This window comes from Myripristis murdjan, chromosome 13, assembly GCF_902150065.1.
Source record: "Myripristis murdjan chromosome 13, fMyrMur1.1, whole genome shotgun sequence".
Lineage (NCBI taxonomy): Eukaryota > Metazoa > Chordata > Actinopteri > Holocentriformes > Holocentridae > Myripristis > Myripristis murdjan.
In genome coordinates, this window is record NC_043992.1 from 6,859,314 (window position 1) to 7,147,671 (window position 288,358).

Sequence of the window (288,358 nt, forward strand, 5' to 3'; positions counted from 1 at the left end):
GCATGCTGGAAGCAGAGTTGAAGGAGTAGTTCACCAAACTCTCAGACTGTTTCAGGAGATGTCTTGAGGCAAATGATGACTACAAGACAGGACTGCTGGCTGACATTAAAGAGCCTGAGAAAGAGGAGGAGGCAGTTCTTGAAGAAAAGCAGGTGGGAGACATTGAGAGGACTGCCAAAGAAACTGAAACAAAATTTGAAGAAGAGAGAGACATTGTCCAAGCAAACCTGTGGGAAAGGTATGGCCAATGCAAGCTTGAAATCACACTCTCTGAAGCTGAAAAAGCCTTTGATGAAGCATATGATGTACCTGTAGAAAGCACCAACTTGGAGGGATTTGAAGTGAATATGACCATCTTGGAGAAGAGAATGAATGAGGCCACAACAGTCATGTCAGCTTGGGAGCGATGGATCCCTGTGTCATCAAAAGAAGAACTAAATGACAGAGTTAAACAATTGAAAGCAGCCAATAACAGGCTTGAACTGAGGAAAGCTGAATTCGTCACCGCACGGAGGGTTGCAGAGCAGAGGCTTGGCACAGAAGCTTCAGGAGTCAGGAGAGCATTTCCCACACCAGCAATACCAACTGTGAAGATTAAGGCAACCGCTCTACCTGTCCTCAGTGGCTGTAAAAGAGGATATCACAGATGGAGAAAAGACTGGGAAAACCTGCAGAGGCAAGGAGAGCCATCTGGATCAGCTGAAGTCAAGAAAATTCAGCTTGTGGATAGCCATAAAGAACCCACTTGTCATTAAATCTTTGGAAAGCAAGTTACCTGATTATGTAAAAAGAGACTGGTTAATGTTTATGGTCATCCAAAGAATGAGGTCACATCAGACAACCACTTCGACATGCTGTTGAAATTCCTAAAAAATCAGGAAGAAGTACTTGAGAGGCTTGAACAGCTAAGGATTGTGGAAAAAGTGTCAGACCATCCCGAAAGAAAGTATGAGAGAAAATATGCCTCAACAAGAACCACAAAGAAAGGAGTGCTGAAAGATGTTTGCCCTGTGTGTGGCAATAAGATTTTCTTCTGTAAGAAGTTCAAATGGATGAAGCTACCTGAAAAGAAAACTGCTTTGAAAAAATTGGGAGCATGCAGAAAAAGTCTGGGATGTCATGATAATGATGGATTTTGCAGAGACACCTTCCTATGCAGAAATAAAGACTGTAAAAAAGGAGGAAGCCCCTCAGATCATCATTACTTTCTCTGCCCAAAGGGAGAACTTAAAAAGGGTGATGACGAGAAGAGTGGAAAAGTCAGCAGAAGTAAAGGCAAACTAACATACGAACAAGCCTGAACTTTGTCTGAACTTTCCCCGAACTGGCAGAACGGTGCAGAAAATCTTTCACCAACAAAACAGCAGTGAGAAAAAATACCAAGGGCCAGTCCAAGTTGTTGGAGAGAAATGGGCTGGCTGAACTTCCTGTGCCTCAAATTCACTATTCAAAAAATTCAAATTCGCTAACAAACTCAATTCGACTCGCTGACAGATTTTTTCTCCCCGAGCCTTGAAGGAGAGATCGCAGTCGATTGTAATGCTGAGATACTTCAATTCTGTTGCGAGTTGCTCCAACTTCTCTTTGACTCCTGAACACAAAGCAGCAAACATTCAGCTGTTGAGATGCTGCAGCTGCAGTTTCTGCTGTTTGTTCTCAGCTGCTTTTACCTGTTGATCCGCCACAAAAACAATCTTAGTTCCTTTAATCTTTACACATTTTCCCAAGTGATTTATACACATTTCTCCAAACTGACGTCCTGACTCTCAAAACAGGGAACACACTCCAATGGAACCAGACAGCTTTCTAAAGCAGCACTTTATCCGCTTCATCAGCTCCATGGCAACAGCACTTTCTTCTTCCTGCCTTTCATGTTTGAAGTAACCAATCAGAGGCTAAAAGGGCCTAAACTAAGATAAATGTGAGCAAAACCACTTCGATTTAGGAGATATTCTCACTGTTGTAAAGATGCTGATGTAGCTGTTTAAACATGTAAATAATTCTGTAAATATTAAAATGTCAAAACATTGTAAATATATACTTTTTTAATACATTAACTCAAATATATTAATTAATTTAACTTCTATATGAATTAACTTATACACCTTACAATACTTTTTGTGTTCTGTCACAAATTTTAAAACTACATTAGCCATAAATCTTCTTGAGCGTCAGAAATAAAAGGCTTAATGAGGAAAAGGTCTCATTGATTACAACACTAACACTTCATGCCCATTCTCAGAGCCCATCGGCTGTCGTCTGATGACGATTTAGCCTCCAGTGAGGCTGCTGGCTGCTCTTGTTTCTGTTTCACTTATTACACCAGTCTAACATTGATGCTTTTTGTAGGTGTTTTTGTTATGTAGCTGCTAAACTAGTGAACCCAAGTACAAACACAGACCAGCCAGAGACAAAACCAAAGTACAAAACAGTGTTCACTAGTAGGAATGCAAGATTTGTGGTTGAGCCAGGTGAGGTCCAGAGGGTGATCTGCAGGGCGGACAGGGTCCCAGTGAGGAGGACGGAGCAGACAGAGCAGACAGGGCGTGGCGGAGCTGAGTCCAAGGCCTCGCTCAGACTGCAGGCACATCGGATTTGTCAGTCAAATCAGGTGTTTAAGGGGTCTGGTGGTGCTGTAAGGGGTGAGAGGCTCTGAGATATACAATACGTAGGGGAAAGACCATAGGCCCGTTTCCACCGCAGGAACGTCGGGGTAATTTTACAGGGCCATGGCCGTTGTCGCGTGTCTCCACCGCCGGAACTACCACGAAAGAGAGAGTTCAGGAACCTTTACAGGGGCTAAAAAACAGCCCTGCCTCGGGGTAGGGACTCTGACCGGCCCCGAAAAACTCCTGGATTTACCCACGGCGTGAGGTGATGTCAACAGAAAGCAGGTGTCCCTAGCAACACGGCCAACACTACCAAGCTAACGCTAACGTGCTAGCTAACGCTAACAACAACTTTTTAGCCGGCATTTTTAGGGGCGCTAACGTTAGCTTTAGCGGACGTTAGCTAACGCTAAAACACACTTTTTAGCCGGCATTTTTAGTGGCACTAACGTTAGTTTTAGCGGATGTTAGCTAACGCTAACAACAGGGTTTTTTAACAACGCGGATTTTGATGCCCCGGTCATGGTCGCGCAACCGCCTGGTAACTTTACAGGAACCTTCCTCCTACTCGGCCCTCTCAGTGGAGACACGGCAGGTGAGAGGGCTGAGCGAGAGGACGTTCCTGTAGTAGCCCCTGCCCCCCAAATACTACCAGGAACATTTTGGTGGAAATGGGCCTCATGAGGCCATGTGAAGACAATCAGAAGGGCTGTGAAGTTTATCCTGAAATGAATGCAGAGCCAGTGTGAAGATGCAAGGATAGAGGTGATGTGGTCTCATTTCTCGGACCTTATTAGTCACTGTTTTTTTTTTGTTTTTGTTTTTTGTTGTTGTTTTTTTGTCATCATCAAAGTGTTAACAAATCAATAATCAATCTGTTAGTAACTCAACAGATAGTAGGCAAAACAGATCAGATAATCTGCTGCTGTGTTGTGTCTTGTTCTCTCCATCAGATTCCTGTGAACTCAAACTGGACACAAACACAGCTCACAGAAACCTCGTCCTGTCTGAGGACAACAGGAAGGTGACAGAGGTGAGAGAGGAGCAGCCATATCCTGATCACCCAGAGAGGTTTGACCACTGGAAACAGATCCTGTGTAATGATGGTCTGACTGGTCGCTGCTACTGGGAGGTCGAGTGGAAAGCAGGTGTTTCTGTAGGAGTGACATACAGAGGAATCAGCAGGAGAGGAGACAGTGATGACAGTGCGCTTGGATGGAACAAAAACTCCTGGAGTCTGATCTGCCATGGTTCTGGTGTTTTCTCTGTCTGTCACAAAAAAATAGAGACATACATCCCTTTCCCCTCCTCCTCTAACAGAGTGGCAGTGTATCTGGACTGGCCTGCTGGCTCTCTGTCCTTCTACAGCGTCTCCTCTGACACACTGATCCACCTCCACACCTTCTGCAACACCTTCACTCAGCCTCTATACCCGGACTTTGGGTTTAGGTCACATGACTCCTCAGTGTCTCTGTGTCAGATCACACACACACACACACACACACAGTCAAACAAAACAAGCTCAAAATAAACAAAATTAATGCGCAGACCTCTACATCAGTAAGGATTTTTTTTTTCAATTGATTAATTTTATTTTATTTTGGCTTTACTCTCCATATGAATTCTTTAAAGTTGTTGTAAAATTATTGAACCATTTAAAAGAGGCAAAAACCTCAGTGGCCATCTACAACGGTGTACCAGGGTCACTGTAAGGAGAGAAAAAAAATTAAACCGCCGGGGGAGGCAGGGTAATATTCAGAAAAAAAAAAAATCTCTGAAATTACAAGATTAAATTTGTAAATTTACAAGAAACTAATTGGAAAAATGGCTTTTCTTTCACTTCTTTGGTCAAGGACCCACATGTGTTGCCTTTGAGAGGCTGGATCAGCCATACTGCAGACGCTGCTGCTCGCCGTGTATCATGCCTGCATCAAGGATTTTTGAGATTAAAGTTAGAAATTTACAAGAAAAAAACTCAGATATTCGCTGAAATTAAAGTGGTAAATCTACAAGAAAAAAAAACTTACATGTATGAGAAAAAAACTGAAAAATTTAGAGATTATACTGTCATAAATCTGTGAGACATCAGTCTCACGATAACATTGTTATCATGAGATCAATACAAATTATAGTATAAAATGAAGAATACTGTTATTGTTGATATTTTTAACTCCAAAGCAGTGATGGGATCAGTCAGGTAGAATGCTCAGTGCCTCTATAAAGCCTGACCACTTTACTGACCACCATACAGACCAGGAGACGTCCGAAGCTGAGGTCAGAGGTCAGGTGCAGAGCATCCTGCCTGTGACTCCTGTGCAGTATTTGCACTTGTTTCAAATTGCCTGTTTTTATTTCTTTTGATTCTCTAGTTTTTCAACCTTGTTGTAAAGCTACACCTCCCGTATGAAAGGTGCTGTTTATTAACGTATTATTGTCATTATTATTGTTATCTTTCTGTCCCGTCGGGGGGAGAGAGAAAATCCACCTAGAGCTAGACATACTAGATAGAACCAGAAGCACAACATAGGAGCAGCATGGTTCAGCAGTCTATGCCTGATTGCATGTCAGGAGAACAGCAGCTGCACTTCTGCCACTTTCTATCCTCTTTGTGAAGAAAAGCTGTTTCCATGTCTGTGTGCACAACACATCCAGCGAATCAACCAGTGTTTTGTGCTGCCATCAGGTCCAAGCTTCTGGGTTATGTAATATGTCTACTGTCACTAAAATCAACCACACTACCTGTGAGTCCGGTGAAAGCCAGATGAAGCAGATCTGCACTCGCAGAATGCACTTTTGTTCTCTTCACAGATAATAAATCCAGATCAGCGGGAATCAGGCAGAACATTCATAGAATCGCAACATAAAAACTTTATTTAGTGTCTTATGAATCTATTGAATGTTTCCTCTCAGATTTTATTCTTATGATGGAAAAGACTGAGAGGATTTGGATCACAGTATAGACAGCTATATTAGCAACATCAAGTAATACACAAAATACTGTAATACTTTAAGTAGAATAATGTAACAAGAAGTAATACAATGTGACAAAGTAACAACGTAACATAAAGTAACGTAACTTAATGTGTCAAAATGTAATGCAACAATAAATTACATTACATTTTGACTGCTGCTTTTTAAAATGGAACTAAAGAGGTTTTCAGTTAGTGGTTTGCAGCCCCTGGTGGATTGGTTTGCTTTGGTTTCTTTATTTACACATATATATATATATATATATATATATAAAAACTATAAAAGTTAGAAAATACAATGAGCAGGGAAATATGAGGAAGAACTGCCTCAAAAAAGTTGTGTCCCACCACTGACACTTTTAGATCAAATTTAAAGACCAGTTTTTTCTCTCGTTTCCAGTTGAGTCTGCCTGATGTCAAGTCCTTTCCTAATTGATCTCTTATTGAGTTTTATTCAGCTTTTTACTGTTTTATTCATTCTTAATATCTCATTTTAACACGTTTTTATCGCCTACAGCAACCTTTTTCATTGTAAACATATCACTATTGATCATTTTCAGAGTTTCGAGATGCTTATGTTCAAAATCAACTGTCAAAACCCTATCTGCTGTATCTCAATCTACCGTCCCCCTAAACCAAACAACAGCTTTTTAGCAGAGTTCCCTGAATTCTTATCCTCCATTGTTCTCAACCATGACAGAATTATTCTTGTAGGGGATTTCAATATCCATGTTGATGATACATCCAACCATTTTGCTACTGAATTCCTAAATATTACTGATTCTTTCAATCTGGTGCAGATGTTTCTGGTTCAAGACAACCGAGGCCACACCCTTGACCTTGTTTTTACTCTTGGCCTGACTATTAACTCCCTCTCATTGATTGATCTTGTCTCCGACCATAAATGTATTCTATTTGACTCCTACATCCAGGCAACTGCTCCAGGTCAGAAACGAACAGTATGTTCCCGCATTTTCATAACCAGTCTGCCTCAAATTTCTCATCTATTTTCTCTGATTTATATGATGGCCATATTCAACCGTCTAACATGAATGATTTGGTCAGAAATTTCAATAATCTGTGTTCCTTTGCGTTGGATGCCATCGCACCTTTCACAACCAGGTCAGTAGCAGCTACCAAATCATCACCGTGGATTAATGATGCTATCCGTAGCTGTAAGCAGGAATGCAGGAGGGCTGAGCGCAGACGGAAAAAGACAAAACTCAGTGTTCATCTCCAATATATGAAAGATCTTTTAAACTTACTTAATCAAAAAATCAAAGATGCAAGATCAGCTTATTTCTCAGACTTAATTACCGCTAATAAACACAATCCCCAAAAGAAAAAGAAAAAAAAAAGAAGAGTTGTCCTAGCATCCTTTGGGGTTTATGGAACCAGGCCGTTTCAAGTTGGGCAGGTGTTGAAATAAAGCTAATAACTTGACAGTTGAAAACCAAGCGGAGCAGCCTGGACCTGAGGATAAAAGGCCTCAGACATCCAAAAATTAACTGTTGATGCAGAGGAAATGCAGATGATGTTGTTGCAGAGGAAATCAACATGGCAGAAGATGTCCTGGGGAAGACTGTAAAGCAGCTCAAAAAAGAGAGGATCACTGCAAAAAGCAGCTTCATCAAACAGGCCAACTTCATGACCAGAGGGGCAAGCAGCATGCTGGAAGCAGAGTTGAAGGAGTAGTTCACCAAACTCTCAGACTGTTTCAGGAGATGTCTTGAGGCAAATGATGACTACAAGACAGGACTGCTGGCTGACATTAAAGAGCCTGAGAAAGAGGAGGAGGCAGTTCTTGAAGAAAAGCAGGTGGGCGACATTGAGAGGACTGCCAAAGAAACTGAAACAAAATTTGAAGAAGTGAGAGACATTGTCCAAGCAAACCTGTGGGAAAGGTATGGCCAATGCAAGCTTGAATCACACACTCTGAAGCTGAAAAAGCCTTTGCAGAAGCATATAATGTACCGGTAGAATGCACCTACTTGGAGGGATTTTAAGTGAATATGACCATCTTGGAGAAGAGGATGAATGAGGCCACAACAGTCATCGATCAGCAAACAGTCAGCGATGGATCCCTGTGTCATCAAAAGAAGAACTAAATGACAGAGTTAAACAATTGAAAGCAGCCAGTAACAGGCTTGAACTGAGGAAAGCTGAATTCGTCACCGCACGGAGGGTTGCAGGGCAGAGGCTTGGCACAGAAGCTTCAGGAGTCAGGAGAGCATTTCCCACACCAGCAATGCCAACTGTGAAGATTAAGGCAACCGCTCTACCTGTCCTCAGTGGCTGTAAAAGAGAATATCACAGATGGAGAAAAGACTGGGAAAACCTGCAGAGGCAAGGAGAGCCATCTGGATCAGCTGAAGTCAAGAAAATTCAGCTTGTGGATAGCCATAAAGAACCCACTTGTCATTAAATCTTTGGAAAGCAAGTTACCTGATTATGTAAAAAGAGACTGGTTAATGTTTATGGTCATCCAAAGAATGAGGTCACATCAGACAGCCACTTCGACATGCTGTTGAAATTCCTAAAAAATCAGGAAGAAGTACTTGAGAGGCTTGAACAGCTAAGGATTGTGGAAAAAGTGTCAGACCATCCCGAAAGAAAGTATGAGAGAAAATATGCCTCAACAAGAACCACAAAGAAAGGAGTGCTGAAAGATGTTTGCCCTGTGTGTGGCAATGGAGGGCACAAGAATAAGATTTTCTTCTGTAAGAAGTTCAAATGGATGAAACTACCTGAAAAGAAAACTGCTTTGAAAAAACTGGGAGCATGCGGAAAATGTCTGGGATGTCATGATAATGATGGATTTTGCAGAGACACCTTCCTATGCAGAAATAAAGACTAAAAAAGGAGGAAGCCCCTCAGATCATCATTACTTTCTCTGCCCAAAGGGAGACCTTAAAAAGGGTGATGACGAGAAGAGTGGAAAAGTCAGCAGAAGTAAAGGCAAACTAACATACGAACAAGAGGAGTTCTTGTCTGAACTTTCCCCAGAACTGGCAGAACGGTGCAGAAAAACTTTCACCAACAAAACAGCAGTGAGAAAAAATACCAAGGGCCAGTCCAAGTTGTTGGAGAGAAATGGGCTGGCTGAACTTCCTGTCATCATGATGCTGATGGAGGTCACTGCAAATGCAGGGCAGAAGATTGGGACCCTCGTGGACCTTGCATCAGACACAAATTACATTACCCATAAGGCTGCTGACCGACCGGTTAAGGAGTGAGAAGGTAACCTTAATTGTCCATGGAGTTGGTGGAATGACCATCCCGAAAGATATTTCCTTAAAGTCAGAGTCAAGACTCCCAAAGGAACAGAGAGGGCTCATGAGCTTGTCTGCTACGGCCTTGATGAAATCACCAAGTTGCATAAAGTAATCCAACCTGAGGAGTTGCAGGAATTCTTCCCAGAGGTCCAGCTTGATGAATTAAGAAGGCCAGAAGAAGTTGAACTTCTCATTAGCCACAGCGAGGGAAGACTCGCTCCACAAAGGGTGAGAGTTGTGGGAGATCTTGTCTTATGGAAGAGTCCCCTTGGAAAGACAGTGGCTGGAGCTCACCCTGACTTGTTTGAAGAAGTGGAGGTGGCTGCACGAGTCCAAAACACACTTTGCTCGCTCTATGAGGACAGCTGCTATCAAATATGAGGAAATTGTCTGGAATCCAACCACTGAGGCAGCCCAGTTACAACAGGAGGATGTGAATCAAGCAAAGTTTACAGCTGTCAGCAACCGTGAGTTCCTTGAGTGATGGAGGTGGGACAGTAATGGAGCTGCATGTGAGCCAAGGTGTGGAGGATGCCGATGCGGGAACTGCCAACCGGGTGGGAAAGAAATGACTCTGATATGCATGGACTGTAGATCCTGCCTCGTTCCCCAACAACGCTGCAGTGCAGGCAACATTTTTGAGGACAGAAAGGCAGCTGAAGAGAGAGCCAGAGTGGCAAGTGGCATATGCAACCTAGAGTTCTCATCGGGCCTGAAAATTAAGACCCGACCCGACCCGGGCACGACTGGGCCAGCCCGAGGCCCGACCCGACCCGACTAATTAGCCGAACTTTAGGCCCGACAGCCCGATAAAGCCCGAAAAAAAAAAAAAAAAAAAAAATCGCCAAATTCGCCATTATTTAGCAGAGCCGGTCGGCCGCGGCACCGCGACACCATCACTCGGTATCAGGCGGGCCGGCCGCGGCACCGGCCAGCATCAGGCAGTTCACCTGTCAGATCCGGCAGACCTGACGGGTGGGCGCGGTATCGGACGGTGCCGCGGCCGGCCCGCCTGATGCCGACTGATGGTGCCGCGGCTGGCCCGCCTGATGCCGACTGATGGTGCCGCGGCATGTGCGGGTCAATACGGTAGTCTAGAAAACTGGAGATTTTTTTTTTCTCGTGCGCCCAAGTAGATTGCGCCCTGGGCAGTTGCACTGCCCATAGCAAAAACCGTCCCTGCTGCCAAGTCTGCCAGCACAGCGGGATACTGCTGCAACTCTCTCTCTCACTTGTTTGCGCTGCGCTCGCACAGCTGGTTGTCTGTTTGTCACTGAAAGTTTAGCCTCCAAATCCAATCCAGTCTCTCACTCTCTCCACCAGTCACATAAAAATGAAACGTCATAATCAATAACACAACACATAATTCTATTTTTTTATTTAAAAAAAAAAAAAAAAAAAATCCCCACAGAACCCGAAGCCCGACCCGATCCGCCCAATTCACGTAATTTTTAAGCCCGACCCGACCTGAAAATGTCGGGTCGGGTCGGGTCGGGTCGGGTCGGGTTCGGGCAGAATATGAGAACTCTAATGCAACCCAAATCCATGAGATGGTTGAACAAGGTGCTACCATAAAACTCAAGTGAGAAGTGATGAATAACTGGAAAGGACCAGTGTGGTATGTAAGCCATCTGGTGGCACCGAACCCTCATTCAGTGATGACTCCAGTGAGGATTGTTTGGAACAGCAGCCAGAAATTCAAAGGACTTAGCATGAATGATATTCCGCTGAAGGGACCAGATGTTCTCAATCCAATCAGAGCTGTTCTACTGAGATTCAGAGGCAGTGTCCACAGTTTTAGGGGACATCAAGAAAATGTATAACACTGATTCTTGGGAATTTGGATAAATCATGTCCCACTAAGAAAAATGCTATTTCTGTTGGAAATTTACAACATTTTAATGAATAAAAAGAATCAAGGGCATAATCAGGGGGTCCTTTGCACATTTGTAAGGTTCTTTTATAGGTTTATCTTTAATTTGTATTAATTTAATGATTATATGTTGGCCCATGGCCTACAAAACCAGTTGTCCTCAGATAGGAGATAATCATTTCAACTTGATTAAAACAACAAAAAGTAATAATTTCATTGAATAATATATTTACCACATGAAAGAGTCATACATCATAATATCTATTAAAAACTACAAACGATGAGTTTTGAACAATATTTACTATTATTTTGTGGTTGCTCAAAATGTGTCCCACATATTCGTCACCACCGTCAGATATTTATTTAAAAAATAATAATAATAAAAAAAAAAAACTACAAGGTCAATTACATTCCTGAGGACCCCTTTCAAACCTTCAACTCTACTGCATGCTTCAAGACCACTTAGGCTCCTGTAAGTTTTCTATTTTCTCTTAAATCTCTTCATATTTTTGGACACTGCTACTGTCACAGCCACAACATGTCAACACCATCACTTTTGTATAAAAAATATTAGATTAGATTATGGAATAAATGTATACTTTTTAAGAAGAGGTCTGATGTAGGTAGCAACAGGAGGGAAACAAGCTGGCTAATGTGAAAAACGCATGCTTATTATGTGAAAGAGTAGGTTTTTGTCACCACCATCAGACGTCACCACCGTCAGGTTTTCTGTCTGACGGTGATGACTGAAGTCTGAAAAATGCTTATAACAGTGCTCAAGATTGTTATTTGTACCAAATAGTTAAATAAAGTTGTTAAGCAAGAAGCCATTGACTTGAGTGGTATAAATTTTGGAATTGTATGTTGTAATGTGGCCACTGTCACCACCGTCAGATTAGTGTCACCACCGTCAGAGGCAGTTATATTTGTTTTAAATGAATATGCTCACAATATGTCTCTTTGGTGCTGTTGAGTTATTGAAGTAATAGTCTCTTTTAATACAAAAATATGTTTTTCAAATAAAAAAAAAAAAAAAAAAAACATTACGGTGATGGTGTTGACAAAACAAAGTAGCCTAATAACTGGAAAAACGCCTATTTTATGAAAATAGGCCTATAATGATATACCAGATTTTGTAATTTAACTCACTTTTTTTTTTTTTTTTTCAAAATTAAAACCTGTTCTATCCAAATTCCAAGGAATCAGTGATAACTCAGTGTGGTTGGAAGAGCGTGAGATGCATTTGCACAGATTTCTCTGGAGAGACAGTCCAGATGAAGAGATAAGTGAATATGCCTTCACAAGAGTCAGTAATGGGGACAGACCAGCTAGTTGCATTGCACAGTTAGCTATGTGGTTAACAGCAAGACTGCCCATCTTTGCTCACCTGGAGGATGAACGCAGAGTCCTTGAAGAGGACAGTTATGTGGATGACCTCTTAACCTCTCACAATGACCTGAAGAAACTGGACAAAATCACAGAAGGAGTTGAGGAAATCTTAAGAGCTGGAGGATTCTTTCTCAAACCATGGGTCCAGTCAGTGGAAAGTGGGAGGCAGGAAACAGAAGCAAGAGTCCTGAAAAAGGAAGTAAGACAAAGTCAAACCCTAATTCTTCAGAATCAAATGAGGGATGAAGACAACAAAGCCCTGGGCATTGGGTACCAAGTGGAGGAGGACAAACTCTACATGATAACTTCAATTAACTTTTCCAAAAGGAAACAGAAAATGAGAGTTGGCAAGGATCTTCTCAAAGAGGAGGTGAGACCTGAGACGCCGAACCCACTGACTAGGAGGGGACTCCTGAGCCAGGTAGCTGGGGTTTACGACCCAATTGGCTTAGTTACACCTGCCAAACAGAAGGGGGCTATCCTTGTCAGAAGAGCATTCCAGGAAGGAGGTGGTGGCAAGCTGACCCGAGAAACCTGGGATAAACCACTATCAGAAGACCTCAGAGAAGAAGCCATTCAGCTGTTTGAAGAATATGTGCAGCTTGGACAGATTAAATTCCACAGGAGCCTCACACCAGCTGACTGGAAAGGCAAACCATGGGGGATGACATTCTCAGATGGAAGTGACAAAACCTATGGAGCTGTCATGTATTTAAGGTGGGAGACAAGTCACGGAGTTGAAGTCCGATTTGTGGAGTCAAAAGCCAAGCTAACGCCACTGGATCAAAAGGGAGAAGCCATCAAAGCAGAAATCTGTGGGGCTGTCTTTGCAGCCAGGATCAGGAAATATGTTGAGAAGCATGGGAGGATGGATATTGAAAGATGGTTCCATCTAGTTGACAGTCAGACAGTCCTGGGGGCCAGTCAAAGAGACAGCTATGGTTACCAGACCTTCTTTGCCAACAGGGTGGGTGAAATCCAGAAGTCTGGACCAGCGCAAGACTAGTGGTGGATCCCTGGGGACCTGAACATTGCTGACATCATTACAAGAGGAGGCACTCCTGAAGATTTGAAGGAGGATTCCACATGGCAGAAGGAATAGAGGAAGGCATTCTCAGCAGCACTGACAAGAGCTCAAGCAAAAATGGATCAGAGAAAGGACCACCTGCAGGCCCCTCAGGAAAGTCAAAAAAGTGTAATTCAGAAGGAGACTGCATCCAATCCATCCCCTCTTCCAAGAAGGAAGCCTACTGGCTGGGTGATAAAGAATCTTTTGGATGTGAAAAAATTCAGCAGCCTGTCCAGACTGGTCAAAGTCATCGCCTGGGTGTGGCGAGCTGCCAAGAAGTGGCTGGAGAAGAAGGGTGGGAGGCAAGGTCAATCAAAGAAAAGGCCAAGGAAGCTGTGCTGACTCTAGAAGAACATGAGGATGCGCTTAGAGACCTCTTCCTTGCTGCCCAAGAAGGTGTTACATTCCCACACACCACTCTGAGCAGGTTGGCAGTATACAGAGATGTGGACTCTGGACTCCTAGTTTGTGGAGGCCAGATTCAGATATTCAATGAAGACAAAACTGCAGTGCCAGTTTTACCATACGAAGAATGGTTGTCAACTTTGTTGGCTGAAGAAGCCCACAAAGTAAACCATGAGGGTGTAGCAGATCATGAGTGACCTTCCACCAGAGCGATCAGGCCCAGCTGCACCATTCAAATTTACAACCATGGACCTGTTCGGACCTTATGAGGTTAAGGAAAAAAAGAGTCAAGCTCAAAGTCTGGGGAATTGTCTTCTGTTGCATGGCTTCAAGAGCTATACACACTGATGTAGTCAGTGATCAGTCATCAGAGGCATTCCTGCTGGCATACCAGAGGTTCACTTCACTAAGGGGACACCCCAGGAAACTGTGGTCTGACCTAGGAACGAACTTTGTGGGAGCAAAACCTGCTCTGGAGCATCTGCATAAATTTCTGGACCAACTGAACAGGCCTGAGCTGTTGCTGCCAGACATGGGACGCAGTGATCGTGGAAAATCCACCCTGCAGACTCTCCCCATAGGAATGGAGCAGCAGAAGCAGCTGTCAAAATAGTGAAGCGGGCCTTGAGCAACCTTTGCGGAGTTGGAGTTTTCACATGGGGGGAATTCCAAAAATTTCTCTTCATGGCAGCCAACCTGGCAAATGAAAGACCCATTGACACCAGAATTCAAAGCAGGGAAGACTGTGTAGAGTATATCACCCCCAATTCCCTGTTACTAGGAAGGACCAGTCCTCGGGGGGATCCAGGAGACGTTCATTTTGATGGCTACCCATACAAGAGACTCCAAAGTATTCAGAGAGAGGTCAGCAGATTCTGGGAAGTGGTGCCAGCTGGCTGGTCCTAATCTGTTTGTAAGAAACAAGTGGCACACCAAGGAGCGAAATGTTGCAATGGGAGATGTGGTTTGGCTGGCTGACCAAAATGCCCTGAGAGATCAATACAAGTTGGCCAGAGTGGTCAGTGTCAACACTGATGGCAAAGGCATTGTAAGAAATATGCATGTTAAAACTAGGGCTGGGCAAGTTAACGCGTTATTATCACGTTAATTCATTAGACTATTGACGCCGATTTACTTTATCGCGCATTAACGCATGTTGCTCACATGCTTTTATTTTGTAAAAGTCTGTTGCACTCAGTCTAAAGCCCAAACGCGCCCAAGCACGTTTGCCCCTGGTGTGCGCGTCATCACGTTGAAACAGACACAGGCATGGCCCGACGACATTATAAATCAGTGTAGTTCAAATACATTCATCATGTCTTCCTTTTAACTAAAAGACGTTTTTGGTCCTTTTAATCAGACATGGGATGTTTATTTACCGTGACAGTTTCGGAGGTAACTTCCTCCTCCTTCAGAAAGGTCCAACTGACAGCCGGAGCGGCACCTGGCAGATCCAGCAGAATAGACCTGACCGGGTTGCCGCACACCGCGCGGTGCCGCGGCCGGTGCTGGCTGTACTGACGCGGTGCCGGCCAGCACCAGGTCTGCCGGATCCCCGCGCACACAGACTGCTGTACTTTCATTATAAACAGACTTTTGTTTATACGCGGTTGCAGCAGCACAACGGACAGCGACACAGACAACATGGTTGATTATTGATTGCGCAACAATCGCTTGTGAAAGGTTGTTTTCTCTTGCTGGTCACATTGTGCAAAATAAAAAGAGAGCTTCTTTATCTTATGAAAATGTAAATAATCGTGTGTGCCTTAGCAACTGGCTTAGTGCAGAGGAATAGAAAAAAAAACAGAAGTCCAGTAAAACATGCGCTTTACATTCTAGTCCCCTGTAAAGGAAGTTTCAGTAGTGAACTTTTTTGTGCTTCACACTTTGGTATTGAACATAGACTGGTAATGCTGCTCCCTGTTAAAAGTTTCTGCTGTTACCTCAGAAATTGCCTGTTTGTCCTGATTGTGGCTCAGGATTTTGTTGGTAGATTTTTTTTTTTTCATAAAGAGAATGTCCTGGCAGTGGCAATAAGCTTTAATTTATTATTATTACTATTATTATTTATTTTATTTATTATTATTATTATTATTATGACATTTTTTAAGTTGAGATTTACACTAAATATGTGTTACTGATAAGTGGTGATGTTAAAAGTGTTTGCACAACAAATGTTATGGCACTTTCGTTTATATGGCAGCAGAACATTGAAATAAAAGTGCTCTTTACAATACTTATTGGATTTTGCGAATGCAATGCGATTAATTGTGATTAATCAGGCAAATTATGCAATTAATTGCGATTAAAGATTTTAATTGTTGCCCAGCCCTAGTTAAAACCTTTCCCAGCTACCCTGTCTCACTTACCAAGCCAATCAAAGGAGGGGCAAACAGTGATGGAACCAAGAAGCTCTCATCAAAAATTCCTGCCACAATTCTTCATAGGGATGTCAGACGCCTTGTTATCTTACTTCCTGTTGAAGAACAGCCAGAGGCTTAAAAGAGTTGTGTGACCTCCTGGTTCAAAAAACCAAGAGCTCAAGTGGGAGGTGTTGAGATAAATCTCAGAGAAGCAAAACCTCTGGATTATTCAGTTCATCTCATCACTACTCTACTACAAGTCCCAGAATCCATCACTGAGCAGGGCAGAGCAGGCTGCTAATCACTGAAATCGGGGCACTTGTGAGGAAAGCAGCACTCAATCTGCACTGGAGATGGACAATGAAACACCTCAACAAGAGTAGAAGGCAATTCAACACATGGCTCCTCTCAAAGACATCACTGGTATCGTTGAAACTTTGATTTGATGATATTTGATGTTAGTGATATTTGTGTTCATTCATGACCTACTTAATTGTTTGACTTTTCAATTTGGTAAATGACTTAATCGATTATCAAAATTGGCAATTACTTCCTCACTCTGTGCATCTTGTAAATGTATGTATAAATTACAGAGAACATACTTTTTTCTTGTAATTGTAGGAATTGTTTGCTTAATTGCCAGGCATGCTGACAGCGGCAGCATGCATTTCAGTTTGGATTTGGGTTTAGGAAATGTGCAGCTCTTTAAAGTTGTTTGTTAAAAAGAAAATGAAGTGTTTGGGAAATTTTGCAGAAGTTATATATTACAAATTATTAAATGTAAAATGTTTAACTATAAAATGTTAAAATAGTTAAATAGTTAAGAGCTAAAACAGTTAAAATAGTCATTGATCGATTGATTTCTATCTTTTATGTTGACTGATGCACTGTAAAAAAAAATTGGTTGGAGGATCATTTTGGGTTTAGTTTAATCAGTAACTATTTTTGATTAACTGATTAATCATTTTGATCACTTTTAAAGAAAAAATGGCAGAAACTTATGGATGCTTTGTTTTGTTTTATGACTAACTTGTAACTAATTTGTTTCTTTTGTGTCTTCAAGGTTTTCAACCTGATTTACTTCAACCAACAAATCACCAAACAAGAACATAAAAATAAAGTTTGAGTTGGAATGGAAGAGTTGTCCTAGCGTCCTTTGGGGTTTATGGAACCAGGCCATTTCAAGTTGGGCAGGTGTTGAAATAAAGCTAATAACTTGACATGCATTACTCTCTTAATCTTGTACATTTGTACTGTAAATCTTTCTGCCATAATTATAAAGCACTCCTGTTGTTTTTAAATGAGCTGTAGAAATAAAAGTGACTCAACTAAAGACCCTCAAGGGCCTTGAAACGTGGCGTTCTCCAGGCAGCAGCGCCTTACAGGAAACAAAACCATCAATTACATGTACGCAATTTGGCTGCATTTTAAATAAAGTAAAAGAAAAAGAGGTTTTATTGACACATTTCCATTCATTACTTCCAAATACATTAGATTGATATATATTAAGTACATTCTTGGAAGCCTACAGTCACATGCGTTCCTGGCCTGCCTGTACACACACACACATACACACACACACACGCTCTGCATTGATGACACTGATGAAAGAGCCTTTTTCACAAGTTTCAGTGAAAATGAAATGAAGGAAAAGTGGGTTGTTGTCTAAGGGCTGACTTTATGTTTGGAGTGGTGCCGGCCATACCGCACAGCAGCGGGCTCGGCTGTGTGTTGCTCAGGACACCGGTCCCTGGGTAAAAACAACACTTCCCGCTGATCAGATTTTTAGCAAATGTAAGAGAACGATGAGGTTCATTTTTCCACTCTGGTCCCTTTTTTCCTCACTGCATTAATTTGTTAATTTGTCAAAGGCAGAATGAGCAGGATTTGTTGTGGTGGTTTGTAAACCAAACCGGCGTTCATTCTGTCACCGTCCTAGGAAAAAAATTGTCCGTCTGGCACCTCCCTGTCCGATAGAAGACAGTCCCACGTGACGTTGCTCTTCATCCTCCTCCTCTCCTCTCCTCTCAGGGCTCACCAGCGGGTGAAAGCTCAACCCCAGATCAAGTTCTGTCCGCTCGCCGTTTCTCCTTGCTACATTTCCTTTTTTCTGCAATTTTGACAATGATGATTTTTTTCAATTTTTCTGCAGATGACGCCCAGAAGAGTCCCGAGGTCAGCAAAACAAGAAAATCCAGGCAGACACATACACACACACACACACACACACACAGCGAGTGGCTCACAGTCATGATGGAGAGGATTAGCTTTGTATGAGTCTGTACACTTTTTTTTTGTAACGCTTGTAATAAAATCCTTCTCTTTCCACCTTTAAATTGAGCTGAAATGAGGACCCTTTAGACTCAGCTGTCAAATAAAAAACATTTTTATCAGCTGAGTTTGAACTCTCCTAACTTCACTCAGCCCTCAGTTTTATACATTGTGCACCTTTAATAACAAACATGGCCCAAACGCAGCGTGTCACGACCGACCCCACGCGTGGCGAGCTGGGTGACGAGTCTGTTTTCTCCAGCTGCAGCAGCACCACCAGGACATATTTATATTTCATGTCCCTTGTCGAGCGCAGACAGTTTGGCCTCTGCAGCGGACCATAGTTTGGCAGGGATTCAGCAACACTGATACGTGTGTGTGTGTGTGTGTGTGTCCTTGTGAGGGACAGAGCTAGTTCCTGAAGTGTGAGAGCTGCAGGCGACACACACCACCACAGACATGAATCACCTTCTGGTAACTACAACTGTCTGTTTCTCTGCTCATGTCTGTTTGTCAGTCTGTCTGTCTGTCTGCATCTCTCGTGTTGAAGAAACAGTTTCAGATAAAGCAGAAGAAGAAGAGATTAGTGGTGTTAGCGACGGCGTGTTTGTCTGGCAGCTAGGCGAGGGCAGCCGAGCAGGCCTGACCTTTGTACGACGCTGTGAGTGTGTGTGTGTGTGTGTGTGTGTGTGTGTGCAGGAAAGTGAGCTGCACCTCTGTGGAGGAGTTGCATGTTGAAGCTTGGCAGGATTCATCTGTCAGACTGTAAAAGCCTGAGCAGCTTCCTGCCTCGCTCGCTCCCCTGGATCTGTTTCTCTGTACCGGATCATCTGCCATCAATGTTTGTCTCTTTGTCCTTAGAGAGGGGACACAGTTAGCCAGGCTCCACACACACACACACACACACAGATGGTGGCCTGTGCCCCCCGGCCTCTCACCTGCCCCGTGGTGGCCATGTTGGACGTCTTCTTCTCTCTGAACGTCTCAGCAGAGCGGGTTAACGTCTGAACCTGGTCTGGTGCCTCAGGTTGCCTGACCAGCTGCTCCTGGAGGCACCGAGGTCAAAGCGGGAGCTCAGAGGGGACAGAGCCTTTTCGGTTGCTGCCTCCAAATCATGGACCGACCTGCCTTGGCACATTTGACAGGCCTCCTCACTGTCCATTTTTAAAACTAGTCTTAAAACCCATTTTTATTCCGTGGCTTTGAACCCAGCATGAGACTTTGCGCTTGTTTTATTCTTTTTTACTGTGTTTTATTTTTTATTTGTTTTATTGTTTTAAGTGTTCGTTTTTTTTTTTTTGTTTGTTTGTTTTATTTTTTTTTTTTTGTACAGCACTTTGTTTTCAGCTGCGGCTGTTTTAAAGTGCTTTATAAATAAAGTTGAGTTGAGTTGAGAGTTGAGTTGAACCGATCTCTTCATCAATCATCCTGATCGATTTTCTGTTTAGATGATGTCAGGCTTAACTAGCTAACAACGCCTGGTTAACTGAGCTAACTTGTGTTGAGCTACATACATGTTGTTCATGCTACATGTGGCTCTGTGGCACAACAGATAGCGTGTTGGACTTCTAGTCAAACGCAGGAGAGGTGATTCAAAGGTCGTGGTTTCAAGACCCCCCTTGAGTCGTGCTTTTGAGGTGAAAGTAACAAATTCAGACAGGAAAGAACGGCCTGTGTGTGTGTGTGGCTGTAGGCCTGACTGAGGCTGGCCAGCAGTGTGTTCAGCTGACTCCTCATGTGTTTGGGGTAGAGACTCGGGGTGAAGTCAAGGTAGTTTACTGAGACACAGGAAGAAACATCTGCAGATAATCTGTTACAAACTCCACATTTTATATTTAGATTGTATGATCAGGCCAGCGGGACAGGAGCTGAGCCTGTGCCTGTCACGGTGGTCACGTCTCACCCCTTGGCACAGTTTACCATTACTAATACCTCACACACACACACACACACACACACACACACACACATGTGGGCGGGCCTTGTCCCTCCCCTGCCTGTGACTGGTGGGAGCGTGAGCTTGGCAGGCTGTGATTGGCTGGCGGAGGCGTCAGTCGTGCCCCTGTTGCCCGCTGTGACCTTGGTACTCCAAGCAGGACGGCCTCCTTAAAGTGACAGGCACCTGCTGAGAGGAGACATCACACTTATCACACTGTTTTTATAACAATCATCATCTTTTTTATTGTCAGAAACGGAATCAGAAATACTTTGCTGATCCCCTGCTCACATTCTCAAGAGAAGAATTAAATTATAAGCATAAGTGAAATTAAATGAAATAGATCAATAAAGTATTTATGATTTATGATTTTCTGATTTCTGAAAAACTACAAAAATATGTGCATTATAAATTTGTAAAAAAAAAAAAGTACCGTGTTGTGCAAAAGTATTGTGCATTATGTATAAATATGTGCATTTATCCTTATTGATTATATGCATGACTACTACTGTTACTACTAGTACTACTACTAATAATATATTTTTGTCATTTGTATTGTTGTTATTGATTTTATTACTAAAAATAGTAGTATAGTATTGTTATTATCTCTTGTAATGACATTATTATTATTAATTATTTACATAATAATTAGGCTGCTACAAATGGATCTCACAGTCAGTGAAGTGTCATATGACCGTCTGTCCTGTTTGTCTCCTTCAAAATCTGCTTTGTTTTGCCCAATTTTCATTCATTCAATTCATTCATTATTTATTCTCCTCATTTCATTGTGTATTTTATTGCAGAATTACAAAACAAAACTGATTTAGTTTGTCTTAGTCTTTTGACTGGAATGCATTTTATTTATTTATTTATTTATTTATTTCACATTTTAGTCACTAGGATCTTGTTAGATCCAGTCAGTGCTTCAGTTTTTACTCTATAAAACAGACAATAGTTTAATTAGTTTAATAATTTCTTTGTTGAATTATTTGTTGGTGCCTTTTATGCATTGATTGCTCTACATCATTATATTTCCTGTCTACCAGCAGCCCTGTCAGTTTTATTATGACAGGGCTGCTGCACTAAATATCAAAAGTCCCATCCAGGAAACAATCATCTAATTTTATCTTTAATCTTCTGGTCAGGTCTGTGTTGTCCAGTGGTCGGCCTGCAAACTGATGACTGGAGCCCGTCCACACTGACGTCAGGCATTCTCAGCTTTCATTAGTATAATTCTGGCATTTTAGTCTTGTTTTTATTCGCTAACAACAATGCCAATTCTTTCATAGCTTTTTATCAACCAAGTTTCACTTTTGTTTAGCTTTTGTTAGGAAAATGAACTCCAGGAAACACCAGAAACATCAGTGAGGAACAATGAGATTCAACAACCTCCACCCATGTGTTGATATGTTAATATGTTGATATGTTGATATGTAAACGGAAGGCAGACGTCCAGGACTGTGTGCAGCTGTTCCTAAACAAACGTATGACAGAAGTAGATGTGTATTTCCTGTGGCCATTTATTCCTGCTCACAGTTGGATGAAGCATGGAGGCCAACTGGCTTGTGATAATATTATGACTGCAGCTTGTTTGTGTAAAGCAGATGATGACCAATGAGTTATCTGCAGTTTCCACAGTTTGAACAGAAAACCCATTTTCTGTTTTTCATTGCTAAGTACAAAGAGCTAGCCAGCTTATTTTCAAGGTCAGGGTCAAGTGCATGTCTCTTTAGAGCCCAGACTCATGGTCCATGGTCTCCAAGGGCTTGACAGGCTGACAAACTGACATCATCGTGACTGTGAAGGTGTCTTCAAGCTCTTTGATCCCGTCTGAGCCAGTTTCTTCAGACAGACAGTGCTGCTGCTCTGATCTCTGTGGAGGACGGTAGGAAGGGTGGGGTGTGCGGGGTGGGGGGGTCAGGGGATGGAGCTGGTAGCAGTTCAGTGTCCTCCTCAAGCACCCTCAGGGTCAGGGGTTTGAACCCTGCTCCTCTGGATGGACTCCTGAATCATTTCCCCACCCTGCCGACTGTCCTGCAGCTGTGCCTCATCCATCTGTCAGAGGTCTGGATGCTTTAACAGAGTTTATAACCCTGCTGTCTCCCTGTGTCCTTCCAGAAAGTTCCCCTGCTGGCCGGCCGAGCCTTCAGCAGCTCCGCCAGGCAGCTGAGGAACAAAGTCCCCGAGGCCCAGAAACTCTTCCAGGTAACTGAGCTCAGCTGAACTGAACTGAACTGAACCAACTCAAATGCAACTTCAAAATAACACACCACCACAGATTAAAAATAAATAGATAAATAAATAAAACACATCCACTTAAGGCACATAAACTATTCCTGGCAGTACATTACAAGACAGACAGGAAGTCACAAAAAGACCAAACCAAACTGAAAAGGCACAGAAATGCACCAGGTAATGCAACAGAACAGAAACATAACCAGCAGTGTGAAAGGCACAGGGACTTTCCTAACAAAACAAAGAGAAGATGAAGTCACAAGTTACAGAGAAGCTATGGAGCGAGCACGCCTCGTTCCTGTCAGCTCCTCGGTGCTGACAGTGTGTTGTTGCCATCAATATCTTGTTGCTATCAGCATCTTGTTGCCAACAGCAATGTCATCAGCGTGTTGCTGCCGTCATCTGCTGACTGCTAATCGATGTTATTAAAAACATCTACAAGATAAAATCTCACAAAGGGGATGGATGTGTTTCAACCTCTGAAACAAACCATAGCATAGCTTTGTTCATCACAGCTTTATTTTTGGCATCTTTCAAAATGTTAGTCCACATTTCCCACAGGGATTTATCATCTAAACAGTAGACAGAAGAGGTGATAATCTACTGACAGCCTCCTCTTCTCTGTTGGGTCTCTCTGGTTGCAGAGTTTGAGTGGCTTTAAAAGGAGCGGTTACTTGATTTGTGTTGTCGCCTGATGCCAGATGGCTCTGGTGCAGCTTTCCTTTTACTTCCACTGAAAATACCTTCCAACAATGTGCAGAACACATTAGGACAGACAAACAAGACGGCTTCATTAGAAACCTCAGTATACTGCGAAATTCCACAGAAAAACATCAGAGATGGGCTGTCTTACAGAGAGGAACAGGAGTGTGTGTGTGTGTGTGTGTGTGTGTGTGTGTGTGTGTGTGTGTGTGTGTGTGTGTGTGTGTGTGTGTGTGTGTGTGTGTGTGTGTGTTAGGAGTTTAGGAGTTTATTAGGATCCCCATTAGTCTGCACAGATGTGAAGACTATTCTTCCTTGGGTCCAAATTAAAATGAAATATTGAAATTTACATAAATACAACAAGTAAACAAAAATGCTTAGAAAAGAAAATACAATTACATTGAATAATTAAACATATAACAAAACAATAACAACAATGTCAATTCATTCGATGCATTACAGTTACACTTTGGTAGTCAACTTGCTAAGTAAACTTAAAATTTCTACTAATGATGAGGAAACAGAGGAAGGAGAAAATAACAAGAGCAAGAACCAGAACCAGCTCAAAGTGGTGAATTCTTTCCTGTATTTTGATATTTGTTGCTGTATGCCAGCGCGATGCATTGACCCAGTTTGGTCTGTTAACTCCTTCCCTGCCGGAGGAACAAGAGCGTCAGCAGCCGCCTGCCACTCCAAATGAATGAAGCTGATACAGACGGGAAAACACAAAGCTGAACATTAGTTTGAAGGACAGAACACAGCACACGTCTGTTTGAGCGTTCTCCTCAGAACAGCTGGGGAGCAGCTACTTTCAGCCATAGTCTCAGAGAAAAACTGATTGTTCATTCATTGATTTCATTTCATTCATGTATCATATGGTTAATAAAGCTTCGAATGGTTTTTAAATGGTTCTACAAAGAACCATCAGCAGCTGGAGAACCTCTTTGTTTAGGAGCTGGTTCCCCTTTAGTTATTTGGTGGTGGCAGCAGCTAACAAGTCTTTTCCTTGTGGATTAATGTGCAGATTATTTCCTCAGTGAATGGATTAATGTCTCGCTCTATAAACCATCAGAAAACAGGGAGAAATGCCACAGCGGCACAGCTGACATTTTTAATACCTTGTCTGGAACCCAGTGAAGGAACAAGGAACGTCGAGGAACATGTTCATGCTGGTTTTCAACCTGCCCACAATCATTTGATTTAAAACACTCAGAGAACCTTTTATTCTGAAAAATCACTAACGAACCAGTTGAGTCCACAGAGAACTTTCTTAAAAATGGTTCTTGAAAGACGTTTGGTTCCAGTTAGCACTTTTATTAGTCTGTGTGAAAGGTCTTTTGCAGCGGTACTCTCCCGGTGAAGCTCCTACTCACTGACGAGACAGCTTCGTTTTTATTGTCTCTTTTATTGTCTTTTAACACTTTGGTTGCTATGGTTACAGGAGGACAATGGGTTGCCAGTCCACATCAAGGGAGGAACCACCGATGTGCTGCTGTACCGGGCGACCATGACGTTAACTTTAGCAGGTATGGACTGGAGTTTAAGACGTAAAGTCACCACAGGGGGGCAGCAGCGCTTCAGCTCCGTGTCCACGCTTCCCATTCAGTGTCTATGGAAGCAGCTGTGTGATGCATTCTGGTAGCGCTGTGTTGCGTTTCGACAGACAGGGCGTCACATCGGCGTCTCCTCATTTACATAAAGATGAGATCTAGGCAACTTGATGACTCGCCGCCTCTGGAAAACTCCTGTGAAACTTTTAAACGAACCGTCATCGATCTGAAATGAGGACAGATTCAGCAGCTGCAGGCTTTATTTCTCAGGCATTTTGTTGAACTGTTTTTGTAATGTCAAAGAAACATTTTGAAAAGAGCAGCCATGTTGGTCCGGTTTGAAATCTGGGGGAGGACGGCCCACTGATGAAGCGTTCGCCCAATCAGGTGCAGCTGGGAAGTGTTTGCATGGTTATAGAAGAGAGCAGCTGTCAATCATCAGGAGTGGCCACGCCCAGCTTTCATCCAAATGTTGGAAGCAGCGCGGCACCTGGTGCTTTGAGTGTTCGGTAGACCAGGAAAGCGTCACCGAAATGCCGTCCATTTATCATTTATATTACTGAGCGTCAAACATACGGCCCTGTGCACTCGTACCTGAAGCCTCTCAGCTCAGAGTCAGCAACTGGCCCAAGATCAGTTTATATGGGAGCTGAGCATCCTGGTTTGTTGATTTGAATGGGAAATTTGTTCTGCTGCGTTGAGGTTCTGTGAGATTGAGGAAAATACTTCAAATTTGTTCTGCATGTACTAATATTTAAATGTTCCAGCTCAAAAACAGCATATTAATGTGAATATGTGTGTGTGTGTGTGTGTGTGTGTGTGTGTGTGTGTGTGTGTGTGTGTTCTCTGCAGGAACCTGCTACTCTCTGTACTGGCTGCTCGTGGCCTCCCAGCCTCGGAACAAAGATTAGAGAGAAGAGCACCCCTGGGCTCTGTCTATCACTTGGAGGACAGTGTCCGGCTCCATCTAACACAAGTGCTTTGTTGTACAAATCTGTTCCATTTCATCACAGCCGTCCTTCCTTTGTTGTGACAGCGCAGCGACTGAATGTGTAAAAACTGTAAAGAATTAAAACCCTTCCACCAGGCCTGCTGGGTTGTCAAACTCTGTGTGTGATCGCTGATGTGTTTGTGTGGTTTCTGAGGCAAAACCACCGTCTGCAGCAGTTTGGCTCAATGAAAGACAGATGCAGTAAAAACAAGCAAAAACGTGTTAACGTAAACATACAGATGTGTAGCAGTAAGTGGGTGGAGGGATGGAGGAATGCTGCGGTGCGACCACAGCGCCGGGAGCACCGGGTCCAGGGTTTTCCTTCCCTGATATTTTTTTTAAAAATAACCTAAAATTATTGAGTATTCTTTATGAATGGAGAACAAGTTTTCCTTGTGTTTCTCCTGTGAGTTTACTCATCCACTCACATGTGAAAAGCTGTTCAGAAATACGAGGAAAGGACAGTGGTCAGGTTTCTCCAGCGGCAATCTACCTGTGCTAATCGTCTTTCTCTTAGGCTGTGTCCGAAATCACTCCCTAATCACTATAAAGTGCACTATATAGTGATTACGCCATTTTGTAGGGGTGTCCGAATGTTTAGTGATTATTAATGTTCACTATATAGTCCACTAGATGTATCCCACAATCCACCGCGAAATGTAGTGGACATCCGATGGTCACTGACCAGGCAATATATCCCGTCATGCATTGCGGAACGGCGCCGAACAACGAGCGAAGTAGTGTCCGAAACGGTCCGCTATTGAGTTCACTATATAGTCCACTACACTGAATTCCCTATATAGTGAGTAGAGAGGAGTGAGTGAGTGAGTGATTTCGGACACAGCCTTAGTCTCTTAACCTGATGATGGAAAGCAACTTTCTGTTTCCGTGAGAAACCAGATAACTGGCTGTTGCTAAGATACCTGCTGTCATCACTGCTCCATCACTGACACCTGCTTGGGCCTTTGCTCTCTTATTGAGACAAAAATGCCAAAATGGAAAATAGAAAGTTTAGTCACATGATTCCTGCAAAACCACAGCCTGTAATAACAAACCATCCTGCCAAGCTGCTGATGAAGTGTGTGTCCTGTGTGTGTGTGTGTTTGTGTGTGTGTGTGTGTTTAGGAAGCAGCGCAGTCTTCCAGATCCTTTCAGATGTTTTTTCCATCACTGGCAAGACAAACATTTTCCAACAGCTCCACCTACTGGTCACTGATGGGAATTACACTGTTACTTGTACTACCACCACAGCCAATTTTACTGCTATTAATATAAATACTAATACCGCTATTGCTATTGCTATTACCATTGCTGCAAGTATTTTTGCTAATAGTACTACTGGTACTATTACTACTAGTAGTGGTAGTACTACTACTGTTACTTCCATCACCATTAATTCTACTTATGTTACAACTGCTTTTCCACCACTACTACTAAAAATGCAGTGCTTAATTATCTAAAATAATATCATAATAATAACAAATGAATAAATAAAGGTGTTATCTAATTTGAAACTGTGGTCCTGTTGGATTGGGACACTCCTGAAACACACTCATGTCCACCTTTGATCAACAAGCTGAAACACACACACATCACCTCAGCATGAGAGAGAAAAGTTATTTATTCAACAAGGAAAATGCATAAAAGTCACTGTTGTAAATTTATGGGAGTAGTAGCATTGCAAAATTTTCGGGAATTTTCAGGAATTTATATTCACTGCATTCACCCAGTCATATACATGTATACATAATAAACATTTTGGTTTGTTATACGCAGATATGCATGCAAACATGTTACATTATAATGAATTTCCAGGTAATTTTCAGGAATTTTCATAACTGCATAATGCTGCATAACCCAAGTGCACTTGAGTTTGAGGTCATGAACTGATGGCTGGACATTGTCCTTCAGGATTTTCTGGTAGAGAGCAGAATTCATGGTTCCATCAATTATGGCAAGTCATCCATGTCCTGAAGCAGCAAAGCAGCCCCAGACCATCACACTACCACCACCATGTTTGACTGTTGGTATGATGTTCTTTTCATGAAATGCTGTGTTAGTTTTATGCCAGATGTAACAGGATGCACACCTTCCAAGAAGTTCAACCTTTGTTTCGTCAGTCCACAGAATATTTTCCCAAAAGTCTTGGCATGTTTTTTTAGCAAATGTGAGATGAGCCTTTGTGTTCTTTTTGGTCAGCAGTTTTTGCCCAGTCTCATTCTTATTGTTGAATCATGGACACTGACCTTCACTGAGGCAAGTGATGCCTCAGTGAATTTTGGGAAAATTCCCAAAATTCCCGAGCCGAATTTTCTCGGGAAAATTATCCCACGGGAATTTTCGCTCTGGAATATTGGAAACTTCCAGTTTCCGGGAAATTTACTGGAAACTTGCCACCCCTTTGCAACACTAGGGAGTAGTAAAGTACACAAATACGTGATACATTAATAAACATATATATATTTTTAAAAATGACATTCAAACACTGCCAGCTGTTACACTTAATTATTATTTCATGTGAGTGTAACCTGTCCAACAAATGAGCTTTTATCATTGTTTTAAGACTATGTGATATAGAGACCATAGTACAATTAAAGGATTTTTATTTCAAAATGTTTCATATCCATTTTGGAAAAGAAGCTTCCTATGTGAGATTTATCAGTAAACACGTCAAAACCACGTCTGATTCTAGTTTTCCAAAGTGCAGCTTCCTGTGTCTCGCTGCTCTTCAAAACTGAGTTCACTGGGAACTTTGGAATAAAACCTTTGAACATGATTCATCAAATTTCCACACAGACATGACGGAGACATGTGCTTTTAGGGGTTTAAGATTAAATTAAAGAGCTCCCTTTTTCCTTAACATTAACATGACCTTTAATAAACACATGCTGTCGATGTTTGCACAGAGACAGGAGCCACAGGTATGTAGAAAACCATAAGGACATTTTTGTTGTTGTTGTTGTCATGACCCTTTCGGTGTGTAACTGAAAAACCTGCTGTATTTGAAAAAAAAAAAAAAAAAAAAAAAAAAAAATCAGAAAACAATACACAATTTTATCATGTAGGCCTTTTATATAAATGAAAAAAGAATGAATTCATCACATACATATCTACAATTTATTAAAATGACCAAATTACACATGACACACATGCCAAATGGGAGTAGATTGAGTTGTTTTTCCTCATATGAAGATCTACCTGGATGTCACAATGATGATATGGCATTATTGTTTACTTAAAAAAAGAATTATAAAGCATGCAGGTTGTGAAAATAGAAAATGGAGTGAAATGAAACTCAGGAACTCAGTTTGAACAGCAGGAAAAATCTGGAGCAGAGTCGGCCCAAGTGTTTAACTATCCTATGAAAGCACTGATGGTCATCCTTCCAGTGTCATCACAATATCAATATTTAGGTCAAAGATATTAATCTGATTGATTTTGTCCACATGGCCCAGCCCTGCAGGACCCACTGAGCTTCAGCACCACTTGTCTGACACACTGAGATGATTTTTTGGTCCAGCAGCTGGAATCCCTCATGCATTTTCCCTGCTATGTATCTGGAGTCTTCCACCTCTCCTCAGCAGCGTTTGCAAATATTGTTTGTAGTTTTAGTTTCCCTTTCTGAGATGTCACATGGGAGGGTTTGGTCAGAAAACCAGAAAACCATCCAACAAATGCTTGAATTAGACACTCGTGGATTGGAAAGTTCGTTTAGTAAAGTCAAGGCTTTCAGATTACATACAAATTTATTTTTTTCTGCCCACGGCCAAAATTAATAGTTAGTCGGCTCCTGTTTGCCAGCTTGTGTGTTCTTAAAGTCGCAATGAGGAGAAAAATGAGTTTTTCAACTTTCAAGACGAGGTTTCCACACCAGAATAAATATTCACCTAGCCCATTTAACAATATATGAAAAAAAAAAAAAAGATCACTAAGTATTGATTCTTGATTTTTTTTTTTTTTTTTTAACAAAAATTTGCACCAATGACAACATCACATTTTTGAACAGTCACACCAATCCCATTGAATCAAATTGCATTTCTCTCCCTAGTAACCCATTGTGACTTTAAAATGGGTTCAATCATGTAAATGGGAATGAGACAGGATGAAGTTATTATGGTTTGAGCACTGGTTACTGTTTTACAGCCACCCATGTAGTAAGCCCCACCCAACTGGTATGACAGGAGGGTTAAAACAAACATGCAGGAATACTTGCAGGTCGGCTGAGTGCTTCAGTGAAAGTAAACTGAGGCACTGGACTCTGGTTACACATTTAAAAAGTGCACAGGCGGAGATGCTGATAATTCCCTTAAAATAAAACAAGTGCGTTATAAAAAGGCATTAGCAGCTGCATCGGCTCTCGTGGCGGCCTGGGAGCCTCCATCATGTTTCCTCTGGAGAAATCTCCCCAGATCAGTGCAAATGCATTAAACAGACATGTGAGCTGGGAGGAGGCTCTTCACTGGGGCTGGAAGGGTTTCAGTGCTGCTGATGTGGAAAACCAAAGTTCCTGTTCTTCCCTCTGTGCAGCTCAGGCAGCGTGTTTCATATCGAATTAAGACATATATCAGTCGAGTGTAAAATGCATCACTGTGCATTACTTGTTATCACCTGTGCTTGTTTTACCTGTTCCCTCCTCGAACAGGCTTTTAGAGAGAGTGATCTTCTCTTCTCCTCTTGCTGATCAACTTGCAGGGCAGGACGGTTCCTTATCTCAGGAAGCGAATACTCATCTTGTGCTCGATGTTCACTTTCTCCAGCGACTGCAAAACAACAACAACAACAAGAAAAAAGTATATTTCTGTGTTCATACTTGTAGATGATGTGCTACATACGTGTGCTGCAAACAGTGAAACAGTATCTAAAAGTAGAAAAAAAAAAAAAAAACACCAGCCTCTAGAGTGAATAGCTCCTGCCAGTTCCACATGTTGGACTTTCACCAAAAGTGAATGAGTCTCACCGCCACGCATGAAGAACCAACCTGTGCTGCCTTGCTCCATGATGACCAGCCTCTCCACAAAGCCTCAATGCGGTGCCAGAATCCATTTGAACGTTACGTGCATTGTTATGTAAATCGACACCCGCTTCCCCACCCGGCTTTGGCCAATCAGAGTGAAAAATCAACTAACCTTTCCACCTAATTCCATACAAATCAGTTCATAAGTTTTTGACATATCCTGCCAACAAACACCCAGGAAGAGTAGCTACTGCATGAGCTAATAGGGACTTTACAAAAAATAATACACAAACAACCAACAAAAACAAAGACCAGACGGGACGGGGTGAAACCACAACCCCTTTCCAACCCTGGTGGTGGAGATAATTAACAACAATTAGAAATGCAAGATGTAAAATTTAAACCCAGATGACAGAAGACCAAATACAATAATGAGAATAAAAAGATCGATATACTGTGTTTGATATGTATTTTATCTTTAGAGATATATTTTGAGAAGTGCTTTAAAAGACCAAACTTACTTTTCCAGCCGACATGTAACCTTCACCTCGCCTCTCAGCTTTTCACCCCATCACACATTTAAAGTTGCATTACAAAGGATTTTCCAGTAAAACTGCGGCTGTTTTACTGTACTTTTGAAAAAGTGTGTGATAATTTCTCAACACTTTCTGGTTGCTAGTTCTTTTTTACATGTTTATCAATCCTTTAAGTATTAAAAAAAACTGAATATCCCAGATTGGTGAGGTAAGAGCTGTCTGAATAGTTTGGTGCGCAGAGGATCTTGGCTGGGCAACACAATGCAGAGGCAGTGCTGGGAGAATGTGTGTGTGTACGCATGAACAGTACTGTCTTTGTGTTCGTCTGCACTCCAACTCAAATTATTACCAAGGTGGGGTCCGGGGCCCTCCAGGGGCCACTGAAGGCACTGCAGAGGATAAACAAGCGGCCCAGACCCTTTATGAAATAAGTGTAAACCTTATCGTTTGAGTCTAAGCCTTCATCAGAATCAGAAATACTTGCTTGATCCCAGAGAGGAAATTGGCTCAAAATATATATATAAAAAAATATATCTATATGCATAAGTGAAATTATAAGAAATAGAAAGGGAAAATAAGAAATATGAAAATATGTGCACTAGAAATTTGTAAAAAAAAAAAAAAAAAAGTGCATTAATCTTACAATAATATTACAACAGTACATACAGAAATAAGAAATTGAGAATATGTAAAAGTATACCAATATACACTATATCTACACCGGAATATTGCACTATTGAATTATTGTGCCTTGATTGACTGAGTCTAAACCTTTATCATTTAGTTTTTAATTTTTTTTAAAAGGTGATTTTTTTGGGCATTTCTGCTTCATCAGACAGGCACAGTGGAGACATGCAGCTCAGGGTCTGGGCCAGAATCAAATCATTCGAGTCTAAAAAGTTTTGTTCAGGTAAGTCGATGCTCAGGTGTGTCTTTTCTTCGAGCTCATAAAGGATAAAACCCAGAGAGGAGACCGAGGAGCGAGCGACAGTTTGGAGAAACGTCGCCCTGAGACCCACCGACCCACCAACCTTCCTGAACTCCTCGAAGGAGATGGCGTCGTCTCTATCCAGGTCGGCCTCCTGTATGGCGCGGTCGGCGATGGACTCCAGCTGCTCCTCGGTCACCTGCATCCCCAGCATCTCCCGCAGCACCTATCAATCACAGGTCACCAGCCAGTCACATCTCTTAAAGCGACAGTGTGAACTTTTAAACGTCTCTCATGTCAAACAAGCCCTCACATGGTTATCGACCGATAAAACTCACTGCATTTTACATTATTGTGTACATTTTCATGAGCTTTTATTGATAAAAGTAGCAATTTTTCAGACCTGTATTATTGTGAAAATGCTACTTTGACTAAATCTTCACTCTTTTTCTTATGACTGACATATCTTCTTTGTATGCAAATGACTTTTAATGACACAATGAGAGAACGTCCAGATGTTTTGTCATCTACTGGTTTGCATGCGCTGCTGCCAAAGTGATGAATAGCCTGCAGCAATATATAATATAAATCTTTTTTTAAGATGGTAAAACAATACATACTCATTTTGTTATGTAAACAGGGCTTCTTTGTGTGTATGTAATATACAATAAGATGTGTGTGCTGCTGCTGCTGTAGACTTCACAGAGGAGAAGGAGAAGCCACACAGCGACACAGTCAAAGAAAGGGGATGGAGGAGTGGATGAATGTCGATGCTGTAGAAAACAGCTTTAGCTCGGAGGTGTTCAGCGCAGGGGAACCGTTCCCTTGGACCTGACTTTTCCTCTCTGCTTAAGAGTAATCCTACTAATTTAACACATTTTAAATTCATACGTCCTCTCACTGCTCCCTTTTTTTTTCCCCACGCCCCAAACATTCCTTCAGTTTCAAACCTCCCTCCAGCCTCACCCACGAAGGAAACCACCAATAAACACAGGCATGACCATGTCTGAACCCTAGGTATAACCCCTATACCCTTGCACAAGATAATTATACCAGGTAGATCTAACTCTGCAGGGCTTCAACATTTAAATCTACCCATTCAAACACTAATGTTGTGCTGGTGGTGATGCCACAAGATACACACCTGAAGAAGCTCTGCTCTGGAAATCTTCCCATCTCGGTCCTGGTCGTACAACTGGAAGGCGACTGGAGAGAGAGAGAGAGGAGAGGTGTTGCTGAGGTGTGCACGATTTATCTTTACTTGAACACACTTTAAAGTGATAGTTTGCTGTTTTTCCCATACAGTCGTATTTGCTGCTCCGTGTGAGTGTGATACAGCCACCAGGTTTGGTCCTGTAAGTCCTCCCCTGAACTTTACCAGGTGTGTGCTGCCCCAGAATTAATGTAGTAAAAACTACCGTGCTACCAAGCAGACTGGACTGGGACTGGAGCGCCACCACATGGCCAAACTGGGTGGCTGTACTGCACCTCAGTCCGGACAACTTCAGCAAACTCCAGTTATGATGTCAGTTAATCCTAATTTGATGCATTACTGTAGACAGTTTTGTTGAACAAGGTTATGGGAGACCTATCTATCCAGCTTCTGAGTCCTGTGCCAGCAGCATGTTTTCCTTTTCTTTCCTTTCACATTAACTCAGCCTGGGCGACTTCATTCTGTTTTTATGGTGCAGATGCTGTGATGGTAACCATAGTGACCTTCAGCCTCCATCACCTGTATGCACAGAACTTAAACTCGAGGAGAACAGACTTTCTAGCACTGAGGCTGTTGTACCAGACTGACTTCTGTATTCCAGCTGATGGAAACTATTAACGTTTATTCACTACCTTCAGCAAGCAGCAGCAGCTCATCACATCCGCTCAGTTTTCAGGCAGAGTGTGAGACACTTTACTGCTCTACACATGCATTATCACTGCAGCAGCTGACCACAGTCACAATTTTTCTCAGAACTAACAACCACAGCAACCAGTTCACTTTCCACTCGACTCCATTCAAGTGCAGAAACTGTTTTCAGCAGTTTAAGATGCCAAACTGGACACGTGATATCGTAGGAACTGTCTCCGACTGAGTCTGCAGTCTTGTTATCTTGCAGGAGTTGTTTTTGGGGGATTGCATCATGGGTAAATTCTGAAAACCTCACTTTAACCGACCAAAGTGGACTGACATTTGAGTTTGCTGGTCCTGCTGTTGACCGGCTCCGGCTGGGTCGAGTCTTTGGCTCGGTTCTTGTCAGTGGGACGGAAATGAGCCAGAATCCGGACGAAGGAGGGAAAGTCCACCGTTTCCTGTCTGCAGATAGAGAGAGAGAGAGAGAGAGAGAGTAATACTCTTGACATAGGAAAGGGAAACCCTCTGCTTCCGGTCCACGGAGAGAGACAAACACAGGATAGAGCGTGAAGCACACTGACTTACAGAGTTCCTAAATTCAGAGACAAATCTCTGCTGTAAAAACACACATCCTCTCTGCCACACTAATCGAATCTGATCTTTTCTCTTTTCTCTTTCTCCATTCTCTGCTCTCTGTTGTTCAGATTAGACACGGTAAGCTGGCAGGTAGAGCCAAGCGCCAAGACAAGCGCTCCAGTTGGAAAAACAGTTTTCAGATCCAGAGAGCAGGAGTTTGAAAAAGCATACACTGTGTTTTAAAGTCTTGTTTAGTGGCTCTCAGAGTCAAAAAAAAAAAAAAAAAAAAAAACAACCTCCAAAGCCTACAATGTCTAATGACTTGAGCAGCTTTGTTTTAAAAAGTTTATTGATGACATTCTTAGTTAGTGGTGCATACAGTCACAGTCCAAACCTGCGCAGCTCTGGAGCTGAAACACATCGCAGCGTCATGTTTTAAATGATCTGAGCATCCTGCAAAAGTTTCCTTTCAACATCAGTTCAGCTGTCATCATTTTCAGACAGAGAACTTTTTTCTATCGATCATAAAATAGACTTTTGAAAATATGTCTTAATCATGACTATCACACCTTATACTTTTGTGTTTCTTTCCTCTTCCCTGTGTGTGATGGGATCACAACTCACCCACTGGTGTGTGTGTGTGTGTGTGTGTGTGTGTGTGTGCTGAACTTTGTGAACCAAACTCACAAACTTATTTTTCTAAATTTCAAATGGCCATTTCCTCTACAAGGTGAATAATTTAAATTTTTGAACTTTGAGTTAAAAATTGCTGTGACTGCAGTTTTCAGGCCAGAAATGTTTCTCTTTTTTTCCTTTTTGTTTTAAACTACATGTCAAACTTTCCAGCTGTTGTATATCGTATTTTGTAATGAAGCTCTTTTATCTCGTTCAAAATTGGCAGAAGTGTCTGGAAACACCCTCTCTTGTAAAATAACAACCAGAGAATCAACTTTGGTGGAGTTTCCCTTAAAAAAAAAAAAAAAAAAAAAAAAAAAAAAAGCGGTTTAAGAGGGAACGTACCCTGGAGAGAAAAAGGCACCGATGATTCTGTCTCCGATCGGGTTCATGGCCAACTCCTTCACCTCTGCAAAGTCTTCAAGCCTGAGAGAGAGAAGGCCAGGGAGGCTTTTATTTTGAAACCTATTCCAACAGCTACTTGCAGACTACACTGCAAAAGCCCTCCATCTTACCTGCTGCTGTGTGTTTCATTGTTTTATTTCTTTATCTCACTGTCAGTTCCTACATTTGCACTTTTTAGCACTGCTAATTGTACCTTGATTTTAAACTGATATAGTCATGTATTGATTGATTGATGTATTGTCATGTATTTGATTTTATTTGTGTCTGTATGTTCTATGCATGTTGCAGTCTGGATGATTATTGAAATGATGGCCTCATCAAATATCAACCAATCACTGATAGAGTCTGACATTAGCATCAGTCCAGCCGCACTTCAGCAGCCCTGCGGGGCAGCAGGGAGGTGGGCGGCCCTAACAATATTGTCGCCCAATCAGCAGCCAGAAGCTCATTAATAACGATCCAACATCTCCAAAAACGGCTCATTAGCGGGATGTAAGTCACTGAGTTGATTTCCTTATAAAATTCATTCATTTAAGTGTCACAGTTGTGTTTCTTTTTACAAAAGTCAGCAAATAAAAAGATGAAGATTCCCTCCACCTTTAAAACAGTTCACACAAAATATACACAAACAGTTTGAGTTCATGTTTCTCTGTTATGCCACACTGACCTCAGCTGTCCACTGCCCTCCTTGTCCAGAAACTCGAACCTGTCGTACAGCCGGATGATGTGGGCGGGAGAGACTGAGGGACAGAGAGAGAGAGAGAGAGAGAGAGAGAGAGACATTAAAGGAACAGTACACCCCCCTGTCAGTCCGTCTCGGCGCTGACAGATGCAGTGTTTGGTGTTTGTGTTCTTTGGAAAGAAATAGTTCCCAAAGAAACTCTTCATCCCCGAGGGCTATGGATTGTGCCGGGTGTCTGTGCTGTTGCTTTTGGAGACAGCTGTTATGTTGAGTTTGTCACATATAAACTTTGTCAACAAAACAAAACCAGCATTGGGGTGAAGGAGGACAGACTGGAAACCTCGCCAAATCACACAGAAACTATCTGGATTTTGTATTTTGGGTGAACTGTTCCTTTAATCAATTCATCGTAATAAATTGATGTTTTCTTTCCCTTCTTGCTTTAGCTGTTACTGTCAACTCATGCTCAATGCCCTCACAACACAGGCGCTTTTACATGTGGTGATAATAAATGAAATTGAAATAGAGAGAGAGAGAGAGAGAGAGAGAGCGAGACATTGATTATTTGAGCAGTCAGTACATCATCAGCTCTGCTATGTGGGCCACAGCCACATCGCTCCCAGGATCAATTCTCTCTGGATCTTTCTCTCTGCTCTGATCTGCCTTTCTGGAAACCTTTCATGTGGCCCAAAACTTTGATTTTTCAACCGTTTTCGTTGCCCAGTAGGTGACTCCCGCCGTCCAGACGTCACACACCTCCAGCAGGCTGACTCTTCAGCTCAGAGCGGCCTCTAATCAGTGGAATAAGTCCACCTTCTTGTGTCGCCATCGCTGCAGTGTTGACTTATTCTGCTGTTTGCACGTACAGTAAGTGAAAGCTGAATTCCTAAAATATACTTTCAGGCATGATACAGTGTACACAGTGCACAGCAAACACAGCACAGTGAAGTGGTGAGCAGTATTAAAGGGGCCAAATGCAAATTATAGTTAAATAACCCATAAGATTAGAGACATTTCCTGGTTAAATTTGATCTTGTAGTTTGGCCAAGTTTAAGGTCAGCACATTTTCAATGAGTTAGGACTGATGCAGGCATTGTTTGGACCAATAACATATCAGCGCGATTTTGAAAATACTGAAATGGAGTAAAGACACACAGCATTTGGTAAAAATCTGGTGAGTGGTGCATGTAATCTCTTGCATAACAGATGAAGAGACAGAAAAAATAACACTCCTAACAAATCACAACTAGACTTGATCCCAATTGGCTTTCTCACTGAAGAATGACTGAATCTGCAGCATTTCAGCTGGAAAGCCTCCACTCAGCAGGTTTACCTCATTTGAAATGCAGGAGCTGCTGCTGTCAACCAATCAGAATCGAGTATTGAAAAGACTTAGTCTTCATGTGCATTCAGCAGAGGGACATTTTAACTACCTATGTTTACTGGAGGAAGAGGAACTTTATTCTCATTCTGAGCTATGAGAAGATTTACCATGAAAACTGAATAGCACGGGCTCTTTAAAATTGCACTCGGGTCAGCTGAGGGCTATTTGGACTAAACTGACAAAAACCTGTAGAATAAGCAAACAATTCCTAACTCAAAAATTTAATTTTGTGCTTGTCTCACATATTTTAGCAACTCAGGATCCTCATTTCAGGGCATCCCGGTGGCTCACATGGTGGTGCAGGTGCCATTTGTTAGGGCTGAGTCCTGATCGCAGCATCCCGGGTTCGAATTCGAGCCCAGGCCCTCTGCATGTCATCCCCCACCTTTCCTGTCTATCCCTACTGTGATCGTCAAATAAAGCAGAGAATGCACCTCAAAAAAAAAAAAAAAAAAAAAAAAAAACTATGCAAAATTTCTGAGGAAATTTTGTATAGTGCACCTTTAATGCTCTGAAACTGTTTATTGCAATTCCAACTCCCTCTGCCACTCCTGATACTTCACACAGTCACCATCGTTTCTTTTCCCATCAAGAGACAACTCAGCGTTTAGGAGCCGGCACGGACAACAGTGCTTGCTGTACTGAGGTTATCTGGCTTGACCTTCACAGCAACACTATCAGCACACACAGCTGAGCTCTGTCAGTCTGATAATGATGTGGAGAGCAGATGGAGCAACACTGATGAGTTTAACAGCGCTCACGCTGCTGCTATCTGCCGGCTCAGCCCATCGCAGGGGACAAAACACACCATCAAGTGTCAGAAAGTTACCACAGACCCTCTGTGCAGCACCTCAGGCACGCTTTGAGTTCCTGTGGGAGTTTCAGTCTGATGACAACAACTTATACAACAACACAAAGATATACCATAAAAAGAGTATATAAAATATTAATATCGGAAATCATGGAAATTAGACCTCTTAGGACTCTTTTAGGGAGTTGCGAATCATTAAAGTGATATCAAGGGAGATTAAAAATATCATAAAGCAGTTTAATGTCACTTTTAATGCATTAACTACTATGACATGTTCACTGTATGATGCATTTTATAGGGACGAAATACAAATACTACAGCAGCAAAAATATAAGAACTAGAAGAAGTGAACATACAAGCAGATAAACAAATCTATTACACACACATACACACACACACACACACACACACACACACACACACACACACACACACACACACACACACACACATCATAAAAATACTTTAAAGTCGCTATAACCAGACAGCTGGATGCCACCCTGGCCCAAGCAGTGTGCAGGAAATTGCAGTGATATTATGTATGAGTTAAAATAGCTCACAGCGGGATTAAGTCACTATTAGGTGTCAGAGACGAAGTCATTTATATGTTGATAGGGCATCAAAGCGTACTAAAGGTATGGAGCAGAAAAATCGTGTCCTTTCTATGCGTTGTGGCTCTATGTACGCACCTGTCACAGACTCATCAGCACGGACAGCCGCAAAAGAGCCAGCGCTTTTAAAATACAATCCAACTTGTGTTTTAGTCGCCATATCACTGCACACATGCATGATAAAGTTATTATCTGTAAAAACTGAGGGGAAACACCCGTTATGTGCCCATGGGAACTTCACGGTGCGTCTTTTCGACTTAACAATGACTCTATAGAGACTCAGATGTAAAAAAAAAAAAAAAAAAAAATCTGCCACTCAAACCATATGAACTTTTACCCCTTTAATATTTATCTTAGAAAACCATACAGCACTGTCCTCGTAGTGCAGGGTTAACTCCTCCGCTCTGCAGGAGGGAGCGCCTGGTTTCACGCCCTGAAATCTAAACCCCGTTCACGTCTGACTTTGTGCATCTAACATGACGGATCCCAAACTAACACGCACAAAACTTACATCCAGTTTCCTGCATGAGCTGCTCGGCCTCCGGGATCCCGGACAGGTCGGAGCTGGAGGAGCCCATGGTGCTGCGGACACGGCCCTGCCTCTGACCTGCTCTGCTGCTGCTGACAGCTCCCTGCTCCGCCGGGCCGTCGCGCTGCAGGCGGCGGGGGTCCGGAGTCCCCGCCCGTCCCGCACGGCGCACAGACACGCTGTTCACCCAATCACCGTGCGCGTAACGGACACGCATTGACCAATGGGCTTCCGGACGCAACAACCACAGTGTCCAGAGGGTGGCGTGTTTGAGAGACCTGGGTTTACTGACTGTACCGAGTAAATTAATATTATCGGTTTCTCGACGAGAGATTATCATGTAACCACGGTAACCAACCTGCTCGATAGCAGCTTTACTTGACCTAACTTGCAGTTATTCCTCGGAAAACCTGTCCATATTTTATCTCGAAGATGGTTGTTAAGGACACAGCATGCTCTTTTGGACAATATTATATTATTTTTATTTAGTCACTGTAACCTTTAATTGAAAGTGTTAGAAAAAAATGCTTTTTCTCCCGCGGCGATAAAGAGTCAGATCTGGTTTCTCTCACCAGCGAGAGAAAATAATTTTAGATTTGCTATTTTCCCTCTTATTATTTATCCTTTATTTAGCCAGGAGAGTCCCACTGAGATACAAGATCTCTTCTTCCAGGGAATTCTGGTCAAGACGGTAGCTCAATCAGTTTCACATTAAAAAAAAAAAAAAAAAAAAAAAAAAAAAAAAACATTTTCGTTGGATAGAACACAAACAATACAGAAGAGCAACACAAGAAAGAGCGAAGGGATCGAGGCGTGCAGACCTACAAACACAGTCCGCCTCCAGGGAAATGAAGTAAAATAGCAACAGGTTTCCTTCACAGCGGCTTGTAAAAGATCCTTAACATTTTCAGAGAAGGGTGGTGATACCTTTCAGGGTGCATGGGGGGAGAAAGCAGTTTTACCAAACATCTCTGGGGTCATTTAACAGAATCCGATTGGTAGATCTATAAGGCCTGCTGTAGTTACTTGTATGGATAGAATGAAAGGCTTGAGATATGAGTTTACCTCAAATGTGCATGGCGTTAAATAGCAACATGTGTATTTTTTTCTGTTTTTACAATTTAGTTTGATTAATCTTACCTGTTATTTTGTTTGTTTTGTGATTTTGACAAGAACTTGTGGTGAGTGGCGTTTCTGCCCATGTTGCCGACCTATAGGCGAAATTACTGCCTTGCACCCTACCGTGTCACTACTCCAAACGCCAAAGACAGAATTTATTAACTGATTATACTTTATTGTTAGCCAGGGCTGAATTTTTTGGTGCATCAACAGCAGCACCATTTGTAACAGCACAACAAATAAAGTAGGACAAAAAACATAAAATGCATACATTTACATAACATTATAATCAGTGAGGACAATACTCAGTATAGTGCAGACACAGAGGCGCTTCAGTGTACATTCGATGAGGGATTGCACTCCTCATGTTGGAACGTTGAATGCTGTATCTCCAGTTTGATGGTGGATTTGTGTGGATGTGTGCTGTCTGTCTAGACACGATGCCTTTCAGCTGGCACCAGTGAAGGCTAAACAATAATCAGTGTGCTCCCGTCTCCTCCTCCATCCTTACATCTCAAAATGTCTCGATGTGGAGTGAAAGGGGTCATAGGGAGTGTTTTGTCAGGATCATGTTCACTCTCTGTGTGTCACAACAACTTGAGGCAAACGCTGTCCTTGTGCACATGTATGGGTTTTCCCCCTAATTCCATCAAGCACCACAGGGGCTTTTCCGAGTCTGCAGCAGGATACTGTTGTGTTTTCACAGATGTGATCCAGTAACTTAAGAGACAATTGCTGTCAATGTCTTTTCAGATCACCAGGGGGCAGAAGCGCGCAAGAGAAGACCAAACTGAGCTGGATTTGAAACTTGGTGGCCAAAACATGACAGACATCTGCAAAACCACAAATGACTGAAGATCCTTGGACTTTTTCTGATCTAGTTCTAGTTCTAGTCCTAGTCTCCTTGTCATCATCATGAGAAGTGCCAATGACTGTAGAGCCGCCCCCAGTTCAAATGCAAGGCTAACAAGATGATTGATATTAATATTATCATTCTGCATGTTAAAAACAAGAGTGCTGCTCAGTAGGAAACCAAGAAAAACATTCACCAGGCTAATTATACTAGGATGTCACACATATATATTTGAGTAAAATATATACTGTGGCCATTAGTTTGGGACCTGTGTAAATGAAGGAACTAGGAACATTTTCTGAAATGATCCCCTCTGATTTCTCGAAGGCTCCTCTGACATGATGGACTTGTCATTTCTCCTCAGGTTCCCTTCAGGTTTCATACTCACGCTTCCAATAATGACGCTGCAAGAAAAAAAGAAAATTGGTCCATTTCACTAAAGCACATAATGATACTCCTACTACTATCAATAATCATAATCGTAATCACAAGCATTGATTGCACCTTTAACCCAACCCTCTAATGAAAAGGTATATGTACAGTACCTTGCAGGAGAAAAAGACATAGGCGTATAACACTGCAGTCAGGGGCAGGAGAAGCAGACTAAGGAGGAAAATTGCTTTACAGGCTGAAACACATAAAGAGGCATCAGATCAGATCACAGAACATCATGAGTGCATCAGTTCACATTAAAGACAAAACCCTCAAAATCACAAAACTGTAAATGGGTTGTTAACATTAGGTGTTACTGGACATCAGGCAATATGGTGCTCATATTAAATTAAACCATGCTGGGCTGGGATTGGAAAAAAAAGGCCTCAGAGCCAAACAAAAGTCTGGCCGCTGCTGATTTGAGGGCGTTTCAAAGCAGAACCTGAGTCTAAGCATGAGAAATGCGAGGGCAGCCTGCTTTAATGAAACAGCGGTCAAGAAGTGTATGTACATATTATCAAACTCAATTATCCCACATCACTTAACATAGGCTAAAAAAACAAACAACCAAAAAAGAAAAAAAAGGACTCAGTGCAGACAAAAGTTTGTGTAATGGTTCTATGGAACATAATTCCTATATATTTACTTGTTTGAGGATTAGATTAAACATTTTAAGGATTTCAGAAATGTATAGTGTGATAGATTTATCACAATAGTTGGTGGGGGGAAAATGATATGAAAGAGGAAAATGAAAAGAGTCTCCCATAATACCTGTTTTCACCCAATCTGTTTTACTCAGCTGCAGAAACTCCATCAGGTCATTTGAGATGATGAGAGAGAGAGGCCGGCTCTCGGAGGTGAAGTGACGAGAGAAAACATAGACGTGATAAACACAGCTGTAGTTCCCTTGGTGGGCATGGTCTGCAGCAGGAAACAGGAAGTGCGCAGAGTGATTGACAGCTGGCAGGGTGTAGCTGCGTCTGATGTTGGAGGAGGTGAAGGTGAGGAGGAAGGAGCCTCCTGTAAACTGTGGCTGGATAGAGCAGCTGATGGTGAAGCTGGAGCCCTCGAACACCCACAGCCCCTGCTGCTGGGCCTCGGAGACCCAGTACATGGAGTGAGACAGGGAGATGTTTGGCTGAATCAGCAGATCTGCGAACAGAAAGCAGGTGATGAAGACATGTTAGAGCAGCCTGTCACTGGGAAGTAGCAGAAGATGACTGGTCCTTCAGGCTGGAGGGTAAATGTATGATCCAGTGACAGTTTCACTGATGCATCCGGATCAAAGCTGGAAAGAAAATCATTGAAAAATCTGTGCGGCACTTTGCAGAAAATCCTGATCATCCTGATATGATACACATGTTTTATTTTTGGCATAATTTTGGCAGCTGCTTTTGTAGTGACTTTCATATTGCGGTTTTAGTCTCCATTTCCTCTCCCACTGCATCGTCTCTCTGTGGATGTGAAAGGTCACATCAGATCACATGACCCACCCCCGCTCTTCCTCCCTCCAAGAAAACCTCTCCTGTCTTTCGTCAATGATGTTGACTGACAGTGACGTAATTTACATTGCACATCCTTTTCTAAGCATTTATAAATCACAAGTGTGGCCAAGTTTGGGTTTTAGGGGATAGATGGGAAACTTTGCAGCAAATAAAATTTACATTAATTTATTTTAATGTGCTTCTTCTCTCTCTCTTCCTGTTACTGGATTTAGTAAACCTTTGGAATCAATTTTAAAAAATCAATCTAGATATATCATATTTGCTTATGTATTATGATGTGTATGAAATCCTCTCACTGGGTGAACTGCACACCCCCAGTATGATGCTATATTTACCACACACTCTTGATTATATCCTACAATATGCTTTTGTTATAGTTAATATAATTGATGATATTACCTGAACAGATGATCTCCAGGCTGTAATGAGAAATCCCAAGGCTTGTTTCTATGCACTCCTTCAGTGTAGATCCAAGCTGAAGACAGGAGGATCTGATCCTCCATACAAGTATATTTGAAGAATCCCTTCTCCTCTTTGTATAAACAGTAGATCCACAATCCAGCTCTCTGCACACCACAGCTGCTGACTTCAGTCTCCAGGAAGAGTTCCTTTCATCCACTGGTTTCCAGTCTCCATGTTGTTTCATCTCCAGTCTGCCAGCACAGCGGCTGGCTCTTCCCACTAATCTTACATCATCAGGCTCTGAAAAGAGACAAGACAGTAGTTAGTAAAAGCATTAAAGTTCCTTTGATGTGAACATGAATGAAGTCAGATGGGAGCTGCAGCTCCTCTTCTACCTGAGCAGGTGAGTCCAACAGCTTTGCCAGGTGAGCAGGTGTTTCTAGCTGAGCCTGAGCTTCCACAGTCCAGGAGAGAGGACTCACTGCCTTTACACTGGAACTCTTTGGTCCACATCGGAGCTTCTGCTTCTCCATAGAGCGCCCCCTGGAGGAATGAAGGAGCCCCACAGCCAAGCTCCCTACAGACCACCTGTGCATCCTGCTGGTCAAAGTCAGCTTCACACACTGAGGACCACAACTGGTCAGACTTCACCTCCACTCTGCCTGAGCACAGACTATTCCCATTCACCAGCCTCACAGACTCTGGAGAGAGAGAGATAGAGAGACAGAGAGAGAGAGAGAGAGAGAGAGAGAGGAGCGACCTTTTGAAATTTATTCCCATGTCCTGAAATTTGAAAACATTCAGCTGTAGTGGTGACTCTGTATCCTTACTGGACAGACTTCTACTGGTTTGTTCATTTGTCTGTCTGTTTGTCTGCCTCTCTGTTTGGTTGTTTAAAAGGAACACTGGTCTTTGATGAACAAAAAAGTCAGACTTAACCATAGCAGGTCATTTTCATCTGTAGTCCCTTGATGTTCAAAGCAATGACAAACAGTTTCAAAGAACAGATAGGAAAGCATGAAAACAGCAATGCAAGGTAAAGCAAACAATGTAAGAACAGTGTGAAAATATAGGTAGATATTGATGCTGTGTTGATGTCAGGGTACACAGGTCTGGTCTAAGTTTGCAATAATCCGGGTAAACAGTCTTTAAAAATGTCCCACATGAGTCAAGAAAGATGTCTACATTGAATCTTCTGTTCTGATTAAACAGCCAATTTTGTGGTCATCTGAAGGAAGACAAGCAACAACATAGTACGTAATTATTACATCTGTTGTGAATGATCATCCTAACTAGATGCTTGAACCACCTCAGCTGGCTCCTTTCAACATGGAAGAGCAGTGGTTCTTCTCCGAGCTCCTCCTGGATGTCTGAACTTCTGACCCTATCCTTAAGGGTAGGTCCAGCTACCCTGCAAATTAAGCTAATGCGCTGCTTGTATCTGCAATCTCATTGTTTTGTCCACTACCCAGAGCTTGTGACCATTGGTGAGGTTTGGAACAAAGATTGACCAGTAAATTGAGAGCCCTCCCGACTACGCCTTGAAATCCTGTTCATGAAAATGACAAACAGCATCGGAGATGAAATACTAGGCTAGGATGCTTGGATATTCCTTGCATCATCTGACCATTTCTTAAGTCGAGGTCAGCAGCCCCCCAGCCCTGCTGAGCACAGCTTGGACAAGGCTCTGCATGTCCCCCACAAGTGACCTGATGGTTTGCCAGAACCTCTTTGAGGCCAACTGAAAGTCTTTTCCATGGCCTACCCAAACTCCTACTGCACTCAAGTTTTTGCTTTTGTAACTGCAGAAGCTGTAGCCCTTTTGGCCTCCTGTTTCCTCAATGCCAATTTCAGAGTCTGCTGAGCTAGCCAAGCTTGGAAAGCCTGCTTTTTCAGCTTGATGACCCCCTTCACTTATGGCATCCACCACCTAGTTGTTGGGTTTCTGCCACGACAGACATAGACGATCATGTCACCACAGCTCAATGCTCCCACTTCAAAGATGGAACTTTGAACAGGGTTCATGTGGAATCCATGCTCCCAATGTCCCTCAGGGTCTGGGAGAAGATCCTCCACCCCCGGTCTCAGTCTCCCAGTCTGGGTGAGGTGCCTGAATCACAATGAGGACGCTCCATAGGGACTTGAGAATCACTCTGGGGGAAGCTCCTGTGGAGGTGTGGGCTGAAGACTTCCTAGACAGGGTCTTCAACCAGCTGCTCCCAGTTCACCCTCACTATGTGCTTGGGTTTACCAGGTCTGTCCGGCAGCTTCCCCCACCATCTGAATCAACTCATTACCATGCGGTGATCAACTGACAGCTCTGACCCTCTCTTTACCCAGGTGTACAGAACATGCAACCACAGATCCAATGAAACAACCACAAAGTTGATCTTTGACCATAGCCTAAAGATCTCTGGTACCAAGTGCTCTTATGAGCTGCCTTATGCTCAAACATGGTGTTGATTATGGACAGTCCATGTCTAGCACTGAAGTCCAACAACAAAGCACCATTCGGGGTCAGATCACTCAGGCCATTCCTCCTATAATTTTCCCCATCAAGGCCAGTAGATCTACACAGTCCCCAGATGGTGCCTTCTTTAAAACACTTCCCAGTGCCTCTAAGAAGGCTGGGTGCCCCAAACTGCCATTGGGTGCATAAGCTTTCACAGCGGTCAGAGTCATACCTTCTGCAAAATGAAGCTGCACTGAGGCAGGATAACGTCAACACAGCGGTGAAGAGAAGGAGAAAGAGGAGAGATTCCAGCCCCTTTCCAGGAGTCTGGATCCAGAGCCAAGGCTTTGCAAAGAAGTAACCCCTCCTAGCCAGTGTCATTCAGCCTCCCACATAAGGTGCATGTGCATGTGTGTGTGAGTGTGTCTTTCAGTATTTTTCATTGATGTTGTTACCTGAGCAGGTGATCTCCAGTTTGTAAAAAGACCCAACAGTCCATGTCTCTACACACTCCCTCAGTGTAGATCCCGACTGAAGACAGGAAGATTTGATGTCCCACCCAGATCTTTCTGAGGAGTCCCTCCTCCTCTCTGTTGAGACAGCAGAGCCACAGTCCAGTTCTCTGCACACTGCAGCTGCTGACTGCAGGTTCCAGTCAGCGTCCCAGCCATCCACTGCTTTCCATTCACCATATTGTTTCATTTCCAGTCTACCTGCACACTGGTTGGTTCCTCCTACCAACCTGACAACATCAGGCTCTGTTCAGAGACAAGACAGTAATTAGTAAAAGCATTAAAGTTCCTTTGATGTGAACATGAATGAAGTCAGATGGGAGCTGCAGCTCCTCTTCTACCTGAGCAGGTGAGTCCAACAGCTTTGCCAGGTGAGCAGGTGTTTCTAGCTGAGCCTGAGCTTCCACAGTCCAGGAGAGAGGACTCACTGCCTTCACACTGGAACTCTTTGGTCCACATTGGAGCCTCCGCTTCTCCATAGAGCGCCCCCTGGAGGACTGAAGGAGGCCCACAGCCAAGCTCCCTACAGAGCACCTGTGCATCCTGCTGGTCAAAGTCAGCTTCACACACTGAGGACCACGACTGGTCAGACTTCACCTCCACTCTGCCTGAGCACAGACTATTGCCATTCACCAGCCTCACAGACTCTGGAAGGAGAGAGAGAGAGAGAGAGAGAGAGAGGAGAGAGAGAGAGAGAGAGAGAGAGAGAGAGAGAGAGAGAGAGAGGGAGGGTGGTGGTGGGGGGGGAGTACTATATTATAGCCTTGAAAAATTCCTAACAAACTTGTCACTCCTCTGGAACATTACACTGTTTAAAGCTGCACTGAGCGATCCCTGACCACTAGAGGGTGTTGAGAGCTCAAACTCCATTTGTAAAAAAAAAAAAAAAAAAAAAAAAATAGAAGTGTCAGTCCTGCTTCTGTGTTCACATTAGAGTGCTTTTACAAAACCATAAGGTAAGGGGCAAAAATGTACTTTTTGGAAAGGAAATGAAGAATACATTTAACTCTCACAAAGCCTTTGATTATTTGGATTATTTTGTCTCTGAGCTCCAATTTGAAAATGTGTTGAAGCTGCAGACTTTCAGCTATGCGAAAAGCTGGTTTGATTGAACTTTTTCTGTGGCCCACATGACCCACAAGAAAACCCAGATGACTCAAACTGTTACTGGTCATTTTACTGAAAAAAAAGCATGTCATATTGTCTAATGTACCTTTAAGGAATGATTGATTGGACTTGAGGAATTGATGATATTACCTGAGCAGGTGATGTCAAGGCTGTAAGAAGAAAACACAGACATTTCTAGACACTCTTTCAGTGCAGATCCAGACTGAAGACAAGAAGATCTGATCCTCCACACAGGTCTGTCTGGGTAATCCTCTCTCCATTCTGTTGAGACAGCAGAGCCACAGTCCAGCTCTCTGCACACTGCAGCCGCTGACTTCAGGTTCCAGTCAAAGCTATCCACTGGTTTCCAGTCTTTATTTTGGTTCACCTCCAGAGTACCAGCACAGCGACCAGCTCCCTCCACTAACCTGACATCGTCACGTTCTGAACAGAGACAAGACAGGAATTAGTACAAAAAGAAATGCCTTTCTCATAATTCTCTCTGTTTCTTTCTCAGTTTACCTGCTGACACGTGTGTTCCTCCTTCCTGCAGTCCTGAGGAGAACAAGCAGAAAATATTGTCAACACTCTGAAGGCTCACTGATGAGGATTTAAAGGTAATCAAATGATTGTATTTTAACGATGTAGATGGCTTTATGGATGTATTTAAAACAAGACCACTTGGAAGTGTGTGTGTGTGGGTGTGTGTGTGCACTGCTTTCATAAATGTCTCTCGAGTATGTGTGTGTATCTGAGTGTGATTAGTACAACTCCATCACGCAGAAGCATGTATGTGAGCACAAATGGCCTCACACACTGGTGCATGTAAGTGTGACAGAGAGACAGCTGTTAATCCAACCATGACCCACATTACTAGCCTATTATTATTCATTTTTTTTTGCATTTGTATTTGTGATTTATGTTTAAATTTAATTTTTAACATTTTTGTTTTTGTTTTTTAAATTGACTCTAGCATCCGCCTTTTTTTAGTAGGCTTACATCACTGAGATCATTTCTAAAAACCATATTTCCTCCCTGCCTGTGATCTCTCTGTCACTGTAATTCCCCTCTGCACCTTCAGCAGTTTTAAGCCTGTTCTTTTTAACACAGTAGCTGAAACAGTCACATGAATGAAAACCACTTCCTGCCCCTAAAAGTCTGAATGGTTGCTGAAAGTCACTTAAGTTGGACTTTTTCTTTTAAACATCATAAACACCTCTCTCTGTGCTGATGTGGTTCGCCATGTCTTTAAAGATGCCATTGTCCAAACATTTATGGAAAAAAACGACTGACCCTTTAACCCTCAGCAATCTTCTAACTTCTAATCTTCTGACTTTCTTCTCTTGCTTTACTTTTCATATATTTGAGTGCCAAGAGCCAAGGCTATGTTCGTCCTAAAAAAAAAAAAAAGTCCTAAAAAGCAAAACTGAAGTAATGCGACTAGTATAAATGTAGTGGAGTAAAAAGTACAGCCAAGGTTAAAAATCAAAGTATCTGAAATCAAATGTAAGTGGATGTTCAAAGCACCTGCACTCTTAAACAGCTTCTTTTCAACCACTTCTAAAAACTTTTTTTTTTTTTTTTTTTTTTTATTATAGATAAGCGACTTTATAACAGGTAAATATCCTGTTTTTTTTTTTTTGTTTGTTTGTTTTTATGCTGCTTTTTGTCCTGTCTGTATGATTTTTAGCCTGATTTTCCTGGAAAGCACTCTGTAGTCCCGAGCTGCTGAAGAGCTGCATGAATAAAGTCTGTTTGTTGATCAGAGTCCTACCTGAGCTGCAGACCAACATGAACAGCACCAACACCGGATCCATATCTAGTCTGTCTTAACTCGGTGTCTCTTTGTCCTCTGTGTCTTCATGTCTGATGCTCAGCTCCTGTCTGTTCATAGATGCACTTCCTCTACATCCTCAAGGTAAACATCAGATTTATTTGGTTTCTAGAGTCAGTCACACCGAGCTGACGTGCTGCGCTGACAGGAAGCTGCTGGCAGTAACCACACTCACTTCCACTGACATCCACCATTCAACTTTCAGTTTATCTTATAGGGAGCAGTTATATGTGACTTCACCTGCACTATTTTATTTTATCTTATTTGAATTCATGTTTATTTTATTTAAACGGTGACAGTTCACATTAATTAACATGCACATGTGGCTAGATTATTACTATCCTTTGGTTTGGGGACATCTGAACTTATTGAAATTAATTAGTCTAACCTCTGTCGAATAGAGATGTACAGTACTTTGAAATGGAATAGAAGGCAGTCATAAACACTGCAGTTTGTAGAAAAACAACCAAACTGATGATTAAATCTGCTGGAGAGGCTGAGACACATTCAGTCAGCAGCTTCCAGTGAAAGAGTGAATGTACATTACACGAAACCCCTTTAAATCTCTACATTAAGGTCACTTTAATTCATCCTCTGTTTGATTCAGTTTGTTGACAGCACAATTTTACTGTGTTCAGCTTCTCTTAAATTGGCAATTTTAATTCTGGAAAAACACAAACCACACATCGCACACTCCAGGAGAAAAAAAAAAAAAAAAAACTCTTTAGAAAGATTTATTAATTCATGACCATGCTCAAAGAAGTGCAAAAGTGCAGTGGTGAAAAAAAAAAAGTGTTGTCATGTATTAATAAATCTCTATTTTTCAAGAATCACTGTCAAGGCATTTTCTCTCATCGAGTGCATGGTGTGTGGCTGTTAGCAGTGTTAATCCAGTTTCCACTACACTGTGGCTAAGCAATATGAATAGCTTCAGTTCAGTTTCATTTTCTGGGTTTTTTGTGGTTATATCTGCACATAGAATATATGGTACGGATCATTTCCTGTCTTGGTTTCCTGTGTATGTATAGCTCATATATGTTTTGTCTGTTTCCAAAGCCGGTTGCTGCTTATATTTAGCGCTGTAACCAAGTGCTCTATCTCTTGTTTGAGAAATTGCAAGAATTTACATTTTGCACTGTTGGATCTTAAGAAGGTTCTAAGTAGAGCTTCAAAATGCAAAAAGAAGAGATGGGAGAGAGACAAAAAAAAAAAAAAAAAAAAAAAAAAAAAAATTTGAGTAAGCAGTTTATTGCAAACAACCATTAAACTGAAATAGTCTGTTCATCAGCTGATCAAAAGTTTAAGACCACTGCCTTTAAAAGCCCAAATCTTGGCAAAAATGTGGATTCAGTGTCATTTTCTGTCAGGTATCTACACTGTCATGACCTCCTGATGGCAAAGGCAAAAAAGATTTCTTGTTAATCACCTCAATCAGGAGTGTGTGAGTGTGTGTGTGTGTGTGTGTGTGTGTGTGTGTGTGTGTGTGTGTGTGTGTTTGACAATATTTTTATTTTTTGGTAATTTGCAAATGTGGCAGAGGCCAGTGGCAACAAACCGAAAATTAAAAGTTGAGCCAAGTCACTGGATAATGAAATGCAAAGCTTTGAACTGTCACAACAACACTTAGGCCTGACTTGGTTTTAACATCTGACTCATTCAAGCAAGTAGTGCTTCTGGAACTCAAAGTCCCCTGGAAAGACCGAATTGACGAGGCAAACCTAACCCTAACACTAAACCTAACCCTAACCCTGAAAGAAGGCAAAGTACCAGGAGCTTGAGGAGATCTGTAGAGGGAAAGGGTGGAGGGCCCGCTGTGAACCTATTGAGGTGGGCTGTAGGGGATTCCCAGGGCCGTCTCTGCATCGTGCACTCAGGCTCCTTGGCGTCAGAGGGTTGCAGGAAAGGAAAGCCACAAAGAACATCAGTGAAGTTGCAGAGTGCACTTCCAGGTGGCTGTGGATCAAAAGGGGGTACGCACCCAGCTGGCGCTGATCATCCCTGGCTGAGTCGCCCAGTTGAGGGTGTCTGAAGATCGTAGACCTGAAACACCCGAGGACCCTGGGTTCTTAATTGAGGATGTGTCCAAGCTGCCCATTTATGCGGATGGTGTTTCCTATAAACCTGAATTCATGACATCTCTGGTCATGTGGTATGACCTTCTGTTTGTCAGTGAGACACTTTGGAAAATGGTCAGGCAGCTCGATGTGACACAAAAACAAACGGGATGAAAATCAAAATGAATATAAACCAGATGCAGAGCAAGCATATATAACACACTGCTTTACCGCAATAGAGGCTCAGCCTCTCACTGCTCTCTGTACCTGTTTCAAACACATACAGGAGTTTGGCAACATGTTTGGATTTCTGTTTTATCTGAACAAAGTGGAGGAAACCAAAAGACTGAAAGATGCTCTGACAGTGGCATTGGGTGAGCAAAGCTTCCCAAGGTTGAAACTAATTAAAAACTTCTTGCACACCTCCATGTTGCAGGAGAGACCATGTGGACTTGCCCTCCATCAGCTGAAAGGGATGTTGCACCCAAGATGGATGACAAGGAATTTATAGTTGAGTTTGCCGCCAAGAAGGCAAGAAAAATGACTTTCACTTAACCCATTTGTGTGACTGAGATCCATATTACTTGTGTTGAGTTACAGTGCAGTGCACACTACATGACCTGGCCGGTGTGGAAAAATAATCCTACATCGTAATGAAATGTAGGTTAGGGTTAGGATTAGGCTATAGACCTGAAATATCAAATTTAAACATTACAGCTGTTCACAAAGATTCCAGTCATTTTGCATAGAAATATCATGTCAAAACAGTGACAGCTGAGATGACTGACATGAGCTTTTACAGACCCGATCCTCCACACAGGTTTATATGAGGACTCCCATTTCAGTTCTGTTGAAGCAGCAGAGCCACAGTCTAGCTGTCTGCAAACTGCAGCTGCTGCCTGCAGGTTCCAGTCAGAGTCTCTGTCATATGCTGGTAGGCAGAGACCATGTTGTTTCATGTTATTATTATACCAACTGCCGAGAATAAGAAATTAAAAATATTAATAACAATGATGAATAACATTTTCCCTCACTACGTCTCTTTGTTACAGGCAAATGACAAAGTTCTACAAGCGAAGAACAATTTCTGTCACACTATCAATACTTAAATTACTACAATTACTACAGTACTACTGTTATTGCTACTAGGACAATTACCACTATACTGTTACTGCTACTAGGACAATTACCACTAAGTGAAGAATAATCTTCTGGATTACTTCTCATTTTGTCTGAAGCTACAGCTCTGCTCTCCAGGCTGCTGCCTCTTCACCTGCTCCCCTCAAAGGTTTTAATCAACTCAGTGCTCTCCTCTCTCCCTGCTTTCTGCCCCCTGGTGGCCTGAAGAGACATGGCAGCAACCAGCCTGATGATTAGAGCTGCTGGAGAGGCTGAAACACTTTCACAATCAGCACATCAGCTGCCAGGAGCTGGAAATAAGTTAGATTCTGTTCTCCTCTGTTGTTTTCTATGGTCCACTTTCTCTCTCTCTTGGCTGACAGCCTATTTAATCTCTCAGTTTTTTTTTTTTTTTCACTGAGCCACTCTTTGTTTGTTATGTCCCACCTGTCTACTTGGGACATGCAGCACCACAAACCAAACTTACCTCAGCTGTCACCTGAAGACAGAGACTCTCCTGTGTGGTGAGAAGAGGACAGACAGACAGAGACAAAGAGGGGGGCGGAGACGTACAGGAAACTCAGGCAAAGGATAAAATGGCTGTTAACCATATCATGGATGGGATCATTTTAACTTATGAGATAAACACATTGATACATTTTAATTTCGGCTATGCAACTGCAATAACAGGAGGCGCTATCAATGCAACATCTTCATAACAGGACACAAACTCTGCAACTCTGATTAACTGTCAAGTGAGCCACTGTCTGAATGTCATTGCCCCTATAGCAGTGTAATTAAGGTACAGAGGTCCTGAAAGGTATATACACTTGTTTTCTTTAATGTTCCCTCTGTACTCTTTTAGGAGCACAGTGCAGACACATTTTTCCCCACGTTTGACCTGTTGTTAATTTTATTTTGTCAACAGGTTTACAGATTCTTAATTAATTCTTAATAACTTGTATTCTTAATGACTTAATATCCCCTGGTCCAAAGCTCCCAGTTCCTCCCATGTAGTTTTAATGGATGAAGTTATTGGCTGAATTCACTGTCAGTCATTTTGAAGGAGACACACACAAATTTCCTCATCATTTTCAAAGTCAGAAATACAGTTATCTGTAACTTTCCTAAAATAATAACACTTTTCTCCAAATGAATGATAATTAATGATTAAGTAAAGCTTTTCATTTGAGGGTCTGATAACCCAGTTTGTTTTCAGGGTGACTGTGACATGAGTGGTACATTACTGAAAGTGATTTCTTTGAATCAGTCATGATTGGTGCTGTCAGATGATCAAAAATGACAAACATCTGTCCAGCTCGGCCTGAGGCATAATAACCTCTGTAATGTTCATAAAACATTTTACAAATAAAACACAACTCAGAGTAAAAGCAAGGCAAGTTTATGTGTGTAGCACCATTATAAACAAAAGAATTCAATTTGCTTTGCAGACGCATAGAAGAATTAAGAAAAATGAAACAATGAGAAAACATGACAAGTTTAAAATCAATAAAAGCAGAAAACAATTAAAAACAATAAAAAAAACAATGCATAGTAAAATGAAAATGTGGAACTGATACAACATATAATAATGCAGATATATAATAAAGATATACTGTACCCTCTGCCCATATTTTGGAACAACCCAGTGATGAAGATACTAACAAACAAACAAGTGGAAAAATACCAAATACAGCACAGTTCAGTGCAATTCCTGAGCAGCAGCAGAGATGAAAACAGGTCTGAGGATATTTGCCACAAGAAATAAGAAGACAGGAAGAAAAATTAAAACAGATAATGACTGAGCTTCGAACCACCTTGTTATGACGTGGTAAAGAGTGATGAGTGCCAAGCAATTCTCAACAGTATATAACATTCAGGACAGCACTTTTATGCTATAACCCAAAATATAAGAGCATTTCACTTCCTGCCTGCTGTGATCCCACTGCCTAAAAATCAAACATAATATTCTTTGGTTAGTCTCAAACTCTGAGCAATATAAATATTATATAAAAGTTGTCACCCTGAAGCATTTTGGAGAAATTCATCCATAAATCCCCTGCATTGATCTAATTCATTCAATCAAACTGACCAACCTCTCCTTGTTATTAAAAAAGTTGCATGAATACTTGTTGAGAATAATTTTTTGCTCACTGTGGAAAAAAGGTAATGACTATATTTCTGTCTCATTCTTTTTGTTATTTGTTAATTAATAAAAGAAGACTTAGTTATTCTAGCTTCTCAGTGTTCATCTGATCAAAAGTGACCCTGTTGTCAAATTTCAAGTGAAGGCAAAAATGGACCACAGGTGATGGATGGTTGTATGAAAGCTGAATTAGAGAGGAGCTCCTTGGAGGTTTTACTCTGTTCTCAGGGCGGCCACCTCTTCACCCGGCTCTCCTTCAGCACCCGAGCCACCACGTTTATGATCCAGCTCAGTGCTTTCTTTTGCTTTAGCTTGCATCTGCCCCCCGGTGATCTGAAAAGACATGGCATAACAAGGAAAAAGCAAGTGAACACTGAGCACAAGGACATTTGCCTTAAGTTCTTTCTGTCAGAGGTCTGGAAACAAGGTAAAGTTAAGCTTGCTGTGGGTGCTTTCAGGATTAGGGATGGGTAGTGCCATATTATACTTCTGCTACTGACACACCAGAGGAATCCATGCCAGCGATTCTTCTTTGAGTCTGCGACTGGCTGCCACTCTAAAAGTATACAGTCCACGTTAAGCCCGTGTCTACGTTAAGCCTGTGTCCACCAGACCATCTCTTGTCAGAACCTGGAAGCAGCCAAATCTGAAATGTTCCTTATGAAAATCTAGTGAGATGTCTGTCCATTGCATTCAGGAGCAAGACTTCCACAATGCAACAGACATGCACACCTCATGATGCACCTCAAATACTGGATTCCAAACGCTGCTGAAAAGGAGGAAGAACAAGAAGATTATAGCTGCTGCGCAGCAATGGGTCGGGTCTGGGCAGTTTTAAGCAATTCTAAGCAACAAGCAGAAGAATATGAACTTAAACTGAACTGATTGACACACCTGGTAAGAAAGCGGCAGGACACAGGCCTGGAGGGGACAGATCATTGGCCAAGACACAACAAAGACATGCAACACGGGGGCGGGGCTAATGAGACAATGCAGGGCAGGTGTGAGGACAAACAAGCTGACAAGACTATGGAGGAACAATAGGGACAAAATGAACACAGCAGACTAAAATACAATAAACATTATATGGGCTGTGTCCCAATTTAAAGGCTGTACGCTACCTAGGTCGTATTTGTAGGCTGCTTACGTCACGGCGGCGCGACAAGTGCTGTCCCAATTCAATTTTACCACGCAGGGTCCTGCAAATGCAGCCCACAGATGCAGCCTATTTCTGACTAATTTGCAGGATACACCTCCACGATGCTTCGCGGCCAACATTACAGCCTACTTCCCAGGGTACCTTTCGGTCCGGTTGAATTTCTGGATCAGACACCATTGCTAGAATTATGAAGCCTGTTTTAGACCGTCTTAATGTTTATATCATGACGTTTTTATAAATTTTCATGCCTATAATTACCACCATAGATTCGGTTTAGCTGTTAACTGTATCCCAACAACGCCTGTAAATGCAAGTTTAGTTAGATGAGTTAGATAGGCATTTTGCATGATGTTTCCATAGCAACCATCAGCACATCAGATACGTTATAATGAAGCCATGTGTACAGTTACTTTAATTGGGATTGTCTGTTGCAATTTGTGAGGTGTAACAATTATCTTAATTTTCTGCGTCTTCACGAAGACAAAATTAAATAAAATACATAAAACTACAGAATCAATGTTGTCCATCTTGAGAGCGTTGAAGCTGCTTATCGTTTTGTTTCATGCACAGGTGTTCACCGACACACCTCCGAAACATACTTCGGCATTTTACGCTGCATCACTCGAATGCGCTTCGGGAAGCCTCGATAATAATGACGTAGGAATCCTCCGCAGGCTACACCGTCCCAATTCACTAAACTTTTAGATCCGGGATACCTGATATCGGCACCTACGTCGGACGCCTCCTACGTGGGTACCGTAGGCTGCGACCTAGAAGTCATCTAGCCCTTCGATTGAGACAGACCCATGGTCTTTAGGCACATGAGTGCACTTCATGGTTCTTGTGTTCAACACGAGCCCTGATCTCTGGCCCAATGCCAAAGTGTTTACACCTGCATTTTTTCTAATAGCCAGCAGGGGACAGCCTACCCTTGGGGGTGAAATGTGTTTGCACATGCCATGGCCAGGAAAGTGGCTTGATGCCTTTCCTTTCATCCTTCTCATTTACTCCTACGAGGCTGCCCACTGTGTAAACATAGTGTAACCTTTTCAAGTGTTGTAACCCTCTGGAATCGCTGAACCCATCAAGTATAAATTGCATTAGCACTTTAAGCAGGAACTTTAAGCATTATCTTGTCAATGAAATAGCCCAAGCACAGCATGGTAAATCAAAATTGCTAGACATGTTTACATTAAGGAAAAGTAAAAACTCCATTTGAAATGAAATTATCCTCAAAATCAAAAAGCAATTAGGCTCTGGCTCTTTCAAATGCTATTTTTGTCATAAACTTTAGTGACAGTAAGCTGCTTGTGGAACTAACAAACTGTTCACATTCTGGGTCAGATACTTTTGAAAGTCCTCCTGCACAACCATGAAAAGGTGCACGAGTACACAGCAAACAGAGACTGCAGATTGTACCTTTAACTCAACCCTGTGTTGAAAAAGTAATTGTACAATACCTTGAAGTAGAAATAGACAATGGTGAGAAACACCACAGTCAGTGGCACGACAACCAGACTGGTGATGAATGCTGTTTTAGAGACTGAAACACAAAGAGATCACATAATATAACATCATGAGTAAATCAGGTCATATTAAAGATAAAGTTTAGGTTTAAACATTAAACCCCTTAAAATCACAAAAATCATAATTCCTTTATAATTAAGCCTTTAGAAAATGTGGTGATGATGTAATGGTATTGGACACCTTAAGTAAATTGTTTGTACTTGTAATTTCAGTGCAATAAATTTCTTGAGCCACACTTTATGATAATTAACATTCGTAAATTATTTACAAGACATTAGTTAATGATGGGCAAATCATGAACAAAACATTAATACACCATTGTAGATGATTAGTTATACTACATTAACACACATACAACAAATATGTTGTATGTTATATAGAAATGATAGTATGAAATATTTAAATGAAATCATTAGTAAATGATCACTTAATGGTTTGATGATGTATTATGAGTGGCTTGTGAGCCATTTGGATTGATTATAAGAAATTATGAGACTATAAATTAAGGTGTTAACTGCAGTGGATTTTCAGTGATCTCAGAGTAATAGTCAGTGTTTATAATTTACTGGGAAAAAGGTCTGGAAAGCCAACAGAGTGTCCATGTTTGAACTAACAAAGTCCTCATATCTGCAATGATTTTTACTTTGACTTGACTTAAGCCCTTTGCTCCTCTGCATAGGCCACTGACAAATATCCTCCATTTCACTCTGTTCGTGGCTTTTCGCTCAAGCTCTCCCCAGTTGAGCCCACTCTCCGACATTTCTGCCTCTACACTTCTTCTCCAGCTGTTCCTGGGGCAATCTGCAATGATTTGGGGGGACATAAATTGGCCACAGCAGAAGAAGGGAGAGGCCTCATAGTGTTTTCTTTTAGTAATGGCAAAGTGACATAATACCATTAGAATCAGACCTCTAGGGGGTGCGTAACAAAGAAAAACGACATCATTGCATCATGGCCAAAGCTAATGGTGGAACAAAACCCATAAAAGCTCATAAGAAATGTGTTTGATGATAGAAAACCCTGAGCAATCACCACAGTAGGAGATGTTTAGGAAGATGGGCTGAACAAGAGGAGTAGAAGACAGAAATCTCCATGGGTAAAAAGGCAGCGCTTATGGACTCTGTTTTCAGTGTCTGTCTCTGTTCACAGTTTACTGTATTTTGTTACTTTTACAGTAAATATTTAACTTTGCAGCAGACTTTGCCTGACTTTGAGTTTTATTTTATTGTTTGAGCATTTTTAGTAAACTAAGCTGTGGAAGACCTGAAGATCAACTGGCCTTGCTGAAGCAAGAAATCCAATGTATTAGTTGGCGAGCCAGCCAGGAGGGGCAGGGGCCTTTATAAAATCTGCTGGTTTTGCTGTTTCTGGCTTGACAGAATCTAGAATAAAAATACTGTAGCAGAAGAGTCAGGTGTGAGTTTGTGCATGTTGTGACGGCTGGAGTGAGCTAACTGTTATATATAGCTATCTAGGGAAAAAATTAAGAAAAGCATTAAAAAAAGGGAAAAGAGAGCTAATAGAGTATTGTTGTTTTACAAGTCCAACTGCATGTGTTCCAGTTAAATTAGATTTGTGTGGTGGCAGCCATTAGGGGCCTCAAAGGGAACAACGGTTGTAGTAATGTAATGAATTTATTTGTGTAATGTAATGATTTGTTAATAATAAATGAGGCCAGTGTAATGTCTGATGTATGATGAATTGTTTACACTTTAGATGAGAGGCTGCAAAAGCACTTGTGGAGGCTTATAAATTATTCAGTGAATCATTTACACATCAAACACAAAAATATATCAACAAATATTAGGTTAATAATTAATGTCTTATAAATGACTAATTATCAGAAATAATGTGATATAATTACCATTTGGATGGGTGGCAGGTAACAAAACAAAAATCATCTTCCCCTTTCAGTAATGCCTTCAATGCAATGTTGATGTGCTTTAAGTGTTTATAGTTTTATTTTATTTTAAACAATGCCGATAGCAGTGTCTGTGACTTTATCATCCATTTGCTGGTGTTGGCCAGTGTTAGCTGGTATGCTGTGATCTCTCTGTTGACATCATCAAGTTGTGCCAGAGCAAAATATGATCCTGCTGTACAACGGCACTGATTGGCCCAGTTACTTTTCCAACTGAGAAACTACACTTGAACTGGGCATCATCAGACCCATATCAATCACTAGAGTTGTGGGTTTTTGTTTGTTTTTTGAAGTGAATGTGAATGTGAATATAAATGTGTAGTTCACGTGCTCTGGAACCAAGCAATGAATTCACTGTACCTGTTTGACTCACAGTCATTACATTCATCAGGATATCGGCGACAGTGAGAGAGAGTGTCTGACTCTCAGAAGAGAAGTTATGAGACACAACAAAAACGTGATAAACACAGCTGTAGTTCCCTTGGTGGGCGTGGTCTGCAGCAGGAAACAGGAAGTGTGCAGAGTGATTGACAGCTGGCAGGGTGTAGTTGTGTGTTGTGTTGGAGGAGGTGAAGGTGAGGATGAAGGAGCCTCCTGGGTACTGTGACTGGATGGAGCAGCTGATGGTGAAGTTGGAGCCCCTGAACACCCAAAGCTCTTGCTGCAGGGCCTCGGAGACCCCGTGCATGGAGGGAGACAGGGAGATGTTTGGCTGAACCAGCAGATCTGCAAACAGAGAGCAGGTGATGAAGACATATTACAGACATACACTACTCACAAAAAGTTAGGGATATTCGGCTTTCAGGTGAAATTTCAGGATGAACATAAAATGCATTATAACCTTTGCAGGTGAACTTCATGTGACCTTCTGTAAACTTTTGAATGCACATGTCCAATTGTTCAGTGTTTCAGTACTTTTTGCACAAGTTGCTGTTCTCTAACAAGGAGTTTAACGGCAAAATTCACATCAGGTGTTTGATGCTCCAGCTCATCGAGGTCGTATCATTAGGGAACGGCTGCTGGAGACTGGGGTACCTCAAATGGAGTGGCCTGCACTTTCTCCAGACCTGCATCCCATAGAAAACCTATGGGATCAGCTGAGTCGCCGTGTAGAGGCTCAGAGCTCTGTACCCCAGAACCTCAATGTCCTGAGGGCCGCCCTTCAAGAAGAGTGGGATGCCATGCCTCAGCAGACAATAAGTCGACTTGTGAACAGCATGAGACGTCGTTGTCAAGCTGTAATTGATGCTCAAGGGCACATGACAAGTTATTGACGCTGACATTTTTTGTTGTGGTATATCCACCACTGTTGTTGGCTTTTGTTTCAAGAAATTGTTTGAGATGAGGAAATCACCAGTGTATGCTTCTACTTAAATGCCCTACTTTCATGATATAATATCACTGTAGCGTGAACATTTTACATTTTACATAAATTTCACCCAAAAGCCAAATATCCCTAACTTTTTGTGAGTAGTGTATGTATTCAGACCCTTTGCAACAAAACTTGAAATTTAGCTCAAGTGCCTGTCGTTTCTCTTGATCAATGCTGAGACATTTCTACACCTTGATTAGAGTCCACCTGGGGTAAATTAAACTGACTGAACATGATTTGGAAAGGCCCACACCTCTCTATAGAAGGCCTCACAGCTATCAATGCATATCAGAGCAAAAACCAAGCCATGTGGTCAAAGGAACTGTCCGCAGAGCTCTGAGACAGGATTGTTGCAAGGCATAGATCTGGGGAAGGCTATAAAAAAAATCTGCTGCACTGAAGGTTCCTGAGAGCACCGTGGCCTCTAGAATTCTCAAATGGAAGAAGTTTGGCACAACCAGGACTATTACAAGAGCTGGTCCCCTGGCCAAACTGATCCATCATGGGAGAAGGGCCTTAGTAAGAAAGGTTACCAAGAAACCGATGGTCACTCTGACTGAGCTCCAGAGATCTTGTGTGGAGATGGGACAAAGCTTCAGAAGCACAACCATCACTGTGGCCCTCCACCGATCAGGGGCCTCATTTATAAACATTGCGTACGCACAAAACGGGGCCTGAAATTGGCGTACGCCACTTTCCACGCAAAGGTTGTGATTTATAAAAAAAAACTTGACGGAAAAATGTGCGGTCCTCCACGTAAACCTGAACCATCCGTAAGCCTACGCACATCTTGGAGACAAGGGGAATGTGGCAACGCAGATGGTGAATTGAATCCAAACTGCATCATGATTCGTCTCACACATTTATTTACACATATCAGACGTTAATTCTAAATCCACTTCATCACAAACATTCCAAACAGCAGTGTTATTTGTGCTGGCGCTACTGAGCCATAACTATTACATAAGGAACTTGCAATTTAAAAAAAATATTGTAACGAGTGTTGTATTGTAACGAGTGTAACTGATGAAATTATTATCATTAGTTGGAGACAAATTACACAAGTAACATTAAAGAATTGCAGCACAGTGTGTTCCCCTCTCACACTTCCGTCTTCAAATCATGCCAGGGTGGTGGATATCAGAGTGAAATGTAAATTGTGACAAGTTTTGAGGCAAGCAGTCTAATTGCTGTAAACATATAAATACCGTGGTGACACTTGTGCGTAATTGCTGGCGTCTTAATAATAATAATAATAATAATAATAATAATAATAATAATAAAAACTTATTGTAGAAATTCTAACCATTCAAGCCTGACGTACTGATGCACTTTTCCGCTATAACCTGCAGCCTGCCAGTAGTGACTGTCACCTGCAGGCTGCAGGTGACAGTGGCTACTGGCTCTTAACCCCCCTCTCCAAACCCCCAGAGCGCGTTTAAGAAGACAGCAATAAGGCTCAGTTTTTAACAAATTCTTTTAATGTGTTTGCTATCTCAGACATAACGTCAGACACACATTAGACATAAGTATTCTAATTTCTTTAAGTTCGTCAGCTATGGCACTCATCGCCCTAAGCGTCTTCCTCTGATTTTGCAGAACAGCGTCGGTCAGCACCCGGCCACTGGCAAACACACCGTGCGCTCGGGGCGCACTGGTGCTGGGGACAGTTGGATCCTCAGCGCCTATGGCCCCCTCGCCCGGACTCTCCTCACTGGGTCTTATTTTAGCCTCCACCTTCAAATCCGACCTTTTTTTTTTACAGCGGTAACAACGTGTTGCCACTCTCCACACTTCCTCTTATTTGTAACGCCACTACTGTGGCTGCCAAATAACCTACACATTCTCCTCTCCACCTCACCCACAAGCACCTCGATTTCCGTATCTGTAAAATTCCGTTTTTTCCGCCTTTCTCTCGCAGGTTGCCATGATTTACAGTAACACACCATTGGTCAGCTGGATCATTTACATATTCATCAACAGTCATGAGGTTCTTTGCATTGGTCATTTATGGTTGAATGTGGGCGTGTAGTGGGCGGAGGATGAGACGCAATCTTGTCTGCAAACTTTCAGGTGGTCTGTGATTTATAAAGGGAAATTGCTTGCAGGTGTGCGTACGCATGGTTTTATAAGTCTGGATTTTTTTGGGCGTACGCCATTTTTGGCTTTTGGGCGTACGTACACTTTTAGTATGGATCCTACGCAAAGTTTTATAAATGAGGCCCCTGGGCTTTATGGCAGAGTGGCTGGACAGAAGCCTCTCCTCAGTATAAAACACATGAAAGCCCGCTTGCAGTTTACAAAAAAGCACCTGAAAGACTCTCAGACTGTGAGAAACAAGGTTCTCTGGTCTGATGAAACCAAGACTGAACTGTATGGCCTCAATTCCATATGTCTGGAGGAAAGCAGGCAGCGCTCATCACCTGCCCAATACCATCCCAACAGTGAAGGATGGTGGTGGCAGCATCAGGATGTGGGGGTGTTTTTCAGCAGCAGGGAATGGGATAATGGTCAGGGTGGAGGGAAAGCTAAATGGAGTAAAGTTCAGAGATATCCTCAATGAAAAGCTGTTCCACAGCACTCAGGACCTCAGATTGGGCCAAAGGTTCACTTTCCAACATGACAATGACCCTAAGCACACAGCCAAGACAACACAGGAGTGGCTTAGGGACAACTCTGTGAATGTAGAGTGGCCCAGCTAGAGCCCTGACCTGAACTCTATCTAACATCTCTGGAGAGACCTGAAAATGGCTGTCCACCGACAGTCCCCATTCAACCTGACCGAGCCTGAGAGGATTTGCAAAGAAGAATGGCAGAAAATCCCCCAATCCAGGTGTGCAAAGCTTGTAGCGTTATACCCAAAAAGACTGGAGGTTGTAATTGCTGCCAAAGGTGCTTCAACTAAATACTAAGTAAAGGGTCTGAATACTTATGTCAATGTGATATTTCAGTTTTTTCTTTTTAATAAATTCACAAACATTTCTTTAATTCTGTTTTCACCTTGTCATCATGGGGTACTGATTGTAGATTGAAGGAAAAAATGAATTTAAACAATTGTAGCATAAGGCTGCAACATAACAAAAGTAAAAAAAAAAATGAAGGAGTCTGAATACTTTCTGAGTGTACTGTATCTTGTTGCACATTAATCACACAAATACAAGTCAGATTTCAGGAATGAAGTGAGTGTGTTTGATGATTTACAATCCCCTCTTCCTTGGCTTACCTGAGACAGTGAGGAGGAGAGGCTGGCTCTCAGAAGAGAAGTTATGAGACACAACAAAGACGTGATAAACACAGCTGTAGGTCCCTTGGTGGGCGTGGTCTGCAGCAGGAAACAGGAAGTGTGCAGAGTGATTGACAGCTGGCAGGGTTTCATCATATCTTGTGTTGGAGGAGGTGAAGGCGAGGAGGAAGGAGCCTCCTGGGTACTGTGGCTGGATGGAGCAGCTGATGGTAAAGTTGGAGCCTCTAAACACCTTACGCTCCTGCTGCTGGGCCTCAGTCCAGCTATCATCCTCATGGACTTTGTCCAGAGAGGAAGAAAGGGAGATGATTGGCTGAACCAGCAGATCTGTGAACGGAGAACAAGATGATAAAGACATTAACTGGCAGAAATCACACGCAGCATGAAGCGCAAACAATTGGCCAAATATGGATTTCCATGTCAAGTGCATTTTCTGTGTGGGGAAAATCCATGGGGCATCCATATCATCCTCCTCCTCCTCACATTCTGTCATTTAAGCTTGCAGTTGGACATTCTTATCTGTACATTTGTTAAATGGGCTGAATTCTACTGCTGCTTGCCAAGCCAAACCATTATTTTAACTGAAGGCTAACACGGCGGCGAATATACATGCAGCAGCTGGTGGCTCCCTCAATTTTTGCATTAAGAGGAGCGATTCTCTCGTTTCTATTGCTGAGAATCATGTTACTTGTGGGTGTATTACTTATGACAGTAATGCACTCATCAATATCAGAGGAGGAAGTGCGGTGATTGGATTGAGTGCAGCGGACCTTGAGACGATCTCTGCTCTCGGCATCTCAAGATCCGACAGTCAAAACATTCGGACAGAAGTATCTGCTGCCGTACCACCAGACTACAGAGCAGCTTCTTCCCTCAGGCTGTGAGACTACTAAATGCACCATCTGCACTCCTCCATGTTTAATAATTTTATTTTTTTATACAATCAATTAATCAATCAAGAGGGAACCACATTTTAATTTCATTATATAACCTGTTGTATAATGACCAATAAACTTCCTTGTATCCTTGAATCCTTGTACATAAATCATAGCTGGGTGACCAGTGACCCGTGTTGTTTTGCTATTAAATTACAGATTACATTGATTCTAATTTGATACTGGGGCATAAAAATATCTGGTTTACAAGCATATACATGTGTACAAAATAGTCAAAGTGTAAAGCAACATAAATTTACACTCATGGGTGATTTGTGCAGATGCCATTGATGTGCCATTGATTGACTGTGTGTGATGTCATTATTGTGCAATGGGTCATCACAGGTGTTTAACTTGTTTAATCTTAACTTGTTTAATCATGGCTAAGATTGGTCTTCAACAACTACAGGTTGCCTTTGGCAAAGGACAGACCCTGAGATGGATTACCATGCATGCACTCTTGTTTTCTGTTCTATTCAACATTACTCACCAGTAAACATTATTAACTTAAGTTTAATTAACTATCAATTTACCATTCATACATTATGGTTATTATAAAGGGTTACCTAAAGCCACCTTGCTTAATGATGGTTTTATTTTTCTGTTTTATTTTTGCTTTCAATGCCAATATCTTGTTTCTTAGACCAGAATCCCTGGTTGTTTTCCTCTTGAGTTTCAGCTCTCTAAAGATCAAACACCTCCTCTCAGGGTTTGACCGGAACAGAAGAGCCTTGGCCTTCCTCACCACAGGCCTCCTCATGATTCCAGTTAACAGGTATCTGTCTTTGCCACAAAGCAGAGTGTGCTGACAACAACAGCTTTCAGATATTTTCAGTTGTCTACCAGTTCAGTTTGATTATGTTTTATTACAGCAGGTTTCTGAAAGATTTTGAACCTTCTGGAATGTCTTTCCATGCCTTGAAATTTGACAACATTTAACTGTGAGAAGAATCCATCACACCCTGACACAAAGTCATCAACAACATGGCTGTCTGTTTCTCCGCTGGAAATATTTCCACTGGATTTTACTGGGAGCTGACCAGTACAACACAGTCTCTACTATAGCAGTGAGACTGCTCACTAAAGGACACATCAGTAGAAGATTGTGTGTGTGAGTGAGTGTGTGCATATTACTGAGTGAGTAATGTCATTGATGATATTACCTGAGCAGGTGATGTTCTTCAGGCGGACAGAAGATGACACAGGCCTCATGACTACACACTCCCTTATTGTAGATCCAGACTGAAGACAAGAGGATCTCATCTGCCACACATATCTTTCTGAGAGACCCCTTACACTTTGTGCTGAAACAGCAGAGCCACAGTCCAGCTCTCTGCACGCTGCAGCTGCTGACCTCAGTTTCCAGGTAGTGTCCTGGTCATCCACTGGTTTCCACTGTCCATGTTGTTTCATCTCCAGTGTACCAGCACAGCGGCTGGCTCCTCCGGCCAACCTAACAGGCTCTGAACAAAGACAAGACAGTAATTAGTAAAAGCATTAAAGTTCCTTTGATGTGTACATGAATGAAGTCAGATGGGAGCTGCAGCTCCTCTTCTACCTGAGCAGGTGAGTCCAACAGCTTTGCCAGGTGAGCAGGTGTTTCTAGCTGAGCCTGAGCTTCCACAGTCCAGGAGAGAGGACTCACTGCCTTCACACTGGAACTCTTTGGTCCACATTGGAGCCTCCACTTCTCCATAGAGCGCTCCCTGGAGGACTGAAGGAGGCCCACAGCCAAGCTCCCTACAGAGCACCTCTGCATCCTGCTGGTCAAAGTCAGCTTCACACACTGAGGACCACGACTGGTCAGACTTCACCTCCACTCTGCCTGAGCACAGACTATTCCCATTCACCAGCCTCACAGACTCTGGAGAGAGAGAGAGAAAGGGAGAGGGAGAGAGAGAGAGAGACAGACAGACAGATGTGTACTTCAAGCCTTCCTCTACCTTCTTCCTCCTGTTCGCATACACTGCCATCTTTTCTGTTCTAAAACTAAGTTCAGTTGAGGGCATTTGTTCTTCTGATGACAAGTGTATGTAAAACCACAAATAAAAACCTGTTTAATAAAATCTTCTCCACATTTGCTCAGTTTCCAATAACACAAACAGAGCAGTCTGATGATATGAGTGCACTCTGAGAAACTGTGAGACACTGTTTCTCTCTTTCCTCGACTGTAGCATGAATAACAGAGGTAAAACAGTTATTTGCCACAATGCCATGTGGGATTCTCCACTGCAAGTCTGCATGTTTCTTTGTCAAAGGACAAAACTACATTAACTACATACCACTTGAGTGATATTTTTATGTTTGCTCCTTAACAAAGTCAAGTGGCAGTACTGCAAAATTGAACTGAAGTATGGTGCTTGAGTACTGTGTTACTTTCTGCCTGTGTGTGTGTGACCTCACTCATGCTACATTTGTACTACACAGTGCGTGTCGATGGTGTGTGTTATGATGTGCACATACCAGCAGAACCAGAATAGTAAAATAACTAGTGGCTTAAGTTAACTATCAATTTCCCATTTATCAACAATGGTTATTTTTAAGTGTGGCCAAATGCCACTCTGCTTAAGGAATGATGGATGGTCAGCATGATATTGAAATCACAATATCAATTTTCATGGACAGCTGTTCCATACACTCTTTTATTTTTGTTTCATTTCTTTCTTCTTTTTTCCTAGATCTGAATCCGTGTTTGTTTTCCTCTTGAGTTTCAGCTCTCTGAAGCTCAAAGTGTCCTCTCAGGGTTTGACCGGGACAGAAGAGCCTTGGCCTTCCTCACCACAGGCCTCTTCATGATCCCATTTAGTTGTATCTGCTTTACACCAGTAACCTCACTGGCTGGTTTCACCGTGCTGCCACACCAGGTTCAATATAAAATGTTCAAATAGATTCAGTATAACTTAGAAGAAATAAAATCATAACTTCACTGCAAACATATAAATATTTACATTTATAGACAAACTCCTGCCTCTTATTTCAGATCACATCTGTCTTCGTCCTAAAACAAAGTTTGCGGACAACAACAGCGGTCAGATATTTCCAGTTGTCTACCTGTTTGCTTGTGTTTCATTAGTATTTTATTTACAGTAAGACTGCTTACTAAAAGGCATCAGGAGAGTGAGTGAGTGAGAGAGAGAGAGAGAGAGAGAGAGAGAGAGAGAGAGAGAGAGAGAGAGAGAGAGAGAGAGAGATTACCTGAGCAGGTGATGTCCAACCTGCGAGGAGAAGACCACGTCTCTACACATTCCTTCAGTGTAGATCCAGACTCAAAGCAAGAAATTCTGATGTTAAGTACATCCCTTGTTGAGGAATCATCTCTCCATTCTGCTGAGACAACAGAGCCACAGTCCAGCTTTCTGCACACAACAGCTGCTAACCTCAAGTTCAACCAGGCATACACTGGGTGCCAGCCTTCATTATCTTGCAGCTCCAGTTTACCAGCACAGTGGCTGGCTCCTCCCACCAACCTGACATCAGGCTCTTAACAGAGACAAGACAATAATTAGTGAATGCACATACTTAATACATAATGCACTTTTTTTTTTTTTTTTTTACAAATTGGTAAGGCAGATATTTTTCTATTTCTTGTTTCTTTTCTATTTCTCATGATTTAATTCTTCTCTTGAGAATTGAGAGCAACTGTTACTGACCCAATATCCTCTCAGGGATCCAAGTACACTATATTGCCAAAAGTATTCACTCAGCTATCCAAATCATTGAATTCAGGTGTTCCAATCACTTCCATGGCCACAGGTGTATAAAATCAAGCACCTAGGCATGCAGACTACTTCTACAAACATTTGTGAAAGAATGGGTCGCTCTCAGGAGCTCAGGGAATTCCAGCATGGTGCCATGATAGGATGCCACCTGTTAGTGATACTATAACAAAGTGGAAGCGATCGGGAACGACAGCAACTCAACCACAAAGTGGTAGGCCACATAAAATCACAGAGCGGGGTCAGCGGATGCTGAGGCGCATAGTGCGCAGAGGTGGCCAACTTTCTGCAGAGTCAACAGCTACATACCTCCAAACTTCATGTGATCTTCAGATTAGCTCAAGAACAGTGTGTAGAGAGATTCATGGAATGGGTTTCCATGGCCGAGCAGCTGCATCCAAGCCTTACATCACCAAGCGTAATGCAAAGCGTTGGATGCAATGGTGTAAAGCACGCCGCCACTGGACTCTAGAGCAGTGGAGACCTGTTCTCTGGAGTGACCAATCACACTTCTCCGTCTGGCAATCTGATGGACAAATCTGGGTTTGCCGGTTGCCAGGAGAACGGTACTTGTCTGACTGCATTGTGCCAAGTGTAAAGTTTGGTGGAGGGGGGATTATGGTGTGGGGTTGTTTTTCGGGAGCTGGGCTCGGCCCCTTAGATCCAGTGAAAGGAACGCTTAATACTTCAGCATACCAAGACATTTTGGACAATTTCATGCTCCCAACTTTGTGGGAACAGTTTGGAGATGGCCCTTCCTGTTCCAACATGACTGCGCACCAGTGCACAAAGCACGGTCCATAAAGACATGGATGAGTGAGTTTGGTGTGGAAGAACTTGACTGGCCTGCAGTCCTGACCTCACAAATGCACTTCTGGAAGAATGGTCCAAAATTCCCATAAACAGACTCCTAAACCTTGTGGACAGCCTTCCTAGAGGAGTTGAAGCTCTGCTAAGGGTGGGCCGACATCATATTAAATCCTATGGTTTAAGAATGGGATGCCACTCACATTCATATGCGTGTGAAGGCAGACGAGTGAATACCTTTGGCAATTTCTGATTCTGAAAAGCATTAAAGTTCCTTTGATGTGAACATGAATGAAGTCAGATGGGAGCTGCAGCTCCTCTTCTACCTGAGCAGGTGAGTCCAACAGCTTTGCCAGGTGAGCAAGTGTTTCTAGCTGAGCCTGAGCTTCCACAGTCCAGGAGAGAGGACTCACTGCCTTCACACAGGAACTCTTTGGTCCACATTGGAGCCTCTGCTTCTCCATAGAGCGCCCCCTGGAGGACTGAAGGAGGCCCACAGCCAAGCTCCCTACAGAGCACCTCTGCATCCTGCTGGTCAAAGTCAGCTTCACACACTGAGGACCACGACTGGTCAGACTTCACCTCCACTCTGCCTGAGCACAGACTATTTCCATTCACCAGCCTCACAGACTCTGGAGAGAGAGAGAGAGAGCGAGAGAGAGAGAGAGAGAGAGAGAGAGAGGGATGTGATGTGTACTTAAAGCCTTCCTACCTTCTTCCTCCTCTTCATATACACTGCCATCTTTTCTGTCCTAAAACTAAGTTCAGTTGAGGGCATTTGTTCTTCTGATGACAAGTGTATGTAGAACCACAATAAAAACCTGTTTAATAAAATCTCCACATCTGCTCAGTTCTCAGTAACAAACAAAGCAGTCTGACGAGTGCACTCTGAGAAACAGTGAATAATGGAGATAAAACAATTCATTGCTACAATGCCATGTGGGATTCTCCATTGTAAGTCTGCATGTGGTGCAAAGTTTGTTAGTGGTACAACGTGTTCATGCAATTCACAGTTATAGTTACGGAACACTAGTAAAGTGGAGTGATATGTAGAGGTAATTCTGAGCATAAAAAAATCAACACTGCAGAGGGTATTAAAGAGGAGAGAGAGAGCTCATAGTGAGGGACAGGAGTCAGCATTAGTCTAGAAACATTAGGGCTTAAGCAATGCTTTGTAGCAGGAACATAAGCAATTAGGCGATGCTTTCTCACTGTGATGACATCAAAGCTCACACGGGTCAAGTAACATTCTGTAAGGGAACAAACCTCCACCTGCACTGACCACAACTGCCATGCCTAAAGGCATATCAAGGTCTGACCTAGTTTGAATGTATCCAGTCAGCCATCCTCATGCAGAAAACAAGACCACTAATCATCGGCCAGAGTCCAAGATCTGCAAACCTAAGGTACATCTGGCCCAATTAAAAACTTACCAGAAAGCCTTACACTGGCACTGCTACTCTTGTGATCATGTATGATCTCTTTGTTATGAACAGAATCAGTGACACGGTGGTTGGGAGGGTGTGCACAAACAAAGAACGTCAGTTGTCTACCTTTTGTGATCGACTCACTGTTTATTTCCATTTGAGATCTCGAATGAAAATAAACCTGCCTACTTTAGACTCTGCCTCGTTTCAGTCTTAATTTTGAAGCCTCCAAGACTTATTTTATTGGTGTTTTTGGTACCAAGTCTAAGAAGTTTTTTAAAGTCAATCTGGCCTGATCTGGACAGAAGTTTTTCCACATCAGATACATCATAGCAAAATAACAGAGTGCTGTTATACTGTATGAGCACCAATGGAACTCCTCTTGTCCAATCAGATTGTGCCACCAGAACTAACTGCAAAGTCGGTGTAATATCGTTGTTTCATTTTAAAGCTGCAATTTTATTTATTTTCATCCATCTGCCCATTGGGAAGTGTATCAAGGCCTGTGTGTGTCACAGGGCTGCTGTGTAAGTTGTCACACTAGAATCTATTGTTGAGAGTGTATTTGATAGCATAGGGCATTTAGTGACCTTATTAATGATGTTACACACGTGCTGAGAGCATTTGTGTTATTTTTCTAATAGAAAATACAGTAGTGTAGATTAAAGTATTCATATAATTTGCATTTTATTTATTCTTTTTGCAGTGCTATTGTACATATTCCTTTGTGTTGTGACTTCCTAGGAAGGTGCTGAGAGACAAACAGAGAAATGTTTGGTTTCTTTACAACTACAGTTCCTCTATAAACAGTGGATCAACAGTATAAATTGATCAGACACAGACACAGGGCTGCCCCTCCCTACGCGCAGGACACGCAGCTGCTTAAGGCCTCACAATCCATGGGGGGCCTCATTTTGCCCACGGGCATGGCGCGTGCGTCACCCGCGGTATGAGCGCGATGCCCGTGAGGCTAGAGCAACAAGTCAGCCCAGGCCAGGAGGAGAGAAAAAAAGAGACCTGTAAGCCGCAATGGTTGACAGCAATCTGCATCTGACCAATCAGTGGTCAGATGCACTGACACTGCTGCAGGTGAGGAGAGAGATGGCTTCTAAGAGTGCATTTACACTGCCAATGTAATGTGACCCAATTCCGATTTTTTGCTCTTATGTGGCTCAGATCGGATATGCTCGCTGACAGTGTAATCAGGAAAAAGACGCATGCATTCGGATATTTTGAGATCGGATACAGGCCTCATTCATATGTGGAAATAAATCAGATATGTATCGGATATGTGCCAATGCGACCGCCGTGTAAACAGGCTGATCGGATTTTCTTACACGTTGCGTCTCTAACGTCATCAAATCTACGACCAATTAGCTTATTTTGTCGCATAAACAGTGAACACGCGGTAAACGACAGACTGAACATGGAGGCTAACCTGCAGAGAAAGATGAGAGATGAGGAGGAAAATTCAGCAAGTGGTCAGTTGAAGAGGTCAGATGTCTTCTCAGTCTTTGGGGAGAGGAAAAAATTCAGGAGAAAATAAAAGGGACCTACAGAAATAAAGCCGTGTTCCAAGGCATGCGCGATGTTTCAGATGTTGTAGGCAAGTGTAATCGCGTGAATCAGATATGGGTCACTTGATAAAATACGTGTAACCGCACAGTAAAAAAAATCGGATTCAGGCAGCAAATCCGATCTGGGCATCAAGACTTGCAATGTAAATGCAGCCTAAGAGGCATTTTGAATCTGGAGCAACTAAGAGGAAAAAAAAACAAAACAGAACAAGAGGAAGCTCCTGCTTCACTTGAAGGTGGGTATGTTGTTGAAATAAATGTAAAACTTTGTGGCGCCGCATAAACACCTTAGCTGCTCCTCATAATGAGATAGAAGAGAGACTACTGTAAGTCTCTGTCTAAAATGTGGCCTGGAGATGACATCTTCCAGCAGCCCTCTTACCATTTCTTGAATGTCTTGTTAATGCATTTGTCTGCATATGCATTCACCTCTGTGAAAAAGGAGTGGTAAATTGACCAGTTGGTGGTCGTATATTAGCTTAAGTTTATAGCCTATCAATCTATGAATCAATAAAGAAGATCAATTTAAGCCTATTTGAATTGAATTTATTTATTTCGTAACACACATGCTTGTTTAGTTCACTGACCTGCTTTCAGATATTTGTCAGGTTGAGGTTACCTTTTTTTTTTTTTTTTTTTTTTTTTTTTTTTAGGAAAACATCTTTTGTTAAAATTATTTTTTTAATTGATGACTATTTGTGACTCAGACTTATTTATTCATTTATTCGAGTTTGAAGTTATTTTTTTAGTTGACTCATACAGTACTGCTTATTCCACTTACAGTACTTTGTTCTTACTAATAAAACTCCAAATAAAATGCCACTTAGGGCCCCAATTTGGCCAGGGGCAGCCCTACACAGTCATTACAAGTCTGTCCTGGCCTTCTTCACAATACAATGATTCAAACCCTCTACACATGTGAGATCTGACAACATTCAGCTGCAGGAAGAGTTCATCACACCCTGATTGTCTGTTTCTCCACTGGAAATATTTCCATTGGTTTTTACTGGGAGCTGACCAGTACAACACAGTCTCTACTAGAGCAGTTATAGTGTGTGTGTGTGTGTGTGTGTGTGTGTGTGTGTGTGTGTGTGTGTGCGTAACTGGTGATTTTACCTGAGCAGGTGATATCCAGCTTGTAAAGAGAAGATAAAAACAATGTTTCTACACACTCCCTCAGTGTAGTTCCAGACTGAAGACAGGAAGGCCTGATCTTCCATACAAGGCTATGTGAGGGGTCATTTTTCCTTGCTGTTGTGAGAGCGGAGCCACAGCCCAGCTCTCTGCACACTGCGGCTGCTGCCTTCAGGTTCCAGTCCTTATCCCAGTCATCCAATCGTCTCCACTCTCCATGTTGTTTCAGCTCCAGTATACCAGCACAACGGCTGGCTCCTCCCACCACCCTGACAACATCAGGCTCTGATCAGAGACAAGACAGTAATTAGTAAAAGCAAGTTCCTTTGATGTGAACATGAATGAAGTCAGATGGGAGCTGCAGCTCCTCTTCTACCTGAGCAGGTGAGTCCAACAGCTTTGCCAGGTGAGCAGGTGTTTCTAGCTGAGCCTGAGCTTCCACAGTCCAGGAGAGAGGACTCATTGCCTTCACACTGGAACTCTTTGGTCCACATTGGAGCCTCCCCTTCTCCATAGAGCGCTCCCTGGAGGAGTGAAGGAGGCCCACAGCCAAGCTCCCTACAGACCACCTCTGCATCCTGCTGGTCAAAGTCAGCTTCACACACTGAGGACCACGACTGGTCAGACTTCACCTCCACTCTGCCTGAGCACAGACTATTCCCATTCACCAGCCTCACAGACTCTGGAGAGAGAGAAAGAGAGAGGAGAGAGGAGAGGAGAGAGAGAGAGAGAGAGAGAGAGAGAGAGAGAGAGAGAGAGAGAGAGAGAGAGACTACTCTGTCCATAATTTGTGAACAACAATAGAAATTTAATATACTGTAGACAAAGATCAACAATCACTGGTCAAAGTTGAATTAAATTCATTACTTAGAGGTCCAATTTCCTAATTCATAGAGTCAGACAACATTTATTCAGTGCGATGATGGGGTACTTTTACATGATCCAGTTTCAGTCAATTTGCAATTCCAAAAATTTGATGGGAAATTATATAGTTCTGGAGCACGGCCTACCCAAACCAGCTGACAGCCTTTTTTGATGGCTTAAAATAACCTAACCTAGCAACAGAGAATGCACAGTTTTGTGGGAGGTTTGGGTCTACCTGATCTCAAACTGTACTTTTTGGCATTAATGATCTGACCTTTGCCAAACTGGTTGGTGAAAGACAGACATCCCAATTGGCTGGAAATGGAGAAGAATATGGTACTTCCATATACAGTGGAGGAAATAATTATTTGATCCCTTGCCGATTTTGTAAGTTTGCCTATTTACAAAGAAATGAATACTATTATAATTTTACTGGTAGGTTTATTCCAACAGTGAGAGATAGAATATCAAAAAGAAAATCCAGAAAATCACATTATATAAAAGATATAAACTGATTTGCATTTCACTGAGTGAAATAAGTATTTGATCCCCTAGCAACCATTAAGAATTCTGGCTCCCACAGACCTATTAGATACTCAACTAATAATAGATACTAATCTCAACTTGTTACCTGCATAAAAGACACCTGTCTCAACTTGTCACCTGTATATAAGACAGCTGTTCACAGAATCAATCAATCAGACTCCAACCTCTCCATCATGGCAAGACCAAAGAGCTGTCTAAGGATGTCAGGGACAAGATTATAGACCTGCACAAGGCCGGAAAGTGCTACAAGACCATAAGCAAGAAGCTGGGTGAGAAGGAGACAACTGCTGGTGCAATTATTCGAAAATGGAAGAAACACAAAATGACCATCAGTTGACCTCGGTCTGGGGCTCCACGCAAGATCTCACCTTGTGGGGTATCAATAATCATGAGAAAGGTGAGAAATCAGCCTACAACTGCACGGGAGGAGCTTCTTAATGATCTCAAGGCAGCTGGGACCATGGTCACCAAGAAAATCATTGGTAACACACTATGCTGTAATGGATTAAAATCCTGCAGTGCCTGCAAGGTCCCCCTGCTCAAGAAGGCACATGTACAGGCCCGTCTGAAGTTTGCCAATGAACACCTGAATGATTCAGAGAATGCTTGGGAGAAGGTGCTGTGGTCAGATGAGACCACAATTGAGCTCTTTAGCATCAACTCAACTCGCCGTGTTTGGAGGAAGAGAAATGCTGATTATGACCCCAAGAACACCATCCCCACCATCAAGCATGGAGATGGAAACATTATGCTTTGGGGGTGTTTCTCTGCCAAGGGGACAGGACGACTTCACCGCATCGACAGGAGGATGGACAGGGCCATGTACCGCAAAATCCTGAGTGACAACCTCCTTCCCTCCGCCAGGACACTGAAAATGGGTGTGGATGGGTCTTCCAGCACGACAATGACCCAAAACATACGGCTAAGGCAACAAAGGAGTGGCTCAAGAAGAAGCACATTAAGGTCATGGAGTGGCCTCGCCAGTCTCCAGACCTTAATCCCATAGAAAATCTGTGGAGGGAGCTGAAGCTTCAAGTTGCCACATGACAGCCTCGAAACCTTAAGGATTTGGAGATGATCTGCAAAGAGGAGTGGACCAAAATTCTTCCTGATGTGTGTGTATACCTGGTGATCAACTATAAAAAATGTCTGACCTCTTCACTTGCCAACAAGGGTTTTGCCACCAAGTACTACATCATGTTTTGCTAGGGGATCAAATACTTATTTCACTCAATGAAATGCAAATCAGTTTATGTCTTTTATATTAAGTGATTTTTTGGATTTTCTTTTTGGTATTCTATCTCTCACTGTTAGAATAAACCTACCGTTAAAATGATAGAGTGTTCATTTCTTTGTCAGTAGGCAAACTTACAAAATCGGCAAGGGATCAAATAATTATTTCCTCCACTGTACACTGGAAAATAGATAATTTCTTGCACTCTCTCCCAAGTTTTACACTCCTTGGTTTGGAGTAATTCTCTAGTTCTGGCAACAAACTGAGAGACTGGGAAACACTATGGCATACCTAGAAACCAATTTTTAGAAATATTTTTCTCGAGCCTGCTGGGAAACCCCTCATTTTTCAACGATGTTCCGAATATGAAATCAATACTTTTTCAGATATCATTGATAGAAAGGATCTGAGACCCTTCTTAGAATTTAAGAATATATGTAACTTACCTGGTTCATCCTTTTTTTAGTTTACATTTTCAAAATGCAATGAAAACATGTGGTGTCCCCTGGGGTCGAACACCTCCTACCCACCCACTCTTTACAGTAATGAGGGAACAAACGGGGTGAGGCTTTTGTGTCTATGGTTTATAAAGTTATTCAAGAAGCTGTGCACACTTCAGTGGGGATAATCACCGCTTGAAATACCTTAAAGATTACCATTGTCATATAAACTGGAAAAGAGCCTGGAATAATATCTCGATATCCTCACAGAATCATAACCACCAACTGATTAGTTTTAAACTTACACATAGTTTCTATTTCATTTCATTTCATTTTTATTCAGTATCATGGAAACAATAGTTCATAATCAATCACAAGTTTGTTACATTTTTTTCGTTCTATGATTGAAAAGGGGCAAGAAGAAGAAAGTCTTATATTACCAGCCCCTTTCTCAAAAAAATAAAGCAATAAAATAAATGGATGGTCTGTCCATCAGTATTTAAACCCACAGAATTGCTGCCAGCCTCAAATCACCTCTAACCCTATTTATACATAATGTAATACAAAGTCTGTTGGAACATATATCCATATGATGTGGGAAGGCCCAAAAGGTAATAGTTTTTGGTCTGAGGCAGCCACCTCTCTTTCTAATATGATGGAAATTCATATACCCTGCATCCCGAATGTTGTACTGTTAAATGATGATTCATTATTTAAGCTGACTACTGCTGGCATGTTTCATAGTGTGAATGTATGATGTCACTGATGTGATTACCTGAGCAGGTGATCTCCAGGCTGTGAGGAGAAGAGACAGAACTCGTCTCCACACAATCATCCACTGTATATCCAGACTGAAGACAAGAAGATCTGATCCTCCACACAGATCTTTTAGAGGACTCCTCTTTCCTTCCTGTTGAAACAACAGAGCCACAGCCTAGCTCTCTGCACACTGCAGCTGCTGCCTTCAGGTTCCAGTCAGTGAACCTGTCATCCACTGGTTTCCAGTCTCCATATTGTCTCACCTCCAGTCTCCCAGCACAGCGGCTGGCTCCTCCCACCAACCTGACGTCATCAGGCTCTGAACAGAGACAATAATTAGAACAAAAAGTAGTGGTTTTCTCATTTGGAAAAAAATGTTATTTCTTCTTTGTAATTCTCTCTGTCTGTTTCTTCTCCATGTTTACCTGCTGAAATGTGTTTTTCTTCAGCCTGGAGTCCTGAGGAGAACAAGCAGCAAATAAAAGTGCTATAAACACTCTCAAAAAACATTTTATTTTCCAGCACTTCAGAGGTTTGAGAATTAAACCATCTCAATAAAAATGCACACATAGTTTCACTGAACTAATTTGAAAAAAAGAGACTGGGTGAACATGTTAACACAAAACACAAAGTGAACATGCTACTTAATAAAACATTGACACAGTGGTGAACAGGTGATCAAACTGCACTGGATCACTGCATGTATTCCTACCTGTGACCAACAGTATGGGGCTACTCTGTCTCTCTCTCTCTGTGTGTGTGTGTGTGTGTGTGTGTGTGTGTGTGTGTGTGTGTGTGTGTGTGTGTCTCTAGGGCTGTTGGTGTTGGTATGAGATGAGAGTGGTACCTGAGCTGCAGAGCAGCAGCAGCAGCATCAACATGTGATCCATATCCAGTCTGTTTGTCGTCTGAACTCGGTGTCTCTCTGTCTTCTTTATGTTGGACACTCAGCTCTCCTCTGCTGCTCAGACCTGCTGCTTCCTGTCCATCTAGTTCCTCATCAGCTGGAGAGTCACACTAACATGTTATTGTTATACCAACTGTTTATTATACAATTATATTGGTAATAATGACAAATAACATTTTACCTCACTGCCTCTGTTTGTTACAGGCAAAAGGCAGCTCTACAAGAGAAGAACAATTCCTGTCACACTATCAATACTACAACTACTACAATTACTACAGTACTACTGCTACTGCTACTAGGACAACTACTACTAATTGAGGAATATAATCTTCTGGATTACTTCTCATTTTGTGTGAAGCTACAGCTCTGCTCTCCAGGCTGCTGCCTCCTCACCTGCTCCCCTCAAAGGTTTGAATCATCAGCTCAGTGCTCTCCTCTCTCCCTGCTTTCTGCCCCCTGGTGGCCTGAAGAGACATGGCAGCAACCATCTCTCACTGGATCCAACTTGTACTGAGGCTGAAGAGCTACAATCTAAGTCCTCCATTAAAACCCTCAGTTAAATAAAGATGTGTGCAGGACCTTCAAGCAGAACTAGAAGGCTGAGATAAAAACCACAGTCACCGTCAGGACAACCAGCCTGATGATTAGAGCTGCTGGAGAGGCTGAAACACTTTCACAATCAGCACATCATCAGCTGTCAGGAGCTGGGAATAAGTCTTCAGCCCAGTGTCACAGTGCCATGGTTGGTGGTTGATAGCCTAATTAATCTCTTTGCCTGTTATAAAGTCACACCTGTTTTTCTGGCACACACAGAACCACAAACCAAACTTACATCAAATGTCGTGTTGGGACTTGACAAAGAAACGTTCCTGTGAGGTGAGACCAAGACAGAGACAGAGACAAACAGAGACAGAGAGGGGGCGGTGACTTCTAGGAAACTATGGCCGTTAACCACATTATGGATGAGATAAACATATTTGATATTTGATTTCAGCCATGCAACTGGAATCAGATGAGACACAATTTGTGCAACACAGTATCATAAAAAGGACAATAACTCTGAAAATCAGATTAGGTTTTCTTGAACAGGAATAAACTGAAGCTTGGCTCCTCTTTGAAAAAATTCAGTGTCAGCAGCAAGAAGATGATGTTTTGGCCCACAATAAATAAAGCTCCCCATTAATGCACACACTAATCATGGACACACTAACTGCCTCTCTTGTGCATGCACCACACCTGTCCTTATCATGCACACTCCTTCAATAACTGATCAAAATATGATCCACTATCTTCCATGCAGGTGCACATCATCTTCTTTTCTGTGGTTTAATGTGCCCTCTACCAAAGTCAGACAGAAAATTCTGCAGTTTCTTTAAACTGCCAGGTGTTACAAAGTGAGATTAACTGGATGCTTCATATGCAGTTACTGGATGTGGGATATATTGCCCAATAACCAGAGTGCAATATCAATATTGGCACATTTTCCTGCTTTTCCCTCCATGCGCCTCATAAACTGTCAGGTGTTACAATGTGAGATTAACTGGACACTTACAAGTTATCAGAAGTGTGTAAAACTGCCCAACAACCAGATTAGAAATTAAACTGAGTGCAGTGCAAATGTTGCCACATTTCCCTGCATGAGTTGCCTTTGAACAGTCTACAGTACCCCTGGTCAGTCTGTGGGAAAAAAACAAGGCCAAACTTACCTCCCTGCGTTCCAGGCGAAAAGTTGATATGCAGAGTTTGGAACTGAACCCAGTTTGTCTGAGTTGAAGGGGAGGTCTTTGCCCACCCTCCAACCTCCACACCTCTACAAATCCTCTAATCCCGTCCACACCCTTTATAAGGGTCCAGCGTATTGTTTCCCTTTCTATTTTCATGTCTCCTCTTGTCTCCTCCGTGGGAAACAACATAGACCTGCTGGGCGTGTTTAGCCTGTCTACTGTGGCTGTACGAATGTGTGTACTTGCACTTGCTATGATGACCAGAACAAGTTTTTAACCAACATAGTGGGGTATTCTGGGCAAATGAGAACATTTTGGCCAGTCCTCACAACTACAGAGGCAAATTCTGGCTCATTGTTTAAGGTTAGGGTAAAGGATAAGGGTCTGTTGGTTATGGTTAAGATTACGGAAAGGCTGTAGAAAGCCATGACTGCTCACTTTCCCTGCAATAAAATACCTTTTAATTCCAGGCCTGTCTCCTCACATCACACTCTCCATTTGGCTGAGACAACTGACTTACTGAGCTGTGCCAAAAATGATTCAAAACTGGTCTGGTCTAGATTGGCAAAGAATGTCATCATATCAGATCCTCCCTGAACTGGTGCAGATCAGTGGGCTACAGCAAGGCATCTTTTCCACAACCATGAGCCAGACTGGTGTTTTCAGTTGTAGTGGAAACGCTGCCTCTTGCAGTCTGTCCGGGCTATGCAGCATGCATGGTGATAATACAGAACAGCGACTGTTCACAGAAGCTCTGCAAAGAGTCTCAGCATGACGTCGCAAGCCTGCTGATTTTTAAAACACTACAACTAAGCCAAGCACGGCCTGTCCGACAATGGCTTGATCATGACTCTGTAGTGCTGGAAGTGAAAGGTACTGTGTCACTAGGCCAATGACCCAGCCTCCTTTATCTCAAGCTGCAGTAAGCACAGGAGCCATCAGTTGACTGAGACAGACACCGAAGAGAAGCAGGAGTTGGCTAAAATACACTTGCTTCAGGAAAAACTTCACTCTGCAGACTTTGTATAACACACACCCCTGCAGTGCAACTCGTGCTCACATGATCTCTCATGTCAGTACAAGAGACATTCATGCCACTGATGTTAACGTTATGAAATGTGAAATGAGCATATTCATAAGGAACATTGGCAGTAGTAATTATGTCATAGACAAAAAAGCTCCCACACACAATCACTTCAAAATGTCAGGATGCGGTTACTGGAGAGAGCAGATACCTTGCAGACAGAAAACAGAACATAAAAAAGAAATATTTTGTCAGTGCCATGTTCACTGTCACGTCTGTGTGTCATGACAATAATGTGAAACTTCACCCTGTTTCCTGACAAAAACCTCTGACAGAAAAACCTTCCTTGTCCTTGTGCACAGTTTCTGTGCACAAGGTTTCCATCCCAACCAAAAACTCCACCAGGTGATTTCACTGATGAGTTTCTCTGCGTGAAGGTGAGGTGATCAGTGAAATCACCTGGTGGACTTTCATATTTCATATTTTGCTATCCACTTTGCTGCTGTAATACTGGAAATTTCCCCACTGTGGGACTAATAAAGGAATATCTTATCTTATCTTATCTTAACACCAAATGGTGTGACATTAGATCAGCCAGCTGGAGAAATGTAGTTTAAAGTAAATTCAGTCCACTGTAGGAGACTACTTGCTCAGTCTCACTGCTTTTCCTGCCTCAGAGAAACCCCTCCAGGCCAGCCAGGAGTGTAGTGGGTTGAGTCAGAGAGGGCAATTATTAGCTCCATTCAAATACAGTTAGTAAAATCAAATCAAAATGAACATACCCAAAATACCCAACATACCATTTTTTAAAAGAATCACCTTTGAAACTCTTACATTTTGTAATAATTTTTATTTTATAAAGAGTGGCTCTAGTGTTTCCTGTGATAATTCAATCATACAGGGTCACAAACAAGCTAGTGGTCTTTTTACATACACTCAAATTAAAAGAAAGTTTAAAAACTGGAAGGAACTGCACTATTGTTCTAACATTCAACCATAGGTCTAATAAGTATGCTACATGTGAACATACATTTACACAAAAGTGGATGTGGAGGAAAACAAAGCACACACATGGTTAATAACATGCCGATCTATTCTGAATTTTTGTTGGAGTCAGTCACATCGCTCGTTCCTCTTCAAGATGCTGCAAATGAAATAAAATGAAATGAAATTACATCATCAACTTAAATCTCAAAATCTGTATCTAATAATCGACTTATGACAAAAGTTGACTTAATTCATTGCATAGTCATTATATAAACATTAAATATGCATGATGGATTTATGCAAAATTGTTGACTGTGAGGACAACTTGGTGACCAATACAGGTCATTAAGAGAGACTTATGATGGCTTGCATATGCAATATTACATAATCAGTTTCAAGTGTTGATGTATGTTATCTGGGGTATTACCTGCGGCACAGGAGTAGGTGTATTCTGTCTCAGCCTGGTCGCCTGAGAGGAAGGAGGAGAATTGTTAAACTGGGAGAATACAAGTCAGTACTGAATGGGCTTTCCATACCTTTGCCATTTGATTTCTCTCAAAGGTTGTCAGCCTGCAGCAGCTCTTTAGCTTCTCCATAGGACTACCTTTTTGACAATTGTATACCACGTGTACTGGAAACTACATATTAATCTGGATTGCAGTTGCTGTGGCGTAAAGTCCTTACAGGGCAGTCTTGGAACTAGCATGTTTTCTTTAAAGAGGCTGATAATCTCCATAAAGGGTTCAGTTTTTGCAGCCTTGTGTAGCCCTCCCATGTCTTATCTTTGTGATACATGTGGGGGTGGCCATTCCCACTGGAGACGCACATAGCTAGAGTACATCTTGCATACACTGTCTGGGCTTGGAGTACATTGAAAAGATAGTGGATCAACTCCAGCATCCTGTTTGCTCTTGGCCCGTTTGGATGCCATGTGTTCTTGTTCTGAGCTTGTTCAGACCTCTTCCTCTTATGTACCTGAGTAGTCCATTTCACCTCAGATACAGGGCCTTGGGGTTATGTTAAAGAACAGAGCCAGAGTCATTAGACCTCTTTGGCCTTGGATACCATGCTAACAGCCATGGTGTTACCATGTAAGGATGCAACTGGGAGAACCCCATGCCTCAAATGAAAGTGGGAAGGACCCTATTAAGGAGGCAGAAGAAGTGTCTCAGTGGGATCAGTGGTTAAAGCAGCTAAAACTCTGTGTGCTTTCCACTGCACAAATCATCCAAGCAATGTGTGGGGGCCCGTGATTCTCAACCCTTCATTTGAAGGATGCATACTTCCAGACCCCCAGACATCTACCCCAATGAAATTTCTCTGGTTTGTATTTGAAGAGGAGGCTTACAAGTTCATGGCCCCACCCATCAGAATTTGTCTTGCAGTACAGACTTTTACCAAGTGAATGGATGCAGTCCTTGCTCTGCCAGCAGCAAAGGGTCTGACAAATGTTTATTATCTGCAGAATTGGCTCATTTGTGCCCCATCAGTGAAAGAGGCATGTCTAGTATATCTGCTTCACATACAGCAGTTGGGGTTGAGGTTGTTCAGTGGGAAGACTTTGGATGCACACTCACTGAGAGCATCTCTTCCTCAGGTGAGAGTTTAGACAATACTGTCTTTCTTTAATCACCTTCAGCAGGGTCAGACAATGTCTGCTTGGGAGTGCTATTGCTTTTGGGCTTGTTGTGCTACCAACACTGCCAAGAACATCCCACCCTGGCCACCATCTGTTCACTCTGTTGCCCTTCAGAAGGCGCTACAGAACAATGCATGCCCACAGCTCTCGGCTCAGGAGCAGTTTTTACCCACTAATTTTCTCCAGTGTAGTAGTTTCTATAGGACAGCTCTTCAACATGAGCTGGACACAATTAACTCTCTCTTTTTCACTTGTTATATAACTATTTCATTTGTTCCTTCATGATGAAAATGACAATTACAACTGAGTCCTCCACATATTTAGTGTAGTAATTTGAGCTAGTGTTGAGTTCCATGTCACCTCAATGTAAAAAACTTTTGCCAAATCCTTAGAGAAAACAAGCCAAAGTGTCCTGTCCAGATGTGTTCCATAAGTTCTTACAAGTTTCACAACAGCCACAAACCTGCCAAAAAACGTCTTCATGTGGCTCCACTCTGACAGTGTTTATGTGCTTTCTTGTCGGTGATTATTGACTGTTACATTAGCAGAAGAGGAGGTTAAGACCTACTCCTTGTCTCTTTTTACTTCCTGTACAGATGCACTATCCGATTCTCCCAAAAGATTGCTTTTCAACTCTTGGGTAAGTTGCTGCGAGAGCTTCTCGGTCTCGCAGATCAGGCATTCAGTAATAGATATGAGAGGCTGCATAAAATGATTGTGTATCTGCTTACTTGGCTGGTAGTAATCATAGATCTTGACCACCGCTGGCTTCAGGTTCTGCATCGGAAGCTCCTGCACAAGTTCTAAGCTGTGGTGTATGGGTTTTCCAGGCAACAGCTGTGTGGCAAAAAAAAAAAATGGATGACATGATCAGTGACAGATCTGGAGGATGTCACCTGATAATCATCACTGTCACACAATCACACATTCCTCTTACCTCTTGCAAGTAAATCAGGATGTGGTCTTTTTCCTGTTCAACACGATCTACCAGATGAGCACGATTGAGCTGCAAAGACATAACATTCAGCTGAGGATGTACACATGCTGAAGTAACACTGAGGACAAAGTTGCTACTCCAATGACTCACCCTACTCAAAGAGTTTGGATTTGGGACAAATCCAGAGAGTACTTTGATATCCAGGATCACCATATTTGTCGTAGACTCTTTTCCACTATATCTGTGGAAGAGCCATAAAAGTGTGAGATTGTATGCAGCACTGCTTTACTTTCTCCTGCTGATTTAAATAAAATCCAATAGAGCATGAAATGTCAATTGTAAATGACTTCCCCACTAATAATTTAATACAAGGCTACAAGAACAGCTGTCTACAATAACTGTAGTGTAGACTTCATGGTTGATTGTTACTTACTGGGACGTCAGAGTCAGATTAACTTTAGGTCTCAGAGATGTTTTGCTGCAGTCTGCTTCTGGTTTAATCTGGATGCTGAACCTGGTGTCATCAGTAACAACTGGGATGTTGTATTGAAGAGCCAACTAGGAAATAAATACATGGAATACATGGAAGTTGTACAGGTGACATCAGCTGTGTCGACATGTAAAGAGATTTCAATTTTAACGTGGTTACGCAGGTAACCCGTTTTGTGTGGCTGCAGGTGAGCATCATAACTAGGTTGGAATGATCAGGTAAATGTGTACAGAGTTTGAGAAACCTGGTGAAGGTGCCTGGATTACTTCCAATATTAAACACATGACTGTAACATGGGAACGCCTTTAGCTTTCACCATCTGTCTATCTTTCACCATCTTAGGGTTACAAATATGGGTTTAATGTTAACTGATAACATGGTGATGAACTGTCCATAAAGGAATAATTCACCCAAAATTTTCAGCAATCCAAGAACAGATCTACCAACACACCACTACAAACACTTTCACCACTGTAGACCACCACTTACAGGCATGGTGAACTAAAATATGTAGTTTTTCATTAAAATGTTTTTGATTGCCATAAGTAGATTTCAGCCCAGGTTCATGTGAAGTTCTGTGCAGAGAGAGGCCTATTGAATTCTCCTGCATCAAACCAGCAGGTTTGGTTTTCACGGAGATTAAAAATTTCACACGTTCCTCATTTTAACCTGGAAGTCGAAACACATCGCTGTCTCTTCAGTGTGACTTATCCAATAGTCCAAAAAGGACTACTGGTTGCTGTTTTTTGGGCTTGTTTCTAAAATTTACTTTCTCATTTGGGCTTTGTTAAATGTAATTTGACTTAGCTCCATACAAGATGTAAAATATCGCTGCCTGCTGTCAGAACCACACACGCACTCGTCATGGTTCTGTGTTTCTTGTGTTCAGTGTTTTCACCTGTGTCTTGTTTGCCCCTCCCAGTTCCCACACCTGTCTTGAGTACATTAAATATTGTGTTGTCTTCTGAGCTTCATGCCTGCATGCTCCTGCATTTGGGTCCATCCAGCAAACCTCCCAACGTGACAAATCCTTAGCAGAGATTTATATTACGCAATTTAACGCTTGACATTTTGTCCTGTTGCAGGATCTGTCCACTGCCCTGTTCTGTCACACCTCTCCTTACCCCAATACACACAGGTGACAGTCAATCAGTTAGACGATTTAAATCAAAATCATGTAATGAAGGATTTTTTTTTTCTTTTTGCTCTTCTTAATTTTTAGTGGCCCAGAAAAGCCGATGAGCCACTTGTTACCTAGCAACCACACTGAGCGATACACTGCACCCAGTCATACTGTGTATCCAAGAAGAGAAAAATTATGCTTTGTTGCTGATGTTTGGGGATTGCAAAGTGGTAGTTGCCTACAAGCACAGCCAGTGTTCATGTAAATGTGGCCAAATAAATCTTTAGAAGAAACTGATGAACCAACTGTGGCAGAACTGAGTTGCTCCACTGACCTGCACTGCCACACATGCAGTTCCCTTCACCTCCAAGTGGTACTTTCCTGCCACATCCTTCAGCCGCTTCTCCTGGTAGAGAAGTTTGTTGGTTGGGTCCACTTCAAACGTCAGATGGCCAGAGGGAGACTGGGCTAACACTGTGCTTGAACCTTCTGGAGTGAACACCTGACTAGAGTAGAGAGCCAGAGCCTGAAGAGCCACCACTGTGTCCTACAACACACACATATACACACCATGTTGGACCTCAGCAATAGATAATAAAATCAAATAAAAAGTAACACTTTTACTTTGTAAAGATGTAATATAATTATCAAGGTTGTTAATGTATGTTCATGCTCTTTCTCACACAATTTAGAAAATGCAGAGATTTACAAAATGTAGAGTCAAATAATGAATCAAACTGGCTCAAGAAAAGTATTTGTACAAGTAAAACTCCAATGTGCCACAGTTTGCGAGGTACCTGTGTAGAGGAGAAGCCTCCATAGGAGTTCTGCTGGCTCACCAGCCACCTGACGATGCCAGAGGCATAGCCCAGTTCTTCACGAGTAGTAGAGGAGGCACTGAGTTTGGCCAGCAGCACATAGGAGCTAATCTCCACAGACAGAGAATCAGATGTCTCTGTGGCCTTCTGAGTCCAATGGATGAAACCCCCTGAAAACAGCCAGCCACAAACAGAAAAAGACACATTTTAGGATACTTTGACAGAAATAAAACAATATTTTACAACAGGTACATATCTCACCTTGGTGTACAGCGTCCTTGTTTAGCTGCTCCAGCAGGATAGCACGAGTCTTCATGTCTCCAGCCAGGGTGAAGACATAAGCCAGCAGAGCAGTTGTGTAAGTGTTGTCCAAACTACTGATGGACTCGTTGAGGAAAGTCAAGCTTCTATTCATCCCTGAATGCTGTGACAGACCACGATTTCATAAACATGTCATCTTTGCACCTCACATTGTGTTTTGCATCTGGTCGCTTCTCTAAGATTTCTTAATTTTTGCTTTGATGGAAAGTGGCGGCCGATAGTCACGGTGCTGCTCGGCCTGTCGGTCAGCAGTTCGGTCCAGAGGGTCATATCGCCAAATCTATTTGGTGGATTGACATAAACTTTGGTGATTTGGAAGTTTTGGTAACCCCATGAAACTTTCCTCTAACGCCACCTGCAGGCAATTATTTTTTATTTTAACTGCAAAGGTCTCAACAACTACGTTAACATTGCCATGACATTTGATGAGAGCAGTCATGTTAGCTAGATGATGAGACTCGTCAGTTTTGATGACTCCATGACCTTTCCTCCAGACTAGCGCCACCAACAGGCCAAAATATGGTGGTAGTAGCTGCAGTTGTAACAGCTAAAATTTTATGACAACATTCCTTTTGGTTAGATGATGTAACTTGGTGATTTTGGTGATCGCATAACCTTCTGTCTCGTGTCACCAGCAGGCCCAGCAGAGCAAATAACATGCCTGCTCATCAGTCAGTTTGTGAATTCATGTTGGTTTCTGTATACCTTAACAGAAAAGTCCTTTCAGTTGTGCAAGTGGGTGGGAAAACAGCATAAGATGTACTCACAGACACTGACATATTGGCCTCCAACAAAGCAGCAGTGACATAAGCACTGAGAGTCACTTCATCATTCACTCCACCCTGTAGCGAGAAAACATGTATGCACTGCAATGACCTTTTTATCTCCAATGTGGAATTATGGACATCTGGTAGTGAGCCTCATTTGTGATGAGAAGAAACTGGGGTTGTTGGTGCCTCATGCATCCTCCTCCCCCGTACCTTCATCCTGTTGTTAAAGAGTTTTCCTAACTGTTGGAAACTGCCATTAGTTTGCTGTTTATCCTCCAACCAAGTCTTGGAGTGATCAATTACTTCGGGGTCAATATAGACAAAAGTCTTTGCCTTGACAAAAGATTTCAGCACAAAAGCGGTCAACCTGAGGATAGGCAACACAATGGTCAAAACATTCACTTACAACAAACAACAACAAAAGATTTATGTTCAGTTTTAGTGTTTTGAACAACACGTTGTATTTTGGATGCACAGTATGTTAACTCTCACCATGTGTTCCCTGATCCTTCTCTAAATGTGCTATAAGCACCATCCTGATGCTTGTAGTTCAGCTGCCTCTGGTAGCCTGCATGAAGTTGAAAACATGATTATCTTGAAATTATAATCAAGAGGTACATTCAGTGAAACTGCCAAATTCAAACTCCAGAGACTGCAGATGGCCTTCAGCTCGCTGCAGAGGCTGTCAGGGAAGCTGCTACTCTGCTCTCCTATGTTTTGTCCAAGTGGAGGCGCCTTCCTTTGCCGCTTGATGTCAGATTTCATTCCACCAGGAGTGTTTATACCTCCTGGGTTGCATTTAGGGGTGTTCCCTTCACAGATCTCCATCAACATGCACATTTGCACAATTTTACCCAGTCCATATGGCCTCCTGGAGTCCTGTGATAGCAGCCATTTTGCTGACACCCTCACAGTGCTCTTAAGGGCTCTTGACACATGATTCATAAAACTGTAGTAACATACAGACCTCCCATTTTAGATTCTGTCGTAACTTGAACTGCTAATTCTAATGTCAAAAACTGACAGAGCGACTTACTACCAGTCACATTATAAAGTGGTGCAGTTACTCATCCTGAAGGCATCCTTCTCTATTAGCTTTGTCTGAGCACTGTAGCATGTTCATGATGATGCACACACCTGTTTGGCACGGAAGTGTGTCTCCTCTCTCTGTGGTCTTCAAGATTTCTTCCATTTTTTCCACCTGTGCGTGTTTTGGGGAGTTTTTTCTTGCCCCCTATAAGGATTAAGTCTGGGGGTGTCCTGTTTTTTCTGTAAACTTGTGGGTCTTGTGAGACTAAACAATGATTTTGGGCTCTAAATTAAATGTAAACTTGAAATTCAAACATAATAAGGGGAGTGCTGTTGGGCTTGTTCGCATAACTCACAGCTTTTATAAATTACTACAACGTACACTTAAGAGCTGTATAAAATATTATTTTTAAAAAGCGCTATTTATTTATTCATGAAATTACCGAAGTGGTTCAACAGTTACCCAAATGTACCCAAAAGTACCCCAAAGTACCCTCAAACAGTTGCCCATAACTACTCAAAACTACTTAAACAGTTAGCCCAAAGGCACCACAAAGACCCCAAAAGGGTTATACAGCCCAAGCAAATTTCATTATTTCGGGTATTTTTAGGTACTTTTGAGTGCAAATGGATAACCGATCATTTTTGGGTACTTGGCCACATCATCCCAATTTACTGCCTACTTTATTCTTGCCAGTTTATTGCTGATCTGTCTGCCTGTTACCTTGACCCTTTGCCTGAGTCCTGCTTGAATGCAGTAGGTACAGGTGCAGTAAGAAAGCACACAAACGACGGTGGTGAATGCACATAAACAGTGTACATGAGGCCAGAGGTATGAAAATGTGAAAATGCTGCAACAACTCTATTAAAATTTTCCAAAGTAAAACATCATTTCAGTTCAGGGGGTTGTGTAATGTCACTTCTGCATTGCAGTCTAAGAGTAACAGACGCTCACCATTGTTTAGGAAGCCAGTTGCCTTTTCCTCGATGGCTTTGGTCATTTGATTTGTGTTTGTCAGGTATTCGAGGATGTAGATATTGGGGGCCAGGAGTGCCATGTTCTGCTCCCCACATCCGTATGGCATCCTCAGCAGCCCATCCAGGTTATTGAGGGCCCGGCCCAGGATGTCACCTGCAGAAAAATACTGACTTTTACGACCAGGCACATAATTAGCCTAATGGTAATGAATGAAGGAGCACTGCCTCTGAAGGACAGAAGTACAAGTACAGACTTGTACAAGTACTGATTTGTGTTGTTGATCCATCCAAATTTGGTAATACTTCATTTAAAATATATAAATTTGTTTGACAAAACATCTCTCACCTGGGGTATGCTTTTATTTTCCATGTAAAATATCCTAGACTGCAGCTGACAAAAGATAACAAAATGTCTTTGATGGATTACTACTCTTTGTTGTTTTTGTTCAACGTGGTGAGGGGTCTCCCATCACTTGCCCTAACATTAACCTCAGTGCCGTGGGTGTTTCTTGTGCTCATGTAGGTTTGTGTTGCACTGAGGGGGTGAGTTTTGTATTCCTTTGGTTGGAGGCTGCAGACTGACCTGTTTGTACAGCTGCACTACATTTCTGTATGAGTTGTCTCCATCTTGTGGCAGGGAAATAAATGACACTTGAAACAAACTTATATGAATATACTACCTAACTTCCTTGTCAAAATTAACTCTTACACTAATTATGCTGTGTGGCCCATTTCAGAATCATATATTGTTTCATTGGACTTTAATTATTGATGCATTAATGTTTTAAATGTTGCATCTGGTAAAAATGGAGCTAATTTTATTTACACATACACTGCAGTGTAGTTTAACCCATAATAATAAACATAAAGTATTAGATGGTTTATAATTTGTATTAATAATCTAAATCTGAAAAGTAATTAGTTACTTAAGATGTCAAGTAAACGTAGTGAAGTAAAACATACAATATTTCCCTCTGAAATGTAGTAGAGTAGAGGTATAAAGCAGCATGACTTGGAAATACTCAAGTAAAGTATAAGTACAAGTCCAAATATCCATGCACAGCCTCGGATCAGGTGCTGATAGGTCGCAGGATAGTCTATAGAATCAGAAAAGTGAGTAACAGGCTACCGCACACCGTGTTGACTAGGGCTGCAGTGATACACTAATCTCACGATACAATATGATACACGATATTCAGCTCATGATACGATATATATCACGATATTCGGCCAAAAATATGATTCGATATGATTTGATACTTTTCGATACACTTACATCATTTTCTGAAAGATTTTAAACGGACAGAGTGATTATAGTGACATCTTGTGAGTGTTCCATTGACTTGAATTGAATTAATTGAACTTAAAACTGAAAGCATCAATCAATTACACAATATATGGCTCTGACTGGACAGAGAGTCTACAGTTTGCAAATGCTGGACAAAATGAATCAAAGATGTGATGAGAAAATTAGTTTGGCTTGACTCCAATAATTAAACAATATGTTAAATTATTATTATTATTTTAAAAATGTAAATTACTTATCAAAAAGACCTAACAATTCAGCTACCAATGAATGAGCAGTGGTATGCATGTGATAACATAGATTGAAAAATAAGCCAAAGTGATACCTCTTCTCTGAATAGACAAGCTAAGCCAGTGTGCTGCTGTTAGCCAGTGAAAATAGAGCGGAGTGGCAGCTCTTCACTTTGTTACACAATCCATGTCGCGGCTGTAGCGCACTGACATGGATTGAAGGTGCTGGATTTATATTTGCTGCCTCTCTCCTGAATCTCTTAGCTCTGACTGCATAAACAGGGAGAGAAAGACGTCGGCGTCTGTGTAAAGAGAGTATCTAGACGGGTAACTTGCTAGAAATGCTCTACATCGACACTAGCGGCTGACTGACCTAATCGCTCTCCTGCAACGCGAACAGGGGAAATGGGCGGCGAGCAGAGTGCCAGACGGAACACGGGGGATTTGAATGGGGCTTAATGTATCGATACTTGCGGCTGAAAAATCGATACTTTCTGGGGAAACAAAATATCGATATATATCGCAGAATTGATAAAATTGCTCAGCCTTAGTGTTGACTTTACTTAGTTTTTATTTCGAGCGAACAATGTGTTTCGCCTGTAGCGTCATCAGGTTGTGAAGTATAAGTACCTCAAAATTATACTTAAGAGCAGTACCTGAGTAAATGCACTCAGGAACATTCCAACACTGCGTAAAACACATTACTAAAGGCCAAATGTGCACCAGCGTGAGAACGTCACTATAGCAAAGCAACATTTAAATTTAAGTTAAATCGCTTTACCCAACACTGACAGTGAACCATGTGCAGATTCAGGAATGATGTTCTCAGGCAGGACTAAATCCTTTTCTTCTGTCAAAGTCTCTCCTAGATGAAGAAGGCAAAGGAAAAAACAACATGAGCATGAGAACAGGAATATAAAATCTCAGAGAGACTTAAGACAAGAACAGGTTAGCACTGCATCAACCATGTTATTTCAGTGAAGCTGATCTCTGATTCACTGCCATTCAAATTTTGCTGGCCTCAAAATAGTTTTAGAACGAACTCCTTTGAGAACCAAAGGGTTCTTTCTTTTGTTTGGTAAATGAAATGAAGTTACATGTGAGGAGCAGTGAATGGCTAAATTACAATCCACCATTGTTGCATCTGATGCCCGGTCTAAACCATACTGACCGTTTGGACAGAGCAACCAGTTGTAGGCCTTTGTGACCTCAGTTCCCTCAGGCTGAAAAGAAAGGAGACGGAAAATAATTTCAGCGACCATATCTGTCATGTCTAGGCTGTCGGTCAAATTCAGTCTCACCTCTCTCAGATGCAACAAAGACTAATATTGCATGAACACTGAATTGAATAGTTTTCTTTGTCATCTTGATGTCAAGGCACCTACCTTTACTATGACAGAGCGTGTGACCACATCGATGCGACCTCTCTCTGGTACGCTCACAATCTCATTGTTACATGAAAGATCAGATGTCACAGCCTCAGCACTCACAGACACATTCACCGCCCCTAAAAGAAAGATTGACAAACACAGAAAACATGAGCTCTCTCTGCATCTGAGATTTAATTCAAAGATTCTGGAGAATCTAACAAAGTCAAAATATTTTGTGAGGGAGATAGTGTAAAAATTCATTGGACAAAAAAAATGATCATGAATGAAATAATGCAAAGAATAAAAAAGCATCCCTTCTGTGGTCTATTTCATGCGTTTATATGGTCATGCTGTGTACACAATGATACTGTATGGCACTGTGAGGCAATGACCAATGTACACTGTAATTCTGCTCATGAGGTTTTAGTGATGAAGTAGGTGAATCTTATTTTACTGCTGAGCTGACTGTAAAGTGCTCTCACTGATTCTACATGCATATCCTGGAACAAAATAAGAGGCAGCACAGACACATGCAAAGTCAATCATCGCAAGTTTGATGCAACTGTGCTCTAAGGACTGCAAATTGAGACAAAAGGTACTTTTTAACCAGAGTCAGAAATACCCAACGCACTAAAGGAAATGTCAATCAACTTCAAGCACGACTCGATGCAGGAAGCATTAAATTTTTGTACCAAATGACTGATAAAGATGTGAATCAAATCCACCAATAATATCATGTCATGTACATAATAACTAGGACCTCAGCACTGACTACTGCTGTGTCATCACATTTTCTGGCATGTTGCCTATTCGCCAACTTGTTTTTCAGGTCAAGCAGATGAAGGAAACACAAAATAAGGAAAAATGGACTCTGCTTGCCCCACAAGTTTGAGTGTTCAGCAAAATGAAGGTGTGAAGGTCTGGCCTCACCCAAGACACTGGGTGCCATCGTCCAGCTGACGGTCTTGCGTTCACTGGCACACAGACAGGATGAGTACTTGTCTCCAGAGAGGGGGGTGAGCGTGTATTCTACAGAGGGGGCTGGGGTCACAGTGACCTGGCCAAGAGACACACTAGTCAGATATTAAATTGGAACTCCATGATAGAAACAAATTATGGAAAAATAAAGAAAAGAAGAAAAAAATAAATAATAGGTCTAGAATGCAGCTTGCAGCTTCTCAAAATGACTGAACAAATAAATAAAATGACATCTGGTGAAGAGAACATATAATTTGATTTATATCGGTTTAGAAGGCTAACTGATATAAATTGATTTTTTTTTGAGTCACTGATGTGAGTCTACCTTATGTGCCAGTATTGAAGATGTTTAAATCTGAAAATGTTTGTATCAGAAAACACATTAAAATATTAAGTATTCAGAAGAAACTCAAAATCAATCACAGGACACTAAAACACTCTTACCTCTGAGATAGCAATAATAATAAGATGAAATAATATTCATTCATACTTCATGTGGAGTCCAAAAATAATAAAATGTCCCATTAAAATCACACCAGGATTCTCTGGGCTTCCCATTGACAACTAGTGCAGTACTGACTGATTCCATGTAATTCATAAAAATGCAATCAGACAAACTCCATCAGACCAGATCTGAACACCACTGACTGGGGGATAAAAACTTTAAAGAAAACCAATTCTGCTTGAATACGTAACCTAGATCATGCACTGTCAGTGTAAAGGGCTTCATTACCATGATGCACCTGGGCAGGTAGTTGAAGACAGTTGCCTTCAGCTCAAAGTGTTCCCCCCGGATTATGGAGTAGGGCAGGCTGAGCTCGAGGAAGAAGGGCTGGAAGACAGTGAGCTCTTTACGAGGAGCGAGACCAAAACCCTGAGGGGACAAGCAGAAAGCCTCCGTCTCCCAGGTGGTGATGGTGTCCGGGACAGTGAGGGGCACATCCTTGGATCCAGTCTCTCTGGATTAACAGGTGCACCGAGACACATACATACTGGGGATTATTTGCACTGCTGCTGATTCAATTACATCAGTCACTTTACCACACCACCAAAGAAGAAGCTACTTTGTAGTCTGATGGATCAGCTGTCAGTGAGATATCTCCAATTATCAAAACCAAGAAATGCACCTGGTGTTATTATGTCCAATGACAAATTAACTTCATAAGTTTACAGATGGAGAAAAGGCAGATTATTAATGATTTCTCTTCCAAGACCAAATTAACTATTATTTGTCCAGCAGATTGAGGGGTAATAAAAGAAGTCCAAGGCGACATTTGGGAATCCAGATCCTGTTCAATCTGGATCAAAATACATGAGATCATTTTGAGCCCGGGCCATTTGTTACATGTCATGCCCTCTCTTTCTCTCCTGTCACTATCAAATACAGCAGAAATTCTTCCTTGTGCATGTCTTCATTTACAAATAAAGCTTCTTTTTGAACTGTTGTAATCCTGAACCATTTGATTGCAGTTACTTAAATAAGTTGTTTGAATTCTGCATTCCATGTGTTCTTGAATGTTTTCATTTACAGTTCCACAAAGTGTGTGTACTGAACCATTTGAGCTTGTTGCCCGAGAGAAACTTTCTAAAAGAGTTCTTTAGAGGTCTAAACACGATTCTGCTATGGTACAAGCCTGAAAAACTCTTTCTGGCATTATATAGAACCTCTTTGGGTAAGAGTGATGATAGGAGCTCACCCGACGTCCACAAGGTCCCAAATCCAAGTCTCAGGGAAGAAAGCACGGATTGATTCTGTCACTGAAGGAGGTTCACTACCAACAAGAAAAATCGCCACTTCTTGTTCAGGCAGGTACCCAAGTGCTACTGAGTTCATGTCATATCTATGAGGAATAACTGAAGAAACCAGAAAATATTGAGATATTACTCAACCAGTAGCAAGGAGAAACAATAACACAATGAACTTAAATGGAATTACGCTGGTTAACCTTCAACAAAAGAAAGAAGCCTTACCTTTGCGACGATAGTTATATTCTCTTCCCTTATACTTGACGCAAGAAGGCGTTCTGATAACCAAATTTGTTGCCATCTTCATCCCCAAATTCTAGATAAACCAAAAACATTTATGTATTTCTTCACTTTTTACTTAACCTGTAAAGGCTCATTGAGATTAAAAATCTCTTTTACAAGTGTCCTGTGAATATGTATATACACACACATACGTACACACACACACACACACACACACACACACACACACACACACACAAACATAAATATAGATAGACTGATAGAGAGTGTTGATATGATGTGCCCACTGTGGCATAAAAAGTACCTGGAAAACTGTGTAAGCATCATTGTCGTATGCATCATTGTTGTAAGCATCATTGTTGTAAGCATAATTGTCGTCTCTGTGAGAAGGTGGCATAAAAACGCATCTCTTTGTTCTCACAGGCAAACATGATGTAGCATCTTCAATCTCGCGTGGAAAACGGGACAACTGCGTCACAGGCAGCAAATAAAACATCTGAAAAGAAAGATAAGGGTCACTGCTATGAACTGCCAAGTGTTTCCTGTTTTTGCACTGATTGATGTTGTTCTGTGGAGACATCGTCCAGACACGCTGCATATGCAGAGCTTCCACCATGATGAGGAACCCCTCCCACCCCTCACACAGACCGTCTGACCCTTTTCCATCAGGCTGGATGTTCAAAAGGACCTCCTGCCTGATGGAATATATTGTATATTGTTGTATATACTATATGTTGTATATTGTTACTTTGTTGTTGTATACTGCTATTTCGTTTGCACCTTGGACCGCACAAAATGCAATTGCAGTCATCTGTACCCTCTGTTTATAGGAAATTGACAAAAAAGTTGAGTTGAGTTGAATTGGAGAGTACAAAAAATATAAAGAGCGACTGTTTTGTTCTCCAGAACAATCCGTGTTCTCTGTGAGGTTTAAACACACTAAATGTTGGATGGCACAAAAAATCAGATTGTCTGCTGGCTGTCTCACCTCTTACAGATCTCTCTTTGTCAGACCACTTGTTAGAAACTTGGGAAACTTGAGATATCTGACACTTCTCTCAAGTTTGAAGAGCAGAGGAACTCAGCTTCTTCCAACTTCCAAGACTGGAGCACTGTCTTTATGTGTCTGACATAGAGAGCATTACTGTGCATGCCTTGATATCTTCCACCTAACTCCCTACCAAACGAATATAACTCAGATTTGGCATAAATAAAGACTCTGTTTCCCACCAGCAGCTTCCTCAAATTGCTGCATCCAGACTGCAGACCAAATGTATTAAGATTAGGAAAGCCAACTTGAAGATGACTGTCACTGCAGCTTGCATGATATGATGAGTAATGCTCTCAATATACAAGGAGAGCATTACTCATGAACTTCTTCCAAGCTGACAACCTTCAAGTTACGAGTCTGATTCTGTGACCTCTGGCTGAATGACGATGCAGAGGTTCATGATGGCAAAACAGTGAAAGAAAAAAAAAAGAGCAAATGATCTGCATGACTATTGCAGTTTATTCCTGCAGTTACCTCGTCTGCATCCACCTTCTTCCCTGGCTCCTTGATGAGGACGCTCTGGTCGACAGCACTGATGCCACACAGAGAGTGTGGCTTGGCCGACAGTTGTAGGAAGTTTTCCTCTCCTGGGACAGCTGAGGATGGATTAAACTCCAACGACACCTGACCCGCACACACACCCATGCATGCATGCACACACGCACGCACGCATGCACGCACACACACAAACACACACGCACACACACCACCCTGACCTTAGGGTTTTTATCCATTAGATACTCTGCTTAGTCACCTCCTGTCAGCTACATCCCCATTTCACTACAATAAGCTGACATTCAGGTTCAAACAGATAACCATGTAACAATGACAGTGTAACAATGACAACGACAGACCAGTTTCTGGTAAATATATGGAATCAAATGTTTTGATCGTTTTATAGCATTCATCCCAAATTAGTGCCATATATGCAGTGCTTGGCACTGCCCCTTTGGCCAAAAGACAGTACTGCACCCTTTTTCTGTCTCACAGCAGTCAGTGGGCATGGTTCAGCTCTCACTCTCTTTAAGGTTTAGTTCAAGTGGTGATAAAAGCCAGAGTCCATCCCCCAAAAATGGATATAGGCTCTCTAAGACTTAAAAACCCAGAATACAAAAAACTGTAGGAAGTAATAATGAAATATCAATATACACTTGAGTGGAATTTATAGTCAAACATAGTCGGCATACTCAAACAAACTGCATCATGTTCATCATATCAGAGATGAAGGGCACCGACTGACCAGTATGCATTTTTTTTTTAAAAGAAAATCCCAATTTCAGCCTGATATATTAGCAAAGCGAGAGTCAGTCTAAGCCGAAATGTGACATCCAGACCTCTGTCGACACCTCTTCTGCTGACACTGACCTTGTTATTGAAGCATTTCTCTGTCGAGAAGTCAGCGCTGTGGGCAATCACAGTCTCACTGGGAAGAACAGCATATGCAACAACCTGGACCAGTGGTGCCATGTCTGGAGACACTTCGACCTCAAAGGAGACCTCACCAGAAGTCACTGCAAATCAAACCAACTGGTGTCATCAAACCTGATCTAATATTCACTAGTTCTAGAGCTCTACCCTCGATCTTCTTGTTCTCCATAGCTACTGTACAGACTAATCTATGATTCCATTTCTTAAGTCTTTGAAAACGCTGATCTTGTGCTTGCCACTGATTCTAGCGGCATTCCTTTGAGTACTGCTTTGGACACAGTTGCTCATTACCTTGTAATAAGAGAATCAGTCCTGGACTGGGTGCACGCCTACCTCACTGACATACATTTTTCTGTTGAAGTGAGAATCCTCTTCCCCTCTTTCCCCCTTGTCCTCTGAAGTCCCCCAGGGGTCAGTTTTGCCCCCCTTACTGTTATCTGCATGCTCTCCTTGGCTCATGTTATTGGTAAGCACAATATCCTATTTCATTGCCATGTGGATAATGCCTAGCTTCATGTCTCCCTTAAACTAGGTGAGATGGACAGTGAGTGTTAGCCATGTCTTGTCTAACTGTCTGATTTTTTTTTTTTTTTCTTCTGAATTGCTCTTAGTTGGTCCCTTACCTGAGACCACTTTGCCTTGGGTGACCCTACCAGGAACTAAATGTTCTAGACAGCAAAGTTACCAGGATCACACAAAGCCCTCCACTACAATAAGGTGGCAATTCCAGGAGGGGCTCATCAGTCCAAACGTGACTGAGGTGTTTGTATAAGGCAGATTAGGACTTTATGGAAAGAGGCTCATTAGTAACTCATCATCCAAGCAACTGTCTTTACCTACCTGGACCATCTTGCACTTCAACTTTCACGTGTCCTTGCTTGACAATGACACCTCTAGATAAGATCTGGTGAGACAAATTGTTAGAGAATGAAACAAAATATGAGTATATATGTTTTTCTGTTTCCCTGTGTTTCCTTTGCCCAGTTCCCATCAGTGTTTTTACCTGTGTCTTGTTTGCCCCTCCCAGTTCCTCACCTGCCCTGTGTCTGGTAATTATCCCAGTTTTTCCTTTGACCTCTCCTCTCCCTGCGTTCCAATACTCATACTCCCATACTATTTAGTAGGAAAAAAAAAGAGTATGTCCCAATACATAGTATGTCAGATGCAGTATGCCAAGAGTACCAGGTTGTTCTACTACATCTGGTCAGATTTTGCAGTATGCATTTCAGCATGCTGTTCTGGCCATTCTGACCCACAATCCTTTGCGTGTACAAGCCATGCCCACGTATGGAAGACAACAAAACACACATATCGCACAAAACTCGCTCAGTGACAGCAGAAGAGACAGGAAGACGGAAGATCAGAAATATGACAGACGACAGCGCAGTATGAAACAGCACCGGCATTTTGACAACAACATTCAAATGTGGCGCTACGGACGGCGGCGTAAGTGAGCAATACATACATCAACTTCAGGGATGATGTATGTAGTGTGTCCCAATAGTATGCATTCGCATGCATATTTCATAATAAACTACATACTTTGAAAGGGCAGATGCAGTACATACTAAAAGTAAAGCACTGTCTGTGTATCAAGTCTAACAGTTCCTGAATCCCAGTTCCGGGTGTCGGGTTCTGTCACTTGGTCCACTTTCTATTCATATGCACTGTTTATATTATATATATACTGTTTATATTTATATAGGCTGTTTATATATATTTTTTTATATTTATTATATATATACTTTTTATATTTTATATTTATATAGGCTGTTTATATTTATTATATACATATACTGTTTATGTTTATATTCATATAAGCTGTTTATATTTATTCATACATACTGTTTATAGTGATACATACTGTTTATACTTATACATAGTGGTTATATTCATATATACTGTTTATACTTATATATTTTATTTTTTATATTTACACTTCTTTTTTTTTTTTTACCTTGTTTTATTTATTTATTTAGGCTTATACCGGGACCTGAGTCCTAATTTCGTACCACTAACATGTAAATGTGAGCTGGTATGACAGGTTCCTTGAATCCTTAAAAAGTGTAAATATGTGATTTGGAACACAGGGTCTGTATTCTCCGGTCTTGTGCTCCAGCTCCTTCCCCAGCTGTGTCTTGTTTGCTCATTAGTTCTTGTGTATTTAAGTCCTGTGTTGAGTGCTGTTCCTTGTCTGTTCACTGTGTTGTCTTCCCTGCCATGTGTTCCCTGCGTTTACTGTGAGTTTATTAAATATATTTTTGTTTGCCATTGAGCATTTTTTGCCTGCTTGCTTCTGCATTTGGGTCCACCACCATCCACCTGTCGTGACAACGACACAAGGGGTCTGAAAACTCCTAAAATCACTAAACCATTAAAAATCAGTGTGTGGAGTATCAATATGTAGTTTCTGACCTGAAATATCCTCATAAATAAATTATTCCATCCATGATGTTTAAAATTTAAAAGTATGAATCTGCAAGCCATTTTAAGACTTTTTCTAATAAAAGCTTGGTGCTACAACTTTGGCTGTTGTTAGTGTCATGCAATCAGCCAACACAGGAGTCAAACAAACCAAACACATACATCAGACACACTCACCAGATAAATCACATCCACAGAGCCTGGCGTCTCTCTAGCTATAGTGTACTTGATGGAGATTGGCTCTTTTTTGTCACAAGGAAGTGGTGTCTTGTCGTTTCTCTTCACCTCCAGGGAGCTGACTGGTGTAGAGGCCTGGACCAATGACAGGGTGTGTTTCCCTGACTCATAGTGTGGAGTCCTATATTCATGGGAGTCCATAGCCAGTTTGGCACCAACCTGGAAGAAGAAAAGAATAAAAGAATAAAAGAAAACAGGGATCTTTTTTAATAGCACTGATAAGGTTGCAAGCACATCGAGAAGACAAAAATATAAATGTTATGGCCACAAGAAGCTTATTTGGGCATGAGAATTCTATCCTGTGTCTTGATTAATTTACGTGCATGATAGACCGCACAGTGGAAAGAAATGCAATCTCATTTATACACAATTTATTGCAGGAGCAAAACCAAGTAAATATGGAATGCATAAAGAAAGGCTGGGAATCAGAACTGGGTATGGGATTAGCAGAGGACATCTGGGAGGAAAGCCTGAAGTATGTCAACACTTGCTCTCTGAACACTAGGCACAGTTTGATCCAGTTTAAAACCCTGCATAGCTTACACTACTTGAGGGTCAAGTTACATAAAATCTTTCCAAAAATGTCACCCACCTGTGAAAAATGTAATCTGGCAGATGCAGACTTATGTCACAGCTATGCACTATGCCCCTAATTAGAAGATTTTTGGACAGCAATATTTTCATTAATTTTAAAGGTGTTTAAGACTACAATAAGACCAGATCCGCTCTTGGTTATATTGGGGACATCAGAGAACACTAGGAGCCTGCAGAGTACTCAGCGCTGTCTTCTGTCCTACGGCCTCCTATGTGGGAAAAAACCTGTCCTCTTACACTGGAAAACGAAGGAGACACCAAATATTAGGGCTTGGGTAGCTGCATTGACTGATACCTTACATTTGGAGAGGATTCGACATGCTCTTAATGACAGGTTGGAAGACTTCAAAAAGATTTGGAAACCAATAATCTCCAATATTTGGAAACCAATAATCAATAATATTTAAAACAAGATAGAGCACAGCCCTCAGTAGCACTTGATCGGTGGGGTGGGACAGGGAGGGAGTTAGAGGTATCATTTTTTATTTTCGTTTTTCTCCCGTCATTATTTATTTATTTTTTAATTTTATGTTTTATACTACAAGTTTCACATTTAGTTTGTATATATTTGAAATGAGGCAATATGTATATCAAAGAAGATTGTACTACTGATACAGTGCTTGCTTCACAATAAAAATATTTTAAATGTTTGTTTCCTCATTTCAATTGCATCGCTACCACCTGTTGATTAATTTGCGCCTAAAAGATATACATTGTTTCCTCAGTTTTATTAAACCTGCAGTATGGGAGTTCCTAGCTCTGTATGATTTGTCTTCCTTTTGTGGCAATAAATTAAATGCTTGATTCATGGCTTCATGGAATGGCATGGAATGCATTTTCTTTAGTGCAACGGTTACATTTGTACTTTGTTGAAGTAATGTATTATTTAGGTATATGTTGGAGCTACATCCTTCATTGTATTATACTCTGGACCTCCTGTGAGGACCTACTGATCAGTGATCTAAAATGCATTTTCTTTAATTTTTATGTAAACGCAGACCCGCCATGTCCAAAAAACCTGTATTCACATATTATCACTGAGTATGGTTTATTAGTTCTTGCAGTACCCTGCCAATTTAATTTTAATGTAATAACCCTAAGATCTTGTTTGAAACTGTTAACAACATTGTTTCACCAAAGCCCCATTCATTACCATGTTTTTTCAATGATGACTTTGTTGAAGAAAATCACAGTAGTCCAATCTAGGAGTTTGCTGTAATGGTGTGAGTTTATTAAAGTGTACCGGCACACTGGTGAACTGACCGACACAGAGGGTATCTGGTACGGTGAGCTGACCAAGAGCAATGTCAGGGGGAGACCTTTATACAGTGAGTACAGACAGTATGTAAATAGGTAGAGAACAAAAGGGGAGGGAAGGTATTGTACGACAGTGATCAAGGTACTGTAAGGCAGTGATCAGGCAGGGTGCGGTTCCAAATGGGAACAAAGACATGGTAAGTGTTCATGTGCATGCCTAAAGGATTGAATGCCGGGCCCATCCTGTCGTCTGGGCCCGTCAATTAGCTGAATCAATCAGACGTCCTGAATCAATCAGGAAGTCTGAGCCACCCGAAATGTGTATTTTGCTTCCACAACTTCAACAAGTTCCTGGCATTCTTTGTTGATAAGGTAAGGGCTATTAGGTCCAGTGTCCATCAAGGCTCTTGCAGCCCCTCTATATCTCCCTGTGCACTGGACTCCTTCAAACACTAACATCTTGCCCTGTTGATGTTTTAACTCCTTGCCTATTTTTAAATGTTTTGCCAATTGTTGGTTCCGTTGTAGCAGCTATTAATGATTCTTCATTGTCAAGTGGACATGTCCCTTCAAATTTTAAGCATGCTACTATGTAGCCCATAATAAAGAAAACAAATTCAGACCCTATTTTGCCCAAGAATTATAGGCAAATATCCAAACTCCCATTCTTGTCCAAAATCCTAACGTCATGGCCTATCATCTCACTACTGCATTGGAGAGGCACAATATTTATAGGAATAGGAATAGAAGAATAGGAAGACTCTGCAAAGAGTGATTAAAACTGCCCAAAACATCATTGGTACCCATCTACCAAGCCTCAGTGATATCGGGGAGGTGAGGTGCCTGCGCAGAGCCAAAAGGATACTAAAAGACAACACCCACCCCAGCCACAGCCTGTTCACCCTGCTGCCGTCAGGCAAAAGATACAGAAGTATCCGCTGCCATACCACCAGACTACAGAGCAGCTTCTTCCCTCAGGCTGTGAGACTACTAAATGCACCATCTGCACTACTCCATGTTTAATAATTTTATTTTTTATACAATCAATTAATCAGTCAAGAGGGAACCACACTTTAATTTCATTATTCAACCTGTTGTATAATGACCAATAAACTTCCTTGTATCCTTGTATCCTTGTATTCCTTGTTTTCCTGGTGCCATGGTGTTTTTCCTGGTACAATGGTGTCAAGCTTACCCTGTGCCATACCATCTACTATCTGTATTTTTCATTTTTCATATTTATTATTTTCATCAGTATGTCTTACATTTCTTACATTTCAACACTTAAACATCTTATATTCTCAGGCCACTTTATTGTATATACTTAGCCCTTATTGTATTTAGTGTATATATTTCACATTTTTAGTCTCTATTGTATATACTTTTAATTTTAACTTTTTTATTTTTATTTTATTTTATTTTATTTTATTTTATTTTATTTTATTTTATTTTATTTTATTTTATTTATTTATTTGTTTGTTTTTATTGATGATGCTGCTGTAACGTGTGAATTTCCCAGTCTGGGATCAATAAAGTATACCTATCTATCTATCTATCTATCTATCTATTGTATTTATAATAAGTTTCAGTCAGGGTTTCCTAAACAGTGTTGTACTGAAACTGCTCCTCTGGGAGGTTTAAAATTTTAATGTCCTCTGATGTGGGTGATTGCCCTGTGTTAGTACTTCTTGACATCAGTAGACCATCACATCCTGATGAAGAGGTTACATGATTGGATGGGCATATCAGGCATAGAATTAGACCAGTTTACAGCCTACCTCACTGACAGAAGTCATGCTTTCTCTTTTGGAGACTTTGTGTCTGATGCCTCTCTTCTGTCTTATGGTGTTCCACAGGGCTCAGTTCCACAGGGGTGCTTACTGTTCTTCATATAGTTAATGCTCTTGGGATATATAAATAGCTTTAATATTGTTTACCATTTATATGTGGATGACTTACGATTGTATTTCACATTCAAACAGAGTGAGACTTATAGGTTATCCATTCTCCTTGACTGTCTTGATGTCATTAAGGACTGGATGTCAGAAAACTCTTTACAGCACAATGCTGATAAGACAGAGGTTTTGATTGTTGCTCCAGATAAGTTTGCCCCCATGATCATACAGAATATTGAGGAGGCTTCTGTGTAATTTTTGACCCATCCATATCGTTTGATACCCATGTTAAGCAGCTGCCGAGATCCCATTTCTTTCATTGAAGAAACATGAGTAAACTGAGAACAGCAGTTGTTGCTCCTGAATTAGAAATGCTCATATATGCGCTCCACAGCAGGGGTGTCAAACTGGTTCCATGGAGGGCCAAGCGGCTGCAGGTTTTCATTCCAACCAAAAACTCCACCAGGTGATTTCACTGATTACCTCACCTTAAAGCAGAGAGTAGGAATTAATTGGTGAAATCAACCTGTTGTAGTTTCAGCTGTTCTCAGTCATGATTGCCCACAGCTGAAGACCTCCAACAAGGCCATCCTCTATTATGGTAGAAAATATGGCCCATTGCAGAATTTTTAGGAACCACTTTGGATCATTTATGAGTGAGTGACCCCACCTGCTCACCTTTTGGGTTTATGCCAATGCCTTCCTTATAATGAATAATGATGTGACTGCTAATACTGCGAAAACAGATGCAGTTTTGATGTCTTACTTACCTGTAGTGTGATGTCCCCTCTGAAGTCAGATGTATTCAGTGAGAAAGAGGCAACACCATTTCTGTCAGTCGTGAGGTTTTGTAAGCGATGTCCTGACTCAAACAGGTAGACTGAATAGTCAGGAATGGGGGTTTCATTGAAGTAAACTGCTTTAACCTAATGGAAAAATGAAGATGTATTAGCAATGTAAATGGTTTATTAGTGGCATTTGGACCAAGTTTAAAGACATAAAGACCATATTTTGCACTCACTTTTCCTTCCACAACTGATCCATGTTCATATAGCTTGGGGGTGTCAATAAAGGATAGTTTTCCAATGATATAAGAAAGTCTTATTGTTAGCTTTCTATGTCCATATGTAGTACCTGCAAGAAAAGTGATCATGTTACAACAGTGCGAATAGCATATCCTTAAATCAGACATTGTCTATTTGAAAATGTTTGACATACGATATGTTAACACTTGCCTGTCCCCTCCTCTTCCACTTTGGCGTAAAGGTACAGTTTATCTGTCAGCACCTTTTGGTCAAGTTTTGTGAAAGTTGACATGTTGAAAGTAAAAGTAGCACAGCCAGTCTTCCCTGTCTACAATGTACAAAGATGTGAGGTGGGCGGGGGAAAGGGGGGAGGGTGGGGCGGGTGAAAAGTCAGACTTCTCAATCTTAAAAGGTTTCAGAACTCTGGAGCAAAATGTAACTCTTCACCTTGCCCTCATTAAAAATGTGCAGATCTATGAATATGCAAATAGTCCTCAAACTTTGCAAAAACACAATTCATTGAGTGCAGGGAGACTGCATGCTCTTTGGGTCTATTCTAGTCCATGCATTTGATATACATAGATATTTGTTCACGTCTGGCCTGGATGCATTTTCAACAGGAAGAAAACAAAGATGGCTACCAGAACTCTACCTGTTTTTCCTCTTCATAGTAAGGGACACTTATATCATAGGCTGCCTCTGGTTCTTTAGGGGTAGAAATCAGAATCGTACCCTGAAAACGAACAGGCCGGACCACCTCAATATGAGCTTTGGCTGGCACAGGCTGTCCATATGTATACCTGATGAAAAGGTAAAAAATAAAATAATATAAAATAAAAATAAAAAAAATAATCTCAATATATATATGTAAACAACTTGTCGACTGCAGATTAATTTACTTTTAGATTCAGAGAAAAATAATTACTTACTTACTTAAAAATACTTACTTTCCACATATTTCAGCTTGGATTTCCTCCTGCACAATACTTATTTCTTCAGGTGCCTGGACCTTTACACCAAATTTGGGCAAAACTGGAAACAAAAACATGATTTTTACTATTCCTCATTTACTAATACATAACAACACATTATGGAAGGTAAAAAAAAAAAAAGGAAAGAAAGAAAAAAAGCGTAACGTACCATATTCCTCAACCCTGAAACTATGATGTATTTGATCTTCAGCAGTCTGCACAATAATGCGGTAGTCTCCTGTGAAGGCCTCAGAGATCAAGGAATAAGAGAGCTGCACTATTTTACCATCGGATGAGGTGTTCAGCCACTGTCCAATCCGGTTTCCAGGAGGGTCCTGTAAAGAAGGGGCAGAGAGAGAATGCACTGATACTGGAAGAGGGTAAACTTTGGTAAACCTCCTGTTAAACATCTATTGGAACCTAAATGGCTAAACTCGAAAAACACAGACATGTAAAAGAGCCCAGAATTAATTCATTGTCAAGTAGAGAATTTGTAAAGGCTGTTAAAAAGCGTTTATTTCACTCCAAGAAGATTAAAATGCACTTGATGACTCTGAAGGTGAAAAAGATTCTGTTTACTAAAACAGTGCAAAGAAAGCTTGGATCCTACGCTTTATTTAAATTGTATTAAACTGATTGGGAGACTAACTATATCAGTTACTTATACTACAGAGAAATTAAGAGGACAAACTACTGCCACATTACAACCTACTCTGTGCAAACTTTGAAACAGCTCATCACAATCCAATACATTTATGGTGAGTATATTTTCACATTTAGCATAGAGAGCCTTACCATAATTTCAATGATGTTGTACTGCAAGGGGAGAAACAAAACAAACAAAAATACATGAGACCTTGTTGTTTTGTTGAAGTTGTTTTTTCCGAATGTGTGTTCACGTATTACAATTTCTTATAATATTTCTTCTAATTTCTTTTAATTTAAATCTTAATTTAAATCTTCTCTTCACTATTTAAGCAACATGTTCTGGACTATACAGTCTGCATACCAATATGAATAACCTATTAGAGGATCAACTGGCTTTTGAAAACAGGGGGCACATAATACAGTTGGGTCCATAAGTATTTGGACAGTGACACAATATTCATAATTTTGCCCTTGTACACCACCACAGCGGATTTGAAATGGAGGAATCAAGACGTCATTGAAGTGCAGACTTTCAGCTTTAATTTAAGGGGTTGAACAAAAAAAAATGGCATTAACCTTTCAGGAATTACAGCCTGTTTTAAACATTGTCATCCCATTTTCAGAGGCTCAAATGAAATTGGACACTTGAATGTTTATTGGCCGGCTGTGGCCTTTCCTCTCGATATTCCATAACAAATGAAGAAAATAAAAGGTCTAGAGTTCATTCCAAGTGGTTGCTTTTGCATTTGGTAGCTTTTTATCAGAACCCTCAACATGCGATCTAAAGAGGTGTCTGTGCTGGTGAAGGAGGCCATCGTTGGGCTCAAGCAAAAAAGCAAAAAATCTATCGTACTAGTAGCCAAATCAATGGTTTGGTTTATCCTGAAAAAGCAGGAATTCACTGGTGAGCTCAGCAACACCACAAGGCCTGGAAGACCACAGAAGACATCTAAAGTGGCATAGTAGTGATTGGGAGTGGCCAAGTCAGTCCCCAGATCAAACCCAGCTGAGCTGCTTTTCACTTGCTGAAGACCCACAAACCAGCAGCAACTGGCAGTGAAGGCTTGGCAGAGCGTCTTAAGGGAGAATCTGTTCATGTCCATGGGTTCCAGACTTCAGGCAGACATACACTGCAAAGGATTTTCCTCCAAATACTGAATATAATCCTTATAATTATAGTTATGCATGTTATGTATAGTTGTAGTTGGGGCGGCATGGCTCAGGAGGTAGAGCGGTCGTCCGGTAACTGGAGGGTTCCCGGCTCCTCCAGGGTGTGTCGAAGTGTCCTTGAGCAAGATACTGAACCCCTCACCGCTCCTGATGGACAGCTGGCGCCGTAAATGTGTGTGTGAACAGGTGAATGTGAGGCAAAAACATTGCAAAGTGCTTTGAGTGGTCAGTAGACTAGGAAAGCGCTGTAGAAATGCAGTCCATTTGTCCCATTACTTTTGAGCCTCTGAAAACGGGGTAACAATGTATAAAACTGGCTGTATTTCCTAAACAGTTAATGCCATATTTTTGTTCAACCCCTTAAATTAAAGCTAAAAGTCTGCACTTCAGTCACATCTTGATTACTTCATTTCAAAGCCACTGTGGTGGCATGCAAGGGCAAATTTATAAATATTGTGTCACTGTCCAAACACTTGTGGGCCTCACTGTATTTTTCAGTCTGAAACATTACAGTCACAGGAATATTTCCAACTATAAATTACATTTTCAGAAAAAACAAAACAAAACTGTGAAATATCTAGATATTTAACTGTTTTAGGACCTTCAACTCAGCAGGTTTACTTAGAGTAGCCCTGATTGTAAAACTGACAAAGAGTGTTAACAAAGTTGTTTGTCCTTACTGATGAAACTCATGACTGAGGCTAAAGGGCACACCACTGTAGATTTTGCCTGATTATGTAACTTTGGTTCAATTTTAGAATACTGACCAGTGTGAAGCTCATCGAGCACAATTTAAAAAGTTGATCCATCATCACGCATGCTCATAGTATGGTCTTTAAATGGGGTCTAAAAAATAGGAGGGACAATTCCAATACTCACCAGCTGATTAGCAGGTCTGAACTTGGTGTCCATTGAAACTACTCTGAAGTGGACTGCAAAGAGATTACATGAGGTTTTTTAGAGATCTGACATAATAATGTATTTTATTAAAGCACAATAAGCCAACCAAACTACACACTTCTGTCTGCTCAGATCTGACACCATTACTATCCAACTTAAGAATGAGATAAAACTGGGGTAAGAGAGAACAGTGACCCATGGATCTTTCATGATTTCTCAGTTTGTCTCTGTCTTGCATTACACCAATTTTAGATCAATACTTTGTCAAACAAACACAATCTGATCAAGATCTGTGAGTATCTCCTCTGTCCTATAGCAACACTATATACCAGTCATGTTATTTCTTTTCTTTACCCCACGTACACTAGTTGAGGGTTGGTGATGGAGGCTATCCCAGCATGCATGTGGTAGAATACAGGGACACTTTGTACTTTGTATGTATGTTTTTCTGAGCCTGTGGCATTCTGCAAATTACAAGCAGTATACGAGCAGAGACTGAAGTAAAACACGCAGTTACCTGTTTGTCCTGGGAGGTATATTGGTTTATCTGTCTGGATAAAGGTCATGGGTATATAGGCTCGGATCATGACCTTCCTCATTTCTTTTGAATGAAAGGTCTTGCCATGAACCTCTACCTCCAAATTCCGCACCTCTTCATTCTGCACCATAGGAACCTGTGAAGGAAAAAGATTTTACTGACACCAGTCAACATTATCATTCACAATTACTGTAAAACCTGCAGCATTTCTAATTTGCTTAAGGAGGATAACCCATGATGGTGTGGCTAAATGTGCAGTTGAGGTTCATGAAGCAATGATGTATTTCACACCCTGGACAACTATTGAGGTTTCAAGTGTTCAAGAAAAAATGTACAATAAATAAATAAATAAACAAGATCTATGTGCACAGGTGACCTTAAATTTAACACAGGTGTGAACATCTGTGTCGGCTTCCTCCATGAGCAGGGTTCTGTTTTCTGCTTGCGAGGTCAGAGTGACGGTCATGAGCAAGGTTTCGTTGGGCTGCAGGAGACTTGCGCAGAATTGGGTGTCAGCTCCAGCTTCAAGAACTGAAGGAATGACTACCATGTAATGCCTGTAAACACAGAAACATACATCGGACAACATCAGTATGCAAAACAAGGATTGTTACTGTACACTATCCTTAATACAGGTCACTGCTACAATAGCACTGGAAGAATACTGGCTGGCTTACGGTCCTGAACTCGCTTGACCCACATGCACCCAACTTAGGAGGGCACATAGCATCCACGGCCATGTCTGAATCCCAGGATGACCCATGACTGTCTGATGTGTGCCTCAGAGTCAGTCTCCGTTAAATAGGCTGTGCTGCATTAAGCCTCACCCACAATAAACACAAACTCTGTACACACAAAATTCAAGTCAATCATTTACACAGCAGACTTGATACATCTATCTAATTTGTATGCTTTCCTGTAATCAAAGCCACCTTGGGCTACTTTTTAAATTTAGTTGATCATGTTTGAGATCATCCAGGAAAAGCTGACTGGACATATAAGCTTGTTTTGACACTTCTCCTCACATTTATACACCTGTATACATTCCCACTGTCAAGCGGCCCACTAAAGCACCAGTCTTCTACTTCTACAGGGACTTTGACGTACGATGTAAATTCTACCTTCTGTAATGCATTAGGTATGGTTGCACCATTAATTACAAAAAACATGCATACAACCTCAATCCCTTGATTCAGAAATGATACTGTGCTGATGCAGGCATGTAGAATATTAAAACATGACTGGTGTGCCACAAACATGAGGTTTCCATCTCGCTTTGCATAGTCTGAAAAATTACAAACGCACACTCTCCACAGCCAAAACTGTTTGTTGCTCAAAAATCATTAACATCATCCTCATTACCAAATCATTAACAAACCCTACTTGATCTGAATGGCACATTTGACACAGGCGATCGTACCATGCTGTTAAAGCCCCTGCAAGACTTGATTGGTATTCGTGGCCTGGCACTCTCTTGGTTTAAATCTTATTTCTTTGATGACTGCCTCATCTCCCAAAACTCTACTCTGGAGGAATCACAGACATTGTCTAGAGTTGCCGTGACCCCCCAGTGGCTGCGTTATCACAGCCAGAACACAACGTACTCAGGCCTGGTGGAATCAAGGGGCTAACCTCCTGAAAGTGAGCTGAACTTTATTCATGTGCACACATATGTGCATTTCAGTTTCAGAAAGAGACACTTGTAACTTGACACTTCTACCTCAGTGGGTCTCATTGAGAGGACGATAGCACCACTGTTGTCGTACATAACAGCTAGGAGGTAAATGACATAATATCACATTTTTTGAATTGGTTGAACTATCCCTTTAAATTGAGGTTCTCTGGACAAATATTTTTAGGTTGTGTCATTTCATTTCATGCAGTATGGAGCTAATTAACATAACATAATAGCATGTGTGATTGTGCCAAAATGGAACAGATACAGTGTGCCTTTAACAAGCACATGAAAACAGCATGTCCATGCTTTTGTCACATAATCCTTTCATGGTGGTGAAACATAGTAAAGTTATTCACATCCACAACATGTTATCTGCATTTCAGAATAATATAGCAGGTCAAGACCTGCCAAAACATCATAATAGTAAGACCATAATAATGGAACAGACAGTGTTACAATCTGGTGGGTTCTGCAACACTAGCCTGCCCTTTACTCTGCGTGGGATGTTTGACTTGACTAGAGCAGTGGCCAGATACATGAAATACAAGGACAAATGCTAATGCTAAGATGACACAATTGATCAGGATGAGTTAGAGCATGTTGCTTAACTTTTTTACAGTGTCTTAAAGTGATCAGGGGGAAAAAATGCATGAAATGCATCATAATGGTAAAAGAAGTGGAGTAAATGGTAGAACATGTTTTGGAAAGAATGTAGATTTGCAGTATTCTGAAGGGTGTTGAGAAGCAAGCAGGAAGAAGATGGTCCAGGGTCAAGCAGCCTAGGAGCAGGGCTTCATAAAGCTCTTCATGTGGTTCCAGAGTGAACCCTTTTTTGGTTTCTGATTTTCCAGTATTTATGCACGTGCATGCAAGTATGTGAGTTGCCAGCCTCACTCGCTCTGTGTCATTTTCACCATGTTCTGCCTGCCTGGTGGTGAGGGCGGATGTTTGGATTTCTGTTGTGTTATCAATTATCTCTTTGACGTGGGAGGCTCCAGGGACTGTGGACTCAACACCGACGCAGGTTTTAAGGCTGTGCTGTGTTGAGCTTTTAAATTTGGGCTGTGGTAGTGCTGTTTTAAGATAGTGTTTGTTTTTATTGTTTTTAAAATCTCTCTGAAACCCTCTATTCCGTTTTAGAGGGCCTCTCCCCAGCCTTTGGAGGAGCTGACAGCCAAGCCGAGTCAATACCAAAAGCATTTGATGTAAATCAGAGCACCTGTCAGTGGTTTTCTGATTTACCTCCTGACATCACAATATTCTCAGAGCTAAAAGTGGCCTAATGTGTGAAGCCCTTTCATTCAAGGGCGGGGTCTTGGCTGGGTAAAATGATCTCAAATAAGAAAACACTGGTGAAATGCCAGAATCTTTGTGAAAACTACATAAGTGATACATAAGTGATAGGAGCATACACCCACTATTAGATTCAATATATTTTTCAGTCATTTAAGATTATCATCATCCTTTTGCTAAACTTCATTAAATAAACAATTTCGGGGTGTTCAAGTTCAGGCTCAAGTTCAGGTTTATTTAAAGCCCAATATCATTGTTTACAGTCTGAAAGGGCTTTACATGCCCACATGTTAACACCAAACAACACCCCCTGACTTAATCCTCATAGGGGCAAGAAGTGACTTATTGTCCCTTTGCTGTGAGAGCCATCCTCAGGCTGAAAGTAGTCATTTGTATACAACATACCCCAGGTTTTGGTCAGCCATACTCCCCAAAGGAAGACTCCTGTTGTATAATATATATTACGATATCAGCTCATTGTTATCTCACACACTACAAGAGCAACAAAAATTACAACACACTTGAAAATCATCTGTCATTCCAGACGGTCCCAGAATGCACCGGGAGATCAAGACATCACCGTGACCTTCTCACACTATGCAAGCAAAAACCTGCTGTTTTTACTCTGGTCTTGACTTTATGGGACTTTTGGGACACTGAAATCAGCTGTGATACTGTAGGGCAGGGTTCCCCAACCCAGTCCTCAAGGACTGCCTGTCCTGCAGGTTTTTGTTTCAGCTCTGCTCTTTCACACCTGATCCATTTAAGGGCTCCATGCTGATTGGTTGAAGCAGATCTATCTCAACAGGGCATGCAGGAAGACGTGTGGGCCTTAATTGGGTCAGCTGTGCAAGAGCAGAGCTGAAACCAAAACCTGCAGGACAGGGGGTCCTTGAGGACTGGGTTGGGGAACCCTGCTGTAGGGTGTGTGTCTGGCCTAATGGAGGTCTGTACAGGCCTTCAGTTAACTGTGGTAGTTTATCATCAAGATCTCAATGTGCATATACCATGTTATTATGAATCCCACTGGAGTTCTGGGCAAGATACGCCCATGCGCTGTGATTGGACGAGTAAGAGTTTTGATATAAGCCCTCACTCAGCTATAGCCCCAGCCTTAACCAAGTGCATGTACCTTCCCCAGAACTCCAGTGGAGGTCATCATACTGCATTTTTATCTTTGTCATTACAGTTTTCACTGCTTTGCCTCCTGACAAAAAAAGAAAATGTGATTCTTTGTTTGCTTGTAATTCATGACATATTTTGGATTCTGACAATAACGCACAGTCTTATCTGATCACTTTGGATGAAGAGCAGCGTCAGAGAGCCTCTCCTGTGTCCCTCTCTCCGCTCCCCTGCCATCATCCTCCACAAGTATACATCATGGAAGGCTAACAACCATAGGGTGACCAGGAAGTTGAGATCAACACAATAAAGAAATAAAGAAAATCTTTCACAGCTGTCATCGTGAAATGATGCAATTGTGTTTTCTACTTGTCAAGAAGTTCATCATTAGACGTCTGTCCAGTTTTCATGTATATAATTAGGATTAAAGAGCATCATATTGTGAATTTCTGGTATCTCTCTCCATTTTCCATCTGAAGTCAACTCCCCACTGTCCATCCCACTCCCCAAAACCTCAAGTCTGTCATTTCCGAGGCGTGGCCGATGTTTATGTCTCTTCAGGGACTGAAACCCTAGAAATGTAGAGTCTACATCTCTACAACAAAACATCCTCTATTACACACCACCACGCATCATGGTATCATGCTGAAACCCATGTCCATTACCAGTTACTTCTAATGCACTTATGACCAGAATCAGATTTATCATTAGCTAAGATGGAGAAAAGATACAGATTGGCAAACAATAGAATGCACCATACCTGTCCTTATCATGCACACTCCTTCAATAACTGATCAAAACATGATCCACTATCTTCCATGCAGGTGCACATCATCTTCTTTTCTGTGGTTTAATGTGCTGTCTACCACAGTGAGACTGAAAATTCTGCAGTTTCTTTAAACTGTCAGGTGTTACAAAGTGAGATTAACTGGACACTTTTGGATGTGGGTTATATTGCCCAATAATCAGAGTGCAGTATCAATATTGGCACATTTCCCTTCTTTTCCCTTCATGAGTCTCATAAACTGTCAGGTGTTACGTGAGATTAAGTGGACACTTACAAGTTATCAGAAGTGTGTAAAACTGCCCAACAACCAGATTAGAAATTAAACTGAGTGCAGTGCAAATATTGGCACATTTCCCTGCTTTCCCTCCATGAGTTGCCTTTGAATACTCTACAGTAACCCTGGTCAGTCTGTGGGAAAAAAAAAAAAAAAAAGGCCAAACTTACATTCCTGCGTCCCAGGCGAACAGTTGATATGCAGAGTTTGGAACTGAACCCAGTTTGTCTGAGTTGAAGGGGAGTTCTTTGCCCACCCTCCAGCCTCCACACCTATACAAATCCTCAAATCCTGTCCACACCCTTTATAAGGGTCCAGCGTATTGTTTCACTTTCTGTTTTCATGTCTCCTCTTGTCTCCTCCGTGGGAAACAACATAGACCTGCTGGGCGTGTTTAGCCTGTCTATTGTGGCTGTACGAATGTGTGTACTTGCACTTGCTATGATGACCAGAACAAGTTTTTAACCAACATAGTGGGCTATTCTGGGCAAATGAGAACATTTTGGCCAGTCCTCACAACTACAGAGGCAAATTCTGGCTCATTGTTTAAGGTTGGGGTAAAGGATAAGGGTCTGTTGGTTATGGTTAAGATTAGGGAATCTTAACCATAACCAACAGAGGCTGTAGAAAGCCATGACTGCTCACTTTCCCTGCAATAAAATACCTTTTAACTCCAGGCCTGTCTCCTCACATCACACTCTACATTTGGCTGAGACAACTGACTTACTGAGCTGTGCCAAAAATGCTTCAAAACTGGTCTGGTCTAGATTGGCAAAGAATGTCATCATATCAGATCCTCCCTGAACTGGTGCAGATCAGTGGGCTACAGCAAGGCATCTTTTCCACAACCATGAGCCAGACTGGTGTGTTTAGCTGTAGTGTAAACGCTGTCTCTTGCAGTCTGTCCAGGCTATGCAGCATGCATGGTGATATTGCAGAACAGCGACTGTTCACAGAAGCTCTGCAAAGAGTCTCAGCGTGACGTCGCACACCTCCTGATTTTTAAAACACTACAACTAAGCCAAGCACGGCCTGTCCAACAATGGCTTGATCATGACTTTGCAGTGCTGGAGGTGAATGGTACTGTATCACTAGGCCAATGACTCAGACTCACTTGGCAACAACTTACTCAGCCTCCTTTATCTCAAGCTCAGTGGCGGTTCTGCCCATGTTGCCGCCCTGGGCGAAACTATTGCCTTGCCTTGTTTTGTCTGTGTCCGACAGCGACACAGACAACATGGTTGATTAGTGACTGCGCAATGCGGCCATTCGTCGGTAATTGCGGCATCAGGAGAGCCTGCCTACTGGTTTACATATGCAAGTACAATACCTGTGTATTTGCTTAGACCCCGAATATTAGAGGAGGGCGTTTTTTCAGGGAAAAAATATCGTCTTATATTCAGATGAATACGGTGATAGAAAACTGCTTTAAAGCGCTGATGATTTTTTTTTTTTTTTTTTTTTTTTTTTTTGCGCTCGTGCCGCCCCCCACGTGACATGAAAAAATGCCGCCCCGGGCGGCTGCCCGCTTCGCCCATGCCTAAAACCGCTACTGCTCAAGCTGCAGTAAGCACAGGAGCCATCAGTTGACTGAGACAGAGACCATGTGTGCTGTCCACACCGTAAACACCACCAACACTGAAGAGAAGCAGGAGTTGGCTAAAATACACTTGCTTCAGGAAAAACTTCACTCTGCAGACTTTGTATAACACACACCCCCGCAGTGCAACTTGTGCTCACATGGTCTCTCATGTCAGTACAAGACCAGGATCCCACATTAAGGTTTTTTTCCTACTTGCCCTGCCAGGAAAGTGCCTCTCAAATCCACTTGCCCCCCCTAAATTCCTACTTGCCCTGCCTAAGACGAGCTTTTTTTTCTGCCTGTGATGCATACTTTCACTCATGACTAATTTCTTACTAAAATCCAATCTGTGTACAACACTACATAACACTTCTTGCTTCAGAAATCTGTATTTATTATTAATTACATTACACTACATTTAACTGGCAATCAGTGCAATGTTTGAATGCTATTTCACATTTGAACATCCCTCTTTTTAACAGGGCATCAGTGTAGACACATTTGAACAGTACCATTTACATCCTCTTTTAACAATGAATCAGAGCAGATATGTGAATGTTTGATTGCTACTTTAGTTGAACAGTACCACTAACATCCTGTTTTTAACAGAAAATCAGTGCAGCTCAGTGAAATGTTAGAACACTATTTCACACTATTTGACCACCCAGTTACACCCTGTGCCTTCTCTGAACAGGTGAGCCACCTATTAAAGGCCCGATCACAGTTAAAATCTTGAACTGAAGGGCCTTCAATCAACCAAAAACATCAACCTGCTCAACATTTTAACAGAGAGCTGGCTCCTCCAATCAGATTTTATTCTTTTCATGGCACTGAAGCCACGCTCACACGCTGGATATTGAGCGAATGGCTGCTCAGTTTTCGCAACATGATAAGCAGTGGCAAGACATTTTTTAATCTGGTTGTAGGTCTCTGAATTAAGTCTTTGGACACAACGGTCCATCAGTCCTGGAGCAGTCCGGCGTTTTTTTGCCTCAACGCAAGCCAGGTGTGGGATAGATTTAAGTTCTGCCTTCGGTAGCTGTTGTTTCCGCAGAAAAAGGATCCTGTTTTATCTGCTTTCGCCGGGAACTCTCTGCAAACAGTGCAGTACATAGTCGATTTTGTTGCATCATACTCCACCCAGGAATGAATTTCTTTCCACAAAGGGAGGAAAGTTCTGTGCTGTTTTTCACTCTTGTAGGCTAACTTTGCTGTATGTTGTGTGTGCTCCGAATGACAGGCAGTGCCGAATGAACGTTACGTCTGACGTCTGCACTCAGCAGACGCTCAGCCAATGAAAGCAGCAGCACACTGTGGTTAAAAAAAAAGAAAAAAAATGCAACTGGCTCCTCAGAACAGAGCCCAATAGAGAGGAAAAAGTCGATAAGGAAGAGAAATATAGTCACCTGCCCGCCCAGGCAAGTTTGAACAGGTTCTACTTGCCCCCCGTCTATTTTTACTTGCCCCGGGCATTCGGGCAACCGTTAATGTCAGACCCTGAAGACACATTCATGCCACTGAGTTTAACGTTATGAAAAGTGATATGAGCATATTCAAAGGGCACATTGACAGTAGTAATTATGTCATAGACAAAAAAGCTCCCACACAAAATCACTTCAAAATGTCAGGATGTGGTTAGAAAGTGGTTCACCGTGGTTCATCCAACAGATGTGGTGAGACCAGGTGCCTCGCAGACAGAAAACAAAACATAAAAAAGAAATATTTTGTCAGGGCCATGTTCACTGTCATGTCTGTGTGTCATGACAATGATGTGAAACTTCACCCTGTTTCCTGACAAAAACCTCTGACATAAAAAACCTTCCTTGTCCTTGTGTACACTTGTTGTGCACAAGGTTTCCATCCCAACCAAAAACTCCACCAGGTGATTTCACTGATGAGTTTCTCTGCATGAAGGTGAGGTGATCAGTGAAATCACCTGGTGGACTTTTAGGTTGGAATGAGAACCTGCAGCCTCTCAGCACTCCATGGCACATGGCTCGACACCCCAGAACTGAACTGACAAAACAAACTGATCGGCAGTTTGTCTGAGCGTGGCAGGGAGCATTTGAAAGCACCATGTGGTGTCAAGAGGGCAGTCCAGAAGTAAACAGACAGCGAGACAATAAAGCGTCAGAAGAAGGTCTCGCCAATCAGCTTCTCAACAGCAGTGAGTGACTTTCTCAACAGTAAGATTGTGCAGAACTGGGAGGGAGGTGACTACTGCTACTGGGAGCTACTGGGAGCCACCCTTCTAACTAACACTAAATGGTGTGACATTAGATCAGCCGGCTGGAGAAATGTAGTTTAAAGTAAATTCAGTCTACTGTAGGAGACTACCTGCTCAGTCTCACTGCTTTTCCTGCCTCAGAGAAACCCCTCCAGGCCAGCCAGGAGTGCAGTGGGTTGAGTCAGAGAGGGCAATTATTAGCTCCATTCAAATACAGTTAATAAAATCAAATCAAAATGAACATAGCCAAAATACCCAACATACCATTTTTAAAAGAATCACCTTTGAAACTCTTACATTTTGTAATAATTTTTATTTTATAAAGAGTGGCTCTAGTGTTTCCTGTGATAATTCCATCATACAGGGTCACAACAAGCTAGTGGTCTTTTTACATACACTCAAATTAAAAGAAAGTTTAAAAACCGGAAGGAACTGCACTATTGTTCTAACATTCAAGCATAGGTCTAATAAGTATGCTACATGTGAACATACATTTACACAAAAGTGGATGTGGAGGAAAACAAAGTACACATCGGCATGTTAATAACATGCCGATCTATTCTGAATTTTTGTTGGAGTCAGTGACATCTGTCGTTCCTCTTCAAGATGCTGCAAATGAAATAAAAGTACATCATAAATATATATAAAACAACTTAAATCTCAATCTGTATCTAATAATCGACTTATGACAAAAGTTGACTTAATTCATTACATAGTCATTATATAAACATTAGGCCTAAATATGCATGAACGGATGGATTTATGCAAAATCGTTGACTGTGAGGACAACTCGATGACTTTGATAATTATCATATAATAATACAGGTCATTAAGAGAGACTTATGATGGCTTGCACATGCAATATTACATAAGCAGATTCAAGTGCTGATGTATGTTATCGGGGGTATTACCTGCAGCACAGGAGTAGGTGTATTCTGTCTCAGCCTGGTCGCCTGAGAGGAAGGAGGAGAATTGTTAAACTGGAAGAATACAAGCAAGACGATCTTCTTCATGTCCTAAAAACTGGAATCTGCTGTTAAGTTTCCCTCAACTGGATCAGTCTCATACTGATATCACTCCAAGGCAGACAGATACATTCAAGTCAAGGAATTCCCAGTTCACTACTGTGCTCACCTGCATGTGTGTCATGAAAGTGGGGTGAGCCTATAAAGGCTGCTTCTGCACCAATGCTTTTGCCCTTGGTTTTCATTCAAGTTCAAAGTCAGTACTGAACGGGCTTTCCATACCTTTGCCATTTGATTTCTCTCAAATACACTACTCACAAAAAGTTAGGGATATTCGGCTTTCGGGTGAAATTTCAGGATGAACCTAAAATGCATTATAACCTTTACAGGTGAACTTAATGTGACCTTCTGTAAACTTTTGAATGCACATGTCCAACTGTTCAATGTTTCAGTACTTTTTGCACAAGTTGCTGTTCTCTAACAAGGAGTTTAACGGCAAAATTCACATCAGGTGTTTGATGCTCCAGCTCATCGAGGTCGTATCATTAGGGAACGGCTGCTGGAGACTGGGGTACCTCAAATGGAGTGGCCTGCACTTTCTCAGACCTGAATCCCATAGAAAACCTATGGGATCAGCTGAGTCGCCGTGTAGAGGCTCGGAGCTCTGTACCCCAGAACCTCAATGTCCTGAGGGCCGCCCTTCAAGAAGAGTGGGATGCCATGCCTCAGCAGACAATAAGTCGACTTGTGAACAGCATGAGACGTCGTTGTCAAGCTGTAATTGATGCTCAAGGGCACATGACAAGTTATTGACACTGACATTTTTTGTTGTGGTATATCCACCGCTGTTGTTGGCTTTTGTTTCAAGAAATTGTTTGAGATGAGGAAATCACCAGTGTATGCTTCTACTTAAATGCCCTACTTTCATGATATAATATCACTGTAGCGTGAACATTTTACATTTTCCATAAATTTCACCCAAAAGCCAAATATCCCTAACTTTTTGTGAGTAGTGTATTGTCAGTGGCTATCAGCCTGCAGCAGCTCTTTAGCTTCTCCATAGGAGTACCTCTTTGAAAATTGTGTACCATGTGTACTGTAAACTACATATTGCTCTGGATTGCAGTTGCTGTGGTGTAAAGTCCTTACAGGGCAGTCTTGGAACTAGCATGTTTTCTTTAAATAGGCTGGTAATCTCCATAGGGCTCAGTTTTGACAGCCTTGTGTAGCCCTGCCATGTCTTATCTTTGTGATACATGTGGGGGTGGCCATTCCCACTGGGAATATAGCTACAGTACATCTTGCATACATTGTCTGGGCTTGGAGTACATTGAAAAGGTAGTGGAATACCCCAGCCCGTGTTGCACAGTATTTTCAGACTGTTTGCTCTTGGCCCGTTTGGATGCCATGTGTTCTTGTTCTGAGTCTGTTCAGACCTCTTCCTCTTATGTACTTAAGTAGTCCTCCCAGCCGCTCAGGAGCTCCCCCAGGAAAACAAGGGAGAGGCAGAACATGAGAATTGACCAGCAGCACTGTTTAGTCAATCAAGGTCAGGTTTTGTCCGCCTCCATTTTACCTCAGATACAGGGCCTTGGGGTTATGTTAAAGAACAGAGCCAGAGTCATTAGGCCTCTTTGGCCTTGGATACCATGCTAGCAGCCATGGTGTTACCATGTAAGGATGCAAGTGGGAGAACCCCATGCCTCAAATGAAGGTGGGAAGGACCCTATTAAGGAGGCAGAAGTGTCTCAGTGGGATCAGTGGTTAAAGCAGCTAAAACTCTGTGTGCTTTCCCCTGCACAAATCATCCAAGTCATGTGTGGGGCCCTGTGATTCACAACCCTTCATTTGAAGGATGCATTCTTTAAGACCCCCATACATCTACCCTACTGAAGTTTCTCCGGTTTGTTTTTGAAGAGGAGGCTTACAAGTTCATGGTCCCACCCGTCAGGCTTTGTCTTGCACTACAGACTTTTACCAAGTGCATGGATGCAGTCCTTGCTCTGCCAGCAGCAAAGGGTCTGACAAATGTTTATTATCTGGACAATTGGCTCATTTGTGCCCCATCAGAGAAAGAGGCATGTCTAGTATATCTGCTTCACATACAGTAGTTGGGGTTGAGGTTGTTCAATGGGAAGACTTTGGATGCACACTCACTGAGAGCATCTCTTCCTCAGGTGAGAGTTTAGACAATACTGTCTTTCTTTAATCACCTTCAGCAGGGTCAGACATTAGGGAGTTTAGCAAAGGCGGATTGTGCGGTGGCTACGGCAACCGGAAATGGCTCTCTCCCGACGCTCTTGCCGTAGCTTTCAAATCCACAGTAGTCATTGAGCAACCTACCGCGACAGCGGCAGCGTTTTCGTCAGCGTTAACACTATGCAGTTTTATTTATTATAAGTGTTACACTCATAGTAAGTGCTTTCAAGTTTTTTTGCTATTCAAATGTATTGTCATTATAAAGTGCAAAATGGAAGAGCAAAAATGGAAAGAAAGAGCAAAATGGAAAGAAGTGTGCATTTCGGACCATAATTGAAGGATTTAATTAATAATAATAATAATAATAATAATTAATTATTGACAATTAAGCACACATCTGATCGGAGTGTGAAGTGATAGTTCAGTGCGTGACCTGCATGATGTGCAAGACCACATTTTTTTTTTTTTTTTTTTTTTTTTTTATTACACCAAGTGGACATAAAGTACAGACAGTAGACATACAGTACAAAACACAACAGCCAGCACAATTACAGTTACAATGATATGTATATAGGAAGGGTGTGTGTGTGTGTGTGTGCGCGTGTGTGTGGGTGAAGTAACAGAAGGTATGGTGTTATTATATCCGATATGGTATAGATAATATAATACGGATAACTAAACAAATAAAGTAAAGATAAAATAAAAAAATAAATAATAATAATAATAATAATAATAATAAAAAAACATACATATATGCACGCACAAACATACACATACATATGCATACACATGTTATATGTATATACAATAATATAATGAGAGCTAATATAATGCATTATGATGTGATGTAGCACAACATGATATGACACAATATAATATAATATATATAGCACTATAAGAAATAATATTACATAACATAATATTTCACTGTTATATAATTAACATTATAATTATAACACTATAATTATATAATTATATTATATGTAATAACTGTATAATTATATTATATATCATATGTTGTATAATTATAACATAACCTAATGTAAATGAATATAACATGGCAGCGACAATCATCAGAGTAGTAACTGATTAATGTATATATTTATATATTGGTATGTGATAATATGTATTTAGATATGTTGATATATATTGCAGCAGGGGATGAGATCAGACTGGGGCATCAGCGGGGTAAGCAAGAGGCCCTCCCACCAGGTCCAAGTGGTACGGCCGGGTGCCCCAGTGGGAGAAAGGCGAAACGGCAGTAGGTAAACGCCCCCCCTCCCCCCTCTTATTTATTTATTTTAATTTTATTTTCCCCTTATTATTAATTTTTTAAATATGGCTTTTATTTAGGAGCGATCATACCTCGGGCCGCACCCAAACCCAGAGGAGGCTGCTGGCTCGTTGCAGATCTGGCCTCCTGTGCCTCTCCCTGGTCAGGACAACTCCCAGACCCTTGGGAGGGGGTCTGCCCACTAAGGAGTGGCATTATTTTGTTTTAATTTTGTTTTATTTTATTTATTTATTTATTTTTGGGGGAGAGGGAGGGAGGTAGGGCCCAACCACTCCGCCCCCCACCTGCCCCCACCGGAGGTCCCGTTGCGCCCCCAGAAAACCAGGCAGGGAGCTCCCGCTCACCTCCACCCTCAGCCAATTCAGTCCGGACCCACCCCCTGCCTATGTTTTATTATAATGATTACCGGTAAGATGAATTAAAATAATAAACGATAGTTATGCTGATGATATTACAATAACAAAAAAGACAACAACCATTAGAACAATCATAATTGTAGTTATAATTATATTAATAGTACTAATATAAAATAATAGTAGTAATAATAATATAATTAGTATCATCACACTAGCAATCACAGTTCAGGAAAGAGAAAACACCGATAGTGCACCAAGCTTGATCGCGAGCAACTAATAGTATACAATGTAATACAATATAATAAAATATAATGGTATTGTTAGGGGCGGCCACTAATGATCTAGAATAACAATAATAGTATAATAATAGTAATAGTAATTATAATAATAATAATAGTCATAATAATAATGATAAAGATATTTAGTTTCAAAACAACAATAATTAGCCTATTAAGATACATATTAATGATATATATGTATAGCTAAAATGAGAGGGAGTGGGGAGGGAAGAAGCAAAAAAAAAAAAGAAAGAAAAAAAACAGAAAGGAAGATTGAGTTAAATAAAGAAAAAAAATCTGTTATGGGTTGGGTATATGGTCATATGTGATATGTGGTCATGTACGTGGCTCTGGTTTGATTATTGATTTAGATTGGATTCTGGGTGGAGTTTTAGGTGATTAATGAATATGTTCCATGTTTCCTCGAAGGCTGATATATTGTTTGTTTTGCAAGCTGTTATTTTTTCTATTGAAATGTGTTCTGAGAGTAAATTGGTCCAGTGTGTGATATGGCAGGAATGTTTGGATTTCCAGTTTTGAAATATTATTTTCTTGGCGATAGAGAAATCATTAACGGGTTTTTGTGTTTAGTTGGGATTGTGATGTGTGTCAAGTCTCCCAGCAAGCAGAGTGATGGGGATGCTGGGATTCTGCAGCCCAAGATACACGAGAGTTTTTCTGTGACTGTTATCCAAAATGAAAAAACTGGCTGGCAAGACCAAGTGGCATGAAAATAATCATCTGTGTGACCCAACGTGCATTGTGAACAGATATCTGTATTAATCAGTCCCATTTTAAACATTTTCCCTTGAGTGATGTGTATTCTGTGGATGGTTTTGTATTGTATTAGTTGTAAATTTGTATTGGTAGTCATGGAGAAGATGTTTTTATTGATTTGTATCCAGAAATCAGGGTTGGGAGATAGAGCCAGGTCCTTTTCCCATTTTGTGGTCGGAACTGTTATGGAGGTATCTGACAATGAGAGAAGTTTGTAAATTTTTGAAATTATTCTTTTGAGGTTTGTAATTTTAAAGATTTCTTTACTTAATTCGGAAGGCTGTAATGTGTTATTGGTTATGTTGATTTTAGATTTAATAATGGATTTTAGCTGTTGGTATTGGAGGAATTGGTCTCTCCCAACCCCATACCTCTGGATAAGTGTATTGAATGATATGAATTGGTTGTTTTCAAATAAGTGGTGGAGGTGAGTGATTCCTTTTTGTTGCCATGATGGAAAGTGAACAGAGGTGTTGTACAGCTGGAAGTCCGGATTGTGCCAAATCGGGGTGAACCTACATGGTGCTAGTGTTGATTTGGTGATTTTGTGGGCTTTCCACCAGGCTGTCAGAGTTGAGGAGATTGTGATGTTCTTGTAGTAGTCTTGTGTCTTGATTGATTGTGGTAGAAATGGGAGGTCTGTGAGTGAAGTGGTTTTACATTTATTTTGTTCTATCTGTAACCATGGTATACTGTAATTATCTTTATGGATCCATTTGAGTAAATATTGTAGCTGATTTGACAAGAAGTAATGAAGGAAATTTGGTGCTTCTAGGCCGCCCTGTGACTTTGTGCTCTGTAATGTTGAAAGTGAGATTCTAGGTTTTTTATTTTTCCAGGAGAACTGAGTTGTTAATGAGTTTATTGTTTGAATCCAGTTGTCAGTGGGGGGAATGGGGAGTAATGAAAATAGGTAATTAATTTGTGGAAGGGTTTTCATTTTAACTGTTGCAATGTGTCCGATAAGAGTAAGTGGTAACTTGGTCCAGCGTTTAAAATCATCTTCTATGTTTTCCAGCAGAGGGGTGTAGTTGAGGTTAAACAACTCTGACAGCCTGGAGGAAATATTAATTCCTAAGTATTTGATATTACCAATGTGGAGTGGGAGAGAGGGATCTTGGGCTGCAGAATCCCAGGCGTTTTCGGTCAAAGGTAGAATAATGGATTTGTTCCAGTTTATTTTATAGTGTGAGATTGTGGAGAAGTTGTTGATTATTTTGAATGTTTCTTGTAATGATGTGAAGGGATCTTGTAGGTGTAATAATAAATCATTCGCATATAAGCTAAGCTTATGTTCTGAATTAGTATATTGTATTCCTTTGATTTTATTGTTTTGTCGTATGGCTGTGGCAAGTGGTTCGATGAAAACTGCAAATAGAGATGGAGAGAGTGGACATCCTTGTCTGGTTCCCTGGTGGAGTGTGAAGCTTGGTGAAGTGATCCAGTTTGATAACTGTGGCCCTAGGTGAAGTGTATAGTGTTTTAATCCAGTGGATGAATGACTCTCCAAAGCCAAACCTGTGGAGCGTGGAAAATAAAAAAGTCCAGTTTACTTTGTCAAATGCTTTTTCTGCGTCCAGTGATACAATTATGGTTTTATTGTGTTTTTGCTGTGATGTATTGATCAAATTAAAAAGTTTACGAATATTGTCTGAAGCATGTCTGTTTTTGATGAAGCCTGTCTGGTCAGGAAGGATTATAAATGGAAGGACTGTTTCAATTCTGGTTGCCAATGTTTTTGTAATGATTTTGAGGTCTGTATTAATTAGTGAGAGGGGGCGATAGCTGGAAGGGTGGGCTGGGTCCTTATTGGGTTTTAAGAGTAATGTCATTACGGCGGTGTTCATGTGGGTGGGTATAATGGAGGTAGTTTTAATTTCTATAGTTACTCTGAAGAATAGTGGTGATAAAATGTTCCAAAAATGTTTATAGAATTCTGCAGGAAATCCGTCTGGTCCGGGTGATTTATTGTTTGGCATTTTGAGTAGAGCTTTATGTAGTTCTTCGAGGCTGAGTGGTGAATCTAAAAAGCGGGCTAAATCTGATGGTATTGTTGGTAGGTCCAGATTACTTAAAAAAATGTCTATTTCTGTTTGACTGGGATTGTAATTTGAGGAATAAAGGTTGCTATAAAATTTGTGAAATGTATTATTGATTTCTTGCGGATTATGGGTGATTGTACCTGTGGAATCGAGTATAGATGGGATTATTGCTTTTTCTTTTTTATGTTGTAATAGATTAGCCAAATATTTACTTGATTTATTACTGTACTGAAAGTTTTCATGTTTGAGCTGTTGAATAATGAATTGTGTTTTCTTGTATATAATGCTTTCCAATTGAGTTTTAAGTTGAGCTAATTCATTTTGTTTTTGTTCACAGGGATTGCTGATTAGTTGGTGTTAGGTGTTTGATTTTTATTTCTAAGCTAGTTTCTTGTTCCTGTTGCTGACGTTTCTTATGTGATGAATATGAAATTATTATTCCTCTGATGACTGTTTTTCCTGTTTCCCATAAGAGTGATGGTGAGATCTCTGGAGAGTCATTCATCTCCAGAAAGGATGCCCACTCTTTCTGGATTAATGTGATGAAATCTGGATCCTCCAAGAGTGATGTATTGAAGCGCCATCTTGTGGGAGACTTGATATGTGTTTGAGTTTTTATTGATAGGGAAACTGGAGCGTGATCACTGATTATGATTGGATGGATTGTGTTTCCTTCGATGTGCTGGGTAAGTGAATTGCTTACAAGAAAGAAGTCGATTCTGGAGGAAGATTGATGGAAAGAGGAAAAATATGAGTATTGTCTGGATAATGGATTTTTCATTCTCCAACTATCGCCAAGTCCAAGTTCCTTCATGTATTGTTTAATTACTTCAGTTGAATGCCAGCTTCTTGTGTTACCGAGTGTGCTAGAGTGGTCGGTTGTAGGATCGATAACAGTGTTGAAATCTCCGGCTATTATGATGTTTGTTGAATTGTATAGTAAGGAGAAGAAATTATGGAAAAAGGAGGGGTCATCATTGTTAGGGCCGTAAATGTTAGCAAATGTGAATGTAGTCTGATTAATAGAGGCATTAACAATGATAAACCTTCCTTGTGGGTCAGTAATGGATGAGTTATGGATGAATGGGATGTTTTTATTGATTACGATCGAAACTCCTCTTTGTTTTGTGTTGAGTGTGGATGAGAATATTTTATTAAATTGTTTGAGTCTGATATATTGTAATTCCGAGTTTGTAAGGTGGGTTTCTTGCATAAAAAATATATCAGCCTTTAACTTCATGAGATGATCGATGATTTTGATTCTTTTAGGGCCCACTCACATTGGCAAGTTTGAGCCTGTATCGTGCTAAAGCCAAAATCCCCCCCTCCCCAGTCCCCGGCTGGCCTGCACTCACATTACCTAAAGCCCAAACGCGCCCAAGCACGATTGCCCCCGGTGTGCACGTCATCACGTTGAAATACGACAACAGGCATGGCCCGACGTCATTATAAATAAATGTAGTTCAAATACATTCATCATGTCTTCCTTTTAACTAAAAAACGTTTTTGGTCCTTTTACTCAGACATGGGATGTTTATTTACCTTGACAGTTTCGGAGGTAACTTCCTCCTTCTTCAGAAAGGTCTAACTGACAGCCGGAGCGGCACCTGTCAGATCCGGCAGACCGGGTGACCGGGTGACCGCACACCGCGCGGTGCCGCGGCCAGTGCCGGCCGGTGCCGACGCGGTGCCGGCCAGCACCAGGTCTGCCGGATCTCCGCACACAGACTGCTGTACTTTCACTATAAACCGACTTTTGTTTATACGCGGTTGCAGCAGCACAACGGACAATGACACAGACAACATGGTTGATTATTGATTGCGCAACGCGGCCATTCGCCGGTAATCGCACTGCGCACATTAAACAGTTTTGCAGAGGCAGGAGGAAAGTTGCATGATTTACGTCCGCGCACTGCGTGCGTGACCGTGCATGTGCTCATGTACGCGCCCGTACCGTGCAGAAGCACACCCCTTCCAACCGTGCCAGAGCGGGGGTGTGTACTGTAAGTGTGTAAGTGTACTGTATTCAAGCACGATACAGAGCGATCACACTGGTCAAAGAATCCGGATTTTAAGGGCAATCGTGCTTGGGCGCGGATCAAACTTGCCAGTGTGAGTGGCTTCTTAGTCTGTGTGTGAAAGCCACGTACATTCCACGTTACCAGGTTGAGTGACTGTATTGTTTACGTGTTTGGATTATCTTGTTTTGAATGAAGCGTAAAGAAGAAGCGAGTGGGGGGGTGGGGGGGGGGGTTGCTTGCTGTAACTGCCTTAGACTGATTGTACATGTGACTAGACACAGAACTAGACATAACGCTGAGTGGTGACATTAACATAACATGTAAACATTAACACACACACACACACACCCACACGCACAAACAAAAAAGAAAATTACGACAGAGAGGTAGATTTTTAACTCCTCTATAGGGTGATGCAGGCGGTTTCCTAATTACGGAGGAGCGATGTCGGGAGTGAGGCTTGAGGTTGGATATTCAGGGTTGTTACAGCTAGATGTATGCGACTATTACAGTTTGTTCAGAAGAGCCATGGCGTGATTTTGGAGTTGCGAAATAATTGTCCGTCGATATACAGTTTGTCCACTATGATTGATGCGCGTCTGTTGTTTTGTCTGTTTTCTTTGAGAATGGGGTACAGTACTTTCCGATGTTCGTTTATTTCATGTGGATATTGTTCGTTGAGTCCAAATGATGTTCCTTTGAGTTCCCTTCCTCTGCTTCAGACCAGTTCTTTTTGTTTGAAGTGTTCGAATTTTGCGATGATGGGCCGGGGTCCTTTGGTTGATGGTTTCAGAGGCGGTGTACTCTGTGGAAAGTGATGTTTTGTACAGTGTCGGGGGGGATTTTTAGTTGAGTTTTCATGAAGTTTTTTATGAGGTTTTCTGGGTTGTCAGGTGTTTGTTCGGAGATGCCAGAGAAGATGAGATTGTTGCGCATGGAACGGGTTTGTAAATCCAACATAGTTTCTTTCAGAGTCTTGTTTTCTTTGGAGATGGCATGTATTTGTTCGTCGAGAATTTTAACGGTGGTTTGTAAGTCCTGGTTTGATTTTTGTAGTGTGATGATGTTGTGATGGGCAAATTCCAGGCTATTGCGTATGTCTTTAATCTCTTCGTGTAGTGATACTAATAAGTCCAGTTTTTTGTTTATGCTTGTTAGCACACTAACCTCAACTTCGGTGGTTTGCAGATCGTCTGTGTCTATTGAAGAGTCTGTCTTTCGTCTTTTGGTGCTGGGTTTGGCTGAGTGTGGCTCCATGTTGATCTACCGGTTGTAGTAGTCGTCGATGAATGCTTCAAGATCCGTTATGTCCTACACTGTAAAGATGTACTGGTCCGGGTTGGTGGTAACTGATGATCGGTGGATGTAATTTTAATCAGGATAAAATTCTTTTGTAAATCCTTTGAAGTTTATATGTTTGCTCCGTTCATTCAGCAGCAGGGCACCGCCATGTTAGATCTCGCCTCCAGTGTCCGACTATCGCGGTGTTTGCACTCACACTGCCATCCGTCTGTGCAAGACCACATTTAAGTTCAGAAGTATGAGGAAAACTATTTAACTGACACGCCTATATCACGCGTTGTAGCGACTATGTGAGAATGATCCTTTCACCGTTGTAGATCAGGCTACTACGGCAGACAACGCCGGCACGACGGCTGAAGTCTCGATCAGCAGAGCGCAGATCCATTTCCGGTTGCCATAGCCACCGCAAAATCCGTTGTTGCTTAAACTCCCTAATGTCTGCTTGGGAGTGCTATTGCTATTGGGCTTCCTGTGAGCATCATTGTTGTTAGTGTTGTTGGATTTGCTTGACAGCTACGTCAACTGCTCTAACCCCCAACATGTAAGGGGAAGACTTAGACTTATCTTTATTTGTCATTCGACATATACACCATACAGTGCACATAAAGAACGGAATTTCATTGCAGTGGCTATTGACATCCAGCACATCACCAACTACAAATACAACAATGAACCTTGGCCAACCAGCAACACTTCACTAGATGAGGAGCTCAACTGCTTCTGCTTTGGGTATGACTGCACACTGGAAGACACCAACTACTCCCAATGCCTCTGCAGGGCTACCAACACTGCCATGAACATCCCACCCTGGCCACCTTCTGTTCACCCTGTTGCCCTCTGGAAGGCGCTACAGAACAATGCATGCCCATAGCTCTCGGCTCAGGAGCAGTTTTTACCCAATAATCTTCCCCGGTGTAGTAGTTTCTATAGGACAGCTTTTCAACATGATCTTGACACAATTAACTCTTTTTTTCACTTGTTATGTAACTATTTCATTTGTTCCTTCATGATGAAAATGACAATTACAACTGAGTCCTCCATTTGTTTAGTGTAGTAATTTGAGCTAGTGTTGAGTTCCATGTCACCTTGATGTAATAAACTTTTGCCAAATCCTCAGAGAAAACAAGCCAAAGTGTTCTGTCTGGTTATGTACTTAAGTTCTTACAAGTTTCACAAACCTGCCAAAAACCGTCTTCACATGGCTCCACTCTGACAGTGTTTATGTGCTTAGGTTAAGACCTCCTCTCGGATAAGTTGCTGCAAGAGCTTCTCGGTCTCTCAGATCAGGCATTCAGTGATAGATAAGAGAGTCTGCATAAAATGATTGTGCATCTGCTCACTTGGCTGGTAGTAGTCATAGATCTTGACCACCGCTGGCTTCAGGTTCTGCATCGGAAGCTCCTGCACAAGTTCTAAGCTGTGGTGTGTGGGTTTTCCAGGCAACAGCTGTGTGGCAAAAAAACAGATGACATGATCAGTGACAGATCTGGAGGATGTCACCTGATAATCATCACTGTGAATTCCTCTTACCTCTTGCAAGTAAATCAGGACGTGGTCTTTTTCTTGTTCAACACGATCTACCAGATGAGCACGCTTGAGCTGCAAAGACATAACAGTCAGCTGAGGATCTATGCATGCTGAAGTAACACTGAGGAGAAAGTTGCTACTCCAATAACTCACATTATTCAAAGACTCTGGGGTTGGGACAAATCCAGAGAGTACTTTGATATCCAGGATCACCATGTTTGTCGTAGACTCTTTTCCACTATATCTGTGGAAGAACCATAAAAGTGTGAGATTGTATGCAGCACTGCTTTACTTTCTCCTGCTGATTTAAATAAAATCCAACAGAGCATGAAACGTCAATTGTAACTTCCCCATAACTTCCCCACTAATAATTTAATACAAGGCTACAAGAACAGCTGTCTACAATAACTGTAGTGTAGACTTCATGGTTGATTGTTACTTACTGGGACGTCAGAGTCAGATTAACTTTAGGTCTCAGAGATGTTTTGCTGCAGTCTGCTTCTGGTTTAATCTGGATGCTGAAACTGGTGTCATCAGTAACAACTGGGATGTTGTATTTAAGAGCCAACTAGGAAATAAATACATGGAATACATGGAAGTTGTACAGGTGACATCAGCTGTGTCGACATGTAAATAGATTTCAATTTTAATGTGGTTACACAGGTAACCCGTTTTGTGTGGCTGCAGGTGAGGATCATAACTAGGCTGGAATGATCAGGTAAATGTGTACAGAGTTTGAGAAACCTGGTGAAGGTGCCTGGATTACTTCCAATATTAAACACATGACTGTAACATGGAAACGCCTTTAGCTTTCACCATCTGTCTATCTTTCACCATCTTAGGGTTACAAATATGGGTTTAATGTTAACTGATAACATGGTGATGAACTGTCCATAAAGGAATAATTCACCCAACAATTAAACAAAAACTACACTTTCACCACCGTAGACCACCACTTACAGGAATGGTAAACTAAAATATGTAGTTTTTCACTAAAATGTTTTTGATTGCCATAACTGGATTTCAGCCCAGGTTCATGTGAAGTTCTGTGCAGAGAGAGGCCTATAGGTTGAATTCTCCTGCATCAAACCAGGAGGTTTTGTTTTGCTGGAGATTAAAAATTTCACACATTCCTCATTTTAACCTGGAAGTCGAAACACGATGGTTGTCGATGTCTCTTCAGTGTGACTTAACCAATAGTCCAAATCCAATAAGGCAGGACATAACACATCAGCAACCATTGTTTCCAAGTCCATCGATTTTCAATGACTTTGGGCTTGTCACTAGTCGGAGGTTGCTGTTTTTTGGGCTTGTTTCTAAAATTTACTTTCTCATTTGGGCTTTGTTAAATGTAATTTGACTTAGCTCCATACAAGATATAAAATATCGCTGCCTGCTGTCAGAACCACACATGCACTCGCCAACATTAAAATCCTGTCATGGTTCCTTGTTTCTTGTGTTCAGTGTTTTCACCTGTGTCTGGTTTGCTCCTCCCAGTTCCCACACCTGTCCTGAGTTGTGTTTCAGCCCTGATTGTTCTGATCCTTTCCAGTGTCTTGTGCTCCAGCCCTTTCCCCAGGTGTGTTTTGTTAGCTATTTAGTTCTTGTGTATTTAAGTCCTGTTTTCAGTTCTGTTCCTTGTCCAGTCATTTTCTTTGCTGTCATGTGTTAACTGTGTTTCCTTAGAGTACATTAAATATTTTGTTGTCTTCTGAGCTTCGTGCCTGCATGTTCCTGCATTTGGGTCCAACCACCAAACCTCCCGATGTGACAAATCCTTAGCAGAGATTTATGTTACACAATTTAACGCTTGACATTTTGTCCTGTTGCAGGATCTGTCCACTGCCCTGTTCTGTCGCCCCCCTCCTTCCCCAAATACACACAGGTGACAGTCAATGATTTGGACATTTTAAATCATGTAATTAAGGATTTTTCTTTTTAGCTCTCCTTCATTTTTAGTGGCCCAGAAAAGCTATGAGCCACTTGTTACCTAGCAACCACACTGAGCGATACACTGCACCCAGTCATACTGTGTATCCAAGAAGGGAAAATTACGCTTTGTTGCTGATGTTTTGGGGATTGCAAAGTGGTAGTTCCACAGCCAGTGTTCATGTGTTAAATGTGACCAAATACATATTTAGAAGAACGAGATGAACCAACTGTAGCAGAACTGAGCTGCTCCACTGACCTGCACTGCCACACATGCAGTTCCCTTCACCTCAAACTGGTACTTTCCTGCCACATCCTTCAGCCACTTCTCCTGGTAGAGAAGTTTGTTGGTTGGGTCCACTTCAAACGTCAGATGGCCAGAGGGAGACTGGGCTAACACTGAGCTTGAACCTTCTGGAGTGAACACCTGACTAGAGTAGAGAGCCAGAGCCTGAAGAGCCACCACTGTGTCCTACAACACATACATATAAACACCATGTTGGACCTCAGCAATAGCAAAAGAAAAATAAAATCAAATAAAAAGTAACACTTATACTATGTAATTTAAAAAATGCAGAGGTTTACAAAATGTAGAGTCAAATAATGAATCAAACTGGCACAAGAAAACTATTTGTACAAGTAAAACTCCAATATGCAGCAGTTTGGGAGGTACCTGTGTAGAGGAGAAGCCTCCATAGGAGTTCTGCTGTCTGGCCAGCCACCTGACGATGCCAGAGGCATAGCCCAGTTCTTCACGAGTAGTAGAGGAGGCACTGAGTTTGGCCAGCAGCACATAGGAGCTAATCTCCACAGACAGAGAGGCAGATGTCTCTGTGGCCTTCTGAGTCCAATGGATGAAACCCCCTGAAAACAGCCAGCCACAAACAGAAAAGACATAGTTTAGGATACTTTGACAGAAATAAAACAATATTTTACTACAGGTAGGTATCTCACCTTGGCGTACAGCATCCTTGTCTAGCTGCTCCAGCAGGATAGCACGAGTCTTCATGTCCCCAGCCAGGGTGAAGACGTAAGCCAGCAGAGCTCTAGTGTAAGTGTTGTCCAAACTACTGATGGACTCGTTGAGGAAAGTCAAGCTTCTATTCATACCTGAATGCTGTGACAGACCAAACATGATTTTCATAAACACTTCAAATAACCCTCTTTTTAGGGTTTGAAATGATCCCATATACCTCAATAGAACAGGTGAGAGTTGTCTGCTCTCAAGAAAAATCTGACAGCGTAGGAAGTTGAGGTGTGTGGGTTCAAAGTCAATATGCCAACAGAACCCAGCAAGAATTCACACACTGAATGTAATGTAACGAAAATGCCAAAGTAGTAACAAAATCATCTACTGTACAAACCAAAAAACGTTTTGTAGCTCGTCATCTTTGCACCTCGCGTTGGGTTTTGCATCTGGCCGCTTCTCTAAGATTTCTTAATTTTTGCTTTGATGGTAAGTGGCGGCCGATAGTCACGGTGCTGCTCGGCCTGTCGGTCAGCAGTTAGGTCCAGAGGGTCATATCGCCAAATCTATTTGGTGGATTGACATAAAGTTTGGTGATTTGGAAGTTTTGGTAACCCCATGAACCTTTCCTCTAGCGCTACCTGCAGGAAATTATTTTTTATTTTGACTGCTAAGGTCTCAAAAACTACTTTAACATTGCCATGACATTTGGTGAGAGCAGTCATGTTGGCTAGATGATGAGACTTGTCAGTTTTGATGACTCCATGACCTTTGCTCCAGACTAGCTCCACCAACAGGCAAGGGCGCGGGAAGGGTGGTGCTGAGGGTGCTGCAGCACCCCCTGCTGAGGAGGGGTGGAATAAATGTCAAATTAATTTTACCACATTTCAAAGTCATTTTCTTTTGAAAATGACTTGATTGTGGCAGTCACTTAGGGTGTGGACAGGGGGAGAAAGTATAACGTGTATTAATCTACTGCACCTAATGCAAGGAAAACGAAAAACATGTAAAACTGCAGAGGGGCAATCACACCGAGACACATCAGGCGGCACCATCAGTCGGTATCAGGCGAGCCGGCCGCGGCACTGGCCAGCATGAGGCAGCTCACCTGTCAGATCCGGCAGACCTGACCGGGTGGGCGCGGTATCGGACGGTGCCGCGGCCGGCCATCCTGATGCCGACTGATGGTGCCGCGGCATGTGCGGGTCAATACGGTAGTCTAGAAAACTGGAGATTTTTTTTTCTCGTGCGCCCCCAAGTAGATTGCGCCCTGGGCAGTTGCACTGCCCATCGCAGAAACCGTCCCTGCTGCCGAGTCTGCCAGCACAGCGGGATGCTGCTGCAACTCTCTCTCTTGTTTGCGCTGCGCTCGCACAGCTGGTTGTCTGTCACTGAAAGTTTAGCCTCCAAATCAGTGATGTAGTCTACGTGATACGCAGGTATACGGCGTATACCTACTAGAAAAGGTCCCGCATTTCCGTATAACCACTTAACCCAACCCCCCCCCCCCCCCCCCCCCCCCCACCCCCCCCCCCCCCATACGCAGCACCCCCTGGCAAAAAGTAGTTCCCGCGCGCATGCCAACAGGCCAAAATATGGTGGTAGTAGCTGCAGTTGTAACAGCTGAAATTTTATGACAACATTCCTTTTGGTTAGATGATGCAACTTGGTGATTTTGGTGATCGCATAACCTTCTGTCTCGTGTCACCAGCAGGCCCAGAGGAGCAAATAACATGCATGCTCATCAGTCGGTTTGTGAATTCATGTTGGTTTCTGTATACCTTAACAGAAAAGTCCTTTCAGGGGTGCAAGTGGATGGGAAAACAGCATAAGATAGTTGTACTCACAGACACTGACATATTGGCCTCCAACAAAGCAGCAGTGACATAAGCACTGAGAGTCACTTCATCATTCACTCCACCCTGTAGAGAAAACATGTATGCACTGCAATGACCTTTTTATCTCCAATGTGGAATTATGAACATCTGGTAGTGAGCCCCATTTGTGATGAGAAGAAACTGGGGTTGTTGGTGCCTCATGCATATAATTGCTACAGAAACAGTGGTGCATACAACCTCATTGGGGATCCTCCTACCCCATACCTTCATCCTGTTGTTAAAGAGTTTTCCTAATTGTTGGAAACTGCCGTTGGTTTGCTGTTTACCCTCCAACCAAGTCTTGGACAGATCAATTACTTCTGGGTCAATATAGACAAAAGTCTTTGCCTTGACAAAAGATTTCAGCACAAAAGCGGTCAACCTGAGGATAGGTAACACAATGGATAAAGCATTCACTTACAACAAACAACAACAAAAGAATTTATGTTCAGTTTTAGTGTTTTGTGACAACAGGTTGTATTTTGGATGCACAGTATGTTCACTCTCACCATGTGTTCCCTGATCCTCCTCTAAATGTGCTATAAGCACCATCATAATGCCTGTAGTTCAGCTGCCTCTGGTAGCCTGCATGAAGTTGAAAACGTGATTATCTTGAAATTATAATCAAGGGGTACATTCAGTGAAACTGCCAAATTAAAATAGTTAGAACTCCAGAGACCACAGATGGCCTTCAGCTCGCTGCAGAGGCTGTCAGGGAAGCTGCTACTCTGCTCTTCTATAGCTGGGTTTCCATCCACCTATTTTTATTCGCATTTTCAGAAATTGCGAAAAAAAATTTGGATGGAAACGCCAGAAATTCGAAAAACGGCCAAAAATTCGAAAAAAGTTTTTACGCTTGGAGGGGGTGGATTTCTCAGAGTATCCATAAAAGAAAATGCGACTTTTTGCTGTGGAAACAGGTTTTGCGAATAAACGATGACTGGACCGGATACACTTCTGCGCTACAGTCTTATTATTATTATTATTATTATTATTATTAGTCACTTATTTACGGTGGCCGAGAACCGCCATCGCTGCAAATAAAAAAAACGATGCAAATAAAAAATAAAAACGCTGCATTGCAAACAAAAAAAGCAACGGTCGCTGCAAATAAAAAAACGCTGCAAATAAAAAAGGAAAACCCTGCATTGCAAATAATAATAATAAAAAAAGCAATGATGCAAACAAAAAAGCCAAAACGGATTTTCATGGCAGATTTTTTATATTTGTTATATTTAAGCAATAAGCCCCTTGAAGCCATGAGTTACAGTGATTTTACAATGGCGATTTTACATTTTAGAACGCCCCTCAGCTGTTGTAAAATCACTGTAACCAACAGCGTTTCGGGGCTTATTGCTTAAATATAACAAATATAAAAAATCTGCCATGAAAATCCGTTTTGGCTTTTTTGTTTGCATCGTTGCTTTTTTATTATTATTATTATTATTTGCAATGCAGGGTTTTCCTTTTTTATTTGCAGCGTTTTCCTTTTTTATTTGCAGAGGGGTTTTTTTATTTGCAGCGACTGTTGCTTTTTTTTATTTGCAACGCAGCGTTTTTCTTTTTTATTTGCATCATTTTTTTTATTTGCAGCGATGGCGGTTCTCGGCCACCATACTTATTCCTTATTTGGGATGGTCTGTTACGAAGTTAGCGCTGTTAAAATAGTAACCAGACTTCTCCCAAGAGCCGACAAGTTCAGCAGGAATCTGTCCATGATCAACTGTTGAGTGTCAGCTGAGTGTTTGTTGTTGTTCAGTGGACACAGACACTATCTTATGGCGTCATCTCACGGCGCACTCTTCTCCCAATAATCGCAAAACAAAACTAATGGAAACAGGCATAAATTCGCATTTTCTTTTGTGCATTTTTACAAAATGCGCTCAAAAATTTCGATATATTTGGATGGAAACCCAGCTACTGTTTTGTCCAAGTGGAGGCGCCTTCCTTTGCCGCTTGATGTCAGATTTCATTCCACCAGGAGTGTTTATACCTCCTGGGTTGCATTTAGGGGTGTTCCCTTCACAGATTTCCATCAACATGCACATTTGCACAATTTTACACAGTCCACATGACCTCCTGGAGTCCTGTGATAGCAGCCATTTTTCTGACACCCTCACAGTGCTCTTAAGGGCTCTTGACCTCCACATCAATGCAATGGAAATTCACAAGCAAAGCACCGTCTCTCCATAACACATGATTCATAAAACTGTAGTAACATACAGACCTCCCATTTTAGATTCTGTCGTAACATAAACTGCTAATTCTAATGTCAATTCTAATGTCAAAAACTGACAGAGCAACTTACTACCAGTCACAATATAAAGTAGTGCAGTTACTCATCCTGAAGGCATCCTTTTCTATTAGCTTTGTCTGAGCACTGTAGCATGTTCATGATGATGCACACACCTGTTTGACAAGGAAGTGTGTCTCCTCTCTCTGTGGTCTTCAAGATTTCTTCCATTTTTTCCACCTGTGCATGTTTTGGGGAGTTTTTTCTTGCCCCCTGTGAGGATTAAGTCTGGGGCTGTCCTGTTTTTTATGTAAACTTGCAGGCCTTGTGAGACTAAACAATGATTTTGGGCTCTAGATTAAATGTAAACTTCAAACATAATAAGAGGAGCACTGTTGGGCTTGTTCGCATAACTCACAACTCTTATAAATTACTACAACGTACCCTTAAGAGCTGTATAAAATAATATTTTTAAAAAGTGCTATTTACCTAAAACTACCATGAAATTACCGAAGTGATTCAACAGTTACCCAAATGGACCCAAAAGTACCCCAAAGGCCTCACACAGTTGCCCATAACTACTCAAAACCACTTAAACAGTTAGCACAAAGGTACCACAAAGCCCCCAACAGAGTTATACAGCCCATGCCCAGCATATGAAAAATTTATACAACTATTTAATTCAATTTTCACAAAATGTTTTCCACTGGTTGCTCTGTCTGTTCATTGTGAGAAAAAATACTACAACCCTTGGTTTTCTGCTGGGTTGGAAAAGTCCTCCAAAATTAAAAATAAACTCTACAGAAAATATTTCTTTTCTCACCAAGCCCCTTAAATTTGGCTACTTATAAATGTTATAAAAATAAATACATCCATCTCCTTAGAGCTGCCAAGAAAAAGTTCTACAGTGATCAGTTCACAAAGTCTGAAAGAATATCAAGGCTACATGGAAAGTTATTAATCAGTTACTTCAAAGAAAAAAAGCCTCAACTCAATTTCCTTCAACCTTTAAGGATGGAAATTCTACTCTTAATGATCAAAATGATATAGCCTGTAAGTTCAATGATTTCTTTTCTAGTGTTGGTGCATCTTTTGCTACAAAAATACCTGATACAAAACGCAACCCATTAGACTATATAAAATGTTATTTTCCATCCATTGGTAAGTTTGATTTTCCTGACTTTAAAGAGGTGAAAGACATTATAATGGACTTAAAAAATATCTGCACCTGGTCACGATGGAATTTGTGCCTCCTTAATTAAAGAAAACATTTCTTCTACTATTGAGCCTTTAACATTTATCATTGCATTATTCATGGAAACTGGTACCATACCTCATGATTTAAAAATAGCCAAATTCTATATTTCTATATTGCCTTGTTTTTCAAAGATTTTAGAAAAACTAGTGTACAAAAGAATCCTGGAACACTTGAAAACACACAATATTCTTTATAATAATCAATATGGGTTTTGTAAAAATCATTCAACTTATATGGCACTCTTAGAACTTACTGATAGAATACATGAAATTAGATAATAACGAATTTGCAATAAGTGTATTTTTAGATCTTTCTAAAGCGTTTGACACCGTAGACCATATTTTGCTTTTGAAATTGTTTAGATATGGTTTTCATGGTAAAGTTCACAAGTGGCTCAGTAATTATGTTCACAATAGAAACCAATATGTTCTTATTAATGGTCATGAGTCAAAAAGAAATATAATACAATATGGTGTACCTCAAGGGTCTATTTTAGGACCTTTATTATTTCTTGTGTATATTAATGACCTTGCAGCAGTATCTAACACCACAGTGTTTCCTCTTTGCAGATGATACCAGCATTTTTGTCTCAAATAGAAATTTAACATCTCTCATCAGAGACCTAAATCACGATCGTATGAATTACTCAACATGGTTTCAAACAAATAAACTTTCACAAAATGTCAAGAAGTCCAATTTCATGATATTTGCAGGGAATAGGAAATATGACAGTGAACAAATTAAACTTCATATTCACAATGAAGAAATAGTTAAAGTTTCAACAACATGTTTTTTTGGGCATTCTAATTGATGATAAACTCTCTTGGAGAGAACAGGTTGGCTTTGTCTGCAAAAAGGTCACAAAATCCCTTGGGATTTTAAGAAAAATAAGAGATTTTGTACACACTTCATGTTTTCTTACATTATATTATTCTTTAATTTATCCGTATCTAACATACTGTAATATTGTGTGGGCAAGTACTTTTCTGTCTTATTTGCACAAAATATTATTGTTACAAAAGCGTTTTGTTAGAATAGCAACTTTTTCCAAGGCTATTGCTCCAAGTGCACCTCTCTTTTTTAAATTGCAACTGTTAACTATCTTTGATATCAACGTTCTTCATGTCTGTACATTTGTTTTTCAAGTGAAACATAAGACTGATGATTTACCTCTTGATTTTCGATGTTATTTTGTAAGTAATTCCCAATTCCATAATTACTCAACTCGAGAAGCCAAAAATCTTCATCTTCCACTGTATACAACATCCCGTGGTCAATTCTCTATTAAATATCGTGGTGTTATTATGTGGAATGACTATGTACATTTAACTGATTCTTCTTTGTCATTGTCCATATACAAAAAGAAACTTAAAAATGCTCTTCTGTTGAAGTTTATTGATTTAGAAAAATAGAACCACTCTAAATCTTTTTTTTTTCAAAATGTATAAATCATTGTCTATTTTTATTGATGAATTATGATTTTACTTTTTTTTCTTTTTACATGATATTTTCAATTTGAACATTTAATATGTATTTGTGATTTTTGTATTGTGTGTATCTTAACAATAGTATTTTTTTGGGGTGTGGTTTTCATATAAGCCTCTATAGGTTTCTGACCACACCTCACACATATTTTTCTTGTTTTTTGTTGTTGTTGTTTTTATGTGATTCTCCACCTTTCTCTTTGTATTTGTACATGTGTGAAACAAATAAATAAATGAAATAAATGAAAAAAAAAATGCACATTTCATTATTTCGGGTATTTTTAGGTACTTTTCAGGGCACATCAACCTAATTTACTGCCTACTTTATTCTTGCCAGCTTATTGCTGATCTGTCTGCCTGTTACTGTGAACCTTTGCCTGAGTCTTGCTTGAATGCAGTGGGTACAGGTGCAGTAAGAAAGCACACAAATGATGGTGGTGAATGCACATAAACACTGTACATGAGGCCAGAGGTATGAAAATGTGAAAATGCTGCAACAACTCTATGAAAATGTTTACCAAAGTAAAATATCACTTCAATTCAGGGGGTTGTGTAATGTCAGTTCTGAATTGCAGTCTAAGAGTAACAGATGCTCACCGCTGTTTAGGAAACCAGTTGACTTTTCCTTTATGGCTTTGGTCATTTGATCTGTGTTTGCCAGGTATTCAAGGACGTAGATATTGGGGGCCAGGAGTGCCATGTTCTGCTCCCCACATCCGTATGGCATCCTCAGCAGTCCATCCAGGTTATTTAGGGCCCGGCCCAGGATGTCACCTGCAGAAAAACACTGTCTTTTTAAGACCAGGCACATAATTAGCCTGATGGTATTGAATGAAGGAGCACTGCCTCTGGAGGACAGAAGTACAAGTACTGGCTTGTGCTGACTTGTACAAGTACTGATTTGTGTTGTTGATCCATCCAAATTTGCTAATGCTTCATTTAAAATATATACATTTGCTTGACAAAACATCTCTCACCTGGGGTATGCTTTTATTTTCCATGTAAAATATCCTAGACTGCAACTGACAAAAGATAACAAAACGTCTTTGATGGATTACTCTTTGTTGTTTTTGTTCAACCTGGTCAGGGGTCTCCCATCACTTGCCCTAACATTAACCTCAGTGCTGTGGGTGTTTCTTGTGCTGATTGGGGTTTGTGTTGCACTGAGGGGGTGAGTTTTGTATTCCTTTGGTTGGAGGTTGCAGATTGGCCCACTTGTATAGCTACACTACATTTCTGTATGAGTTGTCTCCATCTTGTGGCAGCGAAATAAATGACGCTTGAAACAAACATAGGAGCCCTCACATGCAAAGAGAAAAGGGAGGAAAACTAAAGCACAGCAAACAAAAGTTGTCAATATCAATATACTACCTAACTTCCTTGTCAAAATTAACTTACACTTATTATGCTGTGTTGCCCATTTCAGAATCATCGACTTTAATTATTGACGCATTCATGTTTTAAATGTTGTATCTGGTAAAAATGGAGCTAATTTTATTTACACATATACTGCAGGGTAGCTTAACCCATAATAATAAACATAAAGTATTAGATGGTTTATAATTTGTATTAATAATCTAAATCTGCAAAGTAACTAGTTACTTAAGCTGTCAAGTAAATGTAGTGAAGTAAAAAATACAATATTTCCCTCTGAAATGTAGTGGAGTAGAAATATAAAGTAGCATAACATGGAAATACTCAAGTACCTCAAAATTATACATAAGAGCAGTACTTGAGTAAATGCACTCAGGAACATTCCAACACTGCGTAAAACACATTACTAAAGGTCAAATGTGCACCAATGTGAGAATGTCACTGTACAGCAAAGCAACATTTAAATTAAGTTAAATGACTTTACCCAACACTGACAGTGAACCATGTGCAGATTCAGGAATGATGTTCTCAGGCAGGACTAAATCCCTCTCTGCTGTCAAAGTCTCTCCTAGAAGGCAAAAGAAAAAAACAATATGAGCATGAGAACAGGAATATAAAATCTCAGAGAGAGTTAAGACAAGAACAGGTTAGTACTGCATCAACCATGTTATTTCAATGAAGCTGATCTCTGATTCACTGCCATCCAAATTTTGCTGGCCACAAAATAGTTTTAGAACAAACTACTTTGAGAACTAAAGGGCTCTTTCTTTTGTTGGGTAAATGAAAAGAAGACTCAGACAGGGGATTAAAGTGGGCTAGTCTGTTTTATACCTCGGGGTATATTCTGGGCTAGTCCACTTTATACCCCAGGGATTTTAATTTGTCTGGGTAATTATTATTTATTTATTTTTATCTGCAACTAGGCCTATGAAACTAGACCTACATATATTGTGCCACTGACAAAGCATGTTCTCCAGCAACATTCCTAATCTAAAGGACATTTGTAGGACTAACACAGTTTGATCTATAAGTTAAAAAGAGATTGAGAGAGACTCACCGTTGTTTGCTGAAATTACCGCATGTCAGACCACATGTCAAGAGATCTGTTAGACTTCTGAAACAACTCCCTCTAGTGTGTGTGTATGTAATATGTGCCTAGAAGGGTACAGTCTGGCCTAGCCCAAAGTATACCCTGGGGTATAAACTGGACTATACCCCGGGTATAGTCTGGTCAAGGGGTACCACTTTGGGCTTTTACACCGGGTCTAAACCATACTGACCGTTTGGACAGAGCAACCAGTTGTAGGCCTTTGTGACCTCAGTTCCCTCAGGCTGAAAGAAAGGAGACGGAAAAGAATTTCAATGGCCATATCTGTCATGTCAAGGCTGTTGGTCAAATTCAGTCTCCCCTCTCTCAAATGCAACAAAGACTAATATTGCATGAACACTGAATTGAATAGTTTTCTTTGTCATCTTGATGTCAAGGCACGTACCTTTACTATGAGAGGGCGTGTGACCACATCAATGCGACCTCTCTCTGGTACGCTCACAATCTCATTGTTACATGAAACATCAGATGTCACAGCCTCAGCACTCACAGACACATTCACCGCCCCTAAAAGAAAGATTGACAGAAAATGAGCTCTCTCTGCATCTGAGATTTAATTCAAATATTCTGAAGAATCTAACAAAGTCAAAAAAATTTGAGTAACATGGTGTAAAAATTCACTGGACAAAAAAAGATCATGAATGAAATAATGCAAAAAATAAAAAAACATCCCTTCTGTGGTCTGTTTCATGCGTTTACATGGTCATGCTGTGTACACAATGATACTGCATGGCACTGTGAGGCTATGACCAATGTACACTGTAATTCTGCTCATGAGGTTTTAGTGATGAAGTAGGTGAATCTTATTTTACTGCTCAGCTGACTGTAAAGTGCTCTCACTGATTCTACATGCATATCCTGGAACAAAATAAGAGGCAGCACAAACACATGCAAAGTCAATCATCGCAAGTTTGATGCAACTGTGCTCTAAGGACTGCAAACTGAGACAGAAGGTACTTTTTAACCAGAGTCAGAAATACCCAACGCACTAAAGGAAATGTCAATCAGCTTCAAGCAGGACTCAATACAGGAAGCGTTCAATTTCTATACCAAATGACTGATAAAGGAAAAGAGGAAAGATGTGAATCAAAACCACCAATAATATCATGTGAAGTACATAATAACTAGGACCACAGCACTGACTACTGCTGTGCCATCACATTTTCTGGCATGTTGCCTATTCCCCGACTTGTCTTTCAGGTCAAGCAAATCAAGATAACACAGGTAAAATAAGGCAAAATGGACTCCGCTTCCCCCACAAGTTTGAGTGTTCAGTAAAATGAAGGTGTGAAGGTCTGGCCTCACCCAAGACACTGGGTGCCATCGTCCAGCTGACGGTCTTGCGTTCACTGGCACACAGACAGGATGAGTACTTGTCACCAGAGAGGGGGGTGAGCGTGTATTCTACAGAGGGGGCTGGGGTCACAGTGACCTGGCCAAGAGACACACTAGTCAGATCTTAAACTGGAACTGCACGATAGAAGCAAATTATGGAAAAATAAAGAAAAGAAGAAAAAATTAAATAATAGGTCTAGAATGCAGCTTGCAGTGGGGACCTCACAAAATGACTGAATAAATAAATAAATAAAATGACATCCGGTGAAGAGAGCATAGAATTGGATTTATATCGGTTTAGAAGGCTAACTGATATAAATGGATTTTTTTTTTTTTTTTGAGTCACTGATGTGAGTCTACCTTATGTGCCAGTATCGAAGATGTTTAAATCTGAAAATGTTTGTATCAGAAAACACATTAAAATATTAAGTATTCAGAAGAAACTCAAAATCAATCACAGGACACTAAAACACTCTTACCGCTGAGATAGCAATAATAATAAGATGAAATAATATTCATTCATACTTCATGTGGAGTCCAAAAATAATATAATGTCCCATTAAAATCACATCAGGATTCTCTGGGCTTCCCATTGACAACTAGTACTGATTTATTCCATGTAATTCATTAATATGCAATCAGACAACTCCATCATACCAGATCTGAACACCACTGACTGAGGGATAAAAACTTTAAATAAAACCAATTCTGATTGAATACGTAACCTAGATCATGCACTGTCAGTGTAAAGGGCTTCATTACCATGATGCACCTGGACAGGTAGTTGAAGACGGTTGCCTTGAGCTCAAAGTGCTCCCCCCGGATGATGGAGTAGGGCAGGCTGAGCTCGAGGAAGAAGGGCTGGAAGACAGTGAGCTCTTTACGAGGAGCGAGACCAAAACCCTGAGGGGACAAGCAGAAAGCCTCCGTCTCCCAGGTGGTGATGGTGTCCGGGACAGTGAGGGGCACATCCTTGGATCCAGTCTCTCTGGATTAACAGGTGCACAGAGACACATACATACTGGGGATTATTTGCACTGCTGCTGATTCAATTACATCAGTCACTTTACCACACCACCAAAGAAGAAGCTACTCTGTAGCCTGATGAATCAGCTGTCAGTGAGATCTCTCCAATTATCAAAACCAAGAAATGCACCTGGTGTTATTATGTCCAAAGACAAATCAACTTCATAAGTTTACAGATGGAGAAAAGGCAGATTATTAATGATTTCTCTTCCATGACCAAATTAACTATTACTTGTTGATCAAGGGGTAATAAAAGAAGTCCAAGGCAACATTTGGAAATCCAGATCCTGTTCAATCTGGATCAAAATACATGAGATCATTTTGGGCCTGGGCCATTTGCTGCATGTCATGCCCTCTCTCTCTCCTGTCACTATCAAATACAGCAGAAATTCTTTCTTGTGCATTTCTTCATTTACAAATAAAGCTTCTTTTTGAAAGGTTGTAATCCTGAACCATTTTATTGCAGTTACTTAAATCAGTTGTTTGAATTCTGCATTCCATGTGTTCTTGAATGTTTTCATTTACAGCTCCACAAAGTGTGTGTACTGAACCATTTGAGCTTGTTGCCCCAGAGAAACTTTCTAAAAGAGTTCTTTAGAGGTCTAAACAGGATTCTGCTATGGTACACGCCTGAAAAACTCTTTCTGGCATTATATGGAACCTCTTTGGGTAAGAGTGATGATGGGAGCTCACCCGACATCCACAAGGTCCCAAATCCAAGTCTCAGGGAAGAAAGCACGGACTGATTCTATCGGTGGAGGAGATTCACTACCAATAAGAACAATCGACACTTCTTGTTCAGGCATTCTGTGCGCAACTGGTCCTGAGTCGCTGTAATGTCTATAAGGATTCACTGAAGAAACCAGATAATATTCAGATATTACTCAACCAGTAACAAGGAGCAACAATAACACAATGAACTTAAATGGAATTACGCTGGTTAACCTTCAACAAAAGAAAGAAACTTTACCATTGCCACGATAGTAATATTCTCTTCCCTTATACGTGACACAAGAAGGTGTTCTGATAACCAAATTTGTTGCCATCTTCATCCCCAAATTCTAGATAAACCAAAAACATTGATGTATTTCTTCATTTTTTACTTAACCTGTAAAGGTTCATTGAGATTAAAAATATCTTTTACAAGTGTCCTGTTAATATGTATGTACACAAATACACACACACACACACACACACACACACACACATATATATAGATAGACTGATAGATAGAGTGTTGATATGATGTGCCCACTGTGGTATAAAAAGTACCTGGAAAACTGTGTAAGCATCATTGTCATCTCTGTCAGGTCTTGGACGAATGTATCTCTTTGCTCTCAGAGGCAAACATGATGTAACATCTTCAATCTCGTGTGGAAAACCGGACAAATGCGTCACAGGCAGCAAATCAAACATCTGAAAAGAAAGATAAGGGTCAGTACTAGAGTTCTCATCGGGCCTGAAAATTAAGACCCGACCCGACCCGGGCCCGACTGGGCCAGCCCGAGGCCCGACCCGATCCGACTAATTAGCCGAACTTTAGGCCCGACAGCCCGATAAAGCCCGAAAAAAAAAAAAAAAAAATCGCCAAATTCGCCATTATTTAGCAGCGCCGGTCGGCCGCGGCACCGGGGCACTATCAGTTGGCATCAGGCGAGCCGGCCGCGGCACCGGCCAGCATCAGGCAGCTCACCTGTCAGATCCAGCAGACCTGACCAGGTGGCCGCGGTATCGGTGCCGCGGCCGGCCCGCCTGATGCCGACTGATGGTGCCACCTGATGCCAACTGATGGTGCCGCGGCATGTGCGGGTCAATACGGTAGTCTAGAACAGTGTTTCCCAACCTTTTTTGTCTTGTGTACCCCCTGAGCCTTTTGTCAGACCACGAGTACCCCCTCACTCATACGTGGCTACGGGGGGCGGGGGGGTAAACAGCAAAATTTCAGAGAGTAATTGCTGTCTGGCACGATTGTACATCTCTCTGAACTCTCTTATGCTCCTTTGAAATTTGCCATTAAGTGCTGAGCCCTCAGCAGGTTCATAGGTTTTAAATAATGCTATTAAAAGCAATAATTTTAATTTCTTTACTCACTGTTCTATTTCCACTACAGTCCATCAAAGTAGCTTTACAAGAACTAGAAACTCAAAATAAGCTCTAAAACTACAAGAAATACCTTGAATAATCCAACTACATCAAACTATTCTTCATAAAAATTTATTGTAGTGTCAACAAAAAACAAAGCAAGATATGGCATCAAATAGTGACATACAGTATATGTTTGAGCTGTACACTGTCCCTTTAAGATCAAATAAGAAAATGAAATGAAACTATGCCACAAAATAATGCAGTTTAAAATGCAAAAAATAGATATCTATCTAGAGACAAACTCAAAATATCAGTAAAATATGAACTATTTCTGACATTAATATCCTGACAGACTTTTTGAAAGAATAAAAAGCTCAGTATTTGCTCCTCCTGTGGTCTGTCCTCTCTCTCCCTCACTGTCCTGCACTCGCTTCAGCCTGTAAACAATCATTAGCTGTTAGCTTAAACACTGAGCTGAAAGAGGCAGGGTTTGGACCAAACAGGGAAAATATCGCTTTTCATATTACAGCCTTGTGCTTGGTGAACAAGTGGTGTGATAAATGACTCACTGGCTTTCACTTGAGGAGGTTTTCTTGCTAGTTCTCATCAGGCTGCTGCCTCTCAGGCTGACGGACTGACTGAAAGTTACCGAGCTGCCGCTCTGCCGGCAGCAGGATGCGGACCAAACCACTTTGAGGCATGGGGGGGAGGTCATAACTTTTAAACACTTAAAAACCCACTATTTTACATTTATAATTAGCACCGCTTGCATTGCACTTTCATTGACCCCGCCCAATTCACGTAAATTTTAGGCCCGGGTCGGGTCGGGTTCGGGCAGAATATGAGAACTCTAGTCAGTACTATGAACTGCCAAGTGTTTCCTGTTTTTGCACTGATTGATGTTGTTCTGTGGAGACATCTTCCAGACACATGCATATGCAGAGCTTCCACCATGATGAGGAACCCCTCCCACCCCTCACACAGACCGTCTGACCCTTTTCCATCAGGTGGGATGTTCAAAAGGACCTCCTGCCTTTGGGATATACACTATATTACCAAAAGTATTCGCTCACCTGCCTTTACTCATACTATGAACTGAAGTGCCATCCCATTCCTAACCCATAGAGTTCAATATGATGTCGGTCCACCTTTTGCAGCTATTACAGCTTCAACTCTTCTGGGAAGACTGTCCACAAGGTTGAGGAGAGTGTTTATAGGAATTTTTGACCATTCTTCCAAAAGCGCATTGGTGAGGTCACACACTGATGTTGGTCGAGAAGGCCTGGCTCTCAGTCTCCGCTCTAATTCATCCCAAAGGTGTTCTATCGGGTTCAGGTCTGGACTCTGTGCAGGCCAGTCAAGTTCATCCACACCAGACTCTGTCATCCATGTCTTTATGGACCTTGCTTTGTGCACTGGTGCACAGTCATGTTGGAAGAGGAAGGGGCCCGCTCCAAACTGTTCCCACAAGGTTGGGAGCATGGAATTGTCCAAAATGTTTGGTATCCTGAAGCATTCAAAGTTCCTTTCACTGGAACTAAGGGGCCAAGCCCAGCTCCTGAAAAACAACCCCACACCATAATTCCTCCTCCACCAAATTTCACAGTCGGCACAATGCAGTCTGAAATGTACCGTTCTCCTGGCAACCTCCAAACCCAGACTCGTCCATCAGATTGCCAGATGGAAAAGCGTGATTCATCACTCCAGAGAACGCGTCTCCACTGCTCTAGAGGCCAGTGCGGCATGCTTTACACCATTGCATCCGACGCTTTGCATTGCACTTGGTGATGTGTGGCTTGGCTGCAGCTGCTCGGCCATGGAAACCCATTCCATGAAGCTCTCTGCGTACTGTACTTGGGCTAATCTGAAGGTCACATGAAGTTCGTAGCTCTGTAGCAATTGACTGTGCAGAAAGTCGGCGACCTCTTTGCACTATGCGCTTCAGCATCCGCTGACCCCTCTCCGTCACTTTACGTGGCCTACCACTTCGTGGCTGAGTTGCTGTTGTTCCCAAACGCTTCCATTTTGTTATAATAGAGCTGACAGTTGACTGTGGAATATTTAGGAGCGAGGAAATTTCACGACTGGATTTGTTGCACAGGTGGCATCCTATGACAGTTCCACGCTGGAATTCACTGAGCTCCTGAGAGCGGCCCATTCTTTCACAAATGTCTTATTTCACAGTCTGCATGCCTGAGTGCTTGATTTTATACACCTGTGGCCAGGCCAAGTGATTAGGACACCTGATTCTGATCATTTGAATGGGTGAGCGAATACTTTTGGTAATATAGTGTATTGTATATTGTTGTATATACTAAGGGCCCCATCTTGTGCCACCCACTACCCACTGCCACTGCCCGCTACCCATGAATTGCGGATTTAGGAAATTCCACTATCCCTAAACGGTATCTTGCGCCCACGCTACACATTATGCCGTCGTCGTTATTTGTGCATGGAGGTATATATGTGTGTGTGTGTATATATATATATATATATATATATACAGTACAGGCCAAAAGTTTGGACACACCTTCTCATTCAACGCGTTTTCTTTATTTTCATGACTATTTACATTGTAGATTCTAACTGAAGGAATCAAAACTATGAATGAACACATGTGGAGTTATGTACTTAACAAAAAAAGGTGAAATAACTGAAAACATGTTTTATATTCTAGTTTCTTCAAAATAGCCACCTTTTGCTCTGATTACTGCTTTGCACACTCTTGGCATTCTCTCGATGAGCTTCAAGAGGTAGTCACCTGAAATGGTTTTCACTTCACAGGTGTGCCTTATCAGTGTAATTAGTGGAATTTCTTGCTTTATCATGGGGTTGGGACCATCACTTGTGTTGTGCAGAAGTCAGGTTACTACACAGCCGACAGCCCTATGGACAACTGTTAAAATTCATATTATGGCAAGAACCAATCAGCTAACTAAAGAAAAACGAGTGGCCATCATTACTTTAAGAAATGAAGGTCAGTCAGGTCCGGAAAATTGCAAAAACTTTAAATGTGTCCCCAAGTGGAGTCGCAAAAACCATCAAGCGCTACAAACAAAACTGGCACACATGAGGACCAACCCAGGAAAGGAAGACCAAGAGTCACCTCTGCTTCTGAGGACAAGTTCATCCGAGTCACCAGCCTCAGAAATCGCAAGTTAACAGCAGCTCAGATCAGAGAGCAGATAAATGCCACACAGAGTTCTAGCAGCAGACCCATCTCTAGAACAACTGTTAAGAGGAGACTGCGCCAATCAGGCCTTCATGGTCAAATAGCTGCTAGGAAACCACTGCTAAGGAGAGGCAACAAGCAGAAGAGATTTGTTTGGGCCAAGAAACACAAGGAATGGACATTAGACCAGTGGAAATCTGTGCTTTGGTCTGATGAGTCCAAATTTGAGATCTTGGTTCCAACCGCCGTGTCTTTGTGAGATGTAGAAAAGGTGAACAGATGGATTCCACATGCCTGGTTCCCACTGTGAAGCATGGAGGAGGAGGTGTGATGGTGTGGGGGTGTTTTGCTGGTGACACTGTTGGGGATTTATTCAAAATTGAAGGCACACTGAACCAGCATGGCTACCACAGCATCCTGTAGCAACATCCTGCAGCAACATGCCATCCCATCCGGTTTGCGTTTAGTTGGACGATCATTTATTTTTCAACAGAACAATGACCCCAAACACACCTCCAGGCTGTGTAAGGGCTATTTGACCAAGAAGGAAAGTGATGGAGTGCTGCGGCAGATGACCTGGCCTCCACAGTCACCAGACCTGAACCCAATCCAGATGGTTTGGGGTGAGCTGGACCGCAGAGTGAAGGCAAAGGGGCCAACAAGTGCTAAACACCTCTGGGAACTCCTTCAAGACTGTTGGAAAACCATTTCAGGTGACTACCTCTTGAAGCTCATCGAGAGAATGCCAAGAGTGTGCAAAGCAGTAATCAGAGCAAAGGGTGGCTATTTGAAGAAACTAGAATATAAAACATGTTTTCAGTTATTTCACCTTTTTTGTTAAGTACATACTCCACATGTGTTCATTCATAGTTTTGATGCCTTCAGTGAGAATCTACAATGTAAATAGTCATGAAAATAAAGAAAACGCATTGAATGAGAAGGTGTGTCCAAACTTTTGGCCTGTACTGTATATATATAAAAAGCCAAAAGCCACCTTGCTTTAGCCTCAGTTGAATCCCTGAGAAAATCTACCGCCCTCTCTCCATCAAGGGTTTAGGATTTAGGATTTAGGATAACGCAGCCTGCCCTTAAAGGCAATGGCACCTGGCACACTGATTGGTTTAATTGGCGTAACGCCCAAAACACGCCTATGCATAATATAGTGGGTAGTGCAGGTGTTTTACAGATAACGGCAGGTGCGCAAGATAGCAACTTTTGCGGGGGAACGCCTCTTGCGCAATGCTAAATCCTCAAATAACGGGTTTAGGGACTTTGGCGCAAGATAGGGCCCTATATGTTGTATATTGTTACGTTGTTGTTGTATATTGCTATTTTGTCTGCACCTCGGACCACACGAAATGCAACTGCAGTCACCTGTACACTCCGTTTATAGGAAATTGACAAAAAAGTTGAGTTGAGTTGAGCTGGAGAGTACAAAAAATATAAAGTGCGACTGTTTTGTTCTCCAGAACAGTCCATGTTCTCTGTGAGGTTTAAACACACTAAATATTGGATGGCACAAAAATTGAGATTGTCCGCTGGCTGTCTCACCTCCCAGAACCTTACAGTTTCTAACAAGTGGTCTTTTTCAGACCACTTCAGCAGATGAACTCAGCTTCTTCCAACTTCCAAGACTGGAGCACTGTCTTTATGTGTCTGACATAGAGAGCATTACTGTGCATGCCTTGTATATCTCCACCTAACTCCCTACCAAACAAATATAACTCAGACTTGCCATAAATAAAGACTATTTCCCACCAGCAGCTTCCTCAAATTGCTGCATCCAGACTGCAGACCAAATGTATTAAGATTAGGAAAGCCTACTTGAAGATGACTGTCACTGCAGCTTGCATGATATGATGAGTAATGCTCTCAATATACAAGGAGAGCATTACTCATGAACATCTTCCAAGCTGACAACCTTCAAGTTACGAGTCTGATTCTGTGACCTCTAGCTGAATGATTGCAGAGGATCATGATGGCAAAACAGTGAAAGAAAAAAAATAGAGCAAATGATCTGCATGACTATTGCAGTTTATTCCTGCGGTTACCTGGTTTGCATCCAGCTTCTTCCCTGGCTCCTTGATGAGGACGCTCTGGTCGACAGCACTGATGCCACACAGAGAGTGTGGCTTGGCCGACAGTTGTAGGAAGTTTTCCTCTCCCGGGACAGCTGAGGATGGATTAAACTCCAACGACACCTGACACGCACACGCGCACAAACACACACTGACCTTAGGGCTTTTATCCCTTAGATCAGGAGTGTCAAACTGGTGCCATGGAGGGCCAAGAGGCTGCAGGTTTTCATTCTAACCAAAAACTCCAGCAGGTGATTTCACTGATCACTCCACCTCCAAGCAGAGAGGAAGGGACTAATCACCTGGAATCAGTTTGACACCCCTGCCTTAGATACTCTGCTTAGTCACCTCATGTCAGTACATCCCATTTCACTTCAATAAGCTGACATTCAGGTTCAAACAGATAACCATGTAACAATGACAGTGTAACAATGACAGCGACAGACCAGTTTCTGGTAAATACACGGAATCAAATGTTTTGATCATTTTATAGCATTCACCCCAAATTAGTGCCATATATGCTACTCTGTTTAAGAAGTGCTCGGCACTGCCCCCTTTGGCCAAAAGACAGTACTGCACTCTTTCTCTGTCTCACAGCAGTCAGTGGGCATGGTTCAGCTCTCACTCTTTAAGGTTTAGTTCAAGAGGTGATAAAAGCCTTTTGGAGGACACTATCAATAATTTTGGACTCAAATTGCCACTAGCTAACACACTGAATTTATATATGCAATATAATATTAGAAGTAAAGATTTCTGATATCTATAAATCTGACAAAGTTCATCCCAAAAAAATGGACATAATTACAAGCATTCAAGTGCCTCCAGAATTATCTTTAGTAAGGTGGAAAAGCCACTGAAACAGCATTTAGATCATCATGGGACATTTAACATCAAAATCATAATAACAAAAAATCATAATATACATGTAGATAATGGCTCTCTAAAACTTACCAAAATAAATACCAAAAACTATAACAAGTAATAATGAAATATCAATATACACTTGAGTGGAATTTGATCAAAATGTCTGTCTGAGGTTAAGGCCTCACATAGACAACCAGTGTAGTACTGATCAATTCTGCAACAGGCATAGTCAAACAAACTGCATCATGTTCATCATATCAGAGATGACTGGCACTGACTGACCAGTATGGGTGTCGTGATATACGACACAAATCATCCAACCACGATATACCATTGAGTAACAGTTGGTTCAGTTTTTTCTCTTTTGTGTTCTCTGGTTCATTTATTCTCCTTCCCTCGCCTCACACAACTTTCCCCCCTCCTCCCTCGCGCAGTAAACAAAAGTGTTGCGAGCTCTTTTTTTTTTCTTGTAGCAGACGTGGAACTCATGGGATGCATTCAAATTCAGCAAACACAGCGAAGGTTCGCAACGTTTGCAAACACAGAAGTAAACAGTATGTTTGCAGTTTGCTACTACTGTACTTGAACGCACCCCCTAACGACTGACGTCACACTCGCCTCAAGACAGGAACAGACTAGTCAACAAACATCCTCGTGCTTCATGCGGTGTGAGAGTGAGACAACATGTCCGAGTTGGAGACTACAGTTAACGTTACAGATAAAGATGAACAGCGACTTAATCCACCAGAGAAAAAGGTCATATCACCCATCTGGGATTTTTTTCAGTTTGCGCAAGAAATACGTTTTAGACAGTGTTCCAGTCTGCAGAGAGTGTAGGGCTACGGTGTCGGCCAAAGACGGCAATACAACCAACCTACTCACTCATCTTCGCAATCATCACCCCAAACACTTTGCCACGGTAGAACGAGTAAGTTGTTGGCAGGCATAGCCTAACTAAACATGTCAAGAGTGCAATGTGTGAGGTAGCTAGCTACTTATATAGCTGCTAAATTTAATTTATTGAGTTCTTTATTCATGTTTGTTGAAATGTGTTTGTTAATTCAATTACAGACAGACACCCTCAACTTTTGTTGATTGATTTTTTGTTAAGACACACCCACTGAACCTCATTAATGGAACTGTTGATTCCAAAACTGCTAAGAAATGTTTGAATAAATTAAGTTTAAGATATATTTTATGTTGTTGCATTTATTTAATAGTATCATGATAATATCGTTATCGTGATATTTTTTGCCATGTATTGTGGAAAATTGATATCGTGACAGCACTACTGACCAGTATGCTTTTTTTTTTTTTTAAAGAAAATCCCAATTTCAGCCTGATATATTAGCAAAGTGAGAGTCAGTCTAAGCCGAAATGTGACATCCAGACCTCTGTCGACACCTCTTCTGCTGACACTGACCTTGTTATTGAAGCATTTCTCGGTTGAGAAGTCAGCGCTGTGGGCAATCACAGTCTCACTGGGAAGAACAGCATATGCAACAACCTGGACCAGTGGTGCCATGTCTGGAGACACTTCGACCTCAAAGGAGACCTCACCAGAAGTCACTGCAAATCAAACCAACTGGTGTCATCAAACCTGATCTAATATTCACTAGTTCTAGAGCTCTACCCTCGATCTTCTTGTTCTCCATAGCTACTGTACAGACTAATCTATGATTCCATTTCTAAAGTCTTTGAAAACGCTGATCTTGTGCTTGCCACTGATTCTAGTGGCATTCCTTGAGTTCTGCTTTTGACACAGTTGCTCATAACCTTGTAATTAGAGAATCAGTCCTGGACTGGGTGCACGCCTACCTCACTGACATATATTTTTCTGTTGAAGTGAGAATCTTCTTCCCCTCTTCCCCCCTGTCCTCTGGAGTCCCCCAGGGGTCATATTATTGGTAAGCACAATATCCCATTTCACTGCCATGTGGATAATGCCTAGCTTCATGTCTCCCTTAAACTAGGTGAGATGAACAATGAGTGTTAGCTATGTCTTGTCTCACTGATATTAAATGTTGGTTATCCCAGAAATTTCGCCACATTCAGAAAGCAAAATCTGAGATCTTTGTAACTGGTCCCACAATCCCCCACAATCTGGGTATGATTTTTTTTTATTGTGGTCTTCTGAATTGTTCTTAGTTGGTCCCTTACCTGAGACCACTTTGCCTCAGGTGACCCTACCAGGAACTAAACGCTCTAAACAGCAAAGTTCCCAGGATCACACAAAGCCCTCCACTATAATAAGGTGGCAATTCCAGGAGGGGCTCATCAGTCCAAACATGACTGAGGTGTTTGTATAAGGCAGATTAGGACTTTATGGAAAGAGGCTCATTAGTAACTCATCATCCAAGCAACTGTCTTTACCTACCTGGACCATCTTGCACTTCAACTTTCACGTGTCCTTGCTTGACAATGACACCTCTAGATAAGATCTGGAGAGGCAAATTGTTAGAGAATGAAACAAAATATGAGTCAAAGCTTTACCAATCTGTCACAAATGTCATGGATTCATGTTTTCTATGTTTTTGGATTTTAGGTTGGACTAATGTTTTTCTGTTTTTCTGTGTTTCCTTTGCCCAATTCCCATCAGTGATTTCACCTGTGTCTTGTTTGCCCCTCCCAGTTCCTCACCTGCCCTGTGTCTGTTGATTATCCCAGTGTTTCCCTTGGCCCCTCCTCTGTGTTCTCCTGTCTTGTGCTCCAGCTCCTTCCCCAGGTGTGTCTTGTTTGCTCATTAGTTCTTGTGTATTTAAGTCCTGTTTTGAGTGCTGTTCCTTATCTGTTCATTGGTTTGTCTGAAAACTCCTAAAATCACTAAACCATAAAAAATCAGTGTGTGGAGTATCAATATGTCGTTTCTGACCTGAAATACCCTCATAAATAAATTATTCCTTCAGTGATGTTAAAAATTTAAAAGTATGAATCTGTAAGCCATTTAAGACTTTTTCTAATAAACGCCTGGTGCTACAACTTTGGCTGTTGTTAGTGTCATGCAATCAGCCAACACAGGAGTCAAACACACCAAACACATACATCAGACACACTCACCAAATAAATCACATCCACAGAGCCTGGCGTCTCTCTAGCTATAGTGTACTTGATAGAGATTGGCTCTTTTTTGTCACAAGGAAGTGGTCTCTCGTCGTTTCTCTTCACCTCCAGGGAGCTGACTGATGTAGAGGCCTGGACCAATGACAGGGTGTGTGTCCCTGACTTATAGTATGGAGTCCTATATCCACGGTAGTCCCTAGCCAGTTTGGCACCAACCTGGAAGAAGAAAAGAATAAAAGAATAAAAGAAAACAGGGATCTTTTTTAACAGCACTGATAAGGTTCTCTTGCCCTGCAAGCACATCGAGAAGACAAAAATATAAATGTTATGGCCACAAGAAGCTTATTTGGGCATGAGAATTCTATCCTGTGTTTTGATTAATTTCCGTGCATGATAGACGGCACAGTGGAAAGAAATGAAATCTCATTTATATACGATTTATTGCAGGAGCAAAACCAAGTAAATATGGAATACATAAAGAAAGGCTCGGAATCAGAACTGGGTATGGGATTAGCAGAGGACATCTGGGAGGAAAGCCTGAAGAATGTCAACACTTGCTCTCTGAATGCTAGGCACAGTTTGATCCAGTTTAAAACCCTGCATAGCTTACACTACTTGAGGGTCAAGTTACATAAATCTTCCCAGAAATGTCACCCAAGATGCAGACTTACGTCACAGCCAGGGCGTAAAATTAACACCCGCCAAGCACCAATGGCGGGTAAAAAAATAGTTTGGCGTGTAAAACAAAAACACACACCAGCCAGTGGCCGATGGAAAATTTTGAATTGCATGTGAGTTTTTCCGGGCTATTTTGACCCTCGCGGCGCGCTGTAGTTGTGTTGTGATTTGGTATGCCGGGGGCCGGGAACGGCATGACGTCAGCCCTTTGTTTGAAGATGCATTTCTCTGGATCCAATAGAAGCGCAGCTTTCATTCTCAACCACACTAACAATAGGCCTACTAGCAAACCAGAAGTAGGGCGGGGGTGGGACTTGGGTGTTGACAGTCAGGCACTCCATTTGCCGTCAAAAGTGAGCCTTTTTTTTTTCCAAACTTAATTTACATTGCTGAAATTCACATAATCTCTCAACAGGAAACATATTTGCATTCTTATCTCGCATCAAGACATCTCAAATATAAATAAAATCTACAGGGCTTGTACAAAATATATAAATAAAAGAAATAATACAAAATATAAAAAAAAAAATATATATATATATATATATATAAACAAGGCACATTTTCTCAGTGAGACTCTTCGCTATCATACACATTATATCGCATTGCAATTTCCATCACCTTATTGATTTTTTCATATGAATGTGTTAGTAATCTTAAGGAAGCAAAGTATTTGTTTAACTCACTTTTAAACCAGACTACTGAAGGTTCTTTATTTTTCCATTTACATGTGTGGATATGATATTTGCCCAAAATTATAATAATATTAACCAAATCTGATGTATTTGAAGAAACATTATCTTCAAATAAAAGAATTTGTTGTTTGTTATATGGTATGATGTTTTCTATTTCATTACCTAACCATTCCAATAAATTTTTCCAGAATTGTGTTACTACTGGACAAGAAAAAAAAAGACTCCCTAAACCCGCTATTTGCGGATTTAGGATTTAGGAAGAGGCGTTCCCCCGTAAAAGTTGCTATCTTGTGCACCTCCCGCTATCCGCAAAACACCTGCGCTACCCGCTATATTATGCATAGGCGTGTTTTGGGCGTTACGCCAGTTAAACCAATCAGTGTACCAGGTGCCATTGCCTTTAAGGGCAGGATGCGCTATCCTAAATCCTAAATCCTAAAACCGCGATGGAGACAGGGAGGTAGATTTTCTCAGGGCTTCTACTGAGGCTAAAGCAAGTTGGCTTTATATATATATATATATACATATTATATATTATATTATAGGCGAGTTAATTCGGGAGGTGGAGCCACATGTGTCCAAGTGGACGTGTCACAAGGTTGTACTGATTGAGTAAAATCCCCGGGCCACACCACAGACACACAAGAGGCAGAGGTGGAACTATGTGTAAACTAATTTATTGACGAGGTAGATTGTGCAAATAAAATATTAAAAATAAAAATATAGCACAGCTGCTGGCTTATGATAAAACAATAAAACGTGCTGGCGTAAGTGTCCAGTTAAAACAGTCTTTCCTCTAAACAGTCTATATGAGTAATATACTCAGTCCATTCCGGCGGCGTCCCGGTATCAGTCCGACCGTGTGCGTGGCAAGGCTCCGTCGGGGCGTGCATTGAAGCCGCCTGGGCGCGCTCTCGTAACAGCCCAAACTTTAGGGATAGCGGATAGCGGGTGGTCAGGACCACCCGCTAAAGTGTGTGCGCAAGATAGCAACTTTAGGGATAGCGCATGAAACACGCCCACGGACACACCTCCAGGCGCAAATGACGGAGTCGGCATAACGGATAGCGGGTAGCGGGTGGCGCAAGATACCGTTTAGGGATAGCGGAAGCTCCTAAATCCGCAATTTGCGGGTAGCGGGTAGTGGCAGCGGATAGCGGGTGGCACAAGATAGGGCCCTTTGTGTCTGATGCCTATCTTCTGTCTTGTGGTGTTCCACAGGGCTCAGTTTTGGGGTGCTTACTGTTCTTCATATATTTAATGCTCTTGGGATATATAAATAGCTTTAATACTGCTTACCATTCATATGCAGATGACTTTCAATTCTATTTCACATTCAAACCGAGTGAGACTTATAGGTTATCCATTCTCCTTGACTGTCTCGATGTCATTAAGGACTGGATGTCAGAAAACTCTTAACAGCGCAATGCTGATAAGTAGGGATGAGCCAGATACTTGGCTGAACGAGTATCTGGTACGGATATAGCACTTTGTGCCGAGTACGACTATAATCTGAGTAATATGAGTCAATATCCGTGCTCGTGATAGAATGAAAATCTTCATTAGGTAGCTGACTGTGTCCACCGTTGTGTGATAGGCCAGTCACACACAGCGTCCCTCCCCTACACAACACAGTACAGCGGTGCGCGCTCACACACACACACACATTGACAACCTCTGCTGTCACTCAGCTCACGTCGCGTCTCTCTTCAGTAGCAGTCTGTGTTTTTCAGCTCGCATCTTCCCTCAGTCTGTAATCCCTGATAGTAGAGTTTCTGCTAAACTGGGTTGGTAACAGTTATGGTTAAGGCTTAGGGGTTGGGGCTGCATGCGTCTGCGTCACGTCTCTCACTGTTGACACAGCGCTTTTTTTTTTTTTTTTTTTTTTTTACTGTCTGCTCCCTCTTACCGGCTGGTTTCTGATATAAAGTAAGTTGGAAAACTTTGCTCATACCGGACGTGGTGCAGAGTCACAGTCTTAACACACACACACCACTCACACACATACATTAGCTCAACAACAACCAAAGTATATTATTATTTTGATTTTATTTTGGCTGCATGCACTGAGAGTCCTGACACTTTCTCACTGTAGTTCATAAAAAATAAATATAGTAGTAGTATAAATATTACAAATTAAGCTATATATCTATATATCTATATAATATATCTATATCTATCAATATATATATATATACACACTCTCTCTGTAGTACCCTCATAATTGCCTACTGCAGTGTTTGTAATTCATTGATGCACTTAAGAATATTCATGTTCTGTGTTTGTAAAAAGCTTGTTCTGTTAATAGTTTGTTTACTATTGTGATCAAAAACATTGATCTGAAGCTTCTGAGGCTGTTCTGTAAATAGTTTTCCAATAAACAATAAATATAGCAACTTCTGATCAACCCGTATCAATTTCAGGCTTAAAATAACCTACCGGTTAAGCCCCACCATTTCTGGTCAAACTCAGCCAATTTCCGGGCTAAGCCCCACCAACTTCCGTTTTCGGCCCCGCCCACTCCGAGTACGGATACGGATACAGATAATGTAGATGGTTAAACAGATACAGATACAGATAGTGGTGTACTCGCTCATCCCTACTGATAAGACAAAGGTTTTGATTGTTGCTCCAGATAAGTTTGCCCCCATGATCATACAGAATACTGAGTCTCTTCCTTCTGTGTAATTTTGACCCGTCCATATCGTTTGATACCCATGTTAAGCAGCTGATGAGATCCATTTCTTTCATTGAAGAAACATGAGTAACTAAGACAGCAGTTGTTGCTCCTGTATAGAAATGCTCATACATGCGCTCCACAGCAGGGGTGTCAAACTGGTGCATGGAGGGCCAAGAGGCTGCAGGTTTTCATTCCAACCAAAAACTCCACCAGGTGATTTCACTGATTACCTCACCTTAAAGCAGAGAGTAGGAACTAATCAGTGAAATCACCTGGTGGAGTTTCAGCTGTTCTCAGTCAAGATTGCCGACAGCTGAAGACCTCCAACAAGGCCATCCTCTATTATGGTAGAAAATATGGCCCATTGCAGAATAATTAGAAACCACTTTGGATCAATGATGTGACTACTAATGCTGAGCAAACAGATGCAGTTTTGATGTTTTACTTACTCGTAGTGTGATGTCCCCTCTGAAGTCAGATGTATTCAGTGAGAAAGAGGCAACACCATTTCTGTCAGTCGTGAGGTTTTGTAAGTGACGTTCTGACCACCTGTTACCCTCAAACAGGTAGACTGAATAGTCAGGAATGGGGGTTTCATTGAAGTAAACCGCTTTAACCTAATGGAAACATGAAGATGTATTAGCAATGTAAATGGTTCATTACTGGCATTTGGACCAAGTTCAAAGAATTGCACTGAAGACATAAAGACCATATTTTGCACTCACTTTTCCTTCCACAACTGATCCTTGTTCATATCGCTTGGGGGTGTCAATAAAGGATAGTTTTCCAACGATATAAGAAAGTTCTATTCTTAGCCGTTTATGTGCATATGTAATACCTGCAAGAAAAGCAATCATGTTACAACACTGCAAATATCAAATCTTTAAATAAGACATTGTCTATTAGTGAGGCGGCATAGCTCAACTAGTGCTGGGTCGGTATGACAAAATGTATATCACGGTATTTTTCAAAATTATATCAGTTTCACAGTATATGACGGTATTTTCATTTTCATGCACGACTGGGTGTTAACCACATTTTCTAATGATTAGAGAAGATTTACTGCAGTAAATTAACTTAGAATGACCTATTTACTGTCATGAGAAATGAATACTGGACATTAATATCCAGACAACTGGACATTAATGTCCAAGTTGTCCATTCTAGTATTAATACAGGTTTACATGGCAACACAAAATGATGCAAAGAGGTGGCACTCGTGAGTTCTAATAAAGTGAAGGAATCAGAATGCATGACAGTTGCAGTCAAAATACAGAACCTTTTATTATGCAAATTTAAGGCCACTTGCATTATATGCAGACTGATTGACTGATTTAACAATATTTTAAATATTATTATTATATATTTTAAAAATGTGAATTACTTATCAAATAGACCTAACAATTCAGCTACCATGAATGAGCAGTAGTATGCATGTGATAACATAGATTGAAAAATAAGCCGAAGTGATACCTCTTCTCTGAATAGACAAGCTAAGCCAGTGTGCTGCTGTTAGCCAGTGAAAATAGAGCCGAGTGGCAACTCTTCGCTTTGTTACACAATCTATGTCAGTGCGCTGCAGTAGCCTGGAAAGTTTCTTTGCTTTTGCCAGACGGTTTTTTTGAAGCCGAAGAACTTCAGAACAGCCGACACAGCTCCTCTTTTTGGTAAAGTTCTTCAGCTTCATTTTCGAGTCCCCACTGTTTAGTGAGTGCAACTGCAAAAACAGTTCCCCTCCAACGATGTCCCACGGCGCTATGTTCCGCGTGCTGTTCCCAACGTTACACACACACTCACACACCGGTATTGGGGTATCTGTAACATTCATATCATAAAAAAAATAACGCCGGTATTCGGTATGAACCGGTATACCGCCCAGCACTAAGCTCAACTATCGTTCATTTTGTGATAAAAGCACCCTTTTGGTACACTCATTGCTGAATATATTGTGACTGAGTCTGGATATTTGGCCACTGCAAATTTTTATTCTGATGACTGTGGCAACCATTTTCAAAACTGGCTGCCAGTGGTTATTTGGCATGGCATTAGAGACATTTTAAAGTGGGAAAAAGCTTCATTACAATATACAGAACAGAACATAAACTTTAATAGGCTCTCACATTCCCTTCACAGTCTACGAATCTTGTATTTTAAAAATTCTACAAGGGCAAAATCCTGTCCTGAGGTGTGTTGACAGTGATGGAGTGATAAAATGAAGAAATAAAAAAGAACCACATGGGTAAAGGAGACATTTAAGTTCTAAAAAAAGCATAATGAAAGTAAATTAAGTTTCTTGCTTTCAGGAGCACGCAATGCGTTATTAGGAGGTCATGCTCATTTCACGGATTTCTGTGAGAGCAGGTTAACCCCACGCCTCCCTCCCCAGATTTCCACGGTGACAGTGAGGACAATACTTCCGAGTGGAAGCTCAGTGTTGCCAACTTGGCGACTTTCTCGCTAAATCTGGCGACTTTCCAACTCCCCAAAGCGACTAGCGACAAATCTAGCGACTTTTCCTGGTGTTACTGGAGACTTCTGGTATTTTGGAAACTGACATAAAAGCACGTATCGTTCCTCTGCAGTTCCTGTTCTCAGCGAGCAGTAGGTGCTGCTGCGAGTCCCTCCCCCGCCCCAAAGTCCTCACAGGTGGTCACAGCCTCGAGCCGCGCGCAGCAGTTGCAGGCAGCTGCAGTCAGGAGAGGAGCAGAGAGGAGACCCACCACTCCGCGGCCAGGCAGCAGATGAATCGCGCATGTGCAAAGCCGCCGTTGGTCCCGCCCTTCCCGTAAATTTGTAGTTCTAAAACATATTTAGGATGTTTTTTACTCACTTTTTGTCTCTCCTACGATGTTATTCCTCTCCTGCAGCGTCCATGACAATCACGTGCAAATTGCCAATTATGCAAATTAGGCGATGACATCATTTGGCGACTTCTAGCGACTTTTAGGACAGCCAATAGCTACTTTCCTTACTGAGGAGTTGGCAACACTGCGGAACCTACATCAGCGATAGTGGTAGCAGCGTCCATAGCAACAGCCATAGCAACGATAGAAACCTGAAAGAATCTTCGTAATAACTAACAAAGTAAACATCATATACATTAACTGAATGAAGATTTTGGAAATAAAATGCACATTTCCCGCTAGAAATGTTATCAAAACGCATTTGAATGCATAAGCTATCTTAAAATATTGCATTTTCCACTGAGAATAAAAGGAATGTCCGCCATTTTTCTTAAGGCTCTCGCTTCGGGGCTCGCGCATGCGCAGGTGGTGTGCAGGGGCCCCCAGAGGACAGCCAATAGAAACCCGTTTCCATTCGATGGGGATTTTGGAGTAATTCCTGTAATCTGGGTAAACTGGGTTGCAAAAATTGCACAATTCCGCCCCATTGAATGAGGGGATTTTTGAGTAATTTCTTCCCATTGGGTGTTTTCTTACACCCCTACTATCTATCAAAATGTAATTTTGTTGAAATGTCTACATTCTACAATACATAATTTTTCAGTCTTACTCTCCCACACTCAGCTTTGCTACAGCTTTGCTACATACTTGCTACATTCCAAGCTAGCTACATGTTCCAAGCTAACTACCTAGCTTAACCTAGTTTTGCAAGCTTGAAAATTTACCTCTCCACTGTTCCCCACAATAATTCTTTTTCTCTTTAGCCTTTATCTATGATGTTCGAAATGTATACATCCAAAAACTAACATATTTTATTCATAATTATTACAGTTGAAATAAAATGTTTAGGACTACTGTAACAGACTTAGTCAGGAACAGACAGACGACTCATTGGGTTGGTTCACTGCAATTTTACTAGGCTTCCTGCAGGAGGCAATAATAAAACAAATTTTACTCCTGGGCCCCTTCTTTCTCCACACATCCACTCCCTCATCACAGCCTGACGGCAAAGTGCGTGCAATAATATGGCATTACATTACATCAACATAACAAATACAGAGCTGCCAACTCTCACGCTTTCGCCGTGTGACACACGATTTTGCCCGTTTTCACACGCACTCACGCCACACATCCAATCTCTCACGCCAAAAAAAAAAAAAAAAAAAAAAAATCCGACTTGGGCCGAGACTTTCGCTCCTTTTCAAACTCCCCGACGGTAGATGGCGCTGAGGAGCGCCACTGTAACCATATTTGCTGCAGCGAGTCAGAGACAGAAGAAGAAATACAACGAGAGACAACCGCGGGAGAAACTGCAGAAGAGAATCGTCAAAGAACATGTTCATCTTCAATCTGAGCAGAGACTAGGTATGTTACAATGAATGACATATCGTCCAATTAAGTACTCTCTCTTAAACTGTAAATCTTGAAAGAAATTATTCGTTTGTGTTTGCGCGTGTGAACTTGATTTGTGTGGGTGAATGTAAACTCAGCTGTCATAACAAGCAGCAAGTGAGCGCGGGTCCGTTTCCCAAAGCAGGTTTAGTGAAAACTCTGAGTCTGTTAGCCCTGAAATGAGGGAAACTCTGAGTTTTCTGTTTCCCAAAGGGAGGTAACTCAAAGCAGAGAAAGAGGGGTAAAGGGCCTTTCACATATCGCGCGCTCGACGCCGAGATCATTCATTGTGTATGTGCGCCAGAGCCCAAGCTGAAAATTTTTTAACTTGGTCGCTGTGCCCACCTCGGCGCGTCCAATAGGAGAGAATATTGGAATAGGCGGATTTTGGCAGAAAGGCACAGCAAAAATGGAGGAAAGCATCACCGTGGCCGTCTCTCTGCATGCAGAGCTGTGGGACACTAGACTTCAGTCGCCGTAGTCGGCGCCCAGTCAGCGCCAGTCTGCGCAGCACCCAGCGCAGACTGGCGAGATGGTTATAAGAACAATGTTTTTATATTTCATCTTAAGCTGCTGCCAAGTGCGCTCCTCCCCCGCGGGATTGCAAATGAAATAAATTAATAGGCTACCATTCAAGCAGTTTTCCCCTGTAATATTATTGTGATTGCAACAGACTACATTTAAACTTACGCATTGACCCGAGCAGCAATGTTCTCTCACGCCGTCTCCCTCTCCTTTGCCCCTGCAGTGATGTTGCACTTCTTAAAAAAATGTTCAAACTCGCTGTATGAATGCATTAAGGTTTCCAATTCAACTGGGGTGAAAAACACAGCCCGACGCTTCCCCGTTGCCATGGTGAATCACCAAATCGGGGCTCCACTGACGCTGTCTTTTTACATCTGTGGCGCACACGCTTAACTCCAGGTGAAACTACTCCGAGTTGATAAAACTAACTCAAATCAGCTGTTCTGGAACCCAAAACTCAGAGTTGCCTATCTCAGAGTAGATCAACTCAGAGTTAGGGGTAAGACTCGGAGTTGGTTGAACCTGCTTCGTGAAAAGGACCCCAACTTGTTAACCTTGTGGTACACTGCATGCTCAAAACATCAGCTCATAGCATTGTTTATTTAGGCTACTCACATAGCATTTATCTTTTTATTAACAGGCCAAAGAAGAGGACTCATTCTGACTTTTCCAAACAGCACGTTGAACAAGTAAGATGTATTCCAAAGAATTTAACATAAAAACAGGACATTTGTGCAATAGAAGTAGGCATGTTTTTGTAACTGCGAGTAGAGTTATTAAACCAACATGACCATTCGAATTCTTTAAGGTTGCAAAGATGTCTCGTAAAAGACCTTTGCCAGGCCCAGGACAAAAGCGAGATCTATTATATTATTTAAAGGACCAGCCAAGTCAGAAAAGACAGACAAACACACTGACGGAACAGTCAGAACAAATGATAGAAACAACAGGACAACAGACAGAGGAGCAACACACAGGACAGAGAGAGCAGCAGACAGCACAGACTGACAAACAAGTAGAGGAGCAACACACAGGACCAATAGAAGCACATGCAGAGGAGCAACAGACAGGACAAATAGAACAACCAACAGTGCAGATGGAAGAAGACACAGAGGGACAGACAGAAGAGACTCCCCCAGTCCAACAGCAGGGCCAGAAGAGTCGTGCTCTGGCTGGAGCAGCAACATATAGAACCCATTTCAAAAATGAGTGGACCTCTACATGGCCATTTATTACCAGAGGGAGCCTCAACACGCACTACTGGTGTGCAGTCTGCCGTATTGAAAACTCATGTTGCCACCAGGGTGTGACAGATGTCGTGCGCCACATAAAAAGTAAAGGCCACCAAGAAAAGCAACAGGCTCTCCAGTCCACAGCCACAATATCCCAATATGCAGTGCCCATTTCCTCTGTTGGAGGGATGTCTGCACAAGAGGTTAAGGTAGGATATGTGTAATAGTCCTGTCAAGGTTCAGTCAAGAGTTTTGTGTTCTAGTTGCTCACGGTAAAGTCATGGTTGATAGTTTTGACTAATTTGTGGTTTGTGTTTCAGTGTAGTACAGTCCAATTTTCTTAATTTGAGATCTTAGTTGCTGAATGTGTTTTTTTTACCTGTGCCCTATTATCACAGGTGTCCATTTGAAATAAACTATGGTCTCTTGGGAGGATTAATCATTTTAATTTCTTACAGACAAGAAGGGCTGAGGTCAAATGACAGCTGGGTTGGTAGTTCATAACGTTCCTCTAGCCTTTGCGGACCACCTGGGGCCTCTCCTAAAAGACTGTTTTGGAGATTCGAAGACAGCGCAGGACTACAGGTGTGCCAGGACTAAGTCATCCTGCATTACTAATGAAGCGCTCGCACCTTATTTCACCCAAGAGCTTGTGAAGGAGCTCAAAAACGGCCCGTATACTCTTGTTACAGATGGGTCAAATGACACAGGTATTTCCCAAACTATTTATCTCTTCTGTAAAACATTTGCTTTGTGTAAACATCGAACAACATGTACATTTGTATAATTCTAACTCGTCACTATAGGGGTGCAAAAGATGAACCCACTTACTGTGCGGGTCTTCATGGGAAGCAAAGTTGTCCACCAGTTTTTAAGCATGTGCACAACAAGTGGGAAGATGTGTGGGACCGCAAGAGAGATCTTCGCCAAAATTAACTCGACCTTAGAGGAGTATGGTATCCCTTGGGAGAACTGCGTTGGTCTCTCAGTTGACAATGCAGCTGTGAACATGGGATCACGCAATTCCATTGCCTCTAGGGTCCTCAAGAAACACCCCAACACCTATATTCATGGTTGTCCTTGTCATGTGGCACATAACACCGCCAAAGCTGCAGGAGGGGCATTTTTTAAAGTGAGTTAAGGCCTGATTTAACTCTCATGTAACTTCATATTTGTATCCTAATTACATGTATTGACTGAATGTGTTATGATTTGATTAATGCATTGCAGGTGTCTGGTTTTGATTTGGAGGACATGTTAGTGGACATCGGTTACTGGTTCAAAGGTAGCACAAATCGGAAGGGATACCTGACAGGTATGCATGTTTGATACTATTAAGTGTAATTTTGAAATGCAGAGCTTTAGAAAAGATATGATATGGAATTAAATGTTTGAAACAGAGTTTTGTGAGCTGCATGAAGCAGAGTACATGGAGGTCCTCCTGCACATCTCAGTTCGTTGGCTAAGCCTTGAACGTTGTGTGACCAGAATCCTGAGGCTTTATGAACCTCTGGCCAGCTACTTCAAGTCTGCTAGTATGGTCATCAATTTTCAATTTCATTATGCAGCAACTACATGGATTGTTAGTCACATACTTATTGATAACCTCCTGTTTTGTATTATATATTGATTGATTCAAGATGAAAATCAGGCCAGATTCAAGAGGCTTATGCAGGCATTTACTGACCCCATGACAGAAGTGTACCTGCTGTTCTACCAAGCCACCGTACCAACCTTCACTAATTTCAACTTGCTTCTCCAGAGAGAGCAGTCAGCAATATATTTGTTACATGATGAGGTTGGTTTGGATCTTGCTGTTTTTTTTCCATTCTTTGTTTCTTGCTGATATCTGTAGGGATCTAATACTGTTTTTGTAAATGTCTGTCATAGATGGTGAAATTCGTACGCAAGCTGTGTTCCAAATTCATGGTTCCAGCAGCTCTGCAAGGCCATGAGGAGCCTTGTGAAATTGCCTACAAAGAGAAGGCAAACCATCTGCCAGGTTAGTGTTTGACTATTATGATCATACACTATGATATGTGATAGATAAAATGTGATATTTAGCCTTGTACCTAGCCTTTTGCCATTTCATGAGTAGAAACCTAAGCTTTGTGGTAGTCCAACAGTGAGCTTCTGGTTGAATTTCTTGCCCTATGTGTCAAGCTGATATTGCTGCATTAGTATGTTAAACCATTTATGTAAACTTGATATGCTGTATTTGTGCAGGAAAAAAGTTGAACATTGGGTTCACAACCAGGGCTAAACTTAACAGATTTCTCGATGAGGGTGACATCACACCACAGCAGGTGGATTCATTCCATGAAGCTGTGTTGAGTTTCCTAACAAGTGCTGTGGACTATGCACTTAAGAAGCTGCCACTTGAAGAGCCACTGATCAAACATGCAAAATTTGTTGACGTACGGCAGAGGGCTGAAAGCAGCATTGAAGATGTCCTGTACTTTGTTGAAAGGTTAGTTTTTTCTTTAATTATTGTCTATCATCTTGGCTAAAATAGGTTTTATGATGAGGTATGTTCACTCCTAAACTGCACAAGTTATTCTTATATGGCTTTTCCTCAAAGATGTGTATGAACTGCTGCTGGTTGATGACAATATACCTATAACTTAACAACCTGTAACTCTACTTTCATAAATAGGTTTCCCCATCTACTCCCATACCATGGGCCAGAGGAGCATGACCACCTGGGTGAGGAGTTTCTAAATTATCAGACCATGCCAATGACCTCCCTTCACGACGAAACTGAGATGGAAAGCTTCTGGGCTGGAATGGCAACACGGAAACATAAGGTAAACCCATCCGTCCTGGGCGATTTGTTATTTTTAAGAGATTTTATAGTGTCTAGTATTTCCTGTGTAGAGATTGGCCAGATCATTTCAGATGCCTCTTCTTTTGAAAGGGTTGGTAAATTTATTTTTTTAAGGAAGGTTTGTGTTACACTTTCGCTGAGAATAGCCTCAGAATTGTCATATAAATTTTTATAATAATCTACAAATGCTTCTGCAATTTCTTTGTGTTTCACCATGATTTGTTCAGATGTGGGGTGTTTTATTTTTGAGATTATTCTATTAGCTTGGGCCATAGTATTACAGTATTAATCAATAAAAAATATGGTATGTATTTCCATTTTGTTCTTGCTTCATTTTCCATAGATGACAGGAGCCAAAGAATTTGAAAGGCTTGCTGCCGTTGCCAAGCTGGTCCTGGTGTTGCCCCATTCAAATGCAGATGCTGAGAGGGTGTTTTCAGTTGTGGGACTTAACAAAACGAGAACCAGAAATAGCCTGGCTTTGGATGGCACCCTGTCATCAATAATGGCCATCAAGATGGCTAACCTGGAGCCCTGTTTTAGATGGGAGCCCCCCTCAGAGGTCATCAAGGCCTCCAAGAAGGCCACAGGCCAGTACAACCTTGGCCACAGATTTTAAAAAATGATCAGCTTCTTTAGTCTTTATAGTCTCTATTGTATATTTTTAGCCTTTATTCTTTTTTTAGTTAACTTTATTGTATGTTTCTACTGTTGCTGCTGGAACACCAGAATTTCCCTGGTTGGGATCAATAAAGTATATCTATCTATCTATCTATCTCTTCTTGATTCCTCATTTTTAGGTATTTTTGTCATGTTTTGATTTTGTATTGCTTAAAAAGACTACTGTTTTGTTGCACTTTTTTGTTTGACGGAATGTGTGGTGGGAGGCTTTGAATAATGAAAAATATTCCTCCATAACTAATCTTGTGTCATTTTTTCCTGAACATAAATCATTAAGTGCTCTTAAGAATACAGTTATTAACAATATAGGTTAGGTTTCAGTTAAGAATTAGTTGAATACATTTGTAATCAAAATGTCAATCAACCTACCTTGGTCAAATCTTAAATATAGGTCTATTAATAAGGCTATATTGTGGTACATAGACTCATTGAGGCACAACAATAGTTTTCTGGATGAATGTCTTTGCTTCACAGAATGTAACCAATGTTGTCCATCTCCAGTAGGCCGCCCCTGTCAATGGCTTAGGGGCGCACAAACCACCAGAATGCAGGGCACAACATGGGTACAACGCCAGAATTAATTCCAATTCCCTGACGTTTGAGCCACCAACTTGTGTGGCTGCGTGCGTGGCAAAATTTTGGTCACCCCCAACAAAATCTCACTCCAAGGTTTTTCGAGAAGTTGGCAGCTCTGTCTTAAACATCACTTTAAATCCCTCCTCGTCGTTACCGACATCGACCTTTCTGCTCTTTGCCTGCATGTCTATGTCACTATCAGCTGATACTTCAGACTCTTGAGTTGCTTTACGCCCTCTCTTTTTCCTTCTGCTTTCCACCACTTTCCACTCCCCTCCACCCTTCCATTTCCCTTCACCCTCCCCAGTCATGGGCTGGCTTCTGGTGAAACAACCAAAGGGTACCTGTGTGCACCGACCGATTGACAAAAGATCTCAGTTTGTCTCTCGTTTAATTTGTTGATACAAACAATTGAAATCTGCCGCCGCGTGCCTCCGTCATCCACTCCCGTCAGCTTGTGGTCCCTTCTGCTCCGGACTCACCCTCATCACAGCCCGACGGCAAAGTGAGAGGGAGAGAGGAAGGCCCAACCATAGATATCTATAATAAAGGCTAGATGTCTCGTGGCCGCTGCTGGCCAATGGAGTCGCACGTCCGCACATGGCGGCCATCTTGCCACAGTCAGCTCGCTCACCCATAACGTTGTGTGGTAGTGGTGCATGTACTTTTTAACAACCATAACTTGCTCAATTTTCTACCGATTTTCAAACGGTGTGGTTTTTTTTATAAACGTCAGAGGTGTAGTTATAATACTGCACTTGATTAATAATTATGTTACACTTCTGGTCAAACATTCAGAATTGTAGCCACGTTAATAACGTTTGTAAGAAACCAAACCGTTTGTAAATCCGTCAAGATTTCAGCGAGATAAGAGTATTTATGTTTGTGCAGATCGCTCACCTTCCGTCTGTTACCATAGATTCTGCCAGAGAGCTTGCCTGTGGTAAGATGGCCGCCCGGTGATGACGTTACAGACTCCGCCGAAAGACATCTAGCCTTTATTATAGATATCTATGGGCCCAACCAACATCGGCGGAAAGTACGGCATGTCAGGAGGGACAAAAAGGGCAATTTTCAAAATAAAATGTTCACCAAAATAGAATAACAATAAATAACAATAAATAAAAACATGTAAATAAGATAAAATTCACAACCAAAATAACTGTAAATACAGTGCATTTTTAACTCTGTTACACTACCTTGATGGACTGTCCACTGCACTGCTTGTCACAGGAAGCATATGCTAGCTACCTTGTTGGCTAGCTGGCTTGCAGTGGTGGTTGTGGTGGTGCGGCAGAAAGTGTTAGAGAAACTGAGTGTGTATAACTGTATTTTTTCTTAATTTAATGTGTATTTACATTTTTAAAATATTTTAATGAATCATTTTAATATTTTTATTCATTTTAACAAATCAAATGCCTGCTATGGCCACTAGGGGGCGATTTTGTGATGGCCCAATATCCAGATTTGTTTGAAATATATCCACCAACACATCTACCAAATTTGGTGCTTTTATCACAAAATGAACGATTGTTGTGATATACTGAGCTAAGCCGCCCCACTATATTTGAAAATGTTTGATATACAATATGTGAACACTTGCCTGTCCCCTCCTCTTCCACTTTGGCATAAAGGTACAGTCTATCTGTCAGCACCTTTTGGTCAAGTTTTGTGAAAGCTGACATGTTGAAGGTAAAAGTAGCACAGCCAGTCTTCTCTGTCTAAAATGTATGGGTGGGGGGGTGGGGGAGCAATAGTCTCAATCTCAAAAAGTTTCAGAACTTTGGAGCACAATCAGTGGTAATGGCTGTAACTCTACAGTCCGCCGTCAGTTATTTCCCTAAGAATGCCTAAGAATCATCTCTATCAGTATTATAGTTTTTCCATGAAAAAACATCTCTTAGTTGCTTAAATGTAACTCTTCACCTTGCCCTCATTAAAAATGTGCAAATTTATGAATATGCAAATAGGCCTCAAACTTTGCAAAGACACAAGCCATTATAGTCATTGTCATTTTAGGGGACACAGACACAGGAAAAACTCTCCCTTGAGTGGAGGGGGACTGCATGCTCTTAGTGTCTATTCTAGTCCATACATTTGACATACATATACATAGATATTTGTTTATATGTCAGGCCTGGATGCATTTTCAACAGGGAGAAAACACAGATGGCTACCAGAACTCTACCTGTTTTGTCTCTTCATAGTAAGGGACACTTATTTCATAGGCTGCCTCTGGTTCTTTAGGGGTAGAAATCAGAATCGAACCTTGATAACGAACAGGCCGGACCACCTCAATATGAGCTTTGGCTGGCACAGGCAGTCCATATGTATACCTGATAAAAAGGTAAAAATAAAAATAAAAATCTCAATATATATTTGTAAACAACATGTCAACTGCAGATTAATTTACTTTTACATTCAGAATAATTACTCACTTACTTAAAAATACTTACTTTCCACATATTTCAGCTTGGATTTCCTCCTGCACAATGCTTATTTCTTCAGGTGCCTGGACCTTTACACCAAATTTGGGCAAAACTGGAAACAAAAACATGATTTTTAGTATTCCTCATTTACTAATACATAACAACACATTATGGAAGGTAAATAAATAAATAATAATAAAAAAAAAAAAAAAAAAAAAAAGCATAACTTACCATATTCCTCAACCATGAAACTATGATGTATTTTTTCTTCAGCAATCGAAACAATAACTTGGTAGTCTCCCTCAGGGGCCTCAGAGATCAAGGAATAAGAGAGCTGCACTATTTTACCATCGGATGAGGTGTTCAGCCACTGTCCAATCCGGTTTCTGTAAGGGTCCTGTCAAGAAGGGGCAGAGAGAGCATGCACTGATACTGGAAGAGGGTAAACTTTGGTAGACCTCCTGTTAAACGTCTATTGGAACCTAAATGGCTAAACTGTTGTTGAAAAACACAGACATGTCAAAGAGCCCTGAATTAATTCATTGTCAAGTAGAGAGTTTGTAAAGGCTGTTAAAAAGCGTTCATTTCACTCCAAGAGGATTAAAATGCACTTGATGACTCTGAAGGTGAAAGAGATTCTGTTTGCTAAAGCAGTGCAAAAGAAAGCTTGGATCCTACGCTTTATTTAAATTGTATTAAAATGATTGGGAGACTAACTATATCAGTTACTTATACAACAGAGAAATTAAGAGGACAAACTACTCCCACATTACAACCTACTCTGTGCAAACTTGGAAACCACTCATCACAATCCAATACATTTATGGTGAGTATATTTTCACATTTAACATAGAGAGCCTTACCTTAATTTCAATGATTTTGTACTGCAAGGGGAGAAACAAAACAAACAAAAATACATGAGACCTTCATAATGAGAAGTTGTTTTTTCTGAATGTGTGTTCACGTATTACAATTTCTTATAATATTTCCAGATTAGACTTTACAAAAGACATCTAAAAATGTCTGGCTGCCCAATTCTGGCTGCCCAATTCTGAAAGAATGTTCTTTGTACGGATGAAACAAAGATTAACTTGTACCAGAATGATGGGAAGAGAAAAATGTGGAAAATGAAAGGAACAGCTCATGACCCAAAGCAGAGCACATCATCTGTCCAGCATGGTGGAGGCAGTGTTATAACATGGGGATGTATGGCTGCCAATGGACCCGGGTCACTATTGTTTACTGATGATGTGACTGCTGATGGAAGTAGCAGGATGGATTCTGATGTTTATAGGGCTATACTCTGCTCAGATTCAGCCAAATGCCATGAAACTGATAGGATGGCACTTCACAGTGCAGATGGACAATGACCGAAAACACAATGCAAAAGCAACCCAAGAGTTACTGAATGCAAAGAAGTGGAATATTCTTCAATGGCCAAGTCAGTCCCCAGACCTAAACCCAGCTGAGCTGCTTTTCACTTGCTGTAGACCAAACTGAAGGCAAGATGGCGCCAGTGTGTGTGGCTGGCCGTCTGCTGCTCCTGCAATGCTTAGTGTTTTATTATTTTTAACCACTGGCACCAAACAAATCGAGTCTCTGCTGGTGTATGATCGCCAGTCTCTTTTACTTCTCCGGCAGAGAATCGTGAATCTCACTGATCTTAATCACGATGGTGGAAATACGTTGCCCCCGTACTTGGCAGGGATTCCGCCTCACCTGTGCCGGGCCTCGGCCCTACCTTCTCACCGGAAGCATCCCCGTTGCCGTGGCATTCGCGGTGGTTGGCTGGTGAAGCTGAAGCTCTGGCTTACACGCTCTTCGTCCATTTCCCGAACAGGATATGGACTATTATATCCTCACACTGTGCCCCGACGCTTCCTCGACCCAATCAACGCCTGCCTGGTGCCCGTCGCCGGCTTATTTGAGGGACTCCAGCCCCGCCGCCTCTGCCCTCCCCGGGTCTCTCAACACAGGGTGGACCATCAGCTCCTGAGGACGTTACCCTGGGCTTACCGATCCACTGGACTACGGGCCCCAGGCCCCTGCAGGATTGGCTTGGTGAACGCCAGATCTGGCGAACAAAACTTTCCTCCTGAGGGATTTCTTTAGCTTCTGTGCCCTGGATTTCCTCTGTTCCTCTGATTTCTATTTTAACTCCCCACGGAAGTCGGGTCGTGGAGGAGGGACGGCGGTGGTTTATAAAAACGTTTTCAAATGTAAGCAGTGCACCGTTTTATCCCCACTTTCCAGCTTTGAAGTGACTTTATTTGAGGTGGGTCGCACCGACCCGGTGCTGTGTGCTGTCATATACCGACCCCCCAAATACAATACGGACTTTCTGATGGACTTTTCTGGTTTCCTGGCTGAAATCATGCCAAAGTATGATCGTGCCATTTTCCTTGGGGATTTTAATATTCATGTGTGTTGTCCTGATAAGCTGTTGGTGAAGGACTTTTTAAGCCTTATTGACTCTTTTAATTTGGTGCAGTGTGTGTCTGGCCCCACACATGAACATGGGCACACATTAGACTTCGTCCTCTCTTACGGTTTATCTGTGTCTAACTTGGAGATCTGTGACGATGTGATTTCTGATCATATGCCTGTTGTGTTTGAAGCCGCTTTCTCCTGTGCTGATGTTAAATCTGGCGCCTCTGTTCTGAGTCGTCGGATTTTTAACTCTTTAACTGCTGGTCAGTTCTCTGTGACTTTTAATCAGCTCTGCGTCCGTCCTGCCTCTGCTAACACAGAGGAGCTCAGCTCCTGGTTTAACTCCTCCTGCTGAACCACACTGGACTCTGTGGCTCCAATAAAAACTGTGCAGCCCAAGTCTAAATCTGAGCCCTGGTTTGATGAGACAACTCGTGCAGCTAGACGGGAGTGCCGCAAAGCTGAGCGAAGGCGGAAGAAGGACAAGCTGCAGGTTTCCTTCCAAATCCTCAAGGACTGTTGGCGCTGCTACCAGGACACGGTTAAAGAATCTAAAAGAAAATACCTGGCAAACATCATTGAGTCAAATTGTCATAATCCTCGTGTATTATTCAAAACCACTGACACTGTTCTAAATGCCCCATAGCCTGTCAGCTTGGAGGCATCTCCTGAAACTTGCAATAGCTTCCTGTACTTTTTTATTGATAAGGTTGCTACTGCAAGGGCTCTCATCCCAGCTCCTGCTTCTGACCCCTCTGTCCCTGTTCCTTGTTCTGCAGCTTTTGAGGAGTTTGAGCCAGTGTCTTTATTATTTTTAGAAGATCTAATTGGCCATATTAAGCCTTCAGGCTCTCCCTGTGACGTGGTCCCTCCTGGTTTCCTGAAAAAAAGTTTTCCCCAGTATAGGGCAGTCGGTTTTGGCTATTATCAACAGTAATCTGGCCTCTGGTGTTGTTCCCCTGAGTTTTAAAAATGCAGTGGTCCAGCCCCTACTTAAAAAACCTGGCCTTGATGGCAGCATGCTGGCGAATTTCAGGCCCATCTCTAAGCTGCCTTTTATTTCTAAAATCTTAGAAAAAGTTGTCCACGCTCAACTAAAATCGTATTTAATGAACATAATGTCCTGGAGGTCTTTCAATCTGACTTAACAGCAGCTTTTGACACTGTGGACCACAACACTCTAGTGGCTCGGTTACGCCACCTAGTGGGCATCTGTGGTACTGCACTGGAGTGGTTCAAGTCCTCTCTGGCCGACAGAAGTATGAGTGTGAGCCTTGGTGACTCGGAATCCAGCTCTGCTCCTCTGCCATATGGGGTGCCACAGGGGTTGATTTTAGAGCCCGTGCTTTTCTCCCTGTATTTATTACCCCTGGGATCCATCCTGAGAAGGCATGGCATCTCTTTCCACTTTTATGCTGACCACAGTCAGATATATGTGCCACTTAAAAAGAAAAATGCCTTCTCACTCACACCACTTCTGGCATGTCTTGAAGACATCAAAGCCTGGATGGCCCTAAACTTCTTAAATTTTAATGAGAAAAAGACAGAAGTAATGGTGTTTGGTCCCAGTGGCCTTTGTGACTTTTATTTGTTTTTAAATCCTTAAATGGCCAGGCCCCTCCTTACCTCTCTGAGCTTCTTCACCCCTACACTCCCGCTTGGTGCCTAAGGTCAGCTGACCTGCTGCTCCTGGAGGTACCGAGGTCAAAACGGAAGCTCAGAGGGGACAGAGCTTTTTCAGTCGCCGCTCCGAAACTGTGGAACAAGCTACCCCTCCACATTAGACAGGCCTCCTCACTGTCCGTTTTTAAAACTTGTCTTAAAACCCATTTTTATTTCTTGGCTTTCAACCCCACATGAGACTCTGCTTCTATTTTAGTGTTTTATGGTTTGTTTTATTTGTTTTTAATTGTTTTATTGTGTTTAAATTGTTTTATTGTTTTTAAATTGTTTTAGAAACATTAAAAACAATAAAAAATTATTTTAATATTTATTTTCCTGTTATTGCCTATTTTTGTACAGCACTTTGTTGCAGCTGTGGTTGTTTTAAAGGGCTTTATAAATAAAGTTGAGTTGAGTCGGGTTGAGTTGAGCCTGAAGACCCACAAACCAGCAGCAACTGAAGGCAGCTGCAGTGAAGGCTTGGCAGAGCGTCTCAAGGGAGAACACTGGTGATGTCCATGGGTTCCAGACTTCAGGCAGACATACACTGCAAAGGATTTTCCTCCAAATATTGAATATAATCCTTATAATTATAGTTATGCATGTTATGTATAGTTGTCCCATTACTTTTGAGCCTCTGAAAATGGGGTGACAATGTATAAAACTGGCTGTAATTCCTAAACAATTAATGCCATATTTTTGTTCAACCCCTTAAATTAAAGCTGAAAGTCTGCACTTCAATCATGTCTTGATTACTCCATTTCAAATCCACTGTGGTGGTATGCAAGGGCAAAATTATAAATATTGTGTCACTGTCCAAACACTTGTGGGCCTAACTGTATTTTTCAGTCTGAAACATTACAGTCACAGGAATATTTCCAACTGTAAATTAAATTTTCAGAAAAACAAAACAAAACTGTGAAATATCTAGATATTTAACTGTTTTAGGACCTTCAACTCAGCAGGTTTACTTAGAGTAGCCCTGATTGTAAAACTGACAGAGTGTCAACAGAGTTATTTGTCCTTACTGATGAAACTCATGACTGAGGCTAAAGGGCACACCACTGTAGATTTAGCCTGATTATGTAACTTTGGTTCAATTTTAGAATACTGGCTAGTGTGAACCTCATCTAGGCGCAATTTAAAAAATTGATCCGTCATCATGCATGCTCATAGTATGGTCTTTAAATGGGGTCTAAAAAATAGGAGGGACAATTCCAACACTCACCAACTGATTGGCAGGTCTGAACTTGGTGTCCACTGAAACTACTCTGAAGTGGACTGCAAAGAGATTACATGAGGTTTTTTAGAGATCTGACACAATAATGTATTTTATTAAAGCACAATAAGCCAACCAAAGTACACACTTCTGTCTGCTCAGATCTGACACCATTACTATCCAACTTAAGAATGAAATAAAACTAGGGTAAGAGAGAACAGTGACCCATGGATCTTTAATGATTTCTCAGTTTGTCTCTGTCTTGAATTACACCAATTTTAGATCAATACTTTGTCAAACAAAAACTATTTGATCAAGATCTATGAGTATCTCCTCTGTACTATAGCAACACTATATACCAGTCATTTTATTTCTTTTCTTTACCCCACGTACACTAGTTGAGGGTTGGGGCTGGAGCCTATCCCAGCATGCATGGGGTAGAATAGAGGGACACTATGTACTTTGTATGTATGTTTTTCTGAGCCTGTGGCATTCTGCATATTACAAGCAGTATACGAGCAGAGAATACTTTGAGGATAAGCAGCAGACGACGAGTATGAGTACGAGTACGAGTATACGAGCAGAGACTGAAGTAAAACACGCAGTTACCTGTTTGTCCTGGGAGGTATATTGGTTTATCCGTCTGGATAAAGGTCATGGGTCTATAGGCTCTGATCATGACCTTCTTCATTTCTTTTGAATGAAACATCTTGCCATGAACCTCTACCTCCAAATTCCGCACCTCTTCATTCTGCACCATAGGAACCTGTGAAACAAAAGATTTTACAGACACCAGTCAACATAAACATTCACAATTACTGTAAAACCTGCAACATTTTTAATTTAAGGAGGATAATCCATGATGGTGGGGATAAATGTGTAGTTGAGGTTCACCAAGCAATGGTGTATTTCACATCCTGGACAGCTATTGAGGTTTCACGTGTTCAAAGAACAATTTGGGAGGAAAAAAATGTACAAAGACAACTAAACAAGATCTATGTGCAGAAGTGACCTTAAATTTAACACAGGTGTGAACATCTGTGTCAGCTTCCTCCGTGAGCAGGGTTCTGTTTTCTGCTTGCGAGGTCAGAGTGACAGTCATGAGCAAAGTTTCATTGGGCTGCAGGAGACTTGCGCAGAATTGGGTGTCAGCTCCAGCTTCAAGAACTGAAGGAATGACTACCATGTAATGCCTGTAAACACAGAAACATCAGTATGCAAAACTTATGCAAGGATTGTTACTGTACACTATCCTTAATGCAGATCACAGCTACAATAGCATTGGAAGAATACTGGCGGGCTTACGGTCCTGAACTCGCTTGACCCACATGCACCCAACTTAGGAGGGCACATAGCATCCACGGCCATGTCTGAATCCCAGGATGACCCATGACTGTCTGATGTGTGCCTCAGAGCCAGTCTCCGTTAAATAGGCTGTGCTGCATTAAGCCTCACCCACAATAAATACAAACTCTGTACACACTAAATTCAAGTCAATCATTTACACAGCAGACTTGATACATCTATCCAATTTGTATGCTTTCCTGTAATCAAAGCCACCCTGGGCTACATTTTAAATTTAGTTGGTCATGTTTGAGATCATCCAGGAAAAGCTGACTGGACATATGAGCTTGTTTTGACACTTCTCCTCACATTTATACACCTGTATACATTCCCACTGTCAAGCGGCCCACTTAAGCACCAGTCTTCTACTTCTACAGGGACTTTGACGTACGATGTAAATTCTACCTTCTGTAATGCATTAGATATGGTTGCACCATTAATTACAAAAAACAGGCATACAACCTCAATCCCTTGATTCAGAAATGATACTGTGCTGATGCAGGCATGTAGAATATTAAAACATGACTGGTGTGCCACAAAACATGAGGTTTCCATCTCGCTTTGCATAGTCTGAAAAAATACAAACGCACACTCTCCACAGCCAAAACTGTTTGCTACTCAAAAATCATTAACATCATCCTCATTACCAAATCATTAACAAACCCTACTTGATCTGAATGGCACATTTGACACAGGCGATCATACCATGCTGTTAAAGCCCCTGCAAGACTTTATTGGTATTCGTGGCCTGGCACTCTCTTGGTTTAAATCTTATTTCTTTGATGACTGCCTCATCTCCCAAAACTCTACTCTGGAGGAATCACAGACATTGTCTAGAGTTGCCGTGACCCCCCAGTGGCTGCGTTATCACAGCCAGAACACAACATACTCAGGCCTGGTGGAATCAAGGGGCTAACCTCCTGAAAGTGGGCTGAACTTTATCGATGTGCACACATATGTGCATTTCAGTTTCAGAAAGAGACACTTGTAACTTGACACTTCTACCTCAGTGGGTCTCATTGAGAGGACGATAGCACCACTGTTGTCGTACATAACAGCTAGGAGGTAAATGACATAATATCACATTTTTTGAATTGGTTAAACTATCCCTTTAAATATTTTTAGGTTGTGTCATTTCATTTCATGCAGTATGGAGCTAATTAACATAACATAACAGCATGTGTAATTGTGCCAAAATGGAACAGATACAGTGTGCCTTTAACAAGCACATGAAAACAGCATGTCCATGCTATTGTCACATAATTTTTTCATGGTGGTGAAACATAGTAAAGTTATTCACATCCACAACATGTTATCTGCATTTCAGAATAATATAGCAGGTCAAGACCTGCCAAAACATCATAATAGTAAGACCATAATAATGGAACAGACAGTGTTACAATCTGGTGGGTTCTGCAACACTAGCCTGCCCTTTACTCTGCGTGGGATGTTTGACTTGACTAGAGCAGCGGCCAGATACATGAAATACAAGGACAAATGCTAATGCTAAGATGACACAATTGATCAGGATGAGTTAGAGCATGTTGCTTAACTTTTTTACAGTGTCTTAAAGTGATCAGGGGGAAAAAATGCATGAAATGCATCATAATGGTAAAAGAAGTGGAGTAAATGGTAGAACATGTTTTGGAAAGAATGTAGATTTGCAGTATTCTGAAGGGTGTTGAGAAGCAAGCAGGAAGAAGATGGTCCAGGGTCAAGCAGCCCAGGAGCAGGGCTTCATAAAGCTCTTCATGTGGTTCCAGAGTGAACACCTTTTTGGTTTCTGATTTTCCAGTATTTATGCACGTGCATGCAAGTACAGTATGTGAGTTGCCAGCCTCACTCGCTCTGTGTCATTTTCACCATGCTCTGCTTGCCTGATGGTAAGGGCGGATGTTTGGATTTCTGTTGTGTTATCAATTATCTCTTTGACGTGGGAGGTTCCAGGGACTGTGGACTCAACACCGACGCAGGTTTTAAGGCTGTGCTGTGTTGAGCTTTTGAATTTGGGCTGTGGTAGTGCTGTTTTAAGATAGTGTTTGTTTTTATTGTTTTTAAAATCTCACTGAAACAGTCAATACCAAACACATTTGATGTAAATCAGAGCACCTGTCAGTGGTTTTCTGATTTACCTCCTGACATCACAATATTCTCAGAGCTAAAAGTGGCCTAATGTGTGAAGCCCTTTCATTCAAGGGCGGGGTCTTGGCTGGGTAAAATGATCTCAAATAAGAAAACATTGGTGAAATGCCAGAATCTTTGTGAAAACTACATAAGTGATACATAGGCTAAGTGATAGGAGCATACACCCACTATTAGATTCAATATATTTTTCAGTCATTTAAGATTATCATCATCCTTTTGCTAAACTTCATTAAATAAACAATTTCGGGGTGTTCAAGTTCAGGCTCAAGTTCAGGTTTATTTAAAGCCCAGTATCATTGTTTACAGTCTCAAAGGGCTTTACATGCCCACACGTTAACACCAAACAACACCCCCTGACTTAATCCTCATAGGGGCAAGAAAAAAACTCCCCCTTAAATTCCACACAACAATGATTTACAATTTAAAGGACTATTGCCATGTTTTAGGCTCGGTACCCCTTTTCCTACTTACGCAGAATTAAGAAGGTTGATACCATTTTCTCTCTTGCATGTCTGGCGGTTTGGTTCCTATGAGTAACAATTCAAGTTAGCTTATTAAATTATTTTGGCATGATGGCAGTGTCAGTCAGTCAGCCAGTCTGTTAGTTTACTCCAAGGTGAACACATTTGTGCTCCCCAGAAGATGAACCCTGTCAACTTTAGTGACTTATTGTCCCTTTGCTGTGAGAGCCATCCTCAGACTGAAAGTAGTCATTTGTATACAACATACCCCAGGTTTTGGTCAGCCATACTCCCCAAAGGAAGACTCCTGTTGTATAATATATATTACGATATCAGCTCATTGTTATCTCACACACTACAAGAGCAACAAAAATTACAACACACTTGAAAATCATCTGTCATTCCAGACGGTCCCAGAATGCACCGGGAGATCAAGACATCACCGTGACCTTCTCACACTATGCAAGCAAAAACCTGCTGTTTTTACTCTGGTCTTGACTTTATGGGACTTTTGGGAGACTGAAATCAGCTGTGATACTGTAGGGCAGGGTTCCCCAACCCAGTCCTCAAGGACTGCCTGTCCTGCAGGTTTTTGTTTCAGCTCTGCTCTTTCACACCTGATCCATTTAAGGGCTCCATGCTGATTGGTTGAAGCAGATCTATCTGAACAGGGCGTGAAGAAAGACGTGTGGGCCTTAATTGGGTCAGGTGTGCAAGAGCAGAGCTGAAACCAAAACCTGCAGGACTGGGGGTCCTTGAGGACTGGGTTGGGGAACCCTGCTGTAGGGTGTGTGTCTGGCCTAATGGAGGTCTGTACAGGCCTTCAGTTAACTGTGGTAGTTTATCATCAAGATCTCAATGTGCATATACCATGTTATTATGAATCCCACTGGAGTTCTGGGCAAGATACGCCCATGTGCTGTGATTGGACGCGTAAGAGTTTTGATATAAGCCCTCACTCAGCTATAGCCCCAGCCTTAACCAAGTGCATGTACCTTCCCCAGAACTCCAGTGGAGGTCATCATAATGCATTTTTACCTTTGCCATTACAGTTTTCACTGCTTTGCCTCCTGACAAAAAAAGAAAATGTGATTCTTTGTTTGCTTGTAATTCATGACATATTTTGGATTCTGACAATAACGCACAGTCTTATCTGATCACTTTGGATGAAGAGCAGCGTCAGAGAGCCTCTCCTGTGTCCCTCTCTCTGCTCCCCTGCAATCATCCTCCACAAGTATACATCATGGAAGGCTAACAACCATAGGGTGACCAGGAAGTTGAGATCAACACAATAAAGAAATAAAGAAAATCTTTCACAGCTGTCATCGTGAAATGATGCAATTGTGTTTTCTACTTGTCAAGAAGTTCATCATTAGACGTCTGTCCAGTTTTCATGTATATAATTAGGATTAAAGAGCATAATTTTGTGAATTTCTGGTATCTCTCTCCATTTTCCATCTGAAGTCAACTCCCCACTGTCCATCCCACTCCCCAAAACCTCAAGTCTGTCATTTCCGAGGCGTGGCCGATGTTTATGTCTCTTCAGGGACTGAAACCCTAGAAATGTAGAGTCTACGGGCCCTATCTTGCGCCAGACTCCCTAAACCCGCTATTTGCGGATTTAGGATTTAGGAAGAGGCGTTCCCCCGTAAAATTGCTATCTTGTGCACCTCCCGCTATCAGCAAAACACCTCCGCTACCCGCTATATTATGTATAGGCGTGTTTTGGGCGTTACGCCAGTTAAACCAATCAGTGTGCCAGGTGCCATTGCCTTTAAGGGCAGGATGCGCTATCCTAAATCCTAAATCCTAAATCCTAAACCCGCAATGGAGAGAGGGAGGTAGATTTTCTCAGGGCTTCTACTGAGGCTAAAGCAAGGTGGCTTTATATACATATTATATATTATATTATAGGCGAGTTAATTCGGGAGGTGGAGCCACATGTGTCCAAGTGGACGTGTCACAAGGTTGTACTGATTGAGTAAAATCCCCGGGTCACACACCACACACAAGAGGCAGAGGTGGAACTATGTGTAAACTAATTTATTGACAAGGTAGATTGGGCAAATAAAATATTAAAATAATAATAAAAATATAGCACAGCTGCTGGCTTATGATAAAACAATAAAACGTGCTGGCGTAAGTGTCCAATTAAAACAGTCTTTCCTCTAAACAGTCTATATGAGTAATATACTCAGTCCATTCCGACAGCGTCCCGGTATCAGTCCGACCGTGTGCGTGTTGAGGCTCCGTCGGGGCGCGCATTGAAGCCGCCTGGGCGCGCTCTCCTAACAGCCCAAACTTTAGGGATAGCGGATAGCGGGTGGTCCTGACCACCCGCTATCCGCTTTCCCTAAAGTGTGTGCGCAAGATAGCAACTTTAGGGATAGCGCATGAAACACGCCCACGACGCACCTCCAGGCGCAAATGATGCAGTCGGCATAACGGAGAGCGGGTAGCGGGTGGCGCAAGATACCGTTTAGGGATAGCGGAAGCTCCTAAATCCGCAATTTGCGGGTAGCGGGTAGTGGCAGCGGATAGCGGGTGGCACAAGATAGGGCCCTAAGTCTCTACAACAAAACATCCTCTATTACACACCACCACGCATCATGGTATCATGCTGAAACCCATGTCCATTACCAGTTACTTCTAATGCACTTATGACCAGAATCAGATTTATCATTAGCTAAGATGGAGAAAAGATACAGATTGGCAAACAATAGAATGCACCACACCTGTCCTTATCATGCACACTCCTTCAATAACTGATCAAAACATGATCCACTATCTTCCATGCAGGTGCACATCATCTTCTTTTCTGTGGTTTAATGTGCTGTCTACCACAGTGAGACTGAAAATTCTGCAGTTTCTTTAAACTGTCAGGTGTTACAAAGTGAGATTAACTGGACACTTTTGGATGTGGGTTATATTGCCCAATAACCAGAGTGCAGTATCAATATTGGCACATTTCCCTTCTTTTCCCTTCATGAGTCTCATAAACTGTCAGGTGTTACAATGTGAGATTAACTGGACACTTACAAGTTATCAGAAGTGTGTAAAACTTCCCAACAACCAGATTAGAAATTAAACTGAGTGCAGTGCAAATATTGGCACATTTCCCTGCTTTCCCTCCATGAGTTGCCTTTGAACACTCTACAGTACCCCTGGTCAGTCTGTGGGAAAAAAAAAAAAAAAAAAGGCCAAACTTACATTCCTGCGTTCCAGGCGAAAAGTTGATATGCAGAGTTTGGAACTGAACCCAGTTTGTCTGAGTTGAAGGGGAGTTCTTTGCCCACCCTCCAGCCTCCACACCTATACAAATCCTCAAATCCTGTCCACACCCTTTATAAGGGTCCAGCGTATTGTTTCACTTTCTGTTTTCATGTCTCCTCTTGTCTCCTCCGTGGGAAACAACATAGACCTGCTGGGCATGTTTAGCCTGTCTATTGTGGCTGTACGAATGTGTGTACTTGCACTTGCTATGATGACCAGAACAAGTTTAGTGGGATATTCTGGGCAAATCAGGACATTTTGGCCAGTCCTCACAACTACAGAGCCAAATTCTGGCTCATTGTTTAAGGTTGGGGTAAAGGATAAGGGTCTGTTGGTTATGGTTAAGATTAGGGAAAGGCTGTAGAAAGCCATGACTGCTCACTTTCCCTGCAATAAAATACCTTTTAACTCCAGGCCTGTCTCCTCACATCACACTCTGCATTTGGCTGAGACGACTGTTTTACTGAGCTGTGCTAAAAATGATTCAAAACTGGTCTGGTCTAGATTGGCAAAGAATGTCATCATATCAGATCCTCCCTGAACTGGTGCAGATCAGTGGGCTACAGCAAGGCATCTTTTCCACAACCATGAGCCAGACTGGTGTGTTTAGCTGTAGTGTAAATGCTGTCTCTTGCAGTCTCTCCAGGCTATGCAGCATGCATGGTGATAATACAGAACAGCGACTGTTCACAGAAGCTCTGCAAAGAGTCTCAGCGTGACGTCGCACACCTCCTGATTTTTAAAACATTACAACTAAGCCAAGCACGGCCTGTCCAACAATGGCTTGATCATGACTTTGCAGTGCTGGAGGTGAATGGTACTGTATCACTAGGCCAATGACTCAGACTCACTTGGCAACAACTTACTCAGCCTCCGCCCCCCACGTGACATGAAAAAATGCCGCCCCGGGCGGCTGCCCGCTTCGCCCGTGCCTAAAACCGCTACTGCTCAAGCTGCAGTAAGCACAGGAGCCATCAGTTGACTGAGACAGAGACCATGTGTGCTGTCCACACCGTAAACACCACCAACACTGAAGAGAAGCAGGAGTTGGCTAAAATACACTTGCTTCAGGAAAAACTTCACTCTGCAGACTTTGTATAACACACGCCCCCGCAGTGCAACTTGTGCTCACATGGTCTCTCATGTCAGTACAAGACCAGGGTCCCACATTAAGGTTTTTTTCCTACTTGCCCTGCCAGGAAAGTGCCTCTCAAATCCACTTGCCCCCCCTAAATTCCTACTTGCCCTGCCTAAGACGAGCTTTTTTTTCTGCCTGTGATGCATACTTTCACTCATGACTAATTTCTTACTAAAATCCAATCTGTGTACAACACTACATAACACTTCTTGCTTCAGAAAGCAGTATTTATTATTAATTACATTACACTACATTTAACTGGCAATCAGTGCAATGTTTGAATGCTATTTCACATTTGAACATCCCTCTTTTTAACAGGGCATCAGTGTAGACACATTTGAACAGTACCATTTACATCCTCTTTTAACAATGAATCAGAGCAGATATGTGAATGTTTGATTGCTACTTTAGTTGAACAGTACCACTAACATCCTGTTTTTAACAGAAAATCAGTGCAGCTCAGTGAAATGTTAGAACACTATTTCACACTATTTGACCACCCAGTTACACCCGCTGTGCCTTCTCTGAACAGGTGAGCCACCTATTAAAGGCCCGATCACAGTTGAAATCTTGAACTGAAGGGCCTTCAATCAACCAAAAACATCAACCTGCTCAACATTTTAACAGAGAGCTGGCTCCTCCAATCAGATTTTATTCTTTTCATGGCACTGAAGCCACGCTCACACGCTGGATATTGAGCGAATGGCTGCTCAGTTTTCGCAACATGATAAGCAGTGGCAAGACATTTTTTAATCTGGTTGTAGGTCTCTGAATTAAGTCTTTGGACACAACGGTCCATCAGTCCTGGAGCAGTCCGGCGTTTTTTTGCCTCAACGCAAGCCAGGTGTGGGATAGATTTAAGTTCTGCCTTCGGTAGCTGTTGTTTCCGCAGAAAAAGGATCCTGTTTTATCTGCTTTCGCCGGGAACTCTCTGCAAACAGTGCAGTACATAGTCGATTTTGTTGCATCATACTCCACCCAGGAATGAATTTCTTTCCACAAAGGGAGGAAAGTTCTGTGCTATTTTTCACTCTTGTAGGCTAACTTTGCTGTATGTTGTGTGTGCTCCGAATGACAGGCAGTGCCGAATGAACGTTACGTCTGACGTCTGCACTCAGCAGACGCTCAGCCAATGAAAGCAGCAGCACACCGTGGTTAAAAAAAAGAAAAAAAATGCAACTGGCTCCTCAGAACAGAGCCCAATAGAGAGGAAAAACTCGATAAGGAAGAGAAATATAGTCACCTGCCCGCCCAGGCAAGTTTGAACAGGTTCTACTTGCCCCCCGTCTATTTTTACTTGCCCCGGGCATTCGGGCAACCGTTAATGTCAGACCCTGAAGACACATTCATGCCACTGAGTTTAACGTTATGAAAAGTGATATGAGCATATTCAAAGGGCACATTGACAGTAGTAATTATGTCATAGACAAAAAAGCTCCCACACAAAATCACTTCAAAATGTCAGGATGTGGTTACTGAGAAAGTGGTTCACCGTGGTTCATCCAACAGATGTGGTGAGACCAGATGCCTCGCAGACAGAAAACAAAACATAAAAAAGAAATATTTTGTCAGGGCCATGTTCACTGTCACGTCTGTGTGTCATGACAATGATGTGAAACTTCACCCTGTTTCCTGACAAAAACCTCTGACATAAAAAACCTTCCTTTTCCTTGTGTACAGTTTTTGTGCACAAGGTTTCCATCCCAACCAAAAACTCCACCAGGTGATTTCACTGATGAGTTTCTCTGCGTGAAGGTGAGGTGATCAGTGAAATCACCTGGTGGACTTTTACGTTGGAATGAGAACCTGCAGCCTCTCGGCGCTCAATGGCACATGGCTCGACACCCCAGAGCTGAACTGACAAAACAAACTGATCAGCAGTTTGTCTGAGCGCGGCAGGGAGCATTTGAAAGCACCATGTGGTGTCAAGAGGGCAGTCCAGAAGTAAACAGACAGTGAGCCAATACAGTGTCAGAAGAAGGTCCCGCCAATCAGCTTCTCAACAGCAGTGAGTGACTTTCTCAACAGTAAGATTGTGCAGAACTGGGAGGGAGGTGACTACTGCTACTGGGAGCTACTGGGAGGTGAGTTTAACTTTGTTTTTTCCACAGAGACTGTAGTGTGTTTAGAGGGAAAAGCAGGAAAATGTGCCAATATTGATACTGCACTCTGGTTACTGGGCAATATAACCCACATCCAGTAACTGTATATAAAGTGTCCAGTTAATCTGACTTTGTAACACGTGACAGTTTAAAGAAACTGCAGAATTTTTAGTCTGAGAGTGCATTAAACCACAGAAAAGAAGGTGATGTGCATCCACATGGAAGATAATGGATCATGTTTTGATCAGTTATTGAAGGAGTGTGCATGATAAGGACAGGTATGGTGCATGCACAAGAGAGGCAGTTAGTGTGTCCATGATTAGTGTGTGCATTAATGGAGAGCTTTATTTATCCAGGCCCAAAGTACCATATTCCTGCTGCTGACTGAGTCTAATTTTCAGAGTTATTGTCCCTTCTATGAAACTGTGTTGCACGAATAGTGTCTCGTCTGATTCCAGTTGCATGGCTGAAAACATATCAAAATATATTTATTCCATCCATTATGTAGTTAATTCACCAGCCTCAGTTTCCTAGAAGTCACCGCCCCCTCTCTGTCTCTGTCCTGGTCTCATCTCACAGGAACGTTTCTTTGTCAAGTCCCAACACGACAGTTGAGGTAAGTTTTGTATGTGGTGCTGTGAGCCTCTCCAGCAGCTCTAATCATCAGGCTGGTTGTCCTGACAGTGACTGTGATTTTTATCTCAGCCTTCTAGTTCTGCTTCAAGGTCCTGCACACATCTTTATTTAACTGAGGGGTTTAATGGAGGACTTAGATCGTAGCTCTTTAGCCTCAGTACAAGTTGGATCCAGTAAGAGATGGTTGCTGCCATGTCTCTTCAGGCCACCAGGGGGCAGAAAGCAGGGAGGGAGGAGAGCACTGAGCTGATGATTTAAACCTTTGAGGGGAGCAGGTGAGGAGGCAGCAGCCTGGAGAGCAGAGCTGTAGCTTCACACAAAATGAGAAGTAATCCAGAAGATTATATTCCTCAGTTAGTAGTAGTTGTCCTAGTAGCAGTAGCAGTAGTACTGTAGTAATTGAAGTATTGATAGTGTGACAGGAATTGTTCTTCGCTTGTAGAACTTTGTCATTTGCCTGAAACAAACAGAAGTAGTGAGGTAAAAGATGTTATTTATCATTGTTATTAATATTATTGTATAACTTCATGACGCTGGGATAAATTGAACACATAACTTCAAATGCTATATTGTGGGGACTTTATTTTTATTTCTGTTAATGTATAGTTTTCTCCAAATTATGGTTTTCAGATTTCCCCAAAAAGAAATGTCTGAGAGAAAAGTCACCAAAAATAAATAAAACACAGAAATTCAGTGCTATTTCAGTACAGGTAACACATCACCTAAAAAAATGACAACTTGACCCAAATGCAGCACAAATTCAGTGCAACTACTTCACACAAATACTGTACACAAATATGGCAGTGGCACCCCTCTATGGATAGGAAACAAAACATAGTAACCACAATGTCACAATGTAATTTCTTTACAGGATACAGTAAATCAAATTTAGCAGCCATTTCCAGTTCACAAAATCTGCTTTACACATTTTACAAATACAACACTGCTAACAAAAACATTCAGCAGAAATAATTATCCAGTTATTTCATACCTAATCCAGACAGCAAACGGTCCTTTGTATGCTAGGTTTCTGATCCACAAACATCGGCAATAATATCAAAACAGTTGCACAAAATGCGTTTTCTTATAAGTGCATAAAACAACATTAAACCACTATCGGACATTATTATGCAAAATAAACTTAAAACAACATAAGATGCTTAATAAATGTTCTCACCATCCGAACCAAAGGCTGTCCACGATGGAAAAGAGTGCGTTATGCTGTTTACTTCCTGTACTTTCCCAAAATTCACTGCTCTCAGCAGGCATACGTTGCTGCACAACGGTAAACATACGCCCTTTGCTGACCAAAGTCAGAATTGCAGCTATATCGCCACAACTGAGAATTTAAACCATATGGATCTACTATCCTGTAGACATTCTTATTTTACCACCTGGTTACATTTAATTTCTTAGTCTATGCAGTTGGTATAACAATAACATGTTAGCGTGACTCCCCAGCTGATGAGGAACTAGAGGGACAGGAAGCAGCAGGTCTGAGCAGCAGAGGAGAGCTGAGTGTCCAACATAAAGAAGACAGAGCGACACCGAGTTCAGACGACAAACAGACTGGATATGGATCACATGTTGATGCTGCTGCTGCTGCTCTGCAGCTCAGGTACCACTCTCATCTCATACCAACACCAACAGCCCTACACACACACACACACACACACACACACACAGAGAGAGAGAGAGAGAGAGAGAGAGAGAGAGAGTAGCCTCATACTGTTGGTCACAGGTAGAAATACATGCAGTGATCCAGTGCAGTTTGATCACCTGTTCACCACTGTGCCAATGTTGTATTAAGCAGCAGGTTCACTTTGTGTTTTGTGTTAACATGTTCACCCAGTCTCTTTATTTGCTATTCAGTTCATTCATTTGATTTATAGTGAAGTAGTCATATTATTGCTAAGAGAGTTTCATGAAACTGTGAGTGCATTTTGGTTTAGTTCTCGAGCCTCTGAGATGCTGGACGATCCAATGTGCTCTCAGAGGATTTGTAACACTGCTTTGTTTGCTGCTTGTTCTCCTCAGGACTCCAGGCTGAAGGAAAACACATTTCAGCAGGTAAACATGGAGAAGAAACAGACAGAGAGAATTACAAAGAAGAAATAGCAGGGTTTTTTTTTTTTTACCAAATGAGAAAAATATTACTTTTTGTACTATTTACTGTCTTGTCTCTGTTCAGAGCCTGATGACGTCAGGTTGGTGGGAGGAGGCAGCCGCTGTGCTGGGAGACTGGTGATGAAACAACATGGTCTCTGGCTATCAGCATATGGCACGGACTCTGACTGGAGCCTGAAGTCAGCAGCTGCAGTGTGCCGAGAGCTGGACTGTGGCTCTGTTCTTTCAACAGAACTGAAAGAGGAGTCCTCATATAAACCTGTGTGGAGGATTGGGTCTTCTTGCCTTCAGTCTGGATCTACAGTGAAGGAATGTGTGAAGACAAGGTCTGAGTCTTCTCGTTTCAGCCTGGAGATCACCTGCTCAGGTAATGTCATCTATGATACACAGGTTCTACAGGTCTAAATACACGAGATCCTTGTGTATTTATACCTGTGTGTTTCACATTGGTCCTTGTCCGTTTGTCAGCTGTGTTTCTCCAGTGCTTGTGGCTGTCTTTTCTCCCAGTGTGATATGGCCAGTGTTTGGGTTCAGCTCTCTAACGGTAATGTGTGTATTAGCATTACTTTTGGTATTATTTAGTCCTCTGAGACCAACTATTTGGGCAGAGTTTCTCATCTGGATATACACTGTAACAGAAAAGGGCCTTCTCCAAACTGGTCCCACAGAGCTGGAGGCAGAGAATTGTCCAAAATGTCTTTGTGAGCTGAAGCATCAAGATTTCCCTTCACTGGAACTGAGGGGCCGAGGCTGAGGCCAGAAAAACCGGCCCATAGCGTTATCCCTCCTCCAGCAAACTTTACAGTCGGCACAATGCAGTCAGGCAGGGAACGTTCTCCTGGTGTTCACCAAACCCAGACTCGTCCATCAGACCGCCACATAGAGGAGCCTGATTGGTCGCTCCACAGAACATGTTTCCACTGCTCCAGAGTCCGGTGGTGGCGTGCTTTACATGCAGCCACCTGTGTGCTCGGTGATGTGAGGCTCGCGTGCGGCCGCTTGGCCATGAAGCTCCCGGCGCTCAGTTTCTGTGCTGATGTTGATGCCAGAGGTAGAGTTCTCATTGGGCCTGAAAATTAAGACCCGACCCGACCCGACCCCGACTGGGCCAGCCCAAGGCCCGACCCGACCCGACTAATTAGCCGAACTTTAGTCCCGACAGCCTGATAAAGCCCGAAAAAAAAAAAAATCGCCAAATTCGCCATTATTTAGCAGAGCCGGTCAGCCGCGGCACCGGGGCACCATCAGTCGGTATCAGGCACCGGCCAGCATCAGGCAGCTCACCTGTCAGATCCGGCAGACCTGACGGGTGGGCGCGGTATCAGACGGTGCGGCGGCTGGCCCGCCTGATGCCGACTGATGTGCCGCGGCTGGCCCGCCTTATGCCGACTGATGGTGCCGCGGCATGTGCGGGTCAATACGGTAGTCTAGAAAACTGGAGATTTTTTTTTTTTCTCGTGCGCCCCCAAGTAGATTGCGCCCTGGGCAGTTGCACTGCCCATAGCAAAAACCGTCCCTGCTGCCGAGTCTGCCAGCACAGCGGGATACTGCTGCAACTCTCTCTCACTTGTTTGCGCTGCGCTCGCACAGCTGGTTGTCTGTCTGTCACTGAAAGTTTAGCCTCCAAATCCAATCCAGTCTCTCACTCTCTCCACCAGTCACATAAAAATGAAACGTCATAATCAATAACACAACACATAATTCTATTTTTTTATTTAAAAAAAAAAAAAAAAATCCCCCATAGAACCCGAAGCCCGACCCGACCCGCCCAATTCACGTAAATTTTAGGCCTGACCCGACCCGAAAATGTCGGGTCGGGTCGGGTTCGGGCAGAATATGAGAACTCCAGCCAGAGGAGGTTTGGAGCTCTGCAGTTACTGAGGCGGCAGAGCGTCGGCCACTTTTAGGCACTATGAGCCTCGGCGCTCGGCGACCCCGCTCTGTAACTTTACATGGTGCTGCCCCCTGGTGGATGAGTCGCTGTGGTTCCTAAACGCTTCCACTTTGCAATAATCCCACTTCCAGATGATGGAGGAATATCTAGGAGGGAAGAAAGAGGTGTGGCCCAGTACTTTAGTCCATACACTGTATGTTCAAATGTATCATGTGCGAATGGGTCTCTCTCTCTCTCTCTCTCTCTCTCTCTCTCTCTCTCTCTCTCTCTCTCTCTCTCTCTCTCTCTCTCTCTCCCTCTCTCTCTCTCTCTCCAGAGTCTGTGAGGCTGGTGAATGGGAATAGTCTGTGCTCAGGCAGAGTGGAGGTGAAGTCTGACCAGTCGTGGTCCTCAGTGTGTGAAGCTGACTTTGACCAGCAGGATGCAGAGGTGGTCTGTAGGGAGCTTGGCTGCGGGGCTCCTTCAGTCCTCCAGGGGGCGCTCTATGGAGAAGCGGAGGCTCCAATGTGGACCAAAGAGTTCCAGTGTGAAGGCAATGAGTCCTCTCTCCTGGACTGTGGAAGCTCAGGCTCAACTAGAAACACCTGCTCACCTGGCAAAGCTGTTGGACTCACCTGCTCAGGTAGAAGAGGAGCTGCAGCTCCCATCTGACTTCATTCATGTTCACATCAAAGGAACTTTAATGCTTTTACTAATTACTGTCTTGTCTCTGATCAGAGCCCGTCAGGTTGGTGGGAGGAGCCAGCCGCTGTGCTGGTACACTGGAGATGAAACACCTTGGAGATTGGAGACCAGTGGCTCATCGGACCTTTGGCTGGAACCTGAAGTCAGCAGCTGCAGTGTGCAGAGAGCTGGACTGTGGCTCTGCTGTTTCAACAGAAGTAAGAAAGCGTTCCTCAGATATACCTATGTGGAAGATCAAACCTTCCTGTCTTCAGTCTGGATCCAAACCGAGGGATTGTGTAGAGATGGGGTCTGTGTCGTCTTCTCACAGCCTGGAGATCGCCTGCTCAGGTAATATCATCAGTGACATCTCTCTCTCACTCACTCACTCACTCACTCACTCACTCACACACACACACACACACACACACACACACACACACACAATAAAGGACACACAGTCTTCTACTGATGTGTCCTTTAGTAAGCAGTCTAACTGCTATAGTAGAGACTGTGTTGTACTGGTCAGCTCCCAGTAAAATCCAGTGGAAATGTTTCCAGTGGGGTTAGGGTCAAGCCATGGCCATGCATTAACCAGCATACCTGTAACTGCTGGTCCAGAATGCTGCTGCCAGAATCCTGAACCAGAACAAGGAAGTTTGATCTCATCACACCTGTCCTGGCTTCCCTTCACTGGCTCCCAATTCATGCCAGAGTCGATTTTAAAACCTTTTTACTAACCTATAAGACTCTAATTGGGCTTGCACTGGCCTGCCTATCTGAACTAATGATACCTTACAACATCTGCCCCTCCCCTCATGCCCTGCACTCTCATGGTGCTGTCTATTGGTTGTTCCAAGTTAAATAGAAGTAAGCTGGCCACTGAAGCTTTTCCTACCGCTCTCCCTTCCTCTGGAATGATCTACATAAAGAAATTAGACAGGCAAACTCTCTTGATACTTTCAAATCCAAACTTAAGACTTATTTGTTTTCTTTAACCCAGTGGTTCCCAACCCAGTCCTAAAAAAAATCTGCCCTGCAGATTTTTGTTTCAGCTCTACTCTTTCACACCTGATCCATTTAAGGGCTTCATGCTGATTGGTTGAAACAGACCTACCCGAATATGGTGTGCAGGAAGGTGCTTGGACCTTATTTGGGTTAGGTGTGCAAGAGCAGAGCTGGAACAAAAACCTGCAGGACTAGTTTGGGAACCACTGCTTTAACCTATGATTAATGTAATTCTGATTTGAGCTTTGAGGGAAGCTCAGTCTTTCCTGTCTCAGTTTAATTTAGTTTCTGCCAGTTTAGATGTTGCACTTTTACGCACTATGAGCCTCAGTGCTCGGCGACCCCGTTCTGTAACTTTATGTGGTGCTGCCCCCTGGTGGCTGAGCTGTGTGGAATCCCACTTCCAGCTGATGGTGGAATATCTAGGAGGGAAGAAAGAGGTGTGGCCCAATACTTTAGTCCATACACTGTATGTTCAAATGTATCATGTGCGAATGGGGTCCCCCCCCCCCCCCCCTCCCTCCCTCTCCCTCTCTCTCTCTCTCTCTCTCTCTCTCTCTCTCTCTCTCCAGAGTCTGTGAGGCTGGTGAATGGGAATAGTCTGTGCTCAGGCAGAGTGGAGGTGAAGTCTGACCAGTCGTGGTCCTCAGTGTGTGAAGCTGACTTTGATCAGCAGGATGCAGAGGTGCTCTGTAGGGAGCTTGGCTGTGGGGCTCCTTCAGTCCTCCAGGGGGCGCTCTATGGAGAAGCGGAGGCTCCAATGTGGACCAAAGAGTTCCAGTGTGAAGGCAATGAGTCCTCTCTCCTGGACTGTGGAAGCTCAGGCTCAGCTAGAAACACCTGCTCACCTGGCAAAGCTGTTGGACTCACCTGCTCAGGTAGAAGAGGAGCTGCAGCTCCCATCTGACTTCATTCATGTTTACATCAAAGGAACTTTAATGCTTTTACTAAATACTGTCATGTCTCTGTTCAGAGCCTGATATCAGGCTGGTGGGAGGAGTCAGCCGCTGTGCTGGTAGAGTGGAGCTGAAACACCTGCGAAAGTGGAAACCAGTGACTCACTTGGACTCTAACTGGAGCCTGAAGTCAGCAGCTGCAGCGTGCAGAGAGCTGGACTGTGGTGCCGCTGTTTCAGCAGACTTGAGAAAGGGTCCCTCATATAAATCTGTGTGGAAGATCAGGTCTTCGTGTCTTCAGTCTGGATCTACACTGAGGGAGTGTGTAGAGATGTGGTCCGAGTCTTCTCGTGACAGGATGGAGATCACCTGCACAGGTAATATCAATGAGATCTTACACGCACACACACACACACACACACACTCACTCACACACCCTTCTACTGAGATGTCACTTTGTAAGCAGTCTAACTGCTATAGTAGATATGAAGGAGTTTTCTCTGTAGCTGTAGGTCACTTTAGGCCCTGTTAAGCTGTTTTGATAAGATGCTATGTCACCAAGGCCATAAGTCTGAGACATACCAGGTATAGTGAGACAAGACTAGACTGATTGATGTCTTTCATGAACACAGATCTGCTGACCTCTAGCATACTTAGATAAAGATACCTCCTTTAAACAAGATATGTCAGAGAGCAACCCTCAGAACTGGTGTGGTGCTACACTGTGTTTGCACTTGTAGCGTTCATACTCTGTTCTCCTCAGCTGAGCCTCAACAAACATCCTTTACATAAAACAACACAGTCTCCTGAGATCTCCTTCACCCTGAGAGTTGGCCAGAACTTCGCTCTCTTCCATCACAGAGATGTTGAAAGTTGTGTTTTCCTCACCTGTGTTACTCCTTTCCCTCAGGGGCTTATGATGAAATATCTTATTGAAGGATCATATAACAAAATGTTTAACTGAATAAATTCTTCAAGTAGTAGTTGTTAGGGTGGACTTTGGAGTGATGCGCCCAAGACGGCTGCATAGGAGTGGTGGTGTTGAGCCAGCATCGTGTTTTCTCCCCTTCATACACAAACTAATATTGCAGAAATACAAATGTCACTGGTTAAATAATATTGTTAAAGAAGCATATCGGTTAAAAGTCACCATTTCAGCTGTAACCCTCCTCAAAACCAACATAGTGAAAACACTACAGAGGCCATGGAAGCACCCATGATGGCGGAGTCATCTCAACAAGATGCCACAACCGTGGTGACTAAACTCCATGGAATCAGCACAATCCTTGGGAGCCTGGCCAAGGACATCTCGGGGTTAAAAAGAGGAGTTGAGGCACTGAATGAAACAATGAAAACTCTGGGCTGTAGGATTACGTAGGCAGAATTGAGAACATCCAAACTGGAAGATGAGGAGGAAAAAAGAGCTCTGGTGGTGGGTGACTTGGTGAGACAGAACCACACACTTCATTAGAAGGTCATGGCTCTACAAGGTGTTTGTTACTGCCAGAACATCCATATCGCTGGGGAAAGAGAGAGGATGGAAGTTTGCAACTGGGATGCCTTCATAAAAACTCTGCCATCAGAGGCAATGAATACCAGTGCTGATGACCGCTATGAAGTGGACAAGATTCCCCAGGTGGGTCCGTGACCAGCTGACAACTCCAGCCGAGGCATGGTGTTGTCCGTTTCCTACGGGACAAGGCTAAAGCAGCTGAGCTGACAGTAGCGAGGAAGAAGAAGTAAGTCACCTGGAAGGGTACAAGGTTTATTTCTTTCCAGATTATGCACAGGAGATTCAAGAGAGGCACAAGAAATATGATGAGGTGAGACAACCTCTCCAAAAACAGAATATTGAGCATGCTTTGTGGCACCCACCCATAATGTCTTTTTCTTGTTTTATTGTTGATAGATCTCTTTATTCATTTCCGTGACAAAGGTAAACCTACAATAAGTGTAATGAGCACTAGAATTTTTTATTTTGTGAGATTTTATAACCTGAAGAGATTATATTTTCTGAAGAGACTCCATTTCATTCAGAGAGATGTTTCCCCCTAAAGGAGTGTTGTTGTTGATCCTTGAATACTGGAATATATCATCCGTAAATCGTTATGAAGTTAAGGTCAGGAAGAACAGGTGTTCAAGAACAGTGCTTCCTTTTGGGGGATGTTTTGTGACACTGCAGTTCAGTCAAAGCTATGAACACTGATTTAGAGTAATGTTACTGTAATTGGAAAATGACTTGACGTGTGTAGAGCTGGCTGGCCCAGAAGGGTGCAGCTAAGGGAACTGTGTGTGCTGCAGAAGATTCGATGTTATAAAGTGTTATAATGTCAGGCTGCTGTTGCAGATTGATCTTAACTTTTTGTTTGTTGGTTTTGTGTGAGAGAATGGGTTGCCCAGGAGTATCATAGGACATTTTCTGCTAGAAAAAGAGAGGTTAGCATCCTAATAAAGTAAAATATAGCTTGTCAGGATCACAAATTTGTCCCACACAAAGAAGGCTGATGGGATATATTGTACAGAAGTGACTCCCTGTGCACGGCTGATATTTGCAATCAGGTGCTGGTTGTCCTCAGGAAGATGTCAGTGAAGACAAAAATAAACCACCACACACTGAAATAACTTTACTGTGACTTTATTGGGAGTGAATTCTGTTGGTGTGACAGGAGAACTGTTGCTTTGTGTTTGATTTTTTTTTTAGTTTTTTATGTCTGAATTTCTTTGGTTTTCCTAAACTCTTTATGTAAACCAGAGTTTGATTTACTGCAAATGGGGGTCTCTCTCTCTCTCTCTCTCTCTCTCTCTCTCTCCAGAGTCTGTGAGGCTGGTGAATGGGAATAGTCTGTGCTCAGGCAGAGTGGAGGTGAAGTCTGACCAGTCGTGGTCCTCAGTGTGTGAAGCTGACTTTGACCAGCAGGATGCACAGGTGCTCTGTAGGGAGCTTGGCTGTGGGGCTCCTTCAGTCCTCCAGGGGGCGCTCTATGGAGAAGCGGAGGCTCCAATGTGGACCAAAGAGTTCCAGTGTAAAGGCAGTGAGTCCTCTCCTGGACTGTGGAAGCTCAGGCTCAGCTAGAAACACCTGCTCACCTGGCAAAGCTGTTGGACTCACCTGCTCAGGTAGAAGAGGAGCTGCAGCTCCCATCTGACTTCATTCATGTTCACATCAAAGGAACTTTAATGCTTTTACTAACTACTGTCTTGTCTCTGATCAGAGCCCGTCAGGTTGGTGGGAGGAGCCAGTCGCTGTGGTGGTATACTGGAGGTGAAAAAACATGGAGACTGGAAACCAGTGGCTCACACGGACTCTGACTGGAACCTGCGGGCAGCAGCTGCAGTGTGCAGAGAGCTGGACTGTGGCTCTGTTGTTTCAACAGAAAGGAGAAAGAGTCCCACAGAAAGATTTATGGGGATGATCAGATCTTCCTGTCTCCTGTCATCTGGATCAACACTGAGGGAGTGTTTAAAGACGGAGTCTAAGTCCTCTGACAGCCTGGAGATCACCTGCTCAGGTAATTTCAGTGACATTGCACACACACGCATACACACACACAGAGATACACACACATTTTTGTACTGAGATGTCCTTTAGTAATAAGTCTAACTTCCATAGTAGGAATGCAGAAATGTTTTCCTTATTTGCATTACCCCTTACCCTCACAGGCTTAGGATGAAATATCTTATTGAAGGATCATATAAGAAAATGTTTAGCTGAACAAATTCTTGAAATAGTATAGTAGTCATATTGTAAAATTTTCCAAATGTGAGAAGCACAGCATTTCACCACATGGCAGTGTTCCATGATTGGTACAGTGGTTCTCATTTTTTTTTTTTTTTTTTTTTTTATACCTTTTTTTTAATCAAAATCCAGAACAAGTCCACCATCTCCATCCAGTAGCTAAGCTAACAGCTACTTGCAGTAATGACTTGCTAAAAGCTACAAGCTAAATAACAGCTTCAGACCTTCAGGATCTTATATTATACATTATATTAGGTTTATAACCAGATAAACTTAGTTGAACTAGATGTTAGTGACCAACACCAAATCAGAGTAAAATCTATTTATAAATGGGGAAATGTTTGGGAAATGGCTGTGCTGTGTTGTCTTGTGGCATGGCCGTCACCAGGCCTGTCTGTGGCTCCAAATTAACGTGAACTCACTTGACTTGTGACTCAGCCGATAGATGTCCCCTAGAGGCAGTAGATCAGGGGTGTCAGACTGGTGCCGTGGAGGCTGAGAGGCTGCAGGTTTTCACTGCAACCAAAAACTCCACCAGGTGATTTCACTGATCAGTTCACCTTCAGGCAGAGAGAAGGGACTCGTCAGTGAAATCAGCTGGTGGAGTTTTTGGTTGGAGTGAAAACCTGCAGCTTCTTGGCCCTCCATGGCACATGGTTGGACACATGTGCAGTGGATGTTCTTATGTAACGTGCCCATTGAAAAGCAGACAGCTGACCTCCACTGGAGGATAATTCAGTGCGTGGAGCAACAGCTATGAACAGACAGGTAACACAGCTGGATGCTAGCTGTGAGCTGGACTTTCTGTTCTGCTCACAGGAGGAACCACTGGCACATTTATTCAGTGGGTGTCTGAGGTTTCCTGGTCTGCTGAGGGTCATAGAGTCATGGTGTCCAGGTTCAAGAGAAGGTATTTCTCCAGATTTATTTATGTATACGATACGATACGATACGATACGATACGATATGATATGATACGATACAACTTTATTGTCAGTGGTACTGAAATTGGTTGTACGACACAGCACCTGTATGCAGACATAATCACAGAAAGAAATGTCCTATACATACAGTTCATAGCAGACACATGCAAGACAGAAGCATAATCAACATTTTCTCTTGATCAGTGGTTCAGAGATTGATTTAGTTTTAGGACTGACTGGTGTACAAATGACTTCTTCAGTCTAACCTTGCTGAAGCCCGGTACTCTATATCTTCTTCGTGAGGGCATAAACTCATATTCCCCATTTAACGGATGTCTACAGTTAGAGGTAATATTCCTTGCCAGCCTCAGCACACTGTTGTCATAGGAGGATTCATAGAGTTTCTCAAGTGGTCGGCAGATGTTCGGTTGCTGCATCAGTTGTGATTTTAAGGCAACAGACGAACATTCATACCAGGTGGTACTACAGTAGGGGAGACTGGGGTAAGTTGAGCCAAAGGGCAAGTTGAGCCACCCCCTGTTGCTAGGAAACGGTAAAAAATATTGATCATGTGACCAAATATTTAGGAGGAAGGCATCATTTCATGGAGTCTGTGAAGGTAAGAACCACATGGGTAAAGTGGTTAGACATTTATTTCCGAAAAACCATTTTTTACTCTTGAAAGTGAATTTAGTCTTTCATAAGTTTCATGAGTATTGTGTTAAGACCAAAATAGATCATTTTAAATTTGTTTCATACATCAGTTGTGGTATCTATGAGCTACAACATGAGGTCATAAACCTAGCATAAAAGTGCACTATTTTAGCTGTGGGGACTAAAAAAGTCAAAATGGTAGCTCTGGGGTAAGTTGAGCCATTTGGCCAGGGGTAAGTTGAGCCGGTAGGGGTAAGTTGAACCACCGGCTCCTGCGTTCTGCGGTGCGTTCGGGGCTGAGGCCGGGGGGTCCGGGGGCATGGGGGAGTGCTGGAGGCCACAACTGCTGCCGCGGAGCCGAGGGCGAGGCATGGGCGCGCCACAGGACCCCGGAAAAAAGACTCGCAGACGCTCAGGCCGTTTTGACCACTTAAGCCTTTACGAGGGTTAAATATTAAATCTCTAAAACTCCCCAGACCTCACAGAGTTGGTGGTACAGCAAGGAGGTCTGAGCAATTTGTGTTCCCCTGCAGCCTCGACAGGTGGAATATTGAGTGAAAGCCAGTGGTGGAGATATGTGGTGGCCAATGGTGGCCATCACAAATATGTTACGTTCATATGTTCATAACTGACCTTACTGTCAGCAAGGACACCAAGAAACTAGTGTTGTAGTGTTTTCTTTCCAGAAACACAGCTGTTAATGTTCTCTTCCCAAGCGCACTTAAAGGCATGTTAAAACAGCTGTTTATTGTACCTGCTGAATTGTGTTTAATTAAGCATTATTACACGAGAGGGTGTGCTTGACCGTTATTATTGTCACGACAGTGATGCGGCCAGGAACGAGGCGCTTGCGCCGAGTTCCGTTAGCTACTGCTACTGCTTTCCAGTGTCGGCACCACAACAAACAATCTTTTCATAAACTCACTTATAGGGTTAGGGTTAGTTATATAATTTCAACCCCACCTTTCAGGGGCTTTTGCTAATCACCTTTTCAGGCTGTTATCAATTTACCTCTGAAATAAAGATGACAGTTTTCACAGATGTGTTGCTTTATTAAATGTTCACTTCAGTGTACAGATGCAAACAAATTGACAAATTAATTCAATCAATGGCCTAGGCAACTCATAAAGACTAAACAAATTAATAACGATTAATAGGCTAATTAATAACTGATAACATTAACACATTAATAACAAGAAAAAAGCTATAGCCGCACATCTCCGTGGAAAATCTTACAGGTACTGTCCGTGGTGCTGACTCCGCATTTCATTCTCTATTGTAGAAATTAAAGCTCCATAAAATTCACGGAGGATCTGGTTTAGCTCTTCTTTCCTTACAGGTGAGAAATCAGCTGTTTGCCCGGTGTTTGTCAGGTAGTCTTGTAGACATTTGACGGTCCAAGACGTTGACCGGGCCGCACCGGCTTCATTTCCTGACCTCTCCAGCTGATCCAGCTCTTCACTCGTCACTCTCGCGTATCTCTCCTTTTTCTCTTCTGTCTTGTCTTCCCCGTTCAGCCGTTTATCCAAACTTAGGTCGCCAAATAAATCAAAATTGACAACAAAACGGTCCATTATGCAGACTAACAAAGTTGACAGCGGCTTTTGATGCGGGTTTTCAGTGAAACGTTTCTTGTTGCCATGGAAACCACACAGACTCGGGCAATAACATTGCCGGGCGGAGTAATATAATAGCCGTGCTCAATTGCTCATTTGAGCACATTCTAAACATCTGATTGACCAATCAGATTGCTCGGTCGGATCTACGTGTTGTATAATAAATAAAAATACACATGAATGTGAAGAAGTGACTGTTATTTAGGGAGGGAGAAGGTGAGGGAGGGGTGGGATGGAGGTGGGGAGGAAGGTGGGGGGTGAGTAGGGATATGGCTCAACTTACCCCGCTCCTATGCTCAACTTACCCCATACACGGGGTAAGTTGTGCCACAAGACCACTTTTTTTGGACAGGCTATATTATGGAAACAGTTATGTTTACACTCATTCTGTTTGTTTGAAGAGATGCACAACATCCTGAAATATATGCAGATACATTAGTTAGCGACAAAAATATGATTGCCTTGATGTAGTGATCCTAAATATGAAAAATGGCTCATCTTACCCCAGTCTCCCCTACTGGAGGACACTCATAATGACAGATGTAAAGAACAAAAGAAGGATCTCTCTACTTGTCCCGAAGGATCTCAAGCGACGGAGAAAGTATATTCTTTGTTTTGTTTTCTTACAAATGGTTTCAACCTGATCCTTCCAAGACAGCAGGTGGTCAATAACTACACCAAGGTATGGATATGAGCCTACTTGGTCTATGTTTTCACCATGAATGTTAACGGGGGAGTTGTGGTTTTCTGGTGCTTTACCAAAAACAATCTCTTTAGTCTTTTTTGGATTAATCAGGAGAGCATTGTTGTCACTCCTATTTTTGGTCCAACGAGGAGGTGATTGGACCGGCTGCGAGTCCTCGTCGGTGATTGGCTGCTCCACGAGGCTTGACTGTGACATACAGGGCACGAATGACATCACTGCTGTGCTGGGGCACTTCCCATCTTCCTCCTCTCCCAACCAGCCACTCCCCCTATTCTGACATTTAATCTGAAGGCTTTTAAACGTGATTTGGAGTTGGTAGGGGTGGACTGCCAGTTTTGTTTGATCTTGTTTTCTCATGTTTTTATCAGTTAAGGTAAGTTGCTGTTGTTCGGTTTGTTTTTTTGGTTTTGTTAGGTTGTACTGATTACTTGCCAGTTAGATGTGTTCTGTTTGTTATGTTGGCTTTTGCCCACCCTCAAGGTACATCCAGCTATATCTTTATTATTGTGTTCACATTGTAAATATATTCACCTTCTATATATTGAGCTCATTTATCTCCGTGTCTGGGACTTGGGTAAGATAGTTTTTTTTTTTTTTTATTTTGTGTCTCAAACATCCCTAGATGGGGCATAACACTGTTTTTTTCTGAACTCTAACTCTTTGAGGGATCCTTAAATGTTTCTCTCTCTCTCTCTCTCTCTCTCTCTCTCTCTCTCTCTCTCTCTCTCTCTCTCTCTCTCTCTCCAGAGTCTGTGAGGCTGGTGAATGGGAATAGTCTGTGCTCAGGCAGAGTGGAGGTGAAGTCTGACCAGTCGTGGTCCTCAGTGTGTGAAGCTGACTTTGACCAGCAGGATGCACAGGTGGTCTGTAGGGAGCTTGGCTGTGGGCCTCCTTCAGTCCTCCAGGGGGCGCTCTATGGAGAAGTGGAGGCTCCAATGTGGACCAAAGAGTTCCAGTGTGAAGGCAGTGAGTCCTCTCTCCTGGACTGTGGAAGCTCAGGCTCAGCTAGAAACACCTGCTCACCAGGCAAAGCTGTTGGACTCACCTGTTCAGGTAGAAGAGGAGCTGCAGCTCCCATCTGACTTCATTCATGTTTACATCAAAGGAACTTTACTGCTTTTACTAAATACTGTCTTGTCTCTGATCAGAGCCCGTCAGGTTGGTGGGAGGAGCCAGCCGCTGTGCTGGTACACTGGAGCTGAAACAACATGGAGAGTGGAGACCAGTGAATGTCTGGGAGTGGAGCATGGGGTCAGCGGCTGCCGTGTGCAGAGAGCTGGACTGTGGCTCTGCTCTCTCAACAGACAGACGGGAGGAGTCCTCAGGTCGACCTGTGTGGCCGATCAGACCTTTTTGTCCTCAATCTTCACTGAGGGAGTGTGTAGGCATGTGGTCTCTATCGTCTTCTCACAGCCTGGAGATCACCTGCTCAGGTAATTTCACTGACATCATACACAAACACACACACACACACACACACACACACACACACTTTCTACTGAGATGCCCTGTAAGCAGTCTAAATGCTAAAGTAGAGATGTTGAAAGTCACGTTTTCCTTATCTGCTTTACTCCTTGCCCTCATGGGCTTAGGATGAAATATAACATTGAAGAATCGTATAACAAAACAATTAACTGAATATATTCTCAAAACAGTCGTTATATTGTAAGATTCTCCAGTTTTCAGAGGCTCAGTGTTTCACCACACGGCAGCGTTCCATGATGTGGAATATACATAGAGTTGGTGGTGGTCCAGGAGGATCTGGCCCACCAGGAGGGGCCGACCGCACGTTCATACATGATTTCATCCTGAGACCACCTGTTAGGCTAGCAGAGTGTCTTTGCTGCTAAAAACCACAAGGACCAAAATATGTGTTTCTCTTTTCCAAAATACAGAACAAGTACACCATCTCTATCCAATAACTGCTAAGCTAACAGCTACTGGCAGGAGCTGCTTGCTAAGAGCTGCAGGCTCAATAACAGCTTCGCATCTTCAGGATCCTCTCGCTCATGACAGCAGAAATGCTCCACAAATGATAAAAATCCTCCCACAGACCAAAATCACAGACATACAGCAATGTCACTGAATGTGTGGTGTATTCCAGCTGATGTTATATCCTGATAAAATTAGCTGAATTAGATCTGATGTTAGTGACCAACTGCTAATCAGAGTAACATCTGTGTATAAATGGAGAATCTCTGTATGTGTGTCTGTGGCTCGATGTCCTCTGTGTCTGAACATCCGATCAACTTCAAGCTTGTCAGCTGTGTTGCATAGGAACCTCCTCCTTGCAGTGGCAAATATGAGTATTTATTGTTCAAATGCTGCAAAAATCAGTTTTATAATGTCGTTCTTAACGTTTCCTAACATCACTTTGTTGTGCTGTGTTGTCCTGTGGCGTGGCTGTCACCAGGCCTGTTTCTTTTCCCAGCCCTGAACATTCAGAGCGCGCAGCCTCATCCAGGAGCCACATGACGAACACTGTAAACACAGAGCCAGAGATATGCACAAGCATTCCTTTTGACATTCATTTTCATCAGACTAATGTAAAACATTGTTGTGTTTTCTAAAACTCGTTCATTGAGGATTTGTCAGCATTTTGGTCATGTGCATCTTTTCCATTCCTAAATTTAGCCATAAATGTATAAAGACACAAGCAGCTGTTTTTCATATCGATCCTCTGCCTGCTCCACCAGTCTCTCCACCTGTCATCTAAACAGACAGGAAATAAAAAAAGGGTTACTTCACTAATTGTGTTGTGTTCTTTGAAAAGCCCTTTGACTAACTGTGATTACGGGGTTCAAATAAACTTGAACTTACTTGACATGACTTCTGATACTCACATCCCACATCACCCCTTCTTCTCTCTCTCTCTCTCTCTCTCTCTCTCTCTCTCTCTCCCTCTCTCTCTCTCTCTCCAGAGTCTGTGAGGCTGGTGAATGGGAATAGTCTGTGCTCAGGCAGAGTGGAGGTGAAGTCTGACCAGTTGTGGTCCTCAGTGTGTGAAGCTGACTTTGACCAGCAGGATGCAGAGGTGCTCTGTAGGGAGCTTGGCTGTGGGGCTCCTTCAGTCCTCCAGGGGGCGCTCTATGGAGAAGCGGAGGCTCCAATGTGGACCAAAGAGTTCCAGTGTGAAGGCAGTGAGTCCTCTCTCCTGGACTGTGGAAGCTCAGGCTCAGCTAGAAACACCTCCTCACCTGGCAAAGCTGTTGGACTCACCTGCTCAGGTAGAAGAGGAGCTGCAGCTCCCATCTGACTTCATTCATGTTCACATCAAAGGAACTTTAATGCTTTTACTAATTACTGTCTTGTCTTTGTTCAGGGCCTGATATCAGACTGGTGGGAGGAGCCAGCCGCTGTGCTGGTAAACTGGAGGTGAAACAACATGGAGCCTGGAGACCAGTGGCTCACAAGGACTCTGACTGGAACCTGAGGTCAGCGGCTGCAGTGTGCAGAGAGCTGGACTGTGGCTCTGTCCTCTCAGCAGAAAGCAGAAACGGTTCCTCTTCCAGTTCTGTGTGGTGGCTCTCACATTTTTGTGAGACTGGAGCTTCAGTGACACAGTGTGTAGAGATGTGGTCTGCATCATCTTCTTACAGCCTAGAGATCACCTGCTCGGGTAAAATCACTAATGTCCTCACCCACTCACACTAACTCACTCACGCACACACACACACACACACACACACACACACACACACACACATTGGTATTACTATACTTGTGCGGACATTTTATTGACTTACATTCATTCTCTACAGCCTTGCCCTAATCTTAGCCATAACCAACGTATGCCTGACCCTAACCATTACCCTAACATTAAAATGATCCTAATTCTAAAACCACCAAAACCACCATTTTGGGTGCATGCCTTGCCCAAACTGCCATGTTGTTTTAAACCAAGCTTAAAGAAATAGCAGAGGACACATACAGGGTTATAGACATGACAACAAATTAAAAAGTTAGTGGGCCAAGAAGGCCAGTGAATAAAAATGTGTCTCCAAGAAACTGAACACTTCATCTAGGCCTGGTATTTACAGGAGTGTGTTTTTAGTGTGGACTCTGCTGAGGAAGCAGCGGCAGGCTGACTCTCTGAGCTCAGCTTGGCTGGCAGTAAGATCTGCACAAGTCATAAATCAGTTACTGAAATACTGGAAACATAAACTGACAGGACATGAATGCTCTTGTTTCGCTGATGCCAAACTGTCGCCAAACTGTCCCATAACCTGTCATCAGACTCTTTCCTGATTTTAAAAACTGCTCTGGTCCCTGACTTGAGTTTGTCGACTGTCAAGGTGTTTCCTTGGAGAACGTATCAGTGAAGTCTTTGTGTAAGTTGATGGTTAAGACTTTGAATCACAGACTGAGTGCAGTGACACCCCATGGAGGTCTTATCTGGACTTAGACCCTAACTTCACTCCAGCATGAAGGTCTTTGTATGAAACTCCTTTAACAAAGGCCCTGTTTCCACCTGGCATTAACGTCCATCCCGCGTGATCCAATCACAAGCTGAGACCCTGAAGTTCAGGTGGAAACAGCACCTGGCGCACTGTCAATTCATCTTGAGATCCGACCACTCAGGACACATTCGGACACCTGAGATGCTTTTGTCTGCATTGCATTTGAAGTGTAAACAGACATGTGTCCCATGACAGACTGAAGCCCCGCCCACTCACCTGCCGTCCTCTGTCTGCAGCTCTGGTCCAGCCCAACACCCCAACACCAGCCAGACCGTCACTTATCCAGCAGAAAGCCTCTCCTGTGTGACTCTGGCCAGCAGCTGAACTGTCAGCTGATGGATCAAATCAAAGTGAAGTGCAGCTCGGCTATAAAGCAGCTGCTTTATGAAGAAAAACACAAACTGTCTACCTGCAGGGGGCGCTACAGGGGAGCAGGAGGAGCTCAGCTGCCCTTAATAAGACAGGAGTTCCCCTAAAAATATGATGTGAGAAATTTTGAGGGGTTAGGGTTAGAGAATATGCAGGTGTTTTTTTCCTCCATATAAATCCGGAAGCTGCCGACTTTCTTAAATTTCATGCTTTTTGCTTGCATAAACACATTCTTTCTAACCCCAGATGCAACTGAGTTATAACAGGAATACTACAGAAATATTACAGACGGCAGTGTGATTGTGTGCGTTGCAATTACTACATAAATATTACGGGCAACGATATGTATGTGTGCTTGTTTCACCATCCTCTGAGTTTAGTTTTCTTTTTTTTTAAAATCTGGTCTGTCATTTCTGACTCACATCAGAGCCACGACACTGGAAGAGGCCCCGCCCACCTGCACATTCAAACATACCAGTTCAACTTCAGGTTCAGCTTCATTTACCCACATCAGCGGAGAACCTGAACCTCTCAAATCCGCCAGAATAATAAAGGAATCTGAGCCTTAACCGACATGATGGAGTCGAGCCTGTAATAACTTACAGATGAAAAAAACGTCATAAGTAATTGACAGGAAATTAAAATGAGGCTGGAGTGAACGAGAATGTCTCATTTTGTTAAATGCCCAGTTCCTGTTAAATAACATTTTATTTTTATTTTGTAATTTTTTTTGAGTGGAAGGAGGACTAGCAAAGTTAGATTTTCATCATGTGGTGTAGCAGTCTGTTTTACAGCGCATATGAACACTTCTGATCAGAGATGTGACAGTGATCTGGTCTCTCAACATCTCTCTCTCTCCCTCTCTCTCTCTCTCTCTCTCTCTCTCCCTCTCTCCCTCTCTCTCTCTCTCTCCCTCTCTCTCTCTCCAGAGTCTGTGAGGCTGGTGAATGGCAATAGTCTGTGCTCAGGCAGAGTGGAGGTGAAGTCTGACCAGTCGTGGTCCTCAGTGTGTGAAGCTGACTTTGACCAGCAGGATGCAGAGGTGGTCTGTAGGGAGCTTGGCTGTGGGGCTCCTTCAGTCCTCCAGGGGGCGCTCTATGGAGAAGCGGAGGCTCCAATGTGGACCAAAGAGTTCCAGTGTGAAGGCAGTGAGTCCTCTCTCCTGGACTGTGGAAGCTCAGGCTCAGCTAGAAACACCTGCTCACCTGGCAAAGCTGCTGAACTCACCTGCTCAGGTAGAAGAGGAGCTGCAGCTCCCATCTGACTTCATTCATGTTCACATCAAAGGAACTTTAATGCTTTTACTAATTACTGTCTTGTCTCTGAACAGAGCCTGTCAGGTTAGCCGGAGGAGCTAGTCGCTGTTCTGGTATACTAGAGATGAAATACCTGGGAGAGTGGAGACCAGTGAATGACATAGACTTTCGCTTGGAAATAGAGGCAGCAGCTGCAGTGTGCAGAGAGCTGGACTGTGGCTCTGTTTTCTCATCAGAATTGAAAAAGGGTCCCTCAGAAAGATCTGGGTGGTGGATCAGATCTTCTTGTCTTGAGTCTCGATCTACAGTGAGGGAGTGTGTGCTGCCATCGTCCATGTCTTCCTCTTACAGCCTGGAGATCACCTGCTCAAGTAATATCATCAATGAGATCACTCACTCACACACACACACACACACACACACACACACACACACACACACACCCCAGACTGACCCATGACTGATTTGATTACTGGAATACAGTGGACCCCAAATACATATAAGCTGTGTCTGGTCTGTGCTGGTCTGTAAGACCAGACGCAGATCTGTAAGTGCAGCATATTTAAAGGGCATACTGACAGCAATAAATATTTCATCAGCAAAAAAGCTCCCAAACACAATCCCTTGCACTTCTTAGAATGTGGTTGCTGGAAAAAGTGATTCACCGCATATCGTCCAGCAGATCTGGTGAGACCAGAGGCCTGTATCACGAAGCAAGCTTAGTTTTCGCCTGACCTATCCGGCTACACTAATCGAGATCATGGTGATCAGGAATAACTGGTATCACGACTGTCAACTCGCTAATTCGATCCAGGTTTGCCTCATCAAGAGCCATGAACGCGCACGTATAAGGGGCGGGTTCTGAGGCAGCAGACCAATCACAAACATGAGCAACAAGGAAAAACACAGCGTATTTCACGGCAGAGGAGCAGCGTATTATACTGGAAAAGTATGAGGAGGAAAAACAACATTTACACACTAAATCGAACACCACGGCTGCCGTGAAAAGATGGTAGAATGCTTGGCAGTGAATTGCCGACTGCATAAATGCGCAAGTTACACATCAACAGCTCAAGTCCACATCTGATGCTGAAACCTATGAACTCACTGCACTGCACAGATGTGCTGTGTGGATGGCAGGTATAGTTGAATTCCTCCAGGTGTGACCCCTCAGGGGTTAAAAGAACGTAGGAGCAAGTAAAAATTAAGAGCATCATTGCATTTGGTAAGTTTGCCTTTTTATTATTGCCTGTAATAATATGCTATAATAAAATAAAGCGGACGCCAAAATTGCAGTGCATCAGGTTGATAGCCTGAATAAAATCAGATAGCCTACTGAGCTGCATTAGAACAGGAACAAAAGGCAACTATAAAGGCTGACTTGCCCTTTTAAATGAAGTATACAAATGATCCTTTTTCACATTTGCATGACCGAGCTGTCAATTAGGCCCATTCTCTCACCCAGGAATAATTTGCCCCCCCAAAAAATATTTAGAGCTAATTAATTGTGCCATTTTAAATGTCCCTAAAATGTTATGAAACGCCTCTAAAAATACTTTTAATTATCAAATTTCATTTAGTGATCTCTCATTTCTGTGTTCCTCTCCTACAGGGTGTCAGCTCTGTGTGGCAGGCAGCTGTTAGCCAGGCTGAAGTGCTGCTTCACATCAGTATTACAGCCTCTGTCTCATACAGAGAGTTGTCAGCAAAATGTTACGGATATGACTGGTCAAGGAAAATCCTTTAACGCCGTAATGCTCTCCTTATTTGGACTCGTTGTTCAATGGGATCCTCAGTGATTGGGCAGGCCACGGTTTGGCAAACAGCTGATTGGCCAGGGGACGGTGCTTCACGTAGGATCCCTCATCATGAAAGTTAGCCTGCCCCGGAGCAGGCTAGCTTTCAGGATAGGATTAGGACAGGTTTCCTATCCCGATCCAAGGTGAACCAGCTTTGTGATACAGAAAATCCGGAGTTGAGCCTGAAGTTATCTCGCTAACGCCTTAATCCTGCTTCGTGATACAGGCCTTAGGTTCCTCACAGACAGAAGGCAGAACTACAGAAAGCATTTTATCAGGATCGTGTTCACTGTTGTGTCTGCATGTCACATTTTCACAGAAAATTTAACTTCACCTTGTTTCTGGACAATAACCTCAGAGACAAAGAACCTGAGGCAAATGTCCTTGGGTTCAGTTTTCATTTGCTTTTTTCCCCTAATTCTGCCATGTCTTTTCAGATCACCAGGGGGCAGAAGCGAGCTAAAGAAGAGGGCACCAAGCTGGATCTTAAACTTGGTGAGCTGGGTGAAGAGGTAGCAGAGCCTCCTAGGAGCTCCTCTCTCATCCAGACGGACCGCTCAGCTTTCACACAACTGCCCAACACCTTTGGTCCATTTTTTTGTCTTTATTTGAAAGTTGACAACAGGGTCTCTTGTAAGATTTGAAAAGATCTGGGGCCAGGCCAAGAACAGCTGAGTCTCTGTCTCTGCCTTTATTTTACATTTCTTCTTATACAAGCACCATTTCAAACAATTGGAGATGAACACTGAGAAGCTAGAATAACTAAGTCTTCTGCGTTAATGAACAAAGTATGACTTTTTACTTTTGCTTGGATTAAAAGTAGAAGTTTGTAACTGACGAAATAAATTAGATGAATGTAGGGGCTTGGTTGATGCATTTCTCCAAAGCTGTATTTGGTATTTTCCCACTTGTTTGTTAGTATCTTCATCACTGGGTTGTTCCTTGATATGGGCAGATGGTACAGTATATCTTTATGTAAATGAGTGGTGGTGGTTTACAAAGTGTGGTGTTTATCAAGGCAGATTACTTACATGTGTTTTCTTGCCTTTGCTCATGTTTTCAAGTTTATTTGTAAAAGAATTTAGCCTCATCTTTACATGGCACACATCTTAGAGCAACGAGGAGACCTCAGTGCTGCTCCCATTAAAGTCAGACTGAAATCACAACAGAAACTAGAACTAAAAACATTTTGCTGGAGTGGACGTTCCTAAATCTCAGTGTCTTTTGTTTAATCGTGTGTCTCATTTAAAGAGCCACTTCTAACACTCTGTGTGAAAACCAAGTGCGCCCCCTGTCTGTCGTGGTGCTGCTGATATTTAATGTCCATCCACCCAAATCACGCTGCATTCGATTTTGCAGAAGTTGGAAAACCCTGAGTTGTTATTCCCGACTTCCAGTGTAAATGTGATCTGGTGCTTTTTAGCTGTCCGCTTCTCACCAAAACACAGCAGCTGTTGACTGATGTTATGATAATCGAGTAACATTATCTACAAATAAAACCCACCACAACCTTCTTACAGCACATTTTCATAACACATAAATGACACTTCTGTTAAGAGTTCTCTAATGTAAAGATTAATGTTAATGCATCAATCATCTGTCAGCAGTGAATATACACAGCAAATCAAATCACAGTTTTGACTCTCTAAATATTCAAGAAAATACTCTCTGTCAAACTGAAGTCCTGTGTGGAAGAAATACAGAAATGATCAGTGGCACCTAATTTATGACCTTAATGTTGCTGCACATATTTGCAATAACTGTGGTAATATTATAATTTCAGTCTGACTTTAACACTGGGCTCCTCAGTTTATCAGCTTCACCATCAGTAATATGTCTCAGTGCAGCAGCTGCGGAGGCGGCAGACCTACACAAAGAATTAAAAAAAAAAACCTAACACTGAGAACTGCATTATTATATGTTGTATCAGTTCCACATTTTCAGTTTACACTCATTTCTGCTTTTATTGATTTTGAACTTTTTTTGAACGTTTTCTCATCGTTTCATTTTACTTGGGGCTCTAGTTTCGCAGACCAGGCGAGGCGGGGGCGTAGCGCAGATGCGCTTCGCCAACTGGGTGTGGCCAGGCGGATTTTCCAAGTTTGGCACGCCGTTCTCGGTGGCGCAAGTACTCCGCCGTCCCTCCTACCGGCGCAAGGGAGGAGAGAAGGCGTGGAGTGGGTTTGACACAGCCGATTCACATTTAACCAATCAAATGAGCCCCTGTCCTCGCCTTTAAAATGCGCTGCGCGAAGGCGTAATGAAAGTTTACACAGCTGACAAGGAAGTCTACTGCCGCAGGCGGAGCGGAGCTCAGGAGACAGGCGCGGAGCGGAGACCGGCGAGCAGTGCGCACACGTCACCAAAACCTCACAGGCAGGCTTCCTGGATGTCAGGCACATGAACATGCAATAAATACCGAAAAAAACACTATTCAATGCTACGATCACAATCAGCACATACATATATCTCCATATCAACTGTCCCGTCACAGCTGATGTCAGATCAAAGGAGATTGGCACCGTTTATGCTGATTGTGAGGTTTTGGTGATGTGCGCCAGCCAGCCAAACTTCCACTGCGCCGGCTCCGCTCCGCCTTGCGCGGAAAGTAGACGTGGTTTCAGGAGGCGAGCTTTTGGCGCACCTCGGCGAAGCCTTTTGGCACAAAACTGTCACTCCGCCAAGCCGAATCTGTCGGCACCTCCCCCCGCTGCGCCACCACTCCCATCTCCGCGCAAGTCCGTCTGCGAAACTTGGACACTGTCCGCCTCAGCCGTTTCGCCGGTCGAAACTAGCTCTGCGCGGGGTTCGCCTCACTGCGCCACCCCGCGCTGCGCCGGGAAACTAGAGCCCTTGATGTGTTTCTATGAGTCTGCAAAGCAAATTGAATTGCTTTGTGTATGAATGGTGCTACACACATAAACTTGCCTTGCCTTTACTCTGAGTTGTGTTTTATTTGTAAAATATTTTATGAACATTACAGAGGTTATTATGCCTCAGGCCGGGTTTGACAGACGTTTGTCATTTTTGATCATCTGACCGCATCAATCATGACTGACTGTCAAAGAAATCACTTTCAATACTGTACCACTCATATTTATAAGTCATCCTGAAAACAAACTTGGTTGATTGATTGATTTGGCCTAATTAAAAATACAGAACACACATGAGCATACAATATAATAAAATTAGTCAGGATAATGCAATAAAGTCACAAGAGTTATTTCCATTGCGGTCCCTGAAATTCATGGCAGGGAGGCAAGAAACTGCAACTGATAACTCATGTTTACACTTATACACACAGATAAATACATTAAAAAAAAACAGCATAAAAGGAAGGTAAATGAATAAAACCCAGAGGTTCAGAAACCCAACCTAAATACCTGAATCACTGTCTGTCATTTTGAAGGAGACACACAGATTTCCTCTCTTTATGTCCACGACCCTAAATACTGCTCCTACCAAGATGTTGAAAGTCAGAAATACAATTATCTGTAACTTTCCTAAAATAATAACACTGTTTTCTCCAAATGAATGATAATTAATGATTAATTAAAGCTTTTCATTTGAGGGCCTGATAACCAACACTTTAAAAAAAAAACAACTGAGGATCTGGATGCTGAACAGATTATCATGACAAAATATCCATCTCCAGGTAGTACACAAATTTTAAAATAGAAAACAAGTCAGATTTGGCGTGAGATTTCTCTCGAGTGTGAGAGCGTGAGATTGAGGCTGAATGCGTGACTGTCACGGCCAGTGCGTGAGAGTTGGCAACCCTTTGCCTGTGACTCAATATTATCAGGTAATATACAACACAGATCACTTACTTAGTTCATTAGTTTAACACGTGGCGTCGTTAGTTAGTGCTAAATCACCTGTGTTGTTGATGTAGAGACGCTTGGATTACGTTAGCTAACTTGCCGTCAGCTAAAGTTAGCAACTAACGGGCAACAACACAACATCTCCGGCGATGAGTGGTTTGCTGTATGAAGCCAAGGCCGCTGTGTGTTAAACATACAGTGCCCAGCGCTAAAAAGAAGTGCTTGCAAAATTGTTCATCTAATTTACAAAAAAAAGACCAAAATTCAGGTTTTTCCTAATGATGCTGTATGACTGTATGCTGACTGTATGACGCAAGACTATTACTATGATAAATCCATCACTTTAGTGTTTTTATTCCTATATATAATTTTTTTTTTTTTTTTTTAAATTTCTGGTTCATTTCATTTTCTATTTCTGTATTCTTTCTTTTTACGTTTGTTTTAACTTTCCTATGTTTGTGTGTGCACACGTGTTTGCAGAATGAACTCGCCAACAACCCTAACTGTCCGCACATGTGTGCCTATAAGTTAGTCACAGTGGAGTTCAAATGGTTTGGACCAGGGCCGGAGTGGGACTCATTTTCAGCCCTAGAGTTTAATGCCTCAGACTGGTCCACTTTAGATCACGACCTATTATTATTAAAATCAAAAAAATATAACGGGTCACTACTATCGTTTGGGGATAGAAAGTGGTTATATTGGAACTAATGCTTGCTTGTTCACACACTGTGTTACAACAGCTCACCTGTTCCTTCCATACTGACAGGAGCAATCCCCTCATCACCACTGGCTCCTGGCTCTGCTTCTGACACCAAATCACATTTTAAAAATTGTCATAATTCTCAGCACAAATCTCCCCTTTTTACAAAGCCTTCTGATCAATTCAGGTCAGTTTCATTAATGTAGTGCTGAATCATCTATTTTCTATTTTTTTCTATATCCCTTGTTTATAGTGTTTATATTGCTTGCTGCTATTTATTATCTGTTTATACTGTAAATTTGCTTCATATTTTTCTATCCACTTTGCTGCTGTAATGCTTGAAATTTCCCCACTGTGGGACTAATAAAGGAATATCTTATCTTATGTTATCTTATCTAGCATCTCAGGACACTTTTCATATAGGCTAGAGCAGGTCTACACCATAATCTTCATTATATTAATTCTAATATTATTCACTCAATGAGCAATCCTGCCTGCCCACTCTGGACTTGTGGGCTCATGCCTGGTGCTGGATCTTGCTTCTGACTCTGAGGGGCTACAAGACAAAGTTTCCCTGTTATGTGGCGTCGCATCATACTATTATTTAAATTATATAACGTTATGTTATATGCCACAATGCCACACAATTCATTGACTTGATAATTAATTAACTTGAACAGTGGTTTGGAGGCAAAGTTCAACATCTTGCCTTACCCGTTTCATCGTCCTCATTTTTCGTTTCAAACGGCGAGCTCATTTTAGTGAAAAAGTTGCCAATTTTAGCACATTTGGCTGCGTCTGTTTCCAGAGCTTTCCTCTTTTTAATTCTTGCCTTCTCCACGCCACCCTTGCTCTTTCTATTTTCCATCTTTCAAACACCACTGACCGAGTGCACAGACGTGTTACGTCAGGGTGCGTCTGCAAAACAAAAAAAAAAAAGTGGAGGCGGCCCAGGGACAGCGGTAAACAGCATATGTGATCAGCCCACTGCCATGACTGAACACCAGCCCCCAAAAAATAAAAAAATAAAAAAAGTGAACACCGGCCCTCACGGCCCAAACATCAGACCGGCCCACCGGGAATTGTCCCGGTCCTCCCGATTAGCCACACCGGGCTTGGTTCGGACGACAGAAGAAGGTGGAGAGCTTAATTCAAAAGGTAAAACCAGCACGTTCAAAGGATTTCATCTTGCATTGTTGCATAGCTGGAGGGACTGAAAAAAATCTTTTTCCCTGAATGGTTCTAGATTTCATTCATGTAAGCACAGAGAGATATCTTCTTAACCACCATCTGTTAATTATTTCCAATTTAAAATACAACAATTGTTATTATATTTTTTCCACCTTATTTTCTGGAATGCATAGACCAGATCTTCGCACTGCGAAAATATCATTGAACAGTGTATTGAGTGGAATGCACCCTTATATGTCAGCTTCGTCGACTTCGAGAAGGCATTCGACAGTGTCCATCGTGACAGCCTATGGAAAATATTAAGGGCCTATGGAATACCATATAAAATGGTAAACATCATCAAGAGTTTCTATGAACACTTCGAATGTAGCGTCATAGTAGACAACATCTTGACGGAATCATTTCCTGTGAAGTCTGGAGTCAGACAAGGCTGCATTCTCTCACCAATCCTGTTCTCTATTGCAATAGACTGGGTGATGCGTCAAACAACATCAGACCGCCCCTGTGGAATCCAATGGACCCTGTTCTCCATCCTAGAAGACCTCGACTTTGCAGACGATCTGGCAGTCATCTCATCTACCCACACCCACCTCCAGGAGAAATCTGACCGGCTTAGCAGTTATGCTGAGCAAACTGGTCTGCACATAAAGACCCAAGTTATGTGCATCAATACCCCAACAGACCCTCCTATTACCATCAATGGAGAGGCATCGGAATGTGTTGAGGATTTTACATACCTCGGAAGCCACATTAGCAGTGAAAGTGGAGCACAAAAAGACATCAAGTCCCACCTTAACAAAGCCAGAGGAGTGTTTTGCCAACTTCGTAATATCTGGAAGTCCAAGCAATACCGCCTCAAAACCAAAATCAGGATCTACAACAGCAATGTTAAGGCCGTCCTGCTGTACGGCTCTGAGTGCTGGAGAGTAACAAAAGCTGATATGGCCATGGTTGATATATTCCACAACAGCTGTCTTCGTAAAATCTGCCGCATCTTTTAGCCAAATAAAATCTCAAATGAGGAACTGTATAAGAGGACCAGAAGCATGCATATGTCCCTCGAAATAAAGAAGCGAAGGCTGCGATGGTTCGGCCATGTGTTGAGGATGCCAGATGAAAGGTTGCCTAAAGTGGCCTTGAGGTGGACCCCGATAGGGAAGAGGAAGAAAGGAAGACCGAAGAACACCTGGCGAAGGACCATGATGACGGAACTGAAAGAGATGGGTCTCTCCTGGAACAAAGCACAGGCCAAAGCACGGGACAGGGTCCAGTGGCAGCGGATGATTGCAGCCTTATGCCCCAAATGGGACGAAGAGGATAAGTAAGTAAGTAAGTAAGTAATTTTCTGGAAAAGTCCTATTGACCTCCATTTGTTTTACTCATTTTAACACTTAATGGCTTCAAACATTCATGAAGCAAGAACATCTCTGGTTTGTTCAAAGAATAGCTTTTGATCTATATTGCCTTCTGGTGGCCAAAATGTGAATTGTTGCACAGAGGAAAGGGAAGGCAGAAACTAGATGTAACCTGTTTCACTGTCTGCTTTACCATTGGATAATTTATCCTCTGTATCCCTGACCCCTCCTCTCTCTGTCTGCAGGTAGAGAGGCGACTGTTCACCAATTTGTTCTGCTGGATTGACACCTGGATCGAGCTGTCGATGGACGACATACGAAATCTGGAGGACCAGACAAAAAAGGAGCTGGATGAGGTGATGGGACACAGCATATTGTACACTGCACCGCTGTTTAAGTCTCTGCTCCAAGTGAAACTGTTTCCTCCCTCCCAGCCTCACTCCTCATCCTACTTGTACTTATACCAATCCTCTTAATTCAAAATGGAGTAGCGTGAATAGGTGAGGTTTCCTAATGAGTGGGCTGTAATGTCTATTTTAAAACATGCAATATTACTGATAGCACTATTCTTTTTTTTTTTTTTTAACCAGAGATATTGTGATTATGCTTTATTTTGGTTCTTGATTTAGTGTTTTGCAATTGTCATTAATTCATCATGTTTACTCACCGGAGCAAGTTGGATTTGCCAGCTGTCTGCATCCACAAGGAAAAAAAAAGCTCCATACAGCTATGAAGTGCAAGCCTACTTAATTGTAAGTCTTGTTTAATTGTCCATGTTTTATTAAATTATCTTAAATTTGTGTATTTTATTTCGAACAAGGCAGTTGTTCTGTGTAATGAGTCCTCCACGAAAATTTGTACTCTATTAAACACAATATATATTTATCCTTTGCTTCTTGTGCTCGTTTATTTTGGTCGACAGAATTAATTGAAGTCAGAAAATGTCTTGATTGTTGAATTGTACAGCCAAAGATATAATGTCTTTTTTTTCCATTTTTAGAGCCTTTAAAATGTTTGGCTCTGTACCTCAGTGTACACAGCATGCTATTCCTGTCTTTTTCAGTGGTGGCGATGTTGAGCTGTTTACTTTAGCTGGCTCGCCATGTCGTGTGTTGCAGTTTGTTTTGGCAAAGTTATCGACTTGCTGGTTTGTGATCATAAACAAATGCCACTTCTCTGAGTTGCTGCGTGCCGATTTTGCCGGTTCCTAATCCTTCAGCTTGTAAACAAATACACATTTACTGGCATTTACGGCATTAGTGTCAGAGGGAATTGCACTCAGAACCTGTGGGGTGCTGGTTTGCAAAAATACAAAGGGGTGTGTTCATTTGTAGACATGTATACATTTCAGCAATTCTCTTGCAGATTTTCCATTCATACGCTTTTTTTCTCAGTAGTCTTTCACCAATCCATACACTACATCCACATTCTTCCATTTGTTTTGCAAAATATAAGGGTAATAAATGTAATAAATTTTCCAAAAAAAAAGAAGAAGAAAGAAATTTGTTGAGTACCCTCGTAAAGAATAATATCCCCCAGTGCTAATGCTCTGGTTCTGGAAATTAAGCCCTTGCACATGGATAAGTGCATTAGCACGACTAGTTTGTTGACAGTTTGAACTTAAACGTGGGACCTTTAGTCTAACTCGTTTTAACAGCGACAGCTCCTCACACTCAAACCTGCAAAATCCTAGGAAAAAAAAATCAGAAGTTGAAGGGACGGTCACTTTACTCATAAGATTAAGACGAGACCAGACAATACATGAAAAAAAGAAAGAAAAAAAAAAACAAAACATTTTTGTGAATAGGCAGACCCTATATCTAACATGGCATGGGATGTGCACGGCCCAGGACAGGAAGACTCTGCAACGAGTGATTAAAACTGCCCAAAACATCATTGGCACCCATCTACCAAGCATCAGTGATATCGGGGAGGTGAGGTGCCTGCGCAGAGCCAAAAGGATCCTAAAAGACAACACCCACCCCAGCCACAGCCTGTTCACCCTGCTGCCATTAGGCAAAAGATACAGAAGTATCCACTGCCGTACCACCAGACTACAGAGCAGCTTCTTCCCTCAGGCTGTGAGACTACTAAATGCACCATCTGCACTCCTCCATGCTGAATAATTTTATTTTTTATACAATCAATTAATCAATCAAGAGGGAACCACATTTTAATTTCACTATACAACCTGTTGTACAATGACAAATAAACTTCCTTGTATCCTTGTATCCTTAATCAGTTGGTGGTGCTAAAAAATTAGAAATAATTTAAATTTGTTTTTTCTTGTCTGCAGCAGAATCACTCAAAATCAAAATAGTCCTCACTGATTTCCAAAACTGGATGACATTTCAGGGAGTTTTTCAGTGCTACTTCTCTGGCTCAACTGCCTATCATACTTCATTTTAACTTTTGTGTTTCAAAAAAAAAAAAAAAAAAAAAAAAAAGAGACAGAAGTCAGATATACAGATCAAGTTCAAAATGACTCCCCTACTATTTCACACTTATTTAAAGTATACTAAAACTACCACTGAACTTCTTAAAATACAACTTTATCTATTGAACAAAATAAATAATAATAAATACATACATAAATACACTGAAATAATTTAAAATGTGATCTGCCTGCATTTAGCTGTATTTCTGATCATTTATTTTGATCATAGATCAGTGTACTTGTGCTGGTTTGTGTAAAATTTAATTTTTTTTCTTTTAAACTTTAAATGAAATGACTATCTGTGTGTGAAAGTCTCAGTCAGCCATAGCAACAGAGCCAGGTTGCTATGCACAGAACATAAAACGTGATCTTGTGTCGCTACTTAGCAGCCGTCTCCAGGGGAAACCGGCACTTTTTTTAAGCACTCGACGAGGACGGACGCGTTTGACGAGAGCAGAAAGACGACGATTTTCGACGATTTTTCGACGATTTTCGACGATTTTTCGACGGTTTTCACATCTACAGCGACCCCGAAGGAGAAATTCGTCAGGAACCGGCGACATGGACGACCGAGAGGTAAGAAGGCTCGGCTAGCAGCGTGCTGTTTTAAACAATAACAAGTATTGGAGGCTGGAATACTTGTTACTGTTTAAAATTGTTTGTTCGAGCGCTCAAAGTTCTAGCGCTGCCGAGACTGCACGCGATTACAGCGCTCCGTGAAAACACCGCCAAAGCTCGAGCCGGTGCGGGTTTTTGACCTCAGTGTCCCGTGATAATCCAATCTGAACCAGTTTCACATGCAGCGAGTGCTTTTATTTATCCAAACACTTTAATATACGTTTTATTTTTTAGAAATTTTAACTTCCACCACAAAGCGCCTGCCCTGCGGGCCGATATTTGGCCGTTTGGACAGCTGTGTTAATATTTTTCTCCTTTTCTGTCACCAGTCTATATATTGTTTGAACCATTCTTCCGATTGTTTCCAATATATTTAAAAAATGTAATAAATTTTCCAAAAAGAAATGAGAATTTTTGTTTAGTACCCTTGTAGAGAAGAAGTCCCCTTCTATGAAAATGTCCTGGTCTTGTGTCTATGGTGAGAGTATCAGACAAATATTGTGTCAGAAATAATAAAGGAAAGAGGTGTTATTTAAATTTGTACACAGAATGAATCCTGTAAGACTCGCTGTGGAAAGGTTTAAACTAGATGTTGATTTATCTTGTAATTTCTGTGGCATTTAACTAATTTTTACTTATTTTTCCATTGTATGTGTTCCAAAATATTTTGGATTGATATCTAAAAATGTTTATCAGAAAAATAAAAGAAATTGTCATGTTTTATGAGAATGATATATTTTTTTTATTTATTTTGAGATTAACTGTGGACAAAAATGTTTGCTGTTTAACCCAACTGTGTGTACTTTTTGGTAAATTCCATGTATATAAAGTGAAATGAACTTGTAGTGACCAAACTTGACCTTATTTCTGATTGATATTAACCTTGATTACAATTCTCTAGTGAATCTGAAAAATAGAAAAGCAACAATTACCCAAACAGTGTTTGAAACATGTAAAATTACTGACTAATGTTACTTGATTATTAGTCTTTGTCCCTTTATTTGTGTATTTTGTCTCCACATTTGTATGATTTTGCTTTTATTAAATGTAAAGGGCTTCTTGCACAATCTTTTACCAAAGAAAAATAAATAAATAAATCCCTTTATGCCACAAATGAATTGCCTAGTACTTTGGCTCCTCTTTTTGTTCTTTAATCATGTTTGTATGTTACTGCTGCTTAAAAAAAAAAAAAAAAACATGTGGGTATATGACAGTAAACTCACCTAAAGACACTGAAAAAAATGCATACAGTCATTGTTTTGTTTTGATAACTTCTTTGATTTGTGAGGAAAAAATCGTTGGCAGATGTTATTCCATTTCCTTCATGAATACAAAGAACTGAGGTTTTATATTTGTAAATTTGCATTTGTGAATGTCGAATCTGGCAAGTAAAATTAATAAGGAAAATACATTATCATCTTTGTAACTATAAACATAGAAACCAAATATAATGTTTCTACAGAAAACAGTGAAGTCTCTCAAAATGTTAACTATAAAATGATTAATATCTTTCCACAGCCCATATGAAAATTTACAAGACCAAAAAATTAAAACATGTTTATTTATTTAATCTTTATTTATTTAGAAAACCTCTGCATCATGTATAAATCAATTCAATAGCACGGACCAAATGGTGTGAAGAAACAAGTGATGAAGTCTAATTTCATCCTGTTGTGTTTGGGGTTAGATAACAGCACAGAGTGCAGAAAGGCTGGGATTTTTCAGATTTCCATTTGAAAAGAGCAAACTTGCTCCTCTAACTACAATCTTAAACAAGCAGTTAGCCCGAGCAGCGGTAGATGGCGCTGTTTAGAGTTTGACTCGTCAAAGACCCAGTCTGTGCAATATGGAAACTTGAAATAATCCTAAAATAATCTTTTAGACCACCTTGTTTAACAAAATACACCATGCTACAATATACTCCTCAAATACATGCAGCAAAATAAAATCCAAAATACTGGTGGCAGAACACATCAATAAAATACATGCACTTTGTAATTTCAACAAACAGGAAAATACACTTGTAACACTGGGCATTTTGAATTTGTGCAGAACAACAGAATGCTGCTGTAAATGCATGTGTCTGTGTGTGTGCATATTTTACCCAGCCAGGCATAAACTCAACTGCAGACACATCTACGCACACACACACAACAATGTTTGCACCATTTTCACACAGCATATTCCCCAAAAGGCAGCACATATTTCATTTCACTGCTCAGTCTTTCTTCCTGGACTTGAAATGAAAAAATGACAAGAAGCTGTGTTTGAATTCTTTGCTTCAACAGAACATAACTAGCAGACGAGCTATGTTGTTCAAGAGAAGCTATCCGCTGTTTGTTTTAGGTGATTCTCAACAAATGAGCAACAGTTATGAATTAGATGGTTAAGGTGATGATGAACATAAAATGTGGACGAGCTCCTGATCTCCCTCCTGCTTTAGCTGTCCTTAACGTTTACGCTACAGTTTACTTTAAACAAGATCAGTGATTAAATAATGTGACTCTAACATGTGTCTTATGAATTACAATTAATTTTTCTCAGCCCTCTAGAATGCCAATTACAAACTATTCAAAAGTAATTGAAACATGGTGGCCTGTTTCAGGGCCTGGGAAGCGATAAATGAAATATGTTGGAAAAAGGGGGGCTTTCAGCTGTGGTTCTGCAAACGGAGCCTAAATAAAAATATTGATTTTTATTAAAGTTGTTTTCTCAAAACAGTCACAGCAGGGATAAGACAGGAAATAACATGAACATCACTTCTACACTGATAAACAAGCGGTCAGTGCTGCCTCTGCTGGCCAAAAGACTGTACTGCACTCTTGGTGGCTGTGGTTCAGTGTTGAATCTCTGTAGGCTTCGGTCTGGGGGTCACATGTGATCAGTGTGATATTGATGTTGAGGATTATCGATTATTGATGATGTCATTTTCCTGTGCAGTCTGTCTCTCAGCTGAGGGAGCTTGCACCAACATGTCGGATGTCCTGTTGTCTTCTCTTTCAGACTCCTGCTGAGAGCGCCTCACCTCCTACTCCTCCTCCAGCATCATCTCTGACCGAGGAGCCTCACCGTCTCTCTCCCCTCTCTCCCTCCTTCTCTCCTCTCACCCCCCTCTCTCCCCTGTCTCCCCTCTCTCCCTCTGCTCCCTCCTTCTCTCCTCTCACTCCCCTCTCTCCCCTGTCTCCCCTCTCTCCCTCCTTCTCTCCCCGCTTCCCCCACTCTCCCCTCTCTCCCTCTGCTCCCTCCTTCTCTCCCCGCTTCCCCCACTCTCCCCTCTCTCCCTTCTCTCCCTCCTTCTCTCCTGCCTCTCCCTCCCTCTCTCCCTCCTTCTCTCCCGCCTCTCCCTCCCTCTCTCCCTTCTCTCCCTCCTTCTCTCCCGCCTCTCCCTCCTTCTCTGCCTCCCTCTCTCCCTTCTCTCCCTCCTCTCCCACCCTCTCTCCCTTCTCTCCGTCCTCTCCCTCCCTCTCTCCCACCATCACTTCTACTAACTGTGTTTCTTCTTCCACAGATCTGAACAGAGGGGACATCGTCAGAGAGACCAGTGCCATCAACAGGTAGGACAGGATGAAGGCTGGTTAAGGCCGATGCAGCTCATTTGAAAATCAGCCTGAACATGTTACTGGGTGCCAACAAAATATATAATATTAATTATATATATGTATGTGTGTATATATACATATATATATACATATATATATATATATTTTTTTTTTAGGATTCCTGAGACGGAGGCCATCGGAGCAGATGTGCCCGTTGTGATCCCTGGCACTGAAGAAGGTAGATTTAACAGCAGATATGTAGATTTACTGTCCATCTGCCACTGTTAAACTGTGTTCTCATTAGCTCCTGTTTATGTGTCTCTCCTCAGATGTCCCCTCGGAACCACATTCCTCTGGATCTCTGCGGAGGTATCCCTTTTTTCAGCATGAATGGGGTCACTCATACGGTTGTAGAAACTGTTGAGAGATTAGCTGTGGTGCTTTGAGATAGGATACATGTTTGACTGAGTTCTTTTTTGTTTTATGATCACATCCCTGCCGGAGTCTGTCTCTGTCTTGCCCATCACCTGTCTTGGTCTTTTTTCTCCCTTCCTCTCCACCTCATAGATCAAAGACACCACATAGAAAACGCTCCCGCAAATCCAGCATCGATGGCGGGAGCGGAAAACGTCAGAAGAAGACGGAGCTGGGGTATGTGACAGAAATCACACTGTTGTCCTGACTCTGCCATGGGCAATCTCTTCCTTTGATGTAGGATCGTTGTCTGGATGGAAAATGTGCTTTAATGTCTTCATCAAAAAGTGCTGTTACTTTGCTGATGTTATACTTCAGTAGAAACAAAAACTCCTGCTATAAAAAACTACTTGATTAAAATGAAAAACAAAGCTAATTTAAAATGTACTCCATACAAGAACATTGATAAATATGGTCTTTCCCAAGCAGCTCTAAAAGGATCACAGTTGAAACTAGATTCTTTTATTAGGAAATTTTCTGAATTACAAATTAAAGTGCACAAGTGAAATAAAACAAAATTACTCCTCTGTTTTTTGCTGACTGACTGTTCATTGTGAATATTGACAGTTTGTCTATTTGAAGTGTTCCTGATACTTATGGAGAGCTACAAAACTGATACTCTCTTATGGGTTAGATTTAAAATATATTAAAGCTCAGGGCTTAAAAAATGTGCTTAGCAAAAACTTCTTGACTTTTGAAACAAACAGTATTATCTTGTAGGTTTATTCAAGCAGCATGGGCTACAGAACACATTCTTACGATTTTTTATTTTTATTTTTTATTTTTCCTGACCTGAATTTCCTCCCAGGTTCCCAAATGCTGGGAACACCTGCTTCATGAATGCCACCCTGCAGGGTCTTTACAGCATCCCAGACTTTTGCAGGGATGTCATGAGGCAGGAGGCCCTCTGGGGTCCCGGGACAGACAGCATCCTGCCGCTGCAGAGGTGCAGGACACTAAGAGATTTTCACCCCACACAGCAGACTGCCTGTTGACAGAGTGATTCCCTCCTTTAGCGAATGTTCCCTTGATGATTATAGTAAGCAATAAATGACAACTCTCTCCATTTCCTTTTGTGAAGGTACATTGGTGAGCTGTACCGAGCACGGCAGGGTCAGTGGGACTCCAAAGGCAAGAAGAAGCTCCTGCGGTCGGTCAAGAGCAGCTTGGCCGTTTACAACGAGGAGTACAATTATGGCTCTCAGCAGGTACTAGAATTAGTCAAGCGTTCATGGTTTATTGTTTAGCATAGCATTTGTGTGTTAACAGATTTTATTGGCTTGTTGATTCCTCACAGGACGCTCATGAGTTTTTGATTCTCCTCTTGATGGGACTGAAGATGGAGAGCGAGGCCATGTCCACAACACCAGGATACACTTGTCCCACTGCACGGTTTGACTTTAAAATACAGTGTGTCCGTACCTGTGCCAGGTAACTTCACAGTATAATGCATTCACTATATATTCATGCTGTTAATCACAGATTAAAATATTAAACCACAAAGTACATTGCTTATCATTGACAATATACAGAAGTGTTCAGTGATGTGACTGTTAAAGTGTTTTGTTTTTAAAGCTGTGGGGACAAAGTGTACCAAGAGGAGGAGCACAACAACCTCTCTCTGGACGTCAGCTCCTCCCTGGAGGACAGCCTCAAACTCTTCTTTGAAGTCAGTGAACAGAGATTTTTTTCTCTTTAAATTCATGACGTCAACATGTTTTGCTTGTTTTCTGTGCATGGCGATGTACTGACTGTGGTTTGTTCCTCAGCCATCAGAGCTGGAGTGTACCTGCCAGAAGTGCCTCGGCCGCCAGGCCACCGTAACCAGGAGTTTCCTCACTCTGCCCCGGTTAGTCTGCCCACAGCCTCTGTGATGCTGTCAAGTGTTGCCTGTCCTTTTAAGTTCAGGGTTTGCTCAAGTGCGGTTTTCTCCACCTTTCAACAGCGTGCTGGTGCTTCACATGAAGCGCTTTAGCTATGATGGGCGGCAGATGAGGAGGCTGGGTGATGCTGTCACCATCCCACCTTTGCTGACTCTGGCAACTCCCAACAAAGAATCCATCTCAGACGCAGGTAAAAGACATTGTGTCTTGTTGGAGAATGGCTAACCTTCGTAGAAATACCAACTTTTGTTTCTAAGTCTCAAAGTTAAACAAGGCTTTGTGGTGTATTTCTCAGCATCAGCTGATCAGCTGGAGAGCTCAGGCGACAGACAGAGGTCACAGCTGGAAGCGTCTGTGGTGAGAGAGGAATAGGGAGAGAGAAGAGAAACAAAACAAATTGATGAGAGACAAAAGTGTTTTCAATGAGCTGTTGAGTTAATATGCACTGTGTAGTTACACATGGATAGTAGTTTAAAAACCATATTAAAACACTTATCATGTTTCCTCATTAAAGGATCAGGGTTGTCAGAGCACCTATCACCTCACTGGAGTCGTCTCTCACGTTGGGAAGAGAATTGACTCCGGTAACTAATGCCACATACATCAGACATCAATACAGATCTGGGATACAGTCACACATAACAACAAAAGTGCCACATAAATCCTTGCCTTCGTTGCATTCTCTTTGTCTCACAGGTCACTACATCAGTGACATCGTGGAAGAGGGAGAATGGCTCACCCTCAACGATGCCATTATGACGAAGACGGACGAGGCCACTGTGCTGCAGGAGTGTCAGGAGACAGCATATGTCCTATTTTATGTCCTCAGGTAAGGCTTTTGACCCCAGTGATTACAAGAAGAAGTGGCCTCTTTGAGCCTTCTAGCAAACTGAGCACTGAGATAAAACTGTTTCCTTTTTCTCATGTTCCTGTAGGGGAGCAGGGGTGGGGGACCATGCTGCCCTGTAGGAGCCGTTTGCACCAGCCAGCGAATATTTCCTGGTGCAGAGGTGAGTCCACCGGCCAATGCTTTACTATGTTTCCAGTAATATGCTGAAAAATGAGAGTTTTCACGCTGGGTCTCACCAACAAGGGTTCATTTTTGACCTAGATTAAATCATAGTTTACCATGAAATTCTGTTGCACCAAACTTTAAAACTGGTTTAAAATGAAGAAGGATTAAATTTAGACCTATGTTTAAATCTGTTTACTTTTTACTCTCTTTTTCTTAAAAATCTTTAGTTTCTCAAGATAACAAAGAATGGTATTGCACCATATAACACTGCATTAATTTATGTGATGATTGACTAAAGACTGATATAAAGTTAAAAGTGCTCCAAGTGGTAGGAAAAGTCTCGAATTAAAACACATAATTAAAATAAACCAGCATATTTGGACAACCTTTATTCAACTCTGAGATATGGCCCTTAAAGTTTAGACATTCGTCAATATGAACCCACAGGAATTTGTTGGACTTCACTTGGTCAGTTACCCAGCCGTTTATGCATGTCTTAATTACATTTAAAGAGAAGTTGTTGCATTTGAATCATGTGTCCAGTTTACCACAGTGTAAATGTTACGTAAACGTTACTATGCACGTTACTGTGAATATGCTGTAATTTTCCTGTGCAGTCTGCCTCTCAGCTGAAACAGCTCATGTCAACATGTCAGACGTCCGGCGCAGTTCACCTGTTCTCCTCTCTTCCAGGTTCCTGTTGAAAGCTCCACACAGCCTCGTCCATCTTCATCAACTGAGACAAAGAGATACTTTGTTCACCACCTCTCTCACTTCTTTCTCTTCTTTTTCTCCCCAGTTACCCCCACTGGGGAGCAAAAGAAGAGTATATAGCACCATCTCTTCCTGCTCCTTTTCCTATGCGTCTCCTACAGCCCTTCCTCCTTTTCTCCTCTTCCTCTCCCACCATGTCTTCATCCTAAACTAACCTTGTTTCTTCTTCCACAGATTCAGACAGGGGAGACGTCATCCGAGAGACCAGCACCATCAACAGGTACAACAGGATGAAAGCTAATTAGGGCTGATAGAGCTCATTTGCATGTATTTAGTTGATTCAGTATATTTTAGTGAATGAAACTGGTTCCTTCCTGCAAAATCTGGGAGATTAATAACATTTTTACCACAAACATTAGACATCAATATGGATCTGGGACACATACACACATGAAAACAAAAATGCCACATAAAGCCTTGCCTTCATCCCATTTTCTGTCTCTCACAGGTCATCAGTGACACTATGGAAGACCACAGCAGAGAATGGCTCACCCACAACAACACCATTACTGTGAAGATGGACAAGGCCACCGTCCTTCAAGAGCGCCAAGAGACAGCATATATCCTGTTTTATGTCCTTGGGTAAGGCTTTTTAACCCATTGACTACAAGAGGAATCAGTGCCTTTGAGCCTTCTAGCAAACTGAGCACTGACCTATTGTGGTTTTTTTTGTTTTTTTTTTTGTCTCATATTCCTGAAGGGGAGCAGATGAGAGGTACCATGCAGCCCAGCAGGATCCAGAGTCATCAGGAGCTGTTTGCACCAGCCAGCGAATGTTTCTTGGTGGAGAGCTGAGATCTGCCAAACACAACCATCATCCCCTGCAGCTTTCATGATGCACGCTTCCAAAAAACAGACAGTATCACAACGTTTGCTAGACCTGGACCTCCTGCTGCTCACAGACCTCAGCCACCGGCATCCTCCTCAGAGCTGCTCCATCCACCTCCACACCTGACGACCCACTCTGAGCTCTTTGAAGGCTGCGATGAGACCCCGTGCCGCCTGCAGGGCCTCCAAAACACGGCCTTTAAAACCGAGCTGGTGCAACACATCCACCTCCTGCTGCAGAGGGAGGCGAGGAAGTACAAAAAAGCAGAGTCTTCCTCCAAAGACTGCAGCACAGTACTGACCCCGAGTAAGAGGTAGGCTTTGATTTCACTTGGGCTTAAATATATAAAATTCACATGAGATTATGTATTCAATTGATATGAACACAGGAACAGCATAAGAATAAAGGATGATTTTTACAATGGCTCACAAATGCTGCTTGTGAACCTCTTTCAGGTCAAATGGAGGACACCCAGGTCGCCATCTTCGCCTGCAGCGCCATCACCACAGAGGTCATGACCTATACGAAGCCCTCTGTGAGCTTTGTCGGCAGCACGAGGAGCGGAGACAACACTCTGTTCAGCATTCAGCTGACCCTGCTGAAGCTGCGTCTGCCCAGGGAGTGTAGGGAGAGGAGGGAGGATTCCTCTGCACTGAGGAGGTGAGCTGCCCTGCAAATTAACACTCAAACTGAGACGATATGGAGCTGCTCACAGAAATTGTAATGCAACATATTTCAAATTGTGTGTTTATTTACCCTAAAGTTGGGTTCAGGCAGGATTTTCAAGCTCATAATTGACACTTCATCATGACATGGTTAGGGTTAGCTGTAGCCTTTAGCGTTAACATTTTAAAACTGAACTCCTCGTCTGTGGTGCTGTGTAACTGTAACTTTAGTGAAACACAAACCATTCATAAAACACCGCAGATGTATCGCTGTGATATGAAAACAAAAACATCAGTTTATTTGTAGAAGACATGAAGAGACAAACAGTCCGGGTACAAATTAGATCTGAACTTTTTTTGTTGTTGTTGTTTTATTTCAGGTTGTTGCCATGGGAATGGAGCAAAAAAAGATGAAGAAGAAGGAGACAAAGAAGAAGTTTATCTCTTGGCTGTGTGGCCTGCCCATATGTCCATACTGTCACGGCACACCACTCCCCTGTTGAATTTATATCTTAATATTTTGATTTATTTCTTTCTTTATTGGTAGTTTACTGATTGATTTCTTTCTTTATTGGTAGTTTATTGATTGATTTCTTTCTTTATTGGTAGTTTATTGATTTATTTCTTCGTCATGGGTCAGTCTTGCGTCTGGCAGGCTGATCTAACCGTCCTCTCCATCCCTCCGTTCAGGCCTTAGCGTCTTGCGAGGTCTGCAAGCCCTGGTTGCGTCTGGCGCCTTGGCTTGAGGCAGCAGTACTCTGCGTCTGGCGGTACTGTCTGCCTGGGGGGGTGTAAATAGTGTAAATAGTGTACATTTTGTAAATAGTTTATTTGTTGTTGTAGGGCCCACTAAGACCAATTTTGTTAGGTGGTCTCATCCTCTAGTCACTAATACTAAAAGTTTCCTGGGGTTGTTGCCATGACAATACTAGGATTCCTGTTTTCTTTGTTGTTTTGTGTTACTTCAATAAAACTGTTTCATTTTCTCATTATACTCAGCCTTGTTTCTTCAGTCTCTCATTCTATAGTTTATAGTCTCCATTTGATAAGTTTGATAAGCAGGAGGGTCACACTTCAACCAGGTTCCTTCTGGACTGTTTTCTCTTGTGATGAACCCAAAATGAGTTTATTAATGTCCATCAGTTCATGTTTATTGTCATATACTTGATAACTATATTATATTATATTATATATATTTTTTATTTTACTTGCACAGTTGCTGGAGCAATTGCAATCCCATTTCACTGCTGCTGTACATGTACAATCATGCATGTAACAAATAAACCTCTTGAATCTTGAATCATTACAAGTGACCTAGTGCAATTCTTTGTCTCAGAGTCAGCTCAACTTTACAAAATAAGTAAAACAAGGGCAAGTAAGTGTGTAATAGTCAATATGTTCAAAGAAGAAAAAATATGGCATGGGATGTGCACGGCCCAGGACAGGAAGACTCTGCAACGAGTGATTAAAACTCCCCAAAACATCATTGGTACCCATCTACTAAGCATCAGTGATATCGGGGAGGTGAGGTGCCTGTGCAGAGCCAAAAGGATCCTAAAAGACAACAGCCACCCCAGCCACAGCCTGTTCACCCTGCTGCCGTCAGGCAAAAGATACAGAAGTATCCGCTGCAGTACCACCAGACTACAGAGCAGCTTCTTCCCTCAGGCTGTGAGACTACTAAATGCACCATCTAAACTCCTCCATGTTTAATAATTTTATTTTTTATACAATCAATTAATCAATCAAGAGGGAACCACATTTTAATTTCATTATACAACCTGTTGTATAATGACCAATAAACTTCCTTGTATCCTTGTATCCTTGTATATGAAAAGCGTCCTGAGATGCTAGATGATTCAGCACTACATTAATGAAACTGACCTGAATTGATCAGAAGGCTTTGTAAAACGGGGAGATTTATGCTGAGAATTTTTAAAATGTGATTTGGTGTCAGAAGCAGAGCCAGGAGCCAGTAGTGATGAGGGGATTGCTCCTGTCAGTATGGAAGGAACAGAGTGTGTGAGTGTGTGAACAAGCAAGCATTAGTTCCAATATAACCACTTTCTATGCCCAAACGATAGTAGAGACCCGTTATATTTTTTATCATTAAAAGTAAGATAGTAAATACACAAAGCCCACAATTGAAAGGGAGTAGGATGAACGTAATATGAAATAAGCCTGCATATTTTGCCATTGAAAATATCTTAATTGGTTAAGTCAAAATGTGTTTTCCATATCAAATGTCATTTTTAAGGTTTGGATATCTGTGAACACTTATCTGAGCAGAATATAGTTTCTGATATTGTTGAAAAGGATGTGTTGTAAAGAATAATGTTGGAGATGTGCACTCATGTTGAAATAAATCTACATTGTGAAGCAACCTTTACTTGCACTGAATTGGAAATATTTTAGAAAAATACACTGAATTACAAGGCTTTACAGAGCAGTGCGCTATTGTAGACTTAACATGTAAGGTTATAATTACATGATTTTAATAATAATAGGTCGCGATCTAAAGTGGGCCGGTCTGAGGCATGAAACTCCAGAGCTGAAAATGAGTCCCACTCCGGCCCTTGCCTGATCACTTGAGAAGCCTGCCGATGCCATGTTTCTCCACTGGCATTCCAAGGTGTCGACCGGACATGAGAAAAACTCAGTGGGTAAGTCTTTAACTCCAGGCCTATTTATGGTGGACATCACAAACTTGGGGCTAAGCAGCTCTAGTTTGCGAAGCATTTCCATTGATGCTGGTGAGTGCATTTGATACTGCACCAGCACTTCTTTTAGAAAAGCAAAACACCGCACTGAGATTCTCTCCTTCAGCTCAGGCGCCAATGTACTGGCTCCCAGCAACTGTTGGAACGTGGTACCCAGGTCAGCATCATGGTGTGAAAGGTAGAGGCTGGACGATTTAAGATCTAGTTCCCTGAGACCTCTGTCATTGTTCATGCGCAATACATTGGGCTAAACAATCCTCCTCAGTGTAGACATGTACAGTCTATCAAGATCCCTAAACACACCCAGAGTGTCTCACTCACTTGGCCGTTTTGCTGAATGAGCAAACCAGCTGTAGGTTTCTCGTATCATGTATTCCAAATTGCTTGGGAGAAGTTGCATAGCATTGTTAGCAACGATATCCAGTGAGTGGCAAACGCAGTGAATAAGCTGCAGACCAGGCTGCTTTTGTTTGAGTAGCGTGAGAACGGAGTGATTTTTTTTCCAGCCATAACACTCGCCCCATCTGTAGCAATTCCCACCATGTTTTTGATGTCCAGGTTACACTCTCTGAGAAAAGCGATGATTGCATTTGATATGCCATTAGCATTAGCATCAAAAAGCTCAACAAGCCCGAGATAGGTACTGACAAACTTGCCGTGTTTCTGTGATCGATACTTCACACATATACACAAGAGTTTATTCACTGATATGTCAGTGGTTTCGTCCAGGTAGAGAGAATATGGAGACTCACCAATGTCTTCCTCTCTGTCTCCTCTCTAAAGTATGGTGCCAGCACAGACTTTATAACTGCCGTACACTTGGTCCTGTGCATTTTGAAGGCTCCCATCTCGTCCTGTAGTATATCTGATAAGTCTTCCACGGCGCTGATGGAAGTGTGGCAGGCAACATAGGTGGCAATCCTTAGTTCACGACATTTTTGGTCATCTTTGATGCCTTGACCCGAACCAGATCCCATAGGTACGGCAAAGGATCTGACGCTGGGCACACAGCGGGACTTGTGCTTTTTGTGGAGCTATGTTCTTTCAAATCGTTGAGTTGCGCTCTAATGTCTGTGTTGCAAAATTTACAACGAGCTTTAGAGCTATCCTCTGGAACAGTAGCAATCCAAATTTTTAGCTCGGGATCGGTCTCCGTCTCCCATTCCTTCCTATATAGTTTCCTATATTTCCCCCACTTCGGCATGATGCTAGCTAGGCGCAGCTCAAGAGAAAAACGGCTCCCTATACCGCGCAGCACTTCAGCAATCAGCGTGGGCCGACGCAACATATAACTGTTGATTGACATTAGTTAGTAGCCAATGTCAGTGTTGATGACGTAAGTTAAGTAGGTCCTCCCTTATCCCTAAACTATGATTGAATAGGACTCATGTCAATCAAATTTTTCAAAATAAAACGAGTTTCACAATATTTTAAAAAACCCGCCAAATGTTGACAAAAGCAGCCTAATTTTTAACTACACGCCCAACGTGATTTTTCCCCGCCAAACGCAATTAAAAATCAATCAATCAATCAAACTTTATTTATAGAGCACTTTTCATACATAAAATGTTGCACAAAGTGCTTTGCATGTTAAAAGCACTTACATTACATTACATTACATCCTTTCTCTCATACAGAGAGTCGTCGGCAAAATCTGATACAGGAATGATAACATCCTTTTGATTTAACAATACAGGCATATTTACATATTCATGTATTTACTTATTGGGTTATTGTTTTATATCAGTATTTTTTTCCTTTCTCTCTCCTTGTTCTCCCATACAGACACAAAACATTGAGACTGGTGGTGGCAGTGGAGGTGGTAAGAGGGGAAGCATGTTTAATGGGTAACACCAAGCTCAGGGGCCCACCAACTACAGGTAGGCAGAGGACCCATGGCGCTGCAGCGGGGCACCGCCACAGAGCAGCAGAGCCACAGAGCCCCCACCCACCCCAGCCAGTGTGCCCCACAAGAAGAAACATCCCTGCCCCAGCCGATAACAGCCCCCAGCGCAGAGGGCCCCCACTGAGGAAGCACTGGATACATGGGATAAAAGCATGAAAACATAAGATAAGAATATAAAACATATATGGAGAAATAAAAACAAATAAGATAAAAATATATAAGAACATTAATAAAAGCTAAAATAAGCATCTATTAACATATAAGAACATTTAGTTTAAAAAAAAAAAAAAAAAAAAGATAGCCCAATTGGGTGGAAAACCGCCCAATCTGGCAACCCTAATTCTATTCATCTAATATGTGAGAAAAGAGCGCCATCTGCTGTTCATAAGGACAGTGTGCAGCTGAATGTATTGCCATGTATCACCCCTTGAACTCTTATATTTGATTGAATGTCTCAATAAATAGCCTCACAGTCAAAGGAAAAATATTAATTAAAAATAAAAAAGTAAATTTTCTTCTATAAGGTTAACAGTGTCACATTTCGTATTTGGTATCTTTGGAAACCTTTGGATCTCCACTAGAATTTACAAATACAGTTCTATGGGTTTGAACAGGGCATGGATGTATAGTATGCATTTTTAATGATGATCACAGCAATAGGACCAGTATGCACCTTTGTCAGAGCTTTTGAACACAGTGTTGAAGGTAAAAGTGAAGAACTAGACCACAGGGCAACCAAGAGAGTTCAAGAGAAGCTGTCAACATATGTCTTCTAAGATGGGACGTCCAAAAAATCAAGGGACTATTACAGGAACATTTTGGAAATTAACAAAGAATTGTATTTCTATTCAGAAAAGTCTTTGATGTAATGAAATCTGAGGATTTGAATGCTCTTCAGGCTTACCGTCTTTTTCTCAAAGGATGCATCTTCTTCACAGGTGGAAATTTTGTTCTCAACTGGAAAATGTCACACGCTGACACCCAAAGATAAGGGTGTTTGTGTGCAGGGTAGATCAGCAAAGAGCATAGAGAGTGTCTCACATGCTAAATGTGCAATCCTAACTACTCAAACATGTTCAATGTCCATTCAAAAGGAGAGAAGACAGATTTGGAGGAAGACAAGAAAACTAGTGGACAGTACTTTTGCTGTTGTTGAATCTAGTGGTCTTGCCAGTCTAAACTGTGATCATCTATGCAACTTTAGACCAAGGAAGCAATTTGCCATTCTGTTAAACTGACTTGATGAGGAGCCTAAATCTTCTTGCATGCTATAGCCCAGGATAAAGCTGTGGGACGACAACAGGAAGATCTGGAAAAATGGACATACTTCATGTGTGCATCTAACCAAGACTGATATAGATGTTGAGCTGCTAATGGGAACAAATGTGCCAAGGGCTCTAGAGCCAATTCAAGTTCCCATGCCATCAAAACAAAACTGGGAGGGGCAGTAAATGGGTAACTGGGAGGAGGCTGTGGCAGTGTGGTAGGATGGCGTGAGCTTGGAGGAGCTCTGACAGCAGCAGCTCAAAGGAGACTTTCCTGAATGCATCCATATGGTGTGTCTAAAGAGGATAGCATGTGTATGGATGTATGTTGATGCCTTGAAGTGTCCCTGTGATAAATTACATGTCAGCATGAAAACAGGATCCTTAAACATTACAGTGGTGGAACACGACTCTGCAATCAAAAATGCAAATAAAGACAGTTCAGCAGTCCTACACACACATGAAACACCCTTTGGATTGACCCTGGTGTTCTGGCAAAGAGAAAGTTTAAGTCTGAAACGGGCCTACAGCATAAAAGAATTGCACCAAAATGAAATGAGTGGAGAAAAATGGCAGCGCAATGATAAAACGTACTTGAACTGTATTAAATGGAGACCCGCCCAGTCCCCTTAGTGTTGCTTTCACTGTCTGTTCATTCTGTATAATAGACACTAGATGGTGGCATTTCACTGTAAATAAGTCCTGCTGCTCTGTGGGGTGTGTGTGTGTGTGTGTGTACACATGGATTATGTTTTCATCAGGGTGCGTGTTGGTTTAGAGTTTGGGTCTGAGTGTATAGCTGAGATGAAATTAGGATCATGGTTTTATTTACAGCTGAACTGTGCACAAGCGCATCCAATCCACAGGGCGAATCACACTTTATTACAACAACGAAACCTAGATTCTGTGACAGGAACAGAAAATACAGAAATACTTTTCTCAGGTTCCTGTTATATTATGGTAAGTATTATTTACAGACTAAGGAGAGGTTAAGGTAGGATTCATATGGAGATAATACCATCAAAGTAAGGATGTTGGTGGGCACAGTGAACCCCCAATATTCTGGCTGAAGGACACATTTTTAAAGTTATATTTCATTTTTGTATGACATCGTTTTCATGTAAATGCATCTAGAAGTAGAAGTAAATTCAGCATTCAGCAGAAGACACACGTTACGCCGCAGAGCCTCATAAACAAACAGCTGTGTTTGTTTACTGTACCTGCAGCAGCCATTGTCAGGGTTTAGCTCCGTCACAGCCAACTGAGGGAGGAATTTTAAAATCTTGGAATTTCTTTAGCTGACAGACTTCCAGTGAGGTTAGCCGTAGAATAAGCCCCAGTTCCTTGATCACCAGCTATACCATAGTGAGGAGGTCAAAGGCCAGAGGTCACAGCAGCCTGGAGGCAGATTCAACAAAACATTCCTGTGAGGCAAAGACAAAAGAGCTGGGAAGAAAGAGGAGGCATTTCTCTGGTTTTTCAGATTTTCTGCTAGATCCTATTTATTTACTTCGCTCACATACTGACTGTAATTAATCATTGGTCGTTGCAGTACGAAAAATATAAACATTAACATAAATAACATTACTCTTAGGTAAAGAAATAAAAGCCAGAGTTTACTGATTGTAGTCGAAGTAAGAGTAGTAGTAGTCACAGAGGTTCTTGTAATAGTAGATTAGTACTAGATTAGATTAGTGTTGGGGAGCGTTTCACAATATCTACTTGTGTAATAGTTCAACCACAATTTGCTGTTGGTTGCTGGTGGTGCAATAAATTGAGATATGCAATTTCAGTCAAGAAGTTAACTTACTTATTTGATGCAGTTAACTAATCAAACTGCTGAAATAGTTTTAGCAGTAGCTGTAAAAGCAGTAGTAGTAGCAGTAGTTGTAAAAGCAGTAGTAGCAGTAGCAGTAGCAGCAGCAGTAGTAGTAGTAGTAGTAGTAGCACTAGTTGTAAAAGCAGTAGTAGTAGCAGTAGCAGCAGTAGTAGTAGCGGTAGTAGTAGTTGTAAAAGCAGTAGTAGTAGCAGTAGCAGCAGCAGTAGTAGCAGCAGTAGTAGTAGCAGTAGTAGTAGTAGCAGCAGTAGTAGTAGTGGTAGTTGTAATGCAGTAGTAGTAGCAGTAGTTGTAAAAGCAGTAGTAGTAGTAGTAGTAGTAGTAGTAGTAGTAGCAGCAACAGCAGTAGTAGTAGTGGTAGTTGTAATGCAGTAGTAGTAGCAGTAGTTGTAAAAGCAGTAGTAGTAGTAGTAGCAGCAACAGCAGTAGTAGTAGTGGTAGTTGTAATGCAGTAGTAGTAGCAGTAGTAGTAGCAGTAGTTGTAAAAGCAGTAGTAGCAGTAGTAGTAGCAGTAGCAGTAGTATTAGTAGTTGTAATGCAGTAGTAGTAACAGTAGTAGCAGCAGTAGTAGCAGTAGTAGTAGCAGTAGCAGTAGTAGTAGTAGTTGTAAATGCAGTAGTAGTAGCAGTAGCAGTAGTAGTAGTAGTTGTAAATGCAGCAGTAGTAGTAGTTGTAAATGCAGCAGTAGTAGTAGTAGTTGTAAATGCAGCAGTAGTAGTAGCAGTAGCAGTAGTAGTAGCAGTAGCAGTAGTAGTAGTAGTTGTAAATGCAGTAGTAGTAGCAGTAGCAGTAGTAGTAGTAGTTGTAAATGCAGTAGTAGTAGCAGTAACAGTAGTAGTAGCAGTAGCAGTAGTAGTAGTAGTTGTAAATGCAGTAGTAGTAGCAGTAGCAGTAGTAGTAGTAGTTGTAAATGCAGTAGTAGTAGCAGTAGCAGTAGTAGTAGTAGTTGTAAATGCAGTAGTAGTTGCAGTAGCAGTATTTGTGTCACTAGTTGTTGCGTCTGGCCTCATTCTGAGATCTGCTCTTGTTCTGGACTCTGACCCACTTCTGATTTAACCTTCAGCCTCACTTTGTGACAACAGGGAGCGAAACTACAGGAATACACATTCTTTATACAGTGCACACACACACACACACACACACACACACACACACACACACTTGGCAGGCTGTCACATTCCTCTCTGGTAACATTCACAGTTGACTTCTCAGCTCTGTTTATCTGAACAGAGAGCAGCTGCAGTAATTAGTGACTGAGGCTTTACCATCGTTTTCTGTCTCACTTTTAGTCTCACTCTGTCTGTCCATTTGTCTTCCTCTTCCTCCTGTCCTCTGCGTGTCCAAACACTCCAGCAGTGACACACTCCCACCACACTGGCCTGTTATTGGCTGCGATGGCAGGACTGAGGATGCAGGACAAGGTTAAAGGACCATCCCACTGATTTTTCGATGTTTGGCCTGTTTACTTCACTTCATTTTACAAGTCAACAAACTGTTCTGCACATCATGAGGCAGTACTAAAGATTTCAGAACATGTGACCAAAATCCCTCTTTCAGTCATCTTTGGGTATTTCTTCTTTATTTGACAGTGACAGTACCACTGGGGCGCCCCCTATTTCAAATATGAATTTTTGGTTGAAACTGCCGCCTTATAATGTTCTGCTTCTGCGGCTAACAAAGTCCTCAACATTCAGAAACCACACAGCTGATAACTGGAAAGCAAACTGTTTACCCAGGGACTATTTTCCCCGGCGGAGGGAGCGTTTCACTCTGCCCCAATTTCAAATACTGAAAACACAACACAACTAATGTGCAGGACTTTATTCCGCTGATGGTTCATTTTCATATCGTAGTGGAATGAATGGAAACCAACGGCTGGAGGAAAGGGAGGATAAATGATAAATGATGTATTTTATAAATGATAGCTTATCATTTATAAAATACAACTGCTTGCTTTGCAAAAGGATGAGCAGAAACATCAAGTTTATACATTTTGTAAATGCAGAATCACTGGTTTGGTCTGTTTAGGTACGCCAGGTACAACAAACAAAAATGTTCTATTACGCATCTTCAAATTAATATTTTGTGATGATCCTGGTTATGATTATACTCCTATTTGGAGTTAAAAAAAAAAAAAAAAAAAAAAAAAGTAAAACAATTATGTTGTGAACGTTTTTCACTGACCAATTGAAATGATTTCCCGTAAAGTTTCCTCTTAAGAAACATTTGACAAGTTTGAGAAAATATTCTCTGTACTCTCTGACAATGTCACAACTGTTCTCTGTTTTATCCATCATATCAAATGGAAAAATATGGAATCTTGATAGGAATTTAAAGTGAAGTTCAACAAAGTTGAGCCACATAACATGAGCTTGTGATATTGGACCCACCAGTGTTGGCAGAATGGTGGAATAGGTTTCAACAAATATAAAAACCTTTATGGACAAGCTTTAATGTAAAATTGTACAATATTAAACACATCTGAACCTGGTCATATGAGCTTTTAGTACAAACACCTGCTTGCTTTATTCGGAAGAGTGTGGTCAGCTGCACTTTTTATGAAATTATGATGAAATGCAAATGCAAATAACACACTCATTGTGAAAAAGGAAAGCAAAGCAATTAGTGGCATGGAGGTCAGAGGTCAGACTGATAAAGCCTTCCACACAGATGAGCCACTTTACATTTCCAACTTATGACAACAAGCTTTCTACTGGAAGGGAAGTCTGACTCTATTTAACCAGGACCAGCATTTTAAAGTCACACCCTGAGAGGTCGCACAGATCATTTTAACCACCGATGTTCATGTAAAAAGCTTGGAATCCATGCAGGATGGATTTCCAGCACTGATGCAGTAAGTGCCAGGTGAAGTCCAGAAAGTGTTTTTGTGTTTTGTACTTTCTGGCAGAAAATGTCCCCATTCACCGGCCAGCCTTCAGCGGGACGGGGGGTGGAGCTGACTGAGGTGTGTAGCACAAGGCTTTATGGTTATCTGAGTGTTTGAAGATTTTTGCCCCAGTTTTAATTTTTTTATTTATTTATTTGTAAAGTCATGAAAATTAAACGTGCACTTCAAACGAAGCTGAACAAACATGCTTTAGCTACTAAAACGATTAGCCAACCTTGTCATGTGACCATAATGTCACATCTTGGAGGTTGGGATGTAATTCTTTGTTGACGGAGGAACAAATCTTCCCCCTGTTCCTGTGACGTCAAGGTTTCTGTATTAAACATCGATCCTTTCTGCCATCTATCATTTTCAGCCGTTTTCTCTTCTGTTTACATTTCCCGTAATTCAGCCTCTTCTCGCCTCTCTCTCTCTCTCTCGGCTGTACCGGAATGATTCTGGCCTTTCCAGGGCTTGACATAAAAGCGGAGGTATGTTTGGTATGTGGTGGTGCACGTCCCAGGTGCACAGGTGCAACAGTGACGTGATGAGTGGCTTACTTTAAAAAACAAACTGAAGGATCAAACATCAGCTCGCAAAGCAGAGTGAAACTGGGTTCCAGAATAGCATAGAAGAGCATTTCCAGTGTTTTCCCTCTTTGATTTGATATTCTAATCTTTCCTTGTCTCCGGACAGAATTAAGTTATGCATATATCTATCCATCCATTATGTGGGGCAGTAACTTACTCCCAACTCAGAGGAGTAATCCACCTTTGTCCTATGGAGCACCATGGCTTCAGAGTGACTTAGAGCAGTGGTTTTTATGTAGGACCCCCATCCAGGAGTGGTTTTGCCCACTGGAAGCCCAGGGCTCCTTTCAGAGGTTACCCAAGAAAATGAGGAATAATAAAATTTTACTACAGTGTAATTCACTTGAATCTGTTACAATGCAAAAACATGTATAAGCGATTATTTTAACATCTGTTTTCAATCTCCGCACTTTGAATCTACCCCTTAGTATTCACATATGACATCCAAACAATTTGATACTTAACCCAGAATATCTTTAAATGTCAGGGTCTCTGAGGTAAAATCACTTAACACGCGGGTGCGCAAAGTGAAAGTCAACTCGGGGGATTCAGAACCTGACAAAAATGATTTAGAGTACTAATCCTTATCCCGACTTCTTGACTTGTGTCTGCAAACCACCCCCAGTCTCTTAGCAGAAATAAAAAATGGAGTGCCTAAAACGCAAAACTGAATACCTGGCTCAATGCCCTTGTGATGGATTAAAGTGTTAAAAGGGAAATAATCATGGGTCACATTTTTTTTTTTTTTTTTCATTCAAAAGTGACAGACTTGGAGGGCTCACAGTCCTTTCAGACACTACACAATTTGAGTTGTGGGTACTGCGCACACCTGACCGGGTGTTCAAGGAGGTCATGGAGGACAGAGCAAAAGAGGCAGAGATTTCCAAGCTTATAGTGGGACTTTTCAAAACTTCCAACAGGACAAGTTCATCATTTTGTTGTCTGCTTGGTTGGAATCGCAGTTCACGAGTTTTTTGTCCTCATTGCCACCGGCAGTGAAAGTGAAAGCACATCAGAGACTCTGTGTGTGTGTGTGTGTGTGTGTGTGTGTGTGTGTGTGTGTGTGTGGGTGGAGGTGGATGTATGTGTCACAGAGGTTGTGTTGGCGGAGGGCCAGCAGGAAAGGAATGAAGTTTTCCTCGCTGAGAACCTCTTTCCAGTACAGAAAGGTACAATAATGAATTGCACAGAATAAAAAAACAGAACAGAATCAAATTGCAGTGTGATACAAGACAAAACAAATAGAGGAAATGTAAAATGTTCTGATTGTGTAACTGTATGTAGTTGAATGTGATTAGTGTCTTGTATTGTGACTCCTATGAATAATGTGCCATCCCTTTGTTTTTAAATAGAGCTGCTGAGTAACCTGACTATGAAATTGCATGTATCATATTGTATTTTGCAGGATATACTATACAGAGAATATAATTGTATACATCAGAGAATATGAAGTACAACAAAACATGACACCATAGAAAAAAATGTTGAGTGGAATAAAGGCACAGCTGCAATACGTAAGGAAAACTACAAAACCTGAAGGTGTAAGGATGGATAGAATAGAATAGGAATCGAAAATGCACCAGAGAACAAAAAATGATTATCACAAAATACAAAACCATATAATAATGTAAAATGCAAGAATATAAATAAAATAAATGTAGATGAAATGTGATAATGAAATATAGCAGATTCACAAACTAACTTAGAGAAGTCACGTTGCATGTAAGGCCTGTTGGACAGTCTGGAAACATGATGTCATTTACTTACCTGGTTTATCATGACTCAAAACTTTAAACTCCAGTTTAAAATTGCTCATCTTACTGAGAAATTACTGTGTGGGTTATTTTTGTTTGGATAAAGTATCACTGATTAGCAGAACAATGAATGAGTGGATTTCACAGTTTGACTTGAAAAAAACTGAACTGAAACAGACTTTCATGTAGCAACGGTAAGTCGTGCAAAAGTCAGTTATTAGGCCTATGTATATACATATTGTGTGATTATGTGCACTTTAGTAATCGAGATATTTGCCACATATGACCAGTTGTCTGATTTCTCAGATGTCATGTAAATTAGAAAGCAGGATTCCAGTCTTGGGGGAAGGGATTAGGAGAAATCCAGTAGCTAGATTTGTGCTGGAGAAACCCGATCACTGGGCCATGTAATCTCTTACTCAGATTTCTGAGCAGGTTTTTCCATGTGAGTGAAAAGTGTGTGTGAAAACACATCAGATAAGGGAACTGATAGGATAAAACCGTTCTCTTCTACAGGTTCATTTAAAGCTTCTGTAGGTAACTTTTCAAAGTGGGCTGACTGTCATCAAAAATTTCCCCGATTTCCCCTCAAGGTTCAGTAAAGTATTTCTGAATCTGATTCTGAAAATTTGAACTGGAAACAGCTCAAACAGACAGACATTCTGCCATTCATCAGAAATCACAAACAGAAGTGAAGTAGCTGAGGCAGACTGGGGGAAGCAGAAAAGGAAACGCAAATTAAGAGTCTTAATCACAGAATATCTGCTGGAATGTACCGAACATCTCGGATGATGATGATAGATGACAGTGAGGTTTTTTTGGAGGTGTGCTAGTGTACGAATGTGAAGCAGAGCGATGATGAGGAGCCACGCTTCCCTGTGTGAGCATGAAGATTAAAAAAGTCTCTTGTCCAAACAGAATGTGAACAATGTGCTTATATAACTGTGCCATTGTTTCAGAGACAAATGAGAGGCGACAACAGCAGAGGAAACCAGCTGCATTCCTCTGCTACTGCTGGTGGTCCACACACACACACACACACGCACACACACACACACACACACATTAACACAGTTGAGCATTTTGGCCATGTAAAACTCTGTCCACTGTGGACAGCAGGCAAATGCCAGCTATTGCCAAAACGTGTCAGGCAGACGCAACCTGGCGAGTGGCGTGAACTTAAACTTCCATAAGCCTCCTGCCAAACACACGTTCAAATCAAAGCTATGATCACAACAAAGTCCACATGAGCTAATATGTTCAGTCGACCTTCCACAGATAACGTTACAGTGCACAATGCTAGCTAACATTTTTTAAGAATTCATCCTCAATGTGACACTTCACCAGTGGACCACCAGAGAAAATATTTGTCCAAGTATTTCCGGTTGCCTGAGGAGAGGCATTCATGCACCTGGGCACCAACACCTGGTGGCCCTGTGGCAGGGTTTTTAGAAGTTAGCTCTAATGCCCGAGTGCCTCTGGACGGGCTCTCGCTCTCTGTATAACTGCATTATAAGCCACCACTGGATTTTTAATGAACAACAACAGCAACAATGACAATAATAATATCCAGATAGCAAAAGTTGTTGAATCAACATTGATTTATGGTCAAAAATGTTGATTTTTGGTTGACTTTTGGTTAGGGTTAAAGATCAATGGTGGATCAACCACTGAAACAATGAAACGTTGAAAAGATATTGTTGAATCAATATTGAATTATGGTTGAATTTAATGATTGAATGGCCAACATTGAATCAATGTTGAGTCTATATAGTAAATAGTCTTGGAGGGGGGCGTCGACCAGCGGGCTGGCTCTGGGTGAGGCGTGGCTCAGGAGGTAGAACGGTCGTCTGCTAACCGGAAGTTCCCAGTTCGATCCCCAGCTCCTCCAGAGTGTGTCGAAGTGTCCTTGAGCAGGATGCTGAACCCCTCACCGCTCCTGATGGACAGTTAGGCACCTTGCATGGCAGCCTCTGCCATCAGTGTGTGAATGTGATGCAAAATATTGTAAAGCGCTTTGAGTGGTCAGTAGACTAGAAATGCAGTCCATTTACCATTTACATTTCGATCAGCTAAATTGTACATGTAGATTACTATCAGATTATGGTTGAATCCATATTGATTCAGTAACATTGTTTCAATGTGTAATCAACTAAAATGTTTATGTAGATTCCCATTTAGATGTTGGTTGAAGCAACACTGATTCAGTATCAGCTGTGGTTGAAAATCCAACACTGATTCAATGTAAAACCGAGGGGACTCTTTCTGTATAATTTCAATTCGGGCTCCAATATGGATTCAATATTTCTGCCTGACCACATTTCAACATTGTTTCAATCACATTTTGCTATCTGGGATAATCTTTATTTATAGAGAACATTTTCAAAATAAAACGCAATGAACTTGAGCTTCTGTGCTTTGATTACCTGCTATGAAGCAACAATACCCTCTTCCGTGTTTTACTGTCCAGTCATACTTCTGCGGTTATTTTAACACTGAAGTTGTGTAATCAGTATTGCATTACTGTACACAGACAGTGATACTGCAAACTAACATTCCTTTCCAAAGTAAAAAAAAAAGTGGTGATAGGTAATATGTTAGATTTTGAAAGAAATTTGCCCAACGCTGGCTGTAAGTGATGACTGAGAGGGATTATTTTGAATGAGTCTATACCTTGCTTTTAAGGAGAATTGTACTCATTCTACTCATACACTAACTCAGCTCTGACTGAAGCCAGGTTTTCCCCTGTACTTCTGGACTGAAGGGACTTCCATCATGAGTGTACTGGACTGTGTTTACAGTACAAAAGCCAGCAAGGAAAGAGTGCGCTTATTGTTTCATGTTGTGTTATCTTCAATCAAAGATGCCAAAGCCATTCATGGCCAGTCACTCCCATTCCTTTCAATTTATTTTGATGCTGCAGGGGTTCCCCATGTCACTTTTACATAAACAAAAGATGATAATCTAACTACGTGTAGAGTCCCATGCATTTCTGGGAAAGCACGAGATCACACTGAAAGCGTGCACAAATAAACACAAACACAAACAGAACACACACACACACACACACACGCCTGTGATTTGATCTGTGTTTGACTGTATTTACTGGTCTATGCGTTGGACCCAATAAGGACCCAGCAGACGGCGCTATAGGCTATAGCTTGTGTGCGAGTTGTCATACCACAATGCATTCTGGTCACACATGGCTAGCATGAAGCCCATACGCAAAACACACGCTTATGTGCTGTGTCACCTCTGTGCCTGGTGTAATTCAAAGTTTAGCCAATTTCTTTAGGCGGAGGGATTTGAATCCTCCAAACCAGTCACTTGCGACTGATGTGTTCACCCAATGTGACGTGCACAATGTGTGGCAATTCTTTAGCCGTTGGTACATCACCATATATATAATCAATGTATTGGTGAAAGGGGTGATAATAAATGCAAGATCTCTATATTGCCAAAAAGCCAATTATAAACATCTGGATGAATGCTTCAGGGAGGACAGGCTGATTCTAACTGGCGGTCCCTTTCAGAGGCACAAGCTGAAAAAGTAAACTTATATTAAAAAACAACTTCCTCTCTCAGAAATACCTTCAGTGCACAGCATTGCTCTGCTTGCAGTATTTAATTTTTATTTATTTAATGCAATTTTTATCATCGATTGCTCATGTTAGCCAGCGTCAGTAACTAATATGCCATGATCGCTCAGGCTCTGGCTGACAGCTGGATTACGCCAACAAAGTTTGTCCTGCCCAACAAATTGGTTGCACTTGAGTTCGGCAACACCAGATAGTATGAATTGCTAGGCTATATTGTTACCAGTGGCGGTTCTGCCCATGTTGCCGCCCTGGGTGAAATTACTGCCTTTTGTTCATACGTGGCTGCAGCAGGACAGCGGACAATGACACTGACAACACGGTTGATTATTGACTGTGCAATGCGGCTATTCACCGGTAAACGCGGCATCAGGCGAGCCTACCTACTGGTTTACATATGCAACAATACATGTGTATTTGCTTAGACCCCAATATTAGACGAGGGTGTTTTTTCAGGGCATTTTCAATGGAAAAAATATCGTCTTATACAGGGACGTTTTTTGCTATAGGCAGTGTGGGCAACGGCCCAGGGCGCAATCTACTTGGGGGCGCACGAGAAAAAAAAAAATCGCCAGTTTTCTAGACTACCGTATTAACCCGCAATATGCCGCGGCACCATCAGTTGGCATCACGCGAGCCGGCCGCGGCACCGGCCGGTACCGCGCCCACCCGGTCAGGTCTGCTGGATCTGTCAGGTGAGCGGCCTGATGCCAGCTGGTGCCGCGGCCGGCTCGCATGATGCCGCCTGATGGTGCCGCGGGGGCGGGGGGGTTGGAGTAGTAACATGAAAGGGTTCAAGCCAGTAATTTCGCCTAGGGCGGCAACATAGGCAGAACTACCACTGGTCTTATATTCAGATGAATACGGTTATAGAAAACTGCTTTGCAGCGCTGATGATTTTTTTTTTTTTTTTGGCGCTCATGCCGCCCCCCACGTGACATGAAAAAATGCCGCCCCAGGCGGCTGCCCGGTTCACCCGTGCCTAAAACCACTACTGATTGTTACAGTAATGGAAAGGTCACGGGTTCAATTCCTACAACAGCTGATGTGTACTTGATCAAGGCAGTGAAATCTGGCAGTCATGCGCTTCACATCACAAAAAGCTTCCATCTTAAAAACTCATTTCATCTCATGTCCAGTGCTGAAAAACATGAAGATCATTCTTGATTGAAACATGGCAACAATTTACTGTATTTCCCCTATTAATTTCCCAGGCATTTAATATGCAAAATCAACTTGGACCCCAGGCGTTTAAAAGAACCAGGTGGCTATTCGCAATAATGGCCACCAGGCCATTATTGTGATGACACTTACTGTCCAACATATTTACAGTTGGTCGATTTAAGATTACGGTACACCCTTTTTTTCCTAACGTTAGCTAGCGCTCTTATTTTGACAGAAAACAGAAGTGCTGCACAGTTATTGTACAGCTAACTGTTTACTTCTGCAAAAATAAGGTGAATAGCCTTATTTTGGGTTACCTCAATATAATGCAAATAATCGCCCCGGCGGTTATTCGGGTGGGCGTTTAAAAATGGGTGCAGACCCCAGGCATTTAAAAGAACCAGGAGGCTTAATTGGTGAAATACGATACATCTGTACGACTGATGTTGTGACCCGCTGACCATCGAGATGCAAAAATACCACGCAGCCTGAAAGAAAACCGCACAGCGTCAGTGATTGTAAACGCCGTCGTGTGTTCATGTCCCGATGTGGATGCCGGCGGGGGGCTTCAGTCAACACGAAACAACATGACTGTTCCAGATCACAGTCACTTTGAAAAAATATCATGTTTCTAATCTGATCTCAATCCCCCGGTTAAAAACCCTGAAGTGCCTCCGCCTCGTCACAATGCCGGGAGTTTCCAGCATGTCCCCTGACTGGTTTCAGGTTTTGATGTTGTGCTGTTATTAAAGGACATCTGATTTACAATAAACACTTAGAGGGTAAAACATTTGGGATGTGTGTGTATGTGTCACTGCCCAGTTGTTTGAACATAATTGTATTTCCTCGCCAGCTTACTGACCAGTGACTCATTGGCCACTTCGGGCCCATCAGATGTGAGCTGATAACACCTTCAGGAAGTCAGCAGTGGGAGAGGACCCAAAGCTGGACTGACAAGAAAGAAAGAAAGAAAAAGAAAAAGCATAGGCGAAGGGGGAGGGGGGTGGCGTGGGGGGAATTGTGTACGCATCGAGAGACTGACGCACAGAGAAAGAAAAAATATACTGTCAGTCTCGATCGAATAAACATTACACTGTGATAAAACTCACTCTTACTAATACTGAAACACGGAAAACAAAACAAAAAACAAAAAAAAATGAGGATATTACTCATCTCTGCAGGTGGGATTAAAGAACAACCACAGACGATTTACAAACAAAAATCTCTGTTGGAATCCAAATCAAGGATTCGTGCTTTTGGTTGCCATTTGAGCACCCGGCCTGAGGAATGTGCAGCGTCACCTGAGACCGGGCGCCACTTTAGTCCCTGTTCATCTATACAGGACTTCACACAACAACACTCAGCGGCCTGCTCTCACAATCATAAACCTGCTGGCTGCAGGCCAGAGAACTGCAGTCAAACAGGTTACAGGTTCCAGCAGCCACATGCAAAGTGTTAAGTGTGAAGTACATACAGACACACTCAGCAGGTAAGGCGAGGTGAGGCAAATCTATTTGTAAAGCACAATTCATACCCAAAGGCAACTCAAAGTGTTCTGCAGAGTCTACACGCAAAAGCACAGGGAAGCACATAGAATAAAAGCAAACAAGCAGAGGCACATGAATAAAAATAAATAAATAAATAAAACACAAGAAAATGAACTAAAAGCAATGGATAATATGTATGTCTTTAGCTTGGATTTGACAGTAGTCTGCATGGTCTCAATTCTCAGCCCTCCTGACAGTTTGTTCCACATTTGAGCCGCACAGAAGCTAAAGGCAGCCTCACCGTGTTTAGTTCTGACTCATGGACCTGCCTGTAATCCAGAGCCAGCCGCCCTGAGACGCCTGCACGGTTCACGCTGGGTCAGGAGCTCTGATAAGTACCTTGGGCCTACGCCATTAAGTGATTCATGGACAAGCAATAATGCTAGCAGCTGTACAGACTGCTGATTTGAACTGGGATTGAACTGGGATGCATTTAAGTGCAAAGGGGACATCATTCCAGAGAGTTATAAATACATAATCACACTTCCGTTGGGAGTCCAGGTCAAGGAACGGCAATAAAATCCTACCTGAGTGATCTGGTGGTGTGAGGATGAGGTAAAACAGAGACAGGTGTGATATGCGACCTACATCCAAAGGCAGTGACAGTGATCTAGCTCTCATCATCTCTCGAACAGGCCTCAGTCTGGGGAGGTTTCTCAGTTCAAAGTAACAGAGACAGTCAAAGATAACACCATAGATCTCCTTTTGTTGTGTTGCTGGTTTGGCACTGCAAGAACGCGGCCTCCCTACACCTACAGCTTCCTGAATGGGACGCCAGTTTGTCACACATTAACACATTCATTTACACATTAACTAACAGACAATCCCCCAGTGTTCCTCCATTATTTTGGCAGCAGTGAAGGACACAACTACAAAGCGCTCCATACATAAACCTTGGCCTTCCAATCACCAGCCAGTGCCATCAATAATACCACTACTGGTACTACTCCTACAAATAATAATAACAGTAATTAATAATCTTAATGAGAATAATAAAATCCAGTAAAATAAACAGACAGCTCAGGTAAAATCAGGATATGCTTTCTCCTAAAAGTATGTTTTCAGAAGAAGACACTGGCTCTCAAACTACACAAAGGTCATAAGGGATTAAAAGGTTAGAAGGAGCCAGGTCATGAAGAGCGTTACAGGAAATCTTAAAATCAATCCTAAAGCAAACAATTGTAAACAGGTGTGACGTGATGGTGCCTCTTGGTTCTGGTTGAAAGCCTGGCAGCCACCTAACCACATCCTCAAACACTCCGGTTAACCAAAATGTCAAACTCCTGCACAGCGGACTGCGTTTGGTTGGCAATGCACAGACCGCTGATTCGATCTGAGATTGTCCTCTGTGGTGAAGAGAAAAGAGCAAAAATGTTCAGCAAACAATACTTTTATTAAAGAGGACAGAGAGGCGCCTGATCTTGCCTCCAACGTGGTCCTTTGTCGTCACACACCAAAGACATAGATACGGAGAAAAAGATGGCATCCGATAAAGATGCCACCCACTTTGAATTGAACTGAAAAATCAAACAAACAAGCAAAAAAAAAAAAACTTGGCAAAGAGAAAAACGAACGAAACAGAAAAACGAATTCAATGCAAAAACATTTACGGGAAAAGGCAGAAGATGGAACAGAAAGCGACAGAGATCGAAAGAAAGACAAACAAAACGATGTCATGACAAGAGAAAGCTAAAAGTTTGGATATAAATCGAGATAACATGAAGAGGCGAGATCAAAGGGTAGAGATTAAGGGGAAAGAGAGCAGTAACAAAAGACTTTCACTGTTGTTTCAGTGCAGGAGATAACTAGCCAGGACCGTCTTTATTTACCCGGCTCTGCCCTCCACACTCACAGTGCTTACCAACAAGAGACAGATGGAAAAAGATAGAACCAGATATGAAAGGCCGAGTGGAGCCAAACAGCGGAGTGTATCTGCTGTGATCATGTTGTTGCTCGATAAAAAGCACTAATGACGGACAACGTGGGTGAAAATATCACCAGGCATTTTCCCACGATGATATGCTGCTCAGGCATTTTGGCTTTTGCACAAATTTTCCTGAAGGCATCAATAATGGAAGACCCAGTTTACTTTTTTGATGTTTTATCGATTCCATCTGCTCCTCGTCAGAGCAGAGCAGACAAGCGATATCCATTATTTTTATTTTTGTTTTGAGACTGTGTTCTGATGTTGTACAACTTTTGTTTCTGTGTGGCTGCAGCTCTGCCCTGAGAAAGAAAGCCCTGATTTCAGTGGAACTAACCAGGTTAAATAACATAAAAGTACAAGGCACTCGGTAGAGAATAAAGCTACGCAAATGCTGACACATTCTCCAGTCTGAATTATCGTGCAGATTTTGTTGAACACGTACACAAATGTCACAAAAGTCCCACATGTCGACCACCAAGGGAAAAAAAAACAGGTGCCTATGTTTTTTGGTGATAGTGGCTAATGAGGAGCGTTTGTTTGTTTGTTTTGTTGAGGCTTTGAGGTCAGCTGACACTAATAACTGTACACCGGTACTGTTCTGCTGCCGGACACTTCCTGCTGCGTTCACGGGAACTCGGACCTTGGAATTTTCGACATTTCAGTTTAGACAAGGTGGTGTTTGTGGCATCAACTCGGGATGCTCTTTTCTTTGGTATTCCCCAGGGAGGACAGCTGAGTTTCTCTCTTCTTGTGTGCATTTGTTTATCCTGACTTGACACTGAATGCAAAGTTACGTCGGGTCAGACAATTACAACACAGATATTTCAAGATCTGAGTTATTCCGAGGTCTGGCAGCAGACTGGACGCGGATGTACTCAAGGCGAAGGATTCTCATACATGTCTAATAAAATGTGTTAGAAAGCACCATGTGCAAGCACTTTTTTTTGGTTGACCAGTTTCAAGACATACTTGACTTTTCTGTTCTGTGAGACTACCATTCTCAAAACAGTAATTGATATTGTTTTCTGATACTGATGCTTGGTGTGTGAAGCTACTGCTGAGTGGTTAAAAATCCCACCCTTCTGCAATCTCTAATATGTAAGGTGGGCCACTTTTTACTTGTAGCACAGTTCATCAGTCTGTCAGTCTGCTCCTTTCCGGATCATGTATACTGGGTCACCTGACAAGCGTAGTAAAAAAAAAACAAAAAAACACTTACATTTTACTGACACTATCTGTAACCGATAGCTGGATTTTCCAACTGTCCCGTTTGTTTCCAGAGTTTTCTTGACTCAAATGTCATTTTATCCTGATACGAGTGAGATGATCTGCCTCATTCTGCCTCGTTTCAACATATTAACTCTGAGGATCACAACACATGGCACCAATAGAATAAAAAAAATCAGCTTGTTATTATCTAAACCATAAACATGACAGAGTTAGATTGCAATGGCAGTAGGCGCACTGAGCACCATCTGGTACTGCAACAAATACTGCACTGAAACTGCATCGCAAACGAGTGGGATTATCTCATGTCACGGATGTTTTTTTCTCTTTCATTTAAGAAAAGAAAGGTCAGATTTTAAGCCTGAACATGAAACTACATGAGCTGTTAATATGGATATTTTCTGCAGGGCCAGTTCCAGCAATTTTAAAGGTGACACTTTCAGTCTCACGTGATGGTTCCTGATATTTTACGCTCTGCTGACAGCGGAGGAAAAAGTGAACATATTTAACTGCATGACGGGCTGCAGCATGGATGGGAATTTAATAATTTCTTGGTCGCTTCCTGTTTTATTGTTTTTGTTGTTCAACTTCCCCATGTGTACCTTGAACTATCTAAACTACTGTAAAGTTTCTGTGTAGTCTCAAAAGAGCCTGAGTAAGAAACGTGCATGTGTTCTTGCAGTGGGAGGGCCTGCTCGTAACTGCTGCTGTACTAAATGCTTAGCACTTGGTAATAATAATAATTAATGGTCCGGAAACCCCCATCCAAGCCCACAGGAAGCTGGAGAAATGTGGAAGAGATTCATTCCAGAATATTTTCTCTGCCAGTTAAAAAAAAACAAACAAAAAAAAAACATCTCATCTCGCAATATGCGCTGGCAGGAAGACAGAGGTGAGTCTATCAGCCACTGTCCGTACATACAAAATACATACAAAATATTAGTTTCTGAGCGATGATTCATCTGTACTTTTGACACGCTGATCCTTATTTTGCACAGCATATTAGCATTAATATGCACTGGCATTTAATGTGTGTGTGATTTTTGTATTTCGCAAAGAATCAGCTTGTAGACACTAAATGGTTTTACAACAAATCCCGCCTGAAAACGTCTCTTCCAGTATGTAAACAGCACTTTGAGATCAAACCACGCGATATCCAAAGTCCAATCTGATCAAGTGTGATCTTACATTATTGCAGTACTATTAAGCCTTTTCAGGTTGTGTGTGTCGCAAGGGGCACAGAACATTACATGTGTGATACTCTTTTCAGAAATGGTGTCAAGCTCCGCTGTTGGTTGAAATCTCATCTCTTCAATAAATGTCACGTCTCTGTTTCCATATCTCCCTCCATTAAAATGATGTTAAAGCATAGAAGAAATCCCACGCACCACTCTGGCTCTCGTCTCTTTTCCCTAGCAGTTTTCTACAATCTGTGATCCTTTTAACCGCAGAGGAAAAAGTGTTTGGGCTCTGACATTTAAAGCTGCACCAGCCAGCTTCACACCACGGTGACCCACACCGGGGCAACAAGTAACTCTATTTTTTGGACTTCTGAAATTCAATTTTAGTCTGGGGAGGGTACGCTGTTTTTAATTTGAGTCCAGGGAAGGCTCCTGCAATTTTTTTTTTCTTTCTGAATTCAGTGTCTCTACCATACATACATGCTATACTGAGTTCCCTCCAGGACTCCACTGCCAGCCAAACTGTTTGGCATGAGTCCGTGTATTGTCTCTCTTTAGCTGCCCTATCTGTTGATCTTTGTGCTTGGCCAATCCAGACAGTGGGCATGTGGAGTATCTGGCCAATCGGTGGCGCTCTGCTGGTGATGACGGGGTGGATGTCCGCCTCGTAGAACGAACAATAACAGACACAAAATAAAGAGAGGAACAGCTACCTGCACAAAAACACTCGCGCTGCGGTCTCTCTGCTGCTGAAGATCCTCTACTTAAGATATTCTTATCAAAAATCTAAAATGACTTGGAGAAAAAGGAAGACAACAAACTGAGAGGCATCAAAGGAGCACAAAAATGGCTACAAACCATGTGGATGGCTTTATTTTAACTTTGCATTTCAGTTGTTTTATTCTTATTTCGAGCGACAGACTGAATGGTTTCAGGATTACCTCAGAATCCCTGTTTTAATCTACAGGGGTAAATCAGAAATAATTTTATTTTACTCAACAGGGGACAGCGGCAATGGAGTGCATTTTTATTCCACTAGTTGAGGATGAAGGGAAAAAATGGATTGATTATACACTGAACATTATTTGGCCAGTGGAAATAGCATAAGGTTTGGTGGGGAGGATCAGTCATAAGATGGGCACTGTGTGACTCAGCACCTTTTGTAACTCTGACATAAAAATCCTGCCATTTACAGCTTTAACCTCCTTACTCTTGGTTCCCTGTAACGTTGGTCTAGAAACTGAAGCTTCTTCTACAGCTGAAAGTTTCTGGATATTAGAAGCAGGTGGCTGCATCAAATGTAAATGTCATCCCAGGTTTCTAACACATGATCAATGCTGAACTTTATGTCGCGTGTGACGGAAAGCTAGGTAAACTCCAAGTATCTCTGAAATGTTGCCAAACTGCAAACTGATAAGAAATGAAGCATGACTCCTGTACTGGAACTGCCACTGTGAAAATTTGTGCTGTTGTTCATGATGAACAAAAATAGTTTTAAAAAAAAAAAAAAAAAAAAAAAGGCAGCATATTTGCAAACCATGCTACCAGTTCAGCACGGGAATTCCCAGAGTAAATGATCAGGAATAGAAAAGGAGGAGCTCATTAAAAACTTCTGTGTTTCCTTGTTTCAACATCTGCAGCCTGAGGTCAAACACAATGTCCCTCATTTAAAAGATTTCCTTGTGATAAATATAGTACACACCACAGTGCTAAAACTATAATTAAAAAAGGAAAATTGCATTTAAAGTACAATGGTGATTGTTTGCACTTAATTAATTAATGTGATGGTCTATAGCATGCAGTATTTGTGTTCTCTAGGCTTTTATCTGTCACTTTCCGAGAGCAAAGTGTTGTTTGGTGAAGTACTCCTTTCAAATGTGATCCTCCTCTCTTTTGATATCGTCGTTCTGTTGTGTTCAGTGGATTCCAGAAGTTATTCTGAAGGGCACGCCCAGGTGAGAGGGTGTGCTCAGCCAGCGACAGGCAGCAGGTTTTCCCCTGTGTCTGTCAGTGTCTTACTGTTATTTGTTTGTTTGCTTTTGGACATTATGTATTGGACCTGTTGTCACTAGGTGTAATTACACTAATGGGGTGGTCACATTAGCACTAGAGCCACATGAAAATTTGTTGCACTTCCTATACGCATCAGATGAAAACCCATGCAGATCACAGAAAGAAAAAATCAGTTGTGTCGGGCAGCAGAAAAAAGTTGCGCTAACCGCATGCATGTGTGATGTGTAGATAGTTACTTTATTGATCCCAAACTGGGAAATTATAAATGAAATTATGTGAATCACCTTCGTTAAACTGAGCTGCAGATTCGCACATGTAGCCGACATTTCGTGGTCAAAATAGCAGGGGAGTCTTTTATTTTTGCTGCATGTGTCCTGCTGCCTGGTGCTGCACAGCACGTCGCTATATTGCAAAGTTTTAGCTGCTAACACTACAGAGTTGCTTCTTTCTCTTATGTATTTCAAGTCCATCGCAATTCACAATGAAACAAACCAACCCAGGATTTGTTTGTGACCGTGCAGAGATCACCTCCTTAAAAGGGTCTGGCTGTTTTGGTCCACACCAGAGAGTTTGATTCAACTGGACTAAGCGATCTACCTCAGGATCTGGCAACAGCTTCACCTAACGGGTGTGTAAGCACACACACAGCACTAACAGGAGCTGTTGTGTAGTGATGCAGAAACAAATCAGTTCCACCAACAAATAAAGTAAACTTGCCAACTTCCCTTGCCTACCAGGTAGCAAGCAAGACAGCTGGAAATGAAAAAAAAAAAACAAAAAACAAAAAACAAAACAAAACACTGAGACTGAATCGCAACAAACTTTATGTCATCCTCAAAACATTTTTTTAGCTTTGGGTTGCCTCTCAAAATCATGTTGTTTGGACCAGAAACACCTCACATCTGCCCGGGGGAAGAGCTCATTTTGAAAACAGGGGAGGATCTGACATGGCACTTTTTCCATAATATATTTTTATGGCTTTCATGATTTTTATATCTGCCTAAAAATTTCAAATATGTGTCGTAGTGACTCAGTTACTTTCAACGTTTCTTTTTTAAATTTCACTCTGATGTCAGTGTAAAACGTGTTTGTGGCTGTCCTTGTTTTGTCAGTGCATTCATGAGTAAAAAAGCAACAGTTTACTTTGTGTTTGCTGCCATGGCAAGATTATATAAGCTCATTGACTCATGGTTTATGTTTATGTCGATGACTGTCTCTGGTTAATGATCTCAGTAAGTTCATGCCTCAACATTTTCACTTTCCCTCTGCCATCTCTCTGGCTCCTCACCAACAAACTGTGGTTATGAGGTGATGACAGCGTCATGCCTGAGTCATCATGTCAACAGAAATACACCTGAAACAGCAACAGCCTCACCTTCACTGAGCCTGCAGCAGCCGTTTGCTCACACGAGTCACTCTCACTTATTCACAGCTTCAGTGTTTTGGTGACTAATTTGAGTTCAGTGGCTTTAATGGGGTGTGATGTAAGTGAAGGTGTTGCAGGCAGATTTGATAAACAGACAGGCAGGCACTGTATGATTGAGTGTCATGCTTCAGAAGCCCAGCCCATATGGGCATGCTCAAACAACAACAACAACAACAACAAAAATAAACATCAGAATAAATCAGGAATACAAAGTCAAATCCAAATCCATCCATCCAAATCTATATTTCCAGTGTCACAGCAACCTCCTTGCTAGTTGGCTTGATCAACCTGCTGGCTGGTTGGCGAACTAACCGTTTGTCTCAGTCAGGGTTGCCAAGTCTGCGTTTTTTCCGCAGACTTGGGCTACTTTTTAAGTGTTGCCGCGGGTAACAAATTTTGTCCACGGGTTGGGCTTGGGCAGACCTATGGCATACAGATGATGAATAATGCCTATGAATAAAGATTCACATTTTGAAAGACTAATGTTTATACCCAAATCCTGTCAAACTGACTCCGGGCCAGATGAGCATATAAACTATCCACATATGTCACATGCTCCACAGACAAATAATATGCCAATGCTGTGTGAGTTTTTTCCCATTCTTTTTTTATGTTGGAGACAGCCAGCAATTTAACAGGTGAGCTGAAATGATTTTCATTCATAGCATATGGGCTGTTTGGCTGCTTTTGTCTCAAAGACCTGGCAATCCTGGTCTCAGTAAGCTACACTTGGAAACAAATGCCAAAAAATAATCTTATAAAAGAAAAACAAAAAACAGGATAATTTGGTGGTGAATGTTGAAAACCGTGTTGAAAACAGTGTTTTGCAGATATCTGTCGGGACTCGGGGCACCCAGCATGACACTATGTGTGTTCCTGCATGATGGAGACGCTCAGGTTTGTGACACACACTCGCTGCAAAGCCTCTGCAGTGATCTTGTTTACCCTGACGGGATGTTCACTAAAAAGAAGAGAATCTGGAGTGAGTCGGAAACATGAGATGGACAAAATCGCTCCCCTTTCCGCTGCCCCTCTTGTCACATCGGGACAGGTTGTCCACTGGACTCAGCTCTCGCGGAAAAATCATTCACAGCGATAGACCTGTCACTTCGGATCACGGAGTGACAATGGGACACTCACTAACACTGAGGAATGCCAGACGGCCTTTTCAGGGCTGCACAGTGGCACAGCGGGGGTGGCAGGCAAGGGTCAAACACATGTCAAATAATATGAACTCAGTTTCAGTCAGATAGGTGCCCAGTGTTTCCTAATAGAGCGTCCTTTAACCTCAATGTCAGCGGCGACACAGTCAGCCACCAAAATAACCTGAAGAAAATATGATGAGGTTCATCTTTCAGTATCTGAGGATTTCTCAAAACCTTAAACTGGCTTAAGTATTCATTAAAAAAGTGCCATAAAATTTTATTATGCTTCCATCACCTTGTCACGTTTTAAAGTTGGAATCAAACTGCGCAGTTCTGGCCAGTAAGAGGCGTACGTTGAACCACCGGTGGCAGTGAAGTCTTCATTTCTGCCCCCTGATCACTGCTTAGCAAAAGCATTTCACCAAAAAAGTGAAAACCCAATCAAATGCAGAAATAGCAGACACTTGACTTTTCGGAGCATATAGTGCTGAGTGAAACCTTCTTCTAATGTGAGGAAAAAATGAAAAAAGGAAAGCTCCAGGGAGAGGAGAGTGTTTAACAGTCCCAGGTTCCTGTGTTTTCACAATGTTTTAGATCCAGGACCCTGACCACAGCAGAGCCCAGCGGGGGGCCGGCAGGGGCCAAATGAATGTCAAATAGCTCAAACTAGCTGAGGCGTGATGAGACACACAGCACCTGAAGGGACCAAGGTTTTATCTGGGTCACTTCGACTCAGAGAGCTAGCGGGCTAACAACAGCATCACTAACAGCCTGATTAAAGAGCCATGATGTAACTCTGTCCAGCGGCCATATTGGAGGACTTCAGCTCTGTCTCCGAGCCGCTCAACATAAGCAGACAGACGGTTTCTAGTTTAGGTTTTTTTTTTTTTTTTCTAGTTTTTTTTTTTCCAGAGGGAAATCTTGTACTTTTTACTTCACTACATTTATCTGATGGCTGTTGTTACTCGCTGCTTTGCAAAATAACCTTTTACATGCAAAATATTACATGTAGGAGAGAGTGGGGTAAATAGTGCCAATTTTTACTTAAAGTGCCTTTAAAGAGAGGGGATTACAGAAATGCCTCCAACTAAAATATGCACATATAGTTTAAGATGTTGTGCATCCCTGGGAACAATCACTTTGGATCTTATATAAACTGTTTGAGAAATATAGCTTTCGAAAAAAAAAGTGGTTTTGTGGCACAACTTGCCCCCGGTGCGGGGTATTTTGTGCCATTAGAGAGAATACACTGGGGTAAATTGTGCCATTGATAATTGAAGTAAAACAGATCATTTTAATCTCACAAGTGATAATGCTATATAAAAGCAAAACAAATTCAATACAAAATTATTTATTTAACATTTATTTATTATTATAACAAGATCACAGGCCACTTTTCTATAACAAGGCCTAGCGCCACATGAACACATACCCAGAACAAAATAAAACTTCCAAAATGAGCACCTGCAAATCATCTTCATCTGAATCTGAATCGTTTTAGTGATCAAAAGTAAGAAGACAATGTACAATAAAAGTAAAATACAATAAAGTAATATATAGTATATAATCACAAGTTGTGCCACTGGCACAATTTACCCCAGGCCCTTTGGCACAAATTACCCCAAGCCCACCATTTTGAAAAAAATGCATCCCCCGGCTGTTTTGAGTTGACATCATGCTAACTGTATAGACTCATGGTGTAGCTTACTAAAGTACTAAAACCTGTGTGAACTGTTTTCAAAGCTTTCTATAATTGTTCAAACACAGCAATCAAAAAATCTTGATCATGGAAATTTTACTTTGGAGGGCAAAAAAATGTTTTTTGAACTGAAATGTGCTTACCTCTCAAGCCATGTGAATTTCCTGCGGGATGAATAAAGTATCTACCTACCTACCTACCTACCATGCGTCTCCCTTCTTTGCAGGAAGTGAAATGGATGCCTCTTCAAAAATATGTGGTCACATGACCAACTTCTTCTATGGTTTTCTAGATAACAGGGCTGGCACTACTTGCTCCTTGGCACAAATGACCCCATCCCCCCCATTGCCAACAGGATGCAGAGTAGTTACAGATAAAACATTTATTGTAAGTCAATACAACAATTATTTAATATTCAGAGAGAAACCGTTTTTCACAATGACTGCTTTTCCTTTTTCAGACAGAAATACGTTTTACTGATGATACTTAAACCTGCAGGCTCCCATGCTGTTTCAGATCCCATTGAATTAAAACTGATCTCAGTAATTTTATCAATACTGTTTTTAATATTAACAATGATAATTTAACTGTTAAATGTATTAGTCAAACTTCACACCAACAGTAATGTGATGGCTGGAACTGGCAGATGATGTCAGATGGTGGTGATGATGCTTTCTGCAGTTGGTTTCCAGGTTCGAGTCGGTCGGTCTGGAGTGGATGTGAGTCTTTGCTTTGAAAAGACCTGCTCACAGCTGGACGTCCCGAACAGAGATGCACTCCTTCACAATTCTTCTTCTGAATGAGGTTTGAGGTCAACACATGGGTCTAATTGATCTGCCAAGAAGTGGTTTTACCTTCTTTTTTTTCTTTTTTCTTTTTTTATCCCTCCACCACCCCCCCCCCCCCCCCCCAATGGGGACCAAATTTTATTATAATATAATTTAGTTTTACCTTCTTAGCTATTAGCTCACTCATGACAAAAATTGCCTTTATTTCACTGTCTCTTGTCAAAATTCAAAAACTTGCCTGAGGAGCGTTAACTTCGCTTTTGTCCTTGCAGCTCACCCAGTTTAGTCTGTTTCCAGCTGTTATGGTGCTCGCAGTTGGCCTTTCTCGTCAGTTACAGTTCTGGACCCACAGTTCTAGACGGCTTGTTTTTCGCAGCTGAATTTTGCGGGTCTGAATCTGCAGTCTCCGGGTCTGCAGACACACGCTATTGGTCTCATTCCTTAGATGGAGGAATCCTTGAAGCGAATGGACACAAACACCTGAGGCGAATGGTGGTGGCACTCAGCCAGAACATGGATCAGTGTCAGACTGGTAACCTGTAGGACTTACCTGTTGCTCCCTTTACCTGTTGGTTTAGCTGAGCTTGGTGTCCTAATCAGGCCTCCGTACTGCTTACATATCATTTTGAACAGGGGAGAGGCCAGGAGGGAGGATATCCCCATCTTCTTTTTATAATATTTTCTTGTAATACATATTTTCTAAATGAAATTAACTTTTTTTTTTCACTTAATGTTTTGCGTTATCGAATGAAGTTTTCCTACAGTGAGCCAGAGAGGGCAGTGTTACACCTTGGTGAGTCAGGGGAAGAAAATGACAGACAAAGACGGGAAAAGAGCATGCAGGGTGCTGCTTCTGGTACGTTCTGAAGTGGAGGCTGCTGTGCAGCTCCTAACACCTCGGGAGACGAAACATGTAAAGCCAAGGAATGCTGGAATAATTAACTTCATTCAGTAAACTTAATTAGATTACTATCCAGATACAGCTGGTGAAGATCACTGAAGCACTGAAGCTTAAAAATTTTCATCTGCAAGGTGTTTAACTTTGAGAACAATGCAGACAAGAGAAAAACAAATGTTTTGCATTATCCTCACTGTGGTCACTGTTTATCAGTTCTTTATTATCTGTGTAATTTGCTTAAATGAAAACATGAGAAGTGAGCGAGAGAGCAGTGGCTTTGTTACGAACTGACAGGACTTTTACTGTGTTTTCTTCCAACGTGCCACTGCTGCTTTTACTTTGCACGAAGGATTTGCCTCGCTGTGGAAAGCGACTCGAGGTTTGGTGCAGTCGGTGCTGTTTATTTATAGTAGCACTTATGTTTCATGGAAACGAATCAGCTTTTCGTTATCAGCAGAATATGATGTTTAGGCAGCATTTTTTCTGGTAAAAGGGGAAGAAAAGGAGCAGCGCAGCCTTCACTCCCTCTATCATGTTGACAGAACAAAAACGAACCTAGATTGCCCGGTTCAGTAAGTCAAACTGTGTCAGACAACAGGATGTGACCCCTCACCGACAGGAAGAGGAAGAGCGGATAGGAAATGGATGTCTTCCTCGGCTTTTTATAGAAACCCAGGGACTAAGACTGGCCCCGATAAAGAGCATGGAAACATACACACACACTGTAGATGTGTGTGCTTCATTCTCAAATGCAGGAAAACAAACGGCGAGAGAGGAAAAGAAAGATGAGGAGAGAGATAGAGGGGAGGAGGAGAGGAGAGCGCGAGAACCATGATACTCTTCCTCTCTTTCTCCATCTCTGTCTGTTGTTTCAGCTGAACAGACTCATTATCCATCTTTTCCTCCTTCGCTCCAGTTTCTGCTTGTTTGTTTACTATCTCTGCTTGTTTACCGTCTTGTGATTGGTGGGTCCCATTTGCTAGCATCGTCCTGATTGGACGCACTGGGCAAGTCAAGAGGAAGTGAGAATGTGTGTTTGTAATCACGGTGTATGCATTTAAGTGTTTATGCTACCATTATGTGTGTGTGTGTGTGTGTGTGTGTGCCCCATCCTTCATGCCTCTATTTATAGTCCAGCCCTTCCTGTAGCTCTTCCTGTGTCAGCCAAAGACAGAAAAGGAGAATATTAAACTGGTTTTCTTATTCTGACAAAAAACAGACATGAATATATATTTGCATCTTTTTTTATTCCCTCATCTTGTGTTTCAGCTTTGTTGTGCTTCAGGATCTCTGCTTCCACGTCCACAGCTGGGAGCCAAGAAACACGAAGAACCAAAGTTAATATGAAGTAAATGCGTTCTGCTACAGGCCATTTCATTTATGCAGCGTCACAGTCGCACAGGCCACTGCAAGACGCCACAAGTACAGTTTCACTTCATGTCGCCTGTAATCCTTCCAGTGTGTCTTTTAGTGTTTTTTAATTATTTTGTGCATCCATACATCGTCAAATCAGGAGAAAAGTCTGTCTGAGATCAGCTTTGTTTGATCTAACTGCGATCTGCAGCATTTTTTTTTTCCAGAAACTATTTTCCATCTTTTGCATCATCTCCCTCTGACCTCTGACCTCCCAGGTGGAGGTGGGGAGAGACATGGCAGCTTTGTGAACCTGCTGCTCTCACTGCTACTGCGCTCGCCAAGAGAAACTGAGTGTGTTTTACGAGCCAGCGGTTTGACAGATGGGCGAACAGGTGAGTCAGATTACTTCATTCTTCCTGCAGAGGAAGCCGCCTCACTGAGCTGCGTGACCGCGTCCAATCATCAGCTTCTCCCGTGTCGCTGTAAAACAAACCGAGAGTCATTCATCTCCCGCTCGTCCTCCCCGGCTTTCTGTTTCGCTCCAAAACCTGAAAACTCCAGAGACGGAGAGGAGCAAAGTGCGTTTACTTGAGTTTCCAGACGCTGGCATTTACTCTCTGCACCATAAACCTTATGCAAAACATCAGAGTAAGTAAATAAGTAAATCAGCCACAACAGAGCAGCAACATCAACACCCCTCTTACAGGTTAATGCATCGATCATTTCTTCACAATGCCTAACTTTCTTTTACTTTGTACTTATACACTTAAGTACATTATTTTTCAATCAAAGCTGTATTAAAATGTTGATTCCCACCATTTATAACTGTAGGCTTCCCAGCAGCACCTCTCGCTTGTATGACACTGACATTGGTAAATGATCACCACCCTGCTCTGTGGAAGGATACCGATGTTGGGATGTACTGCGGTCCTAGGAAAAGTAGTTCCAAACATGGCAGTGATCATTAGCTGTTCAAAAGTAAAAAAAAAAAAAATCAAATCTACTCAAGTAGCTGTATGGTGAGTTTACTGTTTTCAAAAAGGACTTTTGTTATGTTTTTTGAGGCTGAAAATGCAGGAACAGTTTGACTGTGTTGAAAGCGAGCAGCAGTATGATTTTTATTTATTTATTTATTTATTTAGTCAGCTAAGGTGGTAATTGGGTTGTTTTTGTGATTATTAATGATGGGAACCAACATTTCAGCTCAGTCTGCATTGAAAAAAATACCAAACCTCTCCTCTGAGTAACATTTTTAATGCAGGAGCTTAACTTTTACTTAAGTATTTTCCATTATTGTATCTTTACTTTTTTAGAGGACTATTTCCATCACTGCCAAAAAACAAAAACAAAACAAAACAAAACAAAAAAAAAAAAACCCCTCCAGAGTCTGAGTTCCAGCGCTTTCACCCAGCAGTGACGATAACTTACTATGAACGGCTGTCTGATTATCTTTTTCTTCACACGCGGGACGTTAATGTGTTGAGCTGCATGAGTGGATCAAATTATCACCACACTGTGGAGAGGGAGCGAGGCAGAGTGTGTGTGTGTGTGTGTGTGTGTATGTGTGTGTGTGTGTGTGTGTGTAGCCAGACATAACAGGAAGGGCACATGGTAAAGACATCAGCAGCCTATAAATCTGAGTGGTGGGTATCTGCTGCCTGAAATGGAACTCTGTGCGTGCGCGCGCGTGTGTGTGTGTGTGTGTGTGTGTGTGTACATGCAGAGCAGTCAAAACATCCTCGCCTATCTTCACCCACATCTGAACTCTGCTTCCCCAGCATCCACCTGAAGCACCGACACCACATCATAACAAACACGCCGAGCACAGTCGCATATTGTATATTTCACATATCTTTATCTGCCTCCTGGTCTTTGCTGGTGTCGAGACCAAATTCAGTCCATTCATATCAAGTGGGGCGATACACGTCCGGTTCCAGACAGGTTCCTCTCAGAACCACAGGTTGCTCAGAGGATGTTTTCTCCTCTGTTTTGGTTTCTCTAGGAGGCTCATATCCGCTGGGTAGGGCAGAGGCACCGGCGCTGCACTTACAGCCACGTGGTTCCTCCAGGATCTCCTTTCATTGTGCGCTTCCCAGAGGAACCTCCTGTATTTAAAGAAGTGGTTGAGGTAGCTTGAAGTGTTGGTTCTGCGTTTAAGTTCTGTATTTTGAATATTTCTGTCCTTGTGCAGCTCAGTGGTGTGAAAATAATGGGCTGGTTGCTGGAGGTGGAGCTTCTGTCTGACTGCGCTGTGACTCCTGTCAGTGACGTCGAGCTGGTTTCTCCTGTTTGGTGAGGCAGGAAGGCGAGTTACGTCGTATTCTGGTTATTTTTTATCATATCAGGTTATCTCCATAATTCAGTTAGAGGGGTTTCGGTTGTTATATCGGCCTTGGTCCACCTCAGAGCCTTTTTGTCATCACTTGCTTCAGGCCATGTAATACATAACAGTGACTACCTTTACATGCACACCATATTCCGGTTCGGGTCAATATTCCAGTTAAGGTAACTGCGCCGCGGCAACTGGAATATTCCGTTTACATGTTACTTGGCATGTTCCCGTGTTTCGGCGTATTCCACTCTCTTACGTAATGCGACACTCAGCCACGGCGGGCAGCAGTACGCGTATAGGCGCCTGGTCTGCCGGAAATACAGAACAGACTGCAGGCTCTTCCTCACTCCAAAAATGCTGACTTGCTGCTTTTCGCCATGCTGTTTGCCAGGTTGTTCTCCCCGCTTGCAGTAACCATAGCAACAAGGACACCCCAGGATTCATTGTGAGTTGAGCATGTGCAGATGCGACTGACTATTCTGGTTCGGGGCATTTTCCGACTAAGGTGTTTACATGCCTCAATATTCCGGTTGGAACAGGCATATGCCAGGGGTCTTATTCGGAATTCTCTCCAACCGGAATATGACCTTAATCGGGTTCGATGCATGTTTACATGACTCGTGCGCAACCGGAATATTGCGAATATTCCGGTTAAAACAGGAATATGGTGTGCATGTAAATGTGCTCAGTGATGCTGTAAATCACCGATTAGCTTCCTCTGCGAAGAATGAACAAAAATCGGTTCCTCTGAAGAATCGAACAGTTTGCAGACGATCTTGGAGTGCTAAACATTTTCAAAGGTTTGTGGGGAATCTGAGATCTGAAATCTAATTAGCTCAAGTTATGAAATGTCTGCACAGGATAGTCCCTCACACAGCAGTGTGCCTGTTTTAACATCATTGTCTTGTGATTGCATTTTCCATAGAGCGCCATGGTAACTTGAAACACTGATGACCCTGGACTGGATGATGAGAGATTAATTTATTCCAGATGAATTTATTCCAGTTTGCAAGCCCTCCGTTTATATAATATAGGTAAGTGAGAATTTCTGGGATACAAGGGTGTTGCTGGTTTCCTTTTCTTCTTCTCCTTTTTTTCTTAAAATTACTATGACAGTGTGAATCATTGTCTCTCTTCCCTTTTTTCGTTTTCATTCCAGTTTCATTGTTTTTTTTTTTTTTTTTTTAGTTCCCAGAAGCCCATACAAATCAGCAAAAATACACATCTGAAGAGGGGGACATGACCACAAATCGTTGCATGAAGATAGAATGACCAACTGTCTGTAAGCTGTTTTTCAGCTTGTTTAAAAGAGAAGAGGTCTGGAGGTCTCACATCGCCCGGCTCATTTACAACCAGATATGCAGCACAACCATAAGCCTTGTTTTTCTGTTTGGTCAGTGGTTGGAGGTTGTTTGTACCTTTATGTGTGTGTGTGTGTGTGTGTGTGTGTGTGTGTGAGAGAGAGAGAGAGAGAGAGAGAGAGAGAGAGAGAGATGGTGACTACGGTGAAGTGAATTGTCTAGTGATGACATTGTGCAAAAATAATAATATTAAATACAAATAGAGAAGAGCTATGCAAATACATTTACAATTAAGGAATCGTCTTCTTTGAAGTGGGTGGCTGTGAATCGAGACACAAGCGGCAGGGCGTTGCTGTGAGGTTTTTACGCCGCCGTGCTGCAGAAAAAAGTCGAGGTGAGTTTTCGAGACGGTCGATAAGACGAGGTGATGCTTTGCAAGAGAAAAAAAACACACAGTTGTAGGCAAGACTTCCCATACCTCAGAGACAAGACAGAAATGAGATATGTATGATTTTTTTTTTTTTTTTTTTAAATCTCCTCCCTCAATAGTTTATTCCAATTTAATTTTGTCTAGAAGGCCATCACTCACCCAGTCAAAATATGCATGAGTTCTGGTCTTGTTACGTTTGTGTTTTGAGGAATCACAGCACAGGATGTCAAGAAACATTCAAAAAAGACCAGCAGCCACTTGTGGATCTTCGCAGGTAGAGCAGGCGTCTGGTCATCAGAGGGTTCCTGGCTCCTCCAGAGGGCCTGTCGACGTGTCCTTGAGGAACACACTGAACAACTTGACCCACACTGTAAATTCTTCTCTCTGTGGTCCTGCTCAAGATTTACTCCATTTTTTTCCATCTACAGTTTTTATTTTCGGTAGTTTTGTCTCGCGTTGAGAGGGGATATTGTCCCACTGATTGTAAACCTGTGGGCATGTGACGGCCTTTGAGACTTTAATCAGTGACACTGAGCTTAAATAAACTTCACCTTGATCTTGACGGAGAAGCTGAGAGACACATTTCTAAAATAACAGCACCAAGGGTACTTTGGATTGTTTGCCAGCACTTTGTCTGACACAAGTTATAAGAGAAACCAAACACAAACGCTATTGCAACATTCCTTCTAATAGTGAGCACAGAACGTCTTGCGACCCCATAATGACTGTTATCCAAAACCATCTGCTGCAGTTCCCTGAACTGGAGCAGCAGAAAGTGATCAGCCGGTGACAATCACTGATTATTTACAGATTTTCTCCAAAGCAAAGAGGAGCAACACCATCAATGTGAACAGGAAAATGCTACAAGGTTTTGGATCAGCATGGGGAGTGGGCGGCCATGTTGAACAAAGTCCTCCAAACACATGTAGGGGAGGCCCACAGAGGTAAATCATTTTGTCAAACCGTCTACAATAGTACAAATCAAGAATTATTGCAGGCATTGTCGTACTGCCATGCCTGTTCACCGAGGAGCCACGTGGAGTCTGCATGGCCATGGGCGACATTCTCTGATGACTTTCTCACGTACGTGCAACTTGGCCTTCCAGGGATGTGTTTCACTTTCAAGATATGTAAGTGAAATTTGAATAAACATGTGGTGTTGTGCATCCTTCACATTTTTCAGCTTTGTCTCCCTGCCCAAAATTGTGTTTTCCGGTCTGTTATCGACTTCATTCATTTTGAAGCGGTACACTCCCGGTGAAAGTCCTGTTTTCACGGCAAGGAAGGAGCTCATGAGCCAAACTTGGTCATATTGAGCAACAAATACCAGTATGAATAATCCAAACTGTCAGTCCAAAAATAGATGAGGTGCACATGTAGATGTGTAGGCCCAGTCTAACTATCCAAGGTCTGTTAAGAAAAATGTCTGAGGTGATTGGACAGCCCACACATCTGCAAAAAGAGATGTAAAGGGTCAGTTCAGTCCAAACAATTTGTAACAATCAGCACAACTCCACTGTTTCCTGACAGTCTGGTTAGTGTTTCTGAGAAAGAAAGCAGTGACCGGGCTGTTTCTGTGGAAGAGGCCCTCTTATTAGCCATCAGGCGGATACCTTAAAGATGAGTAGGAGGACAGAGGAGAGACAGAACAGACAGAGACAGAGCTGAGAATGGAGAAACAGAAAGAGAAACTGATGGAAGAAATAACAGATAATGCTACAGGAGATAGATGATAATAATCCTATATACGGACATATGCATCCCCATCATAACTATACAGATAAAAAGTAATTTCATCAGCATGTCAGTGAAGTTCTTCATTCAGTTCCTCAAAGATGACAGCTGAGTCACTGGTAATGCTAAAATTCCCCATTCAGCTCCAATTCTACCTAATTCAGCCTCTGTGAGCAACACAGTCTGTGTCTGAGAGCTGACAAACTTTCGAGCGGCACAAGACGTGAGACGACATTTTTCTGCCTTTCTGACATCATTTTGTTCCTCACACACGTCTTATAACCATAAAAGCCTTTAGCACTCAGTTGAAGCTGTGTCCCAAAATCAGCTTGTTCTACGTACACACTGAGTTCTACTCTGTTATTAATGGGATAGAAATGCATTGATTACTAACTGGAAATGTGTGGCGTCATGTGACCTACATCTGGACGTCCTCTGTTACCGGCTCTGTGACCAGATGTGGGACTGCACAGCAGTTTGACCCTTTGTCTTTTCTGCAGAGGCTGTGAGGAGAGCAGGGAAGTCTCTTTTATGTCCATCAAACTGTGCACACGTGGGTCGAGTGCAGGTTAATATGTCACCGTCTTTGCTGCCCGCGCCGCAGCCAACGGGGGAAACTGCACTTCCCACAAAGTCACAATTACGAAGCAGATTTAAGCGTAATATGACGGTAACCAGCACAGAGAAAAGCACCTGCAGCTGCAGCAGAGACTGGGAGACCGGAGCTCGGAGCTGCTGTCACTCAGCATAAAGCATTAGCATGCGGCGTCCACGGTCCTCCCAGTGATGCACTGGGAGGACCGTGAAAGTGAAACCAGTGGAGTGATCTCCCTGAAAGCTGGCACACGGCTCTAAACTCAAGTGTTTACGGGTCCCAGATCTCTCGCCCACTTCCTGTTTACCGGGTGGGATGAGGCTGTTGACTCGTGGGCGGAGAGTTATGTTGAGATTCAGTTTGAGTTGAGGCAGGGATAAATATTTACACCGCTGCTGTCGTGAAGTGGAGGCGCTTCAGCAGCGGCAGCTCTGTTTACTCTGGACGTTTCCATCGAAATCTCTGACTCGTCCTTCCTCTATCTCGTGCTCTCCCTCTCCGATTTCTTTCTTTATTTACCGTCACATCCCTCTCACTCTCTCTGTTATAAATTGTTTTCTTGTTGACAGTAGGCGGCTTAGCACCCTCTCATGAGGTCAAAGGTCACTGAACAGCCCGGCTAACCAATCACAAAGCAGGGACGAAGAGGACACGAGAGAGAGTGAACGGCAGCTGTCAGGACCTGTGTGTGTGTGTGTGTGTGTGTGTAAAAAGACGCCCCCATAGCTGTTAGGTTTTCTTAAGAGAGAGGGAGAGAGAGGATAAACAAGGACCCTGAAAAGGAGAATAAAAGAAAGAATGCAAAGTGGACAGGAAGAGAGAGCACAGAATGTTAGAGAGACATAAATATTTTTTCTTAACAGATATTTTCGTTCGTTTTACAAAATCTCTCCATCCACACGGGAACACCAAAACAGACTAAGAGGCCACTCACACTGGCAAGTTTGATCCGCGCCCAAGCACGATTGCCCTTAAAATCCGGATTCTTTGACCAGTGTGATCGCTCCGTATCGTGCTTGAATACAGTACACTTCCCCCGCTCTGGCACGGTTGGAGGAGGTGTGCTTCAGCGCGGTACGGGCGCGTACACGAGCACATGCACGGTCACGCACGCAGTGCGCGGACGTAAATCATGCAACTTTCCTCCTGCCTCTGCAAAATTGTTTAATGTGCGCAGCGCGATTACCGGCGAATGGCCGCGTTGCGCAATCAATAATCAACCATGTTGTCTGTGTAGCTGTCCGTTGTGCTGCTGCAACCGCGTATAAACAAAAGTCGGTTTATAATGAAAGTACAGCAGTCTGTGTGCGGAGATCCGGCAGACCTGGTGCTGGCCGGCACCGCGTCGGCACCGGCCGTCACTGGCCGCGGCACCGCGCGGTGTGCGGCCACCCGGTCACCCCCAGGTCTGCCGGATCTGCCAGGTGCCGCTCCGGCTGTCAGTTGGACGCTTTCTGAAGAAGGAGGAAGTTTCCTCCAAAACTGTCAAGGTAAATAAACATCCCATGTCTGATTAAAAGGACCAAAAACGTTTTTTAATTAAAAGGAAGACATGATGAATGTATTTGAACTATACTGATTTATAATGACGTCGGGCCATGCCTGTTGTCGTATTTCAACGTGATGACGTGCACAGCGGGGGCAATCGTGCTTGGGCGCGTTTGGGGAAAAGGTAATGTGAGTGCAGGCCAGCCGGGGACTGGGGAGGGGGGGATTTTGGCTTTAGCACGATACGGGCTCAAACTTGCCAATGTGAGTGGGCCCTAAAAAACAATCAAGCGAGCACGCTGGGCCAGTAGGTGGCGATGAAGTCGACAATCTGAACGTGTGCAGTGAGCCGGTCCTCCAGGCGGTAAAGCAAAAACAATAGTAGTCGGTTATTTATTCGTTTATGGTTAGTTGACATCTGTTCTTTATCTCTGGCAGCAGGCTCAAGCCGCTGCGGTGAGAGAGAAAGCAAGACGTCGCTCAAGCAGAAAGCTTGAGATGTCACCGCCTCCCAAACCAAACCCCAACTCCGCCAACAAAGCTCTCCAGGCTATTGCACAAACACACTGTATATTCACTTGTGCACGCGCACACACACACACACACACACACATTCACTCACTCAATAAGACAAATATTATTTACACATCCAGTGTAAATACATGGAACAGTTATCTCCACGTAAAAGACTGAGTCACCAATTTCCCTGGAAAGACAGTTGCAGATGACGGCTTTCTAAAGAAACTAAAAGATCTAAGAAAAAGCGAGACCAAACACGAAAAAGAAGGATTTTTCAATGAATGAATGACTGAATGAGTGAGTAATGTACTTTTGGTCATACATTATAAGGAACAATACTTAACACTTTGTGAGTCCCAACATCACAACAGAAAGTCATTTGAAAGAAAATTTACTCTAATTTATAATCCATTTGTAATCCAATTTTACATTTTAAGGCTTTTTTTTTTCTCAACAGAGAAAACTCAACACAGAGCTACATAATTTCAGCTCATCACTGAAGCCGTTCTATAATTTAACAGGTCTCACTTCACATGTTTCTTAAATTACAATGTCCTTCTCTTAATTTAAGCGGTTGTTGAAGACCGCCTACTCCTATTCCTAACTTGAAAAAGTATTTCCAATGTTTTTGAATAAACAACATCTAAAAATTTTCAAGTGCAGGATGCTATGAATAATGGATTAGGAGACTCACAGTAACAGGATGTATTTATTATTCTAATGGATCACTTCTAGGGTTTAATTATAGGGTCTACATTTGTTTTATAACCATTTCCCCGAACCTCAGCACAGTCAGACATACATGGCATCATAAGTGAACAATACAATATATGCAGGCATTTTTTGTTCAGCTTATCCTTGGTTTTCTACAGAATAGCAAGAGATTTAGATTATTTCCTTTTGATATATACAGTATGTGGCTTCCAGGCTTTTTTTAAAAAGTGCTAAATGTGGAAATCCCCCCCCCAACCTCCCACCCCACCACCACCACCACCAAAAAAAAAAAAAAAGAAAGAAAGAAAACTGGTTTCGCTATATTTCTAGAAAGTCTGGAGTCCAGTTTCTGCTGACGAGAGTCTCGACTTTCACATCAGTTTCTGACGCAGCAGCTCTACAAACTCACCAGTGTGCTGTTAATCCTCGCCTCCTTAACACGGATTTTTTAATAGAATACAATATATTTGTTCTCACTGTTTTATTGTGCACAAGTACAATGAGATTAAGCTTGCAACTTCAGAACTCGATGCCACAAAAACAATAAATTAGGTAAAAATAGAGCAACAGACAAGTTAAATAGCAATAAAGTAAACAAAGCAAATAAATGACATCAAAATAAAACACCAAATAAGATAAAATCGCAGTTAAAATAGCTATTAAGCACCTAACAGTACGAAGAGTGCCCGGCGGTAATAAACAGTGTGCAGATGTGCAATGCTGCAGCAGGACTGAGACAATACTGAGAAGTAGCCAAGTGGCACTAAATGAAGAAACAGCACGCACAGTTTATATTTCAAAGAAGAGACAAGATGGTAAACATCCCGTATTCGTTTGAAGGACTTCCATGCAAGTTGAGATGCCAGTTGCCAGCAGATGTTAGCAGATGTTAGTGACCACCAGCAGATGTTAGCAGATCTTAGGGTCACATCCTCAGTTGGGTTTCAGCCTTTTTATCTCAAGACTGTGATCAAAAGGCTGTTCTGCCTCAAACACCATCTCTGCCACGTCTCCCTCTCATTCTCTTCGTCTACAGCAGGGCTGATCACCTCACCTTGTATCAGAAAGGAGGAACTAATCAGTGACGTCACCTGGTGGAGGTGCCATGCAGCCTCTCGGCCCTCCATGGCACATGGTTGGACACCCCTGGTCTACGGCATCCTCCCAGGCTGCTGTTAATCCTGCAGGGTAGAGGGCCTCCAGGGTGTTGGACCAGAGTCCCAGGGCTGGTCTTTGGGTGGTGAGACAGTAGTCGGGTTTCCATCCAAATATAACGCAAATTTTAACCAAATTTTCAGAAAATCGGCAAAACAAAATGCGAAGTTATGCGCATTTCCGTCCACTTCTGTTATGTGAATATTTGGAGTCGGTTCATCGAGGTGAGCAATAGGTGGCGCTGATTCTCCAGCCAGGTGACATTATATCACTGCAGAAGAAGAGGGCGCAGCGTGACGACGTTGGGAAAGGAATGGAAATAGAAAGTTTTATTATGTTGTAACTGTGCGCTCTTACCAGAGTACTGATAAGTGAGTGTGATGGGACTATAAGCCGCTCACCTACATCCACCAGCACGGAGCAGGTCCTCGCTGGCCCTGTTGGTGACATCTCCTTCTGTTTCTTAGGTCATGTTTTATTATTATTATTATTATTATTATTATTATCATTTCACTCATTCATTTATTCATTAATGGTTTTATTTTGTAATACTTACTCTCCCTCTCCTTTCAGATAACTTTGCTTCCTGCCCCTGTGTGTGTGTGTGTGTGTGTGTGTGTGTGTGTTCCCATCACTGTGATTGTGCAGCCACCTGTGTCCTATTAGTCTTAGGACATAGTCTCTGTGTTTCCCTCACCTCAGACTTATCGCCTGGATTTTGGTACTTTTATCTACAAGAGTGTGTTTCACCTTACTCTGAGGGTGAGTCATCCGGGCAGTAGCACAGGGTGAGTGGACCCCTGTGCGACGATCCGGCTTATTGAGCGGCATTGTGCAATATGTGTGTGTGTGTGTGTGTGTGTGTGTGTGTGTGAGTTACATCAGATAATGGGGATACTTTGACTGATTCAGAGCAGTTATGACTCTGGGAAACAATGATTTGTCAGTCTGGAGGTGTGGGTGTTGAAGCCGTGTAAGGTCACTGGTTGGAGCCGATGCAGGCGTGGGTGTGTGGAGTCCTGACGGGTGCAGGTACCATTGATCGTCTGTGTACTGCAGACGAGCTGCTGAACTGCTCTCTTACCAGCTGCTGAGACAGTTTGGTTCAGTGCTGTTTGTTTATTCACACATGAAGCACACTTTATAAAAGATAAAAAATAAAATTAGCCAGGACATGTGAAAGGAGAACTGCCTACAAACCCTCAAGGGGCTTTAAAAGTGGCATGCTTCAGTCGGCATATTACAGGAAATAATTTTGGCAATGAAGCATACACAACTTTACAACAGCGTATTAGAGCCATTTTAGGGAAAAAAGAAATTCTGGAGCCGAGGGAGAGGGGGTAATATTCCCAGAAAAAAAACCTCAGAATTCCCACAGAATCAGCAGATTGTTTTCTTCTGAATCGGCCCATGTCACAGCAACGTCTCTTCAGAGTCCAGATGCTGAGGAGGAGATTGGGATTCTGGACTCAAACCAGCAGGATTTCCTTCTGACCGAGTCCGATGAGTTTTTTCTCACAAAATTGTGTCTTTATAATCTCAGAATTTTCAAGTTTTTTTTCTAAGGAATTGACATCTTTAATCTCGAAAAGTTAGAGTTATTTTTCTAGGAACATCACTCCATCACACATGCTGGTATACTCAAAACCACAAAACCATTAATAGACAAACAGTTGACACTTGTGATGTGACTTGGAGTTTCCAAGACAGACAAGAGATAATGAACACACACACACACTCAGAGGCGCAGTGTGTGAGGTTGATCTCTGTGGTGCAAAGTCACTTGAGGTCAAGTTAATGGGAATAGCTGTGGTTCAGCCCTCTTCACTCGGCCCGTGGAGAGTAATTATGTTTTATGTCATTGTGGTTTCCCGTGAAACTCGTGTGGTTTTGTGTGTAACCTCAGTTTACTGTACATGGCCAGCGTTTCCCCACAAGGTGTCATTTTCTTGATGAGATGAAAAGTCCTCTGAACTCATTCGGGCACTGAAACTCCGAATCCAAACCAGCACAAATGACTGTGACCCAAATGAGCTAGCACTCATGATGCATGGGGGCATTTTGCAGCAGCAGCAGCATACCTGGAAGGACATGGACACATTCAGATGGTGTATGTGTCATACTGCTTTGATCTGCATGCCGTAAGTGATTTGATTTTTTCATCGGCTTTTCACACCGTCCACACTCTGCCAGAAGCTGCACGAAACTCAAAAACAGATGATTTGAGGTTTTGAGGGTCCAGATATGTGTTTTTCTAAATTTGAGCTAGTCTAGTTACTCTTTAGCCTTTAACTTCACACCACTTACAATTACAGTTTTGATAACTAACATCCTGGTTATAAAGTGGTAAAATACGTCTTGACGATGCCAGCAAACAACGTGTGGTGAATACTGCAAGCAGGGTTTCACCGCTTGATCCACTTGGAAAGTTTCCCGGATGAGTACTGGCCACTCAGGGGAAATCCTACTGAACTACATACTGGAATATCAGCAGCAAGACTGTTACCAGCAAGGGTGTAAACAGGTTTTCCTGGTCTAAATTGACTGTGGCCATTGTTTACACTGGCATTACTCAAGTATTTCACAACTAATAACATATTACGCGCAAGTCTTTAAAAAGGAACAAGTCACTGCTTTATTTCAACAGTCACAAACACGATAAACCCATGAAAGCCTAATGTTTAATTATTGGTGACTGGAGTACTTGGAATGCAGCAGAGTAAATGTGCTTGGGGCTGTGGTTGGCCCGTTTGTAGTCGGTCCATTTAGCTGTGCTTTAATGCAAACTTACAATAAATATACAATAACTAAACCACTGGGTAAATATGAGAACCATTGCTTTGTGTCCTTTAAGAAAAAGACTGCTGTCAATTTTTGTTAAAGGATCCAAGAAAGAGGTGATTTATTTTGTCGAAATTCAGAATGTGCAAGGGCTGAATTTTATAATGACTAAGGTAAGTTAAGGTAAGTTAGACTCAGAAATACGCAAAATACGTAGCCTATAGTTTTTGCTCTTTGCATCATTTTCTGTTTAAGCTGTTTAAGATCCCAGTGAGGGGATAGCGATCACAGAGCACTTGACCTCATAAAAATACAGGCGTAAATGCACCCAAGCACGCACTGAAGACAGATTGCATTTTCATTTGTACCACTGCTGACGTTGCTGCAGAATAATTACTGTGCAATTATTTTTATGATCGTTTTAGTTGTCTTCACCACCTCACTACCTTTTCCTGTCACTGCCACTCCTCCCTGCCTCTAAACTATGAAAATGAAAGTGAAACCTTAATAGTTTTTCTAACATGTAGGCGGTGAATTTCTACCGGACACTGAGCTGCTGCTGCTGAGCTGCTGCACTGAACTGGTGCTGGGACAATAAATACATAAGCCCCGCCCCCAAGAGGAGAAGGTGACATGTGGTTCAGTGTGAATCGGTCTAATCAGTCTAAAATGCTCTCATGCTGATTTTGTTTGTCTAAAAACAGTGATGTAAACTTTAATTTTCAAGAACGTCCTTATCTGTGCAGACGTATCCTGAAACGCGGCTTCAGTTCTGTGGAACTTACTCCAGTTGGGCTCAAGTTCCACAGAAGAACAATCTGATGATAACCATGAGCCGGATTTGTGTCATCCTTTTCCAAATGTTTGTGGTCAGTCCATCTACGTGCAGCCAGCCAGACATTATTTACAGGACAAGTGGGCAGAACTTATAGCCCAGCACTCTCTAAGCTCCATAGAGTTGTGAAGTGGGTGGAGCCACATGTTCAGGAAGTATTTTCCCCATCATTTTTCCCCATTTGTAATTTCACTGGTAACCATTATCACCATATTACTCAACACTGAGTCACAGAGTCTCCAAGATAAATCAAACTATAGAATTATTTTACGGATATGCTCCTCTGTCAGCATGGTTTGTTAAGTGGCACAAATTACTATAGCAACCAGAAGCCACAGCGACCGATAAACAGTGAAAATGAATGAATGAATGAATGAATGAATGAATGAATAAGTTTATTTCGGTCTTAAATGATACAGGATTTTTTTCCTTCTCTTCCCAAGGAAGAAAAAAAAAAAAAAAAAACAATACTTGGACCGAAAGGGCGTAGGCTGAAGCCGTAGCTTATAAATAATATAAATATAAATATAAATATAATATAAATATTCCAAAAAATTCAAATACATTCAGAATTATGTTGTATGCCAGATAGGTGGGTGTAATCCGGAACAAAACCCTGCACCATCGTTAAGGATCTGAGCTCAATTCACAGAACTCATTGAACTGTTTGCTGTGGTCATTTGGCCGGTACAGAATAAAATGCAGATGGTTAGTTGCTATGGAGACAGCTCATGTTCAGGACAGTAAAGTGAGAAACTAGAAACACTAGAGACTGAGCTGAGAAGTGAGAGGATATGTTGCGCTGTGGCTGATTGCTAAAAGCAGTGATCAGCGTTGATATTTCCCACCAGTTGGTCCAGCAGCTCTCCACCGTTCTTAAACCAGTCAACCCAGTACAGCAGCCAGTGCCCAAAGTTCTTTGCGGCGGCAACAATACACCAAACAATGGCCGTAGCTCCAAGCATCCTGTTGATTTGAACAGACTCTGTTCTGGATCTCTCTTGAAGCAGTGCACCGTGGGACTTGCAGATGACCTAATTCTCCTAAATTTGTTCGCCACACACTCTTTTACCATTGACTTTTATCAGGGAAGCTGAATTATTTCAACATAGGTTTTATTTGTTTGAGCTGATGATTCATCCAGCAGAGTTTCATGCTGGTCCAAGTGTTGATGCACTCAAATGGATTTTAACTTCCGCAACGCCAGCTGCCTAATAGTTTTTCTGCTGTGTGTGGAGGAAAAAAGTCTGAGAACCAAGATAAAGCCAGCTTAGAATGCAAATAATTGAATCACTGTGAGTGTGATAAACATCATCCTTGTTTGGGCCCTATTACCATCTGAAGCATCATGGAAAAGCTGGAGTTGGATGATATTCAGTAAAGTAGACTCAACTTCTGAGGAACTGAGTGACAGGAAATGAGATTCAGCCCCTCTGAGTGATACACAGCGAGATAAAGTTGTTTACAGTTGCGTCTGAAGCGTAAATGCAGTTTATTTCTGGATTGAGGAAATAACCCAACTTAACCACAATTTAACCATGGTCTTTAAAACATCTATTAAATGTATTGCAAAATAAAAAGATCTACATATATAGTCTATATTTTTAACTAAACTATAGTGTAGAAAACAATAATCGGATGTTTTACATTACTGAGCACCATCACTTCCAAAAAGTACAGCGGATGTTTGTGTGACACATGCAACCGACACATCTCTGTCACATAAACAAACCATGCTGTCATCATGACCAGGTGAATGCATTCATTCACTCATTCATGACTTACTGCATTGCCACAATACGATAAAGGTACATTTTAACCCATGTGTAATGAGGAGGACTGGTCACAAAAAGGCACAAATGCTAATAAATACAAGTACAGGACAGAGTCAACAGCTATGGCAGATGAACAGAGAAGTCTTATGGTAAGAGCAAGGCTGCTATGATTTAGAGAGCTAGCATCTGACATTAGACTTTAATTTTACTGAAGAAAACACAAAAAACACAATAGCCAGATAGCTCGTAGTCCCTATTGCTTGTACCGGCAGGGCTGAGGGGAGTAGTTCACTCACAAAATATAATAACATACACAACAGTGAGATCATTATTCTCCTGGAGAGTTAAAATGTATTTGTTTATATGGATCTCGAGTAGATGGAAGTGGTAGTGGAGAATGTGTCAATTTAATTCTGTGTTTATTATTGAGGTTGTAGTTTGCAGAGGTCTTGTACTGCACTACATTATATTGAGAGGTGTTTCTGATTTTTTGTCCTCCCAATTTATATACAATGAGGGAGGACAGAATGTTAGAAACAGCTGTGAGTAACATGCAGTCCAGTCCAACAGCAGCACTAACTATGAGACAATGCCAAACATAGAAGTGAATGAACACCTCTATTACTGTGACAACCAGGAAACACAGGAAACACAACAGTGGCACAACAGTTGGATTGGATTAGATTGGATTGGAATCCACTTTTTTAGATGCTTTAAAAAAAAAAAAAAAAAAAAACATATCTAGTACATTGTTTTAGTAGCACGTGGTAGCACATTCCATTGTGATAGCTCTGTACAAAAATGCTGTGCTCATTGCACAAGCTCTATTTATAGGAACTACATGACCTTGTGTTACCTGCCAGGTGGTATGGCTGATTCTGTCACTGATATATGATATATGAGTGTAGGCTTTTGGCCTTAGACAAAGTACAGATTTTACCAATAAAAACTGACACTGAATAAAAAGCTGACACTCGCCCTGGATCAGTGAAGAACTAGACCTGCAGCTTTGTTCTGCACAAGTCGAAGCTTGTGCAAATCTTTTTTTTTTTTTTTTTTTTTTTTTTGGCACACCTGACCAAACTACTGCACAAGTCAAGATACAAAGAGACAAAGCAAGTGCTTGTGTAAGCTGTTTGACTGAGTGATCGGTTAGGAAATAAGCACACCTCCTGATGATCGATGGACACTCTGCCCATTTTGGCTACAGTTTTATGAGTGTGACCGGAACAGATATGCTTAATGACAGAGAATAAAGCAACTCTCTCCCCAGTGCATGGCTGGAGCCAAAAATAACACACGTAGTTTTCAAAACATTTAGCACAAGCATGCTATTATTCACCCAATTTGACACACATTCAAGTTCCTTTTGCAGAGTTTCTTTTAGCTTGTTTAGACTACTAATAAACTTATAGAAAGTACCAAGTACCATACCAAATCATCTGCATACATCGGCACTGATGCATTATTTAACACAAGGAGAAGCTCATTAGTGAAAACAGAAAAAAGGAGCGGGCCCAGGCATCTCCCTTGGGGAACTCCACATTCTAATTTTCTTGTGGCTGAGAATTAAAGGAAACACACTGCATTCTGTTAGTCATGTAACCTTTCATCCAGCTAACAGCATCTGCACTAAAGCCATATGCTTGAAGTTTTATCAGCAATAGTTCATGATCAGTAAAATCAAAAGCAGCACTGAGGATGAGCCGATCATCAGTCGTATCTGTCAGAGCAGGGCAGGATGAGTGGCCATCTTTAATAGGCATGCTGAAACTCAAAGAATCAAGGCCATCAACAGAAAAATTATTCAAAATTTGGTCAAGGACTATTCTTAACAAAACTTGACAGAGCACAGGACCTTTTTTCATGACCTCAGTCATTTTCAAAAACTCCTTCTGAAACAGTTAATTGCAGGAAGTGATGCAGAATTATCTCCACCAATCCCAGTGAGTCTCACATGTCCAGCGGGTTGATCAGGACCTTCTACGTGTCCCCTTAGAGCGAAGACTCACTGCTAATCAGTACAAACTTATGAATCACCTTGCATTCTGTGATGAGACATGTCCGTCCAGATGGGCGCGTGGTTAATTTGTCACAGGTGACAAATTAAAGGAACATGCAGTGTGATGACAGCATCAGGTTAATGAAGTCAAGGCGAACAGCAGAAAAGGAAAATGTTTGGTATTTCCAACATATTTGTCACATATTTGTCAGCCAGCACAGTTGCTGTTAGCTGCCCGGAATATCCCATTGAAATGAGTGGAGTTATGTTACACTGCAACATAATGCAAAGTCAGTTGTAAACCAGGCGACACATTTCAAGGGAAACGCACCAACACATCTGACCTCACAAATGGGCCTAAAACTGTACTGAACTGATACTGAGGCCAGCGTGTGGCACTCAGCACACACACACACACACACACACTCGCGCGCACACACTCACTCACTCACACATGAGAGAAAGAGAGGATGCACATAAACAAGAGGAATTCACACACTCATAGAAACACTGAAACACACTCATACAACAAGAGGAACTCAAGTGCACGCGCGCACACACACACACACACACACACACACACACACACACTGCCACCCGGTCTCCTCCTGGGAAAAGCCCCTGGTTGCAGCAGATCTTTATCGCCAGCCGAGCGGCGACACTCCTCTTCCTCTTCCTCTTTTCCCACAGTGCCACTGCCATTGTGCTTGCTGCTCACCTGTCAATCAAACGCAGCTGACATTAGGGCGGGACCTGCACGAATCGTAGAGCTGAGCTGGCGATACTGCAGTGGTTTCAGAAAGATTTCTTCTTCTGCAAGTGACTCTCGAGAGATGACATGCCTCAAGAATCAAGGTTTGACCAGAAAACTGTTTTTCTGACAGACTAAAGTAAGTATAGCTCTTCATGCAGTTGAAAATTTATTTTGCAATATGGGATTTTTTTGGGGGAGTGGGGTGATAAGGTTTACAATAATTATTCATAAAAAACACAAAGTTACAACATATAGCACAAAAACACAAAAAAAACATTTTTTTTCCCAGTGCTGATGCATCTGCATTGGACAGATAGTTTCTGTCTGGCTTTGTTAAAACCAACAGAAGTTTATTTTGATTTCTAGTGGACATCCCGAGGTTTCCAAACATCCCAAACATGAATTCCAGGAAAATGTGTATAAAATAATGCACATGATGTAGATCTCTCCTATTTGATGTGATGCTGCAGCCACAAAACAACAGCATCCTGGCTTTGAATATTTCACTCAGTTTCAGTGTGATGGAGCTTCAGTGGAGCTGCAGCCAGCAGACTGCTGGACTGTCCCAAAATATGGAAAAAATATTTTTAAAGGAAAATCCGTGGGTTAATACAGGAGAGGGCGCTCCATTTTTGAGATATTGCTGGGTTTCAACAGAAAGGAGGTTCTGCTGTCCTCGTATAAACACAACATCCACCAGAGGTGGGCAGTCTGACATCTGAGAGCATTTTTGGATGTTACTCAGCCAAAGTAAAACATGAGTGTTTCTTTTCAAGCAGAAAAGCCATTTCTTAATCTGAGAAAATACCACCAGATGCTCTACTGCCTTTCTCGACTCTTTTTAGGAAGAAATTTGAAGCGTGAAGGAGCGATGACCTCAGGAGCTGCTGCTGTGACTAAGTGATGTATCAGCTGAGCAAAACTCTGCTGGCCTGTCAGGCGTTGCGGCCACATCTTGCCTGTCAGTCACAGGAACAAGACAATGAGATTGGTGGGATTCATCATTTAGAGTCAAGTAGGTGAGATTTTACCCGAGTACAAAAAAGGAACATAATGTTGAAATGCTTCCCCACAGCTTCATCGGTCCTATTGGCCAATCTGTCACTGCGCCCACCAAAAAAAAAAAAAAAAAAAACACCTGAAAAAGCAAACAAACAAACAAACAAACAAACAAACAAAAAAAACTTGTGGAACAAAATATAATCAAATGAAGAAAATATCTCAGTATGACAGATGTCAGCATCCCTGTTATCAGCCAATCACAGTGATCACATCAGCAAGATGTGGGGAAAAATGCCTCTTTAAGTGTCGAGAAGAGGGAAAAGTAAGGCAGAGGAAAAGACACGACCACAAATGAGTCACGTTGTAGTTTTTTGTCTCTGATTTGTTCGCATTTTCAGGATTCACACATCAAAAATCAATCATCTATGGCAGAAAATACTGAGGGCTTCCAAATTACTGCAAAATAATTTATGATATTTGGACATTTTTTTTGCACAGTAGCTTTAAAGAACAAACCGCTAACAGCTGAGTGGTTGGCCCAGGCAACAGGGGTCCCATGAAAAGGGGGGTGAGAGATATAGACTGGGCCCTTAAATTCATTTCATATACATGCCTAACATACAATAATAAGTAAAGCAAAGTAAGTAAGTAAAGTATACTTTATTGTCCCCTAGGGGGAAATTCGTCTTGGGCCTCACAGTCACTGCATCACAAACTTACACAGCTCGTACATAAATAAAACCAGCAGAAGCACATACAACACCACCATGTCACCACAGTTACAACAACAGACAACTCACTCAGCCAGAACTATGCACTGCATAACATTTTGGAGTAGGTAAGACAGCATGCTATCTATTGTTAAGCCTCTTTATAGCAGTTCTTATATTTATTTAATCTACAGTTTGGTGTCCTAAAACGTCTACCCGAGGATAGCGGGGCAAATTCTTGATACAGGAAGTGAGTGGGGTCTAGAATCTTCAGTGCCTCCCTGAGCACTGACCTTTCATAGGGAGACTGCATGTAACCCTGGACTGGGTGACCTACACTCTTCAGTGTGGTTTTGACCAGACGCCCCAACTTGGACTTTAACTGAACTGTCAGATTGCTGCACCAGGTTTGCATGCTGTTCTGTATCACACTCTCTAAAATCATTTGAAAAAATAAAAACAGGAGCCTTGTAAATGACCTTTAATATAGCCCAGCATCTTCCCACCATTGTTCTTTTCTTGTGTACTTACCTGATAATTATTTTCTTAAAGTTAGTTTATTGTTTATTACATCATGCTGGATTTCAAGGTTGGCGCTCTTATTTTGAAGAGACTTCCGCCGGAAGTAAGGTAATACGGTGTGAGTTGAAAAGGATTGACTGCACGGAAAAACGGAGAAATGTCTGTACACCAAATGCCGCTGTTCTATTCATTTAGCACCTGGTTGATACGGGCACAAGGTTTGTCATGACTCCATTTCAACTTGTGTGTAATGTCGATTTATATTGTGGAGCCTTTTTGTTGTTTTGAAGAGTTTTATGTTCGTTTTGGCAAGTATTGCAGCTAACTTATATTAGCCCAGTGAACGGCAATTTTTGCTAGCTTAAAAGAGAGCAGCTATCTTCTCTATAGTTTTCCGTGCTTGCATAGATAAATGCAGCAGTATATGTTTGTTTACTATAATAATTATTTCCAACGTTTAAAATGTATGTGTGACATAAAAGTGACTGCATAAGTAGTTTACTCAAGTTAAAAATCCTTATCTATTGCACTCTATTAAGAGGTTGTCAAAAGGTTAAAAAGGGTTAAAAATTCATAAACAGTCGTATTTCATTGTCATAGATTAAAAACGTGTTTTATTTCACTTTATTTTATAATTTTGTGAATCTATGGCAAAAATAGTAACAGCCCTTATTTTATTATCCTTTGTAGCTCTTACGGTGTGTTCAAGTGCGTAAGGAATTCATCAAGCTACAGTGTTTGTTGCATCAAAATAAAAGAAAACACTATGAACCATCAGTTGGAGAGTTTCATTCAGACCATCAATCAACCGGGGATGCTACAGTAAGAGCTTTCACCTCATCTGTCCCACCACGCTCCTGTCCAAGGATGACTGCAGAGGGACTTAATGTGATGGTCTAAGGTTGTGGCACCTACCTGCAAAATGGAAGCATCTGACATCTTACCTCTAGACGATAGAGACTCAGACCAGAAAATGGACACCTGTAAGGACAGTGAAGAGGAAGGACTTCGCCGCTCTGGTCGCCTAAGGATTCCCACGGAGAAGATGCTTGCATTTCAAAGAGAGGAGGCTCACAAAAGGGAGAAAAGGCTCATTCATCTTTATGAACAGTGGAAGGCTCAAGCACGTAAGGCTAGAGAACAGCTTAAGTTAGACATTCCTGAAAACCAGATTGCAGCTCTTATAGACACACTAGAGAAAGAAAAGGACGATGTTATTAGCATCTATGAGGAAATTAGAAATCACATCACTCCATCCAGTGACACAAGACGTCGAATCGATGCCTGTGATGCAGTAACAAAGGACATTATTAAGATTGCTTATGAAAGAATAGCAGGTATTGATGGAGACTTTGATAGTGAAGCAGTAAAGCAGCGTCTTCATGAGCTGCTAAACAGAGATTATGCTCGCTCCATCTACGGATCTACAGCCTCACCTTCAAGTCGACACTCCAGTAACAAGTCCAGCCAACACTCTGTGAGCTCCATCGTCGCAGCAAAAAGGGCAGACGCTGCAGCAGATTTAGCAGCAAAGGAGGTAGAGTATGAAGTGTTATTGGAGGAGGAAAAACAAAGGGAAAGGATTCAGCTCCTAGAGGAACAACAGAGGAGAGAACTTGAAGCTCAGAAACGTGAGTTGGAAAGATTAAAGGCAGAAAAAGACATTAGAGCTGCGCGAGCTAGACTTGTAACCTATAACCAGGAAATAATGCAAGAAGTCAGCATCCTTTCTGCTGACCACAACATTAGGGACCAACAACCTGTGTCTTCAGCTCCCATCCAGCAGCCCAACAATGTCACAGTAACAGCATCACCTCCACAGACAGATGTGACTTACCTGGCTCAAGCAGTCCAAGATAGCATAACTCTGAACAGGCTCCCGATGCCAGAGCCATCTGTATTCATTGGTGACCCGATCCAATTCATTGAGTGGAAAGCTTCATTCATATCACTTATAGACAAAAGAAACATTTCTTCAGCTGACAAATTGCATTATTTGAGAAAATATGTGGGAGGCCCAGCCCGAAAGACACTTGATGGCATCTTCTATAGAAGTGATGATGCAGCCTATAAGGACGCATGGAACCGTCTCAATGACAGGTATGGTCAGCCCTTCATTATACAGAGAGCATTTAGAGAGAAACTGTCACACTGGCCAAAGATCCAGCCAAAAGATGCTCACGGACTAAGGACATTTGCTGATTTCCTTCATTCATGTCAGGAAGCCATTCCTCATGTTAA

At 42.0% G+C, this 288,358-nt stretch overlaps 7 protein-coding genes and 1 long non-coding RNA gene across 9 annotated transcripts; 3 read left to right on the top strand and 5 right to left on the bottom strand.

Moving 5' to 3' along the window:
* Positions 1-18,622: 18,622 nt before the first annotated feature.
* On the top strand, positions 18,623-25,727 carry cox7a1 (cytochrome c oxidase subunit 7A1). The gene is made up of 4 exons (XM_030067388.1): positions 18,623-18,697; positions 22,278-22,364; positions 24,538-24,622; positions 25,499-25,727. The coding sequence occupies exons 1-4, from the start codon at positions 18,683-18,685 to the stop codon at positions 25,555-25,557; spliced, it is 246 nt and encodes an 81-aa protein (XP_029923248.1). The 5' UTR covers positions 18,623-18,682; the 3' UTR covers positions 25,558-25,727.
* A 3,895-nt stretch (positions 25,728-29,622) lies between these two features.
* On the bottom strand, positions 29,623-39,640 carry chp2 (calcineurin-like EF-hand protein 2). The gene is made up of 7 exons (XM_030067385.1): positions 39,557-39,640; positions 36,225-36,297; positions 35,498-35,578; positions 34,239-34,363; positions 33,200-33,261; positions 32,159-32,281; positions 29,623-30,397 (listed from the first exon to the last, which is right to left on the bottom strand). The coding sequence occupies exons 1-7, from the start codon at positions 39,621-39,623 to the stop codon at positions 30,344-30,346; spliced, it is 585 nt and encodes a 194-aa protein (XP_029923245.1). The 5' UTR covers positions 39,624-39,640; the 3' UTR covers positions 29,623-30,343.
* A 1,698-nt stretch (positions 39,641-41,338) lies between these two features.
* Positions 41,339-49,804, bottom strand: LOC115370372 (scavenger receptor cysteine-rich type 1 protein M130-like). The gene is made up of 10 exons (XM_030067364.1): positions 49,731-49,804; positions 48,479-48,511; positions 48,279-48,400; positions 47,191-47,494; positions 46,793-47,095; positions 44,281-44,586; positions 43,883-44,185; positions 42,750-43,130; positions 42,092-42,174; positions 41,339-41,950 (listed from the first exon to the last, which is right to left on the bottom strand). The coding sequence occupies exons 1-10, from the start codon at positions 49,771-49,773 to the stop codon at positions 41,918-41,920; spliced, it is 1,911 nt and encodes a 636-aa protein (XP_029923224.1). The 5' UTR covers positions 49,774-49,804; the 3' UTR covers positions 41,339-41,917.
* Positions 49,805-54,364: 4,560 nt separating this feature from the next.
* On the bottom strand, positions 54,365-80,492 carry LOC115370365 (scavenger receptor cysteine-rich type 1 protein M130-like). Of its 2 annotated transcripts, XM_030067356.1 has the most exons (15): positions 80,385-80,492; positions 79,511-79,547; positions 78,619-78,775; positions 78,197-78,229; positions 77,788-78,090; positions 74,305-74,610; positions 73,911-74,213; positions 70,117-70,422; positions 68,463-68,747; positions 66,826-67,131; positions 66,431-66,730; positions 64,312-64,659; positions 60,077-60,442; positions 57,729-57,811; positions 54,365-55,442 (listed from the first exon to the last, which is right to left on the bottom strand). In XM_030067356.1, exons 3-15 carry the CDS (start codon positions 78,659-78,661, stop codon positions 55,323-55,325), a joined length of 3,102 nt encoding a protein of 1,033 aa, XP_029923216.1. In that variant the 5' UTR covers positions 78,662-78,775; positions 79,511-79,547; positions 80,385-80,492; the 3' UTR covers positions 54,365-55,322. The 2 variants fall into 2 exon arrangements, with proteins under 2 accessions (XP_029923216.1, XP_029923217.1); XM_030067357.1 differs by lacking the exons at positions 68,463-68,747; positions 70,117-70,422.
* Positions 80,493-81,617: 1,125 nt separating this feature from the next.
* LOC115370474 (alpha-2-macroglobulin-like) lies at positions 81,618-111,292 on the bottom strand. Its single transcript, XM_030067501.1, has 37 exons — positions 111,207-111,292; positions 110,906-111,086; positions 110,509-110,665; positions 109,971-110,023; positions 108,069-108,089; positions 107,443-107,608; positions 107,250-107,334; positions 106,955-107,102; positions 106,513-106,630; positions 106,299-106,411; positions 106,048-106,203; positions 101,472-101,690; positions 99,711-99,774; positions 98,808-98,953; positions 97,917-98,066; positions 96,789-96,887; positions 96,696-96,734; positions 96,374-96,464; positions 96,100-96,256; positions 95,136-95,361; positions 94,355-94,481; positions 93,440-93,561; positions 93,226-93,277; positions 92,836-92,919; positions 90,496-90,672; positions 89,004-89,079; positions 88,722-88,878; positions 88,509-88,583; positions 87,682-87,844; positions 87,400-87,590; positions 86,937-87,149; positions 85,423-85,547; positions 85,140-85,230; positions 84,990-85,058; positions 84,784-84,889; positions 82,841-82,882; positions 81,618-81,637 (listed from the first exon to the last, which is right to left on the bottom strand). Exons 1-37 carry the CDS (start codon positions 111,290-111,292, stop codon positions 81,618-81,620), a joined length of 4,365 nt encoding a protein of 1,454 aa, XP_029923361.1.
* An 8,567-nt stretch (positions 111,293-119,859) lies between these two features.
* LOC115370361 (alpha-2-macroglobulin-like) lies at positions 119,860-181,423 on the bottom strand. The gene is made up of 36 exons (XM_030067354.1): positions 181,338-181,423; positions 181,045-181,225; positions 180,642-180,798; positions 180,042-180,094; positions 175,585-175,605; positions 174,953-175,118; positions 174,749-174,833; positions 174,481-174,628; positions 173,896-174,013; positions 162,882-162,994; positions 162,586-162,773; positions 158,101-158,299; positions 157,421-157,484; positions 156,467-156,612; positions 154,153-154,302; positions 148,117-148,260; positions 147,815-147,905; positions 147,538-147,697; positions 146,581-146,806; positions 145,789-145,915; positions 144,869-144,990; positions 144,656-144,707; positions 143,860-143,943; positions 142,599-142,775; positions 137,536-137,611; positions 137,252-137,408; positions 136,997-137,071; positions 135,137-135,299; positions 134,856-135,046; positions 134,442-134,654; positions 132,697-132,821; positions 132,407-132,497; positions 132,257-132,325; positions 132,067-132,172; positions 120,404-120,445; positions 119,860-120,101 (listed from the first exon to the last, which is right to left on the bottom strand). Exons 1-36 carry the CDS (start codon positions 181,421-181,423, stop codon positions 120,094-120,096), a joined length of 4,374 nt encoding a protein of 1,457 aa, XP_029923214.1. The 3' UTR covers positions 119,860-120,093.
* An 8,954-nt stretch (positions 181,424-190,377) lies between these two features.
* Positions 190,378-215,241, top strand: LOC115370360 (scavenger receptor cysteine-rich type 1 protein M160-like). Its single transcript, XM_030067353.1, is given in 19 exon segments — positions 190,378-190,477; positions 191,075-191,111; positions 192,593-192,749; positions 193,169-193,201; positions 193,323-193,625; positions 195,469-195,774; positions 195,870-196,166; positions 197,396-197,701; positions 197,797-198,096; positions 200,533-200,758; positions 200,760-200,836; positions 200,932-201,228; positions 206,102-206,407; positions 206,503-206,787; positions 208,276-208,581; positions 208,677-208,973; positions 211,113-211,418; positions 211,514-211,810; positions 213,676-215,241. Coding segments are annotated over 17 exon segments (4,011 nt in total). The 5' UTR covers positions 190,378-190,477; positions 191,075-191,111; positions 192,593-192,706; the 3' UTR covers positions 213,702-215,241.
* An 11,881-nt stretch (positions 215,242-227,122) lies between these two features.
* Positions 227,123-227,556, top strand: LOC115370388 (uncharacterized). Its single transcript, XR_003929242.1, has 3 exons — positions 227,123-227,140; positions 227,232-227,271; positions 227,470-227,556. It is a non-coding gene; the product is annotated as an uncharacterized LOC115370388 (long non-coding RNA).
* Positions 227,557-288,358: the final 60,802 nt, after the last annotated feature.

Excerpts from the sequence above, each read along its gene's own strand:
- cox7a1 (XM_030067388.1), top strand. Across the intron at positions 22,365-24,537 it reads AGGCCCAGAAACTCTTCCAG|GAGGACAATGGGTTGCCAGT; the intron begins GTAACTGAGCTC and ends CTATGGTTACAG. Across the intron at positions 24,623-25,498 it reads CATGACGTTAACTTTAGCAG|GAACCTGCTACTCTCTGTAC; the intron begins GTATGGACTGGA and ends TGTTCTCTGCAG.
- chp2 (XM_030067385.1), bottom strand. The coding sequence starts at position 39,623 with ATGGGCTCCTCCAGCTCCGACCTGTCCGGGATCCCGGAGGCCGAGCAG. Across the intron at positions 35,579-36,224 it reads GAGGGCAGTGGACAGCTGAG|GCTTGAAGACTTTGCAGAGG; the intron begins GTCAGTGTGGCA and ends TCTCTCTCTCAG. Across the intron at positions 33,262-34,238 it reads CAGGACCAGCAAACTCAAAT|TCGCCTTCCAGTTGTACGAC; the intron begins GTCAGTCCACTT and ends CTCTCTCTCCAG.
- LOC115370372 (XM_030067364.1), bottom strand. The coding sequence starts at position 49,773 with ATGGATCCGGTGTTGGTGCTGTTCATGTTGGTCTGCAGCTCAG. Across the intron at positions 48,401-48,478 it reads AGGAACACACGTGTCAGCAG|AACGTGACGATGTCAGGTTA; the intron begins GTAAACTGAGAA and ends GTCTCTGTTCAG. Across the intron at positions 43,131-43,882 it reads CCTGGAGATCATCTGTTCAG|ATCTGCTGATTCAGCCAAAC; the intron begins GTAATATCATCA and ends TTCTGTTCGCAG.
- LOC115370365 (XM_030067356.1), bottom strand. The coding sequence starts at position 78,661 with ATGGATCACATGTTGATGCTGCTGCTGCTGCTCTGCAGCTCAG. Across the intron at positions 70,423-73,910 it reads GCTGGATATCACCTGCTCAG|AGTCTGTGAGGCTGGTGAAT; the intron begins GTAAAATCACCA and ends CTCTCTCTCCAG. Across the intron at positions 60,443-64,311 it reads TCTCCTCCTCACTGTCTCAG|ATCTGCTGGTTCAGCCAAAC; the intron begins GTAAGCCAAGGA and ends CTCTGTTTGCAG.
- LOC115370474 (XM_030067501.1), bottom strand. The coding sequence starts at position 111,292 with ATGGGTCATCCTGGGATTCAGACATGGCCGTGGATGCTATGTGCCCTC. Across the intron at positions 88,879-89,003 it reads GAAGGATCAGGGAACACATG|GTTGACCGCTTTTGTGCTGA; the intron begins GTGAGAGTTAAC and ends GCCTATCCTCAG. Across the intron at positions 85,548-86,936 it reads CTGCATGTGTGGCAGTGCAG|TTGGCTCTTCAATACAACAT; the intron begins GTCAGTGGAGCA and ends TTTATTTCCTAG.
- LOC115370361 (XM_030067354.1), bottom strand. The coding sequence starts at position 181,423 with ATGGGTCATCCTGGGATTCAGACATGGCCGTGGATGCTATGTGCCCTC. Across the intron at positions 144,991-145,788 it reads GATGGCACCCAGTGTCTTGG|GGGCGGTGAATGTGTCTGTG; the intron begins GTGAGGCCAGAC and ends TCTTTCTTTTAG. Across the intron at positions 137,612-142,598 it reads AACTGGTTTCCTAAACAGCG|GCTACCAGAGGCAGCTGAAC; the intron begins GTGAGCATCTGT and ends AACTTCATGCAG.